The sequence below is a fragment of the Zosterops lateralis genome, assembly GCF_965231275.1.
Source record: "Zosterops lateralis genome assembly, chromosome: 6".
NCBI lineage: Eukaryota > Metazoa > Chordata > Aves > Passeriformes > Zosteropidae > Zosterops > Zosterops lateralis.
The window spans coordinates 10,328,993-10,590,783 of record NC_139761.1 but is presented as its reverse complement, the minus strand read 5'-3'; the positions used below and the strand labels follow the sequence as shown (position 1 = coordinate 10,590,783).

The 261,791-nt window shown below is 42.3% G+C and overlaps 3 protein-coding genes across 10 annotated transcripts; 2 read left to right on the top strand and 1 right to left on the bottom strand.

Annotated features, from left to right (window-relative positions):
* The first annotated feature begins 46,811 nt into the window (after positions 1-46,811).
* Positions 46,812-110,919, top strand: TRAF3 (TNF receptor associated factor 3). 4 transcript variants are annotated; one of them, XM_083864546.1, is made up of 12 exons: positions 46,812-46,907; positions 47,863-47,918; positions 82,314-82,570; positions 85,587-85,638; positions 87,848-87,952; positions 88,828-88,995; positions 93,121-93,201; positions 95,884-95,958; positions 97,745-97,837; positions 102,258-102,398; positions 107,300-107,474; positions 108,671-110,919. In XM_083864546.1, exons 3-12 carry the CDS (start codon positions 82,329-82,331, stop codon positions 109,240-109,242), a joined length of 1,704 nt encoding a protein of 567 aa, XP_083720672.1. In that variant the 5' UTR covers positions 46,812-46,907; positions 47,863-47,918; positions 82,314-82,328; the 3' UTR covers positions 109,243-110,919. The 4 variants fall into 4 exon arrangements, with proteins under 4 accessions (XP_083720672.1, XP_083720674.1, XP_083720675.1 ...); XM_083864548.1 differs by lacking the exon at positions 97,745-97,837; XM_083864547.1 differs by lacking the exons at positions 46,812-46,907; positions 47,863-47,918 and adding an exon at positions 67,606-67,900.
* Positions 110,920-122,107: 11,188 nt separating this feature from the next.
* AMN (amnion associated transmembrane protein) lies at positions 122,108-144,482 on the top strand. The gene is made up of 12 exons (XM_083863165.1): positions 122,108-122,231; positions 124,231-124,349; positions 124,465-124,509; positions 134,969-135,056; positions 136,537-136,772; positions 138,278-138,415; positions 138,496-138,604; positions 139,660-139,742; positions 140,641-140,827; positions 141,586-141,760; positions 143,826-143,928; positions 144,191-144,482. Exons 1-12 carry the CDS (start codon positions 122,189-122,191, stop codon positions 144,284-144,286), a joined length of 1,422 nt encoding a protein of 473 aa, XP_083719291.1. The 5' UTR covers positions 122,108-122,188; the 3' UTR covers positions 144,287-144,482.
* A 5,900-nt stretch (positions 144,483-150,382) lies between these two features.
* On the bottom strand, positions 150,383-240,977 carry CDC42BPB (CDC42 binding protein kinase beta; the record flags this gene model as incomplete). Of its 5 annotated transcripts, none has more annotated exons than XM_083863022.1 (37): positions 150,383-152,126; positions 154,158-154,228; positions 154,313-154,418; positions 155,521-155,638; positions 155,739-155,859; positions 156,006-156,090; positions 156,203-156,300; positions 159,283-159,879; positions 162,091-162,153; positions 162,546-162,762; positions 165,915-165,996; positions 167,558-167,697; positions 168,283-168,419; positions 170,809-170,914; positions 171,316-171,405; positions 171,828-171,917; positions 174,481-174,560; positions 174,647-174,741; positions 175,392-175,540; positions 176,966-177,071; positions 177,832-177,956; positions 178,469-178,574; positions 178,753-178,997; positions 179,447-179,557; positions 181,075-181,317; positions 182,969-183,102; positions 184,943-185,062; positions 185,152-185,318; positions 186,344-186,423; positions 187,394-187,642; positions 188,528-188,728; positions 190,070-190,163; positions 192,031-192,179; positions 196,458-196,553; positions 200,117-200,200; positions 212,510-212,601; positions 240,800-240,977. In XM_083863022.1, the coding sequence occupies 37 exons, from the start codon at positions 240,975-240,977 to the stop codon at positions 151,995-151,997; spliced, it is 5,157 nt and encodes a 1,718-aa protein (XP_083719148.1). In that variant the 3' UTR covers positions 150,383-151,994. The 5 variants fall into 5 exon arrangements, with proteins under 5 accessions (XP_083719148.1, XP_083719149.1, XP_083719150.1 ...); XM_083863023.1 differs by having other exon boundaries at positions 155,739-155,856; XM_083863024.1 differs by having other exon boundaries at positions 171,316-171,390.
* Positions 240,978-261,791: the final 20,814 nt, after the last annotated feature.

Sequence of the window (261,791 nt, the reverse complement as noted above, 5' to 3'; positions counted from 1 at the left end):
CCTATTCCAAAGAATTGGGGACTGCTTCAATGAATTGTGAATCACTAATGATTTATTTGGGGGATTTATCTGAAAAAAGTCTAGATGAATATAATTTGAAGGGGAAGCATAAGCTGTGCTGGGATGCATGAAGGACCCACATGTCTAGTGATAAATGATCAAGTGGGATGACTTCTTGTAGGTTTTGAAGGCTGGAAACCAAGGAGTGGGTTTTTAAACTTGCAGCTGCCTTCAGATGCAATGTGGTAGGTTGCAGGTGTTGGATGCCAGCCCGACCTGCCCAGCTGAGGACAGAGGGTCCCACAAAGTAGGTCCCCATTTGCCCAGGTCAGCAGGACAGCAGAGGAAGCAGATGGTGACTGTGGAGTGAGGAGTGCTTTCCCAAGTCCAGCACTGCTGGTATTTACCTCAGAGGCTTCATCCAGCCTGCCAGGACAAGTGGTGCTGTTCTCTTTGGGAGATGTCTCAGGAGGACAAGCCATCTGTACAGGCAATTGTGGGAGCTTGCCCTAATTATGCCTTTCTCCCCTTTCCTCTCCCACACACTTCAGCAGCTCCCATCAGGTAAGGAATGCCAATTTATTCATAATAGCATCCGCTTGATGTGGCTGTTTCCACGGCCTTTATCATATCTCTGTGCTTCCAGAACATCAGCTCTGTCATACCTGTAATTTATTCTCAAGCTGTAACGCAGCTCTTGGAATGATGCCCAGGTTTGACTTCAAGCAATGATGAATTCACAAGGTCCCAAAGCAAGTGGCTTCAATTTTAAGTTACCTTTGCTGCCTTAATTTGCCCAGCATCTTTTTTGTTTTCTATTTGGCATATCTCATTGCATCGCCTTCTGCCAGGTTAAAAACACTGTGATCAGCCACTTTTCCCCAGCCTCATACTTGTAAATGAGGGGGCAGCTACGCCTCAGTCTTATTTTGAATAATCAAAGTAGTATGAGTTTGCTGCTGCAATCATTGAAAGGAGGACTTTACAGAATTTAAACGCCCTCTATGCAAACTCATGGTATTTGGCACTGGTGACCTGCAGAGGTGAATCTCCCTTCTCCTGTGTTTCCTGGAATAAATTACCAGGCAGGTAAGCTACTGGCTGCAACCAGTTACCTGATTCCTGTTTCATGGCTGCATCGAAGATGCTCTGGAAGATCCATTTAACCCAATCCAGGGTTTCTTCTTTCCAAAAGGTGATTTCCTGTCTTTGTGTTTGTCCTCCTGCATCGGCCACGACTTGCTTGGGAAATAATTGTGTGGCTGCTTTGCCTCTTCGAGGAGCCCAGCCAGAGCCCACCTCCTGTGTGATGGAGGATGCTGAGTGCAGAAAGTGATTAAATGTTTGCCTAGCAAGTCGAGCAGCGTGTTAACTGCCTGGAGGAAAAGCAGGCGTGTGGGACTTGAGCTAAGCTCATTCATTTTCTGATCCCTGAACTAATCTAAATGAAAAAATGAAATGAGAGCAGTTCTGCAGTCTCTGCAACTCTGCCTCTAATTGGCAAAGTCCAGGCAGGGCCCCAGGTGTCCCTGAGAAAAAAACAACGTGGTTTCCTCAGGAGGGCCTGGGGGGCACCAGGATCTGAAGGCAAAACCAGCCCATGGGGCAGGGAGCTGGATGGAGGTTCCTCTGGAAGGGGCATGGGGTTGGCTCCAGTGGCATAGCAAGCCAGGAGTGCCACCTCCTCCTGCAGCAAGGGACTTTCTAGATGTCACCTTGCTCTGAGAGGCACAGCTCACATGTCTGTGAGTGCCTTCCTGTGCCACCTCTCTGCTGCCATAGGGAGAGGTGGGGAAATTCTTTGCCAATGGAGGAGCTTCATTGGCATGGCAGGCAGGTCTGCTTCCATGTTGAACTTGTCATCTTGCTCCTTCCACCCTGTTTATCTCTGGAATTCACATGTTGCAAGTTCAATTAAAAAAAAAAAAAAAAAAAAAAAAAAAAAAAAAAAAAAAAAAAAAAAAAAAAAAAGGAGGGGGGCGGGGGGAGATGAGTTATTCATGCCCAGGAAGAGGGAGTGTGGACCCTCTCTCTGGGGTCTTGTCAGCAAATATTGAGCATGGCCAGGGATAAATTAATAAGAGCCCCTGAGTCAGCAACTTTCATGCTGGGCAGGAAATGTCAGCCCCAGAAGTGTCATGTTAAGACACTTGCCAGTGTTTAGGAGCTGATAGCACAAAACCAAACATGGTGCTAAAGTGCTCACAAATCTTACTCCAACCATGGGGTCTGTTGGGTTCCAGCTCAAGCCAAGTGCCTCCAAGTGAAATGGGAAAAGGGCAGTAGGATGTTCTGTTCCCGTTGAGAGTGGCTGATGGTTGTGGGTTGAGCCTTTCTAAAGGTGATTTTCCACCCAGAGATGATGGCATTCACATCTCCTCCTGTCAGAGAGGACTGCCTTGCACCTAAGTTGAGGAAAACATCTCCAGCATCTGAAATGGGAAAACTTTGGTATCTGTGGAAGAGGCTAAAGGAAGGACAAAGGCTACTACTGAAATTGCCTCCCAGTAATGCAGTGCCAGCAGTGTTCACCCACTCAGGAGGAGTGATTATGAAGATACTCGATAGTGACCAAGTGGGATTTATCGGAGTCAGCCAGCTGCTGTTCCCCAGCAATGGAGAAAAATTATGTGCTGCGCTGGGAGAGGAATTTGCAAACCCCAGTACAAAATGAGTAATAAGGGTAAATCAATTGGAGATGCACTGTGCTTTTCCTGGGAACGGCAGAGTGAGCAGCACAGCATTTAGTTCAATTGGGAGCGTTAGATAAAATGCTGCATTTCATATGTGGGCATTTACTGGTATTTCTTTATTTTTAGAAACACTGTTGGCTTTTGTAATCATTCTTCATTTTGGTATGGCAGCAGTATTATTGGGAAGAGAAATAGTGCTCCAGATGTGCCATGTTTCTTCTTGAGTGCTGTCCCCATGTTTCTCCAGGTCTTGGGAAGAACTGGAGCCAAAGACCTTCCCAATTTACTGCAGCCCAGTTGGGTTACTTGAGGACGAGCTGCTGCTGCCCTGGTGGGAGCCTCCTGCATGTGCCTTTGAGCAGTCACTTTAGGGACATGCCCCTCTTGCCCTGTAAGCTCTCAGGCCTCTGCTTCCTGCAGGGAAAGATCAGGTTCACCTTTTCTCCAAGCCTGTCTCCAGTTCAGCCAGAGTTTCTCCCTGTGGCTCCTGTGACAAGCCCACAACTGTAAAAACTCTCTCACAAGTATGCCACCCTTGGGGCTGGGCAAACATCAGGTGCTTGCAGGATCACAGGAAGCATTCTGCACGCAGGAGAACCTTTCCAATGCTGTATTACAGCTGCCTTTAGAGTGGGTTGGAAAAGTTAAGCCTTTTTGCTTTCCAGGAGTCACTGGTGTCCTTTCCCAGTGATCCTCAGCCTCGGTCACCATAGTACAGAAAGGAGATGTGGCACAGGGAAGGTGGCCTTCCTTTCCCATGCTTGTGGGAGATGGATTAAAATGATCCTTGGGTTTGTTGTTTTTTTTTGTTTTTTTTTTTCCCCCCTAACAGAGAACTGTAATTAAATGTCTCTTTCCTTAATGTCTCCTATGGTAATTTGAGACAACTTATTAAAGGCTTGATGGCTGTTCCTGCTGCAGAGTGCTGCTGCCTCCTGCCCAGCACCCCAAGCAAGGTCAGGGGTCTGTTGTGTGAGATGCTGCAATGATACACAGTGAGATGTGACTCTTGCTTTAATAACCTACTTCTCAGTAGGTAGCTGGGCCCTGTGAACTCCCAAAGGAGGCCTTTATTGTATTTTTTTTAAAGAGATGTTCCCTGAAATAGAGGGATGAGATGAATACCATATTTCTCTGTTACTGTTTTTAAAGAGCAAGGGTAAGCCATTGAAAATGTTACTCATGCTTTTCCCAGTCAATACTCAGGCATGTTGATGGGATGGACCAAAAGAGAAGCTTTCTTCAGTGAAACAGCACTGCTCAGTAGGAAATTTCCTATATGAAAACCTCCCCAAGCAAGGGCAGGAACACAGAGATTAAGTGTCAACATGAAGCTTCAGTTGTGGAAAGGAAAATAAATGACAGCTCTGAGGAGAAAATGAGACGTAATTCAGCAAGCTTTAGCATGCATACTCTGCTAGGACTTCCAGCACTCAATCAGACTTCCTATCCTTTGAAAAAATAAAAAACTGCAGTCAATTAAAAATCAAATTGTCCCATGTGGATGAGTTCAAGTGACTAGGCTGGTTTTTTTAAAATGTTTACTTCATGTGCTTACACTAATTGAAATGCTAGTTATATTGAATGAGTCTTTTAAATGCCCTGGCCTCACTATATCCCAGCAAATGTCACAGGGAAAAGCATATTTAATTATAGTCTGCTTCAGGGAAAAAAAAAAATCAAGATTAAATTAATACTAATGTCTGTTTGAAAAATATAATAAATGTTAGACTAGGTGAGGAAGCATGAACAATGATCTGCAGCTTTGCAGGATACTGCTTTTGCAAATTCATGGAAAATTGAAACCCATTAGCATCTTGAGTCCTTTGCAGAGGAATTTGAGCAGAAGTTGTAGCTGTTCTCCTGCCCTGCTGGCAGTGCCCTGGGTGGCTGGTGTGTGCTGCAGACTCCAGGCAATGCCTGCCCTGGGCTTGGGTACCTGAGCCTTCCTCCTGAGCAGGTGGAAGAAAGGTTGGATGCTCTGTTATCCTGCTCTGGGAAGCAGGGATGTGGCAGAGGTGGGTGCTGAGCCAGGACTCATCAGCCTGGAGCAGCATCAAAGAGTCAGGGAGGGACAGGGGATGCAGGGGGCGGGGTTTAAATCTCTGTGAGAAGGGAGGCTACAGGTTATGTGTGGCCCTTGGCCATCAGGAACACAAATTTGTTCCCTTTGCAAGCGCCAAAGCAATAAAACATACTGAAAGAGCCATCCCAGAATGCCTGCCAGCCTTCAGATGAGTTTATACAGATGCTGATGTGCAGCCAAAGTGGGAGGACTTTTACTGCCATTAGCAGATGTTGGTGGCTGCCACTCTAAAACTGTGCTCAGCTGTAAATCAATCTTTCTACCTCTGCAGGATTGTTTTTTCTTTCCATAGTTTTCACTGTGCTCAGAGTAGCATCAAATTCTTTTCCATCGCCCTCTCCCTCCTCCATTCTTTCTTGTGCCTCTGCCAGGGGCTAAAAGTTCCTGATTTCCAAACATGAGCATCAGGCTTGCAGCAGACCCTGAAGCTGCAGTGCTCTGGATGCAGAGAAGCCACCAGAGACCCAGAGGACCTGCAGCTCCAGGGCCAGTGCTGGATCCCCTGGGACCAGCCTGCTTCCCCCTGCAGGGAGCTGCCACAGAGGCTCAGCCACAGTGCTGGGTGGAGGTGCCCAGCTGTGGGTAACAGCCTCTCCACACGGGCAGGACATGGTAGGAGGAGGGGGATGTTGGCTGACAGGAGTAATTAGTTGGATGCAACTTGCAGTGTATGAGATAAATCTAAAAAAATCCTTCTGCCAGCTGAAGAAAGGCATCATCTGCTTGTCCCTGGCTGCAGACTCAAGCTGTTCCCAAAACTGCCCTGGCTGGGTTGCTCTGGGACACTGCAGCTCAGCCCCACTGTTGGGAGGGACAGAAGGACAGATTTGCATTGAACAAACAGGACTTGGTTTTTCTTGCTGCTGGCCTTATCACCCTTGGGCACCCCAAGTGTCCCTGTGTTGGCTCCTCAGTCCCCTTCCAGGTGCCATGAGCCTGACCAGCCTCCCTCCCCAACCCAGGGTACCAGAGCTGCCAGCTCCTTTTCCCCTGGATGAACCTGATGAGGGTTTCCAGTTCTCCTGTTGGTCTGGCCCCTCTAGTAATCCCTTTAGAGGAGGGTGGAATTGCCCACCAGCACACTGAATAACACCTCATAATACATCAGTGTGCTGGTCTGGGACAGCAGGCATTGCTTCCCATGAGGTGGATAAGCTGAGGATCCCAGACTGAGCCAAACCGCTTTGGGCTCAGGGGATTTTATTCACAATAATTTCCCCCCTCCTGGAACAATTTAACTTGTAACAGATGAGCTGTGGTTTGTTTATCTGTTGTTTCCATAGTTGTTCTGCTGTGACTGGCAGATAGACTTTAGACACATGGTTACTGGTTTGTAATCTTTAATCACGCTATTTTGGGATTTTAAGGACAATGGTCCAAAATCAATATATATATATTTTCCCAGAATAATCAGGCCTTTGCCAGCCTTGGCTTGTGAATCTGGCTTCCTCCAGTATGTTCAGAAACACTAGGTTAGGGTGGTTTTTATTCTGTCTCTTTTTCATTTTACTTTAGAGGTATCTCTTTCTGCATTGCCTTCACTTACTACTGGGAATTGGGCTTTTATTTTGTTTTTGTTCCCTTCTTTAGTTCTGCTTATCTTTATTTTTTCTCTGCAAGCTCCTGTACTATGATACGAAATTTTCTTCATTTAGAGGAGATGAATCCCATCCTGGTTTCAGATGATGGTGACCAACTATCCTGTTTTAGGGCAAATTTGGAAGGAAACTTCCAAAGGCATCATTCTGGAAAGCAGATTCAAGCAGCCCCTCCCCCAGCTGGTTCAGGTAAAGATTTCTTTGGAGAAAAGTGGAAAAAACTGTTTATTTAAAAAGCAATGTATTCACAAGCATTAAAAAAGGATAATATTAAACGATAAAACCTCTTGCTGTTCTGAAGAGATGGCAAACCCAGAAAGTCCTTGTCATGGGTTGCAGCTCAGCTCGTCCAGTCTCTCATTAGTCCCTCCAAGGCCCAGGCCCTGGTGGGCCCCAGGTGTGAGCTCCCAGTGCTCTGCTGGATGTTCAGTCCAGAACAGGCTGATCAGTTCCAAAAACAAAAGCCTGGGGAACTTCTCTGCCTCAGCTAGCTAAAAACCAACTAAAAGCAAAGGAGATCTCTCTCCTGCTGTCCATGCTGCAGACAGCAGAGTCCCTGAGAGGGAATGCAGAGGAGTGAGTGGAGTTTCTGCAAACAAACTGCACACTTTGTCTTGCCTCCCTTCACTCTTAGAACCAGCCTTAAAGGTGCAGAACTTAATATCCATCATAAACAAAACAGACAATTGGGGATACAAGCGTCATAAAGTCACCCTAGGACACCAAATGATACATAGACCATGTCACTCATGTGACCAGCTCATATTTATCTGTGCTGTAAAACCTTCCTTTTTATTTGAGGGAGAATAATCTCTTCTAGGACACAACTCATGCCCTCCTAGTTAGATCTCTAAACTAGGTGAGCTGAACTGCACCCCAAAGGTGCCTGTTCTCCTCCCTTAACACATGAGGCATTCTGGACAGTCAGTGCAGACTCAGGGCTCCATCCAAGCTGGGGTAGAGGAGCCCAGGTGCTGAAGCTTAAGATCTTTTCATCTCTGGGATAGAAACTTGCTACTTGAAACACACTGCTCAACATTTTGTTTTCCTCAGACCTCTAGCCTGCCTCTGCCTATGGCAGAAATTATTTCCTACTCTTCTAGCTGAGTTTCAGCAATGAGCTTGACTACATTTTCTTTCCAGCCCTTGTGCTGAACCTCTACCCACTCACAGAGGTACCCAGTTTATAAGAGACCCCCACACTGGTGTCTCACTTGCTGAGAGCCTTGACTTCTGGAGAGATCCCTGCAGATGCTTCCCCTCCTCACCTCTGTGCTGGGGCCACCTGCTCCTGGTGGGGCTGGACCTTTGGGGCTGCATCCAAGGTGTATTTCTGTGGTCTGCATTGTGTTCTTGTCGGTGCAGAAGAGTGGCAGAAGCCCACGTGTACTTTCACACTGCATGGAAAACACTTTCTGCAAAGACACTGGACTTTGCCAGTCTTGTCTTGGATCTTGCAATTCTGGCTCTGCACCAGTCCCTGGTGTTGGGATGTGCTCACTCAGTTCACCATGGGTTTCTAGGCAGGATTTGCAGCTGTGATCCTCAGCAATGGTGAATCTGGGCTTTTCTTAGTGGAGTCTTTTCTGGTTTGGTGTCTCTGACAGCCTTTATAATCTACTGTTAAACCAGGCATTTCAGTATACTGAGTTAGATGTAAATCTCCCATCTTAGACCTCAGAAGTTTCTGTCTTTGTAGGAGAGTGATATCCCTCCAACATTTTTTTTTTTGTGAGACTGCAGTGTTCTCTTTCTTTTTGAGTGTCACCTAATTACCAGCTCTTCCCACTTAGCTGTAGACTATTGAGCAAGACTAATCTTTTTGACTGTGAAAAATTATATTTGTTTTAGAGCCATGCTTTGCTTGTCTTCCTTTTGAGCATGTCTTCATAAAAATAAAATCTTGCACGAGCTTTTACTGATGGTATTTCTGGTGCTGGGCACCTTCCTGTCTCTTATTTTCCAAATTCTTACAGGCGAGAGACAAGTGTTATAAACCATTATCTAATTTCATACGTCACTTCTTCTTTACTCCTGTCAGTTTTTATCCACTTCATGCCCTGTGCTCTCGAAACTCCATGAGTCTGTGGGTAATTTCTCTGCAGTAAAGGCAAGGAACAAGGTTTTTTTGAGGAAAAACAGTGATTTTAGTAAGTCCCAATGCCTTGACCTCTCCTAGAGCATTGAATTTTGCAGCCATAATACGTCAGTGATGCAAATTCTGCCTGCACATCTGGTGTGGCTTTCCCCTGCCTGCTCCCACACTGCAGCATGGATTAACTAATGCAGCACTGTCTCTGGGAGAGCAGTGGCATCCTGAGATATTTGGATGCTTGAGAAGACCAGAAGATTGCTCTTGAGTCAGAAACCTCAGACCCAGCTCTGTGTGTCCAGAAATACAGACATGCTGCTGTTTTGAAGCACCCATTCTTACCCGGCCTGCTGCAAACAATAAACCCTGTGGTGGCTGGTGTGTGTCTTTCCTCCTGGATGATTTCTGTGAGCTGCCCAGATGGGAATACAGTGATTCAAGCCTGCTGCTGGATCCTCTGCTATACAAAATCCTGAAATGACAAATGAAGCTTTCAGAAACAGGTACAGTGTAAGTCCAGAGCTGCCATGGAGCATTTTGTGTACACATTGTTCCCCTGCCTGATTGCCTTTCGTGGGTTATGATGCTTTTTCTTCCCTCCCCTACTATGTGCAGTGAAAAAAATGGCTTATTCTGAGCATTTGAACTGATAGTTGCAGCCCTCCTAATCCACAGGAAAGAGAGTCTGTAATATTTATTAGTCTGCCAATAAGGATTGCCTGAGGAGGGAAAAAAAGGAGGTCTGAAATACAAACACAGAAAACAAACAACATATATATAGCTGACATATATTCCTCACAAATGATCACAGAGGAAGCAAGCTGGTGTGTCCATGGTGTAGAAACTACATTGAAAGCAAGAGGAACATTATCACCTAAACCCTCACAAAAACCACAAATCAATGTTTTTCTGAGCTGAGCCACTATAAAAGAGGCACCTCTGCATTCCATTTCTAAATTAATTTGTGTAAAAGCAAAAAACCCCAACCAACCCCAACCCACACATGCCAAAACCCTGACAAATATCCAGCCAGCTCCTGTTCCTGTTGCAGTGGGGACTGTTGCTAATTTTTCTGTAGAATGACTTGGTGCCAGATTGTTATCCTGATGCTTTTTACTTGGGCTAGAAATGTCCTCCAGCTCCTTACTTCCCCACTCTGGGACCAAGGAGGAGTATTTCCCCTTTCCTCTCCCCACCCCATTTTTGATTGTTTAACATCCTGGGAAATGGAACAGAAGGCATCAGGTAAAGGGAAAACAGCAATTCCTTGTGATGCCAGAGACAAGGTCATGGATGCATCAGCAGCCAGGCATTTCTGCATGTTTGTTAGCAGCAAATTTGGTTTGTTGGTGGCTGCATGTTGGATTAATGCCAAGTCCTGCACTGCATAAGCAGCATGGATAAGGTGAAGGGTTTCTGGTGAGCATTTAATGAAAGAATTTCTTGCACAAAGCTGAATCTGAAGAGTATTTGCTCCCTGTGCCACAGTGAAACAGAGGGAATTAAGGATATAGGTATCCAGTGACTATGAATGTCATTTGACTTTGAGCATGTTTTGACTCTGAGCAAGTGCTAGAAGCAGAGGGGATGATGTGAGCAGAGATGCCATCTTGGCAGGGGAGAGCTGCTGTCCAAACACAGCTGGACAGAGGGAGGCACCATGTGCACCCACACGGGGCTCACAGACCTGGCATCAAAGCTCAGGCATCCACAGCACTTTGCTCCACTGATCCAGCCAAAAGCTGTCCTCTGCCACCATGGACATCTGCTGGCAGTTTCCAAATCTAACCCCACCCAGATAGCTGGGTGACTCTGGGGACTGGGGAGGGAAAAGCTGTGGGGGGAAATGAAGTGCAGAGATTGAGGGCCAGTCTTGGTGGGCAGCTGATGATCCTTGCCTGAGAGAGAGCACAGCTTGCATCAGTGTTGGGAGGTTCAAATGGCAGAGGCTGAACCCACTGACTGTGGTAGGAACTAAGGGTGGGTTCATGATCAAGGGGAGAGGAGGAGGAAAACAGTAGGAAAATGTTAGGGGAAGAATGAAAGTGATTAAAGGAGAAAACACTGAATAGAGAGCAAAGCAGAAGGAAGATCCTGCCTCTCCACATTCCTTCTGGTGCAGCTCTTCCCCTGGCTGTGGCCACACTCTCAGCTTGGTGTACCTGGGTGGCTGTGGCTGCTGAGCTGCCTTCACTTGGCAGTGACAGCTGGGTGCTGTTGGCCACATGAGAAAACACAGCGTTTCTTGAGTGGTAAAACAGAAAATGAGAATGTTACATGGGTGTTTTTTAGTTGTGGGGTGTGGTTGTTTTTGTTTGTTTTTTTTTTTTTTGGAGTCAAGTTACTGTCCCAGCATGGAAACCTTGGGCCTGGCAGGTGGCTGGTTCCTCATGACAGTGTCATGCTCAGAAGAGCATCTCAAGCTCCTGCAATCACAGAAGTCCAGGTCTAGCTCCCTAAATTGACTTGCTACTTGTAATTGGAACATCCCAAGTTGAGATCCCATAAGGCAGGTGTATTGGGTCTCTGTGAGATGAAGTTCACAGCCCTCACAGAGCTGTGCTTCACATTGGTACCTGGATGGGTGTTAACAACAGAGCAGTGTTTTGGCTACTGCCAAGCAGTGCTGCCTTCTGACATTCCTTCCCCCACCAAAGGGGATGGGAGGGGGCAAGATCCTGGAAGGGGACACAACCAGGCCAGCTGACTCAAATTAGCCAAAGGGATATTCCTTCCATACCATATGACATCAGGTCAGATATATAAGCTAAGGGAGAGAGGAGGAAGGGGGGGCATTTGTGAATTTTCAATGTTTGCCTTCCAGAGGAACTGTTATATGTGCTGAAGTCCTGCTTCCCAGGAAGTGTCCAAACATCACTGCTGATGGGAAGTAGAGACTGACCTTTTTCCTCTTTAGCTCTTGCACACACAGATCTCTGCTTGTTTCTTTCTTTTTTGCTGTAATAAAACTGCCTTATCTCACCCTGCTGGTCATTCTCCATCTTATTCTCCCCCCTGTCTCAGTGGGAAAGGTCTCCTGTCCCTAGCTCCTGGACAGCTTGGCAGTGTGCAGGACAGCCTCATGTCACACAGTGATCCACAGCCTGTTGCAGTGCATGGCACAGAGTGCTATTGCCTGGGCCTGGCCTCCCCTATTTCATCCAGCCCATCTTTGGGTACAGATGATGAATTTACCATCTCTGCCTATAGAATAGATACAGTTCTGTAGGTACAGCTATAGCAGGTGTACCTGCTCTCATGAAGGAGTGTGGGACAGGGTCTCTGGCTTGTTTTACAAGAGCATGAAGTCAGTTTTACACAGTAAAGGCAATTGTGTGCAAACAAATGCCACCACTGCATCTGTAGTGGCACATCATAGTGGTAGTCTTTGCTTATTTGGGTTTTCCAAACACTGCCTGTGGTGGGAGAGAATGCAGATGGCAGGTAGGAAAGGAAAATTAGATTCTTATTATCTGTGAGCCTGCAATGCATAATAGGAATCCTGGGTTCTCCCTCCCACCCCACCTCCCCATATCTATACTCAATTTTAGCTAAGCCACTGTTTGGTTTTGTGTATCTGTAACTTCTGGAGTGTTCTTTTCCTCTGCATGTGTAGCAGAAGTTGCAAGAGATTTGAAGTGAGGTAGCCCATGAGTGAAACGCCGAGGCTTGAGCCACATTTCATTTGGGTGTCTTTCACTTCTCAGTTCTGGACCAGCAGCCAACTGTGACTCGGGTTCCAGATAAGCAGCTACAGACAACCAGCCATGGCAGGCAGCCTCCCCTGCCTGCCTGTGCAGCTCTTGGAGCAGATGGTCCCAACAAACACATTTAATAACTTCCCATCTTTAGGGTGCAGTGATCCAAGGCACTCTCAATTCAGGCCCAGAAGGAATCCCTTGTCTTCCATTACTGTCTGCAGCCCTGGATTTGACTGCGGATGTTTTCAGCCTGGATGGCTGTGTTGCTGCACTGTGTGTGATGCCATGTAACTCACAAGTAAGAATCAACCTGAGCTGCCTAATTCATTAGCTGAAGTCATTAATTCCTTTGTTTTTAAGCTATTATGCTGACAGCTTTTAGAGAGAAGTTTCAATCCTGCTCTAGCTAAAGACTATAAAAGGCTTCATTTTGTTCATCCTGAGGTTGGGGGATGATTTTGCTTTCTTTCATAGAAGACTTATCTCCTCATTTTTAGATCTACTCACAGAAAATTAAAAAAAAAAACGAGCATAGCAAAAGGTGACAGACCTGTTTTCTGCTGAGATTTGGGTAGTGCTGGGAAGTAGTAAGAGATGGAGATACCAAGAAAGGCAGTGGCAGGGGTGAGGGTGAGGAGGTCATGGAGTGGTGGGACAGAGCTGGGAAACGGCCTGGGCAGGAGGAGGTGGCAAAAGAGAAATGTGACATGTCCTGAGGGTCACTATGTGATATTTAGAAAGTAAAGGATGTATTTAAGCAGCTTTCAGGACAAAAAACAAGCAGGTAAAGCTGCCTGAGGACAGAAAAACAACGATCCTACTCCCTTATTTCTGCTAAAGGGGAACAATGTGTGTCCTGAAGCCCTGCAGGCTGGAAGGGTGGCATGTTATGTTTAAGACCAGAGGTAACTTCATTAGAGCTGTTATATTTAGCCTGTCTTATAAAGACTATTATTTCTATGGAATATTACATAGAAACTGTTACTATGTACAACACAGTAGAAAAATGTGGTTTCTGTCCCACAGAGCTCACAATCTGCTTCTGCAAATTAACTTGGCCAACAAAGGTTAAATGGCAAGAGGTAGAATATTTGAATCTGTGAATCATCACGTGGATGGTGAGCTCAGAGAGGGGAGTAGGTCTAGCTGAGCCACTGTCTCCTGTCCTGGTGTACGTCTGAGATGGTGCAGGCTCCCAAGGAGCAGAGCTGGACTGAGCCTGGTAGATGGTGACAGTTTTACACAGAAACAGGAGAGTTGGGATAAGGGTGAGAGTGACCAGCTCTGCTCAGCTATGATGACATTTTCAGATATTGACAGATTAAATTCCAGCCTGCCTGGATGTTATGGATGTTACCAGAGGCAAACATGGGAGCAGGGTCCTCAGAAAGAATGCAGCATCTCTGCTCTCAGAGATCGAAAAAGCCCAGTTGAGCAACTTACCCTGCCTGACCCTGCCAGGGCGTGCAGGGAAGTCACAGGGTTAATTGTGAGAAGCATTGCCTTTGAAACTGGCACCGAAACTTGTAGTTCAGCTCTCTGCTCCCTGGGGAAGGTGTGCAGCTGCTGCTTCCCCTCACACCTCTGCCCTGCACCCCAGGGTTGCCCCAGAGCCCCCTCCCACCACCTGCCTGGCCTCCACCCAAACATCAGGTCATCTCTCCCCAGAGATGGCCTGAAGGTGTTGGAGGGGTGAGCTTCAGGCTCAGGATGGGACAGAGTCAGCCCACAGGGAGCTGCCCTGCAGGGGCTGGGCATCTTTGAGGAGGTGGAGGCACTGAAGCGTCCATCCATCCATCCATCCATCCATCCATCCATCCATCCATCCATCCATCCATCCATCCATATGGGTGTGAAACAGGAACTCTGTGAGAAGAGCCTGATTGATGTAGGTGCCCTCTGGGCTCTCCCCATCCAGAGGAAGGACTTTGCTGGTAGAAATCACAAGCCCTTTGGAGGTTGTCCACAGCAGCAGTGCTCTGGGCAGTGCCCGTGTGCAGGTTCAGGTGGTCACTCCACCCATTGAGATGTCTCTGGGCTTCATGCAGAAAGCCAGTGCTGGGGAAACCCCATGTGGTGGGACTTGCCTGTGGGTGGATTGCTTTTGAAAAGCAAGCAAGCATCACCTGGAGGAGTGCCAGACAGCTGTGAGCTGAAGCAGTACCCTGCTCTGCTCACTGGAGGAAGGCTGGTGCCTTTGCAGTCTTCCTCATGTCCTGCAGGAGCTGCAGAGTCCCACCAGACCCTGTGAGGGGGTGCAGGCTGCTGTGGTGTTTATTAAGGGGGGATTTTGGGAAGCCATCAGCATTAATAGCATCAGAGGCCATGCTGTAGGTAGGCAGAAGCTGCTCCCATCTCTCAGCTGAGACAGAGGTGAGCTCAAAGAGGCATTGTTGCCATTTTGGCAGCTCGTCCCTGCTCTGACCAGGCAGTGGGTGGGCAGGAGCCATTCAAGGTGTCAGGTGATGGCAAGGAGCAAAGAAAAACTGCAGGGAGATTATTAACCTTGGTTATAAATACTCAGTTAAATTGCCATGAACTGCATGCAGTGGTAGCTTAAGACGATGCAAACAAATGGTCACTCACTCAAGTCCTGAGCAGAGCTCCTAAAGCACAATTAACACAAATATGCTCTACTTCACGAAGCCAGAGTTTTATTCTATTGTTCTCTATTCAGAGCAATATTACAATGCTGGAATGTGTCTCAGCAGCCTTTTAGCCTTTGCCCATAAAATACTCCAAGTGTTTTCAGCCAGTGCTAGACAGAGCAGCTGCCTGGTTATGTGTCCCCAGAAGAATCTGAATGTTGGAAAGGAAAACTCCTCCACTGGCAGCATACCTATCCATGAGGTGGTTTCACACCTTGCTTGCTGAAAGGAAGAGATTTGGAGAATTGTTTGCACTTAAGTTTTCCATCTGGGACATCATGGTACTGCAAAACCTAATGAGAGGTGAGCCAGAGAGAGAAGACTGGTTAGGAGAGGTACAGGGATTTATTCCTCGTGGGAGTGGAGCTGTACACCTGGTGTCAGAGCAGCAGCACATTAAGCTGCCTCTAGTGATATGTGTATCCAGCAGTGGGAGATGCCAGGGATTTCTTGGCTGGTACACTCAAGTTCTGGATGACTGCTTTTGTTACCCCTCTCAAAAATGTTTTTCTCCCGCCAAGTCTCCCCTCAAATAAATCAGGTCATTGATCATTTGGTCATTGGGAGCTGTAACCTGCTACAGACCAGTACAATTCTCTGCTTGCTTTGGCTTAACTTTGAGTTTTCTATATCCCTGCTGTAAGTTCTCCTCACCTAAACAGTAAGTAGAAGGTTGGTCTTCAAAGCATGGATGTTAAAGGGAAGCCTCCTCAGATTCAGATTCCTACTGGGTATTTATGCAGCCTGTGACTGGGTTTACAATATGAGTTGCAAGGGAACCTGCTTGGCATCTTTTGTACCAAGAAGCACTTTTACTGAGAGGAACCTTCTTCAACTGATTTCCAGCAAGTATCTGAGGGCACCCAGATTTGAGGAGGTCTTGATTTATGTGTGTCAACGCTTGGTTAGCTGCAGCTCCAGGCTCTGTGTGGAGAAGCACCTCATCCTGAAAATGATTGTTTTAATTTCATCCTAAAGGTAGAGGATATTAGAACCCGAAGTCTTAATGGCTCACGATAAAATATGGAATAGCAACTACCCATTACATTTGTTATTGTCTCTTTCTCCTGTAAATCAATATAATTGAATTTCTCCTAACTTCCCCAGCATTGCATGCAGCCGTGTGCAATCACAGGGGACATTGCACAAAGATGAATAAGCACAATGCCATTCTAAATGAGCAAAGCACCCAGTAGCCTCTCTCAGAGATTTGTTTTGCACCACACTCACGTTCTTCTGAGCCGGCCTGACTCTGTCCTAGGGGGAAGACTCCTTTCCCTGCAGCAGCTGGGACTTTCTGCAATATTTAGAAGTAGCATATGGAATTCTCATTGCCAGGAAAGTCTCAGTCTCAAGAGTGGATGAGAACCTCTGCTGAAAGGCTTTTCACTGTCAGTGAATTGATTTCCAAGTGAAGCTTGTCTCTGCCTCAGTTTCCCTGCTCTCTCACCTGACCTTCTTAATTTCTTTCCCTTCACCCAAGTTTCCTCGTTTTTTAAAACTAATGTTGTGGAAAGCCCATGTTCTAAGGTCCTTTCTGCTGTTCCTGCTGCACAGCTGGCACATCTACCCACCTCCTTCCCTCTCCCTGCCCCTCCCCAGGGCAGAGCTGTGATGCTCTTGCAGTGCCTCTCCTCCCTGCCTGTCCAGGGCTCAGCAGAGGGGGGGTGGCTGCAAGCGCGTTTTACAGAGAGGGGAAACTGAGGCAGGGAGCTATTAGAGCTATTCGCCTCGTACAGGCTCATCAGGAGGCAAAGGTGGTGCTGGAAGTCGAGTTTCTATTTCCTGAGCTGTCTGTGCTCTCACTCCTGCCTGTGCTGGGGCGCTGTTACCCCCACACCGGGGCCGGCTGCAGGCGGGGATGGGGCACAGCCCTGAGCGTGGATCCTCCAGGCCACGGGAAGCCCTTCCCTGGCTGCAGAACCCCGCTGCCTCCTCTATCCCAGGGAAAAGCCAGGGTTTGTGCTTCACCCCGCGCATTTCTAACTCCTCCAAGGCTCCCGAGGGGACCCCAGGAGGAAACAAAGAACATCTCGAATGCTGGGAATTCCCCGAAGGGGGTCCAGAGCTGAGAACTAAAAATGCTAGGGTTTCACTTTCCATACTGTCTTCACTGCAAAGCCGATGGTCTGTGCCTGTCCCTCCCCATCCTGACAGCAGCCAGCTCAATTCTTCCCATCTGGACAGCACACATCTCCTTTAACAGCAGCAGCCGGGACACTGAACCAGCTTTCCATCCCGAGCTGGTGTGGACCGAGATGCAGCACAAATCCTCTCGGATTTGGAGCACTGCTCTGTGCTCAGGCACTGCAAACCCCTGAGAGCAGCTCTGACATGCAGCCTGTCACTGAGCCTCATCTTTGGTCCCTGCAGGGAGAGAGCTGGGACCCTGCACTGGTCAGTGATGCCCTTGCCTCCAGGTCCTGCTGCATATTGAAAAGGACACATCCTGGAGCTGGAACAGACCCTGGGAAGAGGGGCTTCCTGGGGTCCTGCTTCCCTCCCCCTGCAGAAGGGCTTTGCTCCCTCAGCATCCCAGGAGGAAGGGCACAGGCTCTGCTCCTGGCCGGCTGCAAAGCAGGCTAGTGCACTTATCAGTCATTAGGCTCCTCCCCCATCAGTAAGAAACCCCCTAAAAATCCCAAACCACCATAAAAATGTGTTGGCAGAATGGGAGCGAGCGAGTCATGCAGCGGTATTTGGAAAACACGATCTTGTTTTCAAAATAGATTAATGATGGGTTTGGTGCCGGGGAGTCTGCCCTCCGCAGCCCCCCCCCTTGGAAAAGCATTGCAGGCAGGTCTGCAGTCCAGCAGTACAACTTCCTAAAAAATAAATACAAGACTGGCTAATAATAACAGTGCCACTGCTAGTACTACTAATAGTGTGCTTCTGGCTGGCAAGGTCTGTGCCTTTACAGGCTGCCCTGAAGGAGAGGAGCCAGGGATGAGGAGGTGACAAGCTCAATTAACTGGGATCCACCCTGACAGGGGCAGTGGTGTCACCTGATGGAAACTTAATGGTGAGGTTAAACAGCTGCATCACAGATCAAACACAGTTCGTGCTGCTCTAAGCAGGAGTTAATTTGTCAATTTTTGAGGTTTTTCCATTTGTCTTACTGGAGGCCAGGCTCTGGTCTTACCCCCACAGAGCCAGACCAGCTGGAAGTGTTATGAGATCCAGCAGGGAATGGAGACAGAAGTGAAGAAAAAAGCTATTTGGATATGGCCCAACCAAGTTTGTTCCTACTAGGGCTTGTTTGGGGTAAGAGGAGCAGAGATGCTGGGTACATTTATCTGACAGAAATTCACTTTTGCAGATGAGCAGCACCTGCACTGAGATGACTTTGTCTGGGGATATTCTGGTCTAGTTGTCCTGGTAAAACCTCACCAGTGCTGCTCTAGCCCCTACCCAAATCATAGGATCATGGAATGGCTTGGGTTGGAAGGGACCTTAAAGGCCACTTTTCACTAGACCAGATTTCTCAAAGCCCCATCCAACCTGGGCTTCAACACCTCCAGGGATGAGGCAGCCAGAACTTCTCTGGGCAACCTGTGTGAGTGCCTCACCACCCTCACAGCAAAAAATTTCCTCCTAACATCTGATCTAAACCTCTTCTCTTTTAGTTTGAAGCATTTTATTCTGGCACAATTAATTGTGGCAGGATGTGCCCAGCCTAAGCACAAGTGCTGCTTGGAAGGATTGATGCTGTGTGTGGCCAGGAAGGATTTCAGCAGCACTTCTTGGGGACACAGGGCAGAGCGGGGCTGGGGGATTGCAGTCACATGCTGCTACTGCAGGGCTGGAGGAGAATTAGTAAAATTTGCTGCAGGATTCCCACACCCTTGCAGCAGAGACTGGCACTGCATCCCGAGGGCCTCTGAATCAGCTCTTTCTCCCCTTGGTCTGGATTGCTAGCACTGTTTTTTATCAGATGCTAAGGACTATAAAGTGATTTTCCTAAAAGCTGCTATTCAGAGCAATTTCCCCCCCCCACCCGATGCTATTATTTAATGAAATCAATACACAATGTTGTTACATGTTATGTTGTTTGTAAGCTATAAGCTTTCAAGCTAAGAATTGGATCAACGTTCTTCAAAGCCTTTTCAATTTGCTGTGCCTGCCAACTTATATGTTGATTGTGGCATTTTGTCCAAAGAGCATCAACTTGCTAAATGGTAGTAAGAAATTTAGGTATGTTAACAAGAAGGATTAGAGTCTGTCATCAGGATTCACCTGGATGCCAGCAGAGATGTGACTTCATATACTTTGTTTTTCCTACCTGTTCCTCAGTTAGCTTGCATGCGTGTGTGGCACAGGCTCCTTGCAGGCACTGTCAGACTGAACCATGTGCTGACTGCTAAAATGAGAGCCAAGGTGTGAGCCTGCAGAGGCTCTGGAAGTTGCATCCAGGCTGTGCCAAGTCTCCCTGAGCTCTGTGTTCTGCCAAAGCATCATGATGGAAGCTGTAACACTGTCAGTGTGTCCTCACCCAGGGGAACCCACCTGGGCCACTGCAGCAAGGCTGGACTAAGGCTGCTGCTGAAACACCCCTCTGCTTCCCCTTTCTGAGCTTTATTTAAACTGTAATTTTACAGTTGCATTGGTGCAGAGTCCAGAATTGAATCTCTCTCCTTTTTCACAGGCAGGAGGTAGGGAAGCAAATGTTATTGATGAAATAGCCCCAACTCCCCTATGAAGTTCCCTGCTCATTAAAGTGACAGGGCTGCAGGCACACTGGCTCTTCAGTGCTTTTAGCAGTGCCCCACAGAATGAGCAGCAGCAGCAGCACTGCAGTTCTCAGTGCCAGCATGAAATCTTTTCTTGTACAAAGATCATTCAAAGCTTTCCCCTTTGCAACAAAGCCTTTGTAGTTAGATGAGATCTGAGGAGATGCTGTCGGGTTAAGGGCTCAACGAGGCGATGAGTGAATGAATTGACTTGCAGCATACAGCCCACATCTCCCACAGATCCTTTGGACTTGTTTATATGAGACATTTTATCAACATGAGAAGACAGCAGTGCATCCCTCCCCTTCCTAGGCAGACCCAAAACAGTGTGTGTAAGTGATGGTGGGAGAAAGTGGGGCCAGGGAAGGGGGACAGAGGAGACAGATGCTATCAGGGATGCAGTGGTCTGTCCTGTTGTTTTGCCAGCACCATAACGTTGGTTGGAGCAGTGGCTTTTCACTCTTCTGTTGCCAGAAAATATCTGTGCTGGCAAATGTCCCAGTGCTGATGCAGTTGTATCACTTGAAAAGGACTTTGCTGGTATTGTTTGCTATCTCTTAAGAGCCAGTCTGAGATATTCCAGCTGAAGGAGGTTGCAATAAGCTGCATTTCTTTAAGGGTGTTTGGTGAGAAGAGTGACCCATATCTGGAGAAGGTGGGGATGCTCAGGAAGGAAAAGACATCCTTGTGAAAACATGAGTCAACCAACCACTTGCAAATTTATATGCATTTCTACTACTGAAACAAAAAATGAGGAAACAAACTTCAGCTTTTTGGGGTGCTCTCCTGCATGTTTTTTGAACCTCTTATCATACTGTGAGACCCAGAAAACTGAAATCAGGAAAGGGGGCGCAGTTTTATACTCATGAGAACCACTAAGCCACAGAGACCAAGGGCTTTATCAAAGGAGCTCCAGGAGGTCCTGTGGTGGTGGTTTGAAGCCTGAATGGACCACCCCAGGCTTTGCAGGATGTTTCTACTTGTGTAGCAGTGAATGGGAGTCCCTGGTTGTGAATTGTACCCCTGGTGTTAGTGGGCCAGCAGGGAAAAAATAGAGCTGAATTCATGTCTACAGAGAGATGTCCCATTTGAGGTCTGTGTCACACACTTTGCTGTGCTCTTGTGCAGCACATGGGAAAACTTCCCACCATGAGAAGGTCCAGGTGGCACATCCTGCTGTCCTGCCCTCAGTTCTCACAGAGAACTCAACACAGAAGTTGCAGGAAAGGTGTTTGTGACTCAGGCTAAATGGCTACTATGCAAGTGATACTATGTGCTCATGTTATCACTCTCTCCCCTTCAGATTTTTAACTCATTTGACCAAATGAGACAAAATTTCAGGGACCTCAGAAATATTGAGCTCCTTAAGTTCCATGGATATGAAGACTTGTTACCACTACTAACACAGGAAAGGAACAGCAGCTCATCTTTCTCTGGGTGTCTGGTAAGAATCGAGCTTCACCTCCAAGATGTTGTTTTCTACAAACAAAACTTTTTGCTGTACACAGTATTACTTGTTTCTTTGATGGATTGCACTTGTCTGTTTTACTGTATGAAGATCCCAAGCACGACTCCACGACACTGGGACTCAGGGTTTATTTAAAGCCCAGGGGCAGGACAGCCTTTCCATCTGTGTTGGACCTTGTCATGCTTTGGGAGGAGAGGGATGAACAGGGGAGCAGCTGCTCTTCAGATGTCTCCTATGGACAAACCTTGAAACACAGTCTGGAGATGCTGACCAGCACTGATGGTCTGGAACAGGAACAATCAGGTGATACAGACCAAGACAGCCCTGGAATTCATCAGGGTGGTTTGGCTGCCTGTGCCAAAACCCAGCACAGTGAGTTTAGAGAGACCCCTGCCTGAACCTGACCTGGACCTGCCAGTTTGCTTGGTTAGTCTATTGGGAAGAAAGGTAGCAACAACCTGAACATGCCTGGAGGAAAATGCTAACAAAGTCAAATTTGGATGATGATGGATTGGTAGAAAGTGGGGTGATGACAGGCTGTAATTTCTCTCTTGAATTTTGGAAGGATAAGTGGGTGAGGTAGCTTTAGACACTGCTCATGGCAAGGTACCAGAATACCTGAGGATCGTGCTCAAAGCCTGAGTTTGTGCTGCTGGTGTAAGCCAGTGTGGGAACTGACGTGGTTTTGCTGGTGCTGGTGGTGCTCAGCAGGTATTTCAGGGCTGTGAAATGAGAGTGAGGCAGGGCAGCATGGGCTGGGTGTCACACAGACACACACTACTGGCATGGAGGGGACATGCCTCAGGGGCTTACAGGGCTGGCACGGGTGTGGCAGCATCAGCTGCAACACAGGGAATCTGAATCACAGGGTCCAGGGCTGGGAGCAGGTTATTGAAATCCATCTGCCTGCCATCAGTGACCCCAAACAGCAGCAGTGCTGTAGGATAGTCCTTTCTTCATGACCAGATGATCACAAGGTGTTCCAAGTCCCTCTGTCACTGGTATGACAAAAACCTCTCTCAGTTTTGAGGTCTCTATGGACTTTAGAACCTAATTCTGATCTAGTTCAGCCATCCATGTGTAACACCTGGGAATTGCTTCCATTTGGAGCAAAGTCTGATATCTGTGAGCTGGAATGGTCCAGAGCACGTGTGCACTGCATGGGTGGAGTGTAGCCCTGTGTGCTGGAGTGCACTGATGCAGGCTCTGAAGATAGAACCCACTGCTCTTGTTGCTTCAGGACACAGGCAAAGGAGAGAGGGGCTAAACCCAAGTGGTTAAGACATATCACTGAATCAAAGAGTGGAACAAAAGGGAAAGGCTTATCCTGAGGATACTTGAAAAGGCAGTCCCCTAAGCATGGGGCATTACTCCACCACAGGGTTTCACCCAAACAAAAGGAATGCATTTCTTTTCAGGCACTGAAATCAATTAAAAATAAACAAATTAAAAAAAAAAAAAAAAAAAAAAAAAAAAAAAAAAAAAAAAAAAAAGTGGAGGTATTTTTTACATAGGAACTTTAAAGCAAGGAAAAAAACCCTTCCATTCAAAAAACAAATCCAGACACAATTCCCAAGATGGCAGTTACAACAGAAGCTATTTTCCTTTAGTAACATTCACGGCAGAATTCCCTTTATTGCACTGTAATGGTCACAGCATACAAAGCATTGGCACAAATGACATAGTTTAGACAGAAATAAAATTTGTATTCTGAATGTCTTTTAAAGTCATCTGTTGTTTTTGTGCCATGTCCTTTCTTATTTCATCTCCTGCTTTATTTATATGAAGTAGAAAAAGACCCCAGCTCAATGACCAGGGGTGTGTGTACCTGCATTAAATGAGAAATCCCCATTACATAGAGACAAGATTTGGACCCTCTTTGGCAGCCTTTGCTAATGATGAAAAGATGTTACCAGTTTCAGCATCACACTGCTTTTACTCAAAATAATTAAAATGTCTCTATTTGTCTCATGTACTCACTGGATAGATTTGACCACATCCACTGTACAATTGGTTTTGCTGCTACTTTCATGTAAAATCAGCTATTTTTATTTTCCCCTTGTAGCTCTGTGTAGATCTGTTCTAGAGTAAGAAGGAAGCCCAAAAGGCAACTGCAGTTATATATTCAGAAAAGCATGCAGTGGAGAGAAAAGGGCCAGGTGTGGCACATGAAACTGTCTGCATTTTCTACCACAATCCCAACACCAGGCTAAAAATATCCCATAGCATATACAAACATCTTAAAATAAAAGGAAAAAAAAATTCCACAACATGAAGATTTTCTTGCCTTAGTTCAGGCTCCTATCAGTTCAGAAAACTGCATATTCATGCTATTCATGCTAATCATTATTTCTGGAACAAAACCCACATAGCACACTGTTGAGAATTATTTTTTTTCTTTGGGATGGCTTTTGTGGTGTGTATTGTGTTTGCCTCCACAACACATTTTTCCATTTGTTTTCAAGTAGTTTCATAACTTCTACTAAAAAAAACCAAACCAAAACTAAAAACCAAAAACCTCCCCCCAAAACCCCAAAAAACTTTTGACTGATAACTTAGCACAAAAATACTTGCTCCTTCAACAGTATTTTTCACAGTACAAATGATACGCACATCTCATCTACTGGTGCAGTCCTGCAGCTTGAAAGGTGTTTGCTGTATTATCTCACTTAGATAATTATGTAGGCACTGGCGAACATCGCTTTGAAACAGTCAATAAAGTAAGGTGAAAACCTGAATTATCTTTGTTTTCACACATTTTGGAACGCTGATAGAAAACTCAAGCAGCAACACCAAGAGGAGCATTGTACGTGCACATTTATCTGTCAGGAGTTGCCTCAGTCCAGCTCCACGGAGCTCACAGCAGCAGTAATGAGACCAGATGTTTTTCTCATTCATTAAACAGTGCTGGCCAGTAGGTAATGCTGAGCAGAAAAATGTTGGGATTGCTGGAGATACAAGACCTCTTTGTGATGTGAGCCCTGGTTTTACACCTGATCCTGCTGTGTGCTGCAGGGCTGCACAGTTGGACCTGGGGGGTGTGAGCTGGAGATAAACCCCAAAGCCAAGGCACAACTGCACACACCTGTCAGCCCCCCAGAAAAAGGGTGAATTTCTGGTCCCACTGAATCTGGTAGGAGTCTTCTCATCAGCTTCAGTGTGTTCTGCTTTGCCTGTCTGGTTGTTTGGCTCCAAATCCCACATTTTTATGTCTTGAGCAAAAAGAGAGTTCCTGCAGCTGTTGGTAGTAATAAGTCTCTTCAAATCAGTCACTAGGGAACAACTTCACTCACTTGTACACACAAAGCCAATGTAATGCAGGAATGTCAAAAACTGCCATGGCTGGCACCTGCAGAGAGGCTGAAAAAGTCAATTCAGGATGACTTTAGAGCTGCAGTTTTGTATTGACTTCCAAAGAGTCTTCCCTGCGTGTGAATGGTGGGGTTTAGCCAGGAAAATGCTAGAGCCAGCTAAAGGAAAGTGCAATTATTGGTCATGATTATAGATAAGGAGTGTCTCTCAGGATCCTCCTTGCTTCCTGCTCCAGCCCAGAGGAATTGTTTAGACTAGAAAGGAAACAGCATGTGGAGTAAGACATGGGTTTAATCTTCAATTTTCTTTTAAAGGTGGCCAATTATAACACTTCATAGAAATGCCACAAGATCTGTAGATGTGTTTGGTTTTGTTTTTTTTCCCCAAAGGTGATTTTATTTTTCTTGGAACAATTGAGTTTGGTAGCTTTTTAAGGAAATTAAGCCAAATTTTTTTTTTCTGCATTTTTGAATGGTAACTCAGCTAATGTTGCTGGCACTGTGAGGGCTGCTACTGAGTCAAAGGACAGCAAATGTTCCTGTGCTTTCCAGCAAAGCTCCCTCTGGGATGAGTCTGGCTTGGCAAAAGAGGGTTCCATGTGGTCCTATATATTTTTATGTATACCTGTATGTATCTATATCTATATATTTATATCTACATCTATTCTTGTGTGTGTGTGTATACCTGTAGGAAGACAGGAGCTCTTAAAAAACAAAAAGCTAAACTTAAGGAAAGTAACCACTTACCGAATCCCAATGGGTTCTGCTCATTCAAAAATATTTTCATTTTAAAATACTTATGTTATTTAAAAAAATAATTCCCATGAGATCGAGATGAGAATTTCCCATGAGATTTCAAGATTTCCCATGAGAATCAGAAGGATTCTCTCAATAGACTGTGTATTTTTTAGGAGTGTGAAGGGGATGGAAGGTGAGTTTAAGTTATCAGAAGCATCAACAACACAATATATGAGCATCGCAGCGAGTATTTCAAGAGTGGATTGAATTTTTTGCTGGGTTCATGCCTTGGTGAAAGGTTTTCACTGGTACCACGATGAAAACCTGCCCTTCTGCCCATATCATGAATGTGGGACAGAAAGAGCTCTGTGAGCATTTCTTGTCAATAAGGATGAATTCTGGTATGGGAACAGGGAATTTTTCCTAGTACATGATGTACAAGGAAAGAGGCAATTAGTTTACTAGCTTTGTGCACTTTGACCCTTTTACACATAAATAAGTAGAGTGGTTTGATGGTAGTTTGAGGATAGTATTAGGATCATCTGTTAGTCAGATTTCAAGTTAATTAACCAGCCAATCTGCTCACACTGGAAGGGGCTCGTGTATGATTATGAGTCACACACTTGGGTAACTGATATTTGTTTATTTTTAGGCAGACTATGAGGCACCCAGACACTATGGCAATGGGTTCCAGATCAGTACTTTAAATATATGAAATATACTGGTGATTTGGACCTTGCAGATGAGAGGAGTGTCTGCTTTCTCACAACCTCTCCCTTTGTAGAAGATGAGGTCAGGCTCATCACATGAAGACAAATTCCTTATCCTAAGTATAGTTAAGGCTCATTCCTGAAATATACAGAAAGCATTATTTTGGGATGGATCTGTATGTACTCTTGCAGCCCTTGGTAGGCCCTGTATTTCTAAGTGAAAGAGTTGGTCTTATCTGTGTAAGAGTGTAAAATTGTGTGGTGCTGCATTGATAGCATCCAAAGTTGTTTTGTGCTTTGGACCTTTATTCTTGAAATGTGGTGCTGAAAGCGTTGGGTCCATGAAAGTACCAGAGGTTGGCAAAGGTGAGGCAAAGAAGTACAGTGGGATTTGGGAACAGAGGTGGGGGTCTCAGGTACCAAGCTGCCTGTCTTCAGAGGTAATCACACCCTATAATCCCTTTAATTAATGCATCAAGGTCCTTTCCATACTTAATTAAGCTCCTGACCTTTCCCACCCCAGAGCCACCAGCTTCTCGCTGCCACCTTAAACGAATTTATGGCCAGCTCAGACCCATTTGTCCTTGTGCCAATGCTGACTTCCCTTCAGTAGCTTTTCTTACAGGGCACATCCCATTTTTTTTTGTCAAGAGCAGGAGGAAAATTTTTCTTGCCCACATTTCTGCATGAGGAATTTGGAAACAGCAGGAAGCCTTTGTCTGATAAGGACTTTTCCAGGAGCCAGTGCCTCCTCCTCAAGAGTAAGTACTTTTCTTAGTTTCTCTTTCCTTTCCTCAATTTTATGCCTCTTCCATCCTTTTCTCTATCTCCTATTTCTCCCACTGGCCTCGTGTCTTGTTTTCTGTGGCACCTGGTGTGTGCATCTCTGTCACCTCTGTCCCTTTGCTGTGGGTGGGTGATGGGCTCAGACACAAACCCTGCCATCTCCGGGATAAGGCACCTGCTCATCCTTCTGTGTGGAAGGGCAGCAGTGGAGAGGAAGGTGACACAGGCTTCATGGCATGTTATTTGCTTTTGGTTCTGGGGTAGGGGGACATAAACATCACCAGTGCCCCTGCAGAACCGACTTTGGACTGTGCAGGATGACAGGAAGAAAGAGAGAGTGAAAGGGAGACCTGGCACCTTGTTCACATTGCTGGGTACCATGAGTCCCAAACATTTATCTGTGGATGTGAGATATGGAGCATTAACAAAACTGTGTAAACAATCATTTATTCATTCTTACTCTATAGCCTGGTGCACAGAAAAATGAAATGCTGGGAATTAGTATCTGTCTGGAAAAGTGTAATTTTTATAAGAATTGCATTAAGCAAAGAATTGACTTAATTTAGAATTCCTCTTTTTAGTATTTATGTCTTAATATTGTATTTTGAATATTGTTTTTGTTTAGTGTATTTTGTGTAAACAGTCACTTAATTAGCAATGACTTTATTTAACTATTACAAAGATGATTTCCATATTTTATTAGTATTTGTTTTAGCATTGTAACTACATAAGCACAGTCTTCTCTTCAGTTTCAAGATGGTAACAGCTGTATTTTCATTCTCCTGAAATGGGTTCTTTTAGGATCTTTCCTTAAAATTATTTTGCTCTATACATTTCATATTTGATCACTTCTGCAATGAAATTTAATGAGTTTTCCCTATAACAGTTTCTGGTGCGATGGTACTGCAGCGTCATGACTGCTAAATGCAGTGAGGAGGGAAGACTTTTATATAAACCCTTTCTATATTGTGGTTGCAACAGGATTTAAAGAAAAATTTTGATAATTATGGTGAGATTTAAGCGAGGTGGTTCTGTGAAATGATTTCAGACTCTGAGACACCTCCTGACAGCGGTTTCACCCCAGCTGGTCATGGAATCACACGAAGGGGGTTCAGTACTGGGTGACTGGAAAGAGGTTTTTCTGTGAGCCACAAGGGCCTGGCAATGTCAGTGGGATGGGGAAGCCTTCTGGCTCGAGCCAGTGGCACACATCTCATGCTATTCCAAACATCCAATTAAATCAGCAGTGTTTTTAATAAACATTTAAAAATATCAGACGTAGCAAAAAAAAAAAACCCGGAGAGGACAGGAACAGTGTTGTTTTTAGAGGCGGCGGAGAACAGAACATCCTTTTCTTGGAAACACTACACATCCAGGAGGGAAGTGGCTCCTTTGCAGTGTCTCAGCTTCCTCAGACACTGCTCACACAGTCTCAAGCAGTGCTGGCCCATGGAAACCCACGTTCCAATGTTTGTAGGAGCATGGGCTTCCCAGCTGTCCCAGGAATATTCTGTCTACCTGTCACCTAAATAAAAATTCCTCTTGCAATTCTTGCATATGAGGGCTAAAAAGATTTGGTAATAACCTAAGAAATAAGTTATTTAGATAGAAAAGAAGAAGGGCTTTTAGTGACCCAAAAGCAGTTGTTCATTTTTAATGTTAGTGGCACAAATCATGCCTGGGCCTTGCCTTGTAATCTGCTATTTTAGCTGATGACCAGAAGTAGGTAGCTGCTTTCCACCTTGGCAACTTCAGCTCTCTCTGGGCTGGATTTGGCTGCTGATGTGTGAGAAAGGACCACTTCAGGCTGTGTTGATGCTTCAGTAGTTTGAAAACACACTGCTGACTCCTTATTTAATAAAGGAATGGGCCAGCCCTCACTGCAAAATCCTGAACAGCCCAAATACAGCACAGTATTAAATAATCTCCCCAAAGTAACCTTCCAAAGTTAAGATGCAGGTAAGTCTGCCTGGGGGATAAGAAGAGAAGAGACTTTAGGTGAGTATTTCCACGGAAGAGCAAAAAATGAACTAAAATGGGCTGGTGTCTTTCTGTGAGTGTTTGCCATTGAACTCCCAGTATCGCAGGTGTCATCTCTGGGGGCTTGGGGAAAATCTAGAGAGAGACCAATACATACACTTCAGTCTCTAGATGACTTTGATTTAATTCTTGGACCCTACACTTTGAAAAAAATGCATTAAGAAGTATTAAGTAATGATTTTGTTTTGCCAAGGACTACTGGTTTAATTCTTGGGCTGGTGTGCTCCTTGCCTCCTCTGTTCCCCAACTTTAACATGCTTTCTGCTTTGAGGCACCTCTTGGAGTAATGACCAGGTTATGATGAAAAATGATAAAAACAAAGCAAAAGAAAGATCTAGCTGACTCATGAAAATTTACAGGGAGTGGGGAAAAATGTCTGTTTAGCTTTGTTTCAGTTCTGCTGGCATAAAGTTAAGATGTATAAAATGTCCCAGAGGGTGTCAGTCCTTTGGGTGACCTCATGCAGGTGTGTCCCTGAGTGATGCAGAAAGCCCGTCTGGTCTTCTTTGCTCCTGACCCTTCTCCCCCCCCAGCCCCAGCCCCATCCTTGGTTGTCACTGCCTCACCTGAACACTGGGCTCTGTTCAGACCTTCTTGTCCACCTGGGGAGGTGTTTTAATCCTCCTTTCTTCACAGGAAAGAGGCAAGAGTACAATAAAAATCAAATCTCTTCACTGGGGCCTGGGCAAATATTCAACTCGCTGGACTCTGCAAGTTATTTTTGTTTAATAAAATGCAGCAGAGGAGGATTTCTCAGGAGACTCTCTGCTTCACTCCATACTGCAGGGTCAATATTTTAACAACTTATTTTTCCTTGCATTTGTACTCTTAGAGTAAGTGTTTGTGCTGGAATGGCTGAGGTGGGACTGACACCATTGAAATGCAGGGAAAGAGGAGTTAGCAGCTGTGACCATCATGCAAAAACACCATGAACAAAATGCCTCAAACACAGGCTCCAGCCATGGGCACTGGGGACTTTCTTGGATGCTTCTAAATGCAGCAGTTGTAAGAGTCCACAACATCAAATTATAGCAGAACTAACTGTGGTTGGATAGATAGAGATGAAAACATGAAAATCAACAGATATAAGGTATTTGGAGTTACCCAGGGCTAAACTCGGTCCCTCCCACAAAACTCTTTAAAAAATAAATGTAATGAAATTATTTAAAAACCACAGAATTGATTAGCACAAAAGTCCTGTTTCACGGACTCAGGGTTCTGTAGATTCACATGGGCATTAAATAAAGGCTAAATAATAAGTGAGTGGGTTTCTGCCCATATTGGGTCTGCAGTGGGCACTAGGTGAAGTAAACATTTCTGGGGGAGTTGTTAACTCTCAGGTCTGCCCTGCCCAAACATTTCTCAAATCCCAGAAACAACTAAGTTACTAAAATGGATGTAATCTTCTTCATCTTAGAAAAGTTATGTAGTTAGAGAAATTGAAGGAAAAGATCTAGCCAATATTTTCATTTTTGGGCTTCAGTTTCTTATTCTCTCTTCTCTTCTCTTCTCTTCTCTTCTCTTCTCTTCTCTTCTCTTCTCTTCTCTTCTCTTCTCTTCTCTTCTCTTCTCTTCTCTTCTCTTCTCTTCTCTTCTCTCCCCCTATTTCAGAGGGTGGATGAGGCAGCCAAGATTACATTTTTGTTAGAGAACTGCAAGGGTGCTCAGGAAGGCTGAGCAGTGCCCTGATCAGCCCAATGCTGTTACAAATCATCTCAGAGGAAATGGTGAGAGCGTGAGTTGTGCCTTTTCTTTCACAATGAGATGGAGAGGAAGAGTCAGCACCACAACAGCTGCTGTGTTTTCTGTCTCTGCAGCTCTTCCCTCTTGCCCTCCATTTGTGTGCTCTTGTCTTTTTTTTTTTTTTTTTTTTTTTTTTTTTTTTTTTTTTTTAGCTGTGGAGGAACAAAGGAGAACGACACCTTCTGTGGCCCATTTGAAATAACTTTTTCCCTTTTTGCCAAAATGGACAGTTGTTGTCACCTCCGGTACCTCACAAGAGCCAGTCAGAGAGTGACTTTCCCTAAGAGTAGGTCATCCTGTAAGCAGGAAAAACAATGAAGCCTGTTTCTCTGCAGATCTATGTTCCTATCATGTAAAGGGCAGTATTGACTTTTAAGTTAATTATACTCAAATCTACTGTTATCTCTGCAAAAAGCATAAAGGATGTCATGCCCTGCAACTTCCATGTTCTTCAGGCACTCTGCTTTCCTGACCTCCCCACAGCTACTCTGCTGCCTTCAGCCTTTCACCCCCCTTTCCATCTTCTCTGCACTTGGCAGCCTCTGTGTTTTTCTGCTGCTCCAGGTTTCTCTTGAGATCGTCTTGTCATTTCCTCCTCCTTTTTAACCCATCCCTTCCCCTGACTTGATCGTTCTTGTTGAGGGGCTGTGTGAGCTGCTGCTGTCAGCATAGATACCAGCAGAGCTGGGACCCAGCAGAAACAACTCCCAGCACACGGGGAGCTCCAGGGAAACAAGGCAATGCCTCACCCCACTCCTCCACAATCGGTGAGCTCTCAAGGTCTCCCACATCCCATTAACCACAACACTCTCCAGAACCTGCTGCGCTCCAGAGATGGGGCCCATCAGGAGCCCAGCTCCACTGTTGGCCATCTATCCACTGACCACAATCCAGCTAGGGAATGTCCTTTTCCTGCTGCCTGCCATTGTGCAGCTCTTTCACACAGCTCTGGACAGCACAGGGGTCACCCCAGTGCTTGATGGGGGGACAGTAGCTTAACACCAGTACCAGGGCTTACGTGACACAGCAGCTAAAGGTGGAAGAACTGAACCACAGCTGCTCCCTGGTATTCAATCAGCCCTTTGCACTGTGCAGTGCACTTCCTCGGTGGCTGCTATCTCTTATTATACATTTTTAATTGATTAATTTTTCATCCTTATCCTAAGGTCGTGCATTCATGGCAGTCATTGTCAGCAGCCCATGTTCACTTCATGTAAAGCTATATTTAGACATTTCCTGGATGACATATCCCTAATGTACAGTATCCTTTTATGGCTCATATTAAGCCAGGCTTCAGACCTTTAGGCAAGGATTTGGTTGGTTCCTGACTGGACCATAAGGTGGGCTGCTCAAGAGAAGCTTGTCAGTCCCACTGATGTGACCACAATTACACAGCCACATGAGGCTTCCTGCTTTCTTCACACTGTGTTTGGCATTGCAATATCATGCCCTATTCCCCTCCTACTCCTATGCCTGTCCATGGCATGCTGCCCAAGGGTGGCTGTGAGGATCCTCCTGCCTTTGGCCTTCACCACAACAGCACCACAGGGGCTGCACTCACTGTACATGGTGTACTCACCAACCATGGCACTGTGTTTCCCCTCTGCTTTGCCCTTACAGCATTCCACACATAATTCACCCCTGCCACTCCACTTCCTTGCCCACTGCTTCCACACCCCTCCAACCCCCCACACAAGGATTTTAAAACAAAGTCATAGTCTAGAAATTGGGTGACAGGAGCAAAATCATCAGAGGTCAACTTGGGAAAGTCCAAACTGTGGTCTCTGCTTCCCGGCCACTGGTTTTTATAAATCCTGTAAGAATTAATTTAAGCCTGAAGGACTTTACTTTCTATTAAGTGCTCTTGAAATTGGCTAATGGGGGAAAGAAGATTGAAGGGTGAGAGATGTGCATTGCCCAGCTGATCTCATAAGCTTTATTTTTATAGGAAATTGGTATAAAATGTGAAGGGGAGCAAGTCATGTTAAAATAACAGTTGTACTTGATCCTTCACATATGTGATGCTTTTAATACTTCCTCTCCCTTTCAAGACATTAAGAGGGACACACAGGGCTGAGATTTTCTGTCTGAAGCCTCGGACTTCATTTGCCACGCTGAAGTTGAGTTAGCACTTTTGAGCCTCTGGGGCTGTGCCTTGCATCAGAAACAACACAGCTCACTATCCTCCCCAAACCCTGCTCCTGTCAGTGGCTACACTGTGTGATGGTGGGTGACACGTCCAGGGAAACGGGATCTCTTCCAGAATATGTGAAAAGGTAGGTTTGACATAAGATTAAATCAATAAGAGGAAGATGGATGAGCATTCATTACCTGTATTACGGAAGAGACTGTTTTTAGAGAAAGGAAAGTTTACCTTAGGACATTAATTCCCCTCCCCTTTGTTGTACAGCTGCTTGTCAGTCAGATCTTTGGCTGTCACACTTGGGAGTGTGTGTTTCAAGGTGAACTGTTGCTTATTTCAGTTTGCCTTAAAATGTTGCTTGGCAAACCGAGGTAGTTCAGGAGATGATTGATGAGCAATGAGACAAGCACGCAGCAGGGACAGGCTGGACAGCTGGGATGACTTCAGCCTCAGTCCAGAGCTGATCCTATCATTTAAAGGGCAGGATTGGGTCAAAAGGAAAAGGGATGCTAAAGGAAAAAGAATGAATAAGGGAGAGAAAGAGAGAGTTTCAAAAGCTGCAATACAGTAGTCACCATAGTGTGATGAGGGAGGGAGGCAGAAGAGAGGGCAAAGTCAGTTGACAGTGAAAACATTCAAGGTTTAAAAGGCAGCTTGCTGGCTTTGTGCATGTCTGGGAACCCTAAAGACACCATCTGGCATCTCCAAGCCTTTCTGCTGCTATTGGTTTAATTCTGTAAAGATTCATTTCAATTTATTATTTGGATCATCATCTAAGAGTTACAATTAACTTTAGTTAAAGAATACCCTCTTTTGATATAAGTGACTCTTGGCTAAACTTGACCAACTTTGTGGTGAGATTCGTATGGGAAAAAATCCTTGTGGCCTCCTTCCTGTCTTTTAGTTGTGCCTTTGGGTTGTTAGTGCATTTTGTTGTGAAAGGTGGATTGCCCTACTAAAGGGGTGATTAGAACATGGCTGCACTCCAGCCACAGGGGATCTGCAGGTCTGTGGCAGACCCCTTGCCCCCCCTGCCCCAGTGCATGGAGATGGCAAGCTAACACCAGAAGAAGATCCCAAAAACCACTATACTGGGATGCCAGTTACCAAAATTAGGAGGCAGTGAAAAGAGGAGACATCCTTGGGTATACATTACCACTTTAGAAGAAACTGCATCAGTTTAAGACATGATCATCCCTTCAGATGTTTGAGTTGGTCATGTCCCTGCCCGAGGTTACCATTGTCACACCCCAGCAGTTCACCTGAGCACTCCACCTCCCCCAGTTCACATCTGAGATAGGCTTATGGGTTATGTCACAAGCAACTCTGCCAGCCCTCCTAAGGGAAAGCAACAGCTTCCAGGCCAGGAGTTGTAGCTGAAGGACAAGGACACTGCCACAGCTACATTTGCAAGAGGCCACCTGAAGCTTTAAATCCATCCCTTCTCTTGGGAGAGACATCTGACTGCACACCACCAGGCAGTGCTTGTCTCCTTTCAGAATTCAAACTGCAGCTTGATGCCTCAAACTTTGCTTTATTGTGTTATGTTGTTGTTGTTTGTGCTGTTTCTGTGTCAGCTGCTGCAGATGACACAGGAGGCAGGGGTTGGAGCATTTGACAAAGAGATCCATTCACCTCCTGTCCATCAGCAGGGCATTGAGGCAGGGCTGGAACTATGCCACAAGGGAAGATCCTGAAGATCTTTCAAAGCTTTTGTCTATTGCATGAACTAATTGGAGATTCTTGAGGGACAACAAAGGGGGAGAATAATTGTTCCAGATATTACAGTACCTACCTCAGAGTCTCAGCATCCCAGGCCATCCCTATTAATTTGGCTACTCATGCCTAGACTTGTTCTGTCTTTGTCTTCTCAGAACTTTATTCCAGACAGCAGGATTTCTCTGAACTGTGGGGAAAGAGATGGATAAGATTAGAGGCAAAAATCAGTCTTATTCCAGTTATTACTGGAATACTCCAAGGGCACAAGAATTTGACACTGGTTATTAAGTGTGTTATTGCTATCCCTTTGAAGGCCTCAGGCTATGCTGTATTTACTGTGACCCTTTTACTTGCACCTGTGTCCTTTAAGCTTCATGATAAAATCATCTGGTGGGTTTTTTTCTCTCTCTTTCTTTTTTAGATTTTAAAAAATGAATTTTAGATTTTCAAAAATGAATTTTAGATTTTCAAACCTGTGTTCCTTGACCTTCTTCAATGAGAAAAGGCCTTTGACTATGCTACGAGAAGTCTGGGGGTTTTTGTATATTTTTGCCTATTTTTTAAGGATATAGACTGGACTGAATCTGGATTTACTTCCTGTTCAATAAATGTCTTCACTAGAATATTCCCATTCCATTTGGGTTGTAAAACCAAGCCTACTGATGCAAGAAAAAGTGTGTCAAGCCCAATTAGCCCCCTTCCTTTGGTGTCTTCAGCAGATCACAGCATGTTAAAATTCTTGATTTTTGAACCCTGCAGTTCTAGACAGATTTCAGGCTTCCTGGGCCCTCCTATAAATATCTTAAAATGTGCAGGTGAAGTGCACTGCATGATGGACAATGAAACTCCGAACTTGAATCGACAGACAAACACACTGTCCCTTGCTCCTGCATGTTTTTTTTAATCATGTTTCAATACTTTGTGTTATTTGTAGTTTTCATGCACCAGAAGGGTTCAGATTGCAGCAGGGCTGTCTCCAATAACCCACCTCTGGGTGTTTATTTTGGCAAAGGTGTCACAATGGTAGCTGGTGTGGGGCACAGGATTAGAGGTGACAGAGATATAAAGGGAAAGGGAAATTATACAAGTGCAAGGGAGAAAAAACAGGAATGAACATGGTTAAAAGATGGCTGGTCTTTGGTTGATTTGACAAATGCATTGACAGTGTAGAAAGAGAGCAGTACTAGGATGGAAAATCAAGAGTTGGAGGTTATGAGAGAGAGAGACTGGGACGAGGATGGGATCCCTGAGAAATGGAGACTGAAGTTAAAACAACAGGAAGAATGAGCAGCATGAGAGTAAATGGAGTCCCTTTTAGGGACCCATCAAGTGTGCAACAGCCCCCATCAGGGCACAGAAAAGCATCCAGGCTGCTGAGGCTCACTGTTCTGCTGTGGTGATGAACAGCAGTGATCCTTTGGTGGCAGGAGAGGAGCCCTTCCTGCAGGGCACCCAGCATTGCAGCACTGTGAGGAGCTGCTCTCTTAGGCCAAGAAGTAGAAATCTGTGGGGTTGATGTAAAAGGTCTCCTTTATCTGAGCATGAGAATATGACTGTGGATGACACAATTAAAAAAAAAAAAATAAATCAGTCATCACTCTCCTTGCCCTCAACCCAAAATAGAAATCCACATGAACAAGTGACAACGAGGTTGAAGTTCAGGTGATTCAGAAATTCAGATGACTCAGAAAAATGTCAGAATAAAGACGGTATTTGGATGCAGTCCTTAGTGGGATACTATTCTTTCTGAAGGACTTGAATTTTTTGATACACAAGATGGACAGAGGACCCTTAGTAATTTTATTTCCTCTGCAGTATTCAATGTGTGGTACCCTACATATTTATTTTGTGTTATCCAGGCTTGTTTGAAAAGCCATCTTTTTCCTCCTAAGTAAGGGTGCTATATATTTGTTTTTCTCTGGTACATACTTTTTTCTGCCATTTGAATCCCAGCTGGATGATTCTCTTAGGCTGTAAACAGGATTTTAAAAGAGGGTTTGAGGGATAAGTGCTCTTGGCTTTGGAGGATTTGAGAATAACCACATAAGACCTCTATTCCTCTTACTTTTTGTCAGTGATGTGCTAGCTCAAGTCCTAAAATTTTCTTTCTAGTACTCATCACTGCTGCTCTTGAGGGCTTCACAAACACTCAATTGATCTTCATATCAGCTTGGCAAGGCTTTCATTTTGCTTTGTTATTTTTGGGAGAAGTTAGGTGGGGTTTTAGAAATAAATTTCATTATCCATCCTTCAATGTTGATTATAGGATGCATCTGTTCAAGCAAAGACTTTGCCAAGAGCATTCTGGTAGCATAACGGATAACACCTCCTGATTATGAACTAGAAGACTGCAAGTATGACTCCTGGATGGTGTTTCTTTTGCAGGCTGCATGCTTTTCCCTTCTCATTGAAGGTGTTGGAATCACAGCATGTTAAACTCTTTGTAATCCTGGATTCCTTACTAGTTCAGTGTGCAAATACCCACTTTCCACCTACTTTCTACAGGGCTTGGTTTCTGTAGCACCAAGTTCTTCTTTCAGGATAAAGCAAAAATACAGATCTGGAAGGCAGGAGTCCCTCTTGCTGCATGTTTCATATCTAAACCTCAACAGAATGATCTCTTACTCAGAGAGGTACCAGATCCTATGGGAAAAAATGTGATTGTATCATTAAGGGCCTCAGAATACACATTCAGAAGCAGGGCAGAAGGGATATCAGACAAACTGAAGCTGCACACACAGGCTTAATCTTAGTACTTTCTCAGTCCCCCAGTCACATTGTTGCCACTAGATCTTGATATAAGTGAGGGAAGTAGAAATGGAATGACAAATACACTTAGCAGAACTGATATCAATTCACTGCAAAATATCTAAGTTGTGAACAATAAAGTCAGATTATTTAGCTGGATTTACTCTGGATTTACCCTGGTGTAACCCAGAACAGACCGTGGTCCAGTGGGTATGAGAGAAGTGAGACTTTAAAGAAATAAATCTCACCTATTTCAAGTTTTATTAGTTTCTATTTCCATTGTGCCTTTCAATTTTTATATTTGTCATATGCTAGAGCTTGCCTAGATGAAAGCTTTAGTCTTCTTTGTGTTACAGAGTTTTTGTAAAGAGTAGCTGATGTTTTTAAGAAGCTGAGAATAGAAAATACATGTAATTGTTTATAGTGAGCTTACTCTTGGCTCAATTTAGCCTTTAGCGTGACAAAGAATTTTATCCAAGAGCATAATGAATCTATATGGTATTGCCAAGCTGAATAATGTAAAAATAATGAGTCAGATCTTAAAAAAAAAATAGGAAAGGGACTTCCAGTTAAAATGTCTAGGAGTGAATATATGTTCAATTAATTTTGCTTTGCCTTCTGATTCCTCATCCTTTGCAGCGTGCTCAGTTTATGTTTTTAAGCTATCTATAACCATGAGAGCAGGCAAATTATTGCCTTTTTGTTTAAATGAAAGAAAAATGGAAGTTTTTTACATAATCACATCATTCCAAGAGCTGGTACTTTGAGGAAAAAGCCTCAAATATCACAAAATTTACAATAAAGATTGTTAGAATTGGCAATTTGTAGCTCCTCAGATGTGTTTGAGGTTTAGAAATGCCCTTCTTAAAAATAAAGAACTTTCTGAGGTCTATAAAAGATGCAAAGCTATATTTTAGCAGCAATACCATTGGAAAAAACTTCTCTTTCTGCAGGGAAAGATGCAGATTGCCACCTTCTCTCTCCACAGCCACTGAAATGGGAGGCCCAGCTAATGAAAAATAGTTCTGTTCTCAGCTGAGCTGACAGTCTGCTACCACTCTATGGGCTGGGAGTAACTCCAAGAGAGCAAGTGCAAACACCACAGCTTTCCACTTTGGACCTAAGACCAGAATGTTTCCTGGTACCTGGGGGAAACTGGAGGAGGGACGGATGCTGGGTTTTGGTTTTATGACTATGTAGTATCTAAAACAGCCCAGGAGAGGTTTGGGGCCTCTCTGTGCTCTGGATTATGTTGCTGTCAGTCTGCAGCAATTGCACAAAGACAAATTAGCATTCCCCAGGCAAGAATGAGGCCAAAGAAGAATTTGCTTTTTGTGGCTTTTAATTCAGTGCAAAGGTGACATAAGATTTTGTGTATTTTAACTCCCGTCTGTCTGCAAAAGAGGAGCATTTAATCCAGGATGTGAAAGCATTTTTCTTAGCAACTGGAGCAGACACTGAGGACTGAATTCAGGAAAATAGTACAGGATCAGAAAAAGGCTCTTATCTCTCTGGGATACAAACTAGGAAGGATGAAAAAGTGAAGGACCAAGGAACTGCTGTGGTGTGACCTAGTGAATGGCAAAGTCCCATTGTCTCAGCTCCCTAAGGATCCTGAGACTTCAGCTATTCCATTTGAGGCTGAACAAGCAGGTCCTTGTCCTCAAACCCACTGACAACATTTGCCTGTTATTATGAAAGTGAGAGGGTTGTCCTTGGAATATTCTGGGGCTCCTTTAGCTCCATCTGCTAAAATTACAAGAGTGTCTGGGCTTGCCTGCAGTTTGACAACAGGTTCTGTTCTATTATTATCTGTTCTTATGAACAAATAAATGCAAAATTCATTTTGATTTGCAAAGAATCCTTGTTTTCTATACTGGCAGCAGGTTACTAAATGTAATCTGTAAGATGTCCTGTAAGATGACCTCTCCTTAAATCTTTCACTGCTCCAAGGGCTCCTTATGGAGCTGCAGCCTAAGCAAACTTTCTGAGTTTCAAGGGCAGCTAGAGCAAAGTGCTACCCCCCTCTGCCCATTTTTCAGCAGGGAGGTGCCTGTGACTGAGACACCATCCCATGGCTACAGCAGATGACCACTGCTGAGAGGAATAGCTCATGTATTTACTGTGGAAAAATCTTCAAGCCAGTTTTGTCAGGCACACTCCTTTCCAATCATCTGAAGGCTCCAAGGGATTTTTTCTAATACTCCTAGCTCAGACCTTTGCAGAATCTTAGCTAGTATTTTCCCAATTCCACAACAGGCCTTTCAGCATCTGGAAGAGCAGGAAGGGCTACTTCTCTGGTGGACATGGCTCTTGTGTGGGTTGGTGCCAACAGAACTTGTCTGTAATCCTCCCAATACCAAAACAGCAGCCTCTGCAGTGGAATTGCAGAAGATTATATCCAGTGATTGAAGACACAATATCCAACAGGTCTGCCTGGCTTCCTTTTGCTCCTTGGGTTTTTGTTGGGGTCTGCACACAAAAATCTGAATAGTCCCTCCTGATTGAGAAACTCAAAGTAGTCCTCTTAGCAGGGTAGCTCTCTTCCAAATGCTGCACATGAAAGACTCACAGCCCATGAATCATTGCTGCCTCATGCTAATCATTGGAACTGGGATCTTTCTAGCTCTCTTTAATTACTGTCTAGCTTATATATAACCCTCTCATAGTGCAATCACAGAGATAGTAAAGATTATGCAAATGCTTATTAGGGTGTAATGTGGTTTGCAGAGCATTCATCATAACCAGTAAGAAGGGAGAAGAAGGGAAGCTTGATTCATAAGGACTAGGCTGAAATTGTCCTGAGAGCACTTGCATTTTACTTTTTTTACTAGAAAACTGAGCATATTTAATATAGAAAATGCTGAAACTCAGCAAGGAAAATATTTGAGTATAATCATGCTTCCCTGAAGATACATTTAATCTAGATACCTGCCCTTGGGTTTTAACAATGCAATATGTGGGAGTTGCTAAGATAGCCAGTTGTTTTCATCCCAAGACAGCCACTCTCTTCCCAATACCACCTGGAGTACTTTTAGTCATTTTGTTCATATGCACAGGTCAGAAACCTCCTCAACCCCTGTGATAAAAAATTATGAGTGAAAATGAAATAATTTTAAATACCATCCAGTGAAAATGCTGATGTCTCCTAGCTCTCAAGACCCAGGTGGATAAATAGAATCCAGCTCAGAAGTATCTTCAGACAAACAGCTGGATAATTATTGCTTCTCTAGAGTTACCTCATTTTATGCATACTGTCATGAGACAGAATGAATGGTACCTGAGAAACTGTAAATCTGAATTACCATTTTCCTGTACAAAGTGAGAGAATTGCTAAGTGGGAAAAACTGTGGAGTCACAAGAGGCAGATCAACAAGGGGCTACAAGCTTTAAGGTAAAAGCCAGAGAGAAGCAGTTTATGCCGTGGTACAGGTGGGCATGTCTTGAATCCCACAAGTGTGGATCCACTAGAGGGCTGGATGCATGTTAAGACAAAGGAAACCTTTGTGACAACAGAAGTCTTTTCCTCTGGGCTTCTAGAACAACTGTTCTTTATATGGTGATTCTTCTGACTGGATTCTCTTCAGGAATCTGCCAGGGAATAAAACACAGAGGTTCCATCCTGTGTAATCTCTTCAGTACTGAAGTCTGGTAGGTCTGCCTGGCTGCACATGAATTCAGGACGAAATACTTCAGGCTTTGGAAATGCACCTTCTATGGACAGTTTACTTACAATGAAAGAACATCCAGAGGCTCAAACAACCTTCCAGAATACTCTGAAATATCCTTTTAAAACTACCTAGAGCATTATCAATAAAAGGAGGGGGGGGTGAAAAAGCCTCTCAGAGCTGCTCTGATGCTCTGACAGCAGTGGGGGTAAGGCACACAGCTAAGCTGGCAGCCAGGAAAATTATCAGACAGTGACCACCTCCCAATCATCTCAAATGCTCAAATTATTCCGAAGCCTGATTCTCACAGGTTGTTTGGTGTTCCCATGACTACATGCAGAAAAGGTGAAAGCAAAAGTAGTTACATCACTCTGAAGAAATAGCTACTATTGATTACTGAAGAGGAGCCTGTAACAATTTCTGCAATAATGAAAGACTCTCAGCATTGAAAATATACCCACCTGGTCTTTCTGACAGTATTAGGTAAGGCTTTTTCTTCTGTGTGATTAAATTCTGAGGTTCTTGATGGAGAAAAGATCCCAAGAACATCAGGATACCCTAAGGATATTTCACCCAGAAAATGAGGGCATCTGAATAAATCAATACAGCTGTTATATTCATGTCAGCCTTTTACTTTGCCAGGTTTCAACAGAATCCTTGCAGTTGCTAGTTACAAACTAGCATAATAATTGACACTTCATGTCTGGAGAAATCTTTTGGACCACATCCTTCTTCCTGATAAAGCTTCTTTGTGCTGCTCTAAAGGCACAAAGCAGCCTTTAAGATGCTTTTATTGGTTATATTCAGATTCAGCTGTCACAGGGAAATCTCCATATGGTGGAGAGCTGATCTTGCTGAGTTTGCACTCTTCCCATCACAGCTCTGATTTTGCAGCCATACTGAGAGGCAGACTTATGGCTGAGGCATTGCTGTGCTCTAGTAATTCCCTGCTGTGGGGCTGTATCTTGTCTCTTTTTCCAGGCACAGCTTAGAGTTTATGTGAGCCTCTTTGGGAATCCACTGACATGCACTCCAAAATTTCATTTGACTCCAAAGTCAATTTGGCACGGGCACAATGGCAGTCTGATAATAGGGGAGCCTGGGGACGTCGATATATTTTTAATAGTCTCAACAAGAGAGTAAGAAGGCCCTAAGATTACTGAGACACAGTTGTGTTATGCCGTGTTAATATTCCTTGTCAAGTGTAAAGCAGCTCTATAAGTTGACTTGGGAATTAAAATTAACTTGAAAGAAAAGAAATACATTACATAGCAAATGCAGAAAGGCATATATAACTTACTTCTGGAAGAGTTGGGGGACGTTTCACCTTAAATGCTTGTCATTGGGAAAACTGTCACTTTTTAGGAAATTAAAGTAGAAAATCATAGCTTAGGCAGGGGAATTATTTTTCCCTAAACAAATGGGCAATCACATTAGACAATATTGCCTAGTAGCAGTTGAAATAAACCCTGAGGAACCCCCATCTCCTGTACAGGATGCAATAAATGAATGTGTATTTCCACAATACAGGTCCTCTTGGGCACTGTTTCAACAACAACAAAAAATAAACTTAATGATTTTATTATTCTGTTAATAAGTCTCTTCAATCCGGAGCACAGGATGAGGAAACTGCAAGTCAAGAAACTGCCTCAGTGCCAGGAATGTAGAAAGTGGCTCCTGCTAAGTGTTGCTCAGATCCACAATAGGTATTGATTAGAAGAAACCCATAACCACCTTCTGCAGAAACTGTGGAGAAGCCATGTGAGGCACACAAACCACGACACTTAGAATTAGCATTCCATACAGAAGCAGTGCCAAATTGCACCTGAAACAGCGGGGTTAATTAGGATATACTGTACCATTCCAACTTACAAATGTTCAGCTGAATGACTGTTAATTGCAATAAGCAAATTCACACAAGAAACAATGGTTTGCTGCCCTCTTTCTCTCTCCCTCTCTCAGGTTTACTTCCAGAATTAAAAATAACCTGTTGATGCCACCTCTGGGAAGATAGTCCCCCTCTACAAACACATAATGGCCATTTTGTTTAGGAGATCTCAGAGCAATTACTTTTCTGCATCCCCACTCATCAAGAGTCACCAAAACGTTTTTGGTAAGAGGTAATAAACTTAAGAGCTGCAGTAAAAGGCTAAACCTCTCAAGCACATCAGAGAATGCTATAACCAGTATCCATGCAACAAGATATTTCCCAGATGATTCTGAGAAGTTGGCAGGGGGAACACAAAGCAGTCCTTTCCCAGGCTCACCTGAGGGAAAAGGTTTTGTGGTGACACAAATCCGGCAATCACAGTAGCCTGTGAGCAAGATCCACCACAAAGGACCTGATGACTTAATGTCACCAGCCCTTTCTACATCCTGTCTCTGACTAATTTCCAGTGCCTCAGAGGCAGTTGAAAAACCCTCACGAGCCAAATGTAGATGGGTCAGAGGACCAGAAGTAAGCCTGAAACTTGGGAATGATTACAGCACAATGTCAAAGGTCAGCAGCTCAGTCATCTTCGGATCCCCTTTGGACACAACAAAGCATCATGCCCTGATTTAAAATCATGTAGGTGTTTGTTCCCAGAGTACTGTTTGTGTGCTCTTGGAATGGTTAGAAAGCTTTTCAATCTAAGTGTACTCACGACCAATTTATGACCATGCATCACTGTGCTAACATAATCCTTTAATGTAAATAGTACTCTTTCCTTGATATTCACTGTGTGAATTGGGCTGTTTTGGTTTAATTAGGCTAGCTGAGTAAGTTAAGTTTGCTTGCCTGTAGTTCCCATTCAAGAATACAGATGCTCTGCTCCCCTGCCAGCCCAGTATTCTTCCTCTGCACCTGTGGCAACCTGAGTCAATCTTTTCTGACCGTAAGTCACCAGAACAGGACGCAATTTTCCAAACAAGGTTCCCCAGCTGTAGTGTCTAAAACCATATTAATACTTCCCTCTCTCTACTAAAAATACCGTGATTTGTGCATCATAGACTCAAGTGAGTCTTTTCCATAGGCATTCTGCTGGCAGCTCACAGTCATTTTCTCATGGAGGAACTCACCCCCATAGTAAGGTCAGAGCAGTAGATCCAAGGCTACCAATATCACCACCCTCCTTCTTTCACTATTCTGTTTTAGGCACTGCTTCTAGCTTTTTTAACCTTGAACAAATCCTTGCTTTGGCAATTTTTATTTGCTGCTTCTTCCAATATCTCTAAGTAAAAACCATCGCTGGGTTCATCCATCATGTCAGCCTCAGGAATTTTCCCCATTTCTCTAAGTTTGCTGTTCTGCAATCCCAAGTCTTAGTCAAATATCTGCATTTGTCCTTCCTGCAGCTTAACTTCAGCTGGATTACTTTGTGATCACTCAGTTCATGATCAGCTTCAACACTCTGGCCTTCTACAAGGTCCTTGCTGCTTATTAATACCAGTCCTAAAATAGCATCCTCTCTCATGGACTGTTTGCTTGAGAAATCGAGTTTCTATGACACTCCAGAACATTTAAGCCTTACCAGTTCCCAGTGGTACCTTCCAGTCTGTAGCTGAGAAATTAGTTTCCCATAATCACCAATGCCATTTGCTCTTCTGTCTTCCAAATAGTTTTTGGAGATAAGTATCCCTGTCCAAGTTTGTAAGGGATCCCCACTCTTCTCTCTGTGGATTTTTAAAAATTCTTTCCTCTCAAGTGATTTTCCAATGTAATGTACTATTATTTTATTTCTTCAAACAATTTATTAAAATATGGAGCTATGCCATGGTCTTTACTATAATTTCTGCTGTTTTAAGTAGCTACTCCTCCAACAACTATATTCTGAATACTACTGCCAAGCAGAAGTGTTCAGCATATCACAGCAGCCTTGAGACGACACTTTAAGCCCCAGAGAAAACATTGCTTATAACACAGAATTCCAAACCAATTAAAGACTAAACACTGGTGACATATCTTGCTGTAATAATTGTACTAGAAATCACTAAAATTTTGGAGCCACAACAAGGAAAAAAGAAAGAAAAAACAAACCCCACCAAATCAATTGAAATGCTAGGTATATAATTAAATCATCACTTTACCCCTTTGTCAACAGACTTTCTCTAATGTGGAAAGGCTTCTGACATCTTTAAATGGCGTAAGAATTTATTTTCTTTTTGGGGAAGAATACATTAGTACAGCTGCTACAGCTACAGGCACTGGAATCCTGTTATGTTTTCTCCATTTTTTTCTTTTTTTTTTAGGGCAAAACGAGAGGACACATACACAGCAGCAGAAAGAGTGGCAAAGGAGGAAATTGCAGGTTTGTCTCTGATAGAAACTTATTTGCAGCCCTGCTGCTGGAGAAATCAAGGCTTGGTGCACAATCCTTTCTGCTGGTCCCGAGCTAAGCAATCTCGAGCGAGTGATGAGGACATGTAAGACATCCGCCTGAGACTTTGTGTCTCCCTGATGGCAGGTTCACGGCATCCTCTCAAAAGCCGCAGTTGTCTTGACAGCTGAGCCAGCCTTTAACTGGGGACAGCGGCAAAGGCGGGAGAGAGGGGGAGAGAGAGCAAGCAGAGAAGTGGGATGAGGAGAAAAACAGCGCACAGGAGGGAATTAGCAGCGCGGCCAGGCTTCGTGATTTAGAGGCTGGTGAGGGCAGTGCCGGGGATGGTGGGGTTTGCAGGGCAGCGTGCCGTGGGCGGCGCGGGGAGCCGGGGATGCGAACACCGAGCGGGGCCGGGATGGATTTCGGGACTCGCGGAGATGCTGCAAGCGGCAACTCTGACGCAAAGCCTGTCCGTTCAGGATCACGCATCCAACTGTTCCTCCCTAGTGATCCCTCGATAAACAACGTCCAAAAAAGACGGTGACCTCATCCCACTGAAATTAGCCAAACACCACACATTTCTCCGTGTTCGGCTCTGCACATTCCTTAGAGCTGCGGCTCTCTGGGCTGCCAGACCCACCGCTGCACCCAGGGCTCCGAGGGGCCTGAGGGGCAATTCCTCCAGCCCGCCTGGACTGAGGCTCCGGCTGAGCCCCATCCCCAGCTCCAGTGGGGCATCCCGGCTCCGGCTGAGCCCCATCCCCATCCCCATCTCCAGTGGGGCATCCCCGGCTCCGGCTGAGCCCCATCCCCATCCCTGGCTGAGCCCCATCCCCAGCTCCAGTGGGGCATGCCGGCTCCGGCTGAGCCCCATCCCCAGCTCCAGTGGGGCATCCCCATCCCCGGCTGAGCCCCATCCCCATCCCTGGCTGAGCCCCATCCCCAGCTCCAGTGGGGCATCCCCGGCTCCGGCCGAGCCCCCGCGCCGCTTCTGCGCCAGAGCCGCCTCTCCCCCTCCCTCTCCCCCTCCCCGCATCCCGGTGAGGCGGCGGGGACACGACAAGCCACGACAGCCCACGATGCCCCGTGTAAAGAGGCGGAACAGCTGCGCGGCCGGGACACGGCGCGGTGCCGGCGGAGCACGACGCAGGCATTTATTTCACCTGGCGGCGGGCAGAGACAGCTCCGTGCGCTGCCAGCGCCGCCCCCGCTCCCCGCCGGCCTGCGGAGGGGACACGGGTGGCTCTGGTGGCTCTGGAGCCCCGGGGAGCCCGGCGGGGAACATCCCCATCCCTGCCCGCAGCCGGGGCTGGGACCTGCGGCTGCCCCGACCGGGGAGCGAGGGCTCTGCTCTGCCTCGCTGCTCTTTCCTGGTCTCTTCCAGACAATTCTCCCCCTCCCAACTGTTTTCCCTCCCTCCCATTCTTCCCAGTGGCATTTTCTTTGTTTAATAAACGCTATTGTGTTCGCGGCGCTCTTTCGGCGGGGCTGCCGCTCCTCCCCCGGGACAAGGCAGGGGAAGCGAGCGGCTCTCCCGGAGCCCCGGATCCCTCCTTCCCCCGGTGCCCAGCAGCATCGCCCGCCCTCCGGCCGAGCCCCCGCGGCCCTGCGGGCACCACCGGGCTGATCCCCCCAGCCCAGCCCAGCCCGGCCCAGCCCAGCCCGGCACGGGGCCCCTGTGCCCAGCCGTGCCCGCGGGAGGAGGGGGGTGACAGCAGCATCAGGTGCAGCCGGGGCCAGCGGCCAGGGCAAGCCCGGCCCCCGGGTGCCGCCTGCGCGCTGAGCGGCGGTGCCGGGCCCGCCCTCGGTGCCTGGGAGGAGCCGGGAGAGCAGCGGGCTTCGCCGGGGATTTCCAGCCCGAGCGGGCGGGAGAGGAAGTGCTGGGCGGGGGGAGACGGCGCACAGCGGTCGGGACTTTCCGCCGGGCTGGCGGTCGCCTTCTCCCGGCTCCGGCTGCCGCCCCGCTCCCCGCACAGGCTGGCAGGTAGGGCTCGCGGGGCTCGGCGGGGCTCGGCCGGGCGGCGGAGGAGGAGGAGGAGGAGGAGGAGGAGGGAAGGAGCTGCGCTGCCGCCGTGGCGGGGCTCGGCTCGGCTCCGGCCGCGCTCGGTGCCCGCGCTGGGCGCTCCGGCCAGGGGCCGGGGCCGGGGCCGGGCGGGCGGCGGGGCCGGGGGCGCTCCTCTGGCGGGGCCGGGGGCGCTCTGGCAGGGCCGGGGGCGCTCCTCCGGCGGGGCCCGGCGCTGACCGAGGCATTGCCGCCGGGCAGGGGCCGAGCGCTGTGCCCGCAGCCCGTGCCGGGACCTCGGCGGGGCCGCTGCCCGGGGACGGGACGGGACAGACCAGCCTGCGGCGCGGACCCTCCTGCCCGGCCGCGCTCGCACTCCAGGGCTCTGCAGGTGCCCCTTTTCGCTCACTTATCCCCGCCTGCCCCTTCCCTCCCCTGCCCCGCGGTGCCGTGCGGGGAGCGGCGGGAGGCGAGGCCGGAGCGCTCTCGGGAGCCGCGGCGGCGCTTGCGGCGTTTGATGTGTCGTTTGAATGCAGAGAAGGCTCGCTCGCTGCTGGCTCCCTCCATATGCAGTGCTGGGGGCGGGCCGACGGCCTTTAAAGGGGCACTGCCGGCAGCGCCGCGCCTGGCGCGGAGCGCGCTCCCGGCTGCGCGTCCCCGCGGCGGAGCCCCCGCCGCTCTGCCCGGCCATGGACCCGCCGGGGCTGCCCCTGCCCTTTCCCCTTCCCCTGCCCCTGCCCGGCCGCGGGAGGAGTTGTGTTTTCTCCCGGCCCGCCTGCCCGCCCTGAGCGCGGAGAGAGAAGTGTGTTGTTTTCACGCCATTCATTCGCCACGCCGCGCTTCCAGCGCCTTGAATGAATCGCCGTGTTGGGAAAGGTAGGGGAAAAAATAATAATAATGAATGTTTAAAAGTTTATACTGAGTCATTCCTCTGCAGATTAACCTATGACTGACTCATAAGCTGAGAACTGCAGTGGCTTGTAAAATAGGAAGGTAAGGCGTTTACGTTGATTTGTTTGTGTCCTTTGAGTGGCTGAAATTTGCGGGATTATTTGCAGAAAAACAGGCGAGATTGTGTTAATGTTGAGGGGTATAATCTCGTGTTGTGCGGATGGAGCTGGTGTGTGACGTGACTCTGTGTGTGCTCCTCTGCTGGAGCCTTTACAGCATCAGGGCATCTCTCATCTCCTGCCTTTCTGTAGTAGTGAAATGTGGGAAGTTCCACTGATACAATTTGAAATACGCTGTCTTTTTAGGTCTGTGACTTCTCTGGCTTGTTGAGATCCGATCCTTATGTGCTGTATATTGTAATTTACACGTTTTCTCTTTCTTGAGTGGAATGGTGTGTTTTTCCTTGCGGGTTTGTCCCATAGGATGAATGTAGCATTACTGAGCACTAATCTGAACTTGCATTCAGAGACTGGAAAGGAGTTTAGTGCATGATACAATGGTGTACTAGCAGTGCTAGACAAATGAAATAGTATAATTTGAATAGTTAGTAAAAATCTGTATTTAAAATGGCAATTGGCTTCCCTAGAAGCCTGGATTAAAAGGCTGCATTGATGGTTGTTTAGAACTGGAGAGACCATAGCATATACTCCATATTGTCCTTTTAAATGAGCCATTGGCTCCTACCACATAGGGATTGAGATCTAAATGCTGTTTGTGGTGATTAAGGAGGGGGCTATTCATTTAAGGTAAGAAATACTCGAACATTTGGATGGAATCAGTTTTTTATGGCTGCACTGGGAACCCCCTTGTCGTAGAGCCTGGTAATGGAAACACTGATGTATCGTGGGCTTGGGCATTGCAAACAGGCAGCACTAGGGGGTTATAAAAGTTGGGTTGTTCCAGCACGAGAATGGTAGGTGTTTTACTGAAATATGACTTGGTGATGTGCTTCTAATAATAGCTGGACCTAGAATATAGAACCATAAAGTGCATTTGGTATCAAAGCAAAGTAATTCTAGTCAAAAGGGGGTGCTAAATGATGCAGTCCTTAGGCTTTTCTGGAGTCCTCCTGCAATTAAGTTTGATGATACCAATTTTGAGAAGCCATTCTTGCATGGATTCAGAGAATTTGAGTATCATGTAAGTATATTTACTGTTGATACCTTGGAAAACTCAGCAAGATGGCAGTAGTTAGCATCAGTGACCAAAGATTATTTATTAAGCGTTACTAGTCTATGTTAATACAGTTTTGTCTTTTAAATGATCTTGGGATCATGTTATATTTTAGATCTTTACATTGTTCTTGTCCATAATGAACACTTGAGGAGAGGAGAGGAATGGCTTCTTGGTACCAAAGTCCAGCTGTTCTATAGTAGATATGGCAATGCTGAAAATACAAAAAGCCAAAAACTTTGATTTTTGGTTGATAAGCAGCTGATCATAGTTCTTCTTCAGATGAAAAATCAGTTTAAAAATAGGAATTACTTAAATCTGCTCCAATATCCTAAACTGGCCTTGTATGAGTAGATATTGTAAAAATAAAGCATTTTGATCTCTTATATCTTAGATGATATAGTTACTGGATTTCATTAGAGTTTTTTTTTATTATTATAGTGTTTCTTAGTTGAAGGTGCTGCATCTTATGATATGTGAAGATTGCTCATTGCACGTTGGTTTCATGTATCTGTACACTGGGGCACAGTTCCTTTAAAGAATTGGCCAAGGCTTAAGTTTGTGTTTGTTTGTTTTTTAAGCTGTGGATACTTTCTGAATAGGATACTTGTATTCAAGACCTCCTTGAATTTTTGGTCTCTGACTCAGGAACACCAGAAGTGGTGGGAGAAATTGGAGATACCAAAATGAGATATGGGGAAAAGAAGCTGAGGGTGGGAGAGTTGTGTAGTTTTGTGCAGCAGAATAAAGGTGTGATTGTAGCACAAGAGGAGGCGCTGTAGTTGCACCAGGTTTTATCTTAAACTTTTTAACCTGTGGCAATGAAGTTGTGCTGTAGAAACTACATTACTAAAGGGCTGGCAGAGAGAATATAACTGGTTTCCCAGCTCTGCCTGCCCTTTACTAACATGGTTTCTGGAAGCCCATGCCCTCATAAATGGATAGTTTAAAGTCAGTATATTTAGTTTTGACAAATCACAATATGATTCGGGTTTTTTCTGTCTTTTTTTCTTGCGGCAGGAGAAAGGAATAGGGAATTGGGAGGAAAAGGGAGTCAGCTTACAGGGAACTATCATTTGGTGCCCACAGTGTAGGGAGATGTGTTCTCTCTCTCTTTTTGTAATGGGAAAGAAGAGAAAAGGAAATAAATGCAAAAAAGCTCTTGGGATATCTAAGGGAAGTAAGGAAAGTATCCAGTGGAAACATCTTAGAATTTAACGAGAGAATTAAACAAAAGGTGATTTGGTATTGAGAATTCTGTGTGTGTGAGAGTGAGAGATATTTACATAGTCTTTGAGGGAGTGTTTGTTTTCTTCATGTAGATCTTCTCTTCTGGAGCCCTGAAAAAATTATCATTGCCACTGTGACTTCAATTGCTACTGACTGTTGGCTTTGTAACTGGGTTAACAGGGCAAGTGTCTCTAAAATTATATACAACAACTGTAGGTCACTAATCCTCTCCACCCCCCAAAAAATGTTAAGCCTTTGATTTCTGTGCTATTATTCTTCCCCGCTGCTTTACTCTGCATGTATAAAATGTGATTTTAGTAGAATTTCAAGTTCTGCTGTTCATCTAGTCAAGGCAGCCTGGGAAACAAAGTCTCAACATGTTTGTGTGTGCAGAAGTTCGATATTGTATGTGGGTGATGGATTCCATCCCCTGCTCACTCCTTGTACTGAAACTTGGGGTGTTGTGTACTTGGACATCAAGATTTGAATTTTTGCCAGTTGCAGGCACTAGAACCTCAGTGGGCATAGCAGAAACACCTTAAGTTGGAATATTTCATAGTTCTGGTATTATTTTATATAGTTTCATAAAACGTTGATTTGTAAAATAGTTTTCTCTGATGTGTGGAAGAAACATTTGTAGATTATTTGCCATGATAAAAGTTGCTACTAATTCTGTAGTAACGTAAATGCTCTGAAGTGAATCTTTTCATGCACAAACAGTAAATGGTTCTCAAAAGTATTTGTGAAAGAAGTCATGAATCTTCCATTTTACATGTTTCAGTGATGACTGCATGGTAGCTTATAATTAGAAAGATTTAACATGTGGAGTAATACTGGACTTTTGTCTCATGTTTTGGTGTCTGCATTAATGTGAAAAATGCATTTTTGTAGATAAAGTAAGATATGCACACTGAGGACAAGCTCAAAATGCCGTGAGTCTTTACAGCTTTCTTAGGTGTCTAGGAAAACAAATAATTTGTATTTCGTCTGTCTTCAAAAGTGTGTTGCAGATGCCAGTATGAGATAAGTGCCTTCCTGGCTGCCCCTTTGTTCCTGCAAGCTTTGACATCTATCAAGAAGAGGAAGATGGTCCACTGCAGATACCAGTGTAAAACTAGGAGACCTGGAGGCTGGGCTTTGGTATTTTCTCATTCCTGTACATGTGTGCACTGTAGGCCTTTCAGTTAGGGCCAAACCAACAAGGGGCTTTGATGTTGCTGTGCTGAGTGATGTGACATCATGTCCATGTCCCAGGGGCAGAAGGGGGATTCCAGTCCAAGTTTCCTACTTCCCTGGGGAGTATTCTCATCATCAAGCCACAGGCCAGTTAAGAGTAGTGTCACTTCCTTCTCTTGAAACTTTTTGCTATGCCAGGAAAAATGAAAACTCAGTGTGCCGAAGAAACAGAGTGAGAGGAAGCATGATGTCTCAGTCAAGTGCTTAGGACTTGTTTTTTTAGGATTACCAGGATGAGTAAAGACTTGGAGTCTGCTGATGCTTCATGCACTGTTGTTTTGTTTATTGTTTTCTCGTGTATTTGAACTTGATGTTCTTCCTGAAGTTATCAGCCTTGTCAGGATGTTTTCTTAAGTGTGTAATATGTGCTGGGAAGAAAAAGAGGTACTTACTTGAGTGTCCTGCAGGTTTAGGTGGTAGCTGACTGGGAGTTCTGAAAATAACTTTGATGCAGCTAGTGGCTTATTTTTTGTCTAGCTTCTTGCTCCGTATACAGACCGTTTTCCTGGTCAGTAACAACATGGGAATAGTGGTACTTTCCTATGATCTGGAGACATAAAAATGATGAGGTGCTGAGACCCAGCAGGGCAGTGCAGGCGTCATCTGTTGATAAAGTGAGTGAATTACAAGTGCTGTGTGGAGGCATCCAGTGCTGCCTCCTCTGCAGAGCTGCACCGTCAGCATCCTGGGACAGGAAGCAGCACTTGCTTCACTCTTCCATTGATACCCACAGCAAACATGCACTGCTCTATGAACTGAGTGTACAGGACAGCATTTTTTCAGTGGTAGCTGTTCCTGTGCTTGTACTTGTTCCTGGCTTTCTCCTTTGAAAGTTCTAGAAAAGGAACATTTTTTTACTTATTTTATGGAGCCAGCTTGCAAGATACTTATGCCATTTAGTAACAGCAAAGCCCAGCTCATAAACCAAATTTTAGCAATTGAATGGATTTTGTTTTGTAAGCTCATCTCTGTACATGCGAGAGGGAGATAATTAGAACAGTTATTAGAGGTTTTTATAATGAAGATCTTATGTGCTGTACCAGATTGACTGTGCCCACTCTGTGTCTTTGCACAGGAACCTTGTGAGGGTGGATTGCTTTGTGTGTTGAGGCTTGTAAATTAATGACTTGCAGATGTAAGTCTTGATTTTTGCACAGGAGGTATAACTTCATAATTTTAATTTAACTTGTTCTTGTTTTAATCTCCTTTAAACCATCCCAAGTGACTCCTCTTTCTGCATTTTACGCTCTTCAGTTACCAGTGGATTGTTCTTGTCCGTGCTGTGCTTCTCTTCCATCTTGTTTCTCCAAACCACATAAATGCTCTTAATTTCTCCAGCTGGTCCTTCTGATTCTTAGAAGGGACTTATTTTAACCTGCTTTCAATTAGATTTCTTGCAGTTTTAGAGTTGCTGGCAGATGACTTTTATTCCAAGATGGTTTCATCCTTGCACTTGAGCAAAGTAACTGCATTCTCCCTTTTCCTTCCATTGACTTTTTTTTTTTCACTTGAAATACCCATTTCCAGGATTGTATTTATTTTTACACTCTGGCAAGTAATTTCTGTCTTCAAAATCCACTTTTCTTTAACCTCTCTGTAGCTACCTGCTTCTGTGATTCCCTCTCTGCCCCACCTCCAGGTGGATTAACATGCTCTTCTCTTCCAGGCCACCAAAGATACACTGCAGTGTACCCTACTGTTGTCTGAAGTACATATGTCTGTGATTCTACACTTGCTCTTATTCCATCCTTTGCACCATCCTGTTTTCTGTTCAGCACAACATCCTTGAGAGGCTGTCGTGCTTGGGAATGTTTTTATCTTTATGACTGTTGTGGTTGAACTTGATTAGGACACCAGTTCCCTTTTCAGTAGATGAAATTAAAAAGTGCTTGTGGTCGTAAAATGCCATGTTCTCAAAATGCTGCCATTTGGCAGTTTGAGTAGAAGGAGGTTGGATACCTCAATAAATGAAGACTGCTGAGTTAAGTGTGTGCATCTTTAGCAGTTTTGGAATCCTTTGATGCAGTAGTATTTTCATTGCACTTTCAAATTCAGTGTTTTGGTGGGGAGAAGGGAACAAAGGATTTGTGCTAACTTCATTTGAAATTAAGGACATGTGGTATCCCTTGAAGTCAGTAGTGTCCTGTTCTCTGTCAGGAGTTGAATCATGTTTCTATCTACAGAACCTGAGCATGCTATAGTTGAGATTAGCAAATACATCTCACTACTCACCCACGGTGTCAATATGTGATGGAAATGCCAATGAATCCTGTGCTGTAGTTCAGCTAGCAGATATTGCTGTTGTGTTGCTCATACTCTTTGGCAGGTGGTTTTTGTAGCTGTGTGGTTTTGAGCATGAACAGAAAAATTCTCTTGCAGTCTCTAGGAAGATAAACCAAGTTTATTGTTATTTGAGTATTGAATTTCATCAGATATTTTTCACTAGCTGGCACCATAAATTTCCCCTATTCCACTTTCCTTCTTGCAGATTCCTGAGAACTGCACTTTCATTTTGAAAAGGATTATTTAGACATGCAACTTTCAGTATTTTATCCAGTAAGATTTTTTGGGAATTTTGGGGGATTTACTCTTCTGGTACTTTGCGTGGTTTGGTTGATGTTTGAGGTTTTTTGTTGTTGTTGTGTTGGGATTTTTTTTGTTTGGTTGGTTTTGTGTTTGCTTTTGTTTGCTTTTTGAAGACAGATTTAGGACGAGCAAATAAATATCTACCCACTGCATTCTGTATATTTTTGCAGAGGAGACTCTCTCAAAATAAATGAGGAAGAAGCTTGGAATTATTCTATTTGTGTAAATAAAGCTTTTAGTATAGCCAAAGTATGATGCTGTGATTCTGCAGAATTAATGACTAAGATTTTGGTGGTGGGATTTTTTATTGGTTTTCTTTTTTCCAGTGTGAATTCTCAGTATATTAGTTGACTGTTTTGAGATGAGCTTGGGCAGACAGACTTTGAAAGTCCTCTGAGCCACACATAAAAAGGCAGTTATTCCAGAACAAGTGTCCATATGCTGAGTTAATTGGAAAAGTTCAAAGTAGTTGAACCCTTGCTTACAGTGTTGTGATTTATATAACGAACACGGAGGACAAAAGGCAGCGAGCAAAAAACCAACTTCTCATGTATCCAGTTATGCAAAAGTTCTGTCATGTCTGTTTGCAAGAGATAAATGACAGACATTTTCAACATGTGTGGCATCATGCTGCACACTGTATTGATGCTTACAGTAAATTGCTGCACATCTCCCATAGGGTGTTTTGTAGCAGAGCTGCAGCCTGGAGGTGCCTGGGAATGCAGAACTTCATCTTAGGTTGGGGTTTGTCAATGTTCTGTACACTTCAGAGTAAGTGACATCTCTGTTTTCCTTCCTGAGGGCAAGTTGAAACATGCCTCAGGTAGCTGGCACTGCTGCACAGTTATTGTTGTTTGGGTGGGTTTTTTTGGAGACTTCTAACTAAAATCTTCCTAAAATCTTATCTCCTGGTTAAACAAATGTCTTGTGTACGTAAAAAATTTTTGCATGAATGTAATGTGGGTGTGTGCAGAAAAAAGGACTATGATTGTCTATGGAGAAATGGTTTGGCTTCCCTTGCAGCTAATTTATAGGGTAATAATTAGGCCATGTGCTAAAGTACCAGTAGTTAACACCTCCAAACTCAAATACTTGTCATGTTAAAGAAGGGGAAAAATTGGTGAGCTCTCCATTAGGTGGTGCTGCTGGGATTGAAATATTTATATACCTAATGGAAGCAGGCTTCTGCCTAGAACTATTTCCATGTCTGTGTTTTTCTTTTTAAGGTCTTCTCTTTATTAAGAAAAAAAAAAAACTTTTCAAAGGGAGGAACACTTCCTAAGGTATGGAGTTTTTTCAGTTTGAAGTGATTAGATAAAATACTAAAAAGACAGGCTGTCATCATGGGAAAGAGGTATGGAAGGAATCAATCATATGCTTTTTGTGTGGGTGATTTAGATTTTAGCAGCTGCCTCTGTTGTAGCTCTCATCCGTTCAAGTATTGACTCTGTTATGTTCAGACCCTGCTGCCATGTAGATGGGGATACTGCAGCATGAAAGAGCTGCAGTCTCAAGAAATATATTATTTAAAAATCCCGAAATTAATTTGATTGACTATTACAGCAGAAACGCTCTTGTGAATCTTTTGAGTTTCTATGATTTCTTCTACTCTGTCTACTAGCATTTCATTTTAAAGAGCTGTGTTTTAACTTAAACACATCATGATGGTATTTCTTTGCTTAAGCCCTGACTGACTACTGACTTTAGAAGAATCTAAGAGAACAAAGATGGTGCCTATACACAGAGGCACTGAGTTGTGTCTTAAATGCTTAAATATTGTCTGTCCCCTGTGGTGTGAAGTTGATGCTCAGAAAGTATGAGCTCCTCCATATGGCTGAACTTTTTATCTGCCAGTTCTGCACAGGACTTGGCATCTGGAATCATACTAAACACCTGTGATTAGACCCTTGACTCTCTCTGCAGTAGTTAGAGCTGAGATATGAGCTAAATTAAAAGTGAATTTGTTAAGTACTCCTTGTTGGTAGGGTTGCTTCAAAGACAGCAGAGTGAGGCTGCTGAGGTCTTTGAATTCTTCCACACCACAGGGCTGTAAGTAGAAAAAAAAATCCCAAAGTTAGTTTTTAGAAATGCTGTTGGCCAAGAGCAATCAAGTTAGTCAGATTGGGTTCTCTTTTCATTAGTAGAAGTATTTTTAGTGTGATTTACAGAATCAAGGTAACTATAATCAGATAGCAAAAAAAGTTTAGCAGCATTAGAAAGCACTGAGCAAGAAATGCAAGAGATGCATTTTTTCATAAGAAACTGAGGCTAATCCTTTTTTCTTTCTTTTGAAGAAGAAGTAGCATAGCAAAAATCCACTTCTTAGAGTTAGAAAGTTCAAATAATTTCAGATCTAGCAGCTGGAAGCCTAGCTTAACAGACTTGACCTGAGCTTTACAGCTGTTGGAGTAATGTGAGAGAGCCAGTGGGTGTCACATGCAATTTTCTGTTTTCAAAAAGAGAAATAGAGAAGTTTGCAAAAATCTTTGCTTTTTAACCTTGGCCAGGATTAGAATGTGTGATTGTCAGATGCTGTTAGTTCTTCAAAATATAACAGGTTCAAGTAGTAGGCAAGAGTAGTATGATTCTTCTTGGTTTTAATAGCTTATTTTAGAATAACTCAGTGTGGTAATTGGAAGAATGGGCAAGTTGTTGTGTGAGAGAATTTGGCCATTAGTATTTTACCAGTTTGCTAATAATAACCCTTAAAGGGGCAATTAAAAGATAGCAGGTATGATGTTGTCCAGCGGTACGATGTCATATCACTTATCATTCCTTAGTTACATGGTTGGCTTGGTGAGTGAGGCCAAAGCTGAAGGTGGAAATGAATCAGGAAGGAAGAAAGTTGTGCTTGGTTCACCTCAAATAGAAAGCCTTGATTCTGGCATTGTCCAGGATCGTGCATGAAAAGGCTCATAGTATTCTGCACTATCTTAGTAGATACCTAAAAATACCAAACCTTATCTTTTTTCTCCCCTCCTACCTTGACTTTCAAGTGGTTAGGAGACTAGCTCTGTTTACAGGCTAATATTTGGCAATTAACAGGATTTGTCACAGCATTTTGCTGTGCTTAGACTCCAGATTGAGGAATAACTGTTGCTCCTGCAGCCAAAATGGCATCCAGCAGCATATCCCACTGGCATATTGAGCAGAGAGGATGCTGTGAGGACAGGGAAGAAGTGACAACATATTGTAGTGTATTGAGGTTGTGTCTTGTTTATTTTTAGGTGAGGAAGGTAGTGAAGGGAGGCCTAGGGAGTGATAAGAGCAGGGCTGTGATACACCCACCAAAAATGAATGGGATGATGTATTTCTGCTTTAAAAAAAAATAAATAAAAGTAGTAAATAAATGATCAAACACGAGATTTTGCATAAATGAAGGATTTTATTTGCACAGGTATCTTTTGAGAAAGGAATACATGTCTCACGTGCCTGTGCAAGAATTTATTGATGTACAGGAAAGCTCTTCATAATAAATATGTATGGCTGTCCTGAATTATTAAATGAAATTCTAGAGTCTCATGTTAAGAGTAGATGCAATGTGTCAGGCTTGATGCTGTTACTGACACCAAAATGAAATCGTTTATCTCCATCACTCAAGATTAGGCCCAGACTGCAGAGTACTGGAACTCACTTTGTACTTTTAAACCTACTGTTTAAATCACTGCTGAACATGAGTTTTCTGTTGTGTGATGTTGTGAAGTAAACTGTAAAAACCAAGTCATATTTTTGTCATGATTTTAGGTTTGGGTTTGTTTTGGTGTTTCCTTTTTTTGGTTTTTTCCCACTACTGCAGGCATAGTAAATTCCAAGGAAGAAGTGGGAAGGCCAAATAAAGATGTACCAACATCTTAATGTTGTAGTCAGTCACCAGGGCTCAAGCATCAGAGCCTATTGCCAAGTATCACATACATTAAGTAAAATAGAAACAAGATCATTTAATGAGTGTTTTAATAACATTTCTGTATGGCCTTATTCCCTATTAGAGCTCCCTGAGCCCATATGATGCATTCCTTAAACTAATTCCTTCAAAATGTCTCTCTGTTCTTTTGGTCTCTACTCATTTTCTTGTAAAGAGAAATATTTTTAGAAAGCTTTAATGTTTGGATACAAGTGACTTTTGAGGTAGTGTTTCCCTACAGCTACCCTACTTATCCAGATGTTCACTGCAGGAGTACAGAGGCTGGTGTATAATGGCTGTAAATTAATACAGAAGGGTTCAGCTTCCATTGTTCTAAGATGATGTAGGGTATTAATCTGTTTTCAGTAGCTAGGCTAAGTGGTGACTTGGGGTCATTCTTTCTGCAGATACCCACTGTGGTCAATCAGTCCTCTTTGACAGTATCACAGCTTTGCTATGACTGTGGCAGAACTAGTTAGACAATCCGAACTAACTTTGGAAAGCAGGCAGTTGAAATCAGGCTGATGGATTTTCAGCATTGTGTTAACTGCTAAAACTGTTCTATTACCAATACCAAATGAGGGAGAAATGAATGGGGGAAATAGATGTTGGAGTGTTACACATTAGATCAGTAACCACTTTCTGCAGTTTGCCCAGATGAAAGTGGGTGGTTGTCTAAACCCAGAAGGCTTCGGGGTTGTCTCCAGTGTGGACTCAGACTTGTGGATAGTTGGACTGGAGGTGTGAAGTCTGGGAAGACAATATGTCATACTGGGGACTTTGTCTGTGGGCAGAGCACTGTAGAAAGACACAAGTCTCCATTACAGAAATAGGAGCCTGTCAGGTGTGGAGTGGTGTTCTGCCTGCTTTCATCTTCTCCTTTTTCTCATTCACCAGGGGATGGACCATAGGCTGGAACACAGCTGTTCACTGCTGCTGGAAGGATTTCTTTTTTAAATTCATCCTTTATCTCTGGTCTAGGTTTTTTATTAGTACTTTATTTCTTGTTATTTTGTTTTGCTTGGAGGTTTTTTCCTAATTCGCACTGTGAGTTTCGTGTTTGGGATTACTGTACTGAGATTCTTCCCTGTGCCATGTGGAGATACAGCATTAGAAAAGAATTAGTGAAGCTTCTCTGCCATTATGTTCCTATCCGAATCAAGGCAATGGGTTTTATGGTGTTACCTTAGCTTATAAGAGTAGCTCCAAGGGTTCTGAGCTCTGTAGGGCCATCTTGCAAAGTAGCAGATTAAGCTTGCTCCAGCATGATTTCCAGATGTTTAACACTGTAGGAAGAGCTGTGCTTGCTCTTAGATTTGAGTGGAAGACCTAAGGCCAGTATTTTTCTGGCTGTAGATTTTCAGTAAGGTAAACCAGGAGTGCAGTCTGCCAGTTCATGGAGGGTGAGGACTTGTATCTGTTTATGGATAAAGGTGGTGAAGTCCATATAAGTACACACTGTCAAGACAGACCAGAAGAGTCTAGTTGCAGGTGAGGAGAAGTGTTCACTATCCCAGGAAACAGAGCTGTGCTTCTGTTTGCTTTCCATGTGAACTGGTGGCCACCTTGGGATCTGTGCTGAGGACCCAAGAGAATGCTTTGCTAATTACAACATGGAGATGTTGCTTTTTACTTGAGCAGTGCAGCTGCATTGCTGGTCTTGGTCTGGATGTTCCAGGCATAGACTTTAGGCCTTCAGATGAATAAGTGCATCAGCAGATAACAGAAAGACAAAAAAGCACATGCAGAACAGGAAACAAAAAGCATGTTTCTTTCTCCATAATTACAAGTTGGTTCTGTTTTGCAATGGAGGCAGCCACCATCACTAGGTTTCAGTTTAAAAAGAAGCATATAGGTACTTGAGTCAGAAGACCTTTCTCATTCATGCTTCTGTTATCATCAATGTGGCTTTTGCTGGCAAATACATAGGTAAATTGTCTATGAGAGGAAAAGTGAGATGGGATGTCTTGATGTACTGGGGGGGGATGAGAATGTTTCAGTAGGACAGAATGCTTTAGAAAGGATTTGCATCACCAAAAGCAGATAAAAAGTAAGAACTATAGAAACTATTTGTTCATATATTGCATTATGGAGTGCCAGCACGAAGGGTTGGCTGGATATGAACTTAACTCTCTGAATTTGAACTTCTAATTGTGTGTCCCCCTGAATGCTTTGTGGTCTGCTAAGAAAGTGGTTTTGCAGTGTCATGGTAATAGAATTATGCTGCTTCAGTACTAAAACAAATGTGGTCTCTGTGCTTTTGAAATTTAACACACAGACTTTAGTTTATGAGCAGCTTTGTAATTTGAAGTTCCTTTTAGAACTCTAATCCTGATACTTGTGCATGTTTGATCCATGACATTAATTCAAAATATTAACTCAATTTCTAACTTTCAAAAAGTTGTGTGGTGAAAATGCTTACTTTTAAGTATCATCCCAAATATTTTAAAAGCAGGAACTAAAATATAGTTTGAGTTTTTAAATTGGTAAGTTTTAGCAGATTAAGAGGAATAATATAACCTGTGCGATGTTTTGAATTTACACTTTGGTTTTTAAATATAATCCTTAAACTGTTATCAGCTCTCCGAAAACTGAGGGAAGATTCCCTCATTCAAGCTACTTTACTTTGGAGTAAACTGGATCTTATACTATAGTGGTGTTGTAGCATATTCTCCTTGTTAAAAGAAGGAAGGAACTCCTTTCAGTTCATTACTGACTAATGACTCTTGGCTCTCTTATTAACTTTTTTAAGTAAAGTGAAAATGGAAGAGCTAAGATGGTATCATGCTTTCTTGTAAATATGTTCTGACTGGCTCACTAATTTTCTGCAAGAATAAAACTGGTTCCTTAAGCTACTTCAGTTCTTAGTGTCACAACTCAGAAATGGCAACGACGTGCTAACCAAAATTTTATGCTGGCTGATATGTTTTAGTACCATTGGTGGTAGTCTAAAAGGTACCTCTGTTTCCAGTGTTCACATTTCCTTCCTTTTACTATCAAGAGTGTAAGTCTTTCCTTTGCTGAGAAGGTTGAAGAACAGTAGCCAGGAAAATTAGAGCTGTGTTGTGAAATGGAGCATGCATCTCAGAGTTTCTTTTCTTGGTTTTGGTTTAGGTTAACAGAAGTATCTTTACATCTGCAGTTTCTGGAAATTTAAGAACACTGTGAACCTCTGGCCAATAAAAATTTTCCCATTATGTAAAACATTCTTGTAGATATTGACTCAGTGATGGTGGTGGTGACTTCCTCCATGAAGTAAACAGACTTTTGCAATGAATTTTCTAGTGAACTAGTAAGTTTCAGTGCAGCTTTCTGATTTGCTGTAGTTTGTTACGGTTTAGTGCAGCCTTTACCTACTATTTTTCTTTTTTTGCCTTCAGGCTTGTGAGAATTGTTTCTATATATTAATAGGAGATGCTTGAAACCGACTTGACTTGTTTGTTTCCCAGCAGGAAAGCCTAAGTGCTTAGGCTTTAACTGAATCAAGACCAGCTCTCAGCAGTGGGAAACAATATATTAATCTGTCGGAAGCACAGACTGCAGTCTTGTGTGTCATGGGGTTTGTGTTGTGAATTTTTTTCGTGTAAACAGGTAGGTAGGAACTATTCTTCTGCTGTATATGTTTTTAATATGTACGTTGAGAAACCTCATGACAGTTGCGTGAGTTGGCGGGTGCTTTTGGGTGGGATTTTTTGGTTGTTTTTTGTAGTATTGGTATCATTGCATGACACTGTAAAGTACCTTGTTCTCCTTTGTGTTTTCACATCTTTCAGTTGATATTAATTTAACAAATCGTCTTCGGTGCCTGGGTTTGGTTTAGTTATGAATGAAGGTGATACCTCAAAAGTCAACACAAGTTTCATTCTCATTTCTACAAATAAAAGCTCTTGTAGCATTGTTCTGTCTCATTGTGTGTCTTGCACACAATGAGAATGGACTATTTGGCAAGTTCTGCATTCTGCCTGATGGACTTAATTTGCATGATAGTATATGGAGGCTTGGTTTTTTTGTTTCATCAGTTGTATTTGCAAGGAAGGTAAGCAAATTATTATCTCTATTTCACAAAAAAATCTTGCCCTCAGATGTTTGATTTCAAACAGATTAAATGTATGATTAGAAGTCATAGGTGGTAACCAGCTTCCTCAGTCAGCCAAGCCTAATTGAATCCTTTAGAACAGTACCTTAAATATGTTTGGGATTGTGCTTTCCTTCCTTGTTCCATTCTACTTTTTCTGGAATTTTTAAAAAAATATGCTTCTAAAAAAAAAAAGTTAGTTCTATTTGCCTTCAGTTTAAGCTTTAAATTAGGAATGGATAAAAGAAGTGAAACGTGCTCCTTTCAACTTCTTGACACGAACATAGGAAATTCATCGGTCCTGCAGGTGAGTGCGATGGGAGTTGTGTCTTTGGAGAGGAGCAGCAGGTGATGCTCTGGGACCACTCTGTGGCTTTTTCCTTGGAACAGGTACAGCTTCATAAAGCTGGAAGGTAGAGAGACACTTTGAAAATTCTCTGTGGAAAGGGATAAAAAATCGAGCTTTTTGCTACACTATTACTAGACATGTTTTAAGCGCTGTGACTAAGAACTTCTCATTGGTAATAAATTATGTGAGTTAATGATGGTGTAATGATACAGAAGTTCATGCTTTTGTCACAATAAGTTCTTTTTGTAGGTTCAGTTAGCAGTATAACAAGTCCTTTTTAGGTTGTGATCTAGAAGTAACATCTGAAGGGAGCAGGAAAAGGAAGTAGTCTGCTGCAATACTTGGACATTCTTTCTCTTTCTCTTTTACTCTCCCACACAGGACCATGAACAATTTATGAAGCAGACTTACTATGTTTCTGTAAGATTTTTTTTTTTCTCCCTTGGCCACATCTAAGTTGGTGCTAGGTGTTTGGAAATGTTGTGTGCCTCTGTGCTGGTATGTGAATGCCTGCCAGAAAGCAACTAGGCTGCACATGACTGTCTTAGAGTAATTTTCACTATCCTGAAGCAAAATAGGTTAAGAAGTGTTAAGCTGCTAGTCTTAGACTAACTGCAGAAACCAAAAAAAGTAATTAAACATCTTTTGCCATTTATATTTGTTTTTTAGGGGAAAGGGATATTTTTGTCCTTCTTCTCCCCAACTTTACCAAGATATAATTGTTTTTGTGTTCCTTATTTCTAGTTATTTTTTTTCACTTTTGACAGTTCCCAGCTTAAGACTGGAGTCCTATTATACAAGGTAATTCACATGAAGAGATGGGAACTTGGTAGATGCCCAGGTAAGATCAGAGAAGGGGGATCTGTTCCTCACCAAAGGAGAATAGAAATACACAGAAGTGCTTTAAGTCACACAGAAAGCCTCTGATACCTTTTCTGATTTTGTTCTTCTGTTTCGAAGCCAACAGGCCTCTCTTTCACCTTTTCAAATTTGTGATCATGTTTTTAAAATGTTGTATGTCACCTGGCCTGCAAACCAAGGAAGGGATTTGAAGCTGAAGATGACATTTAGTGGTAAATTATTTTCAATAGATAAAAATTTAAAACTAATTAAAGCTTTGTTTGGGAGCCTAAACTGGATATATATTGTCCACTACAGGAATGTCAGTGTTAACTAAGCCATGTTAGAAGAAAAGTGTAAAATTGCTGTTTCAGTGCATGAAACTCAGGAGCCCCTGCAAAGAGTGAGCGAAGGACTTGTGCACAGCTTTGAGAAATTAATCTTCCTCCCATCTGTTGGTGGGGGAGTGGGTTAGTATTTGTGTTCATTGGATCTGTACCTATGTTGCCCATTATATTGGCAAGGGAATATAAAGGGAAAGGAAAACCTTGAAACATGCCCCTAAAACCAGCCAGCCTTTGCACTGCTTTGAGGCAAACGCCCCAAGGATGCATCTACCTCTAAACTCTGCCATTTCCTTTCTGCTCATCCCCATATAACACGCTCTGATTGCTGGATACTGCCCCTCTCCTGGGGGCTGCACAGAAGGTGGGGAGCTGCCAGGGGGCTGTGGAGGGTTTTGAGCTTTCCATGTCCCTGCCAGCGTGTCCCCAGCCTTGCCTGGTGTTCCTGGGAGGCTGAACCAGAGGAGACTGGGCAGGATGCTCCTCCAGGGAGGACCTGGCTCTCCAGGAAAAATAGGTTGCTGATGGTAGGCAGCTGTGATGAGCTAAAAGATCTGGCCTGGAGCCTGGCTCTGCAGGATGCAGAAGGAAGGAGGGGTGGAAAGCAGTGATGAGCCTATTGTTTTAAATGAGCCAACAACTGGCTGACTGAGGGCTCATTGCTGCTCCCTGTGCTCTTAAACGCAGCTGTGGAGAGGGATGGAGGTAACTCAAATTATAGGTTAGACTTCTAGTGTCCAGAGAGGCAGTGGGCATAAATTAAGGAAAAAAAAAGGATAAAATTCTGAGTAGAAGAAAAGCTTTTGACTGGGGGTCTGCTCAAACACTGCAACAGGCAGTGTGGTGGTGGAGTCACTCTGCAAATCCTGATGGGTGGCTGTGCTGGGCAGCTCTGCCTGACCCTCCCTGGGCACAGGGGGCTGGTCTGGATGGTCTCCAGATGTCCCTTCCAACCCCACAGCTTCTCTGAAAGCTTCTTTAATATTTGGATGTATTCTTTTGCTGCTGTTGTGGAACACTTGGGGAATAATTACAAATGCCCCTGCTGGGCACTTGTCTCACAAATACTGCTGTTGTGTAATCATGGCAGTTTTAATTGTATAGGGAAAGCATCCAAGTGCTAAGTAGTTAATTGACTAAACTCCCCAATTTAAGCAACAAAAGTAAAAAAAATCCTCCAGTATCTCCCTCTCCCCTGAACTGTGAAAACACCAAAACACCCTAAACCTTAAAAGACATTTTGGTTTTAATCCTTTAAAATACTATTGTTATGAGAATTAAAGGCAGCTTTATTATAACAAAATTGCTTCTTATTTTCCCTTCATTCCCTCTAGCCTTGCCACAAAGTACCATCCTCAAATTATCCTGTGAAAAATGAAATAAAAAGTAGGCAGAAACATGAGAGGAGGAACAGCAGAGAAAATGCTGAGATCCCACCAAACTCTGCAGTTTATGTCTTTCAGCCCACGACTAGGAAGTCATGAGATGATTTGAAAGAACTTTGCTGTAGCTGTTTCTTTGCCGGGCTCTTCCAGCCCTCCCCCAGTTGCATTTTGCACAGCCCTTGGAAAGACTGCACTGCAGTAGTTGGCAAGGAGGGAATTACTAGGAGGGAAAATCAAGCTGTGGTGGCTCCTCTTGCAGTGTGGTGTTGCTGAGATCTGCATTTTGGAGGAGGTAATGAACAGCTGTCTTTGGGTTTCCACTTCAGAAGTCTGGAAGCTTGCAAAAAGAAAAAGGATGTGGATAAGTTTTCATTAAATGTCCCTATAGTGTGCATGGCATGCTGGACAGCCCCTGAGCTTATTGATGCAGTGGTTTGGGTTTTCTTCTTGATACAAAACACCTGCAGTTTCTTCCTAATACTTTGTTTTTAATCCTCTGTGCTCAGACAGTGGAGAATAAGGTAAGGTACTTTTTGTTGACTAACATATAAAGGATAATGGAAGTAATTTCTGTATGTTGTAGCATGCAACAATAACTGCTTGTTGGAAAGTAAAAGTTTTGATTGCCTTTTTTATTGCTTGTAATTCATTGAAATTCTTTGTAATAGTTTCACTGAATTATCTAGTGTATTCAGGTTGAGAAACAGTTGTGTACTTCATTAGTATTAAAATATTTTTCGTAGTCAGTTTTCACTTTGGTTTTCCAATATAATACGGAATTATTTTCAAGATCAATTATTTTCAGTTGTTCTGAGAATGTTCCTCTTTTTATGTTAATCTTAGGAGCTAAATCCCCAATCCTTTCTATGTCTTACCAGTATATTTGGACTTTTTTTCCATGCCAGATTTTTAAGGGTGTAGCACTGTCATAATGCTGCTGTTCAGCTGTGGAGTGCTCTTGTTTAGTAAGAGTAAAACTTTGGAGGCACCTTAATTGTAGTTTGGAAGGGGTTGGTTGGTGTCTTAGGAGGGAAAGGAGAGGCTGAAAGTGCAAAACTCCCTGCACTAAATTCGGATTTATACCTAAGAATATGAAGGAGCAGTGACCCAGGTCATTGATATAATTGGTGTCTGAAGTCAGTATGGGAGCTAAGAGTTTTTAGAACTTTTTTGCTGAGTTAATATGTAAATGTTTAGTACAGAAATTTGTACTACTTTCATGACATCTGTAGGTATAATGGGCTGACTTGTACTTTCTATATGGTTTTGGTGAGGAAAGCATAGAGTTGCAGATCTCCTTTTTTGAGTAAGCATTTATTCCAGGAGTTTTCTATAAATCTCAGTGCTGGCCTATTTTTCCAGGTACTGTATTTCTAGAATGAGCCAGATTGGGCTTTCACTGGCCTTGGGTGTGTTTTGCCAGAATCTGTAACCACTCATTAGCATGTTACTTACTATGATTATGGTCTGAAGTAGCATTGCTGCTACTTTGTTAGCAGCAGTAGCCTTTCATTTCCACTTCCTGGGGACCAAAGGTGAATTGTAGCACATGACTGAGATTTAAAAAAAAAAAAAAAAAAAAAAATCAGAAAGCCACAAACCCCCCTGTTTTATAGCTGTGGAAGTTTGTGGCAATTCCTTCCTGGCTGGCTTATCTTGGTCTGGTGTTACAAAGTCCCGCAACTTCAGCTGTGGCGGTGGGACCGAAAGCGCGGCACGTGTAGGGTCAGGTAAGCATTTCTGTGACCGTGTGCCCTTCCATAGCCAGCTGTGTGCACCTGCTGGGGCTGAGGGCTGTCTGCAGCACCGTGAGCAGGATGACAGTGGGGAGGACACTGCCCAGCCGGGCCCTCGGTGCCGCCCGGGAATGTCGCTGCCCTGGCACCACGGAATAGCCGCCCCCGGCCGCGCGCTCCTGGACTCTGGGCTAGGTGGGTGCAAAGGTCACCAGGGATGGTTGAGAGGATGAAATTCCTGTAAAATGTTGGCTTTGGCTCTGTCTTGTACCGTGGCCAGGTGAGGTTACTGCTGTGTGCTCACAACAAGTTGGCCTTGATGTGTAAAGATGAGACAGGCTGTGGGGACTTGGGAGTTTGGGCGTTGTGGTAGCATTTCTTGGATTTTACTGTCATGTTTAAGGATGCACATAGATACAAATCGTCATTGATCCCTGTTAATTATGCTTTTGGACCATTTTCTTCCTTTTTCCTGTGCTTGTAAAAATTCCAGGATCAAACCAGCTTCCCCAGACTAAGTTGCTTACTTCTGATGACCTCTTGGAATATTGTCGTGGGGTGGTTTTTTTAAGAAACACTCTGCAGAGCACTTAATTACTTTTCCAGAATTGAGCTGGTATTTTCAAATGGAATTTATCGGCCTTTCCAAGAAAATGGCACTGCTTTGAAGATTTTTTACAGTCTGTAATGACCCATAGTGTATCTGGTTGGAGAAGTTTGTGTGTTTGTGTGAAAACAGGAAATATTAGCTGTGATTTTAGCTGCATGTCCTCCTTTAATGCCATTTTATTGAGAGTCCTTTGTGAGCAATAGAGGAGAAGAAAGCAATAGTTTAAAAATTATGTTGCTATGTTTTGTGTAGTGTTATTTGTTATTTATCTTATGTTCAGGTTATTTTTAAATTCATCATTAAGAAGTAGTTTGATGGTCTAATGAAACTCACAAAGTACCTTGATAGATTCTGAGAAGCCTGTTACAGGGTTTTTGAATGAAGGTAATATAACTCAAACTTTTTCTTTCTTCAGGGCAAAGAAAGAAACCAGGCAGACTGTAGCAAAGCTCCCTTTATTGGCAAGAGTAAAGAGAACCCTATCAGAGCATTGAGAAAGCCTGTCCTTCTTTCTTCTCAAGCTGCGGATCAAATGAGATTCAAATAAGACGAAGGAAATGTAAGCAGAGAGTCTTCCAAATTTGGGGGAGGTGTGGGAAGAAGTATACAGATTTGATCAAGAAAGCTATTGCATGGACTTTGGAGCTTTTATCAAGAGCTTTAATTTAAGCTCACAACTGAGTTTTTAATACTATAGTCTCTTCAGTTGTTGTTACATGAGAAGGAACATGTAATTTCCAGACCGATACAGAGCTCCTGTTAGCAGGTAATTAGTGAAGAGGTTAGAACAACCAGTAAGAACAAAGGCTGGGCAAGAATTGTAAAGGATATCAACCTTTCTGCCGTTCTGGCAGCATCTGTGATACTGAAGAGGTATTTAAATGGTATTTACAGGTTACCTCTGTAACCTGTTGTTAAGGTGAACCTTTTCTAAAGGTTAAATCCTAAGAAAGTACATACATTTCATGGAATCGTGTTACTGTGAGTTTGGACACTCACCTTTAAACTTCTAATGCTTGTAACTTGTGTGTTACCTGGAGCTGTATTCACGTTCATGGCATGTTCTTTGGTGGCACTGCTACTGCTTCTGTGGCTCTGATATGGTAAAATCCTTCTTTTTGTTTTTAATGTAAGGGTTTTTTGGCCACTGAGAAAATTCTCATATTTGTCAAACATGAAAATTGACAGCATTGGATAAACTCTGAAGGAGATTAATTTGAGATTTATCTCTCAAAGGTTTCTTTTGCCTTGTGTTCGAGTGCATGGCTGAACTGGCTGTACCCAATCCAAACTTCATAAGCTTGCTAGATACTGGTTAGGAGACAAATTGCTGCTACATTTATTAAGGATACTGTGACTTTTAAATTTTTTTTATTAATTTCTCCTAAACCATGAATATTTGGGTAGAAGAGAACATTTTACCTAAGCAGTCTTACTACTGCCATGAAGTATATGCTTGGGAATCTATTTTCCTTTAGCTTTAATTCTAGTCACACACATAATATTTCCTCCTCTATGTCAAAAATGTAATACAGTCTTTTGTGAGAATGAATAATTATTTTGATGACCTTGGTCTGGATTTTCTTGTGCAATCCTTTCAGCAATTCAGCTTTGCACTGCTGGTATGATGAAAAGTAGACTTTTACAATATATTCTCCTGGCATCTGTGTTGTTGATCTTTGTGTTGTGCATCAAAGTAAAACTTGAATGTGGTAGTGGAGAGCTTGATTGAAATTACTGGTCAAAATTGAGCAGATGAGGGGAAAAAAGGGGCTATATAAAGGAAAGTATATAAGTACAAAAAGTTTGTACTGAGAGAGATGATCTCTTATGTGTCTATTACATTCAGCTTAGGCCACTTCTAAAAAAAATATATGAAGATAAAAACCTATATAAAAAACTGGGTGAAGGCATATCATTAAAGATGTAAAATTTTCTTGTGGGAAGTGATAGAAACTTAGGATTTGCCTTAATTACAGCTGTTGCCAGCCCTCTGTCTTGTGTTAGTGCACTGATGAACTCCCTTATTTCACTGAGACAGTGACTGTTTGGATTGATCACAAAACCCGTCCTTGTTCCAAAATGGAATAGCCTTCACTGTAACTAATCAATGTTATCACCAGCACAGCTGTCAGTGGATAAGTATAACTCTGGTGCAGTGAATACCCTGGAGAATAAATTAGCAAAGTAGTCAGACCACATAAAGATAAAAATGCAATATGAGTTTACATATACCTAGTTTAATGATTTTTTCCCCTAAATAACTGTCTTGAAAAATGGAAAATTGTTTTTAAAACCCCCAAGACAAAGAAAACCCACTTTTTGACATTATGACACTTGTATAACCTGTAGACTGCGCTGTTCTGAGATAAAACTAAAAATTTTCTGCTCTTGGCATCAAAATAATTGCTGGTAAATTTAGCAGATGTATAGAGGAAATAGGAGTCATGGTCAACAATCTTCAGAGGTACCTTTCCCCCCTCCTCTTTTTTTTCTTACCTATCCACTAGTGTATTAAAGATGCTGTTTAATGATGGAAAAGAGTTCCAGGAGCTGGTTTGAACCTGGCTTGGTGGATCAACATTACAACATATTTAATGTGTTTTGTGACTTGATGCTATATTGCAGGAAGTGCATATATATATATATATATATATATATATATATATATTCTGGATTGGATTAAATTTGACACTCACTTGGGATCTTCTGAAGGGAGTCATGAAAGAACTTCCAAAACGGTGTGAAGCAGGTTGAATAAAGGATTCTTCTAAGAAGCATTTACAATGTTAAGCTGATAGTTCTCCTTATATAGAGATATGTAGGTTTGTCTTTAATATTATACCTAGTGTTTTCAGGTCCTGAAATTGCTTCCTAAGATAATAAAGCATTGATGTACAGTTTAGTTGGAAAGTATAATGTAAAAAAATAATCTCTTATGACACTTAAGAAGTGTGGGCAAGTTATTTCTTTTCATCCAGACTTCTGGGAGGGTTTAGAGTGGTGACAATTTTCTCTAGAAGAGAAATATATCCCAAAATAATACTTCCTACTGATGTAGAACACTTCAGGCCAGGGATGCTATAAAAGGTAAGCAATGTTTCACTTATTATACAGTTTAGGGAGAAACAAAGTGATGAAGTCTTAAAATCATGTAGCAATTCTGTAGAATTGGTGGGGAAGAAATCCAAACCACTGCTGTAATTTTGGAAGCTTCATTGCCTAGATACAAGTTATTTACAAAAAGTAGGAATCAGCACTCTTTCCTCTGAAGTGTCATTAGCAGTGCAAGATCCTGTAAGCTCTAATCTTAGGACTTAAGCCCCTTGCTCAATCAATGAGGGTCCTCTGCACACTTTTAAATCTGGCATTTGCTCCAGTTGTAAATTATTCTTTTCATTCTGCATATCTAGGCTGTGTCTATGTGAATCTTTATAACAAGCAGATAATTCTTTATAAGCATCAGATTTCCAAGGAATCTGAGTGTTCTCATTCAGTTTCTAGTGTAACACCTGGAGGCTTTCAGGTTTGAATTTTCAAAAATAAAAATGCATGTTTAAAGGTTAGATTGCCATTAATACATTAAGCAGAATTGCTTTATTAAGTATTTATTTGGTAGAAGTGAACATGATTTCATTAATATTAACTAAAGAAGCCCTCAGGCGATAAGCACGCAAAAAGAATTTTCAGCTGAAACTGTCAACTTCATATTCCAAATCTGAAGACATCTCTTTAAGGCCTTGTGGATGGTGTGGAATGCACCAGTTTTAATGTATCTGATGCAGCAGCAGCCCTGTACAATTTTATCAAAAGTTTCTTTGAAAGGTTGCTATTGCTTGTGCTGTTGCTTTTGGCTGTGTAACAGTGATAAACACTTGGTTCTGGGTAGGGATGTGAAATTCAGTCAGAAAAATTAATAAATGACTTTTACAAGCTCCACATTAGGTATGTTGTAGAAGGATAACATTCACACTGATTTTTGTTAATTCTCTTAATCCAGAGCAAGAGAAACCTTCAAAGGGACCTGAGGTTTTTTGGTCCTTAGTAGTATCCTGTCTGACCCAGGGCTGTGGAGGTGGCTTGTTCTTGAGATGTCAGTGATACCTGTTGATCTGAAACCTCCAGAACTGCAGGTGGTGCAAACCTGGAGGCAGCAATTAAAACATTTAAGGTTGGCAAGACAAAATAATAATGTAGTTTGTTACCTGGCAAAGTAATCACAAAGAAGAGATAGAGACTGTGAGAGAAACGAGGACATTGCATGCAGGTTCTGGGTAAAAGAGTTTTATAATGACACTTTACAGTTGGAATAATGAATACTGTCCTACACCAGCAGGCATTTGTGTCTTATGTGGGCTTGGCTTCCTGTAGCAGATTCCTAAAGTCTGTGCTTAGTACAAGAGGAAGCAACATGCTCCTTCCTTTCTTACAGTGCTGGGAAACATGTTTTGTGAATCTAAGTTTTCAGTTAGGGAAAACACAGCTTCCTCCATGAACACCTTAATAAAGGTCAGAAATGCTTTAGATAGCAGTGAGTGTGAAGCTGTGATTATGAATGCTATGACAAGTCTGGGTAAAGGGTCTGTGACTTTCTATTGAAAATTCAACTTCAATAAAGCTCTTTTACTAGAGCTGTAGAAACTGGAATGTACTTTAGTATAGCCAGAAATTCTAGCACAAGTGGTTTAGATGTTTTTTAATTTTTTAAATATTTTTTTCTTTCTTCCAGATTCAATTTACAAATGTGGTTTGCTGGGTTTTTGGTTTTTTTCATCTAATAGAAAAATCTTACCAAAACTCCCACGTTTTCCCAAACTCCAAGAGGTTGTTCATAGATAATACAATCTAAACAGTGAAGTGTACAGTGTAGATGTTGAAATCACTGAAGTTAAACCTGCTATTGTGTCACTAAATAGGTAGACAATGTTTTTCTTTCCCTCACATTGTGTTAAATAATAAAATATAGGCAAATGAAAAGAGAGTTACTGTTACTCTTTTTTCCTTTTCCTTCCTGAATAAGAAGCAATGGATTCAGACAAAGCTGAAGACATCATCTAGAATGGTGGGAAGTTTCGCTCAGGGTTAGTGAGAGGTTGAATTTGTGCGTGAATAAATGTCTTCCATGCAGTTTAGTGTTCAATAAAATATTCTGACAATGTCACATGCTATGTTACTTTCTAGAGTTTGATTAGTATTTAGGGCAGTGTAAAAAAAGTATTTCTTTCTTACCTGTGTTCACTGGGATAAAATGGAAGAGCAGGAAATATTTTATGAGAGAGAGTTAATTTCCATAAAAGCCAGGTTAGAGAGATTTTTTTTTTTTTTTTTGAGTTTTGGATGTAGACTTAGAAAACTTTAGTTAGAGTGGAAAGAACTTCATATGGAAATGAGATGCTGTGTTTTCAGTTTTCTGGCATGGTCATTTCTGGTTGCACAGCACTTCATTTCAGTCTTGAGTTCAAAAAGTGCCGAGCTATACTTGAAGTTGCATTCTGTTATTCTGTTTCATTTACCAGATTCCTCTAAACTCTGCTGTGTTCAGAATTTCCTGGGAGGACTATTTTTGTTAAAGATGAGCTGCATTTTAAAATTAATTAAGTAGTATTTTGTAGATATTCTTGAGAAGGCAGTTTTGCAGTAATTATTCATAATAAGCTTCTTGAAATGCTTTGGGTTTTTTCCTTTTCATTTGCTGGTCTCTGACACCTTTGCCTTCACATACTTTCTTCTAATTGTAGAAGATGAGGTACTACCTGTCTTACTTTTTTTTTACCTCTGCTGAGATTTCAAGGCTGGATTCATTAAGAGACAGCACAGATGCACTCTGTCAGGAATTGGCAATGCAGAAATATTCTTCATGTACTTGGCAGGCAGCAGTGTAGATAGGCAGACTCTGATTTGAGGAGTATCTTCTGCTGTTCTGATAGACTTGAAATTTTGTTAGATTTGAAGCTGAGGATCTCTTTGACTAACAGAAGGGAAAAGAATAGCATTGATTGATAGGTCTTGGTTTAAGAACAAAGAAAAGGCTGACAAAAATACTGCAATAACTTTTTGATTCCTACTTGGTGATTTCAGAGATGAAGAGACTTTGTTGTCTTTAGCTGCTGTAATTTATGAGCAAGTTGTTCCCGATTATTCATGTACATTTTTCTTGAAGGTGCAGCTTGGGAGGAAAAGGGAACTAGACTAGTTCAGTAGAGGATGAGACATCATTTTCTAGGACTGTGTGCCAGGGTCAGAATGATTGGGACATGCCCTCTGCCTTGACCCTTGCTAGGGTTTGTTGTGGCTGCTTCAAATGCCCTGTTGGCCAGTCCCAGCAGGCAGAAGTGGGAATTGCAGTGAGCAGTTGGGTTTTTGGGTGTCAGTGATTTGACACTACCCCTTGGATCATGTGAACCACAGATGTGTGTGCTATGCAGCAAAAGCGTTAGGCTTGCTGTAAAACAGGAATTGGAGGAAATCTGGATTGATGGAAATAGCTTTCCATAAAAACAGAGTATTCCAAATGCAAATATAAACTGTTTTTTCCTTGTTCTCTCTTCAAAGCACGTATAAAACCCACTTTGAAAGAGGAAACTACCTTTGATTTCAAATATGATGATTTTCATGGCGTTTCTGGTAATATTTTATCTGAGTATATTTCTTCTGTGGAAGATAGTACTTTTCCTTTGTAAACAGAGCCAGAAGTTAAAAAAATCAAAAATTCATAGTGTTCATCCACTTCCCCCACATAAGACTGTCATATGTATCTCAATTATGGACTTCCCCTAAACACCAGAGGAAGAGATTAAAGTATACTTTGTTCTGTGATCATCTGATCATCTTTTGATCTTTCCTGTTCTTTATCTGCTTCTACTAAAAGCCTGGTATTGAAATACAGATCACAGCTGGGGGTTAACTTCACAGGTGAAATGCAATAGCTTTGTCTAGGGGTGCATGAGAGAGGAGAGGAAATGTACAGGAACCTGAATTGGAATTGGAAATGCCGAAGAATACTCATGGTGAGCTTGGACAGCATTTCTCTCATCTGTTGTCTTGTGACCCAGCTTTCACAGCTTAAGAGGTCTTTTGATTTCTAAAAGATGCTTTTGATTTCCTGCACTTTACACTGTATTTTGGTAGCCCAGTGAGATTAGGAAGTAATTACTGAGAGCTGTAGATAGCAAGTGTAAGTCAAAATACAAACATTTTATTTTAACTGCTGCCTCAGGCTGATTCTTAAAGCTATTTTGCCAAGCCGTGTGTCATGATTCAGAGGAAAGCTGTAAACTTTCAAAAGTCAGAGTTGAACATAGTGTCACATAAAAATCAGCGTTCTTTAATTGCACTGGCTTATTTTTTTTTTTTGCTGTCTTTTTTTAATAGATAAAATTTAAGCCCTTTAAAAGTTGCGTTGGTTTTTTCTTCTCTCATCCGGTGAAATGTGCTAGACTAAATGTTAATTGTATTCAGCATATTATTGGATAGTTACTAAAAGTGTCAGCCCCTGGCTTCTTGGGCATTCTGAACTATGTTAATACTATGTTATTATTTACAAATATTACTATTCTAACCTCTTAGTGCTGATGTGATTACTTTCCAAATCTGTCCTTTATTTAGAAGCTACAGATTTGTTGCACTGAGCAGGATGGAGTATTTGTTAGAACTCTTCACGACAGCACAGTCCAGCAGACTTGCTAAACTAAAATGCCTCGTACGGGGATCCTGTTTTGTGTAATCCCCTAAAACACTTCACATGGGTGTATAGACTCATTATTGAAAGAAATACAGCCAACGAAATTGATAAGTTAAAAGAATAAAACAATGTAAAGCATAACTTATCTTTAATTTTCAGCTCTTCAGTCATCTTCCAAACTAGAACGTGGGAAATACACAATGTTTGTGATTCAAGTGACACTCATGGTTGTTCTTTTGCAAGAATATCATGATAGTATCTGCTGATTATACTTCTGATTTTCTGGGTCAGATAGGAAAAGACGGAATAGCCTGTACCTTCCAAACCAAGAATAGTTTTCCTATTTGTTCAATAATTCCTACAGGCTAGAGCCTGTGGAGATTGTGGTGAAATATGGTTTAATTGCTTGGGATCATAGGAGTTCATGTATCAGAACAGGCCCTTTTGCTACCTGAGAATATCTCATCATAATTGCTACAGCAAAAACTCCTCACCGGGGGAGTGTTAAGTTAAAAGGGGAGAGGTTGCAGTTTCTTCACCCAGGGAGTTTTGAAAACTCAGTAGTGGGCAAGGTGACCTGACTTTGAAGATGGTCTCCTCTGAGGAGGAGGTTGGGCTGGGTGACCTCCAGAGATGCCTTCCAGTCTCAGCAGCTGGGATCCTGCATTGATGAGTGCCTGTGGAGAGCCTGCAAGTGGCAGAAGCTTCCTGTGTGGAGAATACTCAGTGAGCCTCTTCTGGGTGTTTTCAGATGTTTGTCCTACTTGCTTATATCCGAGCACTGATTTTTCCTGTTGGTCTCCATCTGTTCTATAATATGTGTGATCTCCAGGTCTTCCTCACAGCAAGGAAGGTGCTTATGAAACTGTAGGGCAAAGTTTAAAGTAGTTAAAATAGCCTATTTATTTTAGCACAGAGAAAAAGAAGTTTTAAATATCAATGCTGCTTTCATTTCTGTACAGGAATTAGACTTAGTATTTGAGTGTAAATATAAAAGAAGGTGAGGAGTGGTCTCATTTCTCACTGTGTAAAGTTGTATCAGCATCAGTGACTTAGCAACCCTTCCTTTCCTTCCTCAGAATATTCTCTCAGAGCATGTCCTGGAAATACCTGAACCTCTGGTTAGTTGGTCCTATAAGCTCTGGAGAAATAGTAAATAGCACTTCAAGCATGAAAAATGCATAGAGGTAAAAATAAATAAATCAGCAGTTCCTCTGTGCAAACAAAGAGGAGTGCATGTGCCAAGACCTGTGACCTCACACAAAACAAATTTGATGGATGGTCTGCTTTCAAACCTGCCACTCCACTGCTGCCTCTGTCATGGCCTGAGTCTTTTTCTGGAGTGATTCAAGCCATTTGCATTCTATTTGCCTGTTGTTCAGTGCCCCTGCTCAGACTCAGCAGTGGGTTTTTGCCAGAAGGCCAGGCTGAGGTGTGCTGGATGTTGTGCAGATGGTCCTCTACAGTAGGACCCCTTCACGCCTGAGAGCTCCAGAGTCAAAATTCCCATGGCAGCCTCCCTGCTCAGCTTTAGTTTAATATATTTTGACAAGTGTGCCCTGAGTAGACTGATAATATGTTGTCACCAATATACTGCTTTCAGCTTGCATTGTTTTAACAAGACATCACAGTATGCCAATATATGTTGCACATTATAATAGCACTCGCAAGCAGAACCAAATCAGATGACTTGTCTAAAAATGGTGAAAGAAAGATGGACATTCTTTTCAGTATGCGCTAGGAATTTATTAGAGGCTATAAAATGCTGAAATATAAGACAGAGGAGAAGTTCAGATTGTTTTAATAATTTAATTTTAAGATAAAGGTTTCTGTGTGGTAACTTGAAGCAATAATTCTTGATGATAGAAAGCAAGTGAGCTGGAAAGACTGAAGATCTGGAAATACCTCTCCTGGTACCTGGTTATCTGGCTGTCTGAGGATATCCTGTGGATATAGAAGAAAATTCCGTGAAGAGCAATGAAACTGATGAAGTCTTTTTTTCTGCTAATCTGTGTTCTACATCCCCTTTTATACGCCTACTCCCCGCTCCTCCAAAAAATAAAACCACCCTCAAAAAAGCAATCAAACAACAAAACTCTCTAATTCTCCAGCCCACTCTTGCTTTTTTGGTATAGGAGGAGACTAAGTCCATGAAGAGGGAGCAGGTGTTCTTGGCTGTCTGTGCACTGACTGATAGACCTTGGTGATGCACTTTTATAGCCTCTTGCTCACTGGGACACTGCGTTAAGTTTCTCTTTCTGTTCCCCTCATAGCTGTTCATTTTCATGAAAACACTGTCCAGTTCATTCCAATGTGGTTTTGGGAGGCTGAGAGGAGACACAGCACAATCACAAGCCCTTACCTCATTAAAAGCCAGACTGAAAAACTGTACCCCAGGCTACCCAAAAAAATGACCTAGTTAGGATGAGATGCTGAAGTTTGTGTGCTTTTACACGTTTTAGATACCAAATCTTTTTGAAGAGGAAAGGTTACTTTGCTGCTCTGATCGTAAGCTCCCTGTCCCACTTTAGGTTTCTCTTTCAGAGCTTAATTTAGATATTGTGCATGCAGTGCTGTTCTGTTTGAGGAACTCCTGTTCTCAGTGCAAATTGTAATTTGATCAAAAAGCTTTGCTGTCCTGTAGTAATAACCAAATGAAACCGTGTCATGCATTATTCTCTTCTAAGGTACTGTAATGAAAACATTTATTTCTAATAGCTTTTTGCTCTTTTTGAATTTTAAAACTGTGGCAAAAGCTTATTTGCTTCATATTGTCAATTTACTGAAACTGTCCTCATGCAGAGTTTTCTAGGTTCCAAATCCTGTGGTACCTAGTGCAATCAAATGCTTTAGATTTATATAAGAGTTAACTTTTTTCTGTTTTCTTTAGGATGAAAATTTATTTTGAATTTTTATAGAAGCTTCATTGTATATCTATGTCACAAACTGGCTTTATTCCCAAAGAACAAATCATAAAGATGTGGTAGTACAGAACACAAGTGCAGATTTTTAGGATGCTTGTTCTTTGTGCAGTGAGAACAATTTCCTTCTGTAAATAAAGAAAGAACAAAATGCCTTTTGTTTGGGAATTACCGTGCTTCCTAATTCTCGGAACAACTTTGTGGGTAAACTCACTTTTGCTTCCAGTTTCTAGGCCTCTCTACTAATATTAGTATTAGTTAAGCACCAACAAATTGTTCTGACCTTCCCTGTAGTTTATGCAGCTTCAGGTATCAGCTGAGTTTCAGCCTCAGTTGCTTGAATACCACTTGTATTGACCAAGAGTAGTGACCAGACTGGAGCAAGCAGTGTCACAGTGTCACTCATATGAGATCCTGTGGCCACATGTATGATGGCCACAACAATGTCCACAACAATGTCCATTCAGGTGTGGGTATTAGCATATGCTGGCTGCAGGAGAGGTGGCTGAAAGACAGGCAGCAGTGGACAGAATCAACCTTGGTGACTGTGCTTCTCTTTTTATGTGCTTATCTGTCCTGAAAAGTGGTTGCTCAAGGTTTAACAGTTTTAAAAGGTATCTAAAAGTCTCATACTTTTGTTGTGATGACCTTTTCCCACAGATAAGGAACTGGAGTGTAAGAACTAGCTGGTGATTAATTAGGCATTAAGATTTAGCTTGCTGAACAAGAACCAGTCTTTGTCTGGGTGGCAGCTTGCCATGCCTTTAGGAATCAGAGGCTCCCACCAGAACTAGCCCATCTTGCCTGTCCTAGCTAGGCTCCTCTCCCTGCTTTCTGGAATATGTTAACTTCATTGCCAGAAGTGCAGAGTATCTTACTGAGGTGTGACTTCAAAATTGCTTCTCGTTGGCAGTTTGAAACATGATTATGGGGGAATAACCAGAGTCCTGCTGTTAAAGGTTCCTGGAAAGGAAGAGAAGCCATTGCAGATGACAGCCTGTAGTGGCATGGGAACTGTAACAGAATGCTGTTTGCAAAAGGGTGGCAGCTGAAATGTCTGTATTATTTGTGCTTGTTTTCAGCACTGATCCCACATGGAAGTGTAGGAGCATGTAACTATTATGCATGGGGGCAAAGCTCTGTGCATACAGATAGACATCATTTCTCCCTATTTCCTTGTTAAATAAAGCTTGTTCATTGTAATAAGGTTTTGGTGGTCTTGTAGGCTCAATGCTCTGTTGTATTTTATGACAATTATTTTACTTCGTGAATGGCTTCCTACTTTTTCTGCACAAGAAAATGCTGGCATTCAGAGTATTGTGGAAGAGAATTCCTCACCAATCTGGCTGCTGTGTTGCTAAGCTTGTTTTGCTTTTCTAGTCTGACACACTTCTTCATGAAATAAATACAAAACCCACGGCAGACAAATCTGACTGTTAGGCTTATCGCATAGTACGTTTTATTTGTCAGTGTGCTTTCTGCTTGTTTTCTGTGACAAGGTATCTAGGATGTCAGTTCCAAAAGTGGAGTCCTGTGGCACCCTGTGCAGTTTATTCTGGTGTGAAATCTCTCTTGGCAGCTGACAGTCCAGCCTGGAGCAGTTTCATATCTCCGTGAAACTCTCACCTGCTGCTCATTTGGCATTCGGTGCTGTCTGTGTTAAATCTTGAATATTGTCCTGTCACCCCTGCCTGCCTCCATGTGACTAATTACTCAGCTTTATTTTGAAGAAATAATGCTTTTGGAAGACTTCATTTATCTCCAATCATCTTCAGCTTCTTTTTGTTTGGAAGAAAGTTAATGGGGAAAGCAGACATTCAGTCGTTGTGGACTGCAACTTGAAAGTTTGGGAACTTTGTGCTCTCTTGACTTGACAGTCCTCCTGGCAGCATCTCTTTGTTGCTTCTTTTTCTATATATATTTTTTGTGGGTCAGAAGCAGGTCATGCCTTGTTTTTCCTGTCATTTTAAGGAAAGTAACACTCCCTCTGTTGTTCCTACAAATTGACGTGCTTGAAGTTGGCTTTTGACTCCAAGAATTGACAGAAGAGTGGAGGTCTTGAATATGATTTTTAAAAATGCACAGCTGCAGAGGGAAAAGGAGCATTAGTATCTATACATCAAGCAACTGAAACATTTACAGATTCCTAAACTGCAAGTGCCAAATAAAGCTTTTCCAGTTGCCCATAGGAACCAACTCCATAGGTAGCAAAGTTTCAGCAGTCTGGATATTTAAAGAGTTGCATTTTTTTCCATCTCTTGCTAATCTTTTCTCTTACAGCCACAGAAAAGTGTCAGGTCCTAAGCTCATGACTGCATTTCCCCATGTCCAGCCAGTGATGTACAGCAGCAGCACTCATGCCTTGGGCAGAGTCTAAATCTAGACTACTTTTGGAAGCTGCTTTCCCTTTCTCATTCATAGCACTTCTGTGAACCTCCTTGTCTGAATCACATTCTCAACATCAATCTCATTTCTTTTGTGCTGGTTACAATCTAGAGTTCTTCAGTGTCATTATTACCCTGCTGGATTTTTATGCTTGCTGGTGAAACTCTAGCTAAGGTCTGAAATAATCTCAATTTCCTCATTAATGAGAAGTGTGAGTCACTTTCAGTTCAGCACAGACTTTTTGGTTCTTTCACAGATTGTTCTGTCAAGACTTAAGTCTCTGCAGTCTTTGAAGAGCAGACAAGGAATAGACTAACATTAATTCAAATTATGCATCAGAATTTATAGTAGCTTTTGAGTTCATAGAACTTGTTCGGTTTTTCCTTTTTTTGGGGTATGTTTGTATTGTTTGGTTGGTTTTAGATAAGAGACAGTCACTGGGTCTGTGTGCTGAGTTATGAGGATGGGTTCCTTGGGTGCTCTCTGAGTTTGATGGCGATCAGAGAGGCTTTCCCCTGGGCAAAGGGGCAATGAAGTGAGAATTCTTCACTCAGCACCTCTACCCTTGCTCAGCTGGTGTTGTAAAAACATGAAATGGTCACAGCACTGAGTCACAATGATTTTGTCTTTTGTTTCTGTAAATAATGGCATCAGAAATCAAAGAAAATGGTTGTACCTGTTCAGTTTGCATGGAGAATTCTGTACCAAAATTATGGATGCAGAAATTATCTGTAAGTAGATAAGCTTCATTACAAATGCATGGTTTCTCTTAGCAAGGAAAGGAAAGTAAGATACCACAAAAACTGTGTACCAGAGGGTTTATGTATTTGGAATGTGAGGCATTTGGCTCTCTGTGGTATTTGTGGATGTACTTTGAGAAGTGAACTGGGCCTCATTTCTTCATTCTTCTTAAGATTTAAACTATAACTATCAGTTGAGGCAACTGCAGAGCTGTGGAAGGGGTTTATATTACTGGTTAACATGGAGAAAGAATTGAAGTTTGCTTTCTCTTGCAGATAGCCAGGCACTTCTCATAGGTAAATAGGTGTTGTATCCTCCAACTGTGCTTTCTCCTGTATATGCTGAGCCTTTCTAAGAGCACTTGTACTTGTTTGACTACAAGATTAGCTAGGAAATTATTGAAAACACATTCTAAAACTTAACCTGGGATATTATTCCTCTGTTGATCTGGTAATGCTTTGCATGCTGATCTAGAAGATGGATTGTCCAGGATAATAGGTACTGTAATTTACTCTTCAGCTGGATTAATTATTTTCTCATCTACCTGTCAGTTGTGCTTAGGCCTGGTAAATGAATCAAATGGCCATGTTACATAGGCCCTGCTCTGCTGTCAGTTAGACTTTGCTCAGCTGCTTTCTTCAGGTGGAGATGTGCAATGAAAAGGTTGGAAAGTATCTAATAAGTAAAACCCTTTTGTGGTGGTGTGGAGCAGACTCCAAGCAGCATGTCTTATACACTGTGCTACTGCAGAAGGAGAGACAGAAGAAGTGGGCAGGAGAGCTGGGTGGGCTCTGGTTACCCTGTGTAGGACACTGCTGTTGTGTGCTTTGCAGTAGCATTTGAGCAGGATCACGTGCAGTACTGTACCAGAGCAGCTTCTTCACCACCCTCTTGCTGCCTTTAATGGTTGGACTTCAATATTAAACAATACTTTTCAGAGAGAGAGAGAGGGATGTGAATGAATTCCTTATGTATTCCTAGAGTGACAGCCATAATTAACACTTCATTTTCAGGAGCAGGTTTTAATTCTTTGCTTTCTAGAGCCTTTGGATATGTAGACTATTTTGCAGATTCGCTATGCTAAATATACTCAGGCAGTAATGTATGTATTATGTTCACATGATGTGTGGACACAGATCTGTTCTTGATGCTTTCTGATTTTATGCAATCTCTCAGATGCTTTGTTTTATTTAAGTGGCAAAAGAGGTCCTCATTTCTCAGTTTTTCTCACTTTTGATTCACAGAAACTATCTTAGAGCATGGACACCAGTAAGAAGTCAGAACCTCCTTTATCTGTAGAGATGGTACAGCAGAGGGCCAACCCTGACCGCAGCCCATCAGCATCCATCTATGTCCCAGAGCAAGGTGGCTACAAGGAGAAATTTGTGAATGCTGTGGAAGACAAGTACAAATGTGAAAAATGTCACCTCATCTTATGCAATCCTAAACAGACTGAATGTGGACACAGATTCTGTGAAACCTGCATGAATGCCTTGCTGAGGTATGTTGTTGATACCTTTAAATGTTGTGAACTATTGACATTACTGTGAACACCATTGCAGCTTTAGGAATATGTTGAGCCTTCCACTGTTGCTTGCTTGAGTCTTTATCTATGTGCTGGTGCACACGTTTGTGCTCTGCCCTGGGTCAGGATAAGACAACTGAGCTTTCCATCAGTATTGTTGGAACAGTTGTTATGGTGGTGTAGTCCTGTGTAGCAACGTGTTAGGTAAGAATTTCATTCCCTGTGGAAGCCAAATGGAGTAGCTGTTTCACAAGATTTCCAACTTGGGTAATCTAGTGTCAAATACACACAGTGAATTAATTGTCTGTGTGAGGAAGTGAGCTTGTTCACATTCCTTGGGGTGGTGATGCCTAACCTGCCTGTGGACTCAGCCTCAGAGATGGCTGGTGGGACCCTTGGATAAATGTAACTACTTGTGGAGCAGTTTCCCTGTAGCCCTTCCAGCTGTTTGTTATGGGACTTGTATGTCCTGTGGATTGCAGGAGGGTCAGAAAGGATGGTGTGTACTACTGAGATGTTGGGCCAGAGTGCAAAGAGTGTGAGTGAATGATACAGATGTAAAATGAATGCTGAGAGGTGAAATCTTTCCCAGTCTAGATAAGAATAAAAGTGCAATCATTCAGGGACATCTAGGTTTTAAGAAGTACCAGAAGTGCATCAGATTTCTTTGCCTCTCAACTTTGGTGCATTACTGCTGGTTGTATTCAGTAGTGTGATTTCAAAACTTTGTGTAATGTTTGGAGACCATTCAGGACACTTTAATCTCCTGGGGTACATAACCAGCAAATATTTTAATTTACTACTGGAAAAGCAGAAATACAGAAGATATTTGGCTTGATGAATGTTGCATACTGGACTACTATCAGTGAGTGGATTTGACTTTGGAAGCCTTGAGATCTGTGTACTTTTTGTGGCCACCCTGACTCTATGCTGGTTTATATGTCACTTGGAAACACTGTAATCTGATATTTAATACTTAGATATCTAAGTCAAGACTACATGCAGCATGGCAAGAATATGGAAGTTATTACAGTGCTCAGTCTCTGATAAAGAGTAATCTCTGTACTGGGCAGACAAGGGTCCATAGGTCACTGATGCACTCCTGCAAGTTTTGTGCCTACAGCATTTCTAATTTAAAACAGCAACAAAAACCCACCAACTTTTCTTTTGATACACAGTTTCAAGTGAGGTGTGATATTTAAGAAATGCAGCTATTTCTTATGCAGTTTTTGGAGGACTCTTACATGTTTAATAGCCCTGACTGCAAAAAACCAGTCACTGCTTGGATGTGCACAGGTGGACAGAGCAGATCCTTGACAATCTAAGCAGTAACAATTGCTAGAGTCTGGCAGTTTTCCTTCCCTGCTGTGAGGCATGCACATGGGTTTATTACAGTGTAGCTAGAATATGTGTAATTTTATCTTCCTGACTTTCCAACCAGTCTGTTACTGAAAAGGACACGTGCTTAAGGCCATTGAGTTATTTCACTTTATTTAGGTGCTTGTTGCAAAGAAATATTTTATTAAAGATTTAATTTCCATCCCCCACCTTTTTTTTTTTAAATAAAAAGTGTGTCATAAAATTGAAAGTAAAATAGGTTTATGTTGGTCCTGTATTTGCACAAAATTTTTTCATTCAATATTGATATGCTGCTGCATACACAAACACACTAATTATATGCTAGCAACTTCTGTTCCAGGGTTGTTTGAGGACAAGGAATTGGGAGTTAGTGGAGATAAAGCAGTAAAGATGTTTGCTCAGTATGCAAGAGTAGTTTGAAAAAGCAGGTTGGATGCTTGAGTGAATTCAGTAAGAGCAAGGAAAGCATGACATTGTATTTAACACTATATGCCCTGATGTAGTTCAGATTGCTTTTTTTTTCTGACTTATGAAAAGCATTACAGATATTGAAGCTTCAAGGTACTTAAGATGCTCAGAAATGTGATGAGACACAAAGTGGTTGGTTTGAAGAGCAGAAGCCAGCGAGATGATTTGAAATAACCATACAGATTATATAACATAATTGAACCTTTTCAGCCTTTTTACATTGATTTGCAGTGCTGCTAGCAGCCACAGCTTAGGTAGCCTGTCAGTGAATTGCTTTATGAAAGAATTCACACAGCTTTTACCTGGTGCTTTTCGTCTCAGTGCTTTACAAGGGAGATAATTTTGACTGTTCCCATTTTATGTGGGCAAAAGGAGCTAAAAAGGAACAAAGCAGCCTGGTCTGGTGGAAGGTGTTCCTCTCCATGGCAGGGCAATGGAACCAGATGAGCTTTGTTCTCTCCCATCCCAATCCATTCTATGATTCTAAGGGGTTCACACTACAACACTTGGTGGGTCAGAGCCAGAAACAGCTGTAGAAACTCCGGTTTTCTGCACTCCAGTTTCTCTTCACAGTCTGCCCTGCTCCTGTTTCTGTCTGTTGTCCAAGAGGTCACAAGTTTGGTAATTAGTTCACCAAGACAGCTACAAGGCAGTAGTTCAGATAAAGGAGGCAGCAAGCATCTGTAACAGTTGCTAAAACCAGAACAAACTTGAAGGAGATGGACATAAATACTTTTTTACCCTAAAAGGATGTATAATTGACTGTCAGAGAAAGTAAATTTTCGTTAGTTGTTGTTTGAAAAACAATAATTGAAGAGACAATATTTTGGCTCTTTGCACAGATTGAGAAGGGACAACAATTTTGGATTGGCTGCAAACTGAAAAATAGGGAATGAATTTTGCCAACTTGAAAACCCACTGTGCAGTTGTCTGGTGATACTGTGGTGGTCTTACTTCTTTGGGAGTGCCAGACACTTTCCACTGAAAACTGAAATGTTAAAATTTATTGAAATAATCTTGTATTTTCTCCTTATAATGAACTGTATTGATTTTTTTAATGGTTTTAGAATATATTGGATAATCAAAACTAAGTGCCTCATAAACTGCCATTTTTGTACTACAGAAATTCAGATGAGCTAATACAGTTTTTCTCTTTTCTCTTCAGGTCTTCTAGTCCAAAATGTACAGCATGCCAAGAAAGCATAGTAAAAGATAAGGTATTGTTAAAATTGTTTCATATTCAAGAGTATTGAACTGTGTGGTGCACACAGGTTGTGTTACTGTTATGTGCTAATTATTTTATAAACCTAATCAGCTACCTATAAAGGTAGGTTTGTCTTAAAACCTAAACCATGCATTTTATAGAGGTAGGTGGCTCATTTTTCCTGTTAACCTCATGGTAAAAAATATGTCAGCTTCATCCCAAAAAGTCCAGACAGGTGGCAATTGTGCTCCCATCAGCCAAGAGGGTGTTAAGAGATATTCCATCTCCTATAGATGCAGGGATGTGACAAATCTAGGTGAACACTGATTTGACTCTAGACCAGTGCCTGCTGTTTCACTCATCTCTTTTACAGTGTGCTGTTCAGTGAACCCCACTGGAATTAGGACAGTGGGGAGTTACAAGTAATGGTAATGGAATCAATTTTTTTATTTGTATGAGTTATTTCAGTGATACCCTCTTCACTGTTTTTCACATCAAAACTTTTTGCTGCCTTTGAAACGTTGAAGGTACAAAAACGTCTTGGCTTAGTACACGGTTTATGTGGTTTTTACATTATTGCTAAAATGTTCAGTAAATTATTTGTACTAGTAGTCGTTCTTGTGTAAATGAATACTTGTGTTTGTAGCTATTTTCAAGAAAAGGTTGATGGGTATGTTAATCTCTCTTTGCTTTAATCCAAAACAGTTCCCTGGACAGTGTTCAGTGTGATTTGGTTTTGACATGGATGGACTCTACAGGAGCTCAGACCAATAATCATGATGCCTAATTTAGTTGTTCTTTTAACTGCCATTCTGGTTCTCAATATACATAAATATGTACATTTGTTATCAAACTTCAAGCATCTTTAAACAGGACAAGAAGGCCAATGTATACTTAAATACCTGTTAGACTAACTGTGGAAATCAGTGTTTTTCATGAAACTGGAAACCTCTCTTCCCACAGAATGCTGAAGTCCTAAATCACAGAAATGCTTTTAGATAGTCTTTGAAAAACTTTGAAAGTTATCTTCTTACTTACTCAGTCAGCAAAACTCTGCATACTAACCCTGTGAATTACTTTGGAAAAGACACTGCAGCATAGCCAATTGATTATTTAAATGAGACTTGTTGATTCATTAAACTTCCCACACGCTTCTGAGAAGTAAACAGGAATCAGTGACCCATGTCAGATGAGATCAGATGAGAGTGATTGCAGTGTTCCCTTCTTCACTCGTGCTGGGGATAGATTCATGGTCACTGTGGGCAGGTGGGTCATAATTCTTGGTTAAGTGTTGGCATGCAGAACCATTCTATAATTACAGGAGTGCTGCAGTGTTCTCAGTATCACAGGAGTCTGTTTATCAGAGAAGCAGTCATAGGTCGGGCTTCTTAAGGTATTTCTTAATGGCTATTAAAGCAGTTGAAAAACAATTAGACGTTTATCTCTTTGGTTTTGGACTTTCAGATTTTCAGTTCCTGTCTCTCTCTAGTTCCTGCCCTTCACAATTTGACTCTGAGAGTTCAGCTGTGTTGTCTCTTAGGGAGTATCTTCCATAAAAAGTGTAAAACTCAAACCTCAGCCTCTTTATTTGTAACTTCTTCCAGTTTTATTGTGGACAAAAAACTCCGAAAGTGCTTATAACTATTAAAATGGAGAGACAGCTAAAGCCCACTTACCTATGAAATAAAAAATCTCCTTCCATCCAAAACCTTAGAAAATATCTGTAATTATGTGTACCTACATTGAAGTGTAAAGAGGTATTCCAGCCAGCCAATCTAATAATTTTGGGACCACCATCCATGAGACACCTCCCCTCCAGACTACTGTGCCTTGAGTCTCTTTTGTCTTATGGTATTGTGCCCAATACAGCAGCTCCCCAAACAATGGAGAGAGTTCTAGCTTGTGCAGGCCTAATATTGGCAAGCAAATAGCAGCAAATGTGGTCCTTTCTTGTACCTTTTCCTTTATTGTATTTATAGTAAAACTGAAAAAGCAGCAGAGTATCTGTCCAAATGCTCTTTCACTGGGCTGCTTCACAGTGGAGGAACCTCAGTGTTGTGCACATTCTAGAAAAACAGAATTGCAGGATTTTATTTCTGGCACATGAAGCTAGAATTGAATGACACTGCTCTGGCTGAATTGCATGGCTTCTACTTTATACGAACTTGCATATCCTTGAGTGCTTTTCAGTTTCTAAAAGAAAGTGATTTTTGATTTTTCAGGTATTTAAAGATAATTGTTGCAGGAGAGAATTACTTGCCCTTCAGATATACTGCAGAAATGAAAACAAGGGCTGTAAGGAACAGCTGTCATTGGGTCAATTACTGGTAAGCTTATCTAACAGTCATAAGCTTTCTTCTGAGTTAAAGAGTGAAGAAAAAATTCTTACAAATTAAAATCACAGTCAATTACTTAACTTGCTCTCACTAGTGATTAATGTGGTTTATAAATGTTATGATAGATTTTAATTGTTTTGAAATTCAGCTTTTTTATTAACTGTAAGAAACTGTAAAAAATCATGTGATTTTCTGGCACTAAAGGTTGGAAATATAAATGTATGAACCAAATTAAAACTGGAAGGAGAAATAAAATAGTGAAGACTCTTAATCTGTACTTGACAAATGTGACAATTTTTGTTTCTATTTTGGTGCATTTTTATTTATCTTAATCCTCTCATGTGGTGTTTATGCATGAAATTAAACCATTGGCTTCTCCAGAGTTGTGTAAAATAACCTGGAGTTGTTTTGGTGAAGGCATGAGATAGCAGTAATTCAACAGTTTTATGAAATGGCTGCACAGCAGTTTGCCGTGAGATGTGTAGATTCTTGCTGTGAGGGAGCAAGCTCACATACCTAAACAACTTAAAGCAGCATCTGTGTTTATGTGGAATAATAAGCCTTTAAAAAGAGTGCTTACCTTTGCTTTAAATAGCCTGTGTAGAATTTTGTGCTATGTTAGAATGCTTTTAGTGTAGAAGTAGCTCATGTACATCTGTAACACAGTGAAATCAGCTGTCCAGGCAAAGGGACTGTACAGTCAGAAATGTATTCCTGAGTAGATTTGTCAGTGTGTGATGCAGTTCACAAAATAACTCTCCTTACTTTGGGTAACTGAAGTTATCTAATGTTGGATATCCTCAAAGGATGGAAGACATGCACCAAACTTAACTGGATTGATTTTATTTTTTTTTTTAATCTTTCAGATGCATTTGAGAACTGATTGTCAGTTTGAAGAACTCCCATGTCCTCGTGCTGATTGCAAAGAAAAAATACTGAGAAAAGATTTGCCAGACCATGTGGAGAAGACCTGTAAATACCGGGAGACAACCTGTAAATACTGTAAAAGCCAAGTCCCAATGATTATGTTGCAGGTGCAGTATTTTCTTGTGTATATACATTAAGATTCTCTACATTAATGTAGAATAATAACAACTCTTCTTGTCCTTCTCTGTAGCTGCCAAAAGATCTTTGGCTTCTCAGCCAGAATTAATAATTCAAAAAAGAAAATAGGCTGACTTTCAAAACATGTCTTTTTCCTGCAGAAAAAAAAAAATGCATTGAATAGGAAATGTTTTCTTTATTCTGATGTTCAGATGTTGCATTTTTAAAAAGTTCAGATCCACTGCCTGGTATTGATACTGTAATTAATTTTGCTATGCCTTTTAGAATTTTTTACAATTTAGATAATAAATGCAAGTACCATAATAACAATCAAATACTGTGCAAGAAAAGCATAAGCATTGCAATTGATTGGCATAATAGCATCTTCTATGTAATCCTTCTTGGGTACTTTGTGATCTGTTGTGGGAGGAAGGGAAGGATGTAAAACCAGTTGTGTCTTATGAGAGGATAGGAAGAATGTAAAAGCAAATTGTACCTTGCCATAGCCAGCAGTGGTACATGACAGGCCTGGGATGAGTTACTGCTGTTCTTAGCATCAGAGTAGCTATCAGAGTCTGATAGGCAGCATATTGAGGGTTAGAATTATAGAGCAGAGGCTGAGAAAGTCATGCTTTTATTTTACACATAGAATTTTAACTTGACTGTGTTGTGTTATTTCACGTTGAAAGATACTATGCTGAATCTGTCTTGGTATGATTTTAACTTTTTTTAAAAAAATTTTGTCTATGTAGTTTCTGTAGTTTGATGATCTTGGATCTCACACCTTCTTACTATAGTGAGAGTAATGTAAATTTTATTCTCATTTCTATCCTTGTGTTGTTGTTTGTTAGGTGAAGTCTGATAACAGTGAGAAGTGTTCCTTGCTTGGAGATGTTACAAAAAGGCATAGGTAGAAACTTGCCAAGTTCTGGTTTAGATTTGGCTCTCAGTTATTTGAGTGCACACCTGCAGGGGCTGGTAGTGCAATAACTGGGCCTTACCTAGAATAAGGCAGCTGAGACATGAAAATACACAGAAAAAATTAAGTCTGTCATGTATTTGTTTTAGTACAATCTGATACAGAGGTGAAAGTGTATTTAAGTAGGTTGTGGATGCTGTTCTCCCATAATTATTATTAGGCTGGGGATTGACATGAGGCAAAAAGATATTAAAAAATGTTTGTTGTCTTAACAGATAGAATCACTGAATTTTAACTATATTCTGCGAACTGGATTGGCTGATATTTTGGGGGCTTTTTCCTAGATTTTTAAAAGTTTAGTGGTTATAGAAATGGAAATGGGCTTCTTTGTTGTGGTCTGATTAAAATGTTACCTCCCTATACTTTAGTAATAAGATCAGAAGCTTAATGACACTGTATGTTTGAATCTTAGAATCACAGAATGGTTTGTTTGTCTTGGAAGGGACCTTAAAGATCATTCCTGTTCCAACCCTTCTGCTGTGGGCAGGCACACCTTCCACTTGACCAGATTGCTCAAAACCACATCCAGCATGGCATGAATGCTTCCAGGGATTAAGCATTCACTATTTCTCTGGAAAATCTATTCCAATGCCTCACCACACTCACAGTCTAGAACTTCCTAATATCTATTTAAACCTGCCCTCTATCAGCTGAAAACCCTTCTCCCTTGTCCTGTCTCTACATGCCCCTGTAAAAAGTCCCTCTCAGGCTTTCTGTAGTTCCCTTTAGGTACCATAAGGTTTCTTTTGACTTCTCATTTGAGTTTTGTCACCCCGTTGATAAAATTGGGGTTTTAGAGATGAATTTTGAGTTCATCTCCAGGTTCTGTAGCCCAGAATTTTCTCTAATATAATAATGACTGAGGCTGGCCTCAGTGACTTGAACTGAAAACGGAGATAGGGGGAGCAGACTGAGAAAAAAGGTATGCAAATGGAAACAAGAAATTTTACTGGAGAACATGTGGTTCATGTCTTCATAGAATCCCGTGACCCGTGGGGTAGGAAATCCCCGTTGTTGGAGGCAGACTCCAACAAGTTAACAATGTTAGCAGAATGCTTTTTTAAGATTGCATTTGTCTTTTGTTCAAACCATCTAAAAAATTTAGGGTTTCTTTTTGTCACAAACATACCTTTTCCATCCTTTGCCTCCTGACAGGTAAAGATGGTACATTGTTAAAATGGAGATTAGTAGTCTAAAATGCTTCTGGATTGCTGTGTTTTTCTGTGTGTAATCCACAAAGCAATGTGGAAGTGCTTGTCCTGTAAAATTGATCCTTAGACAGCAGTTGTGTGACATGGATCTGCTTAGTGCCTGGACTCCTCCCTGAAACTCTGGCCATAACCCAGACCCTGCCAGGGCAATCTGGGCTCTGCCCACTGCTCTGGAGCCAGACATGCTCCTAATGTGGCACTGGCTTTTCTGGGAGCCGTGTTAATATCCTGCCCTGCCCTCACCTGTACTGGGAGCCCTGCGTGTGGTGTCCCCTGTGCTTTGTACTGGATTTGGCATTTGGCTTTATGTACTCAGCTGGGTGGATTTAGATTAGGAGGGAGAGAGTTCTGCCACTCGACTGGGATTACTCTGGTATATTCTGAAGTCGCTGGAAAGGCTTGTCTTGGCTTCAATGGGTGGACACTGGGATGTGGAGCAAGGAGGAAAACAGGAGAGAATGCTGAGGAGTTGCATGTTGATTTTTACCATGAACCAAGACTCAGTGTCACAGCCTTTGTCAGATGGTTTGGGCGGGTTAGGGAATTAAATTAGGGAATGAACATTGGAAGGGGAGTATTACTTTTCTGGGTTTGTAGTTGATCAATAACTGAGGAAGTGTGCAGGGCATTAGGCTCCTAAAGCCACATGGTTGTGTGTGATGTCTCCTTTCAGCAGGATTGCAGATGTGTTCAGAATGGGAGACCAGGTCCAGCTCTTGACTCTGAGCAGGAGTGGTGCTCTGGGACTCTGCTTGTCAGAAGAGCATGGCTGTCACCCTGAGAGGCTGTTCTGAGGAGAGAGGCTGGTGCTGCTCCTGCTGGGGACACACTGGAGATGGCTCAGGAGCTGTCCCAGCTCTCTGGCTGAGGAGCAGCTGAGGGTTCCCTGGTTCCTGTCACTGGGGCTGTGCCATGTCCCCAGTGAATGGGGAGCATGGCAGGGTATATGGGTCAGGACAGTGTCTGATGGCTGCTTTAAAAGAAGGAGAGACACAGTTTCAGATAGTGGCAGATTTGTGCCAGAATTCCGACCAAGGCTTTTCACATCTTGGAGATCAGCTCTCCTTTACATCTTGGTTTTGTTTCAAAAAATAGACCTGGTTACTGGGCAAAAAGAGCATGCTTTTCTGTTCTTCCCTTTCTAGCAGGCTTATAAACCTAGAGCTTTGTTTCCTTTGCTTTTCTTAAGTACCAGAAATGAAGCAGTGTGTTTCAAGTTGAATGGGATGTGTCACTTGACGAGAAATGGATTTTTCATTTTGTTGAGAAAACTGAGAGGAAATGTAAATTCAGTTACCTTGGGCCTGACTTTCTTCCCTCACTGGGGTGATGGGGTTTAACAGCTATGCTGAGATACCTGTCACGTGGGCTCAGATTAAAGTCCCTGTCTGGCATCGTGATGTGTAACAGTGAGTCTTAGTATCAGATGTTTGAAAGGAATCAAAATTAGAGAAGAATTGGAAGGGAATATCTGTACATAGGAAAGAGAACCTCTGAGAATGGGCAGTGTGCATTTCTGATGAACTTTTCCATGCACTATATACCCTTACTAGAGAGGACATCTGCACTGGTTCTGCTTTCTTTTAAAGACGCCCAATTTTGTGAGTAATTGTTGGGGATTAAAACTTAACTTTGACTGGTGTTTCATTGTTTGAAGTAAAGCCAATAAAATGGTAAGCAAATAGATTTGCTTTGTGTTGGAAAACACAAGGAAATCCTTGGTTTTGCTTCAGAATATCAACACCTGCACCATAAGTATAAACTGATGTTTGAGCAATTGCAGTTCTGTGCATTTGAGAATAACACTGAAAAAATATCTTGTAAGGTTTTTAATTATTCTAGGATGCTTTTCTTTGCAGGTAAGTCCTCTCTTAATTAAAAGAGTAAGATCTGATTTGTGGTTTGTTTGCTTTCTTCCTCTGTAGAAACATGAAGATACAGACTGCCCATGTGTCATGGTTTCATGTCCTCATAAATGTAGTGTTAAAACACTCATGAGGAGCGAGGTAAGAAGTCATGCCCAGTGTTGTGCTGAAAAATTAAATAGTGTCTTTGGTAAGATCTCGCAAGAATTTTGCCAGAAGCCATTTCCTTATTAAAATGTGAGATCTAAGGAAAAGCTTTTTCTACCACACAGTTAAGTGTGATAACACTCAAATGTTTTTAATGATTTCTTGAAAAACTATTTCAAAAGAAACAATTTCTTAATTTTGAGTCATTATTACACTTGGCTTGTCCAAGATTAGCGCATGTCCGTCCTGCTTTCGTTTTTACTAGCCCTCCCCCTGCCCTTCCCTCATTTCAGCACCACAGAGCAGCATCTTGGGGTAGTTAGCTTATAGTAAAACAAAAATACACAATTAAAATTCAGTGCAAGTTGGCAAGAGTTAGTAGAGACTACAAAAAAATCATATAGATATGTATAGATGTAATTTCATCTTAAATTTCAATGAAATCTGTTAAATGTTGGGGGGAAAATAGTAACTGATACTTAGAGAAATGGTATGAGATTAGGGTTGAGTACAACCCTCCAACAGCAGAAGTAATAATGCATAAAAGTTTCTCCTAATGCATAGAAGTAATATGTAGATGAAAAAAAAATTAAAGCCTGATTTGAAGAGATCCACATTACTGTACATGGAAAGATAAAAGTAGCATCTGTCAAAACTGAGGTACTTATTTTTTTCCCTAAAAGTAGAACTTACTTGCCAAGGATAGGGAAGAACTTACTGAAATCTTCATCATTCAGTAAGCCTCTTTTAAGGAAAGTGAAGTTTCTGATCTGAGGATGAGCTTTTCTCTTTCCTCTACTACTTATTTCCCGAGCTGGATTCATACCATTTTTCACTTGCACTTGTAAATTATTAATTGTGGCAGAGTGCAGAAGGCACATAAGACTCCTGCCAAAGTTTAATGCAGTCTTTTCCTCCAAGATAATGAAATACAAAATATATGATAGATAGTGTATTTATTAAGAGAAATTGAGCTGTTAAGAAAAGAGAAAATACATATTTTGGCCAACCCTACCAGTGCTTACTGCCAAGATAAGATCCTGCTTTTGGAGCACTTTGGCTTATTCTTAAACCCTGACTTCAGTAGTTACTTTCAGAAGAGATGTGTCTGAGTGCTTGTAAGAACTGCACCATTAAAGGCTGAGTTGTTACACACAGAGTCAGAATGGGGTTTGAAATCATGGGCAGAAACAACTTTAAACAGCCCTTTGCCCTGCATCATCTGTTGCTGTATGTTGCTTAATTTTTTTTTCTAATACTGTGAAAATGTATGTATCAATGTATTCTTGGTTGCATGATTAGGGACAAGAAGTCTTATGCAGAAAATGGGAAAATGCCTGCCTAACAGTTTGAGAAAATTCCGTAGTGTACAAGTGGATGTCTTACTGTAGAATAAAAGGCAATTTTCATGTTTAATTCATAACTCTTTGGCAGACTTCTGGTTTTGAGAAGCTGAAAAACGTGAGATTCTCGTAAAACCTGTTAGACCACATGTCCCTTTCTTAGTTCTTATTTTTTTCTCCACTACATGTCTTTTGAAATGATACTGTGAATTTCTACAGGTAGTGTTTAGAACACAATAGTTGTGAATCAGAGATGAGTGACTGATGGCATCTTGGTTTTGAGATATTAAAGCCTCTCTTGTCTGTTCCAGAGCTACACATTCAAAGCAGTGTTGATTCACCACTTCTTTCCGGGGAGGTGGATGAGCTGAGTCATGTGGGGCTTAAGGTGTGGGAATTTCAAATGGGATTCTACAACCCAAAAGAGTGATGCCAGCTGAGGAGCCAGGCTCTGGCTCCTGTCTGCTTTGTGGGAAATACAAACTGCAGACTCTGTTTTTGAAAAGAGAGTGTTTGTTAGTCTGTCCTTTCCAAAAATGTCTCTCTGCTCCAACTTTTAGGCAGTTTTGCATCCAGCTGCTGCCGTCTGTGCTGCTGCTGTCCATGTACATGTATATGCTTCTGTGAATTGGTTTACTTTGAAATGAAAAGTGGTCTGTGCTCATAATAATCCAAGACATTGGACTAAATCTCAATCTGTGAAAAATGCAGGCATTTTACTAATCAGCTTTAATCCTGTGTACTGCATTTTTTTAAATTACTTAACTGTTCCTATTCTAAAACTCTTTGTGTGTTTCATGCAGTACTTGTTTAGTCTTTTTTGTGTAATTTGACTGTTAAATTTAGGCACGGAGAATTGCATGTTATGTTTTGAAAAGTTGGTTCCTTGTGAAATTAGGATTAGAAAAAAATGTACTTTTACTTTACTACAGTGAAACTGATCTTAAGACTTGCTCAGAGCACCAGTATAAAAACAATACCACTGTTTGAGAAAAGATTAGCCATTCACTAAAGTCACATAAAATCAAATAATTGTTGAGGACGTTCTTTCTGTTTGTTTTGGTTTTTTGAAATTGGGTTACCTATTGAAATAGTCTTTGGTAGAAGTTTCACTGTATATTAAATGTATCACTCTGTATACTGTATTGGCATGTGCGTGTGGTTTACATATGTGTATATACAGAATTAGCACTTGAGATCAGACTGGAGAAAATATACACATGTGTGTTGTATGTTCTGCAAATGGCACACAATACAAACCTGATAACCTCTGCCCTTTATGTTATCATGCAAAAGTCTTTTTGCCAAAACTCACATTTTTTTCCTATTGCAGTTGAATGCACATTTGTCAGAATGTATTAATGCCCCAAGTACCTGTAGTTTTAAGCGTTATGGCTGCACTTTTCAGGTCAGTATATAACAATTGTACTTCCCAATTGATGAAACTCTGCAAATAGAACCTAATTCTTTGACATGAAAGTTCTGGACTTCTGTAGTTACAGTTAAGAAAATCATCCAGTTGCACTAAGTGATTATACAGGAACTGTTTAATTTTGCATTTTAAAAATAAACAACATGAAAAGCCCTCACATTCCTGCAGTGGTTTGCAAGTTCAGTTATTGGGTGTATCTTGTTGAAATAGGAATATGACACATTCAAAGAACTTGTTACCTTAGGATAAAAGGAAAGTCTCTTTAACTCTTCAAAAAATAGACTAGTAACTTCAGTTGTTTCTATGAAAGCATTTTCTTGAACTATGTTTATATTTTCTCTCATTTGTGTCTCTTAATATTTTTAATTGAGGTTACACATAGGTTAGCACACTTAAAACGTATTTTTATGTGCATTAATATGTCTGTGTGCACACAGGTATATAATAAAAGCATGAAATTTTTTTTAAAAAAAAGTTCTAGATTTTAATCCTGGCAATCCCTGCAATACTTAAAAAAATAAAGTCAAACCTCAGAGCTTAGTTTCAGTAGTCTTATTCCAGTTTCTTCCAATATTCTGCTTCCCTTACCATAAATCCTGGATTTGGATGCTTATGTAATGAAAATATTAGTCAGGACATTTCAGAAACTGCTGACAGGAAAAAATGGCATTTATCTGATAGAATGATTCATTTGTTAGCCCATGGCTATTTAAAGAGACAAGGACTCGCTAAGGAACAGCACTTCTCAACAGATGATAACCTGCAGGTATTTCCAGGTTCTTAGATAATGAGCATTCATCTTTTTAAGTGTTAACAGTAATGCTCTTAGTGGTAGAGCTGATTAATGCTGTAACCCTGCCCACTGTTATGTCGTACGTATTGCCATTCATTTTATGTATGTATATGTGTGCATATATGTACATATATCCACATATATATTTTTAGTATTTTATATAGAGTACATACCTTGAGGATCACTGAAACCCTTTCAGTTGCTTTGCAGCACTGTCTACCAACAAAGCTAATATCCTCTGCATTGCAAAGCACTTACTGAAGTAGGTGTAAATGCAACATGATACAAATGAAGTAAGTAATGTGGTCTGCATCTTATGTACTCTGTATATAATTCTATGTGTGTTCTGTAAACTCTTTATATAGTGGTTATTTGTAACAGCACTTATAGGTTGTGCAGAGGCAGCATATCTGAATATCATGGTAACATCTTAAACATGACAAAATAGGCATTGTAATAATGCTCAGTGTAGATTATAAAGCCGGCGTTTTCCAGTGATGATAAGCTTATCTTAAATATTTGTCTTTAATATTCAACTGAAGGAAAATGTAGTGCTTATGAAGCTGTTCATGAAACAGAATGGAAGTTTTAAATTACAGTTAGCAGAATTGGAAGTTTCAGATTTTATATGACTCAAGGGTTTTATTGTGCTTTCTTTAGTTCTAAGCTATACAAAAGACTCTAAAATACAATGCATTTTGCAAATCTTGTTCATCTTTAGTGTTTCTGAGATGTCAAGCACACTGGATGGAGATACATAGCAGTTATATAAAACAAAACACTTGCTATATTAAATGTATTCCTGATTTTTGTAAATTCCCAAGTAGATTTCCCTCCTCTCTACAGTTCTGCAACAAGCACCTGTGAACCAAAATATATAGTGTTGGTTCGATGTCTTTATATACTCTTTCTTTATAGGTTTAAAAGAAGTGAAATTGGCTAAAATGTATAAATTCTTTGTTGTCACAGGGAACAAACCAACAAATTAAAGCACATGAAGCCAGCTCAGCAGTGCAGCATGTTAACTTATTGAAAGAGTGGAGCAATGCTCTAGAAAATAAGGTATATCTTCTACTCACTTCTAATTTTCATTGACTTCTTTAAATCATATGAAAGTACTGGAAGAAACGCTTTTCCCCTGTTTCACAGCTGTTCAACATTACAGCTAAAGCACTTGTAGGCTTCAAAAGCTATCAAGCCATTTAGCATATCTTTGTACCATTGTTACATAATGAAATGCTGTGAGAAACTTGGCTTCGCAACTCCATGGACAATTTTCCTCATTGATAACTTAATTAAAACACTTTCTTCACACAGATAAACAGTTCAGTATTTCCTCTCTGAGCTGCCTTCTTACAGAACAGAGTTCAGAAAGCCATGGCAGCACTATGAGCTGTATCTTTGCTACCTCATCATTTTTCCTGACATAATTTCACAAGTGTGTAATAAACTGGTTATTTATTTTATTTATTTTTATTCTTACTCTCCAAACTTAAAGACCTGCACAGGTTAATTAAATTAAATATACCGTAACTCATGGGCATGATGATGTCTGCTTTAGTGCTAGACCAGCATGAAGTTCATGTTGCAGTGTTTCCTTGGGACTCCAGGTTTTAAATTGTTTGGGATTTGGGAGATGCTAGGAGTTGTATCAGCTATGGTCTTGTGAATAAACTTGAGTGACTTAACCATGTGTTCTGCAAATAAAATTCAAGGCTTTGATTTATGATTGAAAAAATACAAAACTTCAGGACAAATTACTGTTTTCTTAAATCCTTTTGATGTCCATGTCTTTCATGGACATCAAACTGATGTTTCTGTATTTTTAGGGGAAAGAAGATCCCAGAATTACCGAAGTATTCTACAAAAGCAGGCACAAGAGTCAGGAGTCCCTTCAGATTTTTCTCAAATGAGTTTACAAGTAGCAAGTCCGGTGTAAGCTCAGTGGCGCTTAGGATATAATTTCTGTCATCTTAGAGCAGATCACAAGCTAGAGTTTAGCAAGCTCTGTCTAGAAAGCACCTTCCCTTCTTGGCCTAGAGAGATCTCTTCTGCCTGGGTCTCAGTAAGGTCATTAAGCTGCAGCAAGCAGACATTAACTGGAACAGTGTAATGTGTTTTTTGCCCCCAGCATGTTTGTTCCTGAACTGCTCAGTTTTGAACTTGAAGCCATTGAACCTGGGAGAGGTCTAGTACAGGTTTTTTAGATAGAATTTTTTTACATGTGTAGGAAGGTCTTAGTTTGACGATCCACAACATTACTTAAGTTTGCTTTTGCGTTGTGAAACTTTGTCAGTGTAGGAACTTTACATTTTTCGGTTTTGGGAGGTACAGATTCATATCCTTAGTTCGTTTTTCATTAGTCTGATTAAAACTACACAATTTTTTTCACATCATAGGAAAAAACCCACGTTCCCCGTGACTTGCAGAATAGATCATGTTCTGCCTTTTGTCAGTGTCCTGAGAGGTGCTTTGTCATTTTAAAAAAGCCCAGTGGTTCTATGTTTGTCTCTTACAGACCTTGGAGACTCGACACTTTACTACTGTTTTATCTTCAATTCTTGTTTCAACTTTCATTTAGGACATAACTGCCTATCATCGTATGTCCATTTTTTTTATTTTTACTTCCTACTTTGTAGACTTCTTCCTATTCACAATGAAGAGTTGAATCACTGGAAATCCCAAGCCAGTGCCAAGTTACCAGAATAGCTAACCACATGTCATATGTCAGTGACTTTATTCTAGGGAAGGGTTACAAAATGATTTGTAACTTTATTGCCGTGCTCTTCTTTGAGGAAAAAGTTAATGAATGCACTGAAGAGCAACAGTGCAAAGTCACCTTTGCTGATTGATGGGTATGTCAGAAATCTTAGCCCTGCTGAAGTCAGTGGAAGTCATCTTAGCTTGTTATAGGGTCAAGATTTCATTTGGGGTTCTCTCTGTGGTACATCTGGAGGGGAAAGGAGAAGTTGTCTTCTCCTAGTCACCACATTCTTTAACAACACATGTGGAGTAGGCAAACTGGAAAGCTTCAGAGCTGCAAAGCTTGTACTGAATAGGAGTTTGGTATTGAATGGTGCTGGTGGCAAAGAGTAGTAAGAGAAGGTCAGATGTAAAATCTTGAATCAGAACTTTGTGGGGGGAATTAAAATTCAGTGCTTTTTTCCCCCTCTGTGATTGCATAGAATTGCAGACTGAGCTCCCACAGTTCTGTAATGTTGGATGTAATCAGTTGAACATAATTTTGTGGCTTCATTGCATTCTTATAGTAAACTGGTATAAACTGTTTTTTCTTTTTTTAATATGAGAGTTAAATATGACACCTGTTTGAATACAGTTTCTTGTGGCATAAAGTTTTTTCCATTCTTTTTTAGTAAGTAACAACAAGCAACAGCTTAATTTGCAAAATTGCTGAATAAGAGCATGCTTTTTCCTAGGAATATTTCAAATATGCCAGCTAAGTAAAGGAAGCTGATGCAATTTGTAATTAGATGCTGTGGCCTTTTTAAAACTGAAGTTCTGAAGACTTATGCTGAAACTATAGTTGAGAAACTATTTAGTGTTAATTTTTTTTATTCACAAATCACAGCCAAACTACAATTGCTGACTTACCAGTGACAGTTCTGTATGATTCAGGACTGCAGGACATAATTCTACTTTTCTTGTATTCTGTAAAGCTGCTTGGAAAATCTCAGTACAAGACAGGCCCACATTTTATAACTTGTGCAAAAATGGAAATGCAGTGCTTAGTGACCCAGGGCATAACTGCCTTGTCATTGGAGGCCTGGGGAGGAAAGAGTGAGAAAAAGGAAATGTCAAGATCACAATTAACTAAAGAACTCTGCTTCATTAAGGAAATGGAGGGTGCAAAAAAATAAAGCATCCACTGAGCAGCTCTTAAATGTCTGGGAGGCAGAGGTACTGGTTTAAATTTGTTTGTTCTTGAATTTTTTTTCTAGTACCTGGGTGTGCATTCCTTCAGCCTTAATATTGCTTCTCTCTCTGCACTGACGAACTTAGCTTTGTCTCATTTTTGTTGAGTTTCTTTTCCCATTTTTTTCATGTATAAAGTGCAGAACCAGCCTATGTGTGTATATGCACACATACTGTACAGTACTATATTCAAAAGTAGATACCCACACATATATTATGGTACCTCTGTATTTTGGGGCCCCTGTCTAATGAACTTGCTGAATGCCTGTGCATTTTGACAGGCCTTTGTCTAGTTTAGGCTGGTTCAGAGATTTGAGATAAATTACCTTTTCAAACAGGCTAGGTTCTGCTAGGAATGCAGTGACACATAAGGGATTTGGTGATGGTGTCTGATTAGAGGGCAGTTAGGGGGATGGAGTTCTGCAGTGGCACCCACATCAGAGGTGAAGATGGCTTAACCTCAAACTAGCACCTGTAATAGAGGCCAGGGAGTTTTTTTGAGAACATGAAACATCCAAGTAATTGGTCTTGATGTGAAACATTTATCAAGATTTTTTTGGGTCTGCACTGGTGCTGTGTCATATCCATATAAAGATCTATCTGTGGAATAGTCAGGGCATGTCCAAACATCATCTTGTGCCAAGTGTTTGTTTTCTACGTTTTTGCTGCTGAATGATCTTGCCTGGGGAAAAGCTATATTTCTCAAAAAAGCAATGCACCACCACCAGCCCCCTTCTCCAAACCACATTAATGAACAAGCACTAAGCAGTGTGACAGAAAATATTTGCTGTATTACTTTCATCCCCAAGGAGATATATAATACAATATTCTTTTAACAAGGCTCATGTTTTAGAAACAACATGAGTCACTAATGAATAAATTCATACAATATCAGTACAGAGAGAGAATATAATTCACAGCCTGTAGTTCTTTAGTCTTTTCTACTAGTAGGCACCATTGGATTGTCCTTCAAATGCATGGATCCCTTCTGTATTCACTCATTTCAAGAGTTTTCATCACCATCGCATTCTTTTGAGTCAAGTCAATCCCATGCAGACGTTTTTCCTTAAATTTGCTATAGATCAGGACAGATTGGAGTAAGTGGAGATAACTGTTCCCTGATCCAACTAGCTCAGCTTGTCTCTGGTGTCCCTTCTGTGCAGGGCTCGAGTTCTTAACACCAATTTAGAGTGAATTAGGTTGTTTCTTCCAAACTCCAAGCAACTCCCAAGTCAGTTGGTGGAAACCAGGAAACCAAGCCATTAAACAAGTGAATAAAGAAAATGTTACATTTAGACACAAGTTATTTGCTGGTTTTGTGTCCCATCTGCACTTTCTTAAGCCAAAGTTATCCCAATGGCATACACTGGAAGTGCAAAAACAGCTAACAGAAGGTTGGGGTTTATTTATTTATTTGTTTATTTGCAAGACATGGAGAGAGATTTTATTAGGATCTTTTCCCTTTTATGTGTTTAAGATAGTTTTAAACTAACAAAGTTATAGGTATTTTAATAAACTTTGGCAGGAGTAATTGTAGAATTTTTTCCAGGTGGCCTTGCTCCAGAATGAAAGTTTGGAAAAGAACAAGAGTATACAAACTTTACATAATCAGATTTGTAGCTTTGAAATAGAAATTGAAAGACAGAAGGAAATGCTGCGGAATAATGAATCTAAAATACTTCATTTACAGGTAAGAAATATAGAATCTCCCCATTAAAGCAGAAATGCTAATAGCTTCTGTTCTGTGCCTTTACACTTGTGAAGTGAGGTGGACTAACTAAAATGGGGGGGAGATATTTTACATTATTAGAGAGCCTTTCTGATTTTTTTTTCCTTCTGGTTTGTTGTTTAATGGGTTAAGATACTTCACTAAAACACTGCAATTGCCTAGCCTATGTTAAAACAAAAAGAAAACTGTTTAAAAAGGGAAAAGATTGAAAACATAATAGAAATCTTACATGAAGAATAATCTTTTTTTTTTTTTTTTACTTAAAAAACTACTTAAAGAAGTCCCACTGAAGGGTAAGATTAGCATCTTAAAATTGTCAAGTATTACATATATTTCTCTTCTACTTGCTGGTATTTAACAAAAAATATGAATCAAGAGTGAGATGAGTCTGATGTGGATTTAATTCAAACCTAGCATAATGCATTTAAATACACTTTTTAAAAATCCATATTTCTGTTGTCCTTCTGAGGAAAATTTACCCTTTGCTCATAGGTCTTAGTTATTCCTTTGCTCATGGGTCTGAGTTTCATGTTCTGTGTTTCAAATGACCTGGCCACAAGCCAGCATGAAACTAGAAATCATCTGGATGCCCTGGCATGGTGGTTAGCCCAAGCTGAAATTCCTTGCTCTGTATTCAGAGCTGACTTGGAATGTGGGTGCTGGGAATTTTTATTAGCTTGCATGATAGTAACCACAATTAGGGAAACCTCAGGAGATATTTAGCAAGCAATTGTGGAGGTATCATTTACACATTAATGTAGTATGTTTGCTGCTAGAATATCAGATATCTGTTGTAGCATCCACCTTAAAGGAATGTAAATAAAATTACCTTTTTCACTTGATGTTTGCTTCATGTATAAGCTGCAAATGTTCAGAACTAAAGAAAGATAATTGTATCCAAACCAGTATGTGGCTAAAATACATTCAGGAGGTCAGAGCCTGGAGACCCTTGATGATGGTTTATAAGGAAACCAAATTGGCAACTGCAGCATTTTTCCCTATAGCAGCAATTTCTTTCCATGGCCTGCCCACTTAGTAACCAGCTCAGCCTGCCTTAGTCGTTGTTACTTGTCTGATGATAGTCTGGGATATGGCTGCCTGCTTGCAATATTGCATTCTGACACTGGGGAGCTAATCCTTGTATGTACTGATATTGCTGATTGAATCTACCAGGAGGTAAGTTAATTTGTAAGCCTGGAGTTCTTACACATGCTGTCTCAATGGCCAACAATGAGAGTGGAAATGGAAAAACCATAGAGCAGAGTTTTTCATTATTGTCTTAAATGACAGATTGCAATATCTTTTTCCTCGAGCTGTAAGTGTTAGCAAAATCAATTTTCAAATGGTTGGCTTAGGAAAAAAGAAAACCCCAGACCACTACAAAGCAGCAGATTCCAGCAAGTGGCTTTGTGGTGGTAATAAGTACTGGAGAAAGCGTTTTGCTCTTTTTTCTTTTTTTTCCTTTTTTTCCCCCCTCCTCCTGCTCTTTACTTCCTCTTGCCAGCTATTTCAATTTAGATATTGTAAGCCAAACTGTATTTCAAAGCTATTTCAACCTGACCCCTTCACTTAGCGGAATTTGCTGATTGTTAAGGGTATCTTGGGAACACACCTCAGTTTGTTTTTTCCTAGACAACATGATCCTCCTTCTGTTGCCCACCAGGAGTGAAAGGAATTGGTTACCTTTTGCGAGCCATTCCTTGCCTGGGTTGTGTTGAGCAGCTGTGGTTACACAGGAGCCACAGGTACTGCACTACCCAGTTCAGGTCTGGACAAGGGATATTTGCTCAGTCCCACAAGACCTACAAATGCTACTGATGTCTAGTACAGTTCCAGTATTGGCTGTCAGGTGACCGTTTTTGGCTGGGGAGTGGCAACGGCATCGCTGAGCATCACCTGCACTGTGAGGCATCTGACACAACCAGTGTAAATGCATCAGGGGAGTCTGAGCACTGGCAGGAACCTCAGCCTAGAGGTGTTTTGTTTTCAGATGAGTTTTCTATATATTGGTCTCTAGGGAAAGTGTTTTTACTAAGGGTGTGTGGTACTTTTTTTGGCTGCTGTCAGAGAAGAACTTTCACATGCAGTGTCCAGTGTTTCTTATGGAAATGGGAGCATGTGAGTAATCCCATTGTAATCGGAGTGGGGACGTGAGGTACTGAGGGACAAAAGGAACAGCAGCCTCATGAACATAAAATGATTTGATGAGTAATATGTTCCTTCAGAGGAGAAGGACACGTGATTTCTTTTCCAAGTCAAGCAGTACCTTTTCTAGTCTGTTCTTCAGCTTTTCAGTTTCGCCTTATCAGTTGCAATGGAAAGGTCATTACGGCTCCTCAGTTCCTCGTGACATTTTCTGAAATTCTTTCAGTAAGTATAGTGCTAAAATTCTGGAAGTTGTTAGAAATACTAAACAAAACGCTATATGAAAATCAACATCAAAAGGAGCTCACTGTGGTTTGCCAAGCACATAACTCAGGATTAATGATCCAGAGAGGTCAGTTGCTAGAATAAAAAGTGAATGCAGAAAATTGATATCTACTTGAAAATTTATGAGTACAGTGTGAGACATCTGTGTGCTTTCTAATGGAATAATTAGAGTGAAAATCTCTACTGCTGCATTAAATTCAGATTTAGTACATCAGAATCTCCCAGCAGGAGGGAGGTTGACTCCCTGTAGGGTAAAAAGATAGAGATCCCACTGCTTTTTAAAAATTAAATAGAAGTCTTATTTCTGATTAATTTATATCTCTTGAATTCTCATGTCTAGGTAGGGTAGATAAAAATGCGATACATTTGCCAACGTGAAACAGAAGCAGCTAAACCAGAATTGGTTGTTCTTGTACAAAGGTAGAGTGTTGCACAGGTTGATGGAGAGAAGTGGGTCCCTAATAACAACTTTGAGTAAACTTCTCACAAAAGAATAGCTTACAATTTTTCTGCATGTTTAGCACTTCATGTAAAAATGTGGTAATTTATTTTGTCTGATGATGTGTTAGTCCAGAGAAGTGCAAGCTGTGAGGCACTGTGCAAACCCCAGCCATGTTACTGTTCTTGCCTTGGAGAGTTCATGTTTGGTATGAGTAAAGGAAAAATATCTGACTTGGGCATATTTTGAGCTACTTTTGCATGTTAACTGTGAACTAGTGGCCAAATCCTTTGGTTCTGCTCCAACAACTTGCATTCAGGCCATGCTGTGGTATGTTTTCTTACATGTATGGCTAAGAGCCCTTCCCTGCTCTGTTGTCTGATTACCATCAGCACACGTGGCAGGGTGTGACTGTGTTGGTAGGTGATGTTTCCTAAGTCCAGGCAAGCTGCTTCATATATTTACTGGGCCCATCCCCTGGCATTTATGATGCAGTGCACAACTTTCCTTCACAAAGCCCTAATTCTGGAAGTGAGACATACATAACTTGTTTTAAAATGTGAACATAGAAATAAATAGTTAATCCTGAAATATGTTAGATTGCTCAGTGGTTTTGAGACAAAAAATAAGACTCCTAGAAGCTGATTTTGCTAGCTGGCTCATCAAATTGACAACCTTCAATTAATGGTTACAGACTTTCAGTATAACTGAAAGCATGTGATTAAAAGCCAATGGCTCAAAGGGGAAATGGAGTTTGCATGAGGCAGAAGGGCTTTCCCCAGCAGTGGGGAGCACTGAATCTACATGGCCAACCAGAAGGCAAATGCAAAATAAATTTATTTTCTTGTTTTGTACTCAGGTGCCACTATGTTTTTGTGAAGAAATGAAAAGTCATTTTCCTGTTCGTTGGCTCTATATGATAATAAACTATAAAGCTATAAAGTTAGATTTGGAATTTAACTGTAGGTGGTAGCAAAAGTAGTTTCTTCTCTCAGATATTTTTGTTATCATATGAACTTCACAATTGATTATAGGGTTCTGGCTAAAATTCCTGCTAGTCCATATTAGCTGTGATAATGTGAAGTGCTCTGTATTTCTTGTATCAGATTTGAGGTAGACTGGGAAATGTGTTCTTTGTATTTGTAATATACTAAGGTGCTTGCAATGTCCCTCTTTCAGAGAATGCTGGCCTTTCTGTCTATTTCTTTCTTGAGTGTTATATTTCATGCTTTTCCAAAACAAGCTGGGTTATTTTTTTTTCTTTGTGTTCTTAAAAAGATTCAACAGAAAATACCTTCAAAGTGCATGGGTTATTGAGTTTAGGGAGTGAGAGTGGGAATTTTAAAGGTACTTAAGGGGACAGAAGTGGTCATTTTGCTTACATTTCTGAAATAGTTATGGGCACATAGTAACTTAGGCTTTGATGACTGATTTAAGTGAGCTGGGAGCTTGCACATGTGTGTAACTCATGTTCCATGTGTGCAAGAATAATTATGTTTTCCTGGAGGCATAAGTTATATAAGTTATAACCAATATAAACCTGTGCACATGGGCAGCCATTTGATCCACACCACAGGAGGTTGTGCCCATACTTTGTTGCTTAAGTACTGTCACATGAAACCCAACAAGTATTAGCCCATAATACCAATATAGAGACATTCAGAAAATTGTTCTTACATTGAAAGGTTAAAAAAAAAAACTAACAAAAAACTACCTTAGACAAGAGGTACACACTAACAAGTTCTTTTTTTAAAACAAGGGTATTGCTAATTCTGATAGCACTCTACCTATGCAGCACTAAATATTTTTTAAGTGTTTCATAAATACCTGGGCTGTTCCTTTAAATTTTCAATGTTTCTATTATTAAAATACTAGATAAGCAAAACTTGTTTATATTGGAATTCAGTCTTATTACCAACACATAATCTTTGTTTAATTTGTATAAATGAATGTCTTTGTGTTATTTTAACTCATATGCTATTATTTTATAAAGCGAGTGATAGACAGTCAAGCAGAGAAACTCAAAGAACTGGACAAAGAAATCCGTCCCTTCCGACAGAACTGGGAGGAGGCTGACAGCATGAAGAGCAGTGTGGAATCCCTCCAGAACAGAGTGACTGAGCTGGAAAGTGTTGATAAAACTGCAGGGCAAGGAGCTCGGAATACAAGTGAGTGTGAGCACAATGGGCTGAGGTGCTGTGGAGAGGGAAACGGTGTCCCTTGAGTGGCACTCCCATTGTGACTTTTATATGGAAACATCAGTAATGCTGATTCTTCTGATTTTTGAGTAGGAGATTGTGTATTTCATTTGTTGATGGTGTGACATTGCTTCCATGCATTTTCTTGGGCTTGATTCTTGTCTTCTGTTTTGTTTTATTGATTCTTGTCTTGACTACATTGTTAGCTCATTATAAACAGTCTCTCAATTGATCTTTGATAGCTAATAGATTTCAGCAACTTTTTTAAATATAGTCTTGGTATATTGACATCTTTTGCAACTCTCCTCCCCTGTGAATGGATCAGTATGGTTATCCACCTGAAACCACCCATCCTGATTCTGTTAGACGGGTGTATTTGATCCTAAGAAAACTGAAATCTGCTTAAGAATAAAGTTATTGTGCTTCTGAATAAAGATTGGAATTCAGCAGGACAGTGTAGATCATAGGCAAGCATTTAAATGATTGTGACAAAGAACATTTAAAAAGACCTGTATAAGATAAACCTGCCTTATGAATTCATCTACTTCTCAGTATTGCATGTTGGCCAATTTTACCAGTAACATAACAAGAGTAACATGAAAGGGAAAGAGGACACAGAAAACATAGCCCTCCCTCCAAACTAAATAAATGACCATGTAATACAAGATCTAAGCTTGAACTTTTTTGGGGTTTTATGAAGAACTGTAGACATTGTAACAACAATGTGTTTCTGAGGCAGTGTCTAAAAAGAATGTTTGGAGTGATCAGGAATGCTTCTGATTTTCAGAGGGATCACATAGGATGTGTAACTGCTTCCAAGGTCTTACCTGCTAAATAGCAATCTGCAGGTAATGCTACCAAGTCTCCTTTCAAAAAATGGAAGTCTCTAGTTATACTGTTTAGTGACCGGGAAAAATTTTTTCTATGATTTGAATATTTGACTTTTACTGCACGTACGATTAACACCCACGTCTGTAAAGCTCCCAGCTAACCTAGATATCAGCCAGCAACTCAGAGCCTGTAGAAATTACTTCATCAGTGGCCAAATGCGCTTTGTTTCTCACAGAGGAAAGTGTTTTCGTACACAATAGCAGCACTGGCGGTTGATTTTTACAGTCTTTAGTAATCAGCAGGTTTCTCACCCCCATGCTCTCTGTTTCTGGCAGGCCTGCTGGAGACCCAGCTGAGCAGGCACGATCAGATGCTGAGCGTCCACGACATCCGGCTGGCTGACATGGACCTGCGCTTCCAGGTCCTCGAAACCGCCAGTTACAACGGAGTGCTCATTTGGAAAATCCGAGATTATAAACGTCGGAAGCAAGAGGCAGTCATGGGGAAGACTCTGTCCTTGTACAGCCAACCCTTTTATACTGGATACTTTGGCTACAAGATGTGTGCCAGAGTTTACCTGAATGGAGATGGCATGGGAAAGGGGACGCACTTGTCTCTGTTTTTTGTCATAATGCGTGGAGAATACGATGCTTTGCTTCCTTGGCCCTTCAAACAGAAAGTGACTCTCATGCTCATGGATCAGGGACCGTCTCGACGCCACTTGGGAGATGCTTTCAAGCCAGATCCAAACAGCAGCAGTTTCAAGAAGCCAACTGGAGAAATGAACATTGCATCTGGCTGCCCGGTCTTTGTGGCTCAAACTGTTCTAGAGAATGGAACGTATATTAAAGATGATACTATTTTTATTAAAGTCATAGTGGATACATCGGATCTACCAGACCCCTGACATACACTGGAGGAGGCGGATTAAACAGAAGGCAACTCCGTTTGGGGGTTTTGTATCAGTTTGTCTTCAATCAGAGGTCCTAAAGCTCACAGAACCACCTTGTGGAACAGATGGAAGAGTTTGAAGGCATAACTGCATAGGGTCCAATTGCGAAAGTAGCAACACATTAAGAAATCATACCATGGTATATTTTTTACTAGAACTAGCAACACTTGAGCTCTGAAGAATCACTTATCCTTCATCAGGATAGTGATTATGGTCAGAGAGGATTTTTTTTTTAACTTATTAACGATCTAGTCAATTGGAGGTGAAAAGACATATACAGTATGTGCTGAATAAATTACTGACTTTTATTTCTTTTAAGCTAGAATACAAGAAAAATCCTTCACATGTGGGCTAGCTGGAAATTGTCAGCATGTTAAAAGAAGATGAAGTAATGTTGCAGTTATGATATTCTTTGAAAAAACTGAGGTGCAATCTTGTCTGAAATATAGTATATTGTCTTTTTAAGGCCTCATCTGGTCTCTGTTTTAATAATTACTTTGTCAGAAGATCTTGGAAAAGTATCCATGTCTTCTCAAAAGTATCTGAATCAAAATCATATTTTTATTTAAAGTTATATTGTTACAGAAAACATTTTATTTTAAAACTGTTGATAGACTGATATTTCTTGGAAGAAAAAATAGAAGATATCAAACACTGGTTATCACTTGTGATAGGAAAAAAAAACTATTCAATTCTGTTATTTCTCTTTAGAAATGTAAACCTACAATATATGTCGTAGTTAATGACACTATTTCAAAATTAAGGAAAAATCACTCATGGATGCTGTGCATCATTATCAGATTTATAATTGTTTTCACCCTAAAATAGGGCATTTGTTGAACTTTGGAGTTCTAAACGGAATCCTGTACATTTTTTAAAGTTCTGCCCCATGCTTTCCAATCAAGCTATATATGTTGCACATTATGCTGTCAGCAGTATATAGTATTTTCAGTATTGGGGAGGAGGATTAGTGCTGAAAAAAGCCTCTATGTTTGTTCTGTACTAGCAGCCATTGCTTCAAGACAAACCAGCAATGTCTTAATACAGTGATGGTGGCTTGCATGCATACATGTGCCTTAGATGTGCTGTGCTGCTTATAAACCATAGCTTTTTATTCAGATTAATTCTGATATCTGAAATGGTAGTTTAATTGGACTTCAGGCATAATGTTTAGCCTTGTCTTCAGAGCCCTTAGGTACCTTGCAATGTACGAAACAGAAGCGAAAGCCCACTCCTTTGGCTTCTGCAGCTTCTGTGACTTGGCCATGGTGGAATCCATCCTACTGAGGTGCCAAAACGTTATGCTCAGTGCTCCTATGGAGCTTGGACTAGACAGTCTCCATGGCCGCTGTGAAGGCAGGCGACATTTTTCCCCTAATGCCTGTGGCTGTAAGGTGGCATCACTTGAAACGAATCCATCTGAGAACTCTGGGGCTGTGAATATGGATGCTCGTGGCAGCTTCTCATAGCAGACAAGCATCCTAATGGGGAATGCATGGGCTTCTTTCTTGTAACAGCCTGAACTGTAGTGGAAAGCATTTGCTAGCCCTGAAACATGCTGATTGCAACCTGCTGTGTTCATCTGCTTCTATTTAATAGCCTGTGACAAGCAAGTCCAGAGACACAGCCTGACTGTGGTGCTCTTTAAAATCCTGCTTAAGCAGAGGGAGCTTGCACCACTGTGTCTTCAGCCTTCCTGGGCTTGAAAGAAACTATTGCATCTCAGCCTTTAATGTCAGGCTGTATCAGTTTTCTGCTTTTTTGAGGCATAGTCACAATTTTTGTCTAAGGTGCAGTTGAATTCATGCCTTTGTATTTCAGCTTGTCTTTGCCGTTGTCTTTTTTGGCTGTGCCTTCACACACAGTGCCTGCAAGAAGTATTTATGGATATACAATGCATGCTAAGTGGTCTTCATGGGTTTTCCAGGCACCTGCTAGAATACTGCCTGCTGCTGACTGTTCTGACCGTCAGCAGCAACTTGTCTTCCTTTTCTTGCCTTCCATTGTCCAGGTACTGTACTCCCTCTGTGGTACGTGGCTGTCAACAGGTGCAAGCTCAAATATGGAGGCACGTGTTAGCATTTAATTCCTAGCACGGAAGGAGGATGTTCTGCACAAGAGATAAATATCTATAGATATACCTGCATCTATATCTCTAGATATAATTGTATGGCACTTGCAGTTTTATGCAGGCTGCACAAGTAAACCCATCACTTACGCTTTAGGGCGAAGGTTCGCTCAACTTGTGTCATTTTAATAATTGTGAATGTAGGCAGCTGAGCTTTTGTGTTTGTGCATCACAGAATTTTACTGAAAACAGGATTCCCAAGTGGAAATGTCCAAAGGACTCTCCTCCCATTGCTAATGCATGTCTTGTAAAATTAAATGAAACCGTTTGGCCATCTCAAAACAGTTTATATCCTGTTTCAATCTGGGACTTGGAGGAGATTTCTAGTGTAAGCAGGGCCCAGCATATTCTGCAGATTTGTGACTACAGTTTCCAACTTTTGTGACAGAATTGCGCTTCTAAGTCCAAGCTCTTTAAAAGAGGAGGAAAAAAAAGCATTTCCAGCCTTGGTGATTGAAAGAGGACTTTGAAACATGCAAATGTGTAAACCAATAGGGAAGTCTTCCTGAGTCTGCACACAGCCTAAACTAGTAGCTTTAAGAGATCTGAATATCTCGTCTTGGTGGGATATTGACTCAGAAACTTCACAGAGAAGTTAAAATATGAACACTGCTAACTATCTAAATGCCGATCACTGTAGCAGAAACATCAGTCACTGTTGTATTTCACAGATCTCTATGCTGCTTTCCACATCTCCCAAGTGCCAAAAGCACCAGCTGCCAGAATCTTCAGCTTCACTTGGGCAGCTTTTATAATGCAGTAATGTGCTATCGATATAAAAATATTTTTGCATATGTGCTTTTTATCACAGTTAATAAAATGGAGGCCTACTGCACTTATTTTTTAAAACTACATGAAGCTGCCAGAGAATTTCCAGTTTGCCAACCCTGCGTACTGTGAAATCCAGGATCTTGCTACACAAATGTAGACACCGCCTGCTGTGGAATACCTGAAGCCTTGACTGTAACACCCCTTTCTCCGCAGAGCTCACAGGCCTATCTCTGTAGAGTTCTTACTGTGTACATAGAAATCGGTTTCCTCTGCTTTCCAGCAAGGAGTATGTAGCATTTTGTGAAAACAAGGCCACTGTATATTCTCTAAGTTGAAAGAAAAGATACCTGGTGCTTTACTCAACACTTTTAAGTTATTTAACTGTTTCTCTCATCGCTGAAATGCCCTTTATCCTATTTCTCTTAGTTCCTGACTGAGGTATCCAAAGTTTTCTAGGGACTTTCTGTTTAAAGTGATTCATGGGACAACACCCTGCCCCCATGTATACTCTTGAATCCCGGCAAACTCCTGGGGGTGCCACTGTTGCAAGGGAGTCTCAGAGTATTTGCATTACTTTGAACAGAATTTGTTCAGTGGAACCATAATGTCCTCTACTTAGTAATTCTTAGCAGCACACAGCTGAAGTCTCTTGCTGGTGTTCTTTCTTCACGGTGATGCTCCAAGTTACGTACAAACCTCTTCCGTTTCCAGCTTCCTCTAGGGAGATTCCAGTGTGTGACAATCTGGATGTTGCCCTTTGTGTACACTCTTCAGCACAGAGTGAGTGCACCTGTTGCCTAGTCTTGAATCCTAAACGGGATGAAACTCTTTGGGTGTTTAAAGACCAACCTGCAATTATGATGCATGACCATGTCTGCATTGCTTTTCTGAGCTAATTAATTGGGGTCTTGTTTCAGTTACTGTCTACACGGTACACCTTCAACTGCTGACTTACAATATGCAATGTTGATTTCAGCCTTGTACTGTAAATGTTCTTCACAAAGAGAATGTGCAATAGGAAAAGGGAATGGTGAGTGGAGTACTTCTGATGGAAAAAACACGCTAGATTTTTAAAAATATGAAAAAAAAAAAGAAATGCAGTTTATTTCCTTTTCTCGTGGTGTTTTTTACTTGGAAAAGGAAAGATGAAGATACGTGCCTGTTTCTGTGCCTGGTACATTTCTCAAATGCAAAGGTAATAGAGATTTGTGTTAGCTGGGATTTAAGTGTTGAACCCATGAATGTTAGGTTGTGATTGTATTGCTTCTGTTTCCTCAGCTTGCCGTGATTATGGCTTGTTGAGATGGAGTTTAAAAGCTACCACCTATTTGTACGTGTATTCCATCACCTGGGATAGGCATTTCACCAACAGTGCAGGGTATCTGTTGATATTTTGTTTAGTTTTTAAAACACTGGTGCTCTTTGGTCCAAGACAGAGAAGCATGTAGGGAGTGACAAGGAAAGTTGCCTGCACTGCAGAGGAGTGAAACACATGACTGCAGTATTGATGCCTTTGATATGATTTAACTATGCAAATATACAAATAGGTGAGGGGGGAAGTTCTTGGGTTGCATACCTAATCTCTTAGATTTTGCTCTGTAAATTACTTGTATGTGTGTAGGTACATACATATACACACAGACATGCATGCACATAAATATGCAAAGTCTTTTCTTTATGTAGAAGTGATGAAACAAAACCCTTTCCTCCAAGTTATACTTGATCAGTTGGTGCAAATATAACTTGCTGCTGCTAAGGGAGGAACTTGGCTAAGGGCAAACTTTGGTTCATATCTTTCAGGTTTGAAGACCTGTATGTAGCAAACACTTTGTTTAGCTTTTCTGAAGATTTGAATTGTAATTTAGGGCATATGTTCTTCCTCACGCTCTGATCATTTGGAGATTCGTCTACTTTAAACAACTATAGTGATGGGCAACTTTTAAATTGCAAATTATTTCCTCTAATTTGGAACAAAGAATGATAAAAAGCCTCTGGACCTCTTCCCTGGAATTCCTGTCTTGTTCAGTCAGTACCTTGATTTTCTGGTTGACCTAGAAGTCAAAGCTACTGCAATAAAAATGATTGGTTTGGCAGTTTAATCTGAGAATAGTTTTTAATACTGTGTACAGTGTATAGCGAGTGCTATTTTCTCTTTTTGGAACAAGGAAATCAGGAATGAGATGTGATTTGCCCAGAGTCACAAAAAGAATCTCCTGGAGCTGGGACTGGATGAGAGGTTCCAGTTCCCTAGTGTTATCTCTGAATCACGAGGTTTTGCTCTTTTAATACATTTGTCCCTGAAAGGAACTGGAAAATAAGTTGACATACCTTGAAGACCCACATCAGGACAGTAAGGGCTAGAATTAAACATAAAGCTGTCATGATTTGGGGTTGTACATTTGTGGTGGCCCAGACGTGAAGGCCAGCACAGCGTGTCAGTGTCAGTAACAGCAGCAAACTGTGTCCTGCTCTGTTTGTCCAGAATCATCCAAGAAAACCAGTCTCGTTTGATGCTCCTCTTAACTAAGGAGGGAGAATACCATTGTACAGTGAAGTGGGTTCATCTTTGTTCTACCAGTCAGTGTGACTGACCATTTCTTTCTTGTGGGGCTTTCTCCCTTTTTCTGTAAACCAAAATCTGGAGGGCTTAATTGTTCTTTCTTGCCTCTTAATCCAGGCCTTTGCAGAGAAGCACCAGATAGGGAGGCTGTGGAAAACTTTGGACGGCTGATTCAGGGACATCCTCTTAAGATTTAGAAGAGTAGTTATACAACACATAAGGGATCTGACTATTCCTGTTTCTCTTCTAATATATTGTCAAGACTGCAGCTTCTGTCTTCCATTTCATGATGTCAGTGTAGATACTAGGCTGTGTTTTTTCATTATTTTCCCTCCAAGTTAGGATTAGTTCCTTAGGGTTCAAGTAAGTTCTGAATTTCACAGAGAAGCACCAGAACCAAAACCCTGGATTCAAACATCCCAGACTTGATGTGGAATTCCAGTCTGGATCCCAACTCTGTGGCTTACTAACCTACCCATTCAGGGAAGGGTTTGTTGTCTCTATGTGGTGTTCGTGTTTTCGGTCCTTTGGAACTAAGCTTTTAATTTGGTTGCCAGTTCTGCAAGGACTTTTTAACTTCTTAGCGATGCCGGTGTTCACACGCTCCATTGCTGGCAGTGCGATGCGTAGTGATAAAATTTGACTCTGTCTAAGGGTTACTGAGATAAACCAGCATTATCATTCGTAAAGGTCATTTTCTTGCATAGTGTTCTGAGCTTTGTATTTGAATATAGCTCGCACCTGAAAGGACACATCTTCCAACTATGACCTGCATCACTGGCAGAGAGTTGTGTAATCTGTACTTGTGGAATGGGAAGGTTCAAGCTTCCATCGTTGCTGATGCATCGTGAAATCCACCCGTTTTGTTTTTCGTGTAGCTGTTGTTCGGTTAATACTTCTTTTCTGTTTTTTTCAGTTTTCTAGAAAAAAAATGGGGAAGTTCAGGATTTTTTCTACAAGGTATGAAACTCCAATGAATTAGTGGTGACTAGAGACCTGTGAAAAATATCCCATTAGGAGATGATGGGCTAAATGTAGGTCCATTTCTCTTAGACAAGTAGGATAACCTCTTAAGATGCATGGAACAACATAATAATTGGGAAAACTAAAGCTTACATTTGTTTCCAAGAAATTCTGTGAGAACTATCTATGGAAAAGACATCAGTGATTGAGACTAATGTACAAATTAATGTGTTTGAAACTTGTGTATCCATTTCTTTAATCTCATACTCTTCAGTGAACGGTACACTTGTGTTCAGTTTTATGATCAAAAACAAAGACCAAAGAAGGCCAGCCTCATTTGATTGTGTATATTCTGCCTGTCTTAATTATCAATAGCTGTAAGGATACAGTGCAAGTGATCTGGTAACCAGTGGTTCTCGTCCTTTTCTTTTAGGGGGAAAAACAATTTTAAAATGTATAATTTATTGCTCAGCAATAACCATGTTGTTAAAATAATAATAAAAAAAGGACTTAGCAACATGTCTTAATTTCCCAATAGCATTATTATATGTTGTATTTCAGTTTACTGTATATTGTGTTTTTGTATTTATTTGTGTTTGGAGGTCTTGCTATGTCTTTTTGTGTTTAAATGCTAATAAACAAGGACAGTGTGTAAGAGTGTAGAATGCTGAACTCTGAAATGCTAAACTGTGTTATTAAAGGAAAAATAAATAAGTAGGAAATCATATTTTTTAAAAAAACCTGGTGTGTTGAATTTGAATGACTACTGTTCACTTGCAGATGGCCAGGGTGCATCCTTCCTCCTCTGTGGGCCATTGCCTGTTCTCTGCTTTGGGCTCATGGACCCGACAGTGCTTTACTGTGGCTTTTCCCATCCTCTCCACAGGTAACTTGCCATAACTTCTGTCAGAGTCCTATTTTCCATGTGCTAGCTCTGCTGGAATAAACCAGGCATTGGTGTTCATCCTAACATCAGAGTTGAGAGCCCTCGTGCAAACAGAGTAGAAATAAATGGAATGGCTTTTCATGCATTTGTGGTACACTACTTTCCCAAAGAGATGTGGGAGAGTTGAAGCATAGCATGAATGTCTAAAGATGTAGATTTTTATTTTATTTTTTTTTTCTCTTGTGCCATTAGTGACTCTTCTCAGCTCAGAACTACATGCCAGGTGTGTGCTTGAAGTCGCAGAACATGATGCAGTTTGTGAAAATACCAGACAGTTCTGGAATGTGTGGAGCAATATTATTTCCACCACGCTTCAGATTCAGCCTAGGGATGAAAACCCTGATCCCCTGGGGTGTTGTATGAAACCTGCAACTTCTGCTGAGCACCACACTTCCCTATCGTCCCTCCCACCCCTCTCTTAGTGAAATTGCAGTTTCCCTTCCTTCCCATCGCTGCAGGGGCAGTACTGGGTTTAGCAATGCAGGAATGTCCTGCCTGTGCTCAGACACAAAACTGCAGTGTCTTGGCAAAAGCCGCCGTGTCGCTGGCACTGGAATGTGAGAAACGACCTGCCCAGCCCGTACCGGTGTTTGGAACAGGCACTCTGAATGTGCTGGGCAGCCCAGTGCCTTCTCTTGATAGAATGGACATGGCAGAGAAGTGGCAAATGCAGGCAGCTGGGCATTGTGAGAGGACGGTGGCTAAGAAGTGCCATCCTCACCTCGTGCAGGATGCGCTGAGTTGGATGTTCCCTTTGCTACTGAAAGCAGTCAGTGTGTGTGACTCTGGATGCTCCAGCCTCTGCTGTCCTGCTCATCAGCCTTTCCACTTGCACTCCCAGTGATGGCACTTGAGGCTGCACTGCCTGAAGCTCTTCATATCCGCTGTGAAGGGGTGGTGAGCTTCCTCGTCTTAATGAAGTGGGTTACCTTCCAGCAGAGTCCTCTGGAGAGGAGACTCCTCCTCCCAAATTGGGGAGCTTGGTGCTGCTCAGATGTGACACTTCCATCATTACAGAGCAGCAGGATAAGCAGAGAGGAAGCAAATTGCTTTAAATGTGAAGGCAAACACTAATTCTCTCCTCGCCTCCCTGCTCCTCCTCCCCCAGCAAAGAACTGTAATTGATGTGACACGTGGTGCTCTCCCTGGCTCCAGTGAGGCTTTATAAAAGATTTCTCCTTCATGCCAGGTCCCAGAAGGTGACTGCTAACTGTGTGGGGTGCTTTTCCCCTGTGGGCCATCTGGTACTTAAGGTAATAGGAGCAGAGTGCCAGCTCTGGGAGCACCAGACAGCCAGGGAGAGCAGGGTGAGGAGCTCCTGGGCTACCGAGGGTGCTGACTGACAGGAACACTGCCAGAGCCTGGACCTGCTGCTAGGGGCATCTCTTGAAAGAACTGCAGGGTTTTTTAAACGTTTTTGGGAAGTTTTCCAGAGTTTCAAACCTTGGGTTTGCTTGCTTCTCTGGTAAGAAATCAGAGGTTTTCAAAAGGTTCAGTGCTGTGTATCCCGCTCCCTATTTTCTTCATGTGACCAAGTCCCTGGAATTGTCTGAGGAATGGGGAAATATCCAGTGATCAAAACAAGTGGTGAAAGAGGTGATTTCCCCCAACCATCCCCGAAGCCAGTTATTTTGTGAGTCAGTTGTGTGGTTCCTTCCTGCACGCCTGGGTTGAGCCCTGGAGGCTGTTCCTGTCGAGTAATGTGTCTGGTTTGTTGTTTGGCCAGAACAGGTGAAAACCCAGGTACCTTCCCTACCCCCCTTGACAAACGTGGCACCTAGGGAGGCGAGCCCACTCAGATCTCTTGCTCCTTCTAGTGGGTCTTTGGCAGTGAACGCTGGACCTCAGCACACGGTCTGGTGTGTTCTGTAGGCTCACAAGAATGGGGAATGGCCCAAGCCAGGAACTGAATTCCCACTGGCTGGATTGGCAAACACAGAAGAAACCTCAGGGACTGAGTTCTATCCTGCAGGCTGCACCTTAGGTTAAGCAATGTTTGGGCACAGCTGGTTTGGGTGCAGCTGTGTTTTGGCAGCTTGGCTGTGTGAGTGGAGGTGGGAGCTGTCTGCAGACACTGCTGTGGGCACTCGATGGCTGCTTTGTGCCAAGGAAGAAGCTTTGCAGAGATTACTTGGATTTCTATCAGGTATTTCTACCTGGCAGGTAGAAATGGCATCTGCCTCAGCACACCCTGTGCCATCAGCCTGCAGGAACACAGGCAAGGCATGAGCCTGTCCCCAGCCACGGCCCCTTTAGCAGGTGTCCCTGGGGTAGGTAGTGATGGCTGGTGAAAGGCACTCAGTTTTCTGAGGAGAAAAAGAAATCCCAGCCATGCACAGGGCTGGATGGAGTGGGCTGGTTCCAGTGTGCAGCTTGGCCTGGGCTCAAGGCTGAGGAGCAAACCTGGTTGCTCACACCCCTACATCCACACAGATCTCACTCCATATCTGCTCCTTGCAGACACCCCTAACAGGAAGCTCTTGTTCCCCTGCTTCGCACTACAAGATGATAAGTGAGCTGGAGTGTGGCTTCCAGGTAGCTCTGAGATCAAATGTGATCCTTCCAGTGACTTCTCCTGCCTTGCTGCCCTGATGGTAAGGTGCCTGTGGGGCTGCTGGAGGCCTGTAAGTGCTGGGTGAGTTCCTCTAGCTGAATTGGTGTGGAGCTCCAAAGAGGGATTTAACTCCCCAGATTTACTGAATATTCAGCTTTAGCTCCTGAACACCCCTGAAATGAGGCTGTGCCTCTCCTGGCAGCACACACAGCTCCTCTGCCACCAGAGATTGGTTCTGGCAGTATAGATGGTGCTGTTGCACCCAAGACTATATTTTTTTTAATTAAAGGAAATCCCATGTGGGGATTTTCTCTGGTTGATGCTAGGGACTGCCTGATTTAAGGGCAGCCACAAGGTAGACAACAGCTAGAGAGGCTGTCACCTGCCAGGGCATCTCTCCCCATTTATTTAAGCTTAGCTTCATGTTCAAACCTTCAGCAACGCTGCAGTGTGTCAAGGAGACTGGCAAACCTCCTGTGCCTGGCTACAGCCCAGCTCCCACAGGGGGTGGCTTTCAGCACTGGGGGTTTGGAGCCAGTGTTTGGCACATTTCTGCCTTCTCCCCGTCTCTGTTTGAGGCAGTGGCATGCAATACAGTTACCACAGAATAATTTTTCCATGCATTTAATGACTTTCTGGGGATGTTGCCATTGCTGCTTGGCTGTTTGGAGGGCTGCAAGAAGCACTTGCTTGTAGGGGGCAGTCATCTACCTTGGGGCCTGTGCCCACACCATCACTGCTTTGGGCTCAGCCCTGGGCTCCCTGTTCAGATGCAAAGCACTGAGTCTGAGTGCTCATACTGGGGAAAGTCCCTTGTGTTGCAGGATACAACTTTTAAGCGGTGAAGAGAGATGCAGTTATATAACAGGGAAATTCTTGGAGGTGCTGGATGTCCCTGAAGGGCTTTAGGAGGTGGCTCTGCTGACTGGCTAAGGGGAACAGTGGTTTTAGCTTTGATGCCCATTTATAATTCAATGCTGGGAAGGCCAAGCATCCACTGTGTGCTGTTTCCCCTCTGTGGTGGTGATGTTCTTGCCCCCTCCAGGGGCTTGTGGGCAGCCAGCATGGGGGAGCAGAAGGATGGGGAGGAAGCAAGGAGTAAAATGTGCTGATTTCTGCAATAGGGCAGCTGCTTTAATTTCTGGGGACTCATTTCTCCTTCCTTTCAACTTTGTTTCACTCTCCCTGTAACCACCTGACCCAAACCTTGCTCCTGTGCAGGCTTCTTGGGACAGTAGCAACAACAAAAACTGGGATGGAGAGAGGAGCATGCTCCAGACATGGGGAGAGACCCACATCAAGGGCTGGGTTATTCTGACTGGGTTATTCAGTGATGCTGCAGTGAGCACCTGGCCCCAGTAAGAAGTTTTGCTGAAATTTCTGTCATTCCTCTACCCTGCCCTGTCATAGCCTAATACTGGAGCAGGGACTCTCCATCCTTGAACAGGGTTTCACAGACATGGGGATTTTTCACCTCTGCCTGCTTGCCACATGAATTCCAGATCATTTAAAACCAAGTATCAGCTTTGGTGGGACAAGCAGCACTGAGAAGCAGCAGCTGCAGAGTACAGAAAGTAAAACTAAGGGTGCGGAGCACATCTCAGCACACTGGGTTTCAGGGGCTGTGGCACTGCTCTCTGCACAGGGTCCCACAAGCAGTTTCTCCCATCCTGGCTGTGCTGCAGGATGCTGAGCTTGTCCACAGACAAGCATGCACTTGCCCTCTTCACTCTGCAGTCCTTTCTCCAAGATCTTATTGCCAAGTATCCGTGATTTATAATTTTTCCCCCCTCTATTAAAATACAGGACACCTCACTGCAGCCAGCATTCACACCGAGAGTCCCTTGGGAGAGATTTGTGAGTGGTAATTAGAGTGCAGGAGCCTTTCACCTCGAGGACATCTCTCAGCATCAAGCTCCCTGGGCAGAAAGTGCTGACTGTGTTTTGGCTGATGCCCAAGCTTAGAGCTGCAGCTCTAAGGAGTTTTCTCTCCTGGCACCTCAGTCTATCTGCCAAGTTGGAAGGTAGGAAGCAGGGGGAGTACAAATGGTGGGATGGGGATGGTTTGCTTCCCACTCCTGCACTCCTAAATCCTTGCTGGTGTCAGGTGAGAGCTTCTTGTGGTCTGTGACCCTTCCACTGGATGACCCTTCCAAGAACTTCTTCAGTCTCTTCCTGGCTTCTAGTAAACCCCATATTCACCAATCTTCTGCCCTTGCCCTGCTGGTACCAGAGCCCCACAGCTCTCTCCTTGGCATGAGCCTCTGCCACCATCCATACTCTCCCCCCACCCTTTTCTGCTCCTAACACACCCTTGGCAAGGACACGAGGCTGGACTGGCACTGCTCCGTGCTGTGGCAGACGACAGGGGTGGTGCAGTCCCCCCTCCTGCTGCATCCCCACGCACTGGTGCTGCTGCCAGCAGCCCCCAGCAGCCGCCACAGGCACAGTGCTGGCGCTGCTGGATAACGATCAAATCAGCTGGTGGCCAAAGTACAATTACGAGTCCTGGCTGGGAGCTGCTCCCTTCCAAGCGAGCTAATTGAAAATACAGGGAGGCCATTATTAGTAATTACAGGGTGGCCTGTTCAGCAGGGGAGAGGTGTGGGATGTGCAGAGCGTGTTCACCCCGACACCCTTCAGCGGGACTGGGATGACTGGGGGGAGTGTGGGTGGCGAGGCCTGGTGGGCCAAGCTGGGCCAGCCCCACTCCTGCCTCCCCAGATACTTCCTCCCTGGCTCTCTTAGATTCCCCACGGATGCCAAGGAAACAGGGAGATTGGGAAAGGATTTGAGCACGGAGCAGCTTCTGGAACAGAGCAAGGCTGTGGCTCAGGGTGGGAGAAGCTGCCTCTCCTCATGGTTATAACTCCCCGCTCCCTGCAGCCTCCCCCGGGCCGGGCCATCACGTGCCCTGGGAAGGGGCAAGGTCCAGCCGGGCAGGGACCGAGGAGCCCAGGGACAGCAGCCGGCTGCGGAATGAAGCGCCTGCTCGTCCTCCTGGCTCTCCTGCAGCTCCTCGGTGAGTATGGCCAGGGCCCGGCCGCCGTGGGGTGAGCGCTGGGCGACCTCCGCATTTGGCGTGTGTGCTGCCGGCGGCCCCGGCTCGGAGCGGGCCCTGTCACTCACAGCGTACCCGGCATTTCCAGCCGGACACAGGGTAGGCAGGCAGGGGACCGAGTGAGGCTGGGAGAGCCGTGCGGGGCCTGCCGAGCCTCTCATTTGAAGTCAGCGGCGCTGCGCTGCAGGACGCGCTCCCTGTTGAATATGCATGTGTCTTTGATGTTCAAGGACTGCGCTTCCCGGGAGACGAGGCCGGTTAAATAGCACAATGATATTTCCAGGGCTGGGGGAGGGTGCAGGAATGCAGGGCGCTGCTGCACGGGGCCAAGGGATGAACCTCGGGGGGGATGCGGGGCCGTCCCCAGGCTGTGCCCGGCCCTGGGCTCGCCTCACCCGCGGGCCGTGGGGCTTTGTGTGGTGGGGCTGGCCCAGCCCTTCGGCTGCAGCTCTGGCCTCTCCCTTCCCCGGCTCCCCGGGGCGGCAGGACACCAGGGAACCGCAGCGAGGAGGGAACATCTTGCCATTACTGTCTAGGGGCTTTTTTTTTCCCTTCTTCAGCTCTTTTCTGCTCGGAGGTAGCGAGGTGTTTATGCCCACAGCACTGCGAGCAGCTGCTTGGCTCCAGTTCTTACCACCGGTGATGGTTTTTTCCCGTCTCGGAGGGTTTTACAGAGGACAGGGTACGGGTGTGTTGGCTCTGCCCGAGGCCTCCTTCAGGCCTGAGACAGGGGAGCCCCTCTGCGCCTTGTACTGGCTCCAGGACTTTCATTCTGGTTAAAAACACATCATTTCCTGTTCATCTGGAGATGGCTACTACAGCAAGAGGTCTCAGCAGAGCCCCTGGCAGAGCGAAACAGCACAAATTACACCTCAGGGTGATCCCTGTGTGCTGACAGAGTCTCTGCAGCCTCATCATTGGGAGTAGCCAGGCCCAGGCTTTGTGCACCTTCCTCTGTCAGCTGGAGTAACTCAGAACACCCCTCCTGCCCCGGGCTGGGCCAGCATTCCCTCTCCATTCCCCAGTCCCTTCCCCCACTGTACAAAGGCTTTCTACATCCTTTGTAATTTCGTGCATCTTTCTCCTACAGAAAAGATGATCCATTAAAACGGCAAAAAGTAGGAGGTTTTGTCATTTTCTCTTCTATGTCTCATACTCACTTGCCTGAAGCCATTTAATTCAGGCTGCTGGAGGTTCATTCATCTTCAGCTGAACATGCATCTCCCAGTCAAGCCTGGGCAATGTCAGGCTGGGAGGCTGCTCTGCTATGCTTGTGCAGTAGTCAGAGAGGTCAGAGTGAAAAACTCCTCTGCCATGTCCTGTCCCTGGCCAGCAGGCTCATCCCTGTGGGGCCCCAAGGGCAGGACTGCCACTGTCCCAGGAAAACCCAAGGGGAAGAACCCTGTTTCCCAACATGTTTATGCCTCAGGCTGAAGTACACCATTGCATCCTCCCCCTCTAGATCCAAACACATGAAAGCAGCCTGTACTTATGCTACATGTCTCATATCAAATGCCCTTTCTTCTCTTGCCCTGTCTTAGTGAGATCTCAGCTCTGCATGCCTACTCTGCACCTTCTGGAAACTGAAGGCTGAGGAATCTACTTGTTTAATTATTCTGAGTGACAACAAAACCCCCTGCAAGGATTTCTTAACCACTAGGTGTATGTCATTCTTACCCTTTGCCTGCAGGACACTTTCCTGCCTTCTGTCTGCCTGCTGAGTGTTTGTCTCTTGCTTCTCTTCCTGTCTGGGTGGCTAAAACCATCACCCAGCCAAAAAAAAATCCCCCATGTAGAGAAGGGCTGTGACTGCTCAGTTGGGACAATTCAGAAGCTGCTCTTGGGTGGAAAATCCCCAAATCCGGCCTAAAAATGCCAAGCCATCCTAAAGCTCATTCCAGAGCAGGCTCCCAGTGCCTCTCATTGACTGGGTTACAGTGTTTTTTCTGTTCCCTCCCAGGTGCCACTGCTGCCGTGTACAAGCAGTGGATCCCCAACACCAATTTCGAAACCGCCTCCAACTGGGATAAAGGCAGAGTCCCCTGTGCCAGGGATGTGGTGCACTTTGAGAAGGACAAGGTATTGACATTTTTAATTTATTTTTATTTTTGTTTTTGCAAAAACACCGTCAGGCATTGGAAAAGCCCCTTTACCTGACAGGCCAAAGCACACTTTGTTCTTGCTTTTCTTCTAGGTTGTCTCGGTCTTCGTCAGGTCTCCCCATGCACTGACAGACATGGTAAGGCATGGTGTGCAGAGGTGTAAGAGGGTGGGCAAGGGCAGGAGCTGGAGCTCATTCCTCTGTCCCCCTCTCCTCAGAATCAGAAAATGGTTTGGCTTAGAGTGGACCTTAAAGGTCATCAGTCGCAATCTCCTGCCATGGACAGGGACACCTTCCACCAGACCAGGTCTTGCTCAAAGTCCTGTCCAACCTGGCCCCAAACACTTCCAGGGATGGGGCATCCACAGCTTCTCTGGGCAGCCTGTGCCAGTGTCTCATCACCTTCATAGTAAAGAATTTCTTCCTAATATCTAATGTCCTACTGTCTCTGTCAGTTTAAAGTTATTAATGAACTTTGACACTTTCCTCCATGGTCCAGCCAGACCAAGGATGCCTCAGCTAAGGCAAGGGACAGGAGTTCTACAGCAGCCTGGGTTTCTCTGTAACACGGAACCAAAAAGCTCATTTCTGTTTTCTGGTGGTTTTTTGGTGTTGGTTTTTTTTGTTTGGGTGGGGGGTTTTATTGTTTGTTTGGGTGTTCTGTTTTTTAATGAGAGGAGATGAGAGAGAGTACAGCAAACCCCAATTTCATTTGAAAGAGATTGATTTTTCCTCCTCAAAGGAGGGCTAAAACCCCCTCCCATGTGATGGAGACCTTGGCAGTAGTTGGCTGAGGAGCACCAACCCACAGCATTGCTGACACGGAGCAGGCACTAGCCCTGGGCAGAGGCTAAGTGAAGCTGACATCAAAATATCCCGAAATGAAAACAAACTGCTCTGGGAAATCCCAAAACATTGCTTGAGAAATTTTCTTTCAAGTGCCGTTGGGTTTTATATTTTTCTGTGGTATTATCAGTGTAGCTGTGGCAGGATGGGCATGACACCCTGCTGAAATGTGTGTGTTGAGTGATATAAGATTGTGGGGGGCTCAGTTTGGTGGGGTTTCTGAGCAACCTGGTTTTGCCCCACATGAGGAACTCTGCCCTAGAGAAGGCTGACAGGCAGCCATGGTAAACATGGGCTCTCAATCTCTGTTGCTTGGAGGGTAAAATTTAACAGGAAGGAATTTAAGGGAAAAGCAAACCCACTGCCCCAACCTGCCAGTGGGGGATGGGTCACCAGTGAGCCGTCTCTCAGTGCTGGGACAGGAAGAGATGGGCTGGATCCTGTTTGGAAACCTCCTTCTTTAGACCTGATGAGCGTGGATGAGTTTCCTCTCTTGCTTTTAGGGCAGCTTTGCTTTTTTATTGGCCATTAAATTTGAAGAAGCCCTTGAAATTTATGTGGTGTAATTTGTTCAGGCTGTCTACGCCACTAATAGTTTTGATGCTTTAATAACGCCATGTGCCACGTTTAATCCCTCTACAAATATTTGGAGAAGATACTTTATTTATATGGCATTTTAAATATGGATTTTTGAAGGAAAGAATGTACTGGGGAAATACGTACAAATATAATGTAATAAATGATGTGGAATTTACCCAGAGAAGAAAAGAGCAAAATACCACTCCAGTAGATTTTATTTTACTTACAGATGAATGTATAATATTTCTAAAGTACTTTCATCAGAGGCCTGCAAAGTGCATAATTGCAGAGCAGCGTCAGTCATTACGGCTGAGCCTCCCTCAGCCAAGCTGGAGAGCAGAGCTGAGCAGCCTGAGGAGAGCGAGATCAGCACAACCTTTGCACAACACAAAACAACACCCATGGCCCTGCCCCCTGCTCGGGTGGATGGCTCCTATTGTGACAGAGGGATGGGTCAGTGTGCCCCAGTGACCCCTGGCTCGTCCCAATCAAAGGTTCCAGAGTGCTGGCAGGAGCTCCTGGGGACCCTCTGCTGCCTTGGGGTTTCTCCGGGCCCCTGCTGCTGGCAGGCAGCTGCAAAGGCTCCAGGGTTACAGTGAATTTTATAGTCACACTGCTGTGCAGATGCGGGGGACTGCTAGGGGATCCATGAGGGAATGAAACATCACACAGGCTGTGACGGCACCATTCCCCTCCTGCACTGAATTGCACTGCAGGTGAGAAGCCAGCCCTGCCTATAACCTGTACTGCAGTTCACACCTTCCTTCTGACCATCACTGCCCCAGCAATTCCCTGTGAACTGTCCCAGCATGTCTCTTAGTGAAGTGGTTAATATTTCTTTTTAATTTCAGCTCAGGCACTTCCCTCCTGTTCACTGCCATGCTCTGCTGTCACCAGGTGATACAGGGACTGCGAAGGTTAGGGATGAAAAAGGAACGAAACCTACCACCTGAGCTGGGCTGCCACTCATGCAAATGGCATGAAATTTGGCAACCAGCTGGTTAGAAAATGAATTGGTCATGAGGCTTTTTGCAGAGAGGCTGGGCTGCACCTGTTCGGCTGCCAGCCACACGCGCTGGAGCATTAATCACTTAAATCAGCAAGAATACATTAAGCTTTAGAGTCACCATGGAGATGCTATACAGCCTTTGGCCAAAAAAGAAAAAAGCAGAATGTTGTTTGCTGTAGTAGCATAGAAAGAAATTCATGACTGAGGAGGGATTAGGCTCTCAGTGACTTTCATGAAGATAGTGCCTGCTGTAGCAAGTGTAGGGGAGGATGCTTGGTGCTGGTGGTGGAGGGACAGCATGAGATCTCCCATCTCAACTCCCCAGCTGAGTGGAATGTTGGAGAGTCCTCATGTATCACCATCGCTCCTCTCCTAGACATTATGTGAAAGCTCACCTCTGTAGGGTGAGCTCTGCAGACCCCTCCCCATCCATCCCATATGGGCACTAGACAACTGCTGGAAGATGCCTTCTTGGGAGGAGGCTGTTGGGGCATAGAGCCTTCATCCTTGCTCAGAACTCACCCACTGAGCACCCAGCTCAGTAGTTATTTGAAGTTTCAAATGGATCTCTAATTCAGTCACACACTAATTCCAAATCCAGCTTAAGCGTAAGTGGCTTTGATGCACAACTGTTGTGATTAGGCTGGATTTTCTATGGTATTTAGCTGCCTAAAGATGCAGATCGGTATTTAGCCAGCTTTTGGAGGTGCCTGAGACTAAATGTGCAGAAAAGATGGAAGTGGAGGTGATGATGCCTGGCATGGGTGGTCCAGGGCTAGGCAGACTTTGGCTTTGTCTCCTGATGGGGGAAAAAGACTCCTGTGGGGGATTAGGCCCTCTGGCTATGGCTGTGCTTCCAAAGGGAGCCAGGCCAGGGCATGGCTGCAGCAGTGAGCCTGGTGTTTGCCCCAGTAACACCAGCCCTTGTGCAGTTTGTGCCTGAGCTGGCCAGCACTGACATGTGGCCAGGGATGGATGCTGCTGCTTCTGTTTTTGGGGTGGCAGGAGTCGGGTTTATTCACACGGGCAGAGTAGCCTTGCTCAGCCCCAGGGTCAGGACACTGTCTGGGGTTACTCAGCAGCCCTGACATCACCTTTCCAGCTCTGCCCCATCCCTGAGCTCTGCTGTAGGGCGGCATCTGTCCGTACTCCCTCCCTGCCTACCCCACAAGGGGCTGCAGGGCTGGGCAAGGGTTTGGACTGTGCGGGGCACTGGGGTCTGACCAGGGACACCTCCCCCAGCCTTATATTTTTAGCTGCCTAATTGCGAGAGCAGAATGTACTCGGCTTTGCTGCAGGATGCTCCCGCTCGGTTCCTGGCAGAGATTGATCTTGAAATGCCAATTGCTCTCCAGGGGCACCGGCTCTAATGAATTGCCACAGTTCGCGCTAGTCCCAGGCACCGGTGCTCCCTCCCCCACCTCTTCCCAGACAGCGGGGTAATGAGACAACCAGAAAAGGGATTCTTTTTCCTTCCCCTAAGATGAAGGTAAAAAATTTCAGGGGAGTGTGTGCCAGCACATAATTCCAAGATGGAATCCTGCAGTCTTTTCTGTGTCAGCATTCACACAGAAGGTGTGTGCTAGGAAAGGAGTTTGGTAAAGCAGCCATTTACACTCATCTCCCCGAGTCTATTTGCTCATTTCAGGCTGGTTTCCAGCAGGAGGAGTTACTAAAGTCTATGATGAGCAGAGCAGCTTGCCAGCATGCTGGGCTGCAGCGGATGCTGGAGCCTGCCTGGCTGGGAAGCTGCTCCATGGACCGTCTGCCATCCCTTCAGTCCTGGGCATGGCCCCTCTGCCCCCACCTCGAGCATCTTCCTGGCTTTCTCTGACCTTGTATGTAGAGGAAAGTTCAGGAAAAGGAGCTTAACTAATCTGAAATATATTTGGAAAATGGCTTTAAGCCTCTCTGTGTCTTCTGCATCTATAGCTCAATGTCTTCAGCTACCCAAGGGGCTTCCCTGTCACACCTGATTTCTGTACCCTGTTGGGATCTGTTTGGCTAGAAGTGTGTACTGGGGATTTGCAATCAAGTTAATGGGCTTTTTGGGTCTGTTGTTTGGTTTTTATCCTCCCATGGCTTTCACTGAGCCCTGTGGGGTGGTTTGGCAGGTGCTGTGGCTTCACTGTAGGGATGGGCAGGACCATGATGTGTTGGGAACCTGATGTGGCAGATCACCCTGGTGCCAGGGGCTGTAGTGGCAAGGCCAGGTTGGACAGGTGCTGTGGGGAGCCCCTGTGCTGAAACACAATCTAAAATGTGAGGAGCAGAAACAGCAGGGGAGCCAGTTCTGGCATTAATGACAGTGTGGCTGTGCTGCTGCTGCTGCTGCTGCTGCTGGGCAGGAGGGGAGGCAGGGACACAGGCAGGGACAGCAGCCAAGCACCTCGTTAGCTTGCAGGGGATGACACTGAAATGATGATATCCCCTGGCATGCTGCGCCTGTGCCTGTGCTCCTGGCTCTCTGGGTCAGAAGCAGAGGTATGAGCTATTGCTGGGATCAGAGCAGGGCTGTGGGGATCCCCCACCACTGCTGGTGGGGCCCATGGACAGCAGCCCCAGCTTCTGTGCCCCAGGCGTGCTGCACCAGCCTACATGAGTAGGAGCTTCACAGGGATTTGGGCTGCATTTCTGGCCTGGTTTCCTTGGACAGCTAAAGCCCCATTCCTCATGGGACCATATGCCTGAGCAGGGAGGTCTTTGGGCAGCAAGGTGCTGCTCCAGCAGCAGGTGACCCTTCTCAGCTCACACAGAGGTCTCAGATTGGCAGGAGGTCATCCTGCCTTGCCAGGGACCTGGACTAGCTGCTGTGGGATCAAGGGCCATGGCAGGAACACGCTGGCTTTGGCAGAAAACTGAGGGTATGGGGTGCCATGTGTGGCTGAGGGGAAGGACACTGTCCTGAGGGTGCAGGTGAAAGCTTCACCTGGACCAGAAGGTGAATAAATGAAGCCCCAGTAATGAACCCAAGAAATGCTGCTCCAAGCGAGCCCCTAGCAACGCTCCAGAGTTGTCAGAGGGATTCACCTGTGAGTGAACCTGGCCCTGTGCCTTTCTGGGGTGTCAGCCAACAGCTGGATATCACCCAGGCACCACCACGTGAGACCCCCAGCCCCAGCAGGCACTGGGAAGATCCCTGCTGTTCCCACCTGTGGGCAGAATGGGCAGGGCCTGCTCACCTGCTTCCCCGGGCTGCCTGCTGCTTCCATGGGCTGCCACTGCCCCAGCAGGGCAGGGCTGGGGAAAGATAAAATGGGAATCATTTCCCTTGAGCACTAGTGCTTGTGGTGGGTTACGACAATCTGTGTTGGAGCAATAGCCCATCTGCATCTTGTCCCAGTGATGTTTTTCAACGTAGGGCCAGCAGCAGCAGTGGCAAAGCTGCTCCTGGGCTGGGTGCCAGGCAAGGGGATGTACCCAGGGGATGATGGCTGCTGACCTGCTGCTGGTGCAGACGTGGATGCAGCACTGTGGAGCTCAGTGTGCCCAGGCAGTCTTAGGTTGAATGATGGGGATGGTGGCACCATCTCATCCAAGCAAGGAATTCGAATGCATTGATGCTGCAAATAAAAGCAAGGCTGGAGGAAGACCTGGCTACAGTCACAAGTGGTGTTGACCCTGGTTAAAGCACAAGTGCTGCATTTTTCCTGTGCTGATTATGGTGATATGCCAGTCACAGTGCTCCTGTCAGTCATCTCAGCCCAATCCTTGTGACTCAGGCAGAGCCAGGATGTGCCAGAGGCTGGTTAAAGCCATCTGATTGGAAAGTCATCTCTCAGGACTTTGCTACTTTTTCATTTCACATTTTGGAGGCTAGTTTCTTTTTCACTTATGCATTGGGGCAGCAGATTCTTTCTGGTAGTGCAATGCTGCTGGGGCTGGTCCCAGAGCCACATGGGGTCTTTTTTTTTTTTTTTGGGGCGGGGGGGGGGGGTGTGTTTTGGTTTGGTTTGGTTTTGTTTTCCTGACTTTGATAAGAAAAATTATGACTGTGTTTCAGTTGTCATTACACTTGATAACTGAGGAGGTAAGTGATTTACCAGTAACAGGGATGGGAAATGACTAATGGGACTCTAAGCACTCGCTGTATTAATGGCCCTGGAGTACAGGTTGGCAGGAGGAAGGGAAAGCAGATGAAACTGCCAGCTTTTTGGCTTTGGTTCATTGGTACTGTCATTGCTCAGTTCAAAATGTACTTGGAAAGTGGCCCAACCTGTATGCAATTTCCATACTAAACTCCCAAAGGTAGAAAACAACTGCCCAACCAGAGTCTCCATTTGTCCACTGCAGTGAGCCGAGATGCTTAACTTATGTTAGGAAAAAAGAAAGGGCAAATTATTTACAAAGATCCACTGGATGATGGAGACACTCCTGAAACACTGCCCAGTGGTGAGAATCTCAGGCAGGGCTGGTGGTGACTGTGCAGCACAGCTGCCTCAGTGGGCAGGGAGCCATAGCTGCAGGGTCTACCCCAGAAATTCCTGTGACGAAGCAGAAGTACAGAGCTCTTCCTGAACTTGGTGTTTGTGAAGATGAGGTGACTCTGTCCCGTCTTGCATCATGTTATGTTGCATCTTAATTCCAGGGCTGGTGCTTGCAGTGTTTGGGTAATCCCAGGGTGTGAAGTGACACTGTGTATGCTCAGTCTCATTTCCCTGTCACACTGACACCCACATAAGCAGCTTCCTCTGGGCTTGGGAAGTCCAGCCACCCTGGGATTTTGGCCTCAGCAGTGGAGGAGGATCTCCTGTGGTGGCTGGAGAAGCTGCATCTTGTCCAGACAGCTCAGAGGCCAATGTCTTCAGAGCACAGGCGCTGCAGGCATGGGGCAGATTTGGCATGAACCATTTCTCCCAGCTCTCCTCTTGAACAGAACAGGTGCTGGGTCCTGCTGGCCCTGCCCTCCCAAGCACATGCAGGATGCACCACCTCGCTTGGTCTGGTGTTGTGTATCTGTGTGTGTGTCCCTAACCGAGGAAGTTATCCTCTTAAACCTCATCTCCTCTCTTACCACACTGAACTCAGCCCTGCCACGTGAATCTTTGATGTGTTTTCCTTCTCCCCTGGTTAGTTTGTGAAGGTCTGAATGAACCCTTGGACACAAAAGCTTCTTAAGTCCTGCCTGGTCACCACAGGGTGTTTGGGAAGCTCTGACCCATGGCCATAGTCAAAGTGGTAACTACAGGGGAGAGAGCTGTCAGGCAGGGAGGGATGAGAGCAGGGACTTCCCAACCCAGTGGTCTTGATCTAGTCACAACACTCACAAATGCCAACTTCAGCAGCCTGGGAAAGCAAGCAGAGACCAATCATGGTCCTGCTGTGTAACCATCCCCCTCAACAGCAGCTGCTGGCTGATTTTCCTCCTTCCACCCAAAGATCCCTGCAGCTTTGGGTCTGAGTGCCCAGAGCTGGCTGCCATGAAGAGCTGGTACCCTGTGCTGGTGAAAGGATCTGCTGCATCCCATCCAAAGCCCCACGCTGAGCAGCTCAGACGGGCCCCAGAGGCAGCTGGCCACCCTTGCAGCCTGGCCCTGCTGTGCACAGCTGGCTGCAGAGGCCAGCCTGCAAACTGGGCAAGAGGCAGAGCCCAGGGGCTCCAGGCTGCAGTGGTCCAGCCAGTCTGGGAGAAGAGACTGGGCTGGCAATGCTGCTGGCACTGGCCTGAGTATGGGCAACAGCTGCCTGCTCCAAAATGTCCCATTGCCTGCTCCTGCCTGAGCTCACAGGAAAGCAAGCCAGGGCTCTTGAAGTGAAGTACAGCATTTTGTGGTTGAAGCTGGTAGCATTGTCCTCACCCAGCTGAATGCAGGCCAAGTCCTCAGCCTCAAAACAGACGTGTTTTGATGGCTTTTTCATCTGCAGCTAAAGGACATGATGCCTTTTGTATCCTGGCAGACCTTTCAGCCTTTTTCAATGCTTCAGCACTGGACAAATTTCCTCTACTCAAAAGTAATAGAAATTCAGAGAACCTGATGGCAGGACACAGGCTGTGGTCTGATGGAGCAGTGTCCATAGGCAAGGGCTTCTTCCTGGCTGGAGGGGAGACTCCACACCTGTTGGGAAAGATGAGACAGGAAAAGCTAACAAATATGATTGCCTGGCAAGAAATACTAAAGATATAAAACCCGTGAGTGAAATAGAAATGAAACCCAGCTTTGAGATGTGATCATGGCAGGCAGGAAGACGGTGATCAGCTGGAGTTAGGTTGAAGGACAGAAAACAAAAGGACCCAAGGGTGTAGCCCCTCTCCACCCTGCCAAGATATCCAGGAAAAGGTAGATAAGAAAAGTAGTCTTTAGAGTTTAGAATATAGGATGATATGGTAATATAGTAGTGCTCATAGGCTGCATGCAAAGTTTGTAGGTTTTGTATCTTGTGCCAGTTGGTCACTGTAAATTAGAATATTCAACACAAAAGGAGATATAATGTATTGTAATAAGGCTCTCTTACCCCTGCCCTCTTACCTGCCCTAGCTCTCTTAGTGCTCTTATCCCTATTACTGCTCTTAGCCCTCTTACCTCCCTTACCCCTGCTATCTCCCTTACCTCATACCCTCTCTCTCTCTCCCTCTCTCTTTGGGGCTTCCCTTCAGCCCAGGCTGGTGGCTGAAGGCAAAGCCCTTTTTACCCATGACCCTTGCAATAAAACCACGTGTTTCTAGAATATCTCAAGTCTGCAGAGCTCCTTCTCCCTGCCGTCCATGGATGATCCTAAACACACCCTTGGGGCACAGGTGGCTCCAAGCTGTGTTATTCCCAGTGTCATCCCCTCTTGTCCAGCCCAATGTATGGCATTGCTGGGTCCAAAGCAGATGGTGCAGAGGAGCGCTGTGGGATAGCACTTCTTGTGGCTGTGGGCAGCCACCCTCTGCTCTCTATTCTGGCTTCTCATGGTTCCTGAACCAAGAGGGGCACCAGGGCTAAGGTCTTCAAAGCACTGCACCACCAAGGCACTAAATTTCTTAACAGGTTCCTGGGGATAATGAGCTTTTTGCCTTGTCCAACTCCCCCATACCTTCCCCATGGTGGCCTCTGAGTAGGAATGAGCATCCTCAGGCAAAACTAGCCAGGGACAGAGAGCTATCATTGCCACCTGCAGCAGTCAGTCATAAGTCTTGCTTTCTCTAACCTACATACATATTTAAAGACCAATTAAGTAGATGAAACCTTAAAATCCCATTTAACTTTTTCTGCCTGAACAGAGGACCCTGTGCATCGGCATAACTCAGTCCTGGAGGGCTTTCAGCTGCTGTTGGGGAGTGATGTTATAACACTGGATAGATCAAATCAGAGAAGAGAGCCTTGAGCATCACTGACTCTAAAATATTGGGAGAAACCATGACTTTACCCCTGCAATTTCTAAATGTAAAGTAAGATAGGCTGGGCTGAATAACCTGTTTGCTGTGAATGAGTTGCCTGAGTTGATCATTTACATGGGCCTATCTTAGAGTTTGCAGTGCTGGCTGGTGACCCAGGTGGCCACAGTTTCTTGCTGAAAAGGTTCCCATGGCAGAGCTGTGCCTGTTGAGGTTTGTCAATGGCCCCAGACTGAAGCCAGGTCAGTACCATGACCCTGGCTACCTGCTGGTGATGTCCTACCCAACAAGAAGAGGGTCTGGCTCTGGCAAGCTGCTCCAAATGCCACTGTGTGTTTCCCTTAGCTTGTGCTCAGTGCAAATTCACAACCTGACACTGTACCAAGCATAGTCTGGACCCCTGAGTTACATATTGTGAGGCAAGCACAACCCCTGGAGGTGGGAACCCATTAAGTGAGGGGGCCTCTGGCACTTGTAGAGTAAGGCTGGGGTTTTTTTGGTGTACCAACCATGTATAAATGCATTCCTGAGCTGTTGCCAGTGTGTACAAAAGGAGGAAGAAACTGTTAAAGAGCTTATTCTGCTTTTTCCTTTTCTTGCTTTTCTGAATGCTTTTCTGTGTTATGGAAGATAATGTCAAACTGCCTCTCCCCATTGCAGGATCTCCATCTGTAAAACCAGGAGCTGATACTTTCCCATTTACATGGGGCACGGTAAGGGTAGCTCCTGATAACTGTAAAGGAAACTGTGAATGTAATAGGAAGCCTAATAATTAGCAGTGTTATTTGATTACAAGCCTGGGTGGCTGGCAGCAGGACAGTAACACTCTGCATCCCTTCATCTAGTACCTGCCTCTGAATGGAGAATTCGTGCTGGCATCTGGTGCAGCATTCACAGCTTCTGATGGCAGCTGGGATCCAGGCTGTGACTCAGGTATTTTGTGCCCAAACCAGGCACCCCATCAGCCTGTGATGAATCATGCAAATTCAGCCCAAATACCTCTACAAAGGTGCTACCTCAGAGCAAAGTGAATCACTCCTCTTCAATACTTACCTTTTCTTTGATGACCTCCCTCACATCAGATCTTTTTTTCCTCCTAGATCACCTGTCTTCTAAAAAGGTAATTATAGTAGGAAAGCCTTTGAAGTTGTAGCAGAGAGGCAAATATTGTTTGTATTTTCCCCTACCTATTAAGCATGTAGCCACATCAAAGCCCTGATTTTTCTCTGCCATGGTGTTTCTAAAGAAAACCAGTTAGGAGTTATACACTGGTGAGCCAAACCATGGCCATCGCAGCAAGCTGGCCTTTGGCCCCACACACACCTACCAGCCTCCAGCCCCTGGCTGAGACAGCAGGTTTGTGTCATTGGTGCCTGCTATTATCTGAAAGCTATTTTCTAGAGAGGTGTATTTTGGGTGCTTAAGAGCTACCCCATGCTTTCAGTGGCAAGTAACTTTTTAGTTCCTCTACAAAGAAGGAAGCATTCGAGCAGAGCACCTGTGCCTGCACTCTGAATTGAGGGGAGAAAAAAAAGGAAAAAAAAAAAAAAAGGAGAAAAAGTCTAAATCAGTCTCCCCAGAGGAAGGATTGTAGCTTAAGACTTTCTGGAGCCACTCTGAAATCCTTCATCCCTATCATTTTTTTGTTTTGGGGCTGTTTTCCCCCCAGCAGGGATGCTCTGGCATCTGTGCTTGGCACTGGGCTTTTCCTGCTGACCATGCACTGCTCCTGTGAAATCAGCAGGCATTTCTGGGACAGCTTTCATAAATGGACCTCTTTAAAGCATGATTTCAAAATGAATGCATATAATTCAATCACTAATACCTGCATGCTGGCTGCATTGGTAAAGGTTCAGCTGCTGGGAAGGGAGAGAAGGAATCAGGGCACTGCATGATGAGAGACTAACCAGCAGGGAAATGGTTAACGGTTAAATAATTGATAGGTAAATGGGGCACTGGCTTTGGGGTTACCTGCTGCAGGGAACGGGGCTGGTCACATTTCTGCAGACCTGCCAGGCTTCTGGGGAACAGACATGAATTATCATACCTGGTTTTGTCAGATTTAGCTGTTACTCAGCATTCAGGCAGATGTTTTTTCTCTTTAACCAGAAGGATGAGTTTTTAAAAATGGGGGAAAAATATCCTGTAGGATCTGGGCCTGGAAGCCTGCAGGCAGATGTGGGATTTGGGCTGAGACCCCTGCCCTGAGTTCTGGGAAGCTTTGCCAAGTTCTGGGAAATGCCTGCAGCATCTGCCCCCGAGGGCGCTGCCAGGGCCAGCCCTCGGCTCCTGCCCACAGGGTGAGATCCTTCACTTCAGGCCAGACAGAGCCTAGTTTACCAACCCAGATACATCTGCCGGGGCTTTGGATGTGGGGTTGAGTCACGCTCAGCCTTTTCCATCCCTTTCCCAGGTGGAACAGTGAGGTTCGCTGATGCCGAGCACCGCGCCTGGTTCGACCCCACCCTGTGGCAGGACGTTCTCTCCAGCGGGGAGCCGAGGCCGAGCGGGCCCATCTTTTCCGTGGACGAGGAGCGCGTCCCGTGTCGCTACGACGATGTTATCTTCCCTCCCGAAACCTCCTTCCGGATAAACACCGACTCATCGCAGCCGGTGATTCAGCTCCGCAGCATCTCTGTCATGGGCCAGGTAAAGGTGGGGAGAGAGGGTGAGAAACTGGCTCCACACCTTCTCCCCACAGCCCCGGGGAAGGACCAGCTGGAGATGAGATGGGGCACACCCGTGAGGCTGCGGGTCTATGAGCAGCCTCTGCTGTGGATGGCCTCGATGGCTTTTTGCATCGAGCGGTTTGTTATCGCCTCCCTCCCCGCGGTGTGGGAGCGCAGGCTGCCTCACTGTGCATGTTTAAAAAGGGGCCAATGTGTGGGGGTCAAACCAGCAGCAAATGGCAGCTCCTCCGGCTCCCAGGGGTGCCTCCCTTCCCAGGCACGTGTCTGCAGCCGTGATGCTCAGGGACCCTCTGGGGACACCTCCCTCCTGCCCCCGACCTTAATGTGGCCTGTGGCCCAGTGATCATCTCCCAGTTTTGCTCCAGCACTGCTCTTTAATTGATTGGAGGGATAATTATAGCAGCGCTGGCAGCCTGCTGTGCCTCAGCCTGGGAATCAGGCTCCCCATGAGCCCTGTCCCTCCTGGTCGGGGGAGCAGGAGATCACAGGCGCTGCAGCAGTAAACACAGGCTCCTTCCAGGAGTGGGAGACGCGGCAGGCGTTTCATAAGTTATTTATTATTTCTGCTGCTGCGCTGGCTGGGATCTGCCATTTCGGGGCCAGGCATTAGGTAAGCTGCTTTTTGAGTAATAGGCTCAGTTGGTGCCCAGGCGAGTCTGAACAAGGCAGTGCCCCAGTGGAACTCACCCCAGGCACACATAGCCTCAGGGATGGAGGGGTGGATGCTCTTGGGTGCTCAGAGTGATGCTGGCCCTGCTGATGCCTCAGGCTACATCACAGCATATCTTCACTCCCAGGGATCACTGCTGGCTGTCCTTCAGGGCAGGGGCTGCTACTGACTGATGACATAGAAGGAGAAGGTGCTTTTTTATGATCATAGCGTATTTCCTAAGAACTGCTCTTGTGAGCTTCTCTATCCTTTTGTACACAGCCTACTCTGAGGTCTGTGATGACTATTTTCACCCCAGGCCCTGAGAAATCTGCCTGTTGTGCCAGAGCATGGAGACACTTCCTGTGGGAGAGAGTGGGTGAAGGAATCACTGGTGACTTGGCAGGATGAGGCTGGTCAGTCCAACTCAGCTTTTGCTAATGCAAAGCACATAGGAAATCTTCTCAGATAGAAGGACAACAGCTCAGATCCAGCCCCCTAACTCCCAGTAGTGAAAAGCTGATAACTTGAATTCTCAGAGCGAGCAGAAAGATGGAAAGCAAAAGAAGAAAGTGCCCAGCTTCCTCATTGTCATTGTTTTTGGTTTAAGAGAGAGGTTTTTTGTTTGTCTAGGGGAAAAGATGGACTGATTGTATTGGCAGAGTTTTCCTGATGCATCACTGGCTGCAGCAGGGCTGCCCAGTGATGGCCATCAGATGTGACACCAGGTGTCCCAGCAGCACAGCTGGGTGCCTGGGGACAGCACTGGGACCTATCCTGGGATACTCATCTGCTTTTTGCTCTTCCCGGCACAGGAGCTGAACACCCCATCGTCCTGGGCTGGGTACCTGCAGGGCCCCTCTGCCTCACTGCAGTTTCATGGCAATGGCACTCTCCAGGTGACAGGCACTGGCTGTCCTGATAAGTCTGGCTGTGCCTGTGGGAACGCGCTGGTGAGTCTTCCCTCTCCCATTTTGGGGTCTCCAGTGCAGTTTGCAGGGGGAGTGGCTGACACTGTCCTGCTCTCCCTTAGGATGGCCCCCGCATCTGCACAGCCCTGCTCAGGGCATCAGGGAGCCAGTGCCCAGAGCCAGCGTGCCAGAGCCCTTTGCAGCCCCTTGGCCACTGCTGTGGGATCTGTGGTGAGTGGGGGACACAGCCCTATTTCTCTTCCCTGTCACGCCAGCTGCCCCAGCTTGTTTCCCCTAGCTCCCTGTGGGAAAGTTGAGTGCAGGGGGTGCTTGCTGATGGTTGTAAGCTGAAGTTTTGCTGTATCACTGCTGCAAAGGGTCCCATCTGTGGGTCCCAAGTGCAGATCCCATCATGCCACCTTCCCAGCACATCTCTCTGAAGAGATCCTGGCTTTTGGGAGCCTGTTCTGAGTCGCAGCCCTTTGTCCCTGCTTCTGGTTTATCCTGTCAGGATGTCACAGCTCGTCAAGCTAATAGGGCTCTGCTGAGTTTATGCAGCCGAAAACATGCAGAGGAAATGCAACCTTTTCCACTGTAATGTCAGCTTCCTAACAGCCAGCTTGTTTAATTTCATTTAAAATAAAATCATGCAGATTGACAGTGTTGTCTCTGCAATTCTTGCTCCCCCATTAATCTGCATGAAATGTTGCTGGGGGCAATTTTTCATGCACGACTGTACCTGGGTACTTGGTATCCAATATTTGGTATGTTATACCAAATTCATTAAAACGGCACCATATGTTTCTCCAACATCCTCCTAAAAGCATAGTCCTTTACAGTCTTTAGGACAATTTAAAATTTCAACAAATGCTTTACTCTATTTTTTCCCAGGAAAATATTTGTCTCCATGACTGCAGTGCAGTGGTGCAGAGAGTAGAGGTGTTCCCTCCTCTCAGCCTTCCCCTCAAAGCCAGGGTAGTGCTGCTGCACCACAGCCTCGTGGCCCCAAAACCAGGGACATGGAGAGCTTCCCAGAGGGATAAGTGTGAGAAAGCTTTCCAGGGAAATCTTCTCTCCAGAATATGTTGGAAAGCCAAAAGTCTTTCATCAAACCCAGCTGACAAAAAGACCAGCAAGAGAGGTTTCTCTCTGAGCCCAGCCAGACCAGTTGCACAGGGTACCAGAGGGTCCCCAGTGCCTTTTGTGGCAGTCAGAGCTTTGCTGCTGTGGCTGCTCTCTGCCCACATGAGATGACAGTTTGATGTCTGTCTGTTTTCTGGCTGCAGGGGCCACCATTAACCTGGATTTCACTCCTGATTTTGACCTGCAGAAGTACCAGGACAGATTGGTCCAAGAGCTGCTGAGCCAGGTACATCAGCCTGTCAGATTGGGAGGGGCTAATGAAACCACAAGCCACTGGCCACATCTGCCAGTGACTTGATGCCTGTGGAACTGTCTGGGGCGGGCATGTGGGCAGGGGTACAGCTCACTCCCCACACCCTGCAGGGCACACTCTCCCCTGTGCCTGCTTGCTGTGTCCCTTGCTCCCCACCACAGCCCCACCATTCACTCAGCTCAGGGCAGGAAGAGCTGCTGAGATGCAATGGGGAAAGATGCAGGGGGGCTTGCTGGCAACCCTGCTCTAGAAAACAGAGGAGGTCAGGTCTAGGTCACCTGGGAGCTCAGTGCACACAGCTGGGACCATGCACACCTGCAGCAGGGCATTCCCTGGCCGATGCTGAGCTGCTTTTCCATTCCCCAGTGAGCAAGCAGAGGGTGGGTGACTGGCACTGGCCAGCTCTCAGATGCTCTAGAAAGCATCACTTCATGCTGCTGCTTGTCAGACACAGCTTGACATCCCTCCTCTTTGCCAGGGGCTGCTCTGCGTTGCACTGGGAGGTTCGATACCAGAGTATTGCTCTATTGATCCTGAGCTGAAAGCCGTCTGCCTGCCCTCCTCACAGTCACAAGTCTTAATACAGCTTTTAATGGGTGTGATACACTAAATTGCTTTCTCAGCATGGTCTCCTCCATGGGGGTTCATTGTGTGCAGGGTGCTGGTCCCACCTTGGGGGAGAGAAGACATACAAGCCTCTCCTTTGGGAAATGCAACAGCACTGCTGTGACAGGGATGACAGCTCTGTGGTGGGGCTCCCATGAAGATTCAGGTGGGCCTTGCAGCTGCACCCATTGTGGCTGTCTGGAGATGTGCCTAATTTGTGCCTACCCTCTCACGGGCTTTACGTGTCTCCTTGTGTTTTGGGAAGCCCAAATACGCTGGCGTGCGGATGGCCATATCCAAGGTGCACAAAGCACAGACCTCCCTGGGCATCACGTCCCGAAGCTCTACTCCTCTCATCCAAATCGTGCTGATTGATGACAGAGCAGGAGCACAGGCGGGCACTGCAGCAGAGCAGGTGGCAGCAGACATCATGGACAGCATAGCACAGCATGGTAACACCCCTGTCCTCCTCAGCAGATCCCCTGAAGGTGCACCCAGACCCACTGCTGGCCAGAGCTTTGTATTCCCTGCCAGCCAGCCCACATGTCCAGTGGGGCTTGAATGTCTCTGAGGATGGATATTCCACATCTCTTTGCAGCCTATCTCCATAACTCACCATCTTCACAGTAAACCAGTTCTTTATATATAAATACTTAGATACATATAGGTGTTTAAGTGGAATTTATGGTATTCAGTATCTGTGCGTTGCCTCTTGCCCAGTCACTGGGTGCTGAGAGAAGAGCCTGGCTCAGTGCTCCAGCTGTGGCTCACCAGGGCAGGGCAGAGCAGAGTGGAAGGGTCACCTCCCTTGCCCTGCTGGCAATTCTCCTTATGCAGCCTAGGACACCGGTGTGCTTCCGTGCCATGTCTGACCATGACCAGCTTGGTGCCTGCCTGGGCCCCCAGGTGCCTGTCTGCAGAGCTGCTCTGTAGCCAGAATCCTGCTTGTGGAGGCAGACAGTGGAAGCTGGCAAATACTGATGGGTGCACAGTTCACAGCCAGGAAACCTGGTGGTCATTGTGTGGGTGGCAGACCCACAGGTCTGTCCCCATTGAGTCCATCCATCAGTGAATCCCATCCCTGTTCCCAGGGAAGGGCAGTCAACCAGACAAGGCAAGGGCAAGCAGAGCCAGAGCCAGCTGAAGGCTCCCTCAGCCATGGGTGTGGGATGTGTTGCCCTGTATAATCCTCATCCCTGTTTCTTCCCAGGTGAAGCTCTTGGCATTTCAAGTGGCAAAATGGAAGTGGCCACTGGCAGCACTGCCAGCGAGCAAGTGGGGATCCACCCAGTGAGCAAGATCACAGCAGGGACAGTCATGGGGCTACTCTTCAGTCTCCTGCTCCTTGGAGGGATCCTCTTTCTCTACAGAAAGGGAAAGCTGAGGTAGGGATGGGGCTTCTGCCAGCAATAAATATTCTGGCTGCCTCTGCTTGGGGGCAGCTGCCAGCCCAGGCTGTCATTCCAGCCTGGCATACAGGGGCACACGGTGCTGCCCGGAGCTCCCAGGGAGAGGGGCATGGCCTGGCAGCCCCAACATTGCTGTTCACAGAACCACAACATGGTTTGGGCTGGAAGGACCTCAAAGATCAGTTCCAACCCCCTGCCATAGCCAGCAACACCTTCCACTAGACCAGGTTTCTCAGAGCCCCAACCAGCCTAGCCTTGAACATTTCCAGGGATGGAGCATCCACAACTTCTCTGGGAAACCTGTGCCAGTGCCTCACCACCCTCACAGTAAAGAGTTTGTTCGCAATATCTAATCTAAACCTGCCCTGTGTCAGTTTAAAACTTGTCCTTGCTCCTCATGGTTTACTGGAGGTGAGGTGGCTGAAAGACTCTTCTGTACTCTTGGATTGTTGCTTCATTCTCCTCTGTGACCAGGAGGAGCTGCCTCTTGGCAGGGTGCAGTGTGCTTGGGTGGGAGCAGGGCTGCTGCAGCTCTGCTGGAGCTTTGCACAGCCTGGTCATGGTGCCTGGTGACATCTCCTGTTCCTTGGCACCCTTAGTTTGCAGCCCTGCTGGGGAGGGGAGGACTGAACCTGCCAGCTGCTCAATAGAAATGCATCAAAATAATGCAAAACACTAGTTCCACAGCTTCATAACCATTAAAGGGAGAGACAGCATCCAAAAGCAAGTGCAGCTTCTGTGGGTTCACACAGCATGGAGTACAGAGTGCAGGTCCCAGGGGAGGGCTGGAGGGTGCACCTGACTGCACCACAGCTGGGAGCTATTCAGAAATACCCCTTCTCCATCATCTTTTTCCCTCACAGCTTGGAGATGGGGCCTGGCAGTGATTAGGGCATCCCAGCAGTGCCCGCGCCAGGAGCTTGGGGCACCCACCTCTGCTCTTCCCACATGCACCCACTTTGACAATGGAGGGGTTTTTGCAGGGTTTAGTGGCTGCCTGCTGAGCTGCTCTGGGTTGTCTCATTTACCCAGCTGTGGGCAAGTGGGGTTGGCTTCACACATTTCATAACCACGGGCTAGGAATTGCTTAAATTTGCATGTGCAAAGTGCACCTCTGCCAGGGGGTTCTGAACTCCCCGGTGCTGGGGCTGTCATGTCACAGGCTCACAAGTCAGGTTTTTTGTTCCCTCCCACTTCCTCCCCTGGGATTTTGTCACTGTGCAGCAGTGGCCCTAACCAGGAACACTTGCCCTGCTGCTTGACACATGCTGACATGATATTTCCTAGCAGTAAACCCATGCCTTCATTTAATTTCTAAATAAAACTCCCAGACTCATAATTGCTACTTGATGATTTATCTTTCACTGATGCTTCTTTGGATGCTCAACAGACCTCTGAAACCAGCTCTGTCAGCAGCAGGAGGGAATTTTGTGTAGCTACAGGAGACAGAGCTGGGCCTGTCCAACTCCTGCTGCAGGTCCCCGTTATTTCCATTGAAAGGACCCTGGCAGAGCTTCCCTCAGAGCTCCTGAGGTGACGTGTGTGGACCTGCTGCTGAGCCCACATGTAGCAAGTATCCAGTGAAGGGGAGTGCTCAGTGACTGGACCCTTAGGATAAAAGAAATGAAGAAAATAATGCAAGTAGTAATGGTGATTAAGATGAAAAGAATTGTAACATGATAAAAGTAATGATAAAAGTAATTAGTACTTGTTGAGATTGCAGTGGGAACAGGTGTCAGCTCTGTGGCAATTCTTTTAGGCCACAGGGAAGGAATGATTGCTCCAAAGTGAAGCCTGTGCTAGAGCTGTCTGCCTTGCAAACTCCTCCCTCCAGAATGCAGGTCCCAAATCCCCAGGCTTAATGATTTCTGCTGGATACAGTGGCTTTTCCCTGGGAAAGAGTACAGCTATCCCATTTCAATCACAGCCTGACATTTTGCTCCTGTATGTTTTCCCATCCATCTCTTAAGCTGCAGGGTTTCAGCTGGGGCATTGCAGGGATGGGGGGGATGTGGATGGTGATGCCCAGCTCTCTCCCCAGGTTTCCTGCCCTGCGCCTGTCCCGGTCCTGGGACAGACTGGAGGACCCAGTGCCACCTGCACCAGCCAGTGACAAAGGCTTTGACAACCCCGTGTTCAATGTGGTGAGTCACCACTGCCAGGGACACCGGGGTGCCTGGGGGCATGGGCAGGAGCTGCTGGGTGCCATGACTCTCCTGAAAGCCTCTTGGGATTACCCTGACAGGGGCCCTGCTTTCCCCTGGCCAGGAGGGGTCTGTGGGACATTCCTGTTCTCCCTCAGGTCACCAGCCTCTCAACTGCTGCGGGGACTCAGCACTGGGTGGGCTTTGCCAAGGGTTTTGCTTCTCTTCCCCATTGGTTGTTTTTCCTTCCTTGCTGTTGCAGGAGCCTCCAGATGCTGATCTTGGAGAGGAGACACCTAAAGATATCCAGGTCTTCTACCTCAACCCTCTGTACGATGCAAGCGAGACAGAGACCTGATGGTGTGGATTTATGCTGGGGGCAGACACCAGTCCCTTGGGGACACCAACTACCTCTCCAGCCCTCACAGCCCCTCACAGTCCCTCATATCACTCCTGGTGGGATTTAAGCCAGAAGCAGATCCCACTTGAATAAAAGTGTCTGTACAGTGAAGGAAATCATAGCAAACCTTCACTGTTGGACTCAGTCACTTCGACATGGCCTCCCTGGTGTTATTTCTGGGTTTTGAACTGAATTTTGTAGATGCACAAAACTATTAAATGCATTTAATATTTAATATTTAAACTGAATTTTGTAGATGCACAGAACTATTCTTTTTGGATAGTTCAGCATTAAGATTTGAGTTTCAGATGGTATCCAGAGAAGTTGGGGTCTATCTCAGCACCCCATGCTGTGCTGGATTTCCCCCAGGGCACACAGGAGGTTGAAGGAAGCATCCCTGCCTAGGTGCATGACAGAAATTCAGTGCTCAAACACATTTTAGAATATGACCCAGAGCCTTCAGGGCCTGGACCCATTAGCTGGAAGGTTGTTTTGCTTTCCAGCAGTATGCTCAGTGCTGGGGATCTCTGCTCAGGGTCCCCATTCCTCCTCTCACTCCTCTCCACTAGGTGCTGGTGAGGTGCAGTCCTGATTAAACAATTCCCTCCCGAGGGGAGCTTCTGGAGCTTGCTTCTTCCCTCTCTGCCCGGACCGATAGGTAAGAAGCCCTCTTGGACCTTTGGGGAGGGATTTATCCTGTTTGGGATAAATTTGGGGATATATCCTGTTACTCCTCAAGGTAAGAAGGTCTTCTCACAGTAGAAGGGGAAGGGAGTTTGGTGCTGGGGTCCCCAGGGAGGGATTCAGGCAGGAACAGAGGGCTGGGGACAGTCACACCAGCCCATCTCTGATGAGGGTTGGAGCAGTGGCACTGAGGGGCCTCGTTAGTGCTGGCCTGTGTCAAACAGCATCGTCTGCCCACAATGTCAGCAGCACATCTTTATGGAGCAGGGCTGATGGGTGAGGCAGAAATTATGGATATGTATGTAAATGAATGCAAATTTACACTCCACTGAGTGTTCAGTAGGGCTCGTTGGCATATTCCATAAGGAAGCAGCTATTTTAAGTTTATAATATTTTGTTCTACTCTCTGGAAGACATAATCCCTTCTCAAAGGCCTAGGAATTCATCATTAGGTGCATCAGAGCCCTTAGGAAGGGTAACAGGCAGCATGTGGTGGTGGGACCAGCCCTGCCTTCTGGAAACAGGTAGGAGAAAAGCACAAGGCAGGCAGGGAACAAGGCCTCTCTGAGCTCCTGCTTGCTGAGGTGAATTTGCAAGTGGGGCAGGACAGGAGGAGTCCTGTGCTCAGGGCACACACACCCTTGGGATTTCACCATGCACACCTCTCCTGAGGGGGCTCCTCCACCAGTACTGGGATGAAAAGCACCTTGCCTGGGCATGAGTTTCTGCTGCCTCTGTCTGGCACTTGTTGCTGGGTGAAATAGTCACCGACCAGGTCAAAAAGCAGAGGAAGCCATCAGCCTGCAGCAGCTGACATGGGCATGTTGGGAATATTCAATCCCCACCATCCCATGGTCCTGCAACCAGTCCATCACTCTGGGGAGCAGTGACCCAAGGACAGGACCCCAAAACTCACCTCACAACACACAGTCACTCCTGTGATGTGAGCCCAGGGGAGATCACCACCCCAAGCCCTCCTGCCGACCCCGCAGGGCCAGAGAGTACCACATGGCCAGGACTCGGTGCAGCTCAGCAGCCGTGGTGTTACCATGGTGCCTGGGAGAGCAGCTGCATCCTCCACCAGCTACATCCCTACTTTCTGCCTGTAAGGGCCTTTTTGTGTTCTTTTCCCCTTTCACATCAGTTCATTGCTGGTGACTGCATCTTCTCTATCACACAAGCCTTCAAATACACACAGAGGAATTTCAGGGGCTGATGGATGCAGTGCTGCACGCTGGAGGTTGGTGCACCAGGCAGCCCATCACACCAGCACTGCCCACACAAGGAAGGGGCTCAGGGCTGACCCCCAGGGAACCCCTGGCCCCTCACCTCAGAGCAAAGTTTTTTTCTTCTCTGGCTCATTGTGAGTGTGAATTGTGATGTGAGGATTGGGAGGGGTCCTGATGGCTGCATCCCTGCAACATGTGCAGAAGGGGAAAGGCAAGAGCATCCCATGGCTGTAGACTGAGGGAGAGAAGAGACACCCCATTGGCAATGGGCAATGGCAATTGGCATTGCACAAGATGGTGTCAGGATAGTGTCCTTCTGCAAGTGGCTGAGGACATCAGCTCTGTGTCCTTCCTGGACACACAGGGATTTGAGGGTGAGCCACAGGCAGGCATGTGCCTGTGGAGTCAGACACCATCCTGGGACACATCACTGGCACAGAGGGAGGCAGACCACCCTGTGGCAGGAATCTCCACTTGGTCACCCCTATGTGTTGGCGTGTATGGATTTGCTGTTGGCGAAGCTTCGTTTTTAAAATGCATTAGCAGCTCGAGGTCACTTACAATAGAGGCTTTAATTAAAGCAGAGATCAATTTTTGTCAGTGCACGAGCAGAGCACAGTCTGTACTTTTCCTTCAGGAGCCACGTCCACTCGCTCGTACAGAATGCGCCGCAGGGAGGGGGGAGCTCTGCAGAAACAAAATGAGGCAGCAGAGTCAGTTTGCAATGCCGGGGACCAAGAGCTGCTGGAAAAACAGCTGTATCCTTGATTGTATCCATGATTGCTGCACATTGACACACATAGACAGCCCACGGTGCAGAAAGGGCAGAGCAAAGGGGTTTGGTACATAAGTGTCTCCTGGGATCCTGCCTAAACAAGGAATTTAATTCACAGACATCTTTGGTAAGCAGCACATTAGATGGGTGGTTTATGACGTGCTGTGCACGGCACGTCTGGGCACCTGATGGCTTTGTTTTGCTTCTGGTCCTGAGTGTCAGAGGTCCCCCACTGTGACAGACTAATTCAAAATGCATTAGTGTTAATGGCAAGATCTCAGGAGTCATTGCTTCCCAGGGTCTCAAAAGAAAAAGCAAACTGCACACTATTAATGGACACCAACTCCTAGCACAGTGCCTTCCCTTTGCACCATACAGCCGCTCACAGAAGTTGTGCAAACCCAGATAGTGGCAGTCCTCAAAATATCCCTGAGCCTAAACTTGGCTCGATGAATTTATTTTTTTATCTCTCTTTTAGCAGGAGGTAGCAGTGGCAGGAGGGCATTTGGCAGGGACTGGTCTCACCGGAGTGCAGGAGCTGGCCAAGGCACTGCGGGGCGGCAGCTCCGTCCATCAGCATGCAGAGCTCTGCACTGCTCGTCCTCACGGGACCGCAGAGCAGGGACTGCGTAACAAACGGCAAAGGAGGCAAGGCTGAAAAAAATCGGAGGGTTTTATCTATGAGAAAGCATCAATAAGCCTGCATGAACCTGTGCAGTCAGATGACAAGTGCTGCAGCTTATTGGGGAGCAGGGAAAATACTTGCTGCAAGGACAGGGAAGGGGCTGATTCCTTAGTCCATGTTCCTCCTCTGGCTGGAGCACAGCACTGCAGCTCCCGCTGGCTGAGCACGTCCTGCTGTCTTCTGCTCCTGTCCTCAGCTAACCCTGCCGGCAGCGCTGGACTGAGCATCAGGCACCGCTGGGACACACTCTTGCCAAAGTTTGGCTTTCCTGGGCATCCCACACCAGGCCTGCACTTGATGCCGGGTCTTCTCATCACCCCCTGTCCCCAAAAACACGTTAAGGACATTTTACAAACACTGAAATTGTGCCGGTACCGTGTCTTCTTCCATCCTGTCTTCCTGACGTGGTCCTGTGTCCATGGAACGTGCTCCCCTCAAGCAGAGCCTCTCCAGCCCCATGCACTGCCCTGCCAGCAGCGAGCCCAGGACATGAGAGCAGCTCTCACCCCGCAGGAAGGGGCTGCCCTGCACTGGGTGAGGGTGGCAGCTCTTGAGCCCATGAGCTGCCAGGAGCCCCAAGGCTGCCAGGGAGGGATGCTAATGGAAAACTGAGAGGGGAGCAAACATTTACAGGGGTGTAAGCAGGCAGAAGACTGGCCTGAGCTGCTGCCACAGCAGTGGAAGGCAAGCGTTGGGCAGCTGAACACTGATTTTTGGATTGTTCTCCTCCCTTCTGCCTGCCAGAGCTGCTTCATCCAGAGCAGATGGTGCAAACTGGAACACGAGATGCTCCAGTAGCCTTGGCATGCGAGAATGCCATGTGTCCATTTTGTTTCAAAATAAGCTAAACTCAGCAAGATAAGGTTTTTGGTCATGATTGGTTCCTTTCACTAATACTTTGCTTAACTGCACCTCAAGGGGCAGTTCAGTTCCCACAGTCATCTCTTCCCTCAAATACTTCCCTGCTTCTCAGTGCTTTAGGCTAGCAGTGCCAGTTCTTAAGGTTTTTACACATCTGCTTTCTCCCAGGGATGCCAATCTGGTGCTGTGTGAAGAAGAGTGCCTGCCCCTCCAGCATTTCCACGCTGAAGCCCCCTCCCTGTGACTTAGCTGTGTTAAGCACTTAAACTGCAAAGACAAAGCCAGCCTTTATGCACCCCCTCTCTCCAGCAGATTGCACCTATTTAGGAAGCTGTTTATTCTCAGCACACCTGTCCTGTAGACAGACATGATGGCAGATGAGTTTAGTTCTTGAGTGGCAAGTGATACCCTGATGTATTCCAAAATACTCAGGTTTTGGGGCAAAGATCTATGCTAGAAGTGACCAATTGTTGCAGTGAGTGGTGCACCCACCACTCCAGCTTCAGGACCTGATGTCATATCTGTGAAAATGGAATGAGCAGAGAAACAGGCAGACACCAAATTACCCTCATTCCTTACATAGCTCAATTCCTCAGTTTCAGACTGGTAGCCTCCAGGGATAAAAAAGTGCATTGTAAGGTAATTGTTTCACCTGAACTTCTGCATTTATGAAAATTTTCCTGAGGGCTCAAGAGGACTCTTTAGGTAACTAGAATCAAAATCCGTAAGGGAAAAGATGATCTGCAAAGAGCTGTGGTGGAGGACTTGGGAAGGAATTCTGCTTGGCCAGAATTAAGCAGGGAAAAAAGAATAATGTATTCATATGAGCAATTAATTAATTTTTCTAGAAACGTTCTCCTGCTTAAATTATAACCAAGCCCTGGCACTGCTGAGTGCTATGATTTAATACCCCCATAATTAAAGACTTTGTTGTCATACCAAGTCCTCACTGTGCAGAGAAAAATCAGCTCAAGAGCAGGAGAAATGTTTTTTAAAAGTCAAAGGCTGATTAGCATGAATACTTGTGAGAAGGCTTTCAGCACACAGCCCTCAAACCTCCTGTCAGCTATCACTCCATCCCCAGGGCAGTTTGGGTGCACTTTCCCAAGCCAATCTATCCCAGCTTGCCCAGGTAGGTTTGGTCAGGCAAGGAACAGCAGGGTCCAAAACACCCACCTTGGCCTTTCCTGTGAAGGGTGAGACAAACCAGGAGGCAATTCAGGAACACTTGGCACTCTGTAAGGATGAGGGATGCTTACCTAGGACACCCTAGAGGAGATGTTGGCACTGTCTAGCTACAGTGGGCTCTATGGTACCCAAATACCGGAGCACGAGGAGAGCTTTAAACCACCCCCCTATTATGTATGAGTGGCTGCGCCATTCACACACCAATCCCTGAAATGTTCCTAAGCCTTTCTTTGGGAGTACTACTTGGACAAGTAAAATATATTTATTGTTTTATGATACTTAAGATGCATGAATAGACCCTGCAGCCTCCTTACTATGCTTCAGCTGTAAGTAACGAGTCATATAAATCATTTAGAAAGGAATTAACAGGGCCAGCAAATCAATGAAACGACAACTCTAAAACAAACTGAGGGCACAAAATTTCAGTGCTGTATGCCACCAAAAGGACTTCCATTGCTCCTGAACACTCATTCACCTTTAACAATATGCACCTTTCTTGTAGTGCTTGGGTATGGAGCTCCAGAATATCTTCAGTTTATATCAAATGTCCATGTGAACAAAGTGAATTTACCATGAGACTGAAGCAAGTGTCAGTGGTAGATTGTTTTCAGATGTCAAGACAGACAACTATAAACTTTAAAACCTCCCTCTTCTGCTTTATTGGCATGTAAATTGTTCAAAAATGTTCTCACAATTCAATAATTACAAAGACTTAGACTTACATTAAAAAAGTAAAAACCAGAAAACCCCCAAAGCAGTAGTGTCCAGCTCTAACTGAGCCCCTTTATCAAGAATCTGAGAAAAAGAGCAAGTACTGTCGAACACTTAACGTAACAGGATTAAATGTTGACTAGAACACTCAATTTAAACTAAAGATAAGTGCACGTCCTATACAGTGTTTCAGAAAAGAACATTAGCTGTTGGTATATCATTAGCCCATTTAAACTGAATTTTAAATAAGTGACATCCAACTGTCATAAAATTGGCACAGAAGGCACACTAGTGTGACAATGACAAACTGGATATGCCAGCCACTGAATTAATTACAAGCTTTTAATGAAACATGGTCACAAATCTTTGAGTACTAAATGTATAATACATGGAAGCATGAGATTAAATATACACGCAAAACATCACCGCACGTGGGCCATCGCAAAATATACAGGAGTGTGTTGTGCATTTTTTCTACATGATCAATACTTGATTAATAATCATGGGGTCTTCATGCAGGTGAGGATACAATTAATGAGAAAAGCAGCACCCCCAGTTACACATCCTTCACGTTCCACTTTGGTAACCAATGAACAGACTGATGTTTTAGTGTGATACAGTCCCTTGGGTCAGGCAGACTCCGAGGGCAATGTGTCCACAAGAAGGCTTGCTAGCTAAACAGCGTAGTGTGTCCTTACACCAAAAACCCAGGAGAAACAGATTCTCAGGAGGAGAAAGGCAGGAACTAGGAGCAAAATTTTTTTCACAGCAGTATTTTAAAAGCCCTGACTAATGACTGATGAGGACTAAAAGCAGGGAATGGGTAAAGAGATAACTGTCAAGTAGTCCTATGTACAAGACTAAAAAGTTGGTAGAAAGATAGAAAGACAGTTATGCAGCTGTATATGTAATGGCTAAATGAATTAAAAGGCCACAAAACTATAACCAGCTTTTCTTTGACTTCCTGGTGATTCTATTGATGTTGGAAATGACCTACAGCTTCCTACCATTCTCCTTAAGATTTAGGAAAAAAACAGTTACAGGAAAAAGGGAAAAGTGTATTCATCTGAGGATGTAACTAGACCTGCTCACATTTCCTATTTAGAAGTCCAAATTCTGTCTAAAAGGATTTCCTGCTAATCAGACATTACATCATTCTATAGAAAAATAATATTCCTGATATTGTAGCAACATTATCAGTAACTCTCTCTATTTCTCTTTCACCATAAGAATAAGACTATTTACCGGTGGCCTTAAATGCTCCTATGCAATAAAACTGTGTCACAGCTGTGCAGAAAGGAATCAACCGTAACTGAGCAGTGAACAATTCCGCATAAAAAGCTCAATCGCTATTAGTAAAGAATTTTTCTTCATTTCCATAGTTTGTATCTACAATCTGGATATATAATTATTCTTGTACAACACTAGAGAGTCTGTGTCAGTCTTGGCACTAGCATCTGAGACAGCTTTGCCCTGCTGTTGAACACCTTGGAGCAGTGGGTGACAGGAGCCGGAATGGCGAGAGCGGTGGCGTTACGCGTCACAGGTCGACTGGTCCAGTCCATCTAGCATTAGCTGATTCCTATGAGGAGAGTTGGGACTTGGGGGGCCACTTGGATTTGAGCTGTTAGATGGAGTAGAGTGTTTGGTGGAGTCTGAATCAGGCTGTTAATGAGAAACATTAAAAAAATTATGTTTACTTGAAGTGAATTCTTTATACTCAAAAGCTTTCAAAGGCACTCAAAAATGAGGGTGAGCAACACCTACAAAGCATTGTGCACTAGATTAATTCCACAGTTAAACATTCAAGCAAGTACTTCCATTACCATTAACAGGCTCTAGTGCAGTCCCTAAGGTGACCTTCTGATGCAACAGGAATTATAGTAAAGTATGTGAAAATTGCTACATCTCTGGCTCCTCTCCTTTAGCCATTGCAAAGCTTTCCTGATGGAATGCATCTATCTGTCCACTGTTGTTCAGAATTTACCAGCCTGCAATTTTGAGGCAATTTTTATAGCCCAGGAGTAGGTTTATCTGCCCATGTAAACATATAAAAACTATGGTCAAATCATCTTCAATTTGGTGAGGAGGAAGGAAACAAGCATTATGAACTGTTTACAAAACAGCAACAAGCCTGTGAAGTGCCTGACAAACGAGTGAAGGCTGCCAAGAATCTGACTGGAGATCTGGAAACAGAATACACTTAATGGGTACGTCCTACGTCAATAACTAATAAAGACTATCCACAGTTATTTCCCCAGTGTTAGATCAGCTGTTGGATATTCGCCTTCACAGGCTGGTCTCACTTCAACAGGATGGCTGGCAAGTTTCCCACTATTCTGGTGTGTTACAATTCTGAGCACTGCACACATTCACAGTGAAACAAAATACTGCACAAAACCCCCCTGTTACTGTTGCAGCAAGTTACTTTCAAGAAAGAGAACTATATACTTAGCAAATAGATTGAAAGGTAACATCCTTCAAGAATGCTGTTCAGAAGATTTTGCATGGCTCAAACAATAATAAAATAATCTATAACAAGATTATCCTAACATAATCCAGTTCATAAAGCCAAAAGCCATGGGGGAAATAGTATAAAGCCAAAAGGTGTTATTACAGCCTCTCTCCAGTTCCAAGCTACTATTTTTTAAATTTAACAAGTCATAAGAAATTGTAAGAGCTACCAAAAAGAGAAAAAATCGTAAAAAATTCCTTTTGAATCTGTCATTACTTGTGCCTACAATCAACAATTACCATTAGAGCATGGAATATAATGGAGTTTGGGAAGGGTGAGCAGAATAACTAGCACAGTTCATCATAACCACCTTTGAAAACCAAGACTGTTTAAAAAATACCTGTGTTTAGAGATCCTCACTTTCATGTGCTTTTAATGGCTAACTGAAGGTGACAAAAGAAATCAGACCACAGGTGTGATCAGAACTCTGGACTTGGTCTGTGCTAAGGCATCCAGCAAAAGTCTGGCTTCACAAAAACATGCTTTAAAATTCAGAGCATTATATGGGCCTGCAGTTGGGTACCAAAAAGCACTACCAAAGATCTTGATCAGGAACTTTGCTTCCCAGGAATAATGCCCAACACTTTCCTTGCACAGACAGTGCTTTAGCAAAGCTTGGAGGAAAACACATGATAACTAACAGATACAAAAATGATGTCTCTTCTCTATTTAGATAAAGGAACACCAGTTTTGTAGAGCCAGGAGATTTTATGTTTGGTGACTACTGGCACATACTCTTATTCTTGCTAAAAGCAGTTTTATGTATTATAAATTTGATTCCTTCTCAAGTTGTATGACAAAAAGTCTTCCTTAAGGCAGCATAGAAAATTACTTAACTAGTCATATTACTTTGCTATTCTATGCTAATATCACAGAGAACATTTTTAGGAGCTTTGAGGACATTTCATCAATTAGTCAAATTTCCATTGGCTATAAAGCTTAATCAAAAACATAATACTTCTTAAAATATCACCATAAGAAGATCTTTTCACAGCTTTGCTTTTGTGCTGGCATATCTAACTTGCAAACACATATTACAGGCTGGAAAAAACACTTGTGGAAAGAAAACATCTCCATAAATGACTCTATGAAGTATTTCCATGGGAATATAATTTATTGGAAAAAGAGAACAATCTAAGTCAACAGGACATCGTTGGTCTCCATTTAGGAAGCTGTTTTACCTCTTTGTCAAACTCCTGGTCAGGGTCGGACATACTTCGGGAAGGCATGGCTGCTCCCACATCACTGCCACCTGCAGAGAGTAAAGGACACTTTACAGCTCCTGCTGACATCACAGATGACAGCTCAGAAGTGACCAGCTTGCTCCCAGCCTTACTTGATGAGGGCCATGAGATGTAGGTTTTGTTTCTCTGCTGCTGCTGCCGTGACAGGTTAGCTGAAGATGGACAGGTTTTTTCATCCTGGGCAGGAGGTAGGACACTCTACAGTTGAAATGAAACACCTTGTTAGCCAGCAGCAAAAGCTATCCAGTGAGAAGCTGTTACTCATGAAAACTTTACTGTGCTTTTGAAGCTATTACAACCCAGTGTTGGTAGAAAAACTGAACTTACTTGACCACATCCACATATTTTCAGTAACAGACACAAACCCTGAGAAAGACAGAGAAAGAACTAAGCCCCATAGCAGCCACTGGAACCTGTCAGCCAGCAAACCCTCTATGAAGGGGCAGGGACTGTTCTAACAGCTCTGCTTTCCTTCCTCCTCCTGCTGAAATGACAAATGCCTGACCCACATCTGGGCTATCTGAGAAAGACAAGAGAGAAAGCCTGACTAACAACACTAGGGTGGAGGGTACACATAGAACGTGAAAGTGTACTTTCACAACTTCCTCCTGTGAACTTAACACTAAAATAGCTCATTAAAATCTGTATTAGTTAAATATAAGATAAAATTAATGCTCCTCTAAAGCACTGCAAGTCACATGCATTATAGTTACCTCCACAGCATTAGTTTTTTTACCCTTGTTATTGCTCTAGAATTGGTGAAGTGCCACAAGCATACCATATTCCAGTTCCTAACAGTTTGTAGCTACTCCTACCCTTGCTAGGGAAGCAGAGGAGGGACAGGAAGAGGAAGAAAGCAGAAGGGAGCCTTGCAGTGAGGAATGGTCACTCTGGAGAGAGATTTCAGCAGAGATAGGGCTCATGTGATAGACGTGCTCAAAGCCTGTTGGAGGTGATACCAAGAGCAGAATGTTGAGAGGATGAGGGGAAAGGAAACTCGTTCTGTTATTTTAAGAAGACAAACAAGAAAAAGGAAGGAGGAGAGACTGATTATATACAAAACTACTGACAAACTCCTGGCAGTGATATCTGTCTTTCAGTGTCTCATTCATAAGTCAGCTAACAGTATTTCCTTACACAGGATTTAGAAGCATTGCACAGCAGGAAGGTTCACCTTTCTCAAAAGGATTTAAAGAATTCAGTACAGAGATAATACTTGAGCCCATCCAGCTCATCTTCACAGCTTTTGTGAGCAAGAACAAATGCACATATATATCCCTCCCTTCTAAATGTATTTTACCAGTGGGAGGTCCATGAGGACCTGCATTCCATCTCCTGGTCCCATGTGAGCCACGTGGTTGAAATTCGTTGGGTTAGAAATCATCTTTGACCTTAGCTCAGGGTCTCTAAGCATTTCCCTAAAAAACCAAGAGTGATTTTTATTATTAGCATTCCCAGTCTCTGCATGTCATCATGTATATTCAGTTATTTTTTACAAATTTCCAAATAAGTTCTTACCGCCTTTGTTGTAACCGCTCTTCCTCGGGAACCTTAAATACGAATCTTCTTTTGCTCCTGGTTCGAAGCATTTGCTTCTTGCTGTTGTCAGACGTTTCTGGTACACTGAGGCCAGCTCCTGCTGTAAGAGCACAAAGCAATTTCACATATGGAGGTACACGCTGACCCAGACACATTCAACACAAATTTCATCTAGCGCAAAGGTAACATGGTGAAAATTAACCAGTCAGAATGAGCTCCCCATTTCTCCCCTTGCTCAGGACTCACCTGCAAATTTGTTCTTGAAATATATTAGCCTTGGTGGCTCACAGTTAAGGAGGTTCAGCGTGCCATCCATGTTTAATGGTCTGATCTGTTTTGAGGAAGGAGACAGAGAATTACCTCAAGTCTAGCAATACACTGTGAAGAAACACCTCATTTGAAGGCAACTCAATTAAGTTTAATATTCAAATAAAATTACTTACCCTTCGCAGCCCAATAGTCTGGACCCATTCCATAGTGTTAACATCAAACACATCAACACCATACTCGCTATACACTGTTACATAGGAAGAATTGCAACCTGCATTGATTGAAAACAAACAGAAAACCCTAATGTCATTTCCACAGTCCAGAACTGAAAGATATTTGAGCAGATTTCAATAGTTACAAGTTTTCCACTACATGCAAAATACATTTTAAAACACATTTTCAAAGTCCCACTTTCAAACACATTTATGAGAATAGATTTGCTAATGACAACCACCAGCACCATGGAAATACTTAAATTTGACCCTTTCAGTATTTTTTAAAACTTCACATTGCCATTTCATGAAACTGCAAAATGGCATCTGAAGTTTTCAGATGCATACAAATTTGCTAGGTAATAGGAATGGAGCAGCTATCTTTGCTATGGATTACCTCATTTCAGAAGCAGCAAACTAACTATACATCTGCTGTGTGCAGAGATGAGAAAGCCACCATCTGTGAGCTGGGTCATGAACTCATGATGCATATCTGTTCTCAATTTCCTTCCTCTTTGCTTACAATTTTCTAGCTTTAGATATTCATGTATGGGTTACTTTCATCAAGTTGACAGAAAAATGTCACAATGCTTAAAGCCCGTAACTCATATTCTCTTTTCAACTTTTCTTTTTTTGTAAGCATAAAAGGCATCAGCAGACAAGTTTATTTTAGGTCAAATGAAATGCAGACATCTCTAGAGCTTTGTATCAACATGCTTCTGCTCATGTAAAGACTGTCTCCTGATGTAAAAAGCAGTTACTAGAAACTTACGGGATTTAATAGAGAGAAGATGTTTCAATAAACAAAATGAAAATAACCCAGTAGGACACTAAACACGTCATAGAATCTTCTTAGAAGAACTGAAGTACAGCTGTGGTGCTATTTTTTAAATTCATTAAAAGAATGCCTTGGACAGCTATCATAAAAATGTAACACAAAAGTGATTTACGGTCAAGCATTTATTACATGCGGTCTTAGTTGGCTTGGATGTCCAAATCAAGAGGAAGAAGCAAGCATGAGGCAGAAACACCATCTGCAGCCAAGGCTGGCACCTGCCAGTCAGAGCTGATGAGCTTGACCAGATCTCAAGTGGTTCCCAGGGAGCTGTGTCAGTGCTGGCACTGGGCTTGCCCACGCTCCAGCCTCCAGAGCAGCTGGCTCCAAGGCTTTGCTCCAGGCTGCACGGGAGCCAAGCAGCCCTAGGACACCCACACTGGCTCAGCACAGGACACCAGCACCAGGCTGGTGAAGGGGAACCCCGAGGGGCCAGCCAGGGTAACAGAGCTGTGCTAGTGCTCACCCTGCCCTCTCCTGGGGCAAGGGCACTGAATGTCACAGACACAAATTCTCTCTTTTAGTCCAAAACCTCTCTGCAACATGTGGTGCTTTACCACAGCAGATTCACTTCCACTTTGTTGGTCTCTCCTACAAAGACTGGCTTAGAGAGTTGGGGCTGTTCTCAGCCTGGAGAAGACTCTGGGGAGACCTTACAGCACCTCCCAGTACCTAAAGAGGCTACAAGGGAGCTGAAGTGGGACTTTTTACAAGGGCCTGGAGTGATGGGACAAGGAGAAATGGCTCTAAAGTGAGAGTGGGTTTAGACTAGATAATAGGAAGAAATTCTTTATTGTGAGGGTAGTGAGGCACTGGAACAGGCTGCTCACAGAAGCTGTGGAAGCTCCACTCCATCTGTGCTAGTGTTCAAGGTCAGGTTGGATGGAGATTTGAGAAAATTGCTTCAGTAGAAGGTGTCTCTGCCCATGGCAGGGGAGTTGGAAGTAGGTGATCTTTAAGATCCCTTCCAACCCAAACCATTCTGTAATTTTACAACCTCCTGATGGGACAGTTAAAAAACCCCACCATCACTAGTAACAGACATTAGAACTGAGGAGGGAGGACAAGTCTAATGAAAAGGGAAGTAATTCAGTTTCCTTTGGCAGCAGAAAATGTTGCTCTTTCTACAAAAACAGCCCTAGGCCAGCACTACTCAGGACTGCACATACAAGAATGTTATTAAATAGTTTACAGTAAGAATACTTCTAATAATAACAGACAAAACCATTAACTAGCAAGTCTAGTTTGCTGAAACGCAAAAAACTGTAAAGCTGATTAAGGAAAAGGAAACACTAGTTTCCTTTAGCTAATAGTGTTTTAGCTAATAGTGTTTTAAAGTAAATTTGCCACTACATTGTTTCCTTGGGACTTTGCTCCAGACTTCTGTGCAGAACTAGGTCAGAGTAAAGTAAGCAAACAATTTCAGTTCAAATCAAATAAAATTAAACACATTCCTATTAGAGCCTGGCCTGATCAAACCAACACGCACCTAACTCCTTGATGTACCACTTAAACAAAAAGCTATTTCTTACCTTCAATCATTCAAAAAATTTTAATTACTATTTGAACTTCAAATAGAAATACCAAATTTATCATCAGCTGCCTTTGACTACTGAATACTGAAAAATGCTCTGCACGTGCCTCTGTTCTACCAAGCTGATAACCAATGCTCCGGAAACAAGCAGAGTGGTTCAAATATTACCCTCCACCTATACTACTTCTGGATATTGTCCCCCTAAAATTAAAACCAAAAGGAGAATATTTTTATCTCTTATTATCTTTCTGAACCTTTAGACTTGCAGTTACATTTCTTCTTCAGCTTCCAACTGTACTTTGAGTACAGAACACAGAAAACACCCTACAGGCAACTGGACATTTATACTCTCTAGGTGACCAAAAATCTTTATAGAATTTCACAGACAGGTAGTCTTGCACTGTCCTGCATCCAGGACTACTCCCTGTAGAAATTATTTTGCGTTCCACTATTTATTCTTCTGTGTCATGTAATAAGACAGAGCATTTCTTGCAGCATCCAGGATCTCCAAGTCCAAAACTACCACCAAGGAAGAACCATGTGTCTGTTAACTGATCAAAACATGAACTCGGTATTCAAAGACAAATTGAAGCAAAATTGAATACAATGCTGAGTATTTTTTGACAAGTAAAGCAGCAACAGGGATATGGCAACAGAAAAACATATACATACTACAGGCAACAGGAGTTGCAGGCCACATTAGTTCCTGCATGCGTGACCTTCGACCTTGCGAATCGACGTAAACTCCCATATGGCTGAAGCAAAGCAGGTATTCCTCATTACTGAGCTCCACAGCACAAAGGGCATCAAAAGACTGCTGTGAGAGGAAGATAAGCGAGGGGTCATTAGGATTTACCAGGTTTATAGACTGTCCATCTCCCTGGATGGTCAACAGAGAGAACCCAGACTGGTAGCCAACACAGAGCTTGTCCTTGAACACTGCCATCCACTGTACAATTCCTGGAGCCTGAATTTCACTGAATTTTTTGTGGAAAGGTTTAGTTCTGTGAATTTCATAGCAAAAAACCTGTCGTTTGACAGCCACAAACAAACAAGTAGAAGAACTCTTCTTTAGTGTTCCAGTTGTAATCAATTGGCAGCCTTTAGTTTCTGCAAGCTTAATGTCAAAGTTCCCTTCTGACCCATCCAGAGAGGCCCAGGGGTAAAGGTGGACGTGATGGTTCCGACCACAGATGAGGATGATAATTTTTTCTTTGGGAGCAAGCTCTATCTGGTACACCTTCTTGCAGTCAGCAGCTCGGACTATCACTGCAAAGAAAGCAAGAGTTGCCGTAAGTTAAACAGGAAAATCACCAGGCTTGGAAACACTGCAGTGCTACATGTTGATGCCTGAAAATTAACCTTAACAGAGACATATACCAGGTGAGGAAGTGCACTTATTACATGTTTGAGTCTCTACTATTAATTCTCAGAGCAAACAATGAAACAAAGCATTACTGTAACCCTCTCTATTCATTAAAAAATTCTCAGCAACACTTTGTGGGAAAATGCTGCTTAACATGTAGGATAAACTGAGAAATTTTTTTATATAATTGTATCTGTACCATCTGTACAGTGCAAGATGCTGCATCTTCAGAAGTGGGTCCCACCTCCAGGAAAACATCAGCATCTTCAGTAAATTTTGGAAGAATACCAAATTAGCAGAATACAAAGACAAGAAATATAAAGTATTTAATCCTGGTAAGTGAGGAGACAAAATGCTGTACTGTTGGCAGACCTCTTGACCAGACACAAAAGCAATACAGTAAGGGGGTGTAAAACACATATATGGAAAGGCAAAAAAATGCTGTGTGATGGGGAAAGGATAAGAAGGAATAGGCTTAGGCTGCAGGAAGAGAGGCTCAGAATAAGCACCAGGAAAACCCATCTCAGAGCAAGGACTAGTCAGGCTACCCATGGGGAGTCTTGATGTTTGAGGCATTTTTTTCAAAGCAGGGTAGAGGCAGTTAAGGGGGTTAGGTACAATGTGTGCTCTTTGGCTATGCAAGAGCTTTCAAGAATGCAGTGAGTATTTCATGGGGTACAAACAGAAGAGCAATTCTAAACTAGAAAACTTAATAAGCATAAATTAAATTGTAACTTTATTTTTCTGCTACCTGAATGCATGAAAAATATTTGTGCATTGTAGTTTTTTTTAAAAAGAGAACTCTTAATTGGACATTCTTTGCCTGTTTTCAGTAACAGTTGAGAAATGTAGCCAAAGTTACCAAATTCTTTAAACTTGGCAATAAGCCTTTAGCTGTTTAAATCACAAAGTGCTGTTGTGGTGTACCCCATCTGCATAAATAGATGAAATGTCTGAAGGAATGTTCTGTGAAATAACTGGCTTTGCCACAGAGAAATGGTTTTCTTCCTAGCTCCAACTCTAGCTTATTTGTCAAGAATTAAGCAATATTCTAACCAAAGACCTTTGCTATAAACAGCTGGCAGTTAAATTAACAGTAAAAATTACAACTGCCATAAAATGAAAAACAGATTACAAACAATAAAAACGCTATTAACACAGAGAACTGGCCACAGCAAACTCCTGCTATCTCTTAACTTAAAACCAAAATTGATAATTAATTTTCACATTTACATATGACACAGTATGCAGATAACTGTTCCTTTATGAAATGACCTTACAAATTAAATTTACAACTTTCTTTTAGGCAAGAAGCTGCACTGGAATCCCTGGAATTATGTGCATCTCAAGTTATGTTTATATCTAACTACTTAAAGAATGGTGACCACTGGAAATTTACTCAAAGGAATGGCATTCATTACTCTAAAAAGAATTTCAAATATCTGCTGTCTCCACGTATAAAGCAGTTTCTCCTGGAATTGGGCAATGTCTTATTCTAAACAAGAAGAAGTAGTAACATTTTTCTTTTGACCCAAAACCACTTTTAAATATCAAGTGAGTCTTTAAAAACCTGTATTCACTGCTTTATTTTACACTGAAATGAAAGCTTCAGCATGAGTAAAATCCAACTTTCAAATTGCTACAAACTAAATTGCACAGCAAAAAGAATTGAGAAAATCACTGACAAGACAAGCAGCCCAAGACAAATTTGCTCTGGACACCACTGGTCTGCAAGAGAATGTGAGTCAAATTTCTGGAAGAAACATATGAGATATGGAGGCTTTAAAGGGAAGTTACAAACTTTGTGGGTGCTGTACATGCTCTGTGTGCTGAAGCCTTTTGATATCTGCTGTGGGAACACACCTAAGGTGAGAATGTGACAGAATATGCCCAGTAACTCATCCCTTTAATTTCAGCCAGTCAACTGAATGTAACGATAATGACCAAATTAGTGCTTATATCTCACATTCACTTTTCCTTCTCATCAATTAACTGAGTGCTTAATACTTACTATACATGAAAGGCTGTTGTGCAACCTATATTAGAGCAGCACTAAAAGTTATGGAGCTCATTATTTTGTATGTAATTACTGCATACATTATGGCCTAACTTACCATCACGGGTCACCTCTATCACATACAGTCCTTCTTCTGAACCAATTGCTATTCTATCTCGATCTAAACCAAGAGGGGGAAAAAAAAGGCCATTAATTCAGCTACACTTGGTCTTATCTTTAAAACAGGCTGTTTGTTTTGAACAGCTGAAAAAATTTCTGCACAGGTTTTCACCACAAATCAATTTTGCTTGAGTTCACACAGTCTGTCAAAAGCATGCAATATATCTTATTGCTAAAACAACCTGCTGAACAACTCAACAGTATTATTTACTCCAAGTGGATGAAGAAACTTGAATATCAATTCTACATTAGCATTTTTCACCCATTATTAAATTCCTATGAAGGAATTCAGCTGAGGAATTTTTATTTCAAGGTGTCAGTGCTCTCATTATAGAAGCCCATCTAAAAGTTTCAACAACCTTCACACAATGATAAAAGGTAAAACAAACATACCTACAATAGCAGCAGCTAAACTTGCTTTAATAAGAGGCAGTGTACTGTCATAGGCTTCTTGTGGAATATGCACAACCTGGTTCCTCAGCCTGTTTTTGTGCAGGATAGATTGCAACCCTTCTAGGATTCCAACCCACTTTCTCTTTTCATTCTCATTTTCCGTCAGGATCAGTAGAGAACAAGACTTTGAAGGCAAACCTAAGAGAGAAGCTGTCACCTTTAAACAGGCAGAGACAGTGAAATTAGTTAGAGCAATAAAAGCCCTGTTTATCACACAGAACTGTGCAAATAAACTACACTTTCTCATGACAATGGAATGATGTTCCCAAGGGGCAAACACAACGCAGCTAATACAGCCACGGTGCTTCAAAAAAAACAATCAAAAAACCACCTCTGCACAAGCCACAGTGGTTTTATTTAGAAGTACTCAGTCTTGCTTAAAGATTCTGAATTCTAAAATATGGGCAAGGAATGAACGCTACAATAATCAATACATGGCAGTGAAAGGCTCCTTCCTGCTCTGAACCATAGTTTGTCCTGATGCCTTGCTCCCACACACCTATAACTTACTGAGAGTGACACACATGCTTTGTGAACCAGATGCATTTAAACCCAAAGGCATTGCTATCATCAGTTCTTGATTTTGATTTTGTTTGAAAATCTAATTTTCCAAATATTTCCAGGGAAAGAACACATCATACATGCATTCAAAGCTCTGGAGGAAAGTAATACTTGAAGTTGAAGTACTGCATTCTCTCACATCCCTGTGTTTCAAGAAAATGACTATGTCTTCGCTTAATTTTCAGTTAAACCATCCCATAGATCTCAATGCAGAAGGTGTTCTAAACAGAAAAACTATCCAGGAACTTCTGTTGGCAGAAGAATGCACGCAGTATTTCTTAATATTTTGGGGTTTTGTACTGCATGAAGAGACTGAAAGGTTTATGGTATCATAAGAACTGTACTTTCAGCCACAGACAAACAGGCCAACAGCCAGGATCAGCCCTCACCACAGACTCTGAGTAACAACAGTTAAACAGAAAAAAAGCAACAAAAGGTGTAAAAAAAATCTGAAGGTTGTAAAATGGAATATCAGACCTTCAGCCTACATGCCATTATAAGAAAAGCCTTGTAAGGATGGATGTTGTGGTAATATACACACACATACACACACACAGACACACACAGACTTTTCCTGGAAGAGTGAATTAAAAAGTAACACTCATCTTGATAATAAAATATAACTGAAAGCAAACTTGGGACAATAGGATGTCAAAGACAGAAGTTCAGAAGTACAATGAAGGTGGAGGTGAAGGAGGTACAGAAAGAACTGAGTAGTTGCCATTGCTCATAGCTTCTACTACTCTGCATAATGGTTTGTTCCTGTCTAAAGTGTAGCTAAGCATTAATATTTTGAAGACAGATGGAGGCATAATGAATAATATGTTTAGAAAACAAAACCAGATTCCAGGAATGGCTTTTTCCCTTTGAAGTACCACCATGTATTAAATCCTCAGTCTTTTGAAGGTGGCAACTTACATATAGCCAAATGCAAGAAAAAAAAGTGAGCAGTTGGTCATAATATATATTGCATTATTCATCATACAAAAATCCATTATTTGCTACAAAACTCAAGGCTTCTTAACTCAAACTAAGCTGTGCAAGCACTCCACTACAGGCAGCTCTCAGACTATTATTAAAAATGTGTATCGATAGCAGCACTTAAGACTGAGGTGTCTGAATGTCAGCATGGCCTAATATCCAGCTTCAAAAACTGGTTACCAAGGAGAAATGTTTGAATCTGAGACAAATTCTTACTGTTCTTGAAATCACAGGGGGTCAGAGGTGGGAACATTTTAGTGTTTGGCAGCATTCTGGTATTGTTTTCTGCTGGTAGAAGAAATGAAAATCTGTGTTTTGTAGGCCACCAATATCATCACGTGTTGTGTGCAATGACACATAGAAAAGAAGGACCACATTTTTACACAGATGATGTGAATTAACACTGTAAACTGTTCTGCACAAGCTACTCTATGTGACTGTGTCAGTGAGATGCAGATCTAGAACAAAATGAAATTGAGGAGAGACTCTCCTAATCAGGTTTAGTGGTTTCCAGTTTTAGCAATTCCTGCTTTTGAAGGAGGACATAGAAATGAGAAAAAGAGGTATAACTCAGCAGCTTCTCTGGTCCCATACCTAAATGGATATATTCACACATCAGCTTCTAAGCTGATCAAACCATGGAGATATTTGATCATGTCTGTCCATACAAGTATTTTTGCATAGTGATATTTGACAAAAATTATTTTTATTATATAGATACCCTTTCAGTTAAAAACTGCAGGCAGAAATTAGAGAAGCAAGTCAGGCAGGCTGAACTGTATGGATGCCTTGTTCTTAAATGAATGAACCATCATTCTGCACACCATATTTTCTCACCTCAGAAGCCCTTTCCTACAGTATTCCATGTTTGTTAATTTAAGAAGAGAGCAGGCAGATAGGAACTAAAAAACCCAAAAACCAAAATACAAAAATGAAACTTAAGGTAAAGGTAGTAGTAAACCACAGTATGAAAATTCACTGTAGAAAATATTTTTACAGAAAAGCAGAGACACAGAGGCAGACAAGTAGCAAAAACAACTCCCAAGTAAAAGCCTGAAGGACCAAATGACAGGGAATGCAACTGACTGACAGCTCTTTCCTTTCTATGTTTTCCTGACTTGCTTATAAATGGATGAAGATCAGGCATGCTGAAAACAGTGAGTTTCTGCATTGAAATGTAAGGGACTATAGATACTGGCTACTAATGTATTCCTTTCTAAATTTTAGAATTCCAGACTAAATATGATTCACACAAAACATAAGAATTAAGTTCCTGTTGTTAAAAACTAAATACAGCATTCAGATAGAACATACACTAAAGGGGATATTATAGCTCAGATAATTATTTTCTCTTATTTTATTTTTTTTCCTACAATACTTAAATATGAAATTAAGGAAACTAGATCAGTTTTCAAAATATTTTGTTACAGCATTGGTTCCTAAAGCAAGAGTCCAAAGCTAAGCAAGAAAAAACAGAACCTGGTAATACCAATGGGAAAAGAGAGAGAAAATATACTGAATTATAATCAGGAAAATAAAAAAAGCACCAAACTTTATATAAAAGGAAGCAGCTAAAGCAGGAGAACTTTGCTCTTTACAGCTTAGTTATAAGAAGACCATATTGTTCTTCTACATATGTCAGCAGCCCTTGTAAATTCTTACACTTCTACATAACTTAACATTAGATATGGACAGCATATGCCATTATCAAAACAAAACACTGGTATTTAACTGGTATTTTCTGTAAGAGTCAGTTGGTAGCCATACCCTGAATATACAAGGGATGTCTTTCCGAGTTGCATGTATTACATCTGACGCTAGGACAGAACTCACACAGAAATCTTCATCTCTAGTGAGGAAAGAGAACAAGACCATCACATACAAGCACACACTTGGATTATTCAGCAAAATCTAATTGATATCACCACTGTTTCAATAGGCTGCAATCTCCTAACACCGCACAGAGGTCACAACTGCTTTGTTATGCTCTAACCATCCTTGACCCAAACAACTCACAAGCCTCAGTTATGTCTCTACAGCATCTGGTCTGTGTATCTCAGTCCACCTGAAGTTAAGTGGGGTGGCTTTGTGTAGTTTTGGTGTCCCAAGCATACCTATTCTACAATTAAAAGCAAGAATATTGCTCTTCCAGCCCAGCAGACACATTAGAAATGAATAATTCATACCTCAATGTGTAGCAAGAGAGGGGCCTTTGGAAAAAAAGAAAAATCACATAAAAAGCTCTTGGCAACATAATTATAGTTTGTGGGTTTCAAATAAGGGTTTTCAAAACAGCTAGATTTTATTCTCTATTACAGTAAAATAAACAGACATCAGAACAACTTTTGCATTTCAGAGTGCTCCACCCCAGAGGGCTTGTCTACACTAGCCTTTTTAAACTGAATTTGACCAAGTTGATCACCATAATTGCCAATTTTACTGCAAAGATGACACTGATGTCAGAAACTTGCCTGTGCTGTAATTCATAGCTGTGGTGGTTAACATCTATTAAAAATATCTAAGAATCCTCAGATGACAGCCTCAAAGAGGCAGCTACAATAAGCAGAGAAAGCATGGGACAGTTGGTATATGGTATCTGGCTGAGTTGCTTCAAGCTATGTACTGATGTGAATGCTGCTATTTGCAATACTTCCACATTCCTGCTCCTGCTGCCAGCATGTCAGGGAGCTGACACTGACAGTTCCCAGTGAGTGTGAGAACAGCACAGCAGTACTGGTGCAACCCCACAGTACTACTGTCTGGAAAAAATATAAATCAAGCTGCTTGTGAATGCAAACTTTATATTCAACACAGGTACAAAGGTGCTGTAACATTAAAAGGTATTACACTTGCTTGATATTTCCATAAATTGAAATAAAAAAAAACTTCCTTGGTTGCTCTGATCAACGTTAAGTCTCAGATATTTGGTAGGCAGTGTTCACTGGTTCAGATGGTTCCCCACGAAGTAATAACTCCTGTTAAAAGGCAGGGTCAGAGCCATTTGCAGTGTAAATTAGCTGGTGCTTTTCTGCAGACTACTTCAATTTTTCTAACATTCTTGAACTAATTAGGTATGGGATGATCTGTGACTCAATGCTGAGGTCAGAGTACATGGGAAAAGCAATCTACCGATATACACTTGCTCTTTACAGGTGCATATGGAATTCTAGGAAGAAGCATGCTAATGCTGTAAATACTGGTGATTGCAGTGAGTGACTGCAAAGTCACTTATGTAATTTCTTGCTGAACCAACTTGATCAGCGTAAACTCAGCTGCAGTTTATGTACAAAATACACAAGTCTTCTTAGGCCAGAGCTCTCAAAATCTTATAATTTCTTGTGTATTAGGAATGAACACTCTTGTTAAGAAAAAAGGAGAGAGGATTTTTACTCTGCCGTAACAATACAAACCTGAGATCCAAGACTTGACTTGCCACAACTCCAGGCTGGGTGGATTTTCCTTCAGGCACATCATATAAGAAGAGTTTACAGTCACAGACAACTGCATAAGCCCTCTGCCACCCTTTCTTAACTCCTGTAGGCTTTGGGACCTGCAGGTAAATAATTGATTGCTTATTGTGTATAAGCACATGTAGAAGACACAGAAAGCAGGACATTTACAAAAGCTTATACTTAGATCAATGGAATTAAAGCACATTCTACTTGACCTTCAAAATAGGATGAAAAATATAAAGTAATCGAGCAATCATTTTTCCTCGTTTAAGTTCAACCATTGCTTGTTACAGCTTAAAACATATATTAAGACTTGTATAAAGATATTACGCTTGGATATTCCACCAGTGTCAAAATGGTAGGACATAAGGTAGTTCACCTTTTATATTATGCTTACATCAAAAATTACAGAAATTCTTTCTTAAACCATTCTTTTTTTCCCCCCTGCTGCTTATGAACATTGTAGCTATTAATCTACTGACCTTCAGCTCTTGCAGTAAAACCAAGTGTTTCTCCCACATCTAAAGTAATGAAGGTTAAATAAGTTATATAGATGGCACATAAAGCCTTAAGGCTTTAGCACTATTTAGGAGATGTGTTTAAACATACTTAGAGGTTCCAAGCTGTAGAGCTGTAAGTGAAGTTAAGTATTCTTCTCTTATCCAAGAAGAAAAGACTGTTACCTTGACATAACCTTTGTAGGCTGTTCCTATTCCTCTTTGCACATCTACTCCAAGAGGCCTTTTGGCTTGTTCAGGGGGTATAGGGCAGACCTGAGGTGCACTATCCTTGCAGGAAACATGGCATGCAAATGAACACACTAAGTACAAAAGAGAAAATTCACAGTGAAATATGTGAATGAGTCAATCAAAACAGGTGATTAACATAGTCTACACTCAGCAAATTAATTAATCACACTGAAACTGGCAGTCAAATATTGCAATAGCTCACTACGGTGAAGGAGTGAATGCACCTAGATATTGTATGAGACTCTCCAAAGTGCTTTTATTTCCTCTTTTTAGCCTGTTACATTCATACAGGGCAGGAACTGAGACCACATTGCAAGGAAAATGAGTTAGGCAGCCTTGCTGGTGTTAAGCACAAACTAATCCAGTCATAGAAGAGAAACTGTTAAAGGAGGAATAAAAATTACAGGGTAGTGCTAATAGGTGTTTAATTTGATCCACGTATGCAAGAACACTGCAAAAACAAAGTAAAACTAAATTGATCAAAAATTAGAAAGGGTTAAACTATTAAACAGAAGATATAGACATAAATAAAGCATAAATAAAGTAGAAACCAGGGACAAGAACTGAAATACTGCATGATGAAAGAGCCAAATATATCTTATTGCCCAGAGTTCAAGTAAGTTCAAATAATGTGCAAACTAGCATTGCATGCTTTCTTACCATTTGCACTACTTTGTGCTGCACCAGCAAGGAACCGAGGTCTCTAGGTCTTGTCTACAGAGCACTTCACAGAGAAGCAGTACACAGAAAAAACTTATAATACACACCACTTCACATGAGACAGACTATGAGAACTGTGGAATGAGCTCATGTCTTATATCGAGGCATCTGACCCACAGCTTAGGGGCCAGATCTTTCCACAAAGATTTGGCTTTGTTTGTCCCAGCTACCATGTTCCTACCAGTAGGCTTGGGAAGGCAGGAAGAGAGGGGCACGACATTCTGATCTATCCTGTGTTTCCTCCTAACCATATTCTCAGGAGTAGGAATCTGGCAGATATCCTAGGTACATCTTGTTCTGTAATTATGAAGTGTCAAAGGATTCCAAAAAACCTGGAAACAGCCTGCTTCTGCTACAGCCACAGACAGGACAACCAATCTCCTCCTCATGATGCCTGAGGGAAAAGACAGTAGAGGGGGCAGCCCAGAGCAGATTGCCTGGCTTGTTCTTTGAGTTGCTGTCTGCTCCCAGGAGGGCAGGGGTTGCCAAAAAGTCATAAACACAAAGTACTGTAGGTGCTCCCCAAGACCAGGCAATAAATTCAACTCTTTCAGCAGGCATCATGATTATTTGGGGCTGTGGATATCAAGGTACACCAGTTATAGAAGAGGGAAAATCCACAGAATAGAGTCAATTCCAGTCTTCTATAAGCGTAGCTGTATTTTACCATAGTCTCCAGGATTAGAAAGAGGAGGAATTGGGAAATGCAAGTGATTGAGAGGGGAACGTTTGGCAAAGTTTTGCTCTATTGGAGTCATCTCTATTTTTATATCAATGTGATTTTAGTTTTTTCTGTAGCAATCAAGAACTGCTGTAGATTAGGCAAAACTGAAAACTAATAATGCAGAGCTTAATCAAAATACACAAGACAAAAGAAGAGTGAAGCCGATAGCTACACTAAAGGAAAAAGACAGTTTCAAGCTTGCAAGAAGAGATGCAAAACAAGAGTTGAGAACTGTCAGCAACAGGAGACAAAAGGCAGCCCCAGGGCAAGTGCTGGAAAGAGTGATAGGTCCTCCTGGGGAAGAACTGCCACCAGAAGATCTGCCAGGAAAAAAGCCCTGAAGGGCAGATGAGGCAATCTACATGTGATACTGAGGGTGTCAATGGAGAGGCTGCCACTAGCAAGAACTAAGCTGGGCACAGAAATAAAGTTATTTATACTCTAGTATGTATACTCCATGGATTTGTGGCCCATTTAACTGAATTCACGTGTCTAATCAATACACAGTAAGTACTTTCAAATGAAAATACCTCCATATACTCAAACATGGAATTCAGTGGTGATACATGCATCAGAGAAAGCATTTTAAATAAAACTAATGGACAGCAAGACAGGCTACAGGCTACAGCAAACAACCCTCCCAACATAGGGGGTTTATGACCAGAATAGCATAAAATAGATATAACCAGATTCATGTCACCAGATCATTCCTGCAGTTTTCTCTAGTACAACAAAATAAACCAGTCCTATCTTCCCTACTCCCTCCCTTGCACTGTAACAGCACTAATGGTAGTAGAATTAATTAACAATATGAGAGGAAACCATATTTCATCATACATCATCATTCTTCTAAAGAGATTTCAGGAATATGCTGTGATGCAATAGAAAGCAAAATCATCCACTGGTAGTCAGCCCTCTCTTTCATTCCCTCCCCAAAGAAATGTTTGTCTTAAAATACAATGGGATGCGTTTTTGAGGGGCTTGCTGAAAATTTACAAAAAGTTTCACCAACTCACCGTCACAGGCATAACCTTGTCGAACTAATCCCACCATAAGAGAGGTGCAATGACTACACTGAGTGGGGCTTGTGAAGGACTTGATATTGAGCTGGTGAGCTTTAGGCTGAAAGATACATTCAGGATAAAAAAACAAACTTTATTTTCTGGACTTAAATAATGCAAGTACCTCCCTCCACCACCCTCCAGTACATCAGTATGTACATTATGAAGTCTGGGCTTCTTTTATATAAGTGCATCCTGTACGAGGTGCTGCAAACAACGGTAACAGTTTTATTTCCAGCTCCAAAAGACACTAAACCCCAAAACTACAACCATGTTTTGTCACCCCTTCCAACAAAACAAAACCCACTGATACGCATGTGGAAACACTTGATTAAAAACACAGACCTAACAAAAACACACACATGACAAACCCAAACAGGACAAGAAAACACAGAGGGCTAACTTATAAATGATATTTTTTTTCCTTTGTTCTTTAGAATAATGTTAGCACAGTCCCCCTACCTTTGGTACAGCTAGAGAAATGGACTGAATGGTGGGGGAAGGAGCAGCAGGCATCCTCTGAAGGCGAATTGGTTCCTGAATCACAAGAAACTGTAATTGAGCAAAATAAGGCTTCAAGAATTTGTTTCAAGATTGGGGTGGCAAAGCTTATTGTTCTGATTTTTTTTTCCTTTTTTGAAAATTATCAAAAATTTAATCATCATAAACGTCGCCATTCTGATTTAATAGAAACAGATTGTGTTTTAAAGCACTCACAGGAAAGCCTGCACACTAACAAACAAGCAGCAATACAGAAAACATGAAAATGAGGTACATCAACATACACAAAGCCAGTGAAATAGTTTCATTTGCAACTGTCCTCAAAGCAGGTGCAATTAACATTGAGACATTGCAAATACACAGCATTCAATCCCGCTTCTTCATTATGAATGCTGCAGTATGTATTTACTGTGAACAAGACAGAGAGACTTTCTGGTGAATTACTCTTCAGGGTAAAATAACGGATCTCTTACTTCTTGTTGTTGCTCTGCAGTTACAACTGAAGTAGATGGTGAAACTTCTGACTTGGGACCCTGCATTTCCTGCTCACTAATAGAGCTGGTCTGCAAAAGTGACAGCAAACATGGTCGATTAGATACCACGTATCTGATAAACTGTCCTTGTGTCAACGAAATGGAAACAAGACCCAGTGCCAATTTCTATATGAAGCACACATACATTTAACATCCACTCTGAAAAAAGATCTTTCCTCAAAACAAACCCTGACACCTGATGGAAAAGCTGGAAGTACTGAAATGCAAAATCTCAAAGTTGACAGCATAAATGCTCTAAACACTTGTATTCTCCCAGCAAGGCTGTGTCTAATCTCTTGCTTGCAGGTATGGAACGATGTTTGAGTAGCTTGGCAATCATCCCTAAAATAGCTGACTTTTTATGGTAGCTTACTACACTGGGATTTTTCTAGCATACAGAAGCCAGCAAGTCTCCCATAGGAAAAAAAAATTAAAGTAGTAATACTCCATCTTTAAAAAAGTTGCTTAAGAATGATTGGCCTCTGTCATTAAAAAAATCATGTTTACTTAATCAGTGTTTATATTTCACTAACATTTAAAGCTAGCATCCATTACAAGCCATCTATTAATTTTACACTTAAATTAGCAACTACTAATTGCCAGCACAAGGGGGAAGTATGCTACAATTCCAGAGCTAAAGCAGCTGGGTGTGGAAGTAGGATTCTGTATTACTGTACTCTCAGGACATCATGAAAACTGTGATTAACAAACATGAGATTAGACTTCACATCAATGATGTAATTAGCACTAAAGGCAACAAGTAATGAATCACTCACTTCCCAGCCAGTTTAGACAGGAAGACATCTCAAGTTCAGTTAGCTCAGTAAATTTGTTCGGATACTTGTTATTTTTGTTTTGTTCCAAATTGATTGGAAGGGCTGGGCCATTTGAGATCAAATTGCACCATTATGTAATACAAACAATTTTAAAATACTGTGTGATTTAGCTTTAGCTATATAGACAGTCAAACTATAAAACAGTAAGCCTCAAAGATGTTTAGTGGATTAAGTTATAGAGAAATTAAGGAAGCAAAATATCTAGTTTTAGAGGGCCATTCTTACTAAGACAGGTCACAACAAAATAAGGACACAAAACTACTAGCAAAAACTTACTTCTTCCCAAAAGGCTAGCAGAGAAGATGTAGACGAAGAAGAAACAGAATCCTTTGTTGTAACAGATATGAGGGATAAAAACGATGGCTTATCACCCACAGGAAAACTTCAGATAGAATATTAGTTGACTAGCTATATAAAATATTTTATATGGCCAAATGATACTCATTCAGATTAAATTAACCCCAAAGCAGATGATGCAAAATATTTTTATAAGTATATGTGAAAAAAAAAAAAAGTTATGTAAGGTATTAAGCACAGTATCAGCAATTTTAATGTAATTCATCAGAAAATGCCACCTGCATTTCCGTAGAGAATATATATTTATTTCAGGATCCATAGAATGGAACCTTATTTACTTATGAGCTTGATATTTTATATGTTACTGTTTTACATCTATCTGGTACTTTTTAAAGCAATGTTTTAAAATATCAAAGTCAGCAGACAAAAGCTAGTATTGAGAAAGTAGCATATATCATGCTTCTCTCTCTTCCCTCCTTGTCACCCATAGAGCACATCTTGCTGCTTCAACAGAAAGGCAGCATAGACATTTTGTGACTGGGAAGAGCAAATACACAAACTGTAGGAAAATATCATAGCATGTCTATAGGCTTTTTTGTTTTTAGTAACAACCAAAGTAAAAAAAAAAATAGAAAAATGAAAGAGAGTACACATCTCAGACAGAAAATCTAACGAGACTGATGAGGTTTCAACCTGAGCTCCTTTAACTCCACTTCATAAACAGATTATTGGTTTCAGTTCAAGTTCTTGGTTTTATCCTAAACTATCTATGCTTTGCAAAACAAAACTTTAAAAAAACCCAGAAAAATCTTCAGGGATCAAGAGTTCATGAAGTAAGGAAATGTGATTCAATGTTGCATTTAACAGCTGCTTCCTCAGGGATTGCACAAATCATTTAAAGTGAAACGCCTACTTGGAGCTGTGATTTGTATTATTAGTTTTCTAAGGATCACAGGGTGTGTCACAATAAACTTATTATACCAACATCTGTGGGTCCTCTGATTCCCTTCCCAGCTCCTTCTCCTCTAACCACTCCATTAAGATCTGGAGCCAACAATTTTACGTATCTGTTTAAGCACTCCTTGAACTGTGTGAATACTTTTCCTTGTAATAATCAGCATCTTCCAACTGCAAAGCATTTAATTCCTTATTTGTAACAGGGTGTGCCAGCATTTCAAAAAAACCCCTGAATATATTTCATTTAGCAAATGCTTGAGATTAACCTAAACAAAGAAGCTTGAATGGGAAATAATTAAAGTGAACTTCTGAGAACATTCCCCAGAGGTGCCAGCTTCTCTACAAAATGCCAAGCTATCTGACATCTATTGGGCATCACTCTGTGCCAAGTCAGCTAATATGCAAGATACCAATCTGCCATGCAGTGCCTAAGAGTTACTATTACATAATAAAAATATAATTCCATTATCTCATTTTTGTAGTTATTTTATGTAGTAACTCACTCTGAAAGTCAAATCACGTGCAAGAGGAGAGGTGTTGAAATAGTCAAAAATGGAATCTTGAAAGTCTGGAAGTTTGAGACCTAAAACCAAAAGCAGAACAGGCTTAGCTAAAGGCAACATCACAGGTTGTGTTAGAACTCTGTCAGAACACAGTAAATTTAATTACCTGAATCTACTCTGTATTTTTCCTCCACTTTTTTCTTCAAACTTTCCAGCTCTTCAAACAGTTCTCTATTTCTTGCTTCTGAATCCTTTAATTTACTAAAGCAAAAAATATGATCAAAATGTAATCAGAAATGTCTCAAAGGCAGGAATGCCAGTACACAAGGTTGTTAATTTCTGCTCCTACATCTCAGACTTATGGAAAAAGCCTTTTTTGTTTGGTTGGTTTGTTTTTTTGGGGGTCTATTTTGGATTTTTTGAGGGGCATTGGGTTTGGTTTTTTTTAAGTGATTTTTTTTTAAAGGATGATTAATTTTACTTTTCCCCTGAACAGACATCTCATTATTTGACTAGATATTTAAAACTGTACTTAAGTCTTCTGCTATCACAGCAGGTATCTGCCAAACAAAATTATTCTAATAGTATTTTGAGTTTTAATTTCCAAGAACAGGTCTAATTCTCCAGTTAGTTGAAGAAATGGTAGTGAATTTGCTTTGAATTTGCTCTTACATGTTTTTTACTCAGATGCCCAAAATTTGTAATTTGCTATAGCAGTGAAGTGTTTACTTGAAGAAATTTTTACAGTTCTCATTTGACTATGTAAGAAATGTGCAGTGTGTAGAATGGGACCCTTCTGACAGAGTCCAATATCCCAGGCACAAGGGGCCATTTTAAGAAAGTTGCTGCTATTCTAATCAGCAGTTTAGATCAGTACATTAATCCCCACACAGAACCAAAACCCTCATTACCTTTCAAGAGATATGTTTGCATCTTTAACTTTCCGTAGCTCTTCTTGGACTAGTTGTTTGGCACGAATTTCTGCATCGAGGGCCGACTGTAATTCCAGCCTTGCTGACATATCCAACTTCTGACTGCGTCGCACTTTCCAAAGTGGATCCTGTTGCAGTGAGTTACTGAATATTACTATCTACTGCCTAAGGATATTTCTGTTCTTGTCCAAAGACATAAATTAGCTTTCACACTGGTTCACAGAATGCTCTTTTAATCAGCTATGGACAGCATACCTGCTGCATGAAAATTAGTCAATAGTTGGTCTTCATTACACAAAAGTGAAGTAATGGGCAATTTTAATATTGGTTGCACCATTAACACAGTATGCTGGAAACCAAAATGCTGGATCACTAAGCATGGAAGTCAAACAGACAGAACCTACTGGAAATTACTAGTTTTCACTGTACAATTTAGAACTGAGTGTAAAACTTGCACAGTGATATAATGGACACTTATAAAAACTTGCACAGTGATATAATATGCTATACTTCAGCATACACCATGCAATTCCTCCCTACTACCCCAAAAGCTAATATTCTGAGCTTTCCCAGGCATTTTTCAGTGTGGACTATGTTTCTGATATTCCCTAAAGAATACCTCTCTAGTCATGGATGAACTTGCAAATAAGAGTCATGAAAATTGAAAAGCACTTTTTATGTTGAGATGTAACTGCCTTAGAGCAGGTTCTGTAGAAGTTACAAAACCAGTTATAATATAAAGAACAAACAGAGTTCTTTATTCTGGCAGTAGCTAAGATAAAAATGCAAACTGCATTTGATCCAATCTTTCTTCCCGTTAAACCTCTCAATATTATAATTGTCTGATAATGCAGACAAATGTCAGCTCACAGAAATAAAACTTTCTCTTATTCTCTCATATGCATAGGTTTGGAAGGAGTGAGTAACTTCTCATATGCATAAACCAGCAGCAGATGGATTCTGGATGGCAGACTGCTGACTGGCATTAGTAGGGGTGTGGGCTCCCATGCCAAGCTGCAAATGGCTCTTCTTTCCATATGCAGGTGTTTTTCTCTTTGAAACCATACTCCTTTCTTTATGAGAGTTCTTGTATTAAATTTTGGGGAATTCATGTTACTACTGTATGGAAAAATTATGGCACAAAGGTCTCATTGTTCTGCATGTAAATAAAGCCACATGCTGTGTGTGTCCCTAGTTCCTACTGGTATAAGCCAGATAGTATTTTTTCACAGAAGAAAACTTACTTTGTTGCCTCACTGTAACAGCAATTATTCAATTGCACATAACATGGTAAAGTATATTTCTGTACTCCCCTTTGATGGTTTAACTTACTGTTTCTTCTCTCCTCTGTAGTGTTTAGTATCTGTGATGGCAGATATTAGAATGAAACAACTGCCCCCTATAATTATCAAATTCTGATCAGATTACCTAGTCAGATTTGCAAGCAGTAGCTAAAAACTATAAAGCAGAGCAGAGGATTAATTCTTTTCAGATAGAAAATTGTAGCTCCTCAGACATGCTCAGAATATCTTGAATGTTTCCTATTTCCTTACCAGTGTTCGTGACCCCAGACTGGAACTTCTCAATGATTCTAGTTCTTCTGTCATCTTGGAAGCTAATGCTTGGAGATAGCCACGAGCATCCTTCTCATCACTTACCCTGTTGTGCAATTACAAAAACCTGTAACTTAGCAGTTTCATAGCTCACAGCACCAAATACTGTACCACCAAATTATCAGAGTGTCTGCTCTGGGTTTAGGGACATAATGGGAATGAACAGAGCAGGGAAAACTCTCCCAGCAACAGAAGACTGAATACATCTCAGATTGCCTGCTTTAGATTTTTCTTTTATCTGATTTTCTTGATTGTGGCAGTTGCTAGGGAAACTGAAACTTCCCTTTTGCCATTAGCAAGAGTTCTGCAGAAATTCACTGTTATATGAAAATGATCTGCATATTACTTGCTCAATTTTTGTAAGGTCTACTTTCCAGTCCTTTTTGTTTTGCACACTGGAATTCTTGCACTCAGCTTGCAGAAACAGTGAATTATATAGGGGAGAAGAGTGGAAGTACTAAGTGCTTGTCTAGTACAGCTAGTGAGGTTCTATATGTTAACATTGACCTTTTAAACCATGACCAACTTTCTGAATGAATTTATCAAAATATTCTAAAATGGATGACTTAACAATCACTTTAGAGACTGAAGAATGTTGACACCAGGACTCTGCTTTGTACTTTTTTTAGTGGCATCTGGCAATTTTAACAAAATCAACACTCAGAAGTACCATGCTTTTGCTGATCTCAGACACAGACAAGGCCTAGCTATATGTTTAAAAAAAAAAAAAAAAAAAAGGGGGGGGTGGGCAATTGGTATTTCAGAAGTTGAAAGTGGCCCTATCTGGACCTCTAACCAGCACGTACCACTGAATGATTTCTGCAATCTGGGCTTCCCAGTGAGCAACAGACTCCTTCTTTGCTGCTAGATCTTGGAGCTCATCTTCCAGCTGTCTGTTCTGTGCTGTTAGTTTGTCCACAAAGGAGCAGAGCTGAAACAAGAGATTAGTTTCACTTGTGACTTAGATCAATTTCAGACTTTTTATTTATGTGTGTGCCTAGACAGCTTTAGAATCTGAACAAATAACACCACCCTGGGCCATCTGGAGGGCTTCTTTTCTGTGAAACTATCAGTTCACACAAAATAATCTAAAGCAAAGGAAAACAAGAACGCAAGTGTAGAGGTCAGAGAGGAATAAGGTTTAACAGTAAATTACCAGGAAGGCAGGCAGTGTGTGTCAATGATTACCTCTCTTTGCAGCCTTCATGAAGAATCAAAGGGTGGTGTTCTCTTAATTGTGGGAATCAATCCCCCAAAGAGCAGAGTACCAAGAAGGTAAAGTTACTATGTAGAAAAATCCCTAATATTTATATGGCAAAAAATGACATTTTAAAAATTCAGATAGTGCCTGAACATTCACAGATCCTGTTCTGCTCAGTGAATAGACTACTTCAGTATCACAGACTAATGAAGTAAGAATTGTATGCTTCCTGAAATAATTACCCTCTCATTTTCTGTTGTTAGTTTTTTGTTATCTTCCAAGAGCATAGATCTTTCACGCTCATATTTCTCCTTCATCGTTCCCACTGCTTCCTCCATTTCACTGTGCCTAAAGACAAGGACAAGAAATACAAACACACTGTCAAATTGCTGAACCTATAGACTGGGATTTTCAAAAAGGCATAAACAGAGGGTGAAATACCAGCCTGCACAGGCACCCATGCAATACAGTATATACACACAATAAAAAGAAATCCATAGTGAAGGAAGCATGCCCAAAAGCTTACCTCTCTCGCTTTGTTTTCTCTAATTTATCCTTTAATATCATGATCTCTTTCTGGAGTGCAAGCTGATGGCTCTCTGAATCATGTACTTCCTTTTTCACATTTTTTACTTCCAAAACATGTGATGCTTCTCGTCGGACCAACTCCTCCTCATAAAATAAGATTTTCTTTTCCAGCTCAGACTTAACTTTGGAAAGCTCCTGCTGATGTTCCAGTGTGGCACCAGCTGCCCGGCCTCCCTGCTTCAACTGCAGAACAAGAGGAGAAACCATCAGGGAGAAGCTATGATCTTTATATTTTGAGAATATTCTTAGAAGTCAGAATTGTCCAATTGGTGGAACTTTGGGAAAATTTTTATTTGGGCACTAAGTGATTCAAAAGGTGCCTGTCCCCAGGCATTACAAATAAGTGACTTACATGATCCAAATAAGGGGTTGAAATGGCTTGCAGAGGTAACAGCTTTGGATCACATTGGTTTAGTAGCTGCTTAGAATTTTTATAAACTGAGCATTTTCAAGACATTAGTATCCAGCAATTAAAGGCTTTCAAGCAGAAAAGGCAAATAAATTTGGATGGGTTAGGTCAGGTTTCTGGTAATGCTGTAATTTTTACGACTCCCACTGGTATCAATAGTTGAGTAAGCCAAACTATTGCAGCTTCTGGGCCATGAGTAAATATTTGTCAAAAGCCATGTAACCTTTAGAGCTTCCAGTTCATTTTCCAGTTGTTTGGAGAAAACCTCGCTGTGCTCACGGAGCTTGCGTTCTTTTGATGCTTCTGCTACGACTTCTTCAAGTTGGGCTTCCAGCTGTAACGAGTCATTTTAGGTCATTTCAACACAAGATAACACTATCTGTATCATTCATTTCCTTTCCTCCATACGGCCTAGCAGCAAGTTTTACTTATTTCTATTTTAAGTTACACCACTATAACAACCATCTCAGAATGTCATGATAATTGTTTTGCCTTCGGTGATTCAGGCATCCATCTGTCTCATGCAGAGAACTATTACTTTATGACTCTTTGTACTGATGTGAACTACATCAAGCCCATTCAGGGATAACTGCACAGCTTCCATAACAGCAAAGAGAAGGAAATGGCACTAGGAAGACGCTGCAGCTGAGAAAGAAGAAAGTCTCCCACACTTACAGGTCAGCTCCATGCCTCAGTATCTAAGCAAGGCAGCTAAAAATATATACCTTTGAACCAAATTACTGCAAAACACTTTAAATATGAACACTGAACATTCTTACTCTGCAATTACGGAACAAAATAAGCTTGATCATCCATTTATTGACTTCAGAAAACTTATCAGAAAGACAATTTAGATTTAGTGGCAACTAAGGCAACTGCTGGAATTTAAGCAATAGCAGTACAGTTTCAAATCTTGACAGGAAGATAAGATTTGTTTTTCTGTGTTCAAATTAAACTACAAAGTTGTTTTTAAAAGGACTATACTTAGAACTGTGGGACAAGATAATGAACTTCTAGACTGTGCTCTGAATAGAAGATTGATACAACTGTTATGAAAGGGAGTACAGAGGAATTTTTAAGAACAAAGACAGATTTTTAAAGCTCTGCATTAGCAAAAACACTTGAACGTCTGCTGCACTCTGCTCTAAAGATGAGATGCCACAGCAATTCATCAATTCCCAGTTAACTATCATGTCTTGTTCACGGACAAAACCCTCAGGAACTTCATCATCTACTACATTTTCATAGACTATCCTTCAATTTGCCAGAAGTTTTCTAGCAATGCTTACAGAGCTCTTGAATTTCTCTTCTACATTTCACCCAGAGAATACAGAAAACATGATGATTTTTCAGTGATTAAAACACTCTAGATTAGCCACAGTAATTTTTTCTTATGCCCTCTTCTGGCTATCCACTTCATCTCATGTAAAACTATAAATTGCCTAGAATACTAATTGGAAATTAACTTCCTTAAAGATATTACAGATAACTCTCACAATGACTTCACTAAAGAGGAAGGAAAACCACATATTTAGTGTTGTATCACTATTCTTCCTTTCAGCTGAAGAGAAACATTCTGACTGAAGTCAGAATACACCAACCTCAGAGCATATGAAGACACTCACTGAGCTTTAGAGGTTTCAAGCTGACTGTGAGTGAAGACTGTACAAGAATCAAAACATCAGAACTAATAAACTGGGCACAGTGCAAGAATACTTTCCTCAAGATTCAAAATAAAAAATCCCACAAAAATCTCCAGAAGACACTCCTGATTTTTCAATACAATCAAATGTAAGGTACTGGGTAAGCAGTGGCTGAAACACACGAGTGCCAGCTGTTTTATCAAGCTACCTCTTTTCTCATCTTCTCTGATTTACGGACGTCCTGTCGCAGAGCATCGATTTTCTGCATGCTCACTTCCAGCTCCTCCTCTTTGTCGCGAAGTTGCCGGGACAGCTTCTGCTTCTGGGAGCGCAGGTCTCCCATCCTCTCACTGAGCTCAGAGAACTCCTGCACAGCCAGCTTCCTTTGTTGGTGGGCATCTCTCAGCTCTTTGGACTGCATCTTTAATCTCTCTGAGGCTTCTACGAGTTGCTGGTTTAAAAAAAGAAGAGTAATGTGAACTCCATATATTCTTTGCAAGAAGAAAGAAACTGGACCTACATAAGCTTGTTTTGACCACCTCACGTAACTACTAAAGATTTCTAATTGTTAATTTACACAACTGTTTAGCTAAGCAGCTGCAGTGACATATAAAGACTGCCATTACTCTGCTTCTAGTGTGGCAGCTCCCAAGCTACTTTTGGTATCCCAGAAGTCTTTCTTAAAAATGTAACTACACAAGGCCACCTAATTTATAAATAACTTGATTTTAGATTACCACCATGTAGCTGCACATTTATAACCTTTTTTAAAGGAATGCTTTAGCAGACAGCAGATTCAGGAGAGACATCAAATACACTGTACCAGCATTGAGGGGCTGCAGCAAATGTGAGATTTTTCAGAAAATTGAGGAAGATTCCTTAAAACAAATCTTAAAATCTTAATACTTCACAAAAAGTGTATTTCCTTTACAGAAAGTAGTTAACAAAAATTAACAGGATTAAAATACAAATGGAATGTTTGACATAAAATCATTTGAGAGTGGAAGGAAAAAACAAGAAAAAGACAAGAACAATCCAACAAAATAAATGTATACTGTACAAGGGAATGCTAAAAATTTCTGCCATTAGTAGAAGCATTGCAGGACGACTAACTTCCCAAAACACATGTGTTCAGACCAGAAGCAGCAGATCTGCCTTCTCTGCCACTCATACACTCTAGCAAATAACCCTACTGGTGGTTAACAGACAGAAGAGAGACTGTTAAATTCTAGTGCACAAACAGCCCAGAAATTCTGGTCCATGGATTACTTTTGGATCCATATGAATGCTCAGGAACAATAAGGCTGGTAGACTTTTGCAAAACCAGTTATCCCAATACAGGTAGCTTTTTTTACTATTATTGAATGTGGTAGGTGGTATACGCAAATCCCTGTTTACTTTAGTACAAAATACATTGCTGACTGAAAACTGAAATACTGCTAAATTTTAGGAAACAAACAAAGGGATAATTTACACAGCAGCAAAAACTCAGCAATTACATAAAAGTCATCATTAGCCTTAAGCAATAATTAACCTTTTGGTATAAAAAAGAGTAAATAGGCTCTTTCAGTGAGCCCTGCTAACTTCTGTGCAAAGATCTTTTTCACCTAAACAGACAGGTGTACCCTAAATGTCACCAGCAGGCCCAGTGTCATGTAAACTGACCCACTGTCAAACCCCCCATAATTCTGCCAGGGATACCAGCCAAGTATCTGCTGGGCCTGTTTCCTGCCTTGTCATTCCCTAAAATTGGAAGAATGGAGGAGAACAATACTTGTGTTCCTGATCCCTTAAAAAATCATCCCAGGACTCTGAAGTCTCTCTTGATTGTCCTCAGACTTCTACTGAAACAGTTAAGAATAATTAAACAGATTAATTAAAACCATTTTTAGGTGTTTGTTTCGTCTAGCAATTAGAAGCCCATCAACTTCCAAAAAACAATGTGTGTTACTTTGGAAAGCCACTGTACTCTCGACCAGGTTCCCTAACATCTCTGCATAGTTTTAAAAGGCAGCATTTAAAACATTAAAATTGCTACCACAACATAACTGTGCTAGAACTACTTTACATGACCATTTTTATAAGTATCTTTGGATCAATACCTTATGAAGGTCTTCCTTTTCTTGCCTCAGTACTCTGCACTGCTTTTCTAGTCCTTTCAACTTGTGTATGGAGTCTTCATGTTCTTGTCGAAAAGCCACTGCATCCGCAAGCTGTGCTTCCAGTTTACTTATATCTGTAGATTAATACATATTAAAGGTAACTGGTCCCTAATTATCACCAATAAAATAAGCCACATTACTCATGCAAATCGGCATCACATTGGAAAATCAACTTCTTTCCTACTCCCACCATTTTAGACTGTTCAAAGTAACTTTGAGACATTGATACCTCTAAATAATTTTATTTTTCTCAGCCCCAAAGATTGTGATCTCTAGGTGAAAAACCCTTAGGACAAAGTATTGTTTAGTTTTTGAGGAACAAAACTTCTAGCCCTTGAAAATATTAAAATAAACTTGAAATGTTCCAATTCCAGTTCTAGTAATGTGTTTCCTAAATAGTTTTCATTATGCAACCAAAAAGGCAACAGTCATTAGTGCATCCAGCAAGACAGGCAAGGACTATTTATTTTCTAGATAAGAACTAATGAACAGTTTGGGAAAGAAATACCATCTGCACAAGGCAACCTGGAGACCTGACTGCCTGTACTCCTGGCATGTTCTCACTTTACTCTCAAAGACAAATAAACAAATTTGATTTGAAATTATTAGTTTTAAGTGCAAAAACCCCAACATAGCCACCTTTATATATTCCAGCTCAGTCCTACCATTTCTAAGAAAATGAACTGCCATTCTCTCTTTGGTTCTGATTACTACTTCTATTAAACAAATAAATAAGAAATTTCACAGGGAATTAATTGTCTTACTCAAGTTCCACTGATATCTGTGGCACAACAGGAAAATGGACCTAAGTATTAAGGATCCCAAGCACTGCTGTAATGCTTGAAGTATTATTCCTTTCCTTACTTCAGAACAAATGTCCTCCCACCCTACATGAATCAATGCTACTTCTTTTTAAATCAGGACATACTGTTAGAATTTATACTTAACAGGACATGACTGGTTGAAGAACTAGATAAACCTGAAAGAATAAATCTTTATTTCTAGATAAAGCTGAATGCAAAAGCAGAACTTTAATCTAACTATTGTGATTCAAACCTAATTTCAGAATATGCAAGAATAGCTTTTTTGGAAGGATAATCTATGTAGGAGAGCAGAGTTGATTTTTACTGTGCAGACTCCTACAAAAAGGGTATATTGTCAAATGAAATGGGGAAAAAATATTCTAAAAAATCCGCATTAGCAACTCAGCATCTGAGCTCACACTCTACAGGCCTCTATAAAACTCTCAGCCAAGTCAGTAGGATTCAAAACTACCACTTTGTTTATCACTGATTCCCACTTAAAAATTAGGTGTTAACAGGAGGTTGGCATGGATAAACTAATAGCATTGTCAAGCAACAGATTTTCAGTGATATGGATGAGTCAGTCTTCCCTAAGGACAGATGCCAGTATTTGTTTTTCTGCAACACTCAGTGCTTCCTAATTAATGCATCACCAAACACAGAAACACAAAGGGAGCAGAAGCTCAGAAATATTTAAATGTGAACTGCTATTACACATCCCCCCATCTACTCCTTTATGTTACTGTAGAGTAACCAGACTTCCATCTCTTACACCTGCCCTTAAAAAAAACCTCTCCAACACAATACTCCTCCCCAAATGGAGGAATAAGAACAGGATCTCCTGAGATTTTTAGGGAAACAAATATCACACAAAATATTTAACTAAATCCATCCACACAATTCATCACACTCTGGACTTCCCATGGTAGTATGTGCTATCAAGCCAAGCAAATGGAAAAACTATTCAAGCACTCATCTGGAAAAAACTGAAATGCCTCTTAATATTGAACAAGGCTTTTAAAAAACCTTTGTTTTTAAATATCTCAAGAATATTAATTCTACTTATTGCAAAATAAATTGCATTACTATAATTACCATGCCAGAGGCTTACCTGTTAATTTGTTCTTCAATCGTTCAATTTCTTCATTAAGTTTTTTAATCTCTTTATCACGGCTTGTATTTGCTGTAACACACACTGGACCTTGGAGATTCTGCACTGTCTGTGTAGATTCTTAAAATCCAAAAAGAAAGGAAAAGATTTTCAATAAAATATATTCCAATGAGCAGAATTAAGAATCCAAGCAAATATAAACCACTAACCTTGCAGTTTTCTGTTCAAATCCTGCTTTTCTTGCTCTAATTTCCGTATTTTCTTTTCATAGCCCTCTATTTGTGTAGTGTTCTTTAAGTCTCGCTGTACATCCATATCTTTGGTTACAGTGTCAGACTGCAGCACACTCTTTAAAGTGCCTCTATCAGATAAAGAGCTGAAAAGAAATACATAAGTTAGGACATTTTAATAAATACTCACAGCAGTCTATAGCTGGGACATGCTGAGATTCCACCAAATATGCACCTTAAATTTACAAGTACAATTAGTGCAGTAATTGTTACTGCAGAGACAATTGTCAGGGTAAAGTTATTATTCCCTAGCTACCGTGCATGCTGCTGCAGAAGTAAGATACCTGCATGCAGGACTTCAATGATGCAGATACACCTTCACAAACTGCCTACATGATTGAAAATGTTAACATTCGTGTAGTGGTTTTAGTTCGACAATTTTTGTTTTACAAAGTTAGTGTAGTGGTTTTAGTGCCACCAACACACTCTCCCACGCCGAAGGTTACAGGTACCTGGCAGAAATGGAAGCAGGTTAAGTGTACCTGCACTGAGATAGCTGAGGGACAGCCCCAAAAGTTTAGTTTAAAGCATGGCAAAGATTTAAGTCAAGGCACATGATCTCACTGTGAAAAGGATGACAGACATGCTTTGGCTTCATGGGGTAACAAACCCCAGCAAAGAGAAATAAGGGAATAACAAACAGGCCTAATACCCTAAGACCAGAGACAAGTATATGTCTGAGAGATGGAGGCCATTTCAAAGATATGCAAAGTGAGCCACTTTGTCCATGCTCAGAACTCTCTATGTTAACTTGGTCTACCAGCAGGACAGTGGAGCAATGAGATAATCCTGAACAGCTCTTGGCAGATGTCCAGCGTGGACAAGACCTTCTCTCAGTCTCTCAATGCAGGGACTGCAAATTGACACATCTAGTCCCCTGACTTTCTTCCATTTCAAATAGATAAAATACTAAATACAAAAGCACCTAATCTTGGCAAACAGGATCAAAATATGTTCAAACATTTGAAAAAAAAGAAACCAAGGAATAAAAGTTCGGCCACAGGTATACCTATGGACATCAACCTTTGTGTACCTTTATAAAAATGAGAATTCCCAGGAATTAGCTGCATTTGGCAAACAAGTTTCCTTTATAAAACATATCCTTTCTTACCTGTCAGTTGTGTACGTAAACCCAACGAATGGTAAATGCAATCCAGAAAAGCCTGTATGAGAACTTGGTGGCACCACTTCCTGCATGAAAACAACGTGCATGAAAACCCAAGAGAGAACCCATACAGAGTGAAAGGCATTTCATTGAGCCTCAACAGCTAAAAGAGAGACAGCTAATGGAAAGATTTTTCTTAATACACCAACTGACAATTGGCAGTTATGCTCCACTGCCCCTGGACAAGCTTTATTTCAGATTAGGTCGCCTAATAGAATGACTTGAATTTCGGAGCCTCTCGAACTGGCACTTGAAAGGGCAGCATTTCAACAAGTTCAAAGCACAATGCAGCCAGTGAAAGGAAACCCAAAATTCCAAGTTCCTAATTAAAAGTGACCTGGCACCAAAAAGCATGCTGCTAGTCTTAGTGTTCTAGTTATGTCAGACATGTAATCAAAAAATGTGCCAAAAGCTCTTAATTTCTTGGAATACAAGCCGGTGAACAAATTACCACAAAAGCTCTCTACTCCTCCTGACCCATTTGTAAACTACAAGACAACAGAAACAGAGGAGTGCAACACCAATGCTCTCTACTCCAAGAACCAACCTCCTGCTTCTTAACTCAGTGGAGAAGTAGCAGGATGAGTCCTCTCACTTGGACAGCTGTGCTTGAAAGCTACACAGAAAATATATTCTATTTCTAAAGACAATTTTTTTTTGTTTTTCAAATTTGAAAAGGCATAACTTCAAATACTAGCTCCCTGTAAAGGTAAACTGAAAGGGCAACTAAGGGGCATTTTTCCCTACCCAAACATATTTTAACTTTGACCATGTAACAATAATGCAGTCTGTCAAGAGCCACCACTTTATAAAGCAGCTCATGATTTCTGATAACACAAAATGCCAAAGAGATGAAAAACTAGATTTTTTTTTTTTCCATTTGGAGTGACTTATTTTTTCATCTCTTTATTTATTTTGAAGTAGGTTCTCACTACTACCTTACAGTGCAGCAAGGATGAATATTTCCATTAGCAACATCTAAAAACAAAGACTCACTGGATTTCTTAGTACATCATCATCTACATCAAAGTTCGAGGTGTCAGAAGGACTGCTAACTTCTGGAATGTAAGGTGCTTCAAGGTTTCGGATGTTATCCCAATTAAGTCCTTCAAAAAAGGCATGAGACTTAAAATCCTCTATTCCATTCTGTCCCAGTCTACGCTCCCTGCTGCAGATAAGTCGCTGAATAAGATCTTTTGCTTCTTCAGATACATCTGTAACATGGGATGGAAACTGAAATCGTTCCTAGAAAACAAAGCAAACAGAAATTTTTAGAGAAGGAATTAATTCCAAAACTTTCAACTGTAGTTTCAAAAATCCCATTAAATTACACCAATAAAACTGGAAATGAATAGTCAAATATTGTTCTAGTTACAATGAGCAATGACAAAGCACAATTCAATATATTCAGTGAGAGACTTTTTGTCTTACATTGGATTTCAAGTAGAAGAAATCATTTTTCAATTTCTTTAAAACAGATCTGTTTGATCTGTGATTACAATAACTTTGTTAGGAAAAGCAAACTTTCTTTTAAGACATACCAGGATTTTTACACACTACAGTATGTTAAAGATCACATAATAAAGACAGGCTGGTATTCTTACTCAGAGGACCACTGACCTCCTGGAGATATACTCCTCTAGATTAAACTAATTTCAACTCTTAAAACCCCATTATGTTAGTCAACTCTTTATATTATCATATTTAGGAATGTATTTTTCTAATATATAAGTTAAATGCCTGTTTTTCTTACCAAAATATAATCTACATTTAGAAAATATTTCTATTTTCATAAACAAACATAAGATCTAAAAATTCTAATTACCACTAACAACTGCAATTACTCTACACTGAAAAAAATTGAGTAGATTTTAGTTTTGATTTTGTGATGATTGCTTACATTTTCCAACAAGAAAATTAGCATTGAGAAAAATTTCAATTTGTCAAAGAATTAAATTTCTGCTGTTCAGAGAAGCAAGCATTCCTAAAACCTGAACCAACAAACCTACACAACATCAGCCTAAAACACTGTGTAAAAGCAAACAACCACCATCACTTCAATATCTTTTAAATGATAAGCTTCTCTGTAAACATAAACTCAGAACACAAGAGATTTAATACAGCTCTTACTTCATGATTCATAATCTTCCCATAGGTTTCCACTAGTGACTCTGCATAGAAGGGTGTTTCACCATAGAGCATTTCATACATGCAGACACCCAGTGACCACCAGTCACACTCAGGCCCGTATTTCCCCATTCCATCTTCCATCGCTTGCAATATCTCAGGAGAAATGTAGTCAGGAGTACCCACTGCTACTGATGACTGTACCTTAAAAATAAGGCGAACATAATTCTCATGAGTTTCCAATTTCTCTCAGCAACTGTTTTACTCAAACACTAGTATTTCTGACAAACAGAGACACCACAACATGATTCTAGAGAAGGAAGAGATTCAAAAATTCACAGCAACATAACAAAGAAAATATTAAGAAAGTAACAAAGCCTGCAAAGATTAAGTTCCATTCTACTGCTACATAAAATCAGTTCATGTGTTTTATTCTCAACACAGCAGAAACACAAAATAATCACAGATACTGTGAAAGCAGAAATACAAAATATATTTTGCCTTTGAGTCTGTTTATATGTTAAAATTGCAATTTACTGCCCAGAAGTTGAAATGAAAAATTAGTAAGTAGGGAGATCAGGTCCTACCCCTGAATTTTACAGTTTCATTTGAAGATCACAGAACAAATTTCCTAGGTAAGTTTTATAATGTCAGAATCAGTCAAATGTTTATTGCCTAAAGTGCAACTGGATGTACTACAGGAATAAGGTGGAGAAATTACTCTGTGCACAAGTAGTAGGGAAGCCCTGACCATAAGGGCAGAGCAATCTCTAGGAATAATGTTCTCAATTCTCCTTCATTTGGCATTTTTATGGTAAAGCTTTGACAGGCATTTTATGACTAGAGAACACCAACAACATGTGAGTTAGTGCCAAAACCAGTGAATGATGCTGCATGCCATACTTTGGCAGGACTGGCACCCCTGGAAGTGCCCTAAATGAGGCAAAACAAACAAAACCTGTCACAAGCAATTCAGCTTTTAGAGGTAAATTCAATCTGCTGCACAAGATGGCCAATTACCACCATGTTGCTGTTCCATTTGTCAAAGGCATATAAAACAAACTGCTTATTAATTATAGAATCAAGACAATCATTTAGGTTGGAAAAGGCCTGTAAGGTCATTATGTCCAGGTGTTAACTGAACACTGACAAGTCCACCTAAATGGTAGCCCCAAGTGCCATATCTACACATTTTTTTGATACTACAGGAACGGTGACTCCACATTTGTGTGTACCTAACTGGTGTAGCAAGTCACCTTTCCCCCTTGGACTCAAATGAAGAAAAAGAAGAAAAACTGAAAACCAGAAAAATGTAGCAAAGGATAACTTATAAAGTTAGCAGCCCATAAAACAAAGAGATGAAGATTTCAAAAATGCATTCAAGTACGTTGAGTCATACTGTACTCTCAATTTTTAGCGTGTCAGAAAGTTCACAATCTATCACATCCCTGATGCACACTGATGATGTCTAATCTCTTTAAAACCAGCAACTCACTTAGAAGGTCCCACCATCAATGACCCAAATAAATTTTGCTTCATACATACTGTGCCATCTTCGCTCATTTTCAGACAGGACCCAAAGTCTGCCAGTCGTATGTGGCCGTTCATGTCCAAAAGAACATTATCAGGCTTTATGTCCCTGTTAGAGTAGATAGAAGTGAAAAGATTTAAACATAAACTATTAGTTCTGCTTGTAAAGATTAATCTTGCATCAAAATAACACTGATTTTTACCCACTGATGTAAACTCTTTTTATGGTTCTATTTATGACTCTCTCCTCCTGACCAACCTTAAATACTCAGTTTTGTTGCAACATAAAATCTGAGTTTCTTTTCAAATGTGAAGTTCCAAATGCCACTACATGTGTTGAAAAACTTAAAAACTGTACAACCTCTTCAGTTTAATCTTTGAAAAGGAGACTAGAATTACGAGGAATAAACAAAAACAAGGTGCTCTAATACACCTAAACAAGGTGTATTAGATGTGGAAGCTGACAATGGCTGATTTTTAAGATGCTGAATTCCAGTTTCACACTTGACATTTGTGAGAAAAACCATGACAGATTTAACAATGGTCCTCATATGTGTAAAAATCCTGCCAACTTGATACATTTTTCCAACACAAACTTGAATTAACCTTTTTTAACCAAGGGCTAATGCTCTGAAATTAATTACTGAAATGTCACTAATACTGCTGCTCATTAGCAGTATTACTACAAAATAAGAAATGCTAATCTATGCCTGTCTACATAAATTTAAATGCATATTTACTTGTGATAATACACAAAAAAATGTGCTGAGAAAAATTGGACTATGTCACTATGCTTCCCCAATAAATTAATTAGTAATTCTGTATTGTTAAACTTATTCCATACATTTTGATTCCAGATATTGTCAACATTCCACAACCACAAGTTAAGCTCAGTAGTTGCAGGGGACTATGAAAACTAATAAACAACTGTACACTAATTTGTTTGTTTGTTTTTTAAAGAACACTGCTCACAGTGGCAGAGCCCCACTGTCTCCTATCTACAGCTAACAGGTCGTATAAGCCCTCAAAGGGTCCTTGAAACCCTCTCCAGAGCAATCATACTTCCTCTCCTAATCCATTCCAGTTGCCAAGAAGTAATTTCTTGGGCATTGGCACATGTCCTGTTCAAAGCACGTGTTTTGGCCACAGAGCCACACACTCCTATTGCCACTACAGATCCTCATTCAGCCCTGTGAAAAGACAGAGCTGCTCAGTAAGTCAGGCCACCTTCCTTGGAAATTGGTGCAATGGTGCCTCTGGTGAACTTCTCTGAGGCTGTAACATTTTAAAGTCCCCAAATATTGTCCACATTTACTCACAAGAGTTTTAGAGAGTTTAAGTATCTTTTCAATTTTTAAAACAGCGAAGTGCAAACAGAAGAGTTCAAAAAATTATAGTTGAGAATTCCCTATGCTTTTTAAACTTTAACTGTGCAGCTACTACCAACCACAACCTAAGTTTACTTGATGGTAGCCACTGATTCAGAATACACATCTTGTGAGCAAAAACAATTAGACCAGCACATGCCCACTGATTACAAAACTGGTTCAAGAATGACCTCAGGTAAGTAGATGTTATCATGGGCTTACTGTGCATAAATTTTGCAGAATGTCTAAACATCTGTAGAAAGTTCAAACCATTTCAAACTGCTGCAAACTTCTAGGTTGCTTGGACAAAGGCAGATAAATATTTATTACATGAATTGAGAATAACTCAAGAGCCCTGATTAAAAATAGAACAGACTTTTAAAGGTTAGTCAGATAAATGTCACTGCTTCTGATATCAATCCATCAAAACTTGGTATTTAGAATAATGTAGCTTATACAGCTATTATGCAGCATGAAGTATAATACTAATATAACTACTATAGTAGTTTGCCTTTGGCTACTGTGTGCATTTGTACACATAGCAGTAAACTTGGGATTAACTTCATATAACTGTACATGTATTTTTTGCCAAATGAGAAGGTATTTTACCTGTGCACATAATGCAGCTCATGTATGGAATGTATAGCAAGCACCATTTCACCAATGTAGAACCTAGCCATATCTTCAGGAAGCTTGTCTTCAAACTTACTGAGAAGTGTCAGCAAGTCACCACCAACATAGTAGTCCATCACTAGATACTGAAAATGGAGAAATAAAGCAATCAAGTACTGAGAGACAGCTGGCAAGAAAAATAAAAATAACGTTCATCAGTTAACCTCTAAAAAAACCCCTTTCACTGTTTTTTTCTTTGCCCTTGGAAAGTAGTCAAAATTGGTGGTCTTCTGTTTTACTTTTATTTACTTACTTTGTATAAATAAATATCATATTCCTTTAATAATCATAGTAAGAATAGCATTTAGTTCCTACAATTAAAAAAAAAACTCCAAACAAAATATGGCAACAACAAAGAAATAAATCAGGATGAGTTTATTTCTGTCTTAACTAGTATCACAAAGAAAATTACCTAATATCACCAAAACTAATGTATATTATTGACTCTTAAATGGAAAATTTCCAGAGGATGGATGAAAGAACAAAAAGTATAGTTAAAATCAATATTTGATGCAGCTTACTCTAAAATACACAATTCATTACTACTTTTAGTTTTGGTATCATTTCAATACTACTCATTGTTCCTGAAGTGGCACTGATCACATCAACATCTTCAAACACTCATCTTGGCACATTCCACGTGATGGATACATAACACAGCTGGCAGGAGTTTGATGACACTATACATTACATTACTATACTATACATGGAGGCCCATGACAAGCCAAAAGCACTGTCAAGAGGCACTAAAGTGGGAAATTTAAAAGTCAAAGATTAATGTTCTTTTCAATATATTTCAGTTAAAAAGTAAACAGCCTCCTAGGCCAATCACCCACCATCTTATCCATGGAAAGGACCAATACTGAGAGGGTGACATGAATAAAAAGGACTCATGTATGCTATTTGTTTCTCATATCACAAAACAAGGATTATGTTTCAGGTATTTCCTAGCAATATCCACCTAAATCCAGATCATCACTTCAAGTATAATGACTTCATCTAGTACTACCAGTCTTGAGCCATTTTGTTCCATGTTTCCCAAGATGATTTGATATGTGGTTTTAGGACTAACTTTGCTTATTCTAGAATTAAGTTCCCAAAGCTATCATCTTGTTTTTCTCCTCAAAGTAAAGCAACCTAGAATCCACCATCTCTGTCACAGATTCAACTTCCACAAGTGAAGCAAATTTAAGAAAACAGAAATGCAAAGAACATCGAGTGTAATATTAGCCATTTCCTCACTACCTTTTGGATTAAAAGAGTGACTTCACAACCCACAAGTTTTGATTTTTTTCTCTATTTTATTCAAATTACTGCTTAATCTGATAGGCAAATGCATAATTTATGTTGGAATCAATCTGTGCGTATTGCTCCAAGGAACTTTAAATGTGTACTGAACATTGTACACACACAACACTTAGGTTTGAAAACAAAATGCTACAGACAGTAGCCATCGATTTTCTAGAGGGGATATTATCTTGAAGTATTTTCTCTCAAATTCAAGGAAAAGAGACTTTATAAAACCTTCTGTGGGAAGTGAAATATCCTCCCTGTCAGAAACAAGGTAATGCACTTCTGTCAGCTCCCAAAGCATTTATAACTCAACAAGAACTCGGGTGATCCATGAAGGAAGGCACTTGGATCACAGACAGATGGTGAATCTTGTCTATGAGGAAGCAGAATTTCATTAATCTTTCAATTCAAAATGATCAGCTTGCCAAGAGGTGCCTCTCCCTTCTTATGGGGTTAAAATAAAAATTATTCTGATGTCAAAATCTAGTGGTAGTGCATTTCCTCCAGGGAAGTGACTACATCAAACGGTGAGAGTAGTTAGAAATCAAAGGAAAAAACTTTATCAAAATACTCTCATGAGTACTCAGAAGCCTTTAAGAAGCTGACAGCAGTCAAATACACATATGCTCTTTTAAATGAGTGAGACTGGAAAAGAAAATTAAGAGATCTGAATCTGGAAGAAATGGAGAACTTCAGGTTCCATACAAGTTTTCAATATTCATGGACTGTGTTTTGCTATTGTAGCTACATAAGCTACCAAAAGCTTATTTAACCTATCTCGACATAAGCTGTCTCTTACAAAAACTTTTTAAGAACCAGAAAAAAGTTAAACAGCATTTCCATGTAATGTCATTTAAGAATTGGCTGCTTAGAAAACAGTAATGCATGGTGCATTTACTCGAAAGGTTTTAAAACTACAAGAGTAGAACCAGAAAATGAACTCCAGAACATATATATTTCATAGAATTTTGTATTTCTTGCTTAAATATAAGTTCCACAGTATCAAATGCTCTGTCAATACTAAAAGGAGAGAATAAAACCCTATGTACTTCTACACTCTCCAAAGGCAGCTACTACTTTTCTACGTTAGTATCTTATTTTTTCTTTGTCTCGTTCTGAACCTTTTATCATTCAGCCAGAGGAGGCAGAGCACTAGGTGGGGGAAGACACAAGGCTCTCCCTCTGCTCAGGGTTAGCTTATGTGGTTTTGCATTTAAGAATCACTAGACATAATGCACAACCATCACTGTGAGGAAATATTGGACCTAAAAATTTCTCTTGCAGAGGACCGGGTTGAAAACCAAGCTCCGTTGTCTGTTCTTGTTTTGTTTTCAGCTTTGTATTCCATTCTAAAGGACCACATTCTAAAGGATGAACAGCACAGCTAAAAGTAAACCAAATCTGCCCAGGCTCTGTAACAAGGCAGCCCTCTCCAGGATCAGGAAAAATGTAGCTATAAACTTCTTCAAGCTCCAAAGAGAATTGAACAGAGATCTCTTAGCCTCTGGACAAGTACTAGATGCTATGGAAGAGAACCTTCTGTCCAGATTATTGGATGAATTGATTTCTTGGTGTGTTTCACCTTTTCTTCATGCATCATTTACAGTGGTGACTGAGATGCAGATCCACTCCATCTGTGAGCATCAGACATTTACAGGAGATGGTTTCTGAGTAACAGACCAAATTGGAAGGCAGCTTCTCAGCACATGCAGAAGCAGACCTCAGGCAAGCTGGGAATCTGCTGATTTTGGCTGCTGGGCAGAACTGTTGCCTTCTTAGATACTGGATCTTAAATTAGATGTCTACATTCTGTTGTCAAGCGAAACTTCAATATCTAAACACCTTTGGGAACTTTGGGAAAAGATTCCACCTCCATGGTATCTTTGCTATTGCTTGTTATCTCACACAGCTGACAATTTTTCCTTAGGTAGCTCCATTCTTACAAGCTACTTGGAAATACAAAACAGGATGCTTTTTATGCAAGTCTGAAGCTTAGCTCTGTGGGAATTTGAAACTACAAGCTGATTTGAAATCATGAGGCAGTGCCAGAGATAACTAAACTGTGAGAGATTGAAAAACTGGACCTATCACAAAACATTCAATGGAAATAGCCTGTAAATGAGGGCCTAAGATGCGACTACTTAATTTCTTACTATGTGCTCCTTATTCTAAAAACACTCCAAACATGACAAAGTAATGTGTTTTGTCTCAGCATCTGTGGAAATTTTTGAGTACTTACAGCCTTTTATCAACACATTTTTTCTTATTTATATTAATGACTTGCTACCATGCTACTAAAGTGTTAAGAAGGTGAAAACTTTCACACTTCAACTATGTCAGATGTTACAGAAACAGCAGGTTTGCAATCCCAGCCTGAAGTAGCCACAGGGAAGCTGTATGGTTCAGTATATTGCAGAATATTGGGGCTTTACCGACTTGCAGTACCTTGCTGTATTCTGTGACTAAAGTAAACAGGGCTTATAAGTCACAGTTCTAGTAACCAATCATAAAGAAATGTCATAGGAGTAGAGATTTTCTTTAGAAATGTTTGCTAAAGTCTCTCAAACTACTGAGATGACCAATCTGTTGATTTAAAAACATCTTTTAGATAAGTACTTTTAAGAAACAGGCCCTTTTCCCCCTATGGATTTTAAAATACCAAACTTTTAAATTACTTTGCCAGTTTAAAACAAAACCTTGCTTTAAAAGACATTATGAAAATTTTAAATAAAATATTTCTTACTTTCACAGTTAACACGTCTCAGATTATTTAACTGCAACCTTATACAAAATACTAAATTTGAACATGGTATTTTTTATGCAAGGGGAGATCTGTTAATTTAAGATGCTTAACTAAATCTCTATATACTACAGTCCTACACAACTTTCTCACTCTCCTGGAGTTACAGCCAGACCCTTTGAAGTTCTGCTTCAAGGAGAAAACAAGAATGTTGAAACACTGCTGTAAGGCATGAGGTGGACTGACTTAATGCACCAGTATTTTTAAAATATACCAAAAATAAAGTTCTTTCACAACCCAGAGCTTTTATTTGCTGATGAATCAAACATACCAAATAGTTCTCATCTTGAAAGGCATAGTGCAATGTAGTAATCCACTGACAATCTCCATTCACCAAGACATTTCTCTCCTCTCGGAAGCAAGCTGTCTAAAGGAAGAGAGGGGGAGAAAAGCCATTGTCAACATCAACAAGTAGTTTTCACAGGATGAATATATATGGATGCTTTATGGGATTATTTCAAATTACTGAACAGAGGTCTCTATTCATTGGAATTCAGTCTACACAAGTGACATGCCAGGGAATCTCTGCAGGTTTTAGTCAGGCATTCACTCACTCTAATCCTGACTGCGACTTTAAAAAACAAAACAAAAACAAACCAAAAAACTGCAAACCAAATGAAAAAAACTCACCAACCTCCCTTCCTCCACCCAAATCCCAAAAAACTCCACACCAACACACAACAACCCCCAACACTAAAAAGCCCACAAGCCAATTCAAGTCAAAGCTAAATCTTTGTTTTACACAACGTTTTTAAAAGTCAGAAAATAATAACTTGTCACTACCATCTGTGGCAGAAAGATAATGGCTCTAGGAAAGTAGAAAGACTCTTGGAAAGGTCTTTATCTTCTGATAAAGGCCTTTATGAAAACAGTTTCATGTATACTTTTATTACATTACAGTCCCAGTTCCAGACCCTGCTAACACACTACGGGAAATAAGCAGATTTTACTATTCCTGTCTTATCTTTGGCCAGTATAATGCATTTTAATTTTCAATAATCTTTACTCTATTTCAAACGGCACACTGCAACACTTCAGAGAAGCAAGCTCTGTGTAACAAGTTTTCTCAGTATCTTTACATAAAAACAACTTTCATAAACTTCAAGCAAGTCCTCCTCTATAAAAGTATATTAATGTTTTTATTGGATCAGAACTATCATGAAACAGACCTTGCCACTCTTCCTTTACTCTCAATCCAGAGAGGCATTATCAGGATATTTGATAGCTACAGATTGAAGTGTTTTCGTTCTAGAAAAGAACTGATTTTTTTTGTCATTGCCACTTCTTCAGATGTCTTAGAAAATGTATTATGGAAATGTGCCTGGGAAGCCCAAACCTTCCTGTATACTGACTGCACCTTACAAATGTATCTCCAACTAGTCTCCCCTCCAAGGAAGCAAAGGAGACCATGCTGTGATCACATTGTAAATTAGTCATCACTGGTGCAAAGAGAAGTAAATTGTAATTAAATGCCAACTGAGTGGTTTAACGGTTTATGAATGCAAGGCCAAAGTAGCGCTCTGCAAAAAAGGGCTGGCAGCTACAGCAGCTCCAAGTAATCCTATCCCCTTCCCACAGCACCAGAGCACAGCACTTCTCAACTCTCCTGGCACCACAAAGTGAGGAGGCTGCCAACACAGAAAACTAGTTTGTTTATTTTTGAAGACATCAGTCCCTTGATCCAGTTCACTGTGCAACCTCAAACAGCGAGGGAATGTTACGAACACTGAAAACCCAGTAATGCTGCTGAACACTGCATCATGAATTCAGAGCATAAAATTCTCCTTCTCTGCTTACACTAGCTTAAAAGGCCTTGAGATGTGACTTGAAAAAGCATGACAGGCTACCTAATCAGCCAGTCAGGACTTATTTGGAACTGTCAACAGTAATACACTAATGACTATGTATTTTGCTGTGAGAACAACGAATACAAATGGTCCTTATCAACATAAATGGCATGCCTATTTTTGTTTCCAACCCGTTTATGGATGTCAGGTGATATTCACTAACCTTTCCTTTATTTCCAACCATATGGGTTTTTTTTCTTGCAGCTAGTACATGAATAAGCAATATTTTGCTAACTTCTTGCTGTTTTATGCCATGCACAACAAACATAAACCAGTGTAACAACATGCTTTGTAACCCACTCATAATAATAATGATGATAATATTATTATATAATAATACATGAGGTGGATTAATAAAATACTTGAAGTCTGTTTTTTCAGTGGAACTCTCCATTTAAGAGGCTATTGTATTCTTGCAGGCTTCATTTAAAAAACTAACAGGTTTTACCACATTCGGGAAAACTTTAACCCTCAAATGTTGTATGAACTTGATATGCAGGTTGTAACGTCCTGCTTATCCAGAAAAGCCAAATCAAGAGAGCAAACTGATCAAGAAAAGACAAAGTGGTCCTGCAGATAAGACAGCTCCTTTATTGTCCTTTGTAGATGGGAAAATCAGCAGAAAGAAAACTATTTTTGACTGTTACTTTTTCTAAGTTTGTATTGGGAAACTATTGCTCATTATACATCCTTCATGCCTGCCTGAGAGGATAAGGCGACTTAGTTGCATGATTAGAATACAATTTGTAAACAGCTGTCTTCTCTACATGCAAAAGCTGCATCTACTTAGGCCACTTAATAAAATCACTTTAAAAATGACTGAAGTAAGGCAGCATAGCTGTATTTCCATTAGAGTTTGGGAGACCCCTGCAAATATTTGTGTTTAAAATAATTCTATACTGACCAACAAATTAACACAGCTCAAATCTGCATAGAAAGGGCACCAAATTTCCCTCCTACAGGGAAAGGCTTAATGCAGAACCGCTGATGCAGCACAGCCCAGGGTGTGAATTCTCCTGACAGCTCAAAGGAGAACCGGGTGGCAGCGGCTGCTGCCGCCTCTAAAGAAGTGCATGGATGGATGGATGGACAGACTGTGACTAAATCAGGCAAAGGCAATGGTGAAGAGGGGCTTAACAAGAGGGAGGAGATTTTGTCACAGGAAAAGGCCTGGCACTGACTCACTGAAAGGAAGGGAGGGACTAGGAAGGGCAGGCTGGGGGGAGGAGGTGTCAGGAAGGCAACAGAAGAATGGGACAGGGAAGGGTCAGCAACCTCAGACCTCAGCAAAGCCCTATTGCTTGTCCCTTAACAGAACTGCTGCAAGTCCTGATGTCTTTTCTCTTCAAATCATTAGCTCATTTATCTGCTAACTTATATAATGTTATATATGTGCCATAAGGTTTTCCTCCACCATGGAGGAGTTTGTATCCTAGAAATATCTACCCTAGAAAGCTGCTTCCCACTGTGTATTCTTAGTATTCTTTTCCTAATGTGTGAAGCACCCATTCGCCTTTACATTTACACAATTTGTTGTGACAGTGTACACCTCCTTTTGCCAAAAACCCCCTTCTTAAAGAGATTTACCTTCTTAACACGTTTTGCTTTACAATCTGAATCTGATTCCAAAATATTTAGTTATAGTTTTACTAGCTATATAAATCCTGTTACAAACTGTAGGATGAAAAGCTCCTTAATGCACGCTTTCTGGATTGAAGAGAAGAAAGACCTTTTACATAACATTTTTGTATACAGCTGTGAATGTCACAGTAGCACCAATCTCAGCTTTCATGTAGTCTTTAACTTGCCTTTACTGTAAACAAAAATCTGGCCAATAAATTCAGGGTAAGAACTAGGGCAGACTGTCTGGTAAATGAATACACAGTAATGCTGAGAACAACAGATGCCTGGAAGGGACTGTCAGACTTGATTGCATTAAAACAGCTTAAGGAAAAAAAAAAAAAGAGAAAAGAACGAAGCTCCTATGCTCATGAAATAATTCTTCCTAATCTGGAAGAGCTTCAATGTAATCTTCCTAATGTAATTTCAAAAATTCTCTGTGTTAAAAAACTGTATTACTTACCTCTGCCCTTTTAAGCATTTCCCATTTATTTAGAATTTTCATTGCATAAATGCGCTCTGTACACTTCATTTTAACAACTGCAACCTGAAACAATAAGGTATCTTTATTTAACAAGAGCATGAAAAGAAAAATACAATATTTAAAGAGATCAATACTCACAAAAGCATGGTCAGAGAAATACAGTTTTCAAACAGCTTAATGTTCACAAATCCATTAAATAAGTTACTAAGGAGTCATCAGTGATCAACTGACACATTGAAAAACTGCAGTCTGAGTCTTTGCTCCTTCTGTATTCCTCCAACATTACTACTACGTGCTTGATGCACCATGTGTGGTCAAGAGCCCATGATGAAGTACATGGGGGATGATACAGGAGGAGCATGAACCTTTTCATATGAAGATGTGTAGTAAAGCTGCATTGTTTCCCAAGAACAAGTGGGGTTTGTAGTCATGCCTGCAGCCAGTGGGGCAACATTTAAAAGGGCAGCCTGAGAAAACAAGAAAGGCTGCTGTCAATAGAAATGCACTACATTTGACTAATTTGTTTTCACATTTCAGGTCTCAGAAACTTGAAAGATATTTGCAAATTAACATGCTTTTGTGTACTGTATACAGATACTTTAAAAGAAAAAAAAAATATTTATTTGCCATTTTGCTTACAGCATTTTACTATGCTTCGTGTGTATTAGATTTGCTTACACTGATTTATTATGAACAGTAGCTCTGCACACAGCTGTAAGTGGAAGAAAAAAACAAGAATACAAAAACTTCAAGGCTTAGGAATGCAAAGACTTTATTTTGACCAAGACTTGTATTCTCAAAGACCAAAACTAATTCTTCTTGTGGTAACGCCATCATTTCCACAAAGTTCTTCCAGTTGGCAAAAGAAAACCAGGCATCATGACTAACACAGCAACATTTTCACAGGGCTATACATGGACTGCTTGTATATTTCTACTGCTATTTCTACTGCTTCTCAGCTCATCTCTGTTTCAGAAGCAGAAAACCACCCAGCTTTCATTGCTTCCAACAGAGCTCTGAATAGCTGTGTGAAAAGGAATGACATCACCTCGCCTCTTCTGTTGCTTAAAAACTCTTATCTAGAAAGGATTCAGCTACAGCAGCTTTAAGAAGCTGCTGACTATGAAAAAAGGTTGGAACAGTGCATCCATTATCAAAAGTCTTAAGTCTTGAGGAGGGAAGAGGGAAATGTAGTATCACCCTGCACATTACCAGTAAAGAAGTTCCAAGTGAGGGGCAGGGAAACTACTGCTTCTCTGGTAACACAAGAACAGGATATTCACATTTATACAGGTATCTCACCCTTCAGGTACATAGCTCAGTCCTCCACCCCTCAGTGAGTGAAGCTCCACTCACCAGCTGATGTAGTGGGTGACAGCACCTTGTACACACCTGCACAGCCATGTAACAGACAGACAGCTCTGGAAAAAAGGTACCACTGCAGGAAAGACATGGGAATCTGGCCCTGGACACAACTGGGAAAGGCACAGCACTAAGCAGCAGTTTCTCTAAGTGAAGTAGAATATCCAGAGCTACATTACAACCCCAGTGTCTCCTGGCCTACAAACGCCTCCCACAGACACTGATCATGCTGTGGGGCAAGGATGAGCAAGACAAGAAAGTCTCAATCAAATACACCAGGTTCCTTGGCACATATGAAACTGTTCAACTGACCTTCAGTAATGGCCTTAAATGTAAACAGCCTTACTGTTCTCATCACAGTTAAAAGTCATTGTAAAAACCTCTCTTTATACACTTAATTGGGTCATTACCCTGATCCAGCTGAAGGCACACTGTAAGTCAAACAGTGCATTAAAAGCTTTTGTGAAACTGCAAGATGCTGACATTACCCACTACACTTTTTAAACTGTTCCAGACAGAACATTGTGACTCAGGAAATGCCCACACCTCCAGGGCAGGGACAGGGACAGAGCAGCACGAAGGTTACCTGCTGCAGAGGAGGGATTACCTACTGCAGAGGAGAGGTCACCTACTGCAGAGGAATGAACCAATGCTCTGGGGCAGATGCAATGTGCAAGTGTAGCTCTGTGAGCCCCGATATAGCAACATTCAAGTTTCATAACACCACATAACTGGAACTGCTCAGCCATTTAAGTGCAAACACAGTGCACAAATCAGAACTCAGGTAGGCATCTACTGCACTTCATCTAAGGCCATCACTGTCCAAAAGCATTGCAGGATATCACAAGTGTGGAGTGTGCTCAACTGCTGAGAAGTGATGGAAGCCCGACATCACAGAGGGCAGGCACAGCTAAGGAGCTGTGCAAATGTTAGAACAAAGTAGCAAATGAAACAGGCCTGGAAAAAGAAGAAAGGAAAAGAAGAAAGGATGCCAAATCTGTAGGACTTATTTAGCAATTCCCCAGACACTAACTATATTATTGCTATTTATTTTCAACTGAAAAGACTGCTTTAAAAAGACTGATTTAAACTTTCTGGAGGAAGATAATTGTCTTCTATGGAAGAAAAAGTATAGCTCATAAAAAGAAAGCTGACTCATATTTTCTCATTAAGTGGTTATCAAGTTATGGCACCAATAAACACACTGCTGCTTTAGTTACAAGGGTGACAGTGGGACAGCTTCTCATGTCAGCAGAAAAATTCATTGAACCACTAAGTAAATTAAATAATTTGCCATGAATTTTATCTCTGGAAAGAAATTTCAGGGATGCTGAAGATATCTCACAGAAGTGACAGAATTTTTGTCTCACTAGACCTGACTGCTCAACCAATTCAAATAATCAGGATTTTTTTTTTTAAAGAAAACAAGCAGAAAAACATAACCCAAACTTCACTGATGTCTGAACCGAAACAGGGAAGCACAAATAAAATTATGCCCTGATAAACTCAGTGCTATTATAAGGAAGAATACTCTTACAGTATTGGAAAAGATAACTTCTTCCATAAAATACCTCAGTGTTTCCTCAAGTTACCTTTCTTTCACTTTCTTCATCAGGTGGCAGCATTTCTAAGTTTACTTTTGTCACATAATATTTTGTCTCCTTCTGAGACACTGCAGTGGAGTTGCTTTTTCTTAACTTTTATATTAATTCTTCCTTCTCTGGCATACCTCAAATTCAGTTACAATAACCACACTGACCACTTTGCGAGATCAAACAGAGGCCTCTTACACTGCAGTTGTGCTAACCATGCAAGATGTCTGGTTTTAAATATGATGGGTTTTATCCTACATACCAATCCACCACATCTACTAACATAAGGAAAAACCATTCTGTTGGTGTTCAGAGGTATTCCAAAGGACACAGATTTGTACTGCTACAAATGCCTGCTTTAAGAATAAAAGCAGTGTTTCAATCTTCAGAGTTTAAAAGTCTACTGGCTGAACAAGTGCTCATGGTATGCACATACCAGGATTTAATATTGGTGTTCACTCTCCATTTCCAAGCCTAATACAATTTACACAGTATTAGAAGTTAAAAAAAAAAAAAGCAGTATGGGAAGGATAATGAAAGGAAAAAAAAATGTACAAGCAGAGGTATGATAAAACAGCTTCTCAAGAAGAAGATTTTAATAACCTAAAATATTCCAGGCCTGGAAGAGGTAACAGCTATGAGAGACATGAAAGCATGAATGTCATGGGGAGGATGAACAGAGAACAATAATTTGCCATTTCTCATAACACAGACATTAAAAAGCATTAAAAAAAAAAAAAAAAAGGTAACAAGAGTAAGCATTGATTTAGTTAACAAAAAGGAAGTATTATTGTCACACAAAAGTTCTGTAGTCAGCCACAGGCTGCTGTGGCCACCTAAGTATTCAGAAAGTATTTAAATACAGACATGCTTAATACCTGAGTAACACACACTGCAGTGTGGCCTCAGTGACTACTGACCACTGAGTCAGAGGGGTGGGCTGGGGAGTCCCTGAACCCTCAGCCACTGGAAACTGAGGATTCAGCTCTGCTCTGTTCTTGGATTCTTTTTCCTACACCTCTCTACCTGGCCAAAGGGGTGGTACATGGGCTAACCAATCCACACACCTTTGGCCCAGAATTACCACCTTTAATACATGTGTCAAACTAAGGAAATTAAAATATACTCCCAATTTGCATCTCATAACACCAGGTTGGAATGCAGAATCAGGCGGGCCAAATGCTCAACAATCACAGAATAGTCTGGTAGATATTTAGGTGATTCTATTTTATTAAGTCTTAAAAATGTGACAAGGAAGAACTGCAGATGCAAGGGTTCCCCCACCACTGCAACTCACCTTCCAGTCTGTATGGATTTATCACCATCTGATTTGATTAGCATCACTATGACTTGTCATACTCAAGACTGAGGCAACAGGAAAACTGCAATAAAGCTGAAGTATGTTTCCTCAAGGATTTCAGAAAACCTAATGAATCCTTGTGCCTACTTGTCAACCAACTTTAGATATATTTATGTAAAAAAAAAATGTATGACAATGGAGGCTAAAGCATAACTGAGATCCATCTATGGTAACTACAAGCCACAACACCCTATCAGATTTGTATTGCATCTGCTATATTTTGTGCCTCAAAGCTCTGTTTCACTTGCAGTGCAATAAAACGAAATAAAGAACCAATATGGCTAAAGTAGTTTTTCTAGACTTCAGCAAGAGTTAGTATTTTGCTTCTTGAATTGTTTCATAGGAGTATTTTGATCTTCAAAACCTACTCAATACTGGCATTCAGCGCTGCACTATGCAAAGCCTTCCCAGGTCAAGTTCCACCTTTCCCAATTTTCCAATGAAATCTACAGGGTGGGAATCTGAGCCAAACCATCCTCTATAGACATGACAGAACTTCCCACCACTGCACTTTGCCCTTTGAATGACATGATCAGCATTAGTAAGCAGCATCAAGTTACAAATTTTCTTTTATGTAAATTGTAAGTATGGTGCAATAAAGTGCAGAAATAATTTAAATGTAAGATTGGGTTTCCAGAAAACAATTAAGACAGCTAACAGATTCTTCTTAAAAATCAACCTGGCATTAATTTCAAAGCAGACAAAAAAAAACCACCCAAACTCACTAGGACACTATTCATGCTCATGGTACCTTAAACTTTCAGGTAAAATTTATCTTTTAGGACTGGACTTACAGGAATAAGGTGAAACTGCAAAATGTTCTCAGCTGAAGAGGAACACAGACATATAGGTGATAATACTTGTTCAAACAGCTCATAATGGCAGGTAGTTAAGAAGAAAGGCAAACTGAGCCTGGAATTCACAGGCAGATACACACCACTGGGGATGGGTAAACATTACTGCCTTGCAATACAAAATCACTAGAAACTCCACACACAGCCACACCTCAGAAAAATAAACTTCATCTGGAGCAGGTGTGAAAGAGGATGATTGAGGTGATCAAGAAACTAAAGTGCCTCTCATGCTACTGTGGGAATAGAAAAAGCCTTACTTGCTAAAAAAAAAAAAAAGAGGAAAAAAGCATTATTGCTCTTATTCAAGGCCAGGGTGGATGACCAACCTGGTCTAGTGAAAGGTGTCCCTGGCCCATGGCAGAAGGCTTGGAACAAAGCCCTTTCCAACAAAAACCATTCTATGATTCTATCTAAAAATAAAATTGGAAGAAAGAGCATCAATAAAAGTGGATGATAAAAGATCTCCTTAGTCTAATAGACAATAAAATTACATGGATAAAACAGTGTAAAATACCATGAATTAACCTTTGACGGGAACTTGGAAAGGCTTTAGACATTTGAGGAGAGATTTTAGTCAAGCCTTTCAACTGGGAGAAGAGACAAAATGTCATTTCAGATGTAAACAATTTACCCATAATGTCTTATTACCAGATTTATAATTGAATATTACATTCATTTCCTTTGGTTAAAGCTTGTTTATGCCACTTTTACTTTACTATTTCTGCATCATGCTATTGATACCAGTAGCACACCAGCTACTGCAAAACCATTGCAGGAACTACTTTATCCTCCTGACACTTTCAGATAGGAAAAAATCTTTAATATAGAGCTCATTAGTTGATAGTTTTAATACTGCATCTTTGAGGAAAAACTGGTCTGGGCTGCTCTATCAGTTTTTTTAATGTCTATTTTACATATAAATTTAAAAACCAGAGTGTCTTTTGATAGAGTTCATATGCCATGGTGCAGATTTCCAAAGCAAAATCATGTTTTTTTGAGCATACAGTGTATATCCTTGTGTTGTGCAAATAAGAAATGCCTTACAAGTACCAGCCAGAAGATTCTGCAAAAGAAGAATAAAGGCCCCAAATAGCACCTAAGCTGTTCCCCAGGACTGGGGGGGTGCAGAGACAAATGGCTGCTCTCACAGCAGCACCACAATGAACTGTGTGTGTCTCTCCGGCTCCTTGCAACCTGCCTGTCTCCATAGTTACATGGTGCTGCCACACAAACACACACGGAGCTGGGGAGGACTGAGATAGCAACCAGCTCCTTTGAAGCATTTTTAAAACAAAGCAGCTTCTTTCTTCATCCATTTCCACAGCAGAAAATAGCTTGCTTTGATTTAATTTTCCTTTTTTCATAAAGAGCATGCTAAAGAAAAGCAGAGCTAATTAAATACTTCTTTTGCATCGTATTCTGAATGCTTTGACTCTTTGAATAGTTGAATGAAAAGCGTCATATGTGGTGTGCAATACTTTGGAATTCTATTAATCTACAATGTAGGATGGTACAGTCCCTGCTGGGCACCTAACGGCAGCCACCAAAGCTTCTGAATAGGTGAGACAGCCTTAATTGCAGTCCATAGGCTCCCTGTGCCCCAGGTTAATTTCTACAAGTACATCAAAACACTGAACTCAGTACCCTACAGCTGTGATTACAAGGTGGAAAGGGCACAAAGAGCTCTGCCTCTCGCTGCCAAGCACAACTGACCACGGGAAGCCTATGAAGGTTTTACATACTCACTTCTGACTCTCACTGCAGCTTCAGCCAGTATCTCTCTCATTAGAAACTACAGCAGTGATCAGAACCTGCGGTACACAGGGGTCAGTCTTATCCTCTCACAGCCATTATTTTCTCCTGGAAACACATTTTTCTGTCTGCTGATCCCAGCTGAGACTCTGACTAAGCATCCCGAGTTGAGGTGACGTATTATTACTGAACACTACACAGATCAAGTCTGTACACAACAGCATTTACATGAAAAGGTATTTCTAATCCATCCAGAGCAGTAATACTTAGGTGGGGCACATTAAGAGGTTTAGTTATTTTAGAGCTAAGCAAGACCAAGCAGTTCCACCCTTCTGCTGGAACCACAGTAAGCATTGCTCATTCAAGAAATCCTTGCTAACAAACGAGGGAAGGAAGACAATTGTTTCAGTCCCACGCTGCCAAATTTCCAGGAGGTGTCAGCCACGTTATACAATCCAAGTTCTCAAATAAGGTGCATTTTGACGCATCCTTCCTTCAACAACTGCTCTTTGACTGGAATGTGCTGATCGACAGCAGTGTGCCTAAATGGTCTTTTACACAAAATGAGGACATGTCATCTTAAAGACATACAAGCACATTAACTGAGGGCAGATGAACCCTGCAAAGAAGCACAGGCAAGTTTTTAGAGCTGCAGTCCCCAGTGTCCTCTTCCTATCCCTCTCTCCCTGCTGTAAGCACAATTGCTCCCTGTTCCTTTGGCATGTGCAGCCAAACACCAAGCACACAGAAAACACTTCTCAGGCTGGCCTGAGTTTCCCAGGTAAGCACAATCCCACCAAGGACACGTTCTCAGGACATCATTTCATTTCAAGTAACGGTCCACGGTGTTTCTAGATGAAAGGAATAGTCAGGCACAGGCAAACTTCAAACCACAGGTGGATTTGCTTTTTTGGTTTCTTTGTTGTTTTGGTGTGGTTTTCTAAAGGCTGAAAATCTGAAAGAGTTTTGTATTCTATGCTGATATTCCTTAAATCTCCTAAAGACTGTATTTTCACTTCCGTGTAGTTTGCAAGGTGATTTTCACTCTTGTGCAATTTGTGTGCTTTCCATGTAGTTCACAAGAAACTTCATGCTACACAAAATACTTTTTTGTTTACAAACATAGACTTCTACAGTTATTTTATTCATAGAAACCAGAATTAAGATAACAGAAAACCATTTTACCTCTGATCTTATTTCAGGGGGTTTTCACTTATTATTTAATTTTGTTCCTTGTGGAGGTTGTCCCTCTGTACATGAGTTAACTGCCTGTATGACCCAGGAAATGAAAAACTGAAAGTAACACTGGGACACTCATGAAAATGTTCCACCCAGCTGGGTATATACCCAGACAAATACCTAGGAGATGAGGAAGAACCATGAGTAGTTTTATCCTCCTTCTAGCATTTCAAATTATAAACTATTCCAACTGTCATACACTCAAATAATATTTCCAACTTTTCTTCCTAACTATGAAACTTCTGAAAAAAATAAATTATATTCTCAAACCAGTGACTTCCTGAGTCAGAAGCCTTACATGCTGCTGCTGTAAGGGATATTCAGACAATTCAGTTCACCCTGCTTGCAAAGTGGTTGGCTTCCTTTATGTGAAAGGAAAAGTCCAGGTGGCTACAAAGGAAATCTCTAGGCCCTAAGGTAGGGCTGTTTCTCTCTTAGCATAATACTGAGAATTTAAGAAACATTTTTCCTCTTGCTTTCTCAGATGTGCCACGCTACAGGAACTTTCATTCAGGTGGTTTTGCATTGGGTTTTGTTCTCATATTGATGGAAAAAAGTGTAAAGAACCAAGCTGAGTTCTGCAAAGAAAGAGAGAGAGAGGAGAGAGAGGGGAGAGAGAAAGAGAGAGAAGGAGAGAGAGAAAGAGACATGCCAGTACAGATGTGTTCTGGTGATTATATCAATCTGCCTTAGATACTGATTTTGTAGTTGCATTCACAGGGATAAGCTCACATGTGCTCTCAATCCTCTCTTTGGTCAAATACCATGTTTCCTTCCTTGGCTTACATGTTTTCTGGCAAAAATTGACCACTGATCCTGACTACTAACTAATATTATGCTTTTATTTTGTTTATTCTTCAAAGCTACTGATTTATGAGAAAGTTCTTTGGAAAGAATAAAGCACCTGGCATTCTCCAAAAAATCCAAAGAAGCCAAACTGAGAAGTATGGAATGTAATTTTCATCCTTTTTGAAGTCTACCTTGTTTAGCTCTTCAGTATTTAAATTAAACAACTTAATTCTAACAGGAATATGTTTAGTTTAATTCTGATTAATTTCTTTATACATTTAAACAAATATTTTATAGGTATTCTTAAAATGCATTTTTAGCACATAAAGCCCGTCAAGGAATTTCCAACATAGTTTCCCTTTATGTATGAAAGTACTATGGAAAAATTACAGCTCCTCTATTCAGTTTTCTCAAGTGTTGTTTTATAAAAGTCAGGTGCCACCAGTTCCTTTCATGAAGCTGTATTTCATTTTCTTATTATGGAATGTCAACCTTTACATAATTACTATTTTATAATACCTATAAAATCTGGCAGTTATAGCAGTGTGGTATACACAAGGGTCAAAGGATTCTTTCATAAGCAAAAAGCACAAAATATTCTGCGGCAAGGGGGGGATTAAAGTATAATAAACTTAAAATCAATGATTCCTGTACAATTTAAACTGATCAAAAGTTTCAAGCTGCTCCAACTATAAACCAAAACTTTTCTAGATAAGAGATGAACAAGATGTGATACTGACAGGTAACTGACACCACTGACTTTGTGAGCACTCACAGCTCAAAAGGAAGGATGAAATCAAGATACTTTCTCATTTCACTTCTGTGAAATTTCATTTCCACTGGAGGGGACAGGATGTGTGAATTGCTTTTGTAAAGTGCCATGCTTTTCCAAATGAAAGAGTATGAAACACATTCTGTTGATTCTGGCACTCCAAACACTATTCAGTTTCCACCCAGAATTTTTATGTTTTATGCACCTTACGACTTTGATCCAAAGCTAAGAAAGGTCATCCTAAACCCCCTACCAAATATAAACTGAAGCCTTTTTGAAATGCATATAAATACTTCATCTGCTGTTGTACTGAGATTTCCAGCTGGTCAATTCCTTAAGTAGAGAAAAGCATCTTTTGAAAAAGAACAGAACAAGTACTATGGAAAACAGGCCTTCCTTGGATATTATACTGTGGGAAGGCATTCCCAACACTGACTCCATCTGAAAGTCACTATAAAGGGTTCCCATTCTTGATACCTAAAGCAATCACAAGTCTACTTCTGAAAAGATCCAGAAACCTTTTCTAACCCGCCAAAAGACAAACTGCCAAAACGCTAATCTAAAATTCTTTAGATATCAGTGGTCACAGCCACTATAGCAAGTCATTTGGCACAGAAAGAGTAGAACAACATCAAAGTATCCCGTGCTGAGTCTTCCCATCTATACTGTATGCAGCTCAGGAATTTTTTTTCAGACTCTATCTAGCCTGATTTCCTGGCCCAAACATGCTTTGAAGCTGTTAGGAGAATCAAACCTAGTGATTGATTCTTATGCACTCCTTGGATCCAAAAGGCCATTTGGTGCACACCTGGAATGGACGTTCTGGTTAGTTTCCTCCAGAAGAAACCCAGCTCATGGAGAGTAAAATCTGTATGCAGTAGGTGAGGGCATTGTCTTCAAAACTGTGCCACTGCTTTGAACCAAAACCCTAAGAGAGAAGTACTGTACTAGTGTCTAGTTCTTTAGGCCTTTTATCTACTTATAAACCTCCCTCCTTAGACTTCTTTTCTGGACTAAGTTTGTAGCTCTCACTCCTTTCCTTTAGACTAACCAATATTTTTCCAATTATTGCTTTTTCCTGACAAACATTTTATAGTAACTTTTTTTCTCTAAAATGTGTGTTCAAATAACACTCAAGTGAATCACTCAAATGAAAGAAGTGATTTTCATGCAGTATTTTCATTCCTATCAGATAACACTTCCTTATTTGTAACAAATATTGCACTCATCAAGTTCAACATACACTAGAAAGTGAACTGTTGCCTTACAGGGCAAGATGTTATTGCTTATCTGGACATTTTATTAAAATGCTCCACTTCCTTCAGCAGCTGTGCTCATGATGATTACATATAAACTACATGTTACAGCATCACTACACATGAAGAGATATTCTTGAAACATTAATTTCTGTCTTAGGTGTCCACTATTCTCAAAAGTAGTTTCTGAAGTAGCTTAAAATTACATGGATATGAATTCATTACTTCACCCGCTACCAAGTGCATATACACATAGAAACCTCGTTGTTTTCTGAACCCAGGTCAGGTATGGTCCTGGTGTTTCTCTAGCTGAGTTTCTGGTTGCCCTGTGCTACCCCTGTTCCACATTCAAACCCTACATAAAAGAATTTGAGGTGTCCAGAGCACACCATGCTTGGGAGGAATGCCTGGCATGGCAGAGAGTCCTGCGCTCTGTGGACACAACAGGACATGGGGATCAGGAAGCTCATCCTTAGCCACTGGCAGCAAAAGCTGCAGCCAGTGCTACTGGGCTGAAGTGAGCCACTAATGGCAGTCTCTGTGTTTCACTTTAGTGTGGCACTACTTCAAAGAAGTTTCCTGAAAGAAATATAAGGGGCTTTTTACTTCTAGAAATTCTCTAGTTAATAACGTTTTTTGCTGACAGCTATGACTTTAGTTACCTGTTCTTAAATGCTAACAAGGTTGTCTTTGAGGTTCTCCAGAAGTCTCAGGTATCCTGTGCCTGCTGCCCGTGAATGCTTTAGCCAGTGGCAAGTCCTACCACCCCTGTGTGATTGATGAGACTTTCATCAAACATATTAAGAAGTAAAGCTTCAGTCCAGGGTCCTGGGACTGGCGAGTCCTCAAAACACAAGGCGTTCCTATCATCCCAGCATGACTCAACTTGCTGTCCAAAAAACAGATCCAGCAGCCTTTGATCTTCAAAGATGACAGGGAACAGCCTTTGAGGCAGCCAAATGCGTCTTTCTGCATTACCAGATTGCTACAGAGACAGGCAGATGGGTGGAGCAGCCCCTGTGCTCCTACCATAGAAGCAGCCCAGCTCTGTGTTAAATTAGAGCAGCACCGAGCAGTACATATGGCAAGTGGGAGAAGAGATCCCAAATTCAGCTGAGCAGCTGCTAGATGGGACCACTCTATTCATACACACATCCAAGAGACACTTGTTTGGCTGCACTGAAGTCAGAAAGCCAGTCACAGAAATGGCACACCTGGACACTGAATAACCTGCTTCAAAGGGACCTTGCATTAGGTATACCTAGCTATATCCCACATTTGGAAGTATTTTAGCACATCTGTGTGAATATTTTCTCCTCAGGTCAACTGTAACAAGAAATCAGATGCACAAATGATGAAAGTTTTATTGCTAGAACTGAAAGTAAGAATCTCTTACCTCACCAAATGCACCTCTTCCTATCACTTTTATAATTTCAAAGTCATCTCGATGGAGTTGCATTTCCTTTACCAGTTTTGTAAATGGTTTTGCTGTTTAACAAAAAAAGAAAAGAAAATTCAATTATAAAGAGAAATATCACAAGCTAACTCATAAACTTGAGGTCATAAACACCCATTGCACACCCAGAGCAATAGCAAATTTTCAACTATTAAAACTACAGAGAGGAAAAATGTTAATTACACTATTTAATTAACAATTAAATTTTTTTTATAAGTTAAATGGCATAAATGGTTCTGCCTTGCTGCTATTAAGAATATAGGGCAAAGTGGTCTTTCAGAAGGATTTCCTCCCTTTCTTTAGGGTTTTGTGAATCAGTGAAGGACCATGTGAAAGAGAGAGCTCATTCATTACTAGTAAACCCTGTGGACAATCTGTCCTACCCTGCAGGCACTAGATTAATTCTCTTCTTAAGTGGAGTGCAGCTTTGCTTTTTATTATTTCAGCTTGTACCAGCTAAGGCTTTAACAACCCAAACTCAAGAGATAGCTGTCTCTACTCAACAGCAGCAAAACCATTTCCCACAAGATCTGTGGCTAATTTAAGGTTTTTACTTTGAACTATGTTTTCTGCTGAGCAACATTCACCAGATCTCAATTAGACTAAGTACTGAAAGGCTGCAGTCTAAAAAGATGTCCAGTGATTAACTAACTTACACTTATTTTGTTCTGGTTGTCCCACATTTCTCAAAATATCTGGTGGATAAATTCCACTGTACCTGCAGATCCATCAGTTTTTCTCCTCTCCAGATCCCATTCAGAATACTTTATCTATTTCTAGCACATCACAGCATGTGGATCACAATTTAGATAGAACATATGTTACAAGTCACTACTCTGAAGACCAGATCAATAAGGAAAAACAGTGGTGCAAGCGCGAGCAAACTGCGCAAGGACGAGTTTGCACAAGCACAGCAGCAGTTTACTCTTTAAACTAAGCACAAAAAGATTGCTGCTCTTCACCTCATCACAAACACTATTAGACTAAAAAGACCAAAGTTTTCCAACACATGTATTTTTTCCTATCTGTAACTGAATAAAACATCACAGAACTGCTACTTGTAATTCAGCCCAGACTCCTGTTTTACCTCGCCTTACATTACGATTAAGCTAATAAGTTATAAGCCAAACAGAATTCCTACAAGAGGGGTCACTGCCTTGATGGTGTATTTCAGAAGCTAACATAAACAAATCAAACCTTACAACCACACAGAGACACAGAAGTCTGAACTGGAGACTGAAAAATTCATTAGGAAGTCTAACCAAGAATGCCTGAAAACCCCTCAGCAAAACCCCATCAACTGCTAAAATAATGAAGAAACAGCTGTACTGAAGAACTGCCATGCTGCTTCTTTGTATTTAGGAGAGTGTTACTGAAAAGGCTTCCTCCAGAAGTAATACTCCTTTCACTGAGAGTTTCTTGTCAATCCAAAGTATGAAATATAAATAATGAGACATTACTAGATTTTCTGCTAGATTCCCTATTTCAGCTGGGCAGAAATGCCAGTCACACTTTCCCTCAACACAAGGTCACTGAGACAATCACCTCAAACCCAAAATAATTTCCACTGAACTTCCCCAGCACCACCACCACAAACCAGTCAGAGACCCATACCAGTCCAATCAGACACCTGCACAAGTAATGCATCACAGCTGTCAGCAGTGGAATTAACTGTTTTGCAAAGTTCTCTTACCTCCTTCCCCATCAAATGAACAGAGATGAAGGTAATACAACTGCAGACAAGAAATAAACATGAAAGTTCCCTTATTAAATATGGGTTTGCTACTACAGAATGCTGATTGTTGAACTAATTTTGCAGAACAACAGCTTTGTCACTAAAATTCAAACGGAAATGAAAGCTAGTATTTATTTCTAGAGGACACTAGCCCAATAATAACTTTTGTTTAAAAAAAATAATAAATTTCAGCAATAATTCTACTAAGTAAACTGAATAACAAAGTCAGAGAATCACAGAATGATTTGGTTTGGAAGGGACCTTAAAGATCATCCAGTTCCAAGCCCTCTGCCATGGGCAGGGACACCTTCCACTACACCAGGTTGTTCAGAGTCCCATCCAGCCTGGCCTTCAACACTTCCAGGGATGGAGCATCTGCAGCTTCTCTGGGCAATAAAATAATTGGTTTAATAATAAAAAGCTCTGCTGCTGTAAAATGATCACAAGCAACTTTGAAAGCTAGGAGACACAAACCTAATAAAGTTCAAGCTGTCATGTATACTCACCTTATATCTTATTTCTGCTGACTGGTGACAAAATATTTTATTATTTCATCTACAAATTTCCCCGCTTGGAAGTGCATCAAATTTCACACCACTAAAACTGGAATTCAGTTTAGAAATGCATGAAGTTGTATAAGAGCAAGTTAATTTGATTAGTTTTATATTTTAATAAATATTATGCACTGAGCAGAGCACATACTTTAAGTTTCAGTCAACAGAAGAAACACAGTCTGCAAGGAAGGGCAAGGAAGTTTTTTTTCCTAGAAACTGTATCCTTGAAGAAGGAAGGATGAGAAACCCTCACTTTCTTGACCACCATTTCTGATAAAATCTACAGGAGTCCTAGGCTAGTCCTGCCTTTTCTATCTCAACTGGCCAACTGAAGTACTAGTTACTAAAATCAACTGGTTTAACATATGTAAATTAAAAGAAATATTAACTCATAGGAGGAAGTCACTATTCTTACAAGCCATTTGTGCACTTAACTAATGTTTGCTTTTAGTATTTAGCAGAATGGTGTTCAGAAATACTGCAGCTTCGGTAGTCTGTCTTAGAAGGCACCAAACGGGAACATTTGATTGTGCAGAAAAATTTTAAACTTGGCAGGACTTCCCCTGAACTGGAAAAATTCTGAGTCTTTGTAAAACCATCTAAGATTCCTTAAAAGTAAATATAACTTGAAAATAAAACTGTCAACAGACTCTAATGATCACAGAGACTACAACAGCAGTTACAGAACAGATCAGAGCTCAGAGGAGGCAACAGACCAGTAATTTATTTGAACTGATATATACTTAACTGGCATTTTGAAGCAAAACCCTGTTTACACCAGGATGTGACCTGCTGCATTTAAGTACTAGATTCCACAACTTCTATCTCTTAATAAGTTAAATCAAAAAATATTTCCAATTTGCATTTCTGCAGTTGTCCCAGGAGGCTGCTGCTCCTCAACTGCAAATATGCAGATCAGTACCATGCACAGAACTGGCAAAACTGAGTGCGGAGAAACTTGGACCAAAAAGCATCAGAGACAGACTGTATCCACTGTGCCTGCCAGAACAATGCCAAGTGATTTATCACTACCTAACTGCTAAAAAGAGATACAGCTTCTCCCTTCACATATCACTATTTGATAAATAGGGAAGTCAAATCTCCATATACTGGAATGAATAATTACTTTTGATCCTAATATTGAAGGCAGAACTTATGATCTGGAGTTGATTTAATCCTTAATGAAAGTATTTCATCCTGGCAAACAGAAGCATTAGCTGTACTGGGGGTTTTGTTGGCAGTGATTACTGAATTTGTTATATATACACACTGTTGTCAGGGCAACATTAGCTGCAAGTAATTGCAAGAGTCTGTTTATTCATGACTGTGAGGATGTAATAAGAATTTGGGATAGACACTCTATGTGCAGTATCTTTGTATGCACCATTGCCTTTTCCCTCAAGCTGATTTTGCATTATTGTACTTATTCTTGTTTTCTGGAAGAAGGGTGCTTTCTGTAACGCCAGGCAATGAAAAAAAGCCAAACCCAAACAACTAATTTTCAGAAGCCAAGTAATGTATGCTCTCCAGAAAATAATACAAAACAGTAACAGTTGATGTTTTGATTCATAATGAGAACTGAAATGCCAGCATTTATTTCCTCATTGAAAACCAGAGTACATATGAAAGACATAATTCTCCACACACAAATTCTATTCTGATCATATTCTCCTCTTCCACTGACAAATGGGATTAGGATATTTTGTTTACACAAAAATAAAACATCAATTCTAATAATTTCAAAACATAATTTAAATGTTTTACTCACAGGTAAGTAGGTTTTTGATTAAGGTTTGAGAGCTGGTGCATCTACACTGCAGTCAATCTGTATTATGCCACCTAACAGAAAATATTTGGAGGCAGTTTCAGGATGCCTGAAAGCTGCAGGAAATGCCAGTGGAGATGATCTGACACAGCAGACTGGGCACTGCACTGCTACCCTAGAAATGGATGCATGCTGGCTTTATATGTCAAATTTCCTCTCATTTCTGAAAGCAGGTCAGGGAAGGATGGCAGTGTTGTCAACATCACCCTCAAAAAGTAATAGGTCAACTCTTCCCACCTACAGCGTGGTTAAAAACAAGAAGTGTCAAGATATGTTTTGATTTTCTAGTTTCTGTTCATATTCTGGATCATTCAATTTATGTCAATAATTTACCATCTGGAATCACAAAAGCCATCACCCTTACACTGCAATGGGCAAAAACCAACTTGCTGGATTGTGATCACTCCTGCTTCAGCAGTGAAGTTACGCCAGCATTCTTATTTGAGGACTCTTCCAGATTTTTTAGGCAGTACAAATTTCCAGAAATTCACTAAAACCACTTAGCTGAAGCTGCCAAATGTTCAAGAACACCTAATGTTTTGTATCATTGGCAGCTCCAAGTTTTAAATAAATGTGACAACTGCGAGAAAATAATACACAGACGCACAGTTCAGGTTGAAAGGGACTACCTGGTCTCTAATCCAATCTCCTGCTCAAATCACAGTCAATATTGATTTCAGACCAGGTTACTCCTGATTCTGTCTGGTCAGGTTTCAAAAACTTCCAAGGATGGAGACTCCATGGGCTCTGTGGACAATCTATTCATATAACAGACTGCCTACACCAGATAGTTTCACAGTTCAGAACTGATCCTGTTAGTGATTTGGGGTTTAAGTCATTATATAACACAATAAAAACATTCAGGTGGATCTACCCTGAAGCTATGTCCAAACTGTTTGGTCAGACAAAAATTCATCTGCCACCATTGCTCCCTTTATCTCCTCATCCCCTCTACAAAACATTGTGGTAGGAAACTATGTGAATTGCAAAATATTAATGTCAGGGAAAAACAAAATGACGCAGATAACTGTCTGTGGAGCCACGCTCCTGCCAGGCAGATCCAGTATTTTATTTAAGATGTTTTCTTTGGAGAAAGAACATGAAAGAACAGCAAATTTTACCATTTCCCTCAGCCACCCCTCCTAACTTAGATTCTAGAAATCAAGTAACTTGTGTGCCCTTTGTGCACCCTTTTCAAAGAAACAGTGCTCCTATGATATTGCTACTAAAACAGCAGGCTGGCAGGTTTAGCAAGTTAGTGCTTGTATGCATGTCTTGGGAGATACCCACACCCAGGTAGCCCCAACCTGCTTACTAAGGTGATAAATACCTGTTGCAACCCACACTTGAGTTTTAAAGAAGTACAATCCACTTGTATCAGATTGTGAAATTTCCCCTGTATTTTAGAAATGCAAATTATTTTTATTCTTCCATCCTATGCTGACTCCAGTTTTAATTTTTCCAAATATAGATCCTTGCTTCCCTTTTCCTGTGCTGGCCTGTTTCCTCTTACTGTCTACCTCTGTGAATGCATTTTTTCAGTCTGGTTTCCTAAGGAAATAAGGTATGTGTGATCACACTGTTGGGTATTCTGAGGCCATTCCTATCACCCAGTACTTTTTGATCCCAAAATAGACCCTTCCCCATTAGCAAATTTCACTGAAGTTGTCCAAAGATACCAAGTTGATAGAAGTTTTATTTTAAAAATGGCAGTGAATAGGAGACACCCATAGCACCACCTCCACTAAGGGGAAGGTGGCAGCAGGAATAGAGCAGTCACCTGCTTAGCTGGCAGCCAGCACACACCCAGGTGCAAAGCAGACATACCTCCCAGTCATGCAGGAACAGTGGGACAATACTGCACATAAGAAGGAAGAAAGGAAGTGTGCAGCAGAGAAGAGAAGGTCATGCAGTGGGAAGGGCAGGCAGTTATTCCACTGAGCCCGGTAAAGTTGATAAATACAAGTTTACAGGAAGACAAACTTCACCCAAGTTTTGCTGTTTACAAGTCAAAGGTGACACATACTTTGTTCTCTGACACATTTTTTTGCTGGGCCTATTACTTCTGCAATGCCCTCCCTCCTGTTTTTGTGACATACATACACACACTTTGCTTTCTCTGTCTGCCTCTTGCCCAATGATCCAATTCTTCATCACTCATCAACATCCACTGGACCAATGCAGTGGTGCAAGACTCTTGGTTATCACTGCAATGACACAGACTCCACTGGCTTTAAAACCAGAGAAGCACAACCTGGTTACCTCTTACAGTGCCTGCAGAGCTTGCAGAACAGCCTGTTGCTACAACACTGCCTCACAGTCTGTCTGAGTCCTCTTTCTTCCCTGAACAAGGCCAGCCACTTTTACAGTGTTTTACAATATAACAGTATTACTGGCATTTATTAAAATGCCAGTAGAAACAGACATACATGAACACAACAGCAAGAAAGCTGGGAGTCTTCTTGAGGCTGATTTTTCAAGACAAAAGGCGATAACCAATTATTAAGCTAAATATCAAACTGTTAGTCTTTATTTGGTATACAAACGCTTAAAAAGCCTTCAAGCTTTGTGAAGAACTGTTGCACAAAGGCATTCAGTTGGAGCCAGTTATGGATTTTGCTTCATTTTATGAAAGTTTTCTGACATATGTAAAAGAGCATTTGAGCACCTTTAATCAGATACCTTGCTGACACTTAACGAACTATGAATTTGGATAACATTTGGATTCAATAATTACATTCAAAACCCCTCAAAGGTTTAAAAGGATAAAAACATCATTAATTTTAGGCATAAACCAAGACTGCGTGTTTGGAGCTTCTGCATCTTGCTCCATAAGTGGCTTTATCAGTTACAGAAGAACTGATCCTGGCATTTGGAATCCGTACACTAGTCTGCGATAACTGCATGAAAAATTTATCACCAAGCTAAAGGCTAATGGCACTGGGAAATGCTTTCAAGAAAAAATATCAAGTAGTAGTTCTGATGTTGATCCTATTAGTGTTGCTAAATATGCCACCGGAAGAGCAAGGCATTTACCTTGAAATATCATCTGTGTTCACTGTTATTCTTTTTGTGTGGCAAGCCCCAAAAGCAAGTGCCACACAGAAGGGCTCAATCAGCAGCAATGTGCCAGCTCACTGATGAATGTTACCACAAACACTTAATAGCTGGCTATCTGCCTGCCCGGCCCATTCACTGCTTTCCATGCTTACAATGAAAGGACATCCAAGATAATACTCAAGGTCTGTACAGACAAGCACTGAGGAACACACAGACAGTTTCCAGTAGTCCAAGTGACAGAACACATGGCCAGTTTAACTCCTGCCAAGGCCACTGTGTGTCTTTGAAAACTAAACAGAAACAGAGTTCTAGCAGGTAAGAGGAAATAGGGATTGGCACACACATCCAAAGAAATACACCAAATGACTATTTGCTGTGCTCATATATATGCAAGATCTTTCTTTACCAAAGGAAAAATAACAGGTAAAATAAAAACCACATGCTAATCAGACCATGGTGTGTGCTAGTACTACAAGGGATGCAAGTACAAGGAGAAGAGACTTGTATTGGTATCAAACAGAGGGTGAAGCGCACTGCCCAATTTCTCTTTTTATTCAGGTTACTGTCACTGAATGATACAAATTTAGGGAATTAGACTTTGGTTTCTAGAACAAATTCAGATAGGGTTTGTCTTATTTAACTAATAATGATCCTGGAAGATGAAACTGTTAGTACTAACACTGAAGAAGAATGTGACTGTAAGTAGCACTGACTTCTGGAAAACCAGAAGTGACTTACCATGCACACAAACCTGGTGAAGCTTCACAACATGCAATATTTCAGGATATCACTGTGAGGACACAGGATTTTTTTAAGCAGGAAACTGGACAAGAAAACTTGCACCTTTATAAGCATAAAGGCATTTATACTCATAAGGGCATTTCAGAACACACTCAGCAGTTTGAGATTAAATTCTAGCCCAAGTCTCATGGTAAAACAAAGAAAGTCCCTAGAGAAAGTGCAAGACTGCACTTGGTAGTCCACTGTTGTTCATATCTCTTTCCAACTTGCCACATTTGTTTGGGAGATGAAAAGCTGCCACACTTCTCTAACCTCTTCCTAAGCTTTTCCCTAAGATTCCCAGCTCTCTCATCAGACTACGCACCAACTGTGAATTCCCTGGCAGTCCATCAGCCTCTTCAGCCTTTGAACCTTCACTAACTAAAATAATGAGCAGAAATCCAACAATATCTGCAAGTTGGCACTTCCTGAAGAGACTGAAACAAGTGGAACTTGATTCTACTCAGATTTTTGCAAGGTTTTCAAAGATGGTACTTTACTTCCTCTTTAGTCTTGCTAAAAAAATGGAAAGAAAAGATTACTATTCCACAATAAGGGAACTTTTCTGCTCTTATAGAATTGTTGATATGCAATGCCTTGATAAGCTTCATCTTCAGTCCTTTTATCTTCCTCAAGATGATAGTACCCAGCCTGGAAGACACATGCACATCAAGCCATATACAGACTTTCCTTGGGACTGTCTGACATCCCAGACACTTGAGACAACTGAACAGGGAGCTACATGACCACTTCAGTCCAGGAAATCCATTCTCCTGAAGTAGTTTCTCCTTGTTTCTTCTCACCACACTCGTCTATTGTCATTATTATCATTAGCCTTCATGTGGCATGTCAAACAAGGAACATTTCCAGGCAAAAGCTAACTTGTCTATTCCATTCCACCCCCTCCCACCAAACCATTTCCCCAAGGGGACTTCCATACAGCCCTGATACTGGAGCCCCAGCACAAGGCAGGGAGCAGGACGAGGCTGCAGAAGTGCAAAATGGCTTTGGAAATTGAGGCGATCGTGCCATGGAGCACAGCAACCATGGAAGTGGCTATACCAGAGCCTGTTTTAGGACAGGCTGTTCCAAAACATCTGTCAAAACTTTGTAAGAAACACCACAGAATGCAGTATCTGTTTAATTTAGCTTTATTCCTGTCTCAAGTCTTCTGTACTCCTAGTTCAAGGCCAGATTTTGCAGGTGTTGGGGTGGCCATTTAAGCCACAGCAAATGGCAATCACATATTGGAGCACATCAGTAATGGAAAAATTGTTTCAGGGGGTTTACATGAATCACTAGTTCCAAACAGTAAAATTGCAATGATTCCATTTCTTTTATTCCATAACAACGTTGTAAATATTGTTAAAATCCACTTATTTTACTGCATGATGAACAATCTTCAAAGCATAGTTAATAATTTTTTGTAGAATAGCCTGAGAGTTACGACTGTTGAGATAAAAATTTTGGTATTTTTCAGATGGTTTCAAAGTAGAGATTAAGAAAATCTCAAATTTGAGCTCACTCAAATTTCAATAACATAGGATGAAACTAAATTTCATCAGACTCAGCACCTCTTGCACATCCTAAGAAATAGAACAATTCCAATCTGATGACCACATTGTGCTGATATAAGCATGCACACATACACTGACATTAAACCACCACTTACATCATCAATGTATGAGCAAGATTCTAGTTCCTGACTGAATGCTTTATTTCATCTTATAAGTAAAACTTAACAAGAAAGCAGCATAGTTGTTTTATCAATCACTTACAGTAAATGCACTTTTTTTCCTCCAGATATATACCAGATTTTCTCTCAAGTTACTATAAACGTAATGTGTGCATTATATAACAGAACAATTTACACTTTACACTGGCACTGTATTTACCACATGCCACCTTCTTTATTTTTAAAGCTTAGAGGTTTCCAGTAAGTTCTTGCCAAAGCACCCTAGAAATGCACTTAAGAGTGACAGGAGAGAAATCCACCTTATGATGCATCCCTTTTTTCTGTTTATAAATTTAGAGTAAAGTGGTTCAATGACACAACCGTAGGAGATTGCTGTGACCAGAGGGGCAGTTCCACAGATCAGTTCTCATCCTTCCATCAGCTCCAACAAATCCAGCTGGTCTCACCTCACTGACCTGATTCTAATCACTAAACCAGCAGGATCCCAAGCTACCGAGACACATAACCCAACTATCACCCTGTAGTTGAAGAAATTGAATCATCATAGCTGACGGGTCGGGAGAGGCTGCTATGCCAGCACAAGGAGGGTAAAGGAGAGGAGCATTTCTTCCACAGCCACAGTGTGAAGTGGCACAGGGTGTGATGAGCTGCCCACGGCGTCCAGCTGCTGCAGAGGCGGCCTTGCCTTGCTGCTGACACAGGGAGCTGCACGGATAAGGAAGCACAGCCAAATGACAATTACCTTTTGCCTGACAGTTCCCAACCAGATCAACACCACAAACTAGGAAATACACGACTAAGGGGATGGGACAATTAGGTGAGCTTAGAGTGCTACAGAACTGCACCTGACTTTTTATTTTTTTTCTGACGGCTCAAGGCTGCAACACTACACATATAAATACCCTGAGCTGTTTTTCAATTTCAAGAGTTCAGGTAGCAACAGCTACTTTAAGAACAGGTGTGGCACATCTTTCTCTTCACTTCTTTCTAAATGGCAGCGGGCAGGAGGACATTTTCTCAGACATTACTCACCCTGTTTCAAAACTTGCCTGGAGCTTGAGATCTAATTAAAAGGTCACTGTAAGTCAGATCTTTGCCGTAGGAAAAGGCCACAAAGACATGCGACAAGCAATTACTGTAACCAGGCACAAGAATCTTTGGAGTAGCTCAAGTTACGCAGAAGCAGAGAAGAGGGGAACTGTCTTTAAATCTGCAGAGAATACCAACAAGTCGGATGCCAAGATTTGCTACGCATTATAGTGGACAGCTCAGATTGGCTTTTTTATTATTATAAATATTCTCACTTCTTCAGATCCCCCTCTAGACCAGGAATCTAGAGCCAAAGCTATTCTGTTTGCACTGCTCAATCCAGTACCACTGGCTGGCAACAAGCAAGAGGAAGACCATTTACAGCAGCCCTGTCTTCATTCAAGTGTCAAAGGTCACTACCAACAAAACTCAGGGCAAGCAGGGCATCAGGAGCACGGCCAGCTGCCTGTAACAGCAAAGTCACTGGGATGTGGGGTACTCAGAAGGTAAGCACCTCTCCAGAGGGCATTTTCAGGATGCTTCCTGACAAGTTACTTGCTCAGGATGTAAAGAGAGTAAAAAGGGAAGAGAAAATACATCTCTCAGCCTTCCAATGTGTGATGAAAACTTTACCCAGATAAGGCAACATGCCTCTATAATTTCACTGGGCAACTTTTCCTCAATGTCTGACACTGCCTCAGCATATTTCAAAATTTGTCTGTATCTATTCCCAGGCTTTCCACATAATAAGAGTTTAAATTTAAAATGGTTAAGAAAGGTCAAATTTTTACCAAGAGTGGGGAGTGGGGAGAATCTACTGGAAAACTGAGAAAATTCTTTCCCTGGCCTTAGATGTAGCTTTCAAAAATGGAGTCAAACTCCATCTGATTGATTGGAGTCAATCATCAGCAGTACCTTTTTTTTAAAAATCAGGTTTTTTAAAGTGTTCATGGGGAAAAAAAAAATAAAAAGAAGCCCAAAATTCTAATTACCAATGAAATAAACCAAGAAGCCTGCAGAATTCTGTTTTAGAATATTGCCCGTCTACATTATCAGCTTGCTAGCATCACCTCCTTATTCTGAAGTTTCAAACTGACCAGGACCATTACATCTGCTATTAAATAAGGGGGGAAAAAAAACCATTTCAACAGGGTTTGGCTTTTTAACACACAGTGAATACTCAAGAAACAAAACGTTTTGTATAAATAATAATCTAGAATTTTAGATATATGACAGTTTATACAGTTTCAAAATTTTAAACTCTCCTTCAAATCAAAAAGTCATTGTTAGGGGAGGCAAATCTTGGAACAGTTAAGAGTGAATTTTTAAAATCTAACTGAATTAGAACATGACTAAAGAGCTTTAACATCACATGTGTATGCAAAGCATACAGAACAGGAGACTAAAAATAGAACCCCAAGCCTCTTCCTAGAGACATTTCCAAGTCTCCAAGCATTATAAATTCAGCTTTCTCTAGTAAAGGCAGGATGAAGTTCTTCCTTCTTCTCTCCCCCTCATTCTGTATTTTTATCATGCTTTCCTATCCAAATTTTGGTAATTTATGTACAGTACACTGAATAAGCTCTTTCCCCTTATCTCAGTATTTTGTGTATCAAAGAACAGTTTTGGTTTAGTTTAGTATTCATAGTCCAACTTCTCCTAACATCTTCAGCCACGATATCTTTCAGAAACTCTTAAATCCAGTTTCTGTTGAAACTGGAAAGCTCTCAACAGACTGCCAGCCCACATGACGTGCTGTTTAATGGACATGCTTCTAGGCATTCCCAAACCTCTTGCAGGCTCCTGGAATCTTGTATCCTCCACACTACCATTGCAATCCAGATCATCCCTTTCATTACTGCACACTCCAGCATTATCAGCAGCAGGCCAAGATCTCTGGGTTCTTAACTGTTCCCTTTTCTTACATATTCTTAAAGCTGGTAGGGAACAAAAATCTGTTCAATCACTCTACTCACAACTGCAAAAACCACATCTCACCTCTACGTCTTGTTCCTCGGCTTTTCAAGATAGGCATATCAAGTGAGGATCATGCCAGAAAGTTTTTATATCAGCTGCAGTATCTTAAAGCTTTCTACTTTTTAAGCCTGTTGTTTTAAACATAAGTTGCCAGTTTTGTACACTCCTCCTTACTTGAAGAGTAACATTATCCACATGCCATCTATGCTTAATAAACTCTACATCCATGATCCTTTTGCTTTAGGATTTATTTCCATGCATTTAAGCAGAGAATTCCTTTTTTTCTTCCTCATTTACAGCCCATCTAGACAGGTGTGTTGATTTCAAAACAGAAAGTCAACTACTAAGACATTCAGAACAAGCTTGTAGTAGGCTGGCAATCTCAAATCTTCATCTATACCTCAGGCTCCATTCTGTTGGCCTTCAACCTTTTTCTTTACTCATACTTGGAAATAATAACCAAACATTTGGAAGCTCCTTTGCAACACCAGGGTGAGCACCTGCATGCCAGTACAGATGCAGCTGGAAAACTCTACTGGTGTAGATGTGCTTTTACAAGTTCCCATTTCCAGAGTAGGAGCCAGTAAAGATGCATTAACTTCTTTCCAGAAATTTTCTAACATAGTACTCAGCCTCTGAGAAGACCACAAGCAGAAGAGGTGACCACAAACAGAAAAACAAGGAATTTCAGTCAACCTACAAAATATTTTAATCTACTTCAATGCAACTGTAAACGACTATGGACATTGAGCCAATATTTACACAGAGAAAAGCCAAACGGTTGCCCTTCTACTTTCTTACGCATCATTTTAGTTATACTCCTTTTCTTTTTCCATAAAGAATTTAATATTTTCCTTTACTAATTTGTCTCCAGTGTCATCTAAGTAAACCTTGGGTACTTGGCCCATTTCATGACTGTTTTAGCTCTTCAGTAATATTTTCCACTTGCATCGACTCACTTTAAAAACACATCCAGTCCCAAACCACAATCTTATAAAGACTGTCAAACTCTTCATCCTTGATACTGTAGTTCAGACAAGCCAGTTCATTTTTGATATTAGTATTATGGAGCTGAGGGTATGTAAACCTTTTCCTACATAAACTTCTTCGTAATTCTCTAACATAAAAGTCTGGAAGAGCTGTATATTTTTTTGCTTTACTTTACATAAGATAATATATATGTCACTTATAGCCTTTTTTTTTTTTTTTTTTTGGCCTCATGAAAAACATGCTCAGTACTGCTTGTTAAGTAACACATTATTCCATCTTTTGATTGCCACTGTGAATCAAGCAAGGACGTGACATTTACCAAAAATGTTTTTAATCTCTTGGTAGTTTCAGAGTTTTTAATATACAGCTTTGCTCTGGTTCTCATGAGCAGCTACACACACAGTGCAGGTCTGTGGCAATGGTCTGCAGGACACGAATATCCCACAGCATCAGGGAAAAGATTACTCTGCCGATAAAACTTGCTTTTTTGTTGATCAACTTGTCTGTAAAGGAGTTAAAAACCTTGAACACTATACTTCTGGCAACTGTCCTACTGTTTATATTTTAACAGCCCCAAAATTTCACTTTTATAATACTTTCTTGAAGCTTAGATCCTGTTTCCTACATAATTTGAATTTTGAAACAAGTCCACAGAAGCATCATTTTAAAAAAACCAACCAAAACCTGGGTCCATAGACTCTTTCAAAACAAGTATCAGTCATGATAAAAAAGAAGGAACAGTCGTGTTAAACTACTCCACTGTATTATCTGCATGAGCACCAAGGGTCATTTTGTCACTATATCTATTACTGTGTTCAGACTAAACCATTCACTACTCTTACACAGGAACAAAAACGTACCCAATAATGGAGTAGTTTATCCAGTTGTTGGCAAGAATTCACTCCTGACTGACTATTCAGCTGTATTTTACAGGAAGGAAAGAAAAACAGAAGCATTTACAACTGTATTACATGAAATCAAAATTTAAGGAATTACTCTTCTGAAAAGCCACTCTTTAAAGAATGTATTTTTAAAGAACTAAGAAGTCCCTTTGGAGTCTCACCTTTCTTATGTGAACATATTTGAATACATCAAAATCCCCCAAGTCTAGTCATATAAGAGGCTTTTCTTTGAGTACCATCAGTTCCATCTCTCCTTCAAAATTTTTCTTAACAGACATTTTAGTAAAGAAATCTCAAAGTTTACTTTAAAGTACAGGAACTTCTGGAAGCACCAGGTAAAGATATCTGGCCTGACCAATGTTTGTAGTAGATTGACCAATATTTTGGACTTTAAATAATATTTTTTTCCACTCCTTTCTTATTCACAGACCTGCTTATTTTTTATTCCAATACTACAGATATTAAAACAAATACCACGACTCTTCAACAATCTATTTCTGGGTATGTGTTAAAAGATTACAAGCAGACAGTGTTGATTTCCTCTTCCATGAATTGTTATGCACAGCTAAAATTTATTTCCTTGCCAATTAATTTTTTTTTATTTTATTTTTTTTAAACACAGAAGTGATAACAAGCAATCTCCACCCAAGTCCCTCAGAAAATGGAGAGGACAGGTTCTTAAGTGTTATATGGGACATAAGGGGGGAGGAAGAGATGAGGGCAAGGAGATTGAAGTAAGAAGTAGGTCTTGCCCATGCTTTCCTTTTGCAGAAAGATAATCCATTATCTTTCACCAGCTGTCACCCACAGAGCTCTGAAGGTGAATTACTGGAGCACATTTTCCAGTGAGGTCTGTATTATTTATTCAGCAGTTATCAAGCATATACTTGAAGGAGGAGCTATCATTACCAATGTACACAATGACATATTACAGCCACTGACACAAAAGATCATTGCTGCCATGTGTGCACAAGTGTGCACTGCTGTTTTAAAGACATCACTGCAAAGTGCCTTCTATAAATACAAGTAAGAAATTAAAAGTGAAGAGTCTGAACAATTAAATGAAAGAGAAAATTAGGGCATAAGAGGAAGAGAAAGATATTTCTCAGCAGTTTTAAGCAGCAAGTCTCAGCCCACAAAAAAAGGTATCGGCATTACACACTGTGCAGGTACCAGAGCATCTGAAACAACTACACAAGACTCTGAGAAGTTTCTTCTGAGAAATGAACACACATTATAAACTGCTCACAGACACAGCCCTTGCCCCAGAAGGGCAGTGGACCATTACATTATAAAGTGCTCTCAATGAATGCCTGCATGACATAGCTGACAATGTATGTTCTCTGAGAAGGGTATCTACCAGACTTCCAAGCATTTAGGAATATAAGAATTTTGAAGAACCTTATTTCCCAAGGGTTTTGCTGTAACCAAAATACTCAAAAACACAGATATAAATTCATTGCAAGGAAAGTCAAGTGCAACTTTGGATACCTTCTAAGTATACAACATCACTAATAAAAGATTCATTTCTTAGGTTTTGTCCCGTTTGTACATTGTTATCCTCATCACTGATAGCACTTTCATATACCAGTATGAATTTGAAACACTGAATTTCTTGTGCATTTTGGTTAGCTGAGTCCACTATCATCAATCAAGAATATCAGCATTAAAACCATGTTGGCAAGTCCAACTCCATGTAAGTCATATGAGTTCTTAGTTTACAGAGGAAGCAAAAACTCCTAGCTAGTATCTCCCATTAGATCTTCCTCTTATGAAGAAGATTTGCTTCACCCTGTTGTTAGCAACTGCTTAGCCAGACTCCCTAAAGTGTCAGATATAAGCATATTAGGAGCCCTATTAGATAGGGATCCTTTGTGATGTGGGAACACAGCTATTACAACAATTAAACCTGTATTTTTCATAAAGGATGATTCAGGCTCGTAGTCATGCAGGGATGGCAGGCTCTTCTGACAGCTCCACGGAGGAATGCTTTAAATATCCCAGTGCTATCAAGGCTAACTAGACATAAGGAAACCACACTTGAGAAACAGCACTAAACATAAAATATAGGTCCAAAGTTCTTAAAACCTGTTCTGGCAATTCACTGCCAGGAACAAGGAAACTGGTGCTTTCTTTAAATACATGGAATAACAACATGAATAAAATTTAGTTTCCCTTCATTTACAAGCCTAGTTACAAGCTTGTCAATACTTATGTTCAGACTGTGGTAAAATGCCAGACAACCAAGGCAACCACCTGACAGTATAAAAAAACCCAAGTTGTGTGAAGTACTTTATCTACAACAAGAAGAAGATGCTATTTCATGTACTGCTTTTTCTTCTAAGTATGAAGAACAACTGTTTTCTATTAGGTCAGCCATGATGTTAAATACATTTGTGAACACAGGAAAAAAATATACTGAACCACAGAGTAAATTTAGATTGGAAGAGATTTCTGGACATTAGAGCCTACTCAGTTACTCAAAGCTGAGACAACATCAAAGTTCAATCAGGTGACAAAGGCCTTGTCCAGCTGAGGTTTGTCACCAGGATAAAGACTCTCCCATCTTTCTATGTGACTCTTCCAGTGCAAGGCCACCCTCAGGAGGAGTGCTTTTATTTTTTTCTCTCACAAAGAGCTAGAATCCTCCTTGCCATACCCTATGGTCCTCTGTTTGTCCTCCTTGGCAGGGCACCCAGGGAGCATCTGCCTCTGTGCTCTCCCTGACCACAGGTGTGGCAGTTGAGGATAACAAGAAGATTCCCATTCTCCAGGCTGATCTGGATCCAGGTATCTCTTGTGGCATTTTGTGTCCTTCAAGCCCCCCTCCACCTCATGAGTGGTTTACTCCTAGACACACTTCAGTTTCCCAGGGGTTTTTCTGTACTGGGAAGCCCTGAAGTACACACAGTACACAAAGTGGCCTCAGAAGAGTGGTGTAAAGAAAATAACCACCACTTCCCTCAGCCTGCTGGCTACATTTTCCAGATGCAGTCCTGCTCACAGGCAGCTTCCATTTCTACAATCACTAACTTTTTCAACTAATTGTTTACCAGGATCCACAAATCCTTTTCTGTAATGCTGCTGTCCAGATGGTCATTCCCCTATTTTACAGCTGCACTGAGCAAGATTTTGCATTTGTCATGCTGAATTTTGTGATTCACAATGTGAAGGAAGTATAATGCTGTATACAAAAGGTAGAGGATGGAATGTAGTATCTGCTATCCCCACCCTCAAAACATGCCTGAAACTTTAAACACAATCTTTATGATGTTTAACACTACCCACAAGAACAGGAAGTCTATACCTAGACAACCTACAGCTTTGGTTCTGTCAGGATAAACCAGGGCAGCTTCTGGTCTGAGCCACTCGAATGCATGCATACCTTTAACACTGATGAAAATTACTGCAAAGCCCTTTCCTAAGGGCAGTAAAAGCTCCTTCACAAATGGCTTTTAATTTTCTTAATTAAAAAACTCCCACTTCCCTCCTTCCTAAAATGTCAGGGCGTTTATCTCTACAATTCACATTAGAGTCAACTTCAGGATGCACAAGGATTGATTATTTCTAGCCACAGATGTAAACCTGACTAGGTCGTGCCTGCCAGGGTCAAGCCTGCCCAGCAGAGCCCTGTTGTACAGCACTACATCCAATCCAGCAAATCCTGCTGGCCCACAATAACAAACACAGACTGATAACCAGAGTTCAGTTGCCTTAATAACCCGTAAATACTTCTAGGGGTACGATAAAGACAGTCTGTGGGCCTGATACAGCCTCCAGTTAGACATCCCCACACTATGTTGTCCCATGTTATCTGGAGTACCGGGCCAGAAGAACCACAGTTTAAAAACAGCTGTGTGTTTATTGACATTATTCCCGAATTAAATATCAACTGTTCAGGAAACCAAAGCCTGAACTAACTGGTAATGGAAATCTTCAATTACATACCAGAGTAAGTTAACACACTCAAACTTAACTCCTCTATGCAGTGATACGGTGCCACATGACCTAAGGCATTTTACTACAACTAGTTAAAGCTGGTCTGGAAGAAATGTGTGTGCTTCTTCCCTGTGATACAGCTGATCTGCAACTCCTCAGAAAGTCTGCTTTGACAGATGAAGTGTTGTGAGTTTAGAAAAATACCTATTACCCATTAAAGGCAGAAATATGAAATACCACAGGCTCCAGCCTTCACTCTGCACTTACAACTCAACATCTATCAGTTTCTAGCTACCAGTTACTCCACAAGGACCTCTAGATCACTTATAGCCCCTTGTGCATGTAAAACTTTTCTTCTCACAGCCTCCTGGAAGAAGTCCCGTGGTTCTGAATCACAAATGTGTTGTTTCCTTCAAGGTGTGTAACTTGAGAGCATTCCAGGGCAACACCACCACCCTAAAAGGAACCACTGATAGGGAGAACACAGCGAGATTCCCTCCTTGGCTTAAAGAGCATACAAACTAAAAAGAAAGAAAACGTGGTCAGGTATTACATTCTCATTTCACACTCACATAATGCAAGCAATCACAGACTAGACACAGAAAGCTAAATCCTTAATTTCAAAATTTCAATATAAACTTCTTATTTAAGTACACACAACTATAGGAAGAACACCTAACAATAGGAAAAATTTGTTTATTCTCCTTCAGATCCAGAGTCCAAAAATGGCCAGAATTCTGTAGAACAAAGCCTGCAGAGCCTGCACACTGGGTGTCCATCTCTCAGGGCTCATAAGAGACAGACCACAGCCATGCAGCCACGATACACAGAAATCGGGGTGGAGGGAACAACAACACATGACAACCTAACTAATCCTGTCAGAAAAAGAGGTAAATCTGAAGACTAAACACGCATCTTAAAACGCAAATCTTTGGGAGCATATCTCAAAATGATATAATAGGATCTTCATGCCTGAAGTCACCCTCCTGCTGTTCCTACTCTGCCTTAATTACAGTAAAATAAAAGGCACTCTGAACACTCCAGCTTCCTGTATAATAATCCAAGTCACACGGGCAGCAATAAGGCTGGCAGCACACAGAAAAGCTCCGTGAAGAAGCCAACTTTTGAGGAAGGATGTGCAGAATGAAGATCATAGAAGTCAAGTTATAACAACATCAGAAATCCTAAGGTGTGCAAGGCTACAGAGACAATCCCTATCCACTCCAAAGGTACATGTCAAATCTCTCTGTAAGAAGTAGTGGGGGGAACCAGGGACTGAGTGGGAAAAAGACTCCAGATGTCCCATGAGTATTACCATGCAATTACTAGAAACCTTATCCTCCCTCAGAGGAGGACAGAGATTTCATAGGCATACAGTTTAGTTCTTAGGCTAAGGGACCATTACTGGCAGGGAAATCGTAATATACAATCTCCCATACTTCTATAGTAGTTGCTATGCTTTGGGTGAAGTTATACCTCCTGTAACAAGAATGAATCCACATCCCATGAACTACACAGTCCCAAATAAAAGTACAATATTGCCAGAATAGCTGCAACACTTCTTTAGGACTGACTCCCATATACCTACTCAAGCAAATTTAAACCAGGTGTCATCTTACTTGTCACTTCACCTTTCACCAAATCTTTTGATGACAATTAGAACATAACTCCGGCTTAAGCTGAATTGAAAGTCCAGACAGAATTTTGTATTGACTCTTCCAAAACCCTGAACACGCACATCTCACTAAACCGGCATAAAAACATTCCAAGCGGGACTTCACAAAGCAATTATCCATGTTTATTTTTATGTTAGAGAACAATTATGAATTATGAAAAGAATTTAGGATATATTTGAAATTGGTGCTGCTTCTGATCTTTTCTTGGCCTTTTGGGAAAAGGCAGCTATACATATTTAACCCTCAATGGCACTGCACTTAAACAAATTAAGAACCATACCTCAGACTTCACTAATGCACATCTGATTAATAAATTCCACAGTTTCAATGATTTAATATTTCGTGAAGATATCCCCACCATTTTCTAAAGCTCAGACTCCTTTATAGATGTCTTAGGTTGGCTATCCAGAGGTACTAATCACATTTGAAGCTTTAGGCCATGGTTAAGTAATAACACGTTTCAGTGTTAAGACCCTGATGACATGAATGATAGAAATTAAGATCTCAGGCACTTCAGGATGCCTAAGGCCTCAGCTGGAAATGATGGATGCACACACTTAATCTGAATGCACTCTAAGTATATCTACAGACATGATTACTGAGGTCTATGCAAAATCAGGGCTTAAGAAAACAGTGTGTAGTTTCCTACTGAAGAAAGCTACATTCATTATAGTGAACAAGATCTTTATAAATGAAAGCCTGCATTCTGGCAATCTGCATATGCTGATGAGAAAAATAGGCTGGAAGCTTTTAGTGTTAGGAGACAGCTAAAAAATGAACAGATCACACTGAACCACAGAGCAAATGTACATAAAAAATTCTAAGATCTGGAGAATTTTTAAAATTAAACCCCTTTCCTTAAACCCCCCTAATTAAAAAAAAAAAAAAGAGCAAAACTTCCTACAACTTCACTGGAATATAATAGTGAGCATGATACAAGCCCTTTCATAACATCAAGAATACATTGGAACTCTCAAGCATACCTTATGAAATATTTAGGAAAGAAATGTCAACTCTACCTAAAGTATCATCAAAAGCAAAAAATACATTAAAAAGCTTTAACAAGTCCCTTCTATTTTTCTAAACAATTTATTAGTGGTCCATCATCCTATTAATTTTTTCAGACTTTGGTAATGAAAAAGATGAACCCATAATTTTTTTCATAATCCTTGGGACTGCATCTGTTAATGGTGCAGATAAATTTGCAATTGTTAAGTATTATAATTCTAATTCTTCCTTTTTGTAATACCCATCTTATACCAGCTTTCATGAATTGCCTCAGATTACATGCAAGGGAAAAAAAGTATTTTTTATAAATTAAAAGAATCTGTAGTTTAACATTCCCAGCTAATCACAATTACAGATCAACATTCCTAAAACCTAAAACATTAATACACAACCATAAAGTAGAAGTAACTTGCTAAAAAAAGCTAATGAAACAAGTCTTTTCAGTTCTGATTCACACAGTTTAAATCATTTATTCTAGTAGGTGTGGAAGAAACTGACTCATTCCCACACACTAATTGTTGGCAAAAATAGATTAGTTCAACTTAATTTGATAAAAAAGTTCATTGTGCTGGATCTGTTGACTAAACTGACTTTCAAGCCGTTTCCACTGACCATGCAAGTTTTAAGGATGTAAATGGAGTCTTTTTTTTGCAAAATGTATCTTAATATTATCTGTGAAAAATCAATATGAAAATAATTTAATTTGCAAGTGAAACGAGACAGAAAAAAAGTTAGATTTATGGATGCTTATGAAATCTTACTTCTGCATTACAATCTTACACTTTATCATGCATCATCAGTGAGAAACTACTAACTGCACAGATATTTTCCTGTATGAAGATAAACTTATCAGTGACTTATTTACCCCTTCTGAGTTTTCATAGATAAAGAAAGTTTAAACCCAAAATGCAGATCACAGCCTTCAATATGCCACATAATTCCTCAAGCCCTAACTAAAGACTGGTGCTATTTATTAGCACCTTCATCCACAGGAGAAAAGCAATACAACTCCCTTCTATGGGACAAAAGACAATCTTCACCCAGGCCATCTGTCACTTTAACAGCACATGCCAATGGGCCTCTCATCCTCCTGACCATGTTACTTTGCCACTACTAAAACATGACTGCAGCATTCAGGGCCAATGCTTCACAGCATGAAGTTTTACAGAAAAAGTCATTAAGAGATTCTGCCTCATTCTAAAAATAACAGATTAAAATAGATGTCCTGTAAAAAATCCATCATTATACAGCAGCAGTGGTTAAAATCCACATGCCCTCATGTCACTAGCCCAGACTACAATGCTGTCAAAACTAACATGGCAGCTTGGAATACTTCAACACCAACTAATCCTAAGATACATCTTTGAAAAGAACAAAACCAATTTCATCAAAGCAGAGAATGCAGGAAAATGGAATTCAGCAGCCAGGGTCACACTATTCTGCCAGATGACAATCATGACCTTGTTATGGAAGGTGATCTAAGCTATGGTGCCCCATCTAGGACCACAGGAAAGCCTTTGGGAGTAGGGAAGAGATTTAACTGCATCCCCATTGCACAGAAAAACCCCATGGTCACCAGCACCACTCACCTTTCCAGAACATCTGCAAAGCACCTGCAGCTGCACCCTGCCCCAGTGGGCCCTCAGTCCACACCCTCCTGCCAATAGCTCTAGTATAAGGGATTTTGTCAGGCTGTGGTGGATGTATAGATGATGTAGAGGAAACTTAGCCAAAATCTGCAATTCAGTGTTCTTGTTCATCAGTTATCTTCATTATCCGACCACTGTCACTTCACACACATGACCAACAGGCTTATCACTCACTGCAGAGTTTCTGCCTGCACAGAGAAAGACATTATATGAGCTGGCAGAGCCTGAGGTACCTTCCTGGATTTTATGTGTATTTCTGCAAGCAGGGGAGGGGGGAAGGAGTGCCAAAGGGAAGGGAGAGAGGAATTTAAGCCCTCAAGTCAAGAGATATGATGTGTTATCAAGTGACAGTTTTTCCTGGTGTAACCCCAAAAGACCAAGAGATCCTCATAAGCAACCCTAAAAGTCCATCAGCTCTGAGGTAATCTCAAAAATATTTAAGGATAGTTCTGCCTCCTATGGTAGCAGCATACTTGCCACACACTGTGCCCCTGCCCTTATCTAGAAGTTCTCTAGTACAGCAGTACCTGTGGCAGAGGACTAGGTCAACCCTGCAGCTAGTTTAGAAGATGCTCTAATGCAGGCTGGAAAGACCCTTTCTCAGGCTCACATGTACATTTCTGAACACAACTGCTCTCAGGCTGAGAAAACAGGCTCTACACTGTTCTGACAGAAAGGCCACCCTGCCAGGTTATCCCTTCCCTAATCAGGTATTTTTTTATCTGAAAGGTTAAGGTGTCTCTTTAAGCAGAACTGGAAGCAGGAAAGACTAGGCCTCAGAGTCAATTTGCAAAGCTCACAGAGCCCCTCCAAATGGAAAGATCCAAATTTGAAGCACCAGTCCTGACAGTGACCCAGAGCTGTGAATCACCACACCAGCACAGCAGCCCTTCCCAGTACATGTTCTGTGCATGATTTTTTCCATCTATGGTCCAGATTCAATATATACCCAAAAGTGGCAGTTCAGGGCTAGGCTAGAAGTGGCTTTGAGCACTCTGTGTATACATTTTTTCTCTCCTCTAGTCCAGACTGGGAATATATATTGATGTTACTACAACAGCATCCACTGTCTATTATGCCAGACTGTCTTCAAGAGCTGAGCAGCAGGTGCCAAGCTGGCCTACTTGTGCTAATCATCTGCATCTTCTTCATTTCCCCCACAGCTTCAGCATACTTAAAGGTCCTCTCAGGAAAAAAGAAAAACAAACACAGAGAGACAAAAAACTCCACCACCACCATCCAAAAGCAGAACACCACTCTAGCTGGGTAGCAGACCTTGCACAAACCGAGAACACAGAAGGAAAGTCAGCATTCAGACAGCTCATAACGAATGAGGAGAAAATAGTCCACGGAAGTACCTTCTGAGCCTGCTTCAAACCAAAAAACAAACACAGACCAGTCTGAACTACTCTGACATGGGTTTTGAGGTGTTGTCACAGAGAGAAGCAGCCAGTACATAGTCTGAGAGTGAAACGACACTGAATGAAGTGTATGGGGACACGTGCCACCTTGCCCTCTGTAGCAGGCCTGCAGTATGAAACAGGGTCAAAGGAAACAAAGGCTGAAGCAAGAGAGGCTGTGCAGCACCAGGATCATTTTGAATACAAATAAGGCCCATTCCTGTGAGACTCTCCTCTGAACATGTTTGACTGCTGGCTGCAAACTGTGACAAGCAGCTGTCCAAAAACAGAGCAGCCGGTTGCACCAGTCCCTGGTGACTGGAAGGAAGGGGCAGTGAGCACCAGCCACAGCCAGCTAAGATAACTCCTGAAAAACAAGGTGATGTCAAACCAGCACAGAAGTGATGCCAGCCAGCAAGGTGCCCTGTGAGCAGCCACTCCAGCACTGGGTTATGCAAGACCCAGATGCCTCAGTATGAGAAAACAAGAGGCTCCATAGGGAGGAACACGCTGTACCTGGAAGCTAAAGGACAGGTGGTGCACAGACACCTGAGGTGTGATTGTGCTGCTCCAGCACTCCTGTACTTCTCTCCTTGTCAGGGTAAACAAGGGACAGCATACATTTTCTGCAGGAAGTCTCTTGGGACATCCCTCTGCAGCATATGGACAATACCACACTGCAGCACCCACAGTCCATCAGGGAAGTCCAAAGTCCATGCAGCCTCCCCTCTGTGCCTGCTGACAGCTTCAGGGGGTCTCACTTTCAGAGAGGACTCAGCAAAGCCAACTAGAATAAACAGGACTCCTCATTATTTCTCACTCTAGGAGCAGCAGATGAAGGAACAATTTAAAAGACACTAAGCACAGATTTGGGAAGTTCCTCCTGAACATATAGACATGGGTCTGTTACCTAACATACTTGGATTCAATTCCCACTAAGAATACTGAGCATTATCTCAGTATCTATTATGTAAACAATATAACAGTGATAACCACTTGGTGAGAGCTTATTCAACAGAAGTTAAAAATAAAAATAACTAGAAGAAAAGGACTTTGGACTCCTCACTTGCAGTACAGCTAGCTCTTTTCCAAAGACACTTGGCATAAAGATATGTGTATTATACATCCAGTATAGGGAAAGAACAGTCTGTTTGAAAGTTCCATTCACCATGGGAAAGCTATAATTGACAAGGTTAAAATGGCAGATTCTTACAAGATTTGTAAAGCAATGGAAGCCACAAGCTGCCTCAAGGCAAAGGACCACACCCTGCGCTCTTCTATGGTTAGCAAATAGGAAGATTTTGAAGAAATAAGCCTGTGGCAGGACTACCAGGAAGCAGCAGAGGAATTAATAGAAGCAATGGGATGCAGCATTTGGAGTTTATCAGCCTCCACAGGTAAGGTGCAAGGGTTCCACAGATGTCGAATAGAGAGGAGGTGGCCTAAGCCTCACAAGATGAACATGGGACTTAATTTTCTGTACTCCCCATTTCTCCAGCATCCACCAGCTACAGAGTATGAGCAGCACCATGCTCTGTCAGAAAGCAGAGATATCCATGTCCAACAACTACACCACACAACTCAGAATCTCCTCTGCACCTCACAGCCAGAAAAAACCCTGCCTTAACTACCACGCCTGAACTCTTATTTTCTCCAGCCAATTAAGAAGGCAAGCAAGTCTATTAACCACACTGAATCATTTCAAGGGAATTTTACATGTGTGATACCTCACACCCAGTTTTAAAATCAAAATTGTAATAAAAAGTTTGTTATATAACTCATCTTAATTCAAACTTAATACCTATGCAGCTTATTTCCATTGTCAGTGGTAAGTCTCCATTTTGTCAAAAGGAAATTCCTTCTGTCTCCAGTTGATAAAGAAACACTGATCTTCAAAGTGTATCTCAAATATTTAACTACACTCTGATGCTTCTGCAGACACATAGCAGCACAGAAAACTTGTGCACATTAATCCAGAATATCTTCTAACAGCAAATCAGGCTATAATTAAGACACATCATGACATAAGGAAGATTAGCATGTTTGGCATGATATTTTCCTTATTAGCTGGAGGCAGAAACAAGTTCCTTGTCAGTGGAAACACACTGTGAGGGCATTAGGACACAGATAAAAGGTGTCTCCTTGCTGGCACTGATTTGTTTTTAACAGCTTGAAGGACAGGAAGGAACACACAGTATCAACTATAATTGGTTTTAAGGGTATCCTTTGCCAATGGAACACAAATATACAGTTCAGACTTAGGCCCACCCCCTTACCATCAAGAGCCTGGATTATAAACTTTTATCCCTACTCTGCAGCACCAGATGGTAGCTCACATACATTTCAATTATTTATTGAATAGGCACTTTGTTATACCAGGGTAATCCCACACTGCAGTAAAACCTACACACTGTTTTTATTGCGAGCTATACTTTTCATCAAGTCAGTAACCTTTTCACATTCAGTGAACAAAATAAATAGAATTAAAAGAAGCGATTTTATAAACAATTGGATAATCGGCCTCTCCATCACACAGAAAATGACAACGCTGGGATCAATCAGTAAGACACAACCACCAGCAGCGCTATAGAAAAAGGATATCATTCTCTGGCCTGCCCCAAATCCTTCCAACTTCAGTTTTCAAAGTACGCTGCAGTCTGATCTATCGCACTTAACAATTTGCTGGTGCTCACTCGTTCAAGTCATCAGCTTGAAAACAAAAAACCCTGAATGCTTTTTACAGAAGACATACAAAGCTCCCATGACAAAACAAATAATCAATGTTCCCCAGGCTGCAGCCTTGCGGGGCAGATGTGATAAAGTGGTTAATTATTCAGTTGGCAATCGCATTACTGACGTCAATAGAAGAGTCCAGGAAGTGAATCCTCTTAGTTTGTTAGTGTATGACAAAGAGTGGTGGTCCCCACAGAAATTAAGGAGAACCAGCTGTCCCTTCATGTTAGTGCTCTGGTCTCTAGTGCTGAAGACACACATTTGCATCTACTGAAGTAGATCTGCCCCTCCCTCTCCCTTAGGAAATCCTTTGTTTTGTTGGGTGGGGGGGGAGGTTTTGTTGTTTTTTTGATTTTCTTAAGAGTGCTCTTTTAAAGCCTAATTAACTGTACACGCATGGAACAGCTGATAAACGGGACAACATTCTCGTGAGCAATGATCTCTCCTCCCTCCCCTCCAATTCTTATTCCATGGAGAACTTAAGTCACCTCCGTCATACATTATTATTCATAACTTACTCAGCTGAATAAACCAGTCAGCCACCATGGCCGTTTTAACATAAATTCATTTAGACATGCAGCAGGGAAGGATCTCTGCTCTCCACATACCTGCAGTCAATAGCCTTAACTAAACAACATTGGATGGAAAACTTTATCCTAAGTGCCATCAAAAGTATCCACATTTTCTTTTGTCAGCACGCTCCGGACTACTGGAGGTCTCTCGTTATCAGGCTGCCTAACCATAGGGAACCATTAAACAAAGCTCTTCGAAAGGCTGCCTAGAAATACTCCGTCCTTGGGGGGCATGCCCAAATTAAAAAAAGACTGCATGATGAACGGGAACTGTTTCTTCGAGCACACACACACACACACACACACACGCCCTCTCTGAAGCACCGAGCCGGCACCAGAGCAACATCTCAAAGCCTGAGCCCGGTGCTCTCCCCTCCTCCCCTCCCCCAGGTAGGAAACCCTCCGAGGAGCGCTGGATTAGCCTGACATTTCGGGCTAAGCCGAGCAGGCTTCCAGGCCAAGGACACTCCGCTGCCGCTCCCGCTGCCGGCTGCCAAGCGGTTCGCCGGGGCCGAGGGAGGAGACCGGGAGGGTCAAGGCCCGGCTGGCGGCGGGGGTGTTCCCCAGGGAGGCGCCGCATCCAGGGGCGGCGTCTCCGTCCGCTGCCGGGAGCGGCGGTGGGAGCGCAGTGCGGGGCCCTGGCCCGCCGCCCCCGGCCCGGGCACCACGCGCAGCCCCGGCCCCGCGGCCCCCGCCCGGGCTCACCCCACTCGAGGAAGTCGGACACGTATCGGTCGCGGCGGAGCGGCGAGTCGCGGCTGCACTCGGCGTAGACGCCGACCAGGAGGTCGAGCAGGGTCTCCACGCTCAGCACGCTGTCGTGCCGCTGCGGCCCGTCCAGCACCAGCTGCTCCAGCCGCTTCAGCCGCACCTTGGCCGACATGGTGCCGCTCGGGCGGCGGGCGCGGGGCGCGGACGGGACGGGGCGAAGCGAAGGCCCCGGGGCTCAGCCGCGCTCGGCCGCCCCGCGCCACCTCTCGCGGCCGAGCGGCTCCTTCCACGGGCTCCGCCTCGGGCACGGACGGTCCATGGGCCGGACCCGGCCACCCCCCGCCCCGCTCCGCTGCGGCCTCGCCCCGGCGGCGGGGAAGGGCCGATCCCGCTCCCGATCCCGCTCCTCCTCCCCGGGCCCGGCGCGTCCCTCGGAGCGGCTCCGGCCACGCCCACCGCGCGGCGCCCGCGCGCTCCGACGTGGGCAGGGCCGCGCGAAGCCGCGCAGGAAGCTTGGGCCGGGCGGCGCCCCGTAGCGGCAGATTCGCCGCGGAGGGCGAGAGGGGCGGCGTGGGCTTTGTGTCCGCGTCGGCACTTTCGTCTCTCTCTGTGTCTGTGTGTGTGTGTGTGTGTATGTGTATGTGTTATCCTCAGTCAGGAGGCTCTTTGGTGTAAAGATCTGTGTGCGCTCTCAAGCACGACAAAGGAGCCCTAGTCAGTGGAACAGGCAGTAGCCAGCCTGCCTCATCCACCGACATGCTGGCACTAATGAGCCCCAAGCATGCAGCACATCACGATGTTTCTGTCTGTCTACGTGCACAGAATCACAGGCTCTTGGAATGGGTCCGGGACCACAACGGGGCGTCTCGTCCAACCCTGCTCGAGCAGGGTCACCCCGGAGCACATGGCACAGGGTGGCATCCAGATGGCTCTTGGATGTCTCCAGTGAGAGAGACTCCACACCCTCTCCGGGCGAGCTGTTCCAGTGCAGGGTCACTGCACAGTGAAGTTCTTCCTCATGTTCGAGTGGAACTTCTGTGCATCAGTTTCTGCCTGTTGCCTCTTGTTCTGTTGCTCGGCACCATTGAGAAGGGCCTGGCTCCATCCCCTTGTCACTCTCCTTTCAGATACTTGTGGACATTGATGGGGTCCCCACTCAGTTGTCTTTTCCTGAGGCTGGACAGGACCTGCTCCCTCAGCCTTTCCTCACAGGAGAGATGCTCCAGTCCCCCAGTCATCCTCGCTGTCTTCCACTGAACCTGCTCCAGGGGTTCCATTGCTAACTTGGCCAAAACACTCAAGGTCCATGTATCCTATTGCTGAACAACCTTAAGTATAATGCTAAAGATCACACCTACAGGTCAAAAAGACCCCTGCTCAGATGAAGACCCTTCCTCTGAACACGTGTACAAGTTAGCTGGGGTTATGTAACTTGTATGGAAATGACTAACCAATCCTAGTACAGGAGCTGAGCTTGGGAAGTTGCTAACTCTGAATTTCTGCTTATGAATAATGGTGCAGAAACTCCAGTTGCTTGGGCTTGAGTTGTGGAATACCACTGAGCACCCAGTCTTGCACAATGCTGAAATAAATAATCAATGTCTCTCGAGTTTGCAATTCTTGGCTCGTTGCACACCAGGTAATGATTCCCATTTCATGGACATGTGTGTCCAGTGTGTGTGCCCTGGCCTGTGCCATCCCCACAGAGCTCCAGGGCAAAGTCCCCTCCCCGCTGCTCAGGCAGGTGCACAGGGGACCAGGCAGCCTGCCCAAGGCACCCAGCTCCTGCCTGAGCTGCCCAACCCCACACCTGCCCATACCAGGCCATGGGTTCCCATGAAGGATGTGGTGACCCCAGGGCCACCATCCCCACAGGTCTTCACTGGATGTGGCCACTGGGAGAATTTTCTGACCACACTGGGAGTGGAGACTTCTCTTTCCCAGCCTTGTCAGTGGCAACAGGCAGGGGGCTGGCAGGGTAGGCATGGCTCTGCAGCAGGACATGGTGTCTGGAAGCTGTGGCTTTTTATACCTTTCAGAACCTCCCTGGTGACAGGGCTTTGTTTCTCCAGCAGCAGCTAGCCTGGGGAAAAAGACCCCTGCATGTTTATAGCTGCTGTCCTTGACCCCTTGAAGGAGAAGAGTAAGGCACTCAAAACCTTCTGCAGCACTCCCTTTTTTTCCCATCACAGCTTATTCTGAGAACTGTTCTCTCTGGGAGCTGCAGCACCTCAAGGCAAGATGCTGAGTAGCTTGGGATGGGAGTTTACTTCTGTAGGAATGCAGCCAGTCAGGTCCTGATGCAAAGCTGAACTGGCAAGGATGCTGTTTCCTCGCCTGTCTCCCCGGGCAGGTAGTTGGAGCGCTGCGTGTTCAAAACCATCGCACCGGAAAGGAGGCAGCCGAGTGCTGGTCCTGTCTGGGCTGGGAACACCCTGCCTCTGGCAGCAGGAGCCAGGCTGGGCTGTGCTCATGGTCAGACGTGACATGTCAGTCACTGCTGAAAGACCTGGACGTTCCCATCTGTCACCTCCAGGGCCAACAGCAAGACCAAACCCAAATAGTGCAGCACACAGGGAGCTGCCCTTTGCCGAGGGTCAGCAGCACACCCTGGCACAGCCATGGGGCATTTACTGTGGAGCAGAAAGTATTGCTTCCCCTGTGACACAGAGGGCCAGCAATTGATTACAGAAATACTTGTTTCTAGGATCCCTTGCCCCTCAGACATGTTTGATATCTCTTTGACAGCAGGTATCTGTTACATTTGAAAGCTATTCAGTTCATAGTACTACCATCCTGTGCATTTGGACCTAGTACCTGGGTCAGGAAGATACACGTGTGTTGGGACCTGTTAATACTAAAAAATGCGAGTTGATAGAAGATCCTGTGAATCACAGAAAACCTATAATTTTGAAATAGAGGAAACCCACAGTAGACTAAAATACTTTTGTTTTTCCTGAATAATTTCTATCTCTTTCTACTTCCTTCTGCAAACATCCACTTGGAAAAAAAATCACAGCAGATCTTGAAGTTTTCATTGTTCTCTCGCTGTGTTCCTCCGTGGTTACAGTTTCATCTGACCTCATACTGTGTCATATCACAGATACGTTCATTTAGAGGAGTCTTGGTGCTTTAACAATCACAATTGTTCCTCTGGTGCTGTTGCTTTATTTAAAAGGAGAGCCTAACATTTTCAGCTCATTACCACTTTGGAGAGTAATTTTCGGGCAGCTGATCAGAGTAATGGCCGGGTAGAACAGTTTTAAAGATCCTGTTATAATATCTGTCTTTGCCCTTCTTATCTGTTCCTGCAGGTGGAGATTATCATCACCTCTTTCAGCAAGGAAGAGATAAAGGAGACTGCAGCTCGGTGAAGAAATAGTCATCTCTGCCTACCACTCGCTCTGTTGTTTCCACTCTCCTCAGTCTTTTGCATTAGCAAACTCAGGGGTTTCAGGAGCTATTCCTGACTTGCAGCAGCAGCAGGGAAGAACCAGGGTCCAGTGCTGGGAAAACGACAGATGGGTGACAGATGATATCGAATCCGGCTTTAACAGCTATGGAAGGTTTAGTACATCAGACCAGCACGTGCAGGATTATTTAGGAGCGGTACTGTAGGTATGCCAGAATTAGTTGAAATTTTATTTTGAAAAACCTTTACAAAGAGTAAGAAGCCACGTGCATTGTAAATGGTTCTCGGTTTTCACAGCAAGAGTTTCAGCTACAAAAAACTCTACTGAGCTAAAAGGTGACATTTGGTATTCCTACTAGGAATTGTACGTAAACTTGGAAATGTAGCTGAAGGTATTCTGCTTCTGTTACTCATCTGTGCCAATTCCATAGGCTAAAAATAAATGTGACCTGGCTAAAATGAATTAAATTATCCATCTTACCAGTTCCTTTTTCCTATGGCATATTTAAGTGGAAAAATACAGTCTTTTTTTCTGGAACGGATCTGATTTAAAATTTTTTAAGGTGAGGGGTTTTTTTGGTTGGTTTTTGTTTTTGTTTTGGCAAGTGAACAGGTTCTCAGTTTTCTCACTTATCTGGAATCACTGTAGATCTACAGGACTGAAGGCACAAAGTCCATGTGGCTACTGAAAAGTTTTTATGGATCCAATCAACTCAGTCAACTTAGGTATCTTTTTTTGGTTTTTTGGTGGAGTTTTTTTGGTTGTTGGTTTTTTGTTTGGTTTATTGTTTGTTTGTTTTGGTTTTTTTTAATTTGGTTTTTTGTTTTGGCCGTACTCCAAGTAACTTAGTAACTTGTAGAGAGAGAAATTCTGTTACAGAATTTTGATGGCAACAGGAAATAGCTGTGTCACTGCCTTATGACTTCAGGAAAATCCACCCACAGATCATTTTGGAATTGAGGAAAATGAAGAAATATAGAGTATGGACAGAAATTGCAAGCATATCTCATTAACAAGGAAAACACCATGCTAAAAATAGAAAGTGAAGTTGCAATTATCTCCTTTGTTATATTCAGACAGATAATGCTAGAAAAAAAAGAGAAAAAAAATCAAGTTGCAATATTTTGGTTTTTGCCTAAATTTTTTTATAGTAATAAGCAAAGGGGAGAGTCTAAAAAGCCAGAAAACCTAGCTAGAAGACTTAAATATATTCTATTCATTAAGGAAATTAGATTAAATTTTTAACTGAGAGAGAAGATGACTAATATGCAGCAAGGGAGGAGTTTTCTAAGGATCCAGAATGCAAAATATAATTAAATTGAAATCAGAGAAAGCTCATAGTAATGAGTTCCAAAGATAGAATATAAAAAAGAGTTAAACATGCCTAAAAGTCACACGACTGCTTTGTATCTTGTTGTTATAGTGGACTTTCCTTCCTGGAATTATTTTTTAGGAAACTGTCACCTTTCCAGCTCTGTTTGTATTTGGCAATATTCTAAAAAATCCCTTCTTGCCAAACGCAGTGTAAATATACAGCTGTCATCTACACTGGGAGCCAAAACTAATCTATCAGTCTTTGATGACATTGCACCATGTAAGCCTGAACACTGAGCTAATGCAGTCAATATTAAAAACAACAGCGAGGTCACCACTGGTTTGTTAACCATGATGGCAAGTGCATAGGAAATTTCTCAAAGAAGACAAAGTCTCTGCTCTTCTGTTGGTGAATGTTAGAACTGTGCTCCAGCTTCCAGGGAGCTCTGTCTGCTTCAGCTCTCCGGTAATGCAATATCTGAGCAAGGGAGTTTCACTAATGCTCTTCCCTTTGCACATGATGATGAGTGAAGTGGGAGGAAAGAACGGGCAGTTGTTCACAGGAAAGTGCTGGGAAAGGCTGAGAGTCTGGTCATTTCCAATTCTCACTGAAATGTTTTCCCATAACATAAATTAAGGGGGGAAAAAAAGAGCAACGAAACTGTTTGGCAAGTTACCTCCTGTTAATTGTGTTCTGCCATTGGGTGCATTTGTTGGCAGTGCTTCTGTTTTGCTTTTGTAAGCATCTAGATTTTAGTGATGGTATAACCCAACATTTTGAACTGGAGGTGAAGCAAACTAGGATATGAAAAGATTTTGTACTTGCTGCATGCTTCCTTAAAGAGAACAAAACATGAAGCAAAAAATGATTAGGTGTATTAGTAGAGACTTTTAGGGATACTGTCACTTCTGACTGGTTTGCTTTTCAGGACTTAGGGAGCAGAGTGCCTTAATAAGCAAAGGAACTATGCTAATCCCTCACTTCCCCCAGTCTAGCTGCAGCAGGTTCCCAAACACATAATTTTATCTATTTTTCCATGCTCATATAGCATTACTCAATAGTTTGTGCCCGTATAAGTTCACTTGAAAGAAGGGATCTTGTCTCTCTGCTGCTGTTTCAGGAAGCTGCTTGTCTTACTGATCTATATGTTTTCTGATTACAGGCAGTTTAATATGAGGAGCCTGAAATGGATCCCATCAAATTAAAAGGCTTCCCATTCCATTCACACTTCGAGTGCAGCATTAACTGAAGTGGGCAGCTGCTTTCATCAAAATCATTATGAGATCACTTGTTCTTTTCTTTCTTGTTTTTTGCCTTTTTTTTTCCCCTCCCAGTATTTGTCTGAAAAAAACCGATGTGTAGAGAACTATGGGTTTAGATGAAGTCATTGTCATGGACATCTGGAACAGAATGTCATCACCATGTTTAGGCAAGACAACAGCTCATTTTTATTTCAGTTCTGATTTCAAGTCTACAGTATCCTAAGGGAAACACTGGCTCAATGGTCTCATCTGTTTAGGTGCATGGCAATGTTGAAAGAAAGATAAAACAAAACATAAAATCATCCTTAGGCTCATACTTCTTCATGGATCTTCCAAGAAAGTGGAAGCAGTGGTACAGAGATGATGTTAGAAATCCCAAATACTTGTCAACAATTATGATGTCTTGCAAGTCACAGCACCATGTCTTGCTGTCTGTACACCTACCATTTTGTCATTTAATAGTGTTTGTTACTGCAACTTCACATCTGCCAGACTTGGTCAGATCAATCTTTGTACAAAGTGTGAAAAGCATCATTGCTGGAGGCAATTTTTTGCGCCTGGGTTGACACTAGACTAAGATTATCTGATTTTGTTTTGTGGGCTTTTTTATATTTTGCTAGATGCTCTGGCATCTGTGGTTCAGCAAAGCTGACAGTCATACTGTTCACTGCAGAGAATAAGGGGAGTTTTAGGTGATATATCCAATAAATAGATAGGAAATGCATTCCTTTTTCTTAGCTAATCTGTAGGATTAGTTCTCCTTGGTTGCTGAGAGTAGCAGTGTTATTCATACCACATTTTAAATTAATACTGCATTTTATTTTTTTTTTTTTTAATGTCTTGAGAGCAATGATAGCAGATAAAAAATAAAACTTCTTCCATCTTCTCTCTTGAACCTTTAAAAATCTGTCACTGACTTTAATAATAGTGTTCCCATGGAGATAAGCACAACTAAGTCTCCCTAAAAGGAATAGAACTAATCTGCTTTGAATAAAATATTTTTGCATTTTAAGTAATGTTACTTTAATACATACTTCATTCTTCTCTGACAAAGTGCTCTTTGATTTTTCAGAAAATGAGTAATCAAAATAAATAGCAAGTTCTATTGTACTCTCTACCCTGGTTCTCTCTCTACAATGGACAACCCATAGATAAAAATTTTGTGGTAATGAGAAGTTGAAATCAGAAAATATTCCAATCTCTTTCTAAGATGCAGGCAGAACATAAATCACATGCAGTAAAAATGCAGTTGTACACTGCCCTAAAAGCAGCAGGAGACACTATGCAGAAAAATGCTTTTACTTCTTCAGTAATGGTGACCTGGCAAGCCATTCCCAGCTGATGGTTCTTTATTATAAATTTCTGAGCACTGGTAAGAAAGCCATGGGTGGGACCAAAATGGCTTCAATTCACAGTATCCTGGGACAGTGAAAAAATAACTGTACCAGCGTCAGCAGCAAATATCTTGAAAACTGCTCCTGATAATTCTCACTTTTCTGTTCAATAAAACCTCTTCCAAAAACAAAGTGATTTTTCTGACAATGTGCAAAGAAGACATTTTGCTCCTATTCATTTGCTCTGAATAAAGATTTCAGCCAAGCTTCAGGCTGATCTTGACTGCGCCATTGCACATCCAGAGGCACTCAGTCTGGATTTGTAGACTCACCCCATCACAGCACAGAGCTGTGCCAAAGCCCTCCGTCTTGTCTCACAAGTTGGCAATTACAAAGATTTGTAACAACACTGACAGCACTTTTCAAAAGAGACGTGGACTTCACAGGACTGCAGGCAAGGGTGAATGCTACCTCTGCCTGACTGCCCTGTTCCCAGACACTGACAGTCCACCACCCACCAGAAATATTTTATCTGCCCCTCTCTGCTGAGGGCTGGCTCTCTGTCATTCCCCATGTTGATCCCCTTCTTTTTGCAAAGAGTGATGAGTTACTCATTGTCCAGTGGCACACACCTGGACTTTTCAGAGGTCTGTGGAGGTCATACTGCCTGCAGGAATCAAGGAGAAGGGCAGACAAAAAGCCAGGAGGATCCTGACGAACTGGATGGACATGCACCAGCTAATTTGGGTGACTGGCAATGCCCCTAGTAGGGTATTCACCTGGCTTCAGAAGGAGTAGCAGCAAGACTTGCTCTCCAGCTTCAGTGAAGAAGGAAAGGACAACTGCTGATCCCACACAAGTCTCCAGCCAGCTCTGTAATTGCCAGCTCTCAACCAATATAAAGTTATCTGCAGCCCCAACTCTTTAATCTTTTTCTCTTTTTAGCTTTCTTCTTTTAGTGCTGAAATGTTCCCCACATTTTAGAGCAACCTGAAGTCCTGAAAATTCAATCTATGATGAGCTGCTTCAGTTGGGATTTCAGCTTCCCAGACAAGACCAAACACCATGTTGGAGGTGTGGGTACAATTCCTACTAACATGGGGGTAGAGGCTGCACGTGCTAGGGTGTGTGACAGTGTCAAAAATCCATTTTATGGCATAATGAATGTCTTATCAAAGCCGTTTTCAGAGGTAAATACCAGGCAGTGATTACCACATGGTGCTAGGAGTTCATAGTCCCAGGTGAGGAGGTCTGACCAGCAAACACCGTGGGAGAAACAGCAAGCAAGGATTCCCCAAGAAGCCTTGGGTTTGAGAGCTGCTTCCCTGACATGAGGTATAAGAGCAGATGTATGGTGTATGAGGAGGCAGCTGCTGTGGTTATCACTTGTTCTGAGTCTTAGCTCTGATGGAGAAATGGGAACTTTTCTAAAACTGAAGAGACTGCAGTGGCCATTGCCACAGGCTGAAGGGTTCAGGCCTTTCAGAAGAACATGAAGCTGTGATCTCTCTGAGAGAATCTTCTTGAATATTGTGTGCCATTCTGGTCCCCACAATTTAAGAAGGGTGTGAGGCCCTTGAATGCAACCAGAGGAGGGTAACAGAGCTGGTGAAAGGGCTGGAAGAAATGTCCTGTGAGGAGTGGCTAAGAACTTTGGACCTGTCTAGTTTGCAGAAAAGGAGGCTGTGGGGTGATCTCATTGCTTTCCACAGCTTCCTGAGAAGGGAAAGTGGAGATGGAGACACTGGTCTCTTTTCTGAGATCCAGTGACCTAACACGTAGTTCAAAGCTACATCAGGGAGGTTTAGACTGGACATTAGGAAGCATTTCTTTACTGAGAGGGTGGTCAAACACTGGAACAGGCTTGGACTGCATGATCACTACAGGTTCCTTCATAACATACTGAAATATTCTATTCTATTCTATTCTATTCTATTCTATTCTATTCTATTCTATTCCATTCCATTCCATTCCATTCCATTCCATTCCGAATGGATATTGCTTTTGTTCTTGATATTAAGCAGGAGGTGGGGGAGTGGGGGGTGGTAGATCCTCAGCTACAGTAAATTGCCATGACTTCATTGGAGTCAATAGCAAATTGCAGAGACTCACTCTGTCAATAACTAAACTCCCCAGGGCTGATAGACTCGGTCATAACTTCATTGAAATCCACTGATGTCCATCTGACCCCAAGGTTTTGTTATTGATTATGTCAGGAGTAGGACAGGACCTAAATTTAATTTTGTGATGGACCAGGAACAGGATACATTATTTCAAAGCATTCATCATTACTGCAGTTAATTGGGGCCTGTCCTGGACAAGGCTGTCTCTTTCAATCATTAAAATGCTGCTTGCTAATCTATGATTTGCCCTGCAGATGTGAAAATCTGCACTGACATATGTAAAGCAGAAGGGCTTTGACTATTTCAGGTTTCATTTAGGTGTGTAGTCTATGGTTGCCTCAGGTAATTCTGAGGTACTACTTAATCATGATAACATGATTAAGATGCAAATCCACATGCCTAATTTAAATACATTTGTTCTCTGAACCATCCACCTGGGTGTAGTTTCTAAGAGTAAATGCAAAGTAGTCACAGCAGGCTTCAGCTCAAGCAGAATCTCAGGGACAGCTTCCAAATGTAATCACTCATTGTCATTGCAGAAAGTTGAAGTCACCTTTTTTAAAAGTCCAGGTGTTACATATGCTCTTCACTGTTTCTGTTACAGAATCACAGAATGGTTGGGCTTGGAAGGGACCTCTGGAGGTCATCTGATCCCACTCCCCCTGTTCAAGCAGGGCTACCTAGAGCCCAGGGCTGTGAGCAGTATCAATAGGGGTGAGAGAATATTTCAAGGGGTGGAGACTCCTCAATCTCCCTGAGCAACCTGTGCCAGTTCTCAGTCACACTCAGGGAGAAAAAGTGTTTCTGGATGTTCGGAGTCCCAGGTTTCCCACTGCCTCTTGTCCTGTCAGTGGGCACCCCTTGAGCATTCTCTTTTTCAGGTTGAACAGGCTTTCAGCCTTTCCCCATAAGACAAATGGTCTAGTCTCTTAATCATCTCAGTGTCCCCTCACTGGACTCTCTCCACTATGTCCATGTCTGCCTCATACTGAGGACCCCAGAGCCAGACACAATGCTCCAGATTGGGCCTCACTAGGGCTGAGCAGAGGGGATCACCTCCCTCTCTCTGTGCATTCTTCCCAGCACAGCCCAGGATACCTTTGGCCTGTGGTGCCACAGGGAAGCATTGCTGATTTATGTAATTGCTTTTTTCCTGGAGCAAATGGGCTTTGGGCAGGAGTGAGGTGATATCAGCCCAGAGCCAGGCCTCACAGTTGACAAAGAGTGTACCATGCTGATGGATTTACCTTTTCAGGTCCTCAGTAGTCATGTCTACCCATTTATCTTGCCCCAAAACCATCTGGTGTGTAACTATTGTGAAAGCCTCCTTGAGGAGTAGCCTCCACTGAGCAAGGTGGTGTGCAGCTCCTGTTGTGGGGTCCTGTTGGACCCCTGGCAAAGCATGAGGATAACACTGGATAGAGGCACACAGGAATTTGGGGCAGCAACCTAAGGTTTGAGCCACTCTGAGCCCTGGGTGCCCAGCTATTCCAGGATTTTGTCCCTGGTGGCATGTAGGCAGGCTCATGGATCTAAGGTGCCTGGCTGGTGAGACACAGCCTGGTCAGAGTGGCCACCTCCCTTCTAGCTGTGAGTAGCTTCCTGTCTGTGTGGACAGGACATGACATTGGTGGTAGACTTGGCAGTTTTAGGTTTACAGCTGGACTTGATGAACTTGAAAGATCTTTTCCAGCCTAAATCCTTCTATGATTTTAATGCAGTTGGCATGCAGTCACCAGGCTGCAGCTCAGGTTAGACCCAGATGCACTGCAAGTTTATAGCTTGTCCTGTTCTGCCTGCACCTCCTCCTGCCTGCTGCCTTTCCCCTTGAGAAAACTCCTGAGGCTCCAGTGAAGGTTTGCTTCATTTTTACTACCCCGAGGCGGGGCTGTGGGCCTCATTCAGCACAAAGTATGAGCGCTAATGGTGTTTTAATGGCCCTTTCTAGGTAGTGTATGACCCTGCAGAAAGGTTTTAGTATTCCCATGGGCACACAGCTAATCCTTTGGTAGTTTTTGTTTGCACACTCCTTTCCTCATCAGGCTGAATGAGAGTGGTCAGGTGAAGAAGCCTGGTTCTTTAGACTGCAGGTTGGGCATATGCTTAACATTTCTCCTATAAAAGCCCCAATTTGTATGAAACTCAAATACTCATTGGGAAATCACCTAACAACAATATGTTTAAGTGGATCTTGGAATGTGGAATGTTTTGATCCTATGCAGTTAGGCCATCCTCCAAAGTACAACATTGCAACCAGAGGAGTATCACAGCCACGCAAAAGTTGAGAGAGCTTCAATACTCTCATTTAAAAATGAGCAAAGCCACTGTTTTGTAGCAGAAGCAAGCCAGCTGGATATGCAGCGTGAGCATGTATTGTGATGAGCCTCGGTTATTAGCAGTCACCAGTTTGGAAGTCCTCAGTGAATAAATTTGCTGTTTCAGGATAAAAAAGGGAGCATGGTATCTGCTTTGTCAGTAGTCACTGCAGAAGTGAATGATGAAAAAACAGGAACAGTCCATGAAGAACTGCACAGATACATGCTAGTTTTCTCAAGTTTATCATAAGAAATGGGCAAGAGAACTAAGTGCTGAAATAGAGGAAGAAACCAATCACATGTTAAAAGAGTCCCGGGGGTGTGAATAGTTACAAGGGAATGAGATCTGCTAAGTGTGCCACACCTAGAGATAGGATGCAGAACTCCAGAGATCAGGTCACAGTTTATCATGTCAATGCATTTGTCAGTACTGACCCAGGATGGAGAGTGTTCATGAGCTGCAGAACTAAGGAATCTTCTTCCAGTGGATCTGTGCCCTGTGCACTAACCATCATTCTTCAACTCGTTCTCTGTGTTGTTTCCATAGCAGCACCCCCAGAACTGATCTGTGTCCCGGACTCAGTCCCATACTTGCCTTTCCCACCTATGCTTCCTGTGCCTGTGTCCTCCAGACTTGTAGTATGCCAAAGTGTTTACCACTTCCTTCTGATTAATGTCAGTATTTCCGGTTCCCTTTCTGTTTCCCACCTACCTCCAGTGGGCTCACAACAGAGTGCCATGAGGATCCTGGTTGTGCTGGTTGCCAGACCCAGTAGGTAAGGCCTGTCAGTCTTGCCTTTCTCTCTGGGAGGGTAAAAGTGCAGCTTCTCACTCTCCTCTATTAAATCACCCATTTACACAGAACTTGCAGGATGCCATTTCTATGCTCTTGCCAAATTTGGTAGAAACCAGGTTCCATAGGTACTGGTGCAGGGAGGGCACCAGACACATAACCAGGAGACAGTTGCTAAGGAAATCAGAAACCTGGAACACCAGGCTCCTGAGGAGTTCTGCCTGTGACTCGTAAGAATGCCGATAGCATAAATACCTGCATGATGAAGAAGTAGATGCAGAACAGACATAGAAATACCCCAGAGGCTTGGAGAAACCCAAATCTAGAAAGGGATGTCACAGAAATGCTGGGAATTTGAGGGTTTGATAGAGTGCTGTATGAGAGCTGTGAAAGATCCTGGTTTCAACAAGATATACCCAACACGGGGAGGATGACACAAAAGCAGCTGAGGATTAATGTGCTGTGTGACTGATTGTTTGCATTCAAAATCCAGCTCAACCTCTTGCAGAGCCATATGATATTGCTGAAAGTGGGTACAAAAAGCTGACAGGATGAAGCAAAAGATATTTCTTTTGTGGCTTTCTGGACATGATGGGGCAGAGTAGGAGTCCTAACAGCATGTGAGCATTTTACAAAAGTGGCAGTGAAGGAAAGATAGGAAGTAGGAGTGAGTCTGATAAAGAAGAAAAATGGAAGCTTTTAGTTCTAAAGAATTCAACTGCAGGAAGGCTGAGGAACACTTTAATGAGGTTCTTAACAGAGAAGTGGGCAAAGGTGAAGAGTAAGTGGTCATTTTCCAGATAGCTTAGCTGTTTGCAGCAGGATTAAAAAAAAAAAAAAAAAAAAAAAAAAAAAAAAAAAAGATGCAAAAGACACTTGGAAGGCTCAGGCCCAACAAGGGAGCAGGGCGCAGAGTGTTCCTGCAGAATTAATAAAAAATGGGTGGTAAAGATAACATGAAAGCCTTTACAAGCTATTTTTACTGGCTTGAGGGATTGAAACAATAGTAGAAGAGTAGAGACTGTGACCTGAATTGCATGCCCAGTTTGGAGAAGGGAGGAAAACAGGACTGTGGGAACATCAGAAGGTGCTCTTTAGGGTTTTTAAAATGTAACTGCGATGCTCAAGAGAGCCAGACCCCTCATGCCAGGATGTTAGCCAGGCTTTCGCAAACATAGGACTCAAGACAGTCCAAGCCAGTCTTGCTGCTGACACCCCTGAAGGCCTTTCAGTCAGTGCCCTGATCTGAATGAGCAGCTCTCTGGATTCGGGCTGGATAGACACAGGGACACACAAACAGGTACTCTCCCCCTGACTGCTGAGGTTGTGCTATTAATATCTTCTTCTGCCTCTTTCTGGATGGCCTGTGACTTTCTTCTCTGTCTCTCAAGACTTGTTACTCAGCCCCAAACACTACCCAGACAAAACCACACTACCCAGACCAGCTGAATTCCTGAGCAGCCTCCCCTATATGAAGCATATTTACTTCATCTTAGATTGCTTAAATGGAAAAATAGAATTGAAGATTCCTTAAATGGAAAAGTAGAATTGAAACCTACCATAGCTCATGAGATTTAACACAGTCCTAAAACAGCATTTGTGGCACTACTGCATTTGGTGTGTGCTGTAGCCCCAGTAAAATGCACCTACCACAGGCCATATGGCACAGATTCTGCATTCTGTACCCCCAGCAACACCATTATTTCTCCCAGTTTTATTGCAGTGACATACAACACTGATGAGCTCAAAACTTTTCTGAATAGGACTCAGAAGTACTTGGCAGTGTATTGCATGACAGTGCTATTTGCAACTTGGCACTTCTCCCTGATTTATTGTTTTACATTAGTCATCAACTTTAAAACCCATCTCTCCTTTATTGGCTTCAGGTCAGAGACTGATGCCCTGATTCACTTTGAGAAGCACCCAACTCTGCAAATATTCCCATTGACATTCAAGGATCTCCCGTTCAGTTTGCGGAGCAGGTGGTTATGAAACTATCATTTGCTTTTCCATGAAATATAACCATGTTTAAAAAATTCGAGTATGTAATTTTCACAGTCACCTTTCAGATCAGAGCTGTATTGCACACATGCCAGCTGCTTTCCTACTTATTAAATCTGACTCTTGTCTTAACCTGCAAATTTTGTAACTAATATTTCAATATCACAACCTAGCCATTTAAAAATACAAGACATTACAGATAATTAAAGTCTTAAAATCAAATGCTTACTGGTGCTCACATCCTAGCCTCCCATCATAAGCTGCTTTTAAGCCAGTTGTCTATCTAACTCAATGCTTTACTGCATTATCATGCCACAGCCAGTAGTCAATTAATCTTTAACTTTTCTCTTTATGAAGTGCTTTTAAAAATCTTGGCACAAAATGTCTTCTCTATTTTCTCTTACTATCATCCCACTAACAGCTCTGAAATATTGCAGCGAATTAGTTATGCAAGACTTCTTATCATTTCACATCATCTGTCTCATCATTGCAAATAAGGCACTGAAGCACTGACTTACCAAGACCTGTCTCAAATAGATTACTGCATCCTTCAGAAACAACAGTAGTTTCTTCCTAATACATGTTTATGTTGGGTTTCTCCCACCCCCGCTCTATTTGACTGCCTTTTTTTTTTTTTTTTTTTTAACTGCAATTTATGGAATATTGTCTCACTGACAGGATTGGTTCAAGTATTTTTGAACTCTGCAAGTTCTACACTGACTTGCCTTTTATTGCCTCTGATGCCTTTCACCTTATTTGCTGGGCTGGCTGGCAAGTTCAACCAGCTCTGCATTCCCAACATAAAGAAAAAGCAGCAGATTCTGCAGGTTCTGTAATCATTTCCCTCAGCAGAGCTGCTGAAAGGCTGAGGAACACCAGCCTTCGTCCTGGCAGCATATCGTTGCTTAAGCACACTTTGTAGGTACTTCAACTGCTGGGACATATGGTGCAAAATAGGAGCCAGAAAATAATTTCCAACTCTCGTGGTCTTTAAGGCCCTGAGATACCTCGTTCAGCAGCCTGGGCTGCAGCAAGCACATCACCACATTCTGCGGCATCTTCCTTTTCCCTGACTTATATCCACTTCAACAGAAGGAAAACAGTAGCAGTGGATTGATTGCAGTACTGTTCCCACCTTTCAACACAGAAGGCTTTATTTTAAATTTACATTTACCCTTTATCTTGTACCTTGCTTGTACTTGTCATGTCAATAGTTACCAAGTAGGAAAAGGAAAGGAATGCAACCTCAGATAACCTAGCTAACAAATGTCATGGACTAATTTTTACTGAAGGAGTTTTTCCACTTTGAAATGACTCAGCAGGAGCCGCCACAAAATCTTCACATATTTCAAATTATTTTTTTAATAATAGTAGAATAAATAACAAGTTATTATGCTTAGGATAAAAATATAAACCAAACCCCAGAGATTTTCTTTAGCTTGCTAGTAAACCTGGCAGTTTGCTGTTCCAACAAAAGCAATATATCTAGGAAAGCAGCAAGCACAATTTATTCACGCTTGACCTGATGTGAGTATCCAAGGACGCAGAGTGATCTGAGTTACTTGAAGGCTCAAGCAACTTATTTCTTGCTTTTAGAACACTACAAAGTGGATGTAGTACCCTGAAATGGCTTTTACAGGCAGGACACAGCCAGGCCTGCCCAGCAGCTTCCCGTAGCACTCATGAGCTTAACCTTTGCTTTAGTGCAAGTGCTCCCGCTTATTTCCCTCAAAGCTGGCCAGGCTCCATCGTACCTGGTAAATTGTCAATCCCCTTCTCTCCAGGCCTCTGGCACAGCATGCCACAGCACACTGCTGGCAGCCAGCAATTTTGGTGTGCATGGCTGCCACACTGTGCTGGCAGGCAGGGGTGGGCTGCAGCCCTCTGCTCACCTGGCTGAGCCCGGACTGACTCAGCCACCAGAGCCTCTCCTGGCTCCCCATGGGCTGTGTTGGCTGAAAGAGCTTTATGGTCCTGTTTTGGAGAAGTCTCTGAGCACAGGCAGGAGATGCCAGCCCAGCAGCAGATGCCAAATCCCAGAAATCTGTTCCTCATTGCTGGCTGTCACTTTGCCACACTGCAGCAGCAGTCAGGAATCCCCTGAGCCCTGGAGAACTCGGGGCCATGCTCTCTGGGGTGCAGACCAGTGCATCCTCCCTCCCTAGGCCGTGCTTTCTACACAGGTGTCTTTTACTTCAGCCTGAGGAGAGCAGCAAAGGAACCCAAAGCTTAAAACAAGCCCCTGGAAGGGAGAGAGCATGGGTTGATGTCCCTGTAACACGGTGACCAGTGCAGCCAGCAAGGGCAATGCTCACAGCTCTGCTCCTTCTTGGGAGACACTACTGAGAGCTGGCATGAACACATGAGATCATGACCCCACTCCATTGGAGATCCTTGAGGGCCAGGCTGTAACTCAGCAGGCACTATAGGCCATTTTTTCTGGTCTGAGGTAAGATGTGCAGTTGTGGAGGAGGGAGATGGGATGATCCAAGTCACCTCATGGCCAGCTCACCTTGTGAGGATTCGTGCTTGTGCACACAAAGGGATGACGGTCAGTGGCTGTAGAAATGGAAGAGGCAGGGCAGCTGTGCCTGGTGGCGCCTGGGCTTAAGAGCAGCCTCAGTCTCCTGAGAGTCTCTCTGCTTGACTAGGGCTCAGTCAGAGCAGAAATCCCATCTGGGTGGCCAGATGTGTCCGCTACTTCTTCTCCTCTTTGGACATGGAGAAGTCCTGCAATATGTGCCCATGTATTTGTGTGCGACATGGACAAGCCAGATTCCTGGAAATATTTCAAACATTTGAAATTTCAAATATTTGAATTCAAGCAGTCAAAATCTGGAAGCAGACACAAAAACACACAGAAGAAAATACACAGAAATACACAGAAAATACCTAGTCAAGAAAGATACAGAGGGGAGTAGTCTTCAATTAAATGCCACTTAAAATTGTGATGATTACTTTGATCACAAAAGGGACAGCAATTTGGTCTTACACTGCAACAGTCACAGTGTTAGAGCACAAGAGGGATGCTGGGAGTGAGGACTTACGTGTAGCTGAGTCATGGTGGTGAGAAAGACAGAGAAAAATAGAAAGGTGGGCTAGACCCTCAGGCTGTGGTTGGACAGTGCTAGACATCCAGCAGCAAGATTTCCTCCTGCTGCTCACTCCTGTGTGAGCTGGTGCACAGTGCTCTGTCTCTGCACTCCTGCTAGCATGGTTCTTTGTAGCTCCTCCAACCATTTTATGGTAAGCACAGGCAGGGACAGGAGTGGAGGGGACACAAACAGCTGTCATGTCTCAGGGCCATGTGGGAAGCGAAGAGGGGCAGAGTGGGACCTGCAAAAGCACCACTGCTGGGGCAACGTGTCCTGCATTCTCAGGGTTGGTGAGATGGTTTTGTAGAGGTGAGGCACAAGGTGTTGGAAAAATATCTGGGTTTTCTCCCCCAGGGAGACAGAGAACAATTTGAGATTAAACTGAAAGAGTTGTTTCGTAACAATTGGAGTGACAATTAGTGACAATGGCAGGCAGCTGCTGTACTGTGACCGTGGGTTATTAAGCTAATCATAATTGTCTCCCTGTTACCTTTTGCTCCTCCCTGTCTGTATGGGGCATCCATCTGTTGTCGCTCATTCTGTAATTAAACCGGAAGCTCTTTGGGGCAGGGACCATCTTTTCATTATGTCTTGCACAAGGGGGTCCCAATCAGAGCCTCTAGCTGCTACTCCAGCACAAATAAAGTGGCAGTAAATAAGGGAAAATACTCCGATTTGAATGCCAGTTACAGCTTAGAAAGAATTACTGTTAATGAGATGTGGTTTGTGAGAGAGAAATGTGCCTCATCAGAGGAGAGGCAAGCACTCTGCTGCTGGGGAAGGCTCGAGGGTCGCAGTGAGACCAACCCCTGTGACAGCAGTGTGCCAGCTCCAGCACCAGTGGGAAGGCAAAAGCTTTGCTTCCAGCCCTTGGTGGAGGAAGCACCAGGGAATTTGCCACAGGCTGTGTATCCTCTGAGTCAGGGAGGATCCGAGCAGCTGGGGATAGCCGGGAGCCGCCACCCTCCATGTCCCTCTCTCTCGGCCTCGCTCCCTGGAGCTCCTGGAGCTGTAGCCCGTGCCCGTGTGTGGGCAGTGTGGGCTCTGCTCCGCTGGGGACACCAGAGTCACGACAGGACACCGGGAGACACAGTGTCAGGCCAAAATAGAGGGAAACGGCCCATCCAAGCCAGGCACCATTGCGGCCCTTGGTCCAGGCAGAGCGGTGCTCACTTAGATCTCTTTGTGAAGGATCCTTCCCAGGCCCCTACAGAGGTGTATTCACTGCTGCATTAGCAGTCTGCTGCAGAGGCACAAAACAAAAGCCCACGCTGCCGGTTCATCCTTCACTGGGCATCCAGCTTTCAGATGTGTCAGTGCTCTTATTTTATTTGGAGCTCCTGAAGGCCGGGAGTCCACACTTTACCGAGCACCCTGCGGGGCCAGGGCCCATCTCTTCCCCAGCACCACTGGGAAGTGCGGCAGGACGCCCTCAGGCATCCCCTTCGGAAACAGGAGCTGCCTTTGTGATCGCTCCCGCTCCCTGCAAAACAGCTGAAAAAAAAAAAAAAAACAACCCTTAAGAGAATATTGCCAACCCGCCCCTAGAGCGCGGCGCATGTTATGAATATTAATAGTCGAGACTTGGTGGAAAAAATAACCCGAGCGCCCTCTAGCGACACGGGAGCGGGGCCGGGCCGGCCTGCCGGGGCTCGGGGCTGCCTGAGGGGGAGCTGGGAGCCCACAGGGGAGATCTGGGGAAAAGACCCTTGCGAGGGTGAGGATTTATGAAAATAACCCGTGGCCGTGTCATTGTGGCCTGCTGGAAACCCTGCTTGTCCGTGGCAGCCGTGCAGACACACAGGGGTATGAGCGTACAAGCACGGTGGGCATGTACACAGCCCTGGTAAAGGGACAGGCAGAGCCCCTGAGCGGCCTTTTCCCAGCCCTGTTACACTGGTTCTCCGGTTCTTCAGCTTCTTCCTGCCTCGAATTAATGAACTCCCGCGTGACGCAGTATTTTCCATGGAAACCAGTGATAAAGTCACAGACAAATGTCCTCACAGTTCTGTCATCAGCTGCCCTTTCAAACAAATGAGGTAAGTGAGGGGATGGTGACATCTTAACCCAGCCTTCTCCCCTTGCCCCTCCAGCAGCAGGGCTCTGAGCCAAAGCCCACTGCCCTGAGCCAGAGGTTCCTCTCCCCTCCTTCCCTCCAGCCCTGCACACAGCCAGGGTGATGAAATCTGTTCCTCCAGCTCTCCCCTGCCTGGGGACCGTACCTGTCCCAGGCAACTCCCTGTTTTTTATCATGGCATTGCTGTGTCTCTCCATCCACATTTGTGCAACTGCAGCAGGCTCGGGTGGGAGCCTACCTGTTCCTTGGCTTCCTGGTGAAAAGCCATTCACTGGATAAGTGAAGTGAGGAAACACTCAGCTGAGGAAATTGCTGATGTCTTCAGCAGGCAGGCAGCTGGACTGGCACTGCCATTGCTAGGAAGAGGGAGTCTGTTCAAATGGGCAGCCTGACTGCCAATATATCTTCCTGATCCAATGTGGCTGCTTGGAACAGAAATAAGCTCTCATGCAATAATGCAAATTATCATTGTAAGTCAAATAACAATAATAAATAGCTAGGGTGATAACGCTGATTGTAATGATTGTGTTTATTGTGGCAAAGCAAGAAAAGAACAAAATGCCACTGATCTGATCCCATAAGCTGTCCTTGGCCCATACAGGCTGCAATCCCAACACACAGCCCTGCACAGTGACAGGAGGTGGGAGATGTTCACATCAGCCACACACGGGGCCTTGGGAAAGTTGGCAGGTTGTGACCTGTTCAGTCAGAGATTCTGGACTGTCTAATGCTTCCAAATATTCTGATGATTTTGTTTTAAAAGCAATGAAAGCTTGAAGTAAGTGAGAGCTGACTGGATTATTACTTGGCTTTAGGCTGCTGAAGGATGAGGCTTTTAATATGCATGGCCAGTTTGCAGAGCTTTTCTCTTCCATTGCTCTTTTGCAAAGCATTTAAAGATATTGACTTAGAACTATAAAGCAAACTCTCAAACATTAATTCCAGACAAAAAGCCTTTTTTTTCCCTGGGAACTCTGATTGGGAAGATGTAGCTAGTAGCTGCATTTGATTTACAAAGGAGCAGTTCTGACCCCTTGAATATTGCAGATGCCTCATGAATATGATTTTTCAGGCCCTGACTACCTGTGAGAAGCCAGGGTGACTCCTGTGACTTCTGTGACAGCATGACTGCTGTGACTGCTGTGACAGGATGTTATCCTGGAGGAGGACCCCAGGGTGGGTCTCTTGGGGATCAGCAGTGGGGGTCTGTCTCTTCCCAGTTGTGGGACTGCACAGCAGCACTTCCCCCCCTTCAGCT

What these genes read in the sequence shown, in the direction of transcription:
- AMN (XM_083863165.1), top strand. Translation starts at nt 122,189, where the DNA reads ATGAAGCGCCTGCTCGTCCTCCTGGCTCTCCTGCAGCTCCTCG. An exon ending in TGCACTTTGAGAAGGACAAG is followed by an intron (nt 124,350 to 124,464) that starts GTATTGACATTT and finishes CTTTTCTTCTAG; the next exon opens with GTTGTCTCGGTCTTCGTCAG. An exon ending in GGACAGCATAGCACAGCATG is followed by an intron (nt 140,828 to 141,585) that starts GTAACACCCCTG and finishes GTTTCTTCCCAG; the next exon opens with GTGAAGCTCTTGGCATTTCA.
- TRAF3 (XM_083864546.1), top strand. Translation starts at nt 82,329, where the DNA reads ATGGACACCAGTAAGAAGTCAGAACCTCCTTTATCTGTAGAGATGGTA. An exon ending in TGCATGAATGCCTTGCTGAG is followed by an intron (nt 82,571 to 85,586) that starts GTATGTTGTTGA and finishes TTTTCTCTTCAG; the next exon opens with GTCTTCTAGTCCAAAATGTA. An exon ending in GCAAGGAGCTCGGAATACAA is followed by an intron (nt 107,475 to 108,670) that starts GTGAGTGTGAGC and finishes TGTTTCTGGCAG; the next exon opens with GCCTGCTGGAGACCCAGCTG.